This window comes from Diabrotica virgifera, chromosome 6, assembly GCF_917563875.1.
Source record: "Diabrotica virgifera virgifera chromosome 6, PGI_DIABVI_V3a".
Lineage (NCBI taxonomy): Eukaryota > Metazoa > Arthropoda > Insecta > Coleoptera > Chrysomelidae > Diabrotica > Diabrotica virgifera.
In genome coordinates this window covers 151,780,647-152,069,004 of record NC_065448.1, presented here as the reverse complement: position 1 = coordinate 152,069,004, position 288,358 = coordinate 151,780,647, and the positions used below count along the sequence as shown (strand labels likewise).

At 33.2% G+C, this 288,358-nt stretch overlaps 2 protein-coding genes across 3 annotated transcripts; both read left to right on the top strand.

Annotated features, from left to right (window-relative positions):
- Positions 1–75,745: 75,745 nt before the first annotated feature.
- Positions 75,746–232,760, top strand: LOC126886964 (tubulointerstitial nephritis antigen-like). The gene is made up of 9 exons (XM_050654167.1): positions 75,746–75,943; positions 156,348–156,507; positions 165,882–166,092; positions 167,980–168,141; positions 187,339–187,527; positions 198,650–198,784; positions 203,710–203,909; positions 208,773–208,924; positions 232,140–232,760. Exons 2-9 carry the CDS (start codon positions 156,348–156,350, stop codon positions 232,302–232,304), a joined length of 1,374 nt encoding a protein of 457 aa, XP_050510124.1. The 5' UTR covers positions 75,746–75,943; the 3' UTR covers positions 232,305–232,760.
- A 37,306-nt stretch (positions 232,761–270,066) lies between these two features.
- On the top strand, positions 270,067–284,224 carry LOC126886965 (venom peptide SjAPI-like). Of its 2 annotated transcripts, none has more exons than XM_050654169.1 (2): positions 270,067–270,243; positions 282,994–284,224. In XM_050654169.1, the coding sequence occupies exon 2, from the start codon at positions 283,636–283,638 to the stop codon at positions 283,996–283,998; it is 363 nt and encodes a 120-aa protein (XP_050510126.1). In that variant the 5' UTR covers positions 270,067–270,243; positions 282,994–283,635; the 3' UTR covers positions 283,999–284,224. The 2 variants fall into 2 exon arrangements, with proteins under 2 accessions (XP_050510126.1, XP_050510127.1); XM_050654170.1 differs by having other exon boundaries at positions 270,068–270,243; positions 282,994–283,294.
- Positions 284,225–288,358: the final 4,134 nt, after the last annotated feature.

The following is a 288,358-nucleotide window of genomic DNA, read 5'->3' as shown; positions in this document are numbered from 1 at the left end:
GCTGTAGCACTGCTTTGCTAAATATTGTGGATGATATTCTAAAAGGGACAGACCTAAATAAATGCACTGTATTGATTCTTCTTGATTTTTCTAAGGCATTTGCTACTATTTCTCATGAATTACTGTTTGGTATTTTACACTATGTCGGATTTTCGTTAGATGCGATTAAATTATTGAAAAGTTATTTTAGTAATCGGCAGCAATATGTCGAAACTAACGGTAGAGCTTCTGATTTATTAAATATATGTGGATGTTTTCCGCAAGGATCTATCCTTGGGCCACTTCTTTTTAGTATTTATATTTCTAATTTAGCATCCAATTTAGATAATGTTAGTGTTCATTGTTATGCTGATGATACTCAAGTGTATTATACATTCTCTCCTACTGATTTGGCAAGTGCTTCAGAAAAGCTTAATAGTGATTTATCGAAACTCGTAATTGAATCTGAAAAACATCAACTAAAATTAAATCCTATTAAATCATCCGCTATGGTTTTCGGTAAAAACAAAGACAGTATTAGGAGAAATATTCAAATTTTGTTGCAAACTAATAGAATTAATTGCACTGATTTGTCCAAAAGCTTGGGTCTAGATTCTGATCTTAAATTTAAAAAATATGTGTCGGCTTGTATTCAAAAAGCATACAGTTCATTAAAAATATTATTTCAGCATCGACATATTTTAAGCTCTAGGCATAAAATATTACTAACGGAGTCTTTAATCTTATCGCATTTCAATTATGGAGATGTCGTGTATGGTCCTTGTCTTGACCAGTTTGATATAAATAGAATACAAAAAGTGCAGAAGTCATGCCTTAGATTTATTTACGGTATTAGGAAGTATAAGAGTGTCTCCTACAAGCTTAAGGATGCTAAATGGCTTGATATGGCGAACCGACGAAAACTCCATGCTCTTTGTCTCTATCATCGTATAATAGTAACAAAATGTCCGCCATATCTATATGACAGAATTAAGTTCAGGACAGACGTTCACAATATTAATGTCAGATCCAAAGGTTTGATATCTCCACCCACGTACAAAACAACAACATTCCGTAAGTCATACTCTTATAATATTTACAACTTATATAATAGGATCCCTGAATCAATGAAAAAACTACCTATTAACTCATTCAAAAGAAAAATGAAATTACATCTTCTTGAGTTAACACATAATACCCTATAAACATTACTTTTCATGTTCTATCACCTGTATTGTTTCTTTTTTATTTTATTTCTATTATTTAAATTTAATTACTGTAATATAATTTGATTTATATATGCCAGCAGAAAATGTTCTTTAATTGTTAAAAAAGGGCCAGAGCTTTGATCAGCAGGCACAGCATTCGTGTTGTGCTATGTTGTTCTCTTGTCCTTTTACAGAGATTTCTTTTTTTTCCTATATTGTTATATTTGGTACTTGTACTTCTTTATTTTGTCTCTGTAATAAAGAGTTTATTATTATTATTATTATTATTATTATATCATATATGGTATACTAGTGACGTCATCAATCTGGGCGTGATGACGTAATCGATGATTTTTTTAAATGAGAATAGGGGTCGTGTACTAGCTCATTTGAAAGGTTCTTCAATTATCTATTCAGTAATATAAACATTTACATAATTATTTATACAGGGTGTCCAAAAAAAGTTTTCATTTAAATTATTTGAAAAAAAAAGAGAAGAATGTATGTAATTTATTTAATTCAAAATACATTTCACTGTTACCCGAAAACTAAAAAATGTTTATTTCACAAATAGAGATTGCTTTTCGATTAAATTCAATGTTCAAGACAGGTCCCGCCAGCCATCTGCCTCTTGGAAGTTTGAACATTTAATGTAAGCGAAAAGCAATGTTTATTTATGAAATAAACATTGTTTTTTGATTTGTGAAAACATTAAATTGTATTTTGAATTAAATAAATTACATACATTCTTCTTCTTTTGTCAAATAATTTAATTTAATAAAATTTTTTTGGACACCCTGTATAAATAATTATGTAATTGCTTATATTACTGAATAGAAAATTGAAGAACCTTTCAAATGAGCTAGCACACGACCCCTATTCTCATTTAAAAAAAATAATCGATTACGTCATCACGCCCAGATGGATGATGTCACTAGTATACCATATATGCCACAATATCATAACTTAAAAATAAAAATCGACCTATTTCGGGATTTTTCCTTAAAGTCGCCGGTTTACGAAATAACGAATTTATTCCTTTCATTTGCACCATACTGTATACACATGCAACGGTGGAAAATAGTGTGGCACACGCTTGACTAACAATTAAAAAACAAAGGAGTTTTGAATATTGTATTGCAAAAAACTCTTCGGTATTTCATCAATCGGTGTTTAAAGAATATCTACCTACCTTGGCCACATTCAAATTTTCAGTTTTTTACATAGTTTTTGAGGGTTAAAAATGGCCGATTTCGCAATTTTTCAATTTTTAATCACTTATAGGTCAAAAACTATTAACTTGAGAGAAAAGCCACTAAAGACCTTTTCTGTTTGAAATGATCCAAAAACCAAAAAAGCTTTGTTCCATGCAAAAAAAAATAATTTTAGGAAAAAAAACAAAAAAAAAATTGTCCCACTTTTGGTCCTGGCAACATGCAAATTTGTTAAAAGGGGTCCTTTTTGAGTAAGATTGTGCAAAAAATCCGAATCGGAATATTTTTCCTAGCGGATGCGCAGTGACTTTCTGGACTAAAAGGATATGTATATGCGGACCAATCCACTAATCATGGATTAATATAATATCAGTACCTTCAGCCCCGTTTAAGTAGCCACACTGTATTGTCACTAATAAAGTCAACGGAATTTTATGCACTGTATCATAATATATTTTTATTTACTTTTTTTCTGAAAATACTATCTTTGTTGATAAAACGCTTTGATTCATGAGGATGAATTAAAAACTCATCACTATCTCTTACCTACTCCACTTTTTATGAACAATGATGACTGTTCTTAACGCTGATTCATAATTTTATTTGTTTTTCATAAATCTAGATTTAATGCATTGTTTTAAATATTAAATAAGATATTATAAATAGGGTCATAGTTATTACGAAAGTTATTCACTTTTCATGTCAAGTACTTTCAGTTTTAGAATTTTTTCAAACATTAACAAATAAGAACAATGCGAACTTAGCAAGTAAATATCTAGGGCAATAAAAAAGGATGTATGAGGCCAAATAGAACAGGGTAACACAAACAAGAGTTAAAAGGCCACCCGAAGTCCTATTTAACGACAATGTTAACATTATGTTACATAGCTCTGTAACCAAAGCACTTAGAGACCAAATTTTTGTTTTATTTTGAAATTAGATGTATTGTTTAGTCTCACGTAGATATTTGTAAAGTTAGAGTGAAGGTGACATTTATTTTAAAATTTTTGAAAATACTCTTACAAAAAACCCAAAATTTTTTTTAGATTTTATTTTTTATTTTACTTGTTTTTGTACATTTTTCAATCAGACTGTACGCGGGACTTGATATTTTCTATCTACAACTACTGTAAAAATTTGGACCTTCTACCATCTAAGGATCCAGAGATATTTGACATAAAAAGTTAAAAAACCTAGTATTCGGGAAATTGCAAAAATATAAAACATTCTAATAGGCTAAAGAAAGCTACCGGTACCAGTGGCGTAACCAGGAAGGGTTTTGGGGGTTATAACCCCCGTTGGAATGTACTTTGAGCTTAATCCATACCCCCCAGAGACCCTCCACTAGTTTTACCCCCCCCCCCCTTGGATCATCCTGGTTACGCCGTTGACCGGTACACGGTAAGTTGAGTGAGGATGTTCAAAAAACAAATAATTTTGTAGCCATGGATATTTTCTACTATAATGTGTTATATATCGTTGGAAAGAGAAAATTTCAGAGAATAATTTTCAATCATAACCCAAAAAACTTAAAAAATTCAAATTAAGTTATCAATCGAAGTAGCACAGAAAACGACAATAAATATCGTTCCCATACCATCAGATTGACAACAGGTGGAATAATTTCTTTGGTTACACCTCCTGAGATTTTCAAAATTTATAAATCAAATAGGATGCCGAAGAAATTAAGATGAGAGAATTTTAAATCATTCACAACTCATCTGCACAGCGTGGTAAGTTCCAACAAGAAAGATTCCTTAATACTCTTACACAAGAGTAAATGAATTAAAAATGTATAAACATTCTCAATTTATTTGCAACACGAAAATGCAGCATCTGCATAATACTCTGGTTAAATCGGAGAGTGCAGGAAGAGTCTATACCGGTTTAGGAGGTCTTTTCTCCCTCATCAGTAGTCCCATATCCTCTTCTCTCCGATTTCTCTACGTATCACACTTTGGGCCTTTCCGAATTGCAAAGAAAGAAGTATATTGTGTCGCTTCATTTTTAATTTCAAATACATATCTCTAAAACTAATCATTTCATCGTTCCGAATGAAGAGTACATTCTTCTTCTTCAGTGCCTTATCCGGTCCGGATGTTGGCGATCATCAAGGCTATCAATTTCTTGTTGATTGCTCTGCGAAACAGCTCCGCGGAGGTTATCCCAAACCATTGTCGGATGTTTCTCAACCAAGAGATACGACGGCGTCCCGGTCCTCTCCTGCCAAATACCGTAATGTGGGGTGAATTCGAACGTGTTGTATAAATTCGAACGCCCCGCCTTTATTCCATATTTATTTGAAACAAACGAATATTATCAAACTGTCGAAACCCAAAAGACTCCATCTTTAAACAAATAAATGTTTAAAAATAATAAAATCTTTGGATTTCTTGGTTCGGAAGCAGATTCTTATACCTATTCCCCATCCTTCTAAAAATTGCAAGGAAAAGGGTGATGAATGTAGAGACGTGGGGAGTCTACATAATAGTTGCACTCCACAACATATCAATTCACCGAGGTAAAGATCAACAAATCTGCTTCCTAGTACTCGATACGTGAGAAAAACCGTGGGTAGATAAAATGCATTATATTTAATTTCGATTCAGAGATCATTACCATCTTTCTATGGACCATTTCGAACTCTTTTGTTCTCGTCAGGAAAGCATATGCAATGATGTTCTATTGCATATGCTTTCCTGACGAGAACAAAAGAGTTCGAAATGGTCCATAGAAAGATGGTAATGATCTCTGAATCGAAATTAAATATAATGCCTTTTATCTATGAATATTATCAAGTTTAGCCGACTGCCTGTAGTACGTGATTGAAGGTCACAATCAATCGAGTGCATCGGTTGAAGCAGAACGCTTTTTCACTGGTAGGTAAATTTTTGGTTAATTTTATTGTCGTACGCGATATATTATCAATTTGGCCATGTGCTACAAACAAACAATTGTAACTTCGTTTTCTCAGGTTCAATTAGGTTGAAAATTTGTACATACATTATTTTGTGTCTCTTGAAGACATTTTATAAGTTCTATTGCTGAAATAATAACACTGTAATTTACAAAGATTTTTATAGAATATATTGCATTTCAGTGGGGCGAATTCGAACATGGTAAGGACGTATAAAAAGCGGCTAGGTGCCACGCATTATGGGAATTATACAGAGTCATCATTGGAAAAGGCGCTAAAAGCGATTACAGAAAGAAAAATGACGTATAGGCGAGCTTCAGAGGTATACAATATTCCCATAGCAACACTCTGCAATAAAGTAAAACAAAAACATCCCTTGCCTGCAGGAGGTTGTACAGCTTTAACTAAAGAAGAAGAAGTTAGCCTTTCTGTTGGAATTAAAAAAACTGCTGAGTGAGGGTTTCCCCTAACCAGATTTGATATCCGTATATTGGTCAAGCAGTTCCTGGATACTGAAGGTAAAACTATCAAACGCTTCAAAAATAACATGCCTGGCGTTGACTGGTTCTATACATTTTTAAAAAGACACCGAACTTTCTTCTTCTTCTTCTTAACTCAGGCGAGACTCGTTAGTCTCTGGCACTTGGTCATAAGACCTTTGTACCAAACCCTGTTCTTCTCCTTAAACTTTAATAAGTCCTGTGGCCTCAACTAAGGCCAACAGTTTTCTTATTGGTAGTTTTAAGATCTCTTCTGGTTCAAACCTCATTTGACCAGTGAAGTTCTGCCTTACATCATCTAGCACACTGCAATAGCATAGTATGTGTATGGCAGTTTCTTCTTCCATTTCGCACTTTCTGCACCATGGTTCATTCACCTTACCTAGTTTGTATAGGTGATTTCTTAAACGACAATGTCCAGTCACCATTTCAGTGACCGTTTTGATCTCTCGTTTATTGAGGTTCATCAAACTGTTCGAGAGTTTTTTATCAATATTCTTGATTATTTTTTTAGTCTGGATTTGCCCTTGAGTGGTTCTCCATTTATTTTGATGATTCTTTATCAGCCATTTCTGAACCTCGTTTTTCATAGCATCTTTAGTGATGCCACAGAAAAGTTCTGGGCCTTCAAAAGTTTTTCTCAAGCCTTGTTTCGCTAACATATCTGCTCGTTCGTTCCCATGCACCCCTTCATGACCCGGCACCCATATTAAAGACACTTTGTTGTCTTTTGCCAGGTTATTGAGGAGAGCTTTGCAGTTTCTCACCAGTTTTGATTTGGTGAGAGGGTTCTTTACAGCCAGAATAGCCGATTGGCTATCTGTGTAAATGTTGATTCTCTTAGCTTTAGGGTCCTCATCAATTATTTCATCAATGCAGGCCACCAAAGTAAAAACTTCAGCCTGGAACACCGTTGTATGTTGACCTAGGCTGTAAGATTTATTATAGTTACATGTTTGCCCAAAGACTCCTGATCCAGTACCATGGGCAGTTTTAGATCCATCAGTGAACCATATTAAGTCTCCATTAATGTTTGGGACTTTTTGTTCTCTAGATGGTATAATTGTGTTAATCTTCTCAGTGAAGATTAGTTCTGGTGTCATCATATCTAAGTTCATCATAAAGATGTATTCCTCAAGTATAGTCCCAGTAATGTTTGTGTGGCTATTCAATACATAATTTGGCCTCCAAGTATTGTTTGCTTTGAGCCTCAGGATGGTCATAAAGGCTACCGCCGAAATATACAATTCCAGCGGAGGGAGACCTGTGATAGCCTCTAATGAAGCCGTTCCTGTACTATTCAAGGCTCCTGTTATATTTAGAAGCGCTTGTCTTTGTAGGGTGGTGAGAGTGGTCACACAAGATTGCAAAGCCGTCTTTCTCCACCAGAGTACTGACCCATAAGTAACTGTCGGTCGTATCACTGATGTGTACAACCAACATATCACCTTTGGTTTCAATCCCCAGGTTTTACCTACAACTCGTCTGCAGTTCCAGAAAAGTCGCTTAGCCCTATTGGTTATATTGGTAATATGAGTATTCCAATTGAGTTTCGAATCCAGGGTTACCCCTAGATACTTAACCTCATTGGTTCTTTCCAGTACCTCTCCAAATAATTTCAGCTCACTCAGTCCAGTAAGCTTCCTCTTATTTGTAAAGGCTACCAGTTTAGTTTTAGAAGGGTTCACGGAGAGGTTCTCTTTCAGACACCAGTTCTCTATGTAGTGAAGGGCATATCGCATCTGATACGCAACAGTGCTGGGAAATTTTCCCCTAGTTACTATCACGATATCATCTGCGAAACCCTGGACCCAGATTCCTTGGGCGCTTAGCCCATGAATCAGATCATCGACAACTATGTTCCATAATGACGGTGACAATACACCGCCTTGAGGGCATCCCTTAGTTGCCCTCAGATTTATGGTATCTTCATGCGTATCTGTGGATATTATTCTGCTCTGAAGCATCTGAATAATCCACTTGCATGTTGTGTTGTTGATTTTCTTCCTCACCAGTGCGCTTTGTATAGACTCGATTGAGGTATTATCAAATGCACCTTCTATATCTAAAAATGAAGCAAGGGCGACTTCTTTCTGATGCAGACTCCTTTCGAGTTCCGACAATAGATTGTGCAGGGCGGCTTCACCTAATTTCCCTGCCTGATACGCCCATTGCCGTTGGTGCAGTGGATTTTCATTTAAATTGTTTTTCTTGATGTGTTCGTTCAAGATTTTTTCCATGGTTTTTAACATGAATGAGGTCAGACTTATAGGCCTGTAGGATTTTGCTAAGGTGTAATCTGTTTTTCCTGGTTTGGGAATAAACGCCACCCTTGCCCTTCTCCAAGCTTTGGGAATGTATCCCAGAGCATGGCTAGCTCTAAATATTGTGATCAGGGGACCCATGATTATTTCCAGACCCTCCTGGAGAAGCTTAGGAAATATACCATCCGGTCCCGCAGTTTTATAAGGTTCAAAAGTTTCAATAGCCCATCTGACCTTGTGAGAACCAAAGATCTCGTCAGAGGTCAGCCAGTCCCTTTTGGTTGGGCTATTCTTTGCTTGATGATTGTTATTAGCAGTCAATTGCGTCGACCCTGGAAAGTGAACACTTAAAAGATGCTCTACAGCCTCCTTCTCTGTGTCCGTATACTTCCCATTGGGCAATTTCATTGACTTGGGTTTGTTAATGTTATCTCTTTTGAGGATTCTGTTAACCCTGGCGCTTTCAGGTACACTTTCAATGTTTTCACAGAATTCTCTCCAGGATCTTTCCTTAGCGGATTGGATTTTCTTATTATAGGTTTTCAGTTTAGCCTTATATGCTTCCCAATCACCTGATTTCTTCGCCCTATTGAAGAGCCGTCTTGTTTCTCTTTTGAGATCAGACAGCTCCTTATTCCACCAAGTTACTTGCCTGGGAGGGCGACTTTCTTTTAACGGGCAGTTTTCCTCATATGAGACGACTATTGCATGCTGCAACCAGTCTACTGCCATCTCAACCTCAACATTGTTTTTTGGCCTTTTAGGATAATTCCGTACCCTTGTTCCAAGATCCCTCTTAAAGGATTCCCAATCGGTCACCTTAGGGTCTCTATAGAACCTTGGTTCCGGTTTGACTGAGTTTATCTCAAAGCATATGTATGCATGATCCGATAAGGATAACGCATCCGACACATGCCATTCAGATATTATGTTCCCAATCCCCATAGAGCATAGGCTTAGGTCGATTAGTGATTCTGCTCTTGATGTCCTGAAGGTGGGCTTATTACCCCTGTTCAGAAGATCAAGTTCAGTAGTGCAAAGGTACTCAAAAAGTAATTTACCTCTATTGTTTGTATCTCTGCTTCCCCAAATGATGTGGTGGGCGTTGGAGTCGACTCCAATGATAAGTTCTGTATGCTTATCATTGGTGTATTCTAGAAGGTTCTCTATGTTAGTCCCTGGAAGTTGTTCTTTACTGTCAATAGGAAGGTAAAGAGACGCAACAATCAACTCTGTAACCAACCCATTGCAATTCAGTTTAATTCTGGCAGCTGTCATGTCTCCCGTACAGAGCTCCATAACTGGTACCAGGTTAAGGTCAGATCTACAAAATATACAAGTTCTGATTTTATTGTCAGGTACTCCCAAAATTAGTTCCCATCCCTTAACATTTAATCCCCGTATCTTACCTTCATTTATCCACGGTTCTTGAATAAGCACCATATCAATGTTTTTCTCAGCTACTTCTTGGCACAAAAGTGCCGAAGCTGTTTTTTTGTGCTGCAAATTGATCTGTATGATCTTAATGTTGCAGTTTATTCATTTTTGGGGTCTCTAACAGGCCCTCTTGTAATTTCTTCCACCTGCATAGATTCCCCTTCGGCCTCCTGCAGTTCGGAAGTAATCGTTGCAGGTTTTGGTTCCCCAATGTTCCCAGCCTGACACCGAACTTTAACCGAACGTATATGTCAGAATATAAAACGTTGTCGAGCAGATCTAAGTCCTGACGTTATCAATAATTATTTTGATAATTTATCAAACACTTTACAAGACGTACCACCGTGTAATATCATAAACTATGAAGAAACAAACCTATCTGATGACCCCAGTAAAGCCAAAGTAGTTTGCAAAAGAGGCACGAAATACATAAATAGAATATTGGATTCTAGTAAATCAAGCACATCACTAATGGTTGCGGTCACTGGATGAGGAGAAATGTTATCACCGTATATTGTTTATAGAGCACAACATCTGTACCCAACATGGATAGAAAATGGTCCCACTGATGCTGTTTATAATCGTACCAGAAGTGGTTGGTTTGAAGGTCCTGTATATGAAGACTGGTTCGAGAAAGTTGCTTTACCGTATTTTCGAAGATGCGAGGGTAAAAAAATTTTAATAGGAGACAATTTATCCAGTCACCTTTCAATACGTGTAATATAACTATGCGAAGAAAACAACATCGAATTTATTCTTCTACCACCAAACGCAACGCATCTATTACAACCACTAGATGTAGCGTTCTTTCGTCCTTTCAAAAGGACATGGCGTAAAATTTTGACAGAATGGAAACAACGCAACAGAGGCGTAATTCCGAAGTCAGAATTTCCAAGACTGTTAAAAAGACTTTTAGAAGATGTAGGATTAAATGCTAAAAAAAATGTTCTTTCTGGGTTCATAACCTGCAGAATAATTCCATGTGACAGAAGCAGTGTTTTAAACAAACTTCCAAAACTTACCGACGATCAGTTAGCGGAGGAAGAAATTCGTATGGCAATTTGTCAACGTTGGTCCACAACATTTGTCAATTTTATCAAATAATCAAGGACACTGGAAAACCAACAGACTGTTCATCGAGGAAAAAAAAATTAATCTTACACCAGGAAAAGGAATCACTACACGTGACTTCAATCAGCCTTCAACTTCAATGGAACAAAGTGTCAGTGAAGAAGAACCGGAGAGTGATCAGCAAGATATGGAGAAAGACAACCTTGATCCAGGGTATAATTGTGAACACGTGAATGACAATAATTTTAATGCTAACGACTTTGTTTTAGTAAAGTTTAAATGCCCTAAAAAAAAGATAGGTTCTTTATTGGCAAAATCACGGAGGTTTTGAAAATGAGCCTAAATTCTTTCTGATTAATTTTTTGAGACAGAAAATATCTGAAAAGCTAGACAATTATTTTTATTATCCAGGAGTAAAAGATGAGTCCCTAGTAAACCGAGGTGACATAATAATAAAATTACAATCACCAAAAGACCTCAGAAGGAACCGATGGGCATTTAAAAATTTACCGAAGGAATATGTCGTAGAATAAGTTTTTTTTGTTCCTCTTTTTTTACAATTATAATTTTACTTAAATAACTAAAAGTACGCAATTTATTTTTTTACTTTAAAGTAAACTGTTTTATTTCAAAATGTGTGTTTTTTGCCCCCAGCAACTATTACCCTCACCCCCCTTCCCTATAGCTATTATCTTACTCTCTTACTCTGAGCAAGGGAACATTATTTTTTGTCTTTAATTTGTTCGAATTTACCCAACTGGGGTCTAAATTCACATTTCTCTGTATTTTAAACCTTTGTTCGAGTTTACCCCACACACCGGGGCGAATTCGAACAATATTTATTCATAAAAATTATTATGAATATTATTATTTTAGTTGATGATTTTGTTTTGTACATTTACACAAAGGTTTAATAATAATATATTTGGATTTTGGTAAAATTTTAATCTCAAACGCCGTCACAATATTCAAAAAGCCCCAAAAACCCGTTTGAATTCACCCCATATTACGGTACTTTGCCCTGCATGACGAGTTTAAGAACTCGATATTTTTCTTCGTTCCGCATCACGTGGCCAAGGTACTCAAGCCTACGTTGTTTTACTAAATTAAGCACTTCTTTTTCTTTTGTCATGAGCTGTAGGACCTCAATGTTGGTGATATGGTCCACATAAGATATTTTTAGTATCCTCCTGTAGATCCACATCTCGAAGGCTTCAATCCGCTTTCGGTGGCTTGAGTCAGTGTCCAGGCTTCAACTCCATACAGTAGCACTGGAAGAACGTAGCACCTCACTATTCGCATTTTGGTTCCCAAACTGACATCACTGCAGCACAGCAAGGATCTCAGCTTGATAAATGTAGACCGTGCCTTTTCAATTCTGGATCTAATCTCTGGAGCATGGTCCCATTGTGAGTTGAGGGTAGTTCCGAGGTAAGTGAATCTGTCGACTCTCTGGATCTCTTCGCTTTTTGCCATTAGTGCCCCGGGATCTAAATTTACACGGCTCACAACCATGAATTTAGTTTTCTTAATATTAAGGTTCAGTCCGTATGTTACGCTCACAGTTCTCACACGGTCTAGTAAGGCCTGTAGATCATTTAGGCTGGTTGCTAGTAATACAGTGTCATCGGCGTAGCGGATATTATTGATGTATTTACCGTTCACTCGGATTCCCATCTCTAGGTTTGTGAGGGCTCAGTAAAACTTTCCTCAGAGTATATATTGAAAAGAGTCGGCGAGAGCACACAGCCCTGCCTTACTCCTCGCATGATCTTCACTTGGTCGGTCAACTGGTCTTCGACCTTGACTTGAGCACGCTGGTTCCAGTATAAATTCATGATGATCCGAATTCTCATCTAATCCTACTCTTTGTAGGGCGGTGACCATATTCTGGTGCTGGTAACGGTCAAATGCCTTGGCGTAGTCAACAAAACAAGCATAGACATCACAACCAACATCGCGGTATCTCTGAAGTAGAACTTGTAAGGTGAAAAATGCTTCACGTGTACCCATGGAATCACGGAATCCAAATTGCATTTCACCGACATTTTCCTCGCATTTATTGTAAATTCTGGCATGTATGATTTTAAGAAAAATCTTAAGTGCATGACTCATAAGGCTGATAGTCCGGAAATCTTCGCACGTTTTCGCAGATCGTTTTTTTGGTATTGTTATTACCGGGATATTACTGGGATATTACCTGAGTCGTATATGGCGTTGAACAGTTCAGTTAACTCCTTCGTGCGTACTTCACTTACCACCTTAATAAGTTCGACGGGTATTTCGTCCGGACCTGTGGCTTTACCTTTCTTAGACTGTTTTAAAGCCGCTTTCACCTCGCTTTCTAGTATTGACGGCCCTGTGATGCAATTTATTTCTGGAAGGTTGCCTCGGCAGTCCCAGAAGAGTTCTTCGATGTACATTTTCCAGGTTACCAGCTTCTCCTTAATTGTCGTCGCCAGGTTCCCGTCTTTGTTTATGAGGAGGTGTGTGTTTCTCCTCTTGTATTGACCAGTGGCTTCTCGAATCTTTCGGTGAATATTTATATGATCGTGTTTCACTTGGAGCTCCTCGATTAATTTACATTTTTCTTGCATCCATATCTCCTTGGCTCTTCGTATTTCTTTTTTAATTGTGTGGTTGATTTCTTAGTATTTCTTCGCGTCCCTGTTCTTCTTAATCTCCTTTGATCCATCATCTGCAGAATATTATCAGTCATCCATTCTTTATTTTTTATTCTTGTTTTCTTTCCCAGATACAGCACGACGTCTTTGATATAACTCCATTTTTGTTCTACACTCTGTTCCTGTTGTTTAGCGGTTTCTAGTTTTACTCTCATTACATCTCTTACGTTCTGATGAACTACGGGGTCTTTTAGAGTGTCATAATCCAGGTTCTGTTTAGGTTTACTTTTGATGAGTTTCTTTAGTTTGAGTTCTACCTGGCCCACTAATGGGTTGTGGTCCGATGAGACGTCTGCTCCTGGGTAGGTCCTCATCGAAGTCAAGCTGTTCTTGAACCTTTTGTTAATGAGAATAAAGTCTATCTGGTTTCTGATGATATTATTGGCTGTATTTGCAGGTGATTTCCATGTGTAAAGTCGTCTCGGGGGAAGTCTAAACCACGTGTTAGCAATAGTAAAATCTTCTTCCCGGCAAAATTGGATAAGTCGGTCTCCCCTTTCGTTTTTCTCGCCTAAGCCGTGTTGTCCGACAATGTCTTCTATTCTGTTTTTACCGACTTTGCAATTGAAATCACCCATGATGATGGTAAGCTCGTTCTTCTTGGTATATTTTAGTGCTTTTTGTACAAGTGCGTAGAACTCCTCGATGTCCTCCTCTGGCTTTTCTGATGTTGGAGCGTAGATTTGAATGATGTTGGTATTAACTGGCCTGCTTTGCAGCTTCATGAGAATGACTCTGTCAGAGAGAGGTAGCACGCTGACCACAGCCCCAGCAATCTTTTTGCTCAGAATTACGCCTACGCCATTCCAGTGATGTGGTTCATCGTTTCCCGCATAATATACTATATGCTAATCTACACAGCACTGTCCCGAGCCTGGCCATCTCATCTCGCTGATTCCCATCAAGTCGATATTTAGTCTTTTCATTTCTTGAATGGTGTTGTGTATCTTTCCCCCTTCAAACATACTTCGAACATTCCAAGTACAGATTTTTTGAACGTTCCACGTGCACATTTTTTCTCTATTATTGCTTAAATATTGGTAAGGATTTCGTGGGTTGACGACCTGGGAAGCCTTACATATTCGTGTTCTTCCTCCCCTGCCGGATCTTGGTATCGAAAGTCCATGATCAGTATCTTCTCTAAATTGGTTTACATTAACCATGATGAATGAACTAGGGATTATTTATGGGGTGGTTTCCCGTTGCCTTCCCCATCGCAGTGTCACAGCCGCTTAACTCATAATGCCAGTGGCGCCTGTGAGTATCTAGAATTAAGCTTACAGGATTTTTTTTATACTTTCCCACAGCCTTAATCCAGTAATGACATTACTGCTGCCTAATGTCATATCCTCAGTTGATCCGCGGGTACTTATTTGGCAATGCCTTATTCGTACCTATCCTGCATATCTGCAGGAACTTTCCCTATCAGCCATTGGGTCGCGCCGTGTCGAGGTTGAGGACTTCCCCGCCCAGTCTGTCTTACTGAAGTAAGAAGTACTGAAGGGCCCCTACTCAATTCAAAGCCCCCTCTCTACGCAAGTTGAGACCGGTCACGGTCAAGAGTACATTATTTACATAAAAAGTACTGGAAAATCAAAAAATTACACTAAAATAGCAATTTCGTCAGTGGCGTAGAATTTGGGAAGGGTCAACCAGCCACTATCCCCTGTTGTACGCCTCTCGTTGTAGCTAGAAACGTTTATTTATCTTAATCTAGTAGGGTGTACAGTACCTACACTTTCTGCCAAGTATTATAAGGATACGCCAAATAGTTTTGAAGAACTGGGTACAAATAATTTTTAAATTTTAATCATATGAATCATATCATAAATTAATTAAAATAACTGTGCTCATATTTAACTTCAAATATCTCGAAAACTAATGACTTATTGGTTACCAATAAAGGGTATATTATTTACGTAGAAAGTATTAACGAATCTAAAAACGGCACTAAAATAGTGATTCCTCCAGTGGCGTAGAATTTGAGAAGGGTCAACCATTCACTATCCCCTGTCGTACGCCTCTGGTAGTAGCTAAAAACGTTTGTTTAACATAGTAGTTTGTACAGTACCCATACTTCCTGCCAAGTATGAAAAGGATACGTCGAATAGTTTTAAAATGCTGAGCAAAAATATTTTTTAAATTATTAGATAAAACACCCTGTAACTCAGTAAGGAACCACATTTTATTTAAGTGTTTTAGGTTAAATCTTCGTATTTTATGCTAAGGTTTCTCCATTTACTATATGGACAATTATTAATGAAACACCCTGTATAGAGTTACTTCGAAAACCTTTGAAAAATTGGATAACAAAGATACCCGTCTGTAATTGGATACATCAGATTTCGTTCCGTTTTTGAATACATGGCATTGCATTTTTCCACAATTCGGGATAAGTTCACAGTTATTGATAAGTTAAAATTTTTTGAAGTGGGTTTACAAATACCCGAGAACAATCTTTGATTAAAAATGCTGGAATATTATCCGGTCCGGACGTCATTTTATTTTTAATTTTTTTAAATGCTACTAAAATTTCATTTTCTTGAAATTCGCTAAAATTAATAGTGTAAATAGTTATGTCGCACTTTGTCGAATGCTTTATTACAGTATATAAAATAGTGAAGAGAAAACTCTGGATAGGTTTTATCGGAACCAGATAACTTTTCAGACTTAATTTTAACATTACTGAGGTGATTCCTTCTGGAGTAAACTCGTCAGAGTATTTGGATGTAGGTGGTCATGCATTAGTTCATTTTTTACTTTTGTAGTTGGTCGGATCTCGAGGTTGCTACAATATGGCAGACCACTCTGTTGGGAACTTCGTACTTGGTCTCTAATTGAATATCTGCTACTACGAAGTTTTCTAAGTAATGACCAAGCTTTTCTGTTTGATTCACTAAAGTCTAGTTTTTCTAGTAACCATCCATTTTTGTCGTCTGACTGCATTCAAAGGATATGTACATTAGTTCGTCCCCAATTTCTTGGTCTTGGCTTGGCTTTCATTACATTCTTGTTACAATTTTCATATTTTTTATCCTATCCTATAACATATTCTTCAGAATACCTTTTGGGTATAGTTTTCTTCGCTGTGGTGATAACTGCACCAACAAAAATCTCATGTAGTTTTCTTGTGTTGTGATTATTCACTCCAGAGATTTGTCTTATCTCCCAGAAAAAGTGGGCCAGTCTGCTTTTTTAAAGCTCCACTTATATCGAGGTCAAAATGATGTTGTTGGTATTTTGATGCCAACTTCTATTACTGCTCTATGTCTGTATAATTATGTCTAAATTGCAGCGGATAGGATGTCTTGCCTAAATACATATAATATGTATAATGTATAATAAATAAAAGTTGCTTGGCATCACTCCTCTAGACATATGGTGCAAATCTTGATGAAGGAATGGGACAAGAGATGCCGTTTTCTGACAGGATGAGCTGGAGGCACTACACTTGTTACATGCAAGACATGGAGGTGACTCAATTAAACCTACGTTTGTCTTCGACAAACCCTACAAAATCGAAACAAGACAATATAGTGAGTCAAACGTGGCAAATGCATATTGCATCTACACCGATGGCTCCAAAATGGAAGAAGGCTCAGGATGCGGGGTACATTCCATATCACTGAACCTTAGTATAAAATTGGGTATGGTTAAAAATACCAACGTAGTTCAGAGTGAACTGGCTGGTATCTCTATCGCCGCAAAAGAGAGAACCCGGAAAGGTATAGTCGGTAAAACCATAATAATCTGCATACACAGCAGACAAGTGCTACTAACCCTGAATAGGCCACGTGTCATATCAGGTCTAGTAATGGAATGTCATGAATCACTTCCCCAAGCTTCGGATGCTAACACCATTATCCTGAGGTGGGTTAAAGGACACAATGGAAATAAAGCTAACCCTAACAACACAAAACATTCCAGGAATGTACTATCAAAGTTCTATTAATGTTTGAATGTCCTGGACATTTAAGGAACATTCGGTGAACATCTGATTAAATTATTGGTGGAATGTTACCACAAGACATTCTATGGACATACTACCAATGTCCTATATTTTGAGAGAGGCCATTTACTATTCAATTTGCGTTCATTTTCAAATTTGCCACGCGTGTATCTATGTAGGGTCGCGTGGTCATCACATTTCATGATAACCTAAAAATTTCTGTTTGGATGGAAAATGGAAATTAGATAAGTGGCTTTTTTTCTGTTCTGTCTGTTAGTTTTGCTCTGTCTGGATCTCTTTTGTTTAAACAATTATGTAAGTATTATAAAATCCGTTTTCAAATTTCTTTATTCTTTATGAAACGAATTATTTATGCATATTATTACCTGTAAATAGTACCTATTTCTTTGATTTTTAATTGTAAAGAATATAAAAAGTACCATTCATCTTAATCTTTTTTAGAATCAGCTGGAAGTGATCTACAAAAAAACCACGAAGGAAACGTATAGCCTTGTGACTATGAAAGGCAAAAGAAAGATATAAAAAGTGTACTGGCTAGTGTTGGAAGAAACTCCACATTTTGGATGCATAATAAGTTATTATTTTATAAACAAATATTAAGACCTGTATGGACTTATGGATGCCCACTATGGGGGAGTACTAGACCAAATAATATAAAAATTATACAAAGTTGTTCTGAAGCTATTTCCTTGTGGCATTTTTATAATTAAGTATTTTCTATGGGAAATAGGCCACAATTTTACTAAAAAATGAATTTATTAACGTTTCGAAGCCCAAATCGGGTTTCGTTGTCAAAATACAAAATACTATTAAAATAAACAAAAATGTTGTTGCTAAGTAAAAAAATTCTTCTACTAATTTATTTAATCTGACTCATTTATATTGGTAATTCAGACGTATATTATACATTTTAAAGTAGAAGACTTTAAAATGTTATCGCCAATATTTATGAGTTGCGTTCCTGGGACGACTTTACTAAAAGATAGTTCATTCGATTACATGAAATCAATCCAAACTCAAGAATATCCGTCGCAAAAAAATCATAGCATGTGATCTGTCTTTAAAAAGACAACCAAATGCAACGATGACAGTAGAATTCTTGCGTTAGAAATTCCATAGTAAATCACGAGGGAAAACCAGGAAAAAACCTCGTGATACTATCCCGACATCGTAAGTATTTGGTCTTACATTTAATTTACCTTCAAAAAACTAATACCAAATTCTGACTTTAATATGTTTGAATTATAAATAATATTAATAATACATAGATATACAATAAGTAATACTAAAATATAAAATTTGTACTAACTCGATATGTTATTGACTTACCAATCGTGGTATTTTCTTTCTATTGACTTCCTCTTTCAGTATGGGTAACCACATCCTACTGCATTCTACCGAGGAATTTGCGACACAATTGGTTTCATTTAGCATAATTAGAGCCGCTTCTTTGATTTTTCTCTTTTTACTATCTGTTTCTTTCAGGACTATACTTGAATCTCTCCACTGAACTCTATGTTCATTATCCCATGCGTGTTGACATATTTGAGATCTATCAAATTCTCTATTTTTAATATAAGACTGATGTTCACTTATTCTAACGTTTAATGGCCTTGATGTTTCACCTAAATAAAATTGTTCACATTCACAAGGTATTTTATAAATGCAATTCTTTGTTCTTTCTTGTTCATTGTTAGGTTTAGTTTTAGTGATTTACTATGGAATCTCTAACGCCAGAATTCTATTGTCATCGTTGCATTTGGTTGTCTTTTTAAAGACAGATCACATGCTATGATTTTTTTGCGACGGATATTCTTGAGTTTGGATTGACTTCATGTAATCGAATGAACTATCTTTTAGTAAAGTCGTCCCAGGAACGCAACTCATAAATATTGGCGATATCATTTTAAAGTCTTCTACTTTAAAATGTATAATATACGTCTGAATTACCAATATAAACGAGTCAGATTAAATAAATTATTGGAAGAATTTTTTTACTTAGCAACAACATTTTTGTTTATTTTAATAGTATTTTGTATTTTGACAACGAAACCCGATTTGGGCTTCGAAACGTTAATAAATTCATTTTTTAGTAAAATTGTGGCTTATTTCCCATAGAAAATACTTAACTATACAAACATTCCAGAACAAAATACTGGGAAATATTGTAGATGCTCCTTGGTATGTGACAAACAGTGATCTCCATAAGGACCTAGAAATGGATATAATCATCAAAAAGATGGCAGGAAGTTACGAGCAACAACTTCATGAGTACGAGAATATTGAGGAAATCCAGCTCCTCGATACTACTGGGCAAACTAGAAGATTGAAGAGGACAAAGCCTTTTGAACTAGTTTGAGTGATAGGTGATAGTGAAAAGCAAAGCATAGTGCTTGTGTGCCTGTGTATGTTAGAATAGTGCAGGATCTTGTTAGATTAGATAAGAGACGCTATGGTTTCGTGGCTAGTATATGGAATGATTATTATGATGATATGATTATGAGAGAAATATGTAGAAGAATTGGAACTGTCCTCTCGAGTAAAGCCACTTTGACTAGTCGAACGTAGGCATTGAGGGATAGATAAAGGAAGTGATTATTATGATGTTATATTATGAAATGATATATTGATGATTAAATGACAAATGATTGTTATGAACTATGTACACTGTAGAAGTGTTATTATATGAAGAAAAATGCAGAAGTATATAGTTGTAGTACCAGACAAGAAGAAGAAGAGAAAAAAAGAGAATTTTTTATTAAAATATGTGGGAAAAATGAAAGAAGAGACATAAAATTTGTCAGAAGTGTCAAACTAAACAAGCAGAATTAAGAATAATATCAAATAAGTAGCTAATCATTGAATTATGTCTAAGAATTAAAGTTGTAAATTTTTTTTTCTAAAGTAACGTAAATTATAAATGACTTAAATTTTAAATGTAGATAATGAATTCAGGTTAAATTTTCGCGGAAAATGGAAGTGTTTGAATTAAGGATAGACAATATCTTACAATAAGTGTTGGTAGATATTAAGCAAAGAGACACACAAAAAGTGAAATTTTTAGACATTCAGCAGCAGAGAAATACGTATAAATATAACAAAACTAATAAATTGAGGTAAAAATAAAATAAAAATCTGTGGCTAACGGACTCGCATCCAAGCCATTTTTTTTTCACACACACACACACACACACACACAGAGATTAGATTTTTCTTATAGTTACGTTATTTTATAGTTAGTAAAGCAAATAGTAACTAATGGAAAGAAGACTGAAATAGGAAGTAATAGAGTAAAGGTTACATTTTTGTTAACTGATTCGAGTAATATTAGCTTAGCTTAGGACTTATTAGTTAGATACGAGATTTTTATAATTATTTAGGTAGATTAGATTATTCCCCTGCTTATATGAGATGCTTATAGGCACTAAAAGACTATGTTAAAAATCCGGATAGGTTTATTCACTGTTTTTATGTGGACACTGCTTTTTTTGTGAATGGAGAAAAGACTTAAAGGCAAGACGGAACAGAAATTGAATTAGTGATAATAATAAACAATTTTTTAGTATTAGAAAAAACCGGTATAGAATAGGAAAAAAATATACATGTTTAGGGTATTAGGGTATTAGGATAGTTAGGAAATTTAATTTTTGAAAATAGTATTAGGTAACCATAAACATTTTGTAAAAGGGAAAGAGGAATATATCGTCAGATGTTCTTCTTCTCTTCATAGGACTTTCTTTAAAAAAAAAACGGCAGAGATGTAGTATAATATGAACCCTCTGTATAAATCATAATTTAAATATGATGTTATTAACCTTTAGGGTATTGAACAGATATAAAAACAATAGTTTATAGTTTTGTATCACATGTTTAATATGCGTGAACTTGAACTATATTTGTTATCATTTAGATCGGTATAAGACATGCTGAGGAATCAGTATTGGATATAGACAGATAATTATTAACGTAGTATGTAGAGGTCGAGACGCTATGAATCATTAGTGTTATTATTTACATATTGTTCGTTACCAGCGAATAAAGTATAATGTATCGAAGACGTATTTATTCTTTTTAATTAATTTGAACCAGAAGGCATTAACATCACACTTATTTGCGACATTATGTCACATCAGCGACTATATCCAGGGAATGTCTAAAATATATACTGTAAATGTCCAAAGAACATTCGTAGCCATTCGTGGAATCTTCCAACAAGTCATTCAAGGAATATCTAAATGCTGACAGGACTTTCCTGGGACATTAAGAAGACATTATTGTGCTTTTGAGGACATTCCAGGAATGTTTTCAATGTCCTGTGTGTACATTCTAGGAACATACATGGAATGTTTCATGTTATTAGGGAACCGCATTGCTGACCAGCCAGCAAGGAACGCAGCAGGCTTAGACTCTTAGGACCTGGTCACAACAATCGTGGTAATTGCCAAATGTAATTCTCACACGCAAACCGTGAAAAGATTTGAAGAAGGGCCAGGATGTAGACTTGCCAAGGTAACACTAAGGAACTTAGGTAAGTCAGCATCAGAAAAGTACTTGAGAATGACCAGGAAAAACCTATGCTTGACAGTTGGTTTTTTAACTGGCCGTTGTCAACTAAGCAAACACCTTCACACGCTGGGGCTAATAGACACAACTCTGTGCAGGAAGTGTGAACGAGATGACGAAGCTGTCGAGCATGTCCTATGTGAATGTCCGGAGTTATCGTCAATACGAGAGTATGCGTTCAGAGAGCCTTGGCCTACACCTGCCGATATAGGGGCGATGTCTCCTGGGGATTTGTCCATCTTCCTGGAAATGGACGACGCCTCCCTGGGAGGACGCCTCCCTTAGGTCAGTTGTGACCTAAGTGTTGTGGGACTTGACTCGCCCTCCCTACGTTACAGATACAGATAGAACTGCTCTATGTTGGTTACGTAGGAAACGTGATTTCATTTTTTTTTATTTTTAGGGTACAATTGCAATTTTGACAATATTTCCCCACGTAAAATTTAAAATAAATTTCATTTTCGCTTTCATCACGGTCAAAAATATAATCTAAGACCAACATTAGCCATTTACCACCCATGGTCAGTATCTCGAAAAATAAGCGTTATATTGGGGATTTCTAATGTCGACATTAAAAGTTGCACTTTTTTTTCTATACAACATTTTGATCTAAAATTTAGCAGATAACTTCTTTGTATTCTCTATTTTAACATAAACGTGATTAAGAAGCTAAATTTTAAAATTCGTCACACAACTTTTGCGATTAAATTTGGCAATGCACAAATCTGCACCTTTTCCATTGAAAAATTCATAACCTTTATCAGGATAAGAAAAAAAGCTTGAGACAGGTACCGTTGTCTTCAGAAATGTTAGTGCTATATACTGTAAAAATTTCAGAGAAAATATTAAAACGGAACAAAGTTGTAGCGAGATAAACGCAAAAAACGTTATTTTATTTTTTTATTTTTGGGGTAAAATTGCGATTTTGACAATGTTCCACAAAATGAAATTCAAAATAAACCTCATTTTCGTTTTCAGCTCCATCAAAAACATACAGTAAGACTAAAATTGGCCGTTCACCTCTCCGCGGTCAGTATCTCGAGAAATAAACGTTGTAGTCTAAGAGCTGGGAGCGGATTTTGTGCGTGATAAGTAATATGGAAAAACTATACGGGGATATGTTGAATTAGTTGTGTATATGACTTTCACCAACGGCCGGAAACCAGAGTGGGGGCTGAGGGTAGTTATAAGGGGTCAAAGTCGCGGTTTTTATTATTTTTTTTTATGACGCTCATGATCGAGATAGTGCACCAAAATTTGGGAATAAGTAGGTCATGACGTCTCTAAGTAAAATCTCTAGGGGCGCATCGCTGCGTGGCCCACAAAGGGGTGGGGGTAGAGGTGAATATAAAAAATATAAGGGGTTTTTTGCGACGTTTGTGATTGAGATAGTGTACCAAAATTTGGAAATAAGTAGACCATGACATAAATAAGTAAAATCTCCAGAGCCTGAAACCAGAGTGGGGGAGGTAGGTAGTTATAAGGGGTCAAATTCCCGTTTTTTATTATTTTTTTTTGTGACGCTCATGATCGAGGTAGTGCACCAAAATTTGGGAATAAGTAGGCCATGACGTAACTAAGTAAAATCTCCAGGAGTGGAACGCTGCGTGGCCGACAAAGGGGTGGGGCAGGGGTGAATATAAAAAAATGTAAATGGTTTTTTGGGACGTTCGTGATTGAGATAGTGCACCAAATGTAATTCTCACATGCAAACCGTGAAAAGATGGGAAGAAGGGCCAGGATGTAGACTTGCCAAGGTAACACTAAGGAACTTTGGGAAGTGAGCATCAGAAAAGTACTTGAGAATGACCAGGAAAAAAATATGGTTGACAGTTGTTTTTTTAACTGGCTATTGTCAACTAAGCAAACATCTTCACACACTGGGGCTAATAGACACAACTCTGTGCAGGAAGTGTGAACGAGATGACGAAGCTGTCGAGCATGTCCTATGTGAATGTCCGGAGTTATCGTCAATACGAGAGTATGCGTTCAGAGAGCCTTGGCCTACACCTGCCGATATAGGGGCGATGTCTCCTGGGGATTTGTCCATCTTCCTGGAAATGGACGACGCCTCCCTGGGAGGACGCCTCCCTTAGGTCAGTTGTGACCTAAGTGTTGTGGGACTTGACTCGCCCTCCCTACGTTACAGATACAGATAGAACTGCTCTATGTTGGTTACGTAGGAAACATGGAAGTACCATACGTGAACCTTCCAGGGTTGTATTCTCGTCTCCAGGCTGCAGATCGACAGTTGGATAATATCAATGTGGTTTCTGCAGGTAGAAATCGACAATAGATCAGATCTCCGTCTCGAGATAAATCATAGACAAAACTAGTGAATTTATGAATTCATTATGAATTCACTTACGAATTCGAAACAAATTCATTCATTCAACGATTTCAATAAATTCAAAATGACATCATAACATTAATAAATATTGAACGTTTATGCTTGATAGGACATGTTGAACAGAGACGTTGACATTAGACAGAACATTTTGACAGAATCTGCTTTTTTAATCCATTTAACCAGGATCTTCCAGCATACCCTGTATTTATCTCTATACATTTATCTCACGAACTGAAACCCGTACTAATTTGTTTCGTCTTTATCAGTTCCACGAAAACAATCTGCACTCCCAAGTGTTTCAAAATGTTTTCTTTCAAGTGAACCACTTTCTGTACGGCCAATTTAGAATTTGCTCTTGTGCGAGATTGCATTAAGAGAAACAGATATTTATCTTTGTGCAATAAATGAAGCCATTACCGGGGAATTCATGATTTCCGGGTACCCCCTCCTGCCATTACAGTAAACAAATACTCATTTCAAAAGTACCTCCTACGGTTATCCGTGCAGCATTAAAAAATATGCGGTAAGCAAGAAGCCGTTATAAACCATCGAGCCTGTAAATTGGGTTTCTTGAATTAATTTGTTTATTAATTAAAGATTTCACGGATTTTCAGTTATTCATCATTTGGTATAGCTACAAAAAATCTGAGCTACATTATTGAAAAGGAATATGAAAATAAAAAAGAAGTCAAATCATTAAATGAAATATAGGCTAGCAGCAGACACCCCCAAAATCACCAGGTACTGACCACGGAGAGGTGAATGGCCAATTTTAGACATACTGTATGATTTTGACGGTGCTGAAAACGAAAATGAGATTTATTTTGAATTTCAAGTGGGGGGGACATTGTCAAAATCGCAATTTTACTCTAAACTCTGTTCTCTTCCATTTTAATATTTTTTCTGAAATTTTTACAGTATATAGCTCTAACATTTTTAAAGATAACGGTACTTGTTTCAAGCTTTTATTCTTATTCTGATAAAGGTTATAAATTTTTCAAAGAAAAAGGTGCGGATTTGTGCATTGCAAAGTTTAATCGCAAAAGTTGAGTGACGAAATTTAAAATTTAGCCTTTTAATCACGTTTATGTTAAAATAGAGAGTACAAAGAAGTTTTCTGGAAAATTTGAGATGAAAATGTTTTATAAAAAAAATAGTGCAACTTTTGTTATCGACATTAGAAATCCCCAATATGACGGTTATTTTTCGAGATACTGACCATGGGTGGTGAATGGCCAATTTTGGTCTTAGATTATGTTTTTGACGGTGCTGAAAACGAAAATGAAATTTATTTTAAATTTTAGGTGGGGGAATATTGTCAAATCGCAATTTTACCAAAAAAAAAAAAGTGAAATCACGTTTTTTGCGTTTAACTCGCTACAACTCTGGTCCATTTTAATATTTTTTCTAAGGTTTGTACACTATATGTTGCTTACTTTTTTAAAGACAACGGTATCTGTTTTAAGATTTTAGTCTTATTCTAGTAAAAGTTATGAATTTTTTAAAGTACAAGGTGCAGATTCGTGAATTGCAAAGTTTAATCGCAAAAGTTGAATGGCAAAATTTAAAATGTATCTTATCAATCACGTTTATGTTAAAACATAGAGTACGAAGAAGTTTTCTGGAAAGTTTTAGTTACAAATGTTTAATAGAAAAAAAAAAGATGACGCAACTTTTAATATAGACGTTACACATTCCCAAAATAACGGTAATTTTTCGAGATACTGACCATGGGCGGTGAATGGCTAATTTTGGTCTTATTTTATGTTTTCGATAGTGCTGACAATGAAAAAGAGGTTTATTTTGAATTTTATGTTAGGGAACATTGTCAAAATCGCCATTTTAACCTAATAATGAAAAAAAAGTGAAGTCACCAATTTTTACGTTTAACTCGCTACATATCTGTTCCGTTTTAATATTTTTTCTAAAATTTCTACAGCATATATTTCTCACCTTTGCGAAGACTATGAAAGCAACTGCAGTCTTTCAGTCTTTTCTTCATAAAAGCTATTACTCCATGTGGTGAGACCGCTCCCGTCTGGAAAAAATTCTGATTCGGTTTCTTTGTGGATTCCTATTCAAAAATGTCCCCTTTAAACAAATCTGAAAGGTGCCGGGCGGAATTTTTGGGCAGAAATTGTTTAAACAATTTTTTTAAACAAATACAAAAGATCACTTTTTTTGATCCGAAACATATATTTTTGAGTGTTATTGGTCATTCTAAACAAGAAAGGTATCTTGTAAATTTTCTCAAAAATTGATAGTTTTCGAGTTATAGGCGATTTAAAATCTGAAAAATGCGAAAATACGCATTTTTGAGGCCTAAAAACTCATATTCAAATTAATATTTCTGAGGTTGCCAGATACTTTAATTGAAGTTTAAACATTCAATTTTAAGATTCTGAAGAGTGATTGCGTCTAGCCTTCATTTAAACCGTTGTTTTTAATTGTTAAATATGCATGTCCATCCGATTTTTTGCCGGTGCGGCTCGCCCTATTTTAAAAATCTCCAATTTTCCTCCGAAAAATATTTTTTCTAGATTCTTTGGGACATTCTAAATAAAATAAGTTTTTTGACATTTTCCTCAAAAGTTAAGAGTTTTAAAGTTATAAGCGATTTAAAATCCAAAAATGCGTTTTTTGTCAGTTTTCGGATTTTAAATCGCTTATAACTTTAAAACTGTTAACTTTTGAGAAAAATCTCAAGAGACTTATTCTATTTAGAATGTCCCAAAGAATCTGGAAAAATATTTTTCCGAGGAAAGTAGGAGATTTTTGAAATAGAGCGCGCCGCACCGGCAAAAAAGTCGGATGAACATGCATATTTAACAATTAAGAAACAACGGCTTAAATTAAGGCTAGACGCAATGACTCTGCAGAATCTCGAAGCTAAATGTTTAAACGTCAATTTAAGTATTTGGCAACCTCAGAAATATTAATTTAAATATGAGTTTTTCTCGAAAACTCGAGAAAATTATAACTCGAAAAATATCAACTTTTGAGAAAATTTACAAGATACCTTTCTTGTTTAGAATGACCTATAAAACTTAAAAATATATGTTACGGAGCAAAAAAAGTGATCTTTTGTATTTGTTTAAAAAAATTGTTTAACAATTTCTGCCCAAAAATTCCGCCAGGCACCCTTCAGATTTGTTTAAAGGGGATATTTTTGAATAGGAATCCACAAAGAAACCGAATCAGAAATTTTTCCAGACGGGAGCGGTCTCACCACATGGACTATATGAATTTTTAAAAATCAAAGGTGCAGATTCGTGAATTGCAAAGTTAAATCGCAAAAATTAAGTGACAAAATTTAAAATTTATCTATTTGATTACGTTTATGGTAAACCGTAGAGTTCAAAGAAGTTTTATGAAGAGTTTCAGGTCTAGATGTGTTATAGAAAAAATATGGTGCAACTTTTAATTTTAAGAATAACGTGGTTTATTTTTTTTATTTTTAGGGCAAAATTGCGATTTTGACAATGTTCTCCCACCTAAAATTCAAAATAAACTTAATTTTAGTTTTCAGTACCATAAAAACCATAAGTAAGACCAGAATTAGCCATTCACCACCAATGATCAGTATCTCGAAAAATTAGCGTTATTTTGGGATTTATAACGTAGATGTTAAAAGTTGCACCATTTGTTTTCTATACTTTCTATACTTTTCTATACTATCCAAAACTTTCCAAAAAACTTCTTTGTACCCATGTTTTATTTTTGAATTTAATTTAAGATCTATAGTTCAAATTTTGTCAGTCAAATTTTGCGATTAAACTTTGCAATTCACGAATCTGCACCTTGTACTTTAAAAGATTCATAACTTTCACTAGAATAAGACTAAAAGCTTAAAGCAGAAACCATTGTCTTTAAAAAAGTGAGCTATATATAGTGTACAAACTTTAGAAAAAAATATTAAAATGGGCCAGAGTTGTAGCGAGCTAAACGCAAAAAACGTGATTTCATTTTTTTTATTTTTAGGGTACAATTGCAATTTTGACAATATTCCCCCAAGTAAAATTTAAAATAAATTTCATTTTCGCTTTCATCACGGTCAAAAACATAATCTAAGACCAACATTAGCCATTTACCACCCATGGTCAGTATCTCGAAAAATAAGCGTTATAGTGGGGATTTCTAATGTCGACATTAAAAGTTGCACTTTTTTTTTCTATAAAACCTTTTGATCTAAAACTTACCAGAAATTTTTTTGTACTCTCTATTTTAACATAAACGTGATTAAGAAGCTAAATTTTAAACTTCATCACACAACTTTTGCGATTTTAAACTTTGCAATGCACAAATCTGCACCTTTTCCTTTGAAAAATTCATAACCTTTATCAGGATAAGAATAAAAGTTTGAAACAGGTACCGTTGTCTTCAGAAATGTTAGAGCTATATACTATAAAAATTTCAGAAAAAAATATTAAAACGGAACAAAGTTGTAGCGAGATAAACGCAAAAAAACGTTATTTTATTTTTTTATTTTTGGGTAAAATTGCGATTTTGACAATGTCCCCCAAAATGAAATTCAAAATAAACCTCATTTTCGTTTTCAGCTCCATCAAAAACAGACAGTATGACTAAAATTGGCCATTCACCTCTCCGTGGTCAGTATCTCGAGAAATAAACGTTGGGGGTGTTCCGCTCGTGTAATATTTTTTTATTTAGTTTAATGCCTCGATCAACGGTGTAACCAGGATGATCCTAAGGGGGGGGGGGGTTACAACTACTGGATAGTCTCTGGGGGTTATGGAATAGTACTGGTGTTAGGCGTATAGAGCTCAAAGTACATCCAAATGGGGGGTTATAACCCCCAAACCCCCCTGGTTACGCCTATGGCTTCGATAACTAATGACCATTGGCATGGTACTGTTGATTTCTCAATCAGTTAGTGTAATGTGTAGTGTGTGTGTTGAGTAAATGTCTTGTTACTTTGTAAAGTCGACTTCATTGTCTTTACAAAGAGACACTAATTGCATCCAAACGGCTGAAGTGCCTCTGGTGAGTGCCGATCTCACAAGGATAGTAACTCTTTTCATTTATTAATTTTTTATTTATTTAGACAGCTCAATAGGCCTTGAAGGCCTAGGGCTAAAAATACAAATGATATAATACAATAATATAATACTATTGTATATTGCAACACTTTTATCAAGTGAGGTAGCTTTTTGTCCAATCATGCCCCTTGCCTGGACCTGGAACAAATAGAACTTACTTAACAACAACATACTTCAGAAGAAATAGGTGCATGTATTACAAAAGAAGAATGTATATGTATAAGCTGAAAATTTTAAGGTCTTCAGAGACTGGCGACTAGAATAGTAGCTGAGTACGGATAAAAATAGAAAAGTCAACGAAATAACGAAAAAATTCTAATAAACGGAACCATTGTCGAACGAGTGCATAAGTATGCATATCTTGGAAAAATGATTAACTCACAGATGATTATTTCCAGGAAATCAAAATCAGAATAGATAAAAACGAATTTTAAAAATGAGGAGAGTGCTCTGCAGAAGAGATTTAAAGTTGGAGCTAAAAGTTAGGTTGACGAGGTGCTACGTTTTCTCAATTTTGCTTTATGGAATAGAAACTCAAACCTTGATTGCGACATCAATTGAAACGGTTCAAAAAAACTCAATTTTTTTGCCTCATCCAGAAACCAAAAAATCGTAAATGTCATTGTTACATATTTTTGTCTCACCCTGTAGATATAATAATGAATTCAAGGAATTTATTTCTGTCCTGAAAAAACGTGAGAATAATTTAATATGGAGTTGTAGTTTACCCGTTTTGTTAAAAGAAAGACGTTATATAATTTTGCTGTCAATCTGTTTCATGTGTTTACATTATCGTTCGAAAATTGAACTCTTAACGTAAAATTTGTGACGTGGAAAAGAGTTACATTGTAGATAATGGCCATTGGTGCCACGAATTTAGGAAGTTAGATACACAAATCGTGCTAGTTTTGGTATTAGAGAGCACAGGTGTTAATCGTCGACTCAGCAATATTTTTCTTGAGAATGTTAGAAGGAGAGAGGTTTTCTGACTTTGCGAAATTATTTTTTGATGATTCCCTACCAAGTAGGTTGAGCTTAGAATATATTTTGTTTTCCCTATTGGTCGATAATAAGTGTAGGAAGCTTAGTTATTTTTTTATTAGTCAATGATGGGCTTAGAATATATGTTGTTTTTTTCTATTGGTCGATTATCAGTGTAGGAAGCTTAGTTATTTTTTTTATTAGTCAATGATGAAAAAAGGAAGGATTAAACTTTTTTCTTATTGGTTGATTGGAAGAGTATGGTAGAATGAGAGAAATGGAATATGTTTTGGAAGGAAAGGTGTTCGTTCTAATTTGGAGATTGAGAAATTCAAGTTTGGGCATCCAAGTAGAGAGGTTGGTTGTAGCTTCGGGCGAAGACCGCTTATGGCGGTTTCTGAAGAGTTAAGTTGAAATTTTAGTTTGAGTTTTAAGTGGAAGTTTTGGTTGCGAACCCAAGTGAGAATGTACCGGATTTTGAAGTTTTTATCAAGAAATCATGGCGTTGCCGCGTTCAGGCAAGAAGCTGGTTAGTTTTTGTGTGTAATACATTATCTAAGTTTCTTTTGGAAGAAGTCGTGGATAAAGTCATAAATTAATTGTCAATAATAATAATAAATACTTCAAGAAGTTAATTAGAAGATATTTAAATATTTTAGAAGTTAATATGAGCAGAATCATTTGAAAGTTTATTTATTTTTGCTTAAACTTTTCATGGAAACAACTTTTTTGTACTTTTTATGTAAATTCAGTGAACAGTGAGTGTTTTGGACATTAACAACGAGAAGAATAAGGACAGTACTATATAACAAGGTATTGTTTGTAAACTTTTTTATCGTTTTTGTAAACATGATCTCTAATAATATTGTATATCTCCCACAGATTTTCTTTTTTATTTTAATTTTAATAAAAATTTGATTCATTTTGCAATAATGTTTTTGACTATTAATTATTTTCTGATCCCTTTTCTCTTGGTCCCAAATGATATTCAACTAAAAGCACTATGGTAAGTCATGTTATATTTTTTATATTTATGTAAATGTGTTTGTATCTTATGGTAACTATATATTTTTATTAATTTTTTACTTTAATTATTTTATTTTGAAGTTTTAAGTATGTTTCGTTCTTCATTTTCTTTTAATTATGGCGCCCCCCGAGCATTTGAGTTTCTATTATATTTAAAATCTATTAAGAATACACCACCTAGGTCTCAGAAGACCTAGAGCTACCGAGGCACTCCGTACAGTTACGTAGCACCATGTATTTTTTATGTTTGTTTAATTTGTCGGGTTACATATTATTTTTTCGCCTTTGTTATCCATATGCGTGCTACACAATAGAAAAGAAGAATGGGTGTATATCTGTGTATATTCTAAAAATATCACAAGTTACAATTAAAGAGGTTCTGAGAAGCATGAATAAAGAAATTTAAATTTTAAATAAGTACAATCAAAACAAGAAAATTTGAAAAGTAAAAGATGGTTTTGCTTGTTTTCGATTCAGAGGGATGCACAATCGCTGGACAGCTGTTTCTGTCATTGCAGGCTTTCTCAACAGCGCCAGCGTGCACACCTCTAAATCGAAAAACAGCTCGACCCAGAGCCGGATTTAAGGCAGTGGGGGCCCCTGGGCAGAATTGGTGTGGGGGCCCTACCTCCTACCATGAAAAAAAATGTTGATCTACTTTTATAAATATAATTTTAAATAATAAAAATTACAAGAGCTGTAACTTGTTACAGTAAAATATTAAAAATAATAGTAAGATGTATGGTTAAAGCCCGAGAACTTTTTCTAATTGAAAATTTCTTGATTATGTGGGACATACCTAGTTGTATTAAGACATTGTGACCAATGCTCATTGTAGAGAGATTCAAACACTCTTGGCCCATCATAGACCGAACTCGATTTTCAATTAACTTAAATTTTGAGAATGATCTCTAACCACTGCAGTTAGTGCGCATCAGAACTAAATATAAACAAAGTGTCACCTCAACATTTGGAAAAGCATCATTCATATCCTTTTCTTTTAGCAATTGTTACATTTTAAGTTCTTGGCTTATATTTGATGAGCCGATTTCCTCTTTAAATGAATTGAAGAATCTTACAAACTGTACCAGATGGACACATAAGTTTTCATCTAAATCATTGCTATAAATGTTGGTAAGCTTTAGTAAGTGAGCTTCAATTTCATTGAGAGTTAAATTTTCCAATTTTCTAAAATGATGTAAAAACCCAAAATTGGAATGAATGGATTCATATGCAGGAAGCCTCTGACTTAAAGAGGTAAGGAAGTGATCTATAATAGCGATAAAATTTTGAGTTCTAAACTTCTCTGATGTTCGCATATCTTTCGAAATTGTCACGTATTGATATTGACTGTATAATTTATTTAAGTGGTGTCACTCCTGAATTAAGGTCAATATTTGGATCTTGAAGAATACGACTTGTGCTGTTTGTTCTCCCTAATATCCTCTCTGTTTCCAGTAAACACATTCGATTAGAGGTACAAACCATTTGCAATGCTACGAGTTTTAAATTGTTGCTCATAGTCTTCCGAAATTTTGGGTAATTCTCCTTTAATCTGATTATGACCTTTAACTAGTTCTTTTGCGGCATTACCTCCATGACCATCTAGTAGTATTTGCTCTTTTAGGAACAATAATATTTTTGCCACGGTCTGCGTTGCTGTCGCTTAAAGACACAGCTTTTAAACTTTATGTTAGATTGTATCTATATGTAGAGGAACTGAAAAATACATATAGCTAAGAAACTAAAGAATGCTGTGCTATGCTATTGCATGATAACACTCAGTTGCAGCTTTTGAAACTAAATTTAGAGAGTGGACGACACGGGGAATCCACAACTCCAAGATATTAAGGTACGTATCCATACGTGGGTGCTCTATGCTCGGTGTAGCAGCTCCACATAGTGGATACGTTGGTGCTGCTATACGAAGGCCTATGTTCAAAGTTAAACATGAGCCTTCCCTAATATTCCAGTTCTGTTGGTCTTGAGCTTCCTGCAACCAAGTACCGGCAACCCTTTTGACGTCGTCTGTCCATAGTGTAGGTGGTCTACCTCTATTTCTTCTGTCTGCTCGTGGTCCACCTTACGTCCTTCATTCTAGCTACATGGCCCGCCCATTTCCACTTCAGATATGCTATTCGCTCTATGACATCCGGGACGCCTGTCCTTCTTCTGATTTCATCGCTTCTAACCCTGTCTCTGATAGTCAGTTCAAATAGTGACCGTTCCATTCTTATTTGGACCACTCTAAGTTTGGTGGCTGTGGCCTGGGTTAACGATAGTGCTTCGACGCCGTAAGTCATGACTGGAAGCACATATCGGTAGAACGTCTTCAGATAATTTGCCTTGGCATGTTGCTCTTGAAGATGTCTGATAGAGCTTCATATGCGATCCCTGCTAAGGTGATTCTTCTTTGTAGTTCGGCAGTTTGATTGTCCCTGGCAATTTTAATTTCATGCCCTAAGTAGAGACGATTTCATGAAAAAACTGACTAAGTTCTTCAAGGTCTAATTTGACGTGTACAAAACACAATTTTACATCAAATTTTACCGCGAATAAAAAGAAAATGAAGAAATTTGACGAAATAAAACAAATCATATAATAGGATATTATGCTCTATTTCGTCAAATTCTTTCATTTTCTTTTGATTCAAGGTAAAATCACAACACTTTAGGTGATCTGTGGGCAGTGGCGTAGCTGACAGGTCCGTAGGGCCTCTTAAAGCCTTCAAGCTTAATTCTGCTACGTTTTTTAAAGGAGATCAAAATTACATTTCCCTAATAAGCATCAAAATAGGGAATTTGGAAGGAAGTAATGAAGCAGGTAATTGACGTAACTCTTACGCTTTTCGGGTGCAATTTAGCGTTTAGTAGACATATTGGTAGTTTAGATGAAAGTGAATCCCAAAAAGGTAATTTTTTTGTCGGTGGTTCTTTTACTAGCTAAATATGATCCTGTTTTAGCTAAATTAATAGATAAAAACAATAACTTAAAACAAATTACTTGAGCCCCCGCATACAAAACGAAGTTATAAATTTGCTGGCCCAAGAAACTGATACCACTAAAGACATTTATTTCAAAACATGATCAGCTTATGGTAGGGGAGCCCAAGCGGGGATTTTTGCAGTTTCTCGAGCGCGTCAGAATATGACATGGGGAGAAACCTTGTTCCCTGTAAATGTACCACTTCCATATACCTATTAGATCTTAATACAGGGAAGTTCGTTAAGGGGGACCCGAAAAAAAGTTCTATCCTTAGAAAAACTTTAAATCGTTAGATTAAGATAAGGTAAGTTAAATACATGCAAAACAGTGTATATTTCAAAAATCTGACGGTTTGAGCGGGGCGTAAGGAAATGGGTGAGCCACAAAGTTTCACAAGGAAAAAGCGAATATTTCGAAAAATAAACGTCAGACCCAAAAACTAAAAAATACGTTTTCCATATTTTTTAAAATTCTATCGAATGATATCGAACTCGATCCGACACGGAGAGGGGTGGGGGGGGGGGGGTAATAAATAGGTAACATGCCATATTTAGCGAAATAAACATCACATCGAAAAACTGCAAAATATACGTATCTATTCAATATTTTTGAAAAATCTATCGAATGACGCCAAACACGACCCCCACGGGGTGGGATGTGGGGTTAATTTATAATATTAAATAGGAGCCCTCATTTTTTATTGTAGATTTTGTATTCCTTACGTAAAAATAAGTAACTGTTATTCGATACATTTAATCGGAAAAAGCGATTGTTGGAAATGGAAAATTAAATTAAAAAATGGAAAGTCCCCACTTAAATGCAAAACTTTACTTACCTCTTTTTGGTTTTAGGACCTAATCTTAACAACTCAATAAGTCCCCATAACGCTCGAGTAACTGCAAATTTAGCATACTATCCTCCCCTACTATTAGTTTTATTTTCCGGTAATAGTCTTTGGGAAATGAGAAATTCGTTTTCCGAAACTTTAGAAGAAGCAGCAGGAATAGCAAAAGAAGTGGGGTATTATGCCGGAATTTAAAAATAAACCAATAAAACGTATATAAAATTTTACAATGGGCTCAGCTGCGACGAAAAAATAACTTGTAGGTAGCAAAAAGTTGATGCTTTCAATGTAAATTTAGTTATAATATGTATTGCAACAACTTATAACAACATTAATACGTTTATCGTATTAAGAGACATGTATATAGTAGGTTTTCATGTCTATTCCCAAAAATCTATTAACACTAACTGATGAAGACTTACTAAAGAAAGGACAAACATTGTCACATATTTTAGTAGTTATACTGTTGTTAGTTGTCGTTATGTTTATAATACGGGGGCCCACAAAAATTGTCGAGGGTGCCCCCCAATCTTCAGCTACTCCACTGTCTGTGGGTAAAATTGAATGTCAAAATTGAGCTTTGTATCACAAACCATACATTTTGTATACATCAAATTTGACCTTCAAATAGTTCGTCAATTTCTTCATCAATTGATGACACTTAAAAGAAGAATATTTAATAGGGGATTAATTAAAAATAAATTAAATAACTAAACATGAATTTAAAAGGCTGGCGTGCATCTTACAATTTGGTCAAAAAGTTGCAATTCTAAATAAAGGATAAATGCAAAATTATCTCAGTTGTTTATAATAAATACCTACATTACGTTTCTCTGAAATACAAAGACACTTATTGAGAAAAAAATCGTTAAGATAACTAAAATAACTAAAGCCACGGAGTAAATATCAAGCATCAATATTCTCTTTGTATTTGTGGTGTAATATTTTTTATACAAATACTGACACGGTTGAACCATTTGGTATATTAGAATGGGATGATCAAATTTAAAGATAGTGTATACGAAAGTAAATAATTTAAGTCCTAAATCAATAATGGTACTAACCGAAGATGGTACTTTTATAGATTTAAATATTTTGCCTACGAGATTAATAGCGTATGTATTTTAGCAATTGACAAAATTATTCAGGTCCTTTTTCCATTATTAATTGTTGAATGTACTCCAAAACAACTAGAAAATAATGCAGCAAACGATAAAAATTAGGAACGAAAATTGGCTATGAATAAGGAAACGGTTGTAAAGAGTATAATAAAAAACAAAAAACAAAAAAATCGAAGTAAAAGAAGAACTAGCAGGATCAGAATAGGAACATGGAATATTAGGACTTTATTATGAGCAGGGAAAATGGAAGAGCTGGCGAATGAGATGGAAAAGTACAAGATCGAAATCTTAGCGCTACAAGAAATTCGATGAAAAAAATCAAGGAGCAATAGTAAAAAAGAAATACACAATGTTTTATTCCGGAGATACTAAACAAGGACATAATGGTATAATAGCCTTCCTAATTAGCAGCAAATTAAGGGACAGGGTGATATATTTTAAAGAAATATGTGGAATATTATCTTATGTCAGAATAAAGAACAAGCAATCTAATTTAACATTCATTAATGCATATGCTCCCACCGAGAATGCGAAAGAAGAAGACAAAAACGATTTTTACGAGAAACTCAAAGAGATATATGAAAATATACCCAGATATTAATTTTACTAATTAGTTGATTTCAACGCAATGATAGGAAAGCAAGATATAAACAAGTACGTAGCTGGCAAAGAATAATCCACACAATTACGAATAATAATGGGAGAATGCTTTGTAACCTAGCAGCAGCAACAGATACATTTATAATGAGCACACACTTCAAACACAAAAAAGAACATAAGGTAACATGGCTAATACCAGGATCAACGGAGGGTAATCAAATCGATCATATTTTGATTTCAAAAAAGTGGAGGAGAACAATTCAAGATGTCAGGTCATATCGTGGTGCAAATGCAGATTCTGACCACTTCCTAGTAATAGGAAATATGGAAATGAAAATAAATAAAGACATGAAATTCACGAAAAGAAAAAATTGGAACGTATGGAAACTAGATTCGTATACTGTTCAGAAAGACTATTCTAAAGAGTTTGAAGCAAATTTAAAAGTTTCGAACCCTAATAACATAGAAGAAACGTGGAAAGAAATAAAAGGTCACATTTCGATAGCAGCAGAAAAAGTAATAGGATACAAAAAATAAAAAGGCAAAAAGAATGGCATGACGAAGACTGCGAAACAGCAACCAGGGAAAAAACCTAGTTCGAAAGAAATGGCTGAAGACAGATAGAGAAGAAGATCTGGAAGAGTAGGAGAAAAAAGGAAGACTCCCAAAACCAACAGTTAATATTGATGCCAAAATATGGGAGAAATACTACGGATAGTTATTTAAGGCGAGAGAAAGTTCTCTCGAATACACAGAAGAAACAGACCTTGATGAAATCGATTTAACGTCATTTGAGGACTTTTTACGTGTGTTAAGAAATCTAAAACAAAAGAACGCAGCAGGCCCAGATGAAATCCCAAATAAGCTAATAAAACGAGACGGAGAAGAACTACAATGGAAAATATACGACCTAATAATAAGGATTTTGGGAAGAATAAAGAATACCCGAAGAATGGAAAACTGGATGGATATTTCCGATTCTTAAGAAAGAGGACAGCACAAAATATAACAACTATAGAAGAGTAACACTGTTAAACAGCTCCTACAAGATATTGACATGACTATTCAGACAAAAACTCTCAAAAAACATTGAAACTAAAATGGGAGACTACCAGCACGGATTCAGAGAGGGAAGGTCAACAATAGACGCAGTTCACATAATCACACAGTCAATTGAGAAATGTTATGAACATGATATCGACTTACACATCCTTTTCATAGACTTAACAAGACCCGACCTAATAGAAGACATGAAAAACCTAGATATACAAATGAAACTTATAAAGCTTACGAAAATGACAATGAAAGGGTCGACTGCAGCAATAATTACAGATAACGGAATCAACAAAAATATAGAAATAGCAAGTGGAGTACGACAAGGGGACTCTCTATCAACGTCACTATTTAATGTCGCTATAGAAAGAACAATAAGAGCTACAGAAATAAAAGGTACGATTATAACATCGACGTCGCAACTTGTGGCGTATGCTGACAACGTAGCATTAATTAGCAAAAACCTGAACAGTTTAAAGAAAGAATTTACGAAGTTATGCAAAGAAGCATCCAAAGGGGGTTTAGAAATAAATCAAAACAAAACAAAATACCTAACATGCTCAAGAAAAAGCCCAGTTAATGTGACAAACTTAAATATTGGTGAATATGAATTTGAAAAGTTAAAACACTTTAAATATCTTGGAGTCTCAGTTAATGGAACTAATGATAGAAGCATCGTAATTAATGAAAGAATCCAGGCAGGAAACAAAACCTACTGGAAATACAGTAACTTCCTCAAAGATAAGAAGATTACTCAGAATACAAAACTGAAAATTTACAAAGCAGCAATTAGACCAGTAATCACATATGCTGCTGAAGTAATGTATCTGACACAGAAAGAGGAAGAAAGATTGAGGATCCTAGAAAGGAAAATAATTCGTAGGATAGCAGGACCATTAAACTTAGGTAATAATGAATTTAGAAAACTTATGAACCACGAAGTAAGAGAACTTCTGAAAGGAGAAGACATCGTCAGATTTATCAAGAAAATTTCCAAATGGAGACCTGTATCAAGTAGACCACGAGGAAGACCCAAAACTAGATGGGAGAACCAGATAGTCGAGGACCTTAAGAAGATGGGATTTAGAGAATGGGTAACCATAAGCAAAAACAGGAACGAATGGAGGAAAATTGTAGAAGATGCCAAGTCACACAACCAATTGTAAAACCAAATTGTTAATGGGGATTGATTCACCGCGACAATCGAATCGGAAGAGCCCAAAGAGGGCGGCAATCACTCCGCTAGGAGTGTATATGCCACGATAAATTGTTGAATGTAATTTTCATAAGCTGTCTTGAATGTTCTTGAATAGACATGTTCTCTAAATTATCTAAGAGAGAACATAAATATTCATGCTCATTTTATTCTTATATTTTCTTGACCAAATCTTTTTTCTTCAGCCGAGTTATATTTTCAGCATTTTCGCATTAGCGATAACTACGAGTGTGTTGTGTGCTACACCTACTCCAATGATTAAAACCACGAAAAATGACACAACTAAGTGCTTTAATATAAATAGTGTATTTACACTTACAGAGTAATTTACAGATCTTAAAATTAAGCTTTAAATTAAGTTTAAATTTAAGTCAACTACTCTCAAGAGTCAAGAGCTATCATTATCGATGGAGAAAGATTGCGTTCCAAAATTACCTAAATCTAAAAGATAAATTACCTCTCGATGCTGCCAAAGTGGATATCGCAATACGAAATGCACAAAATATCTCACTATAACATCTCTATCCCACTAAGGCGATTTGACTACTTCTGAGTGGAATGAGTTATATCATTTTTCCATCGCTTTTTATACTGGCTTTATTTCTGCTTTATTGATACTGCCCTAACATCGATTTGTTTTTCATTTGATCTTATCTTCTATTTATGTGTTATTATTTGTCTATTTCACCACTTCCGTTTAACAATACTTTCCTTGCCTGAAGCTTGACTTCTCTTCACCACCCTTAAACTTCTATTTTTCTTAATAACAGTGGTAATTTGTTTAGTATTATATTGCCTTACGTCCTTTCTCACTGTTTTATTAATAAATATGTTTATAAAGCTTTTGTAGTACGTATACGTTCGTGCCGTTTTTGTTCTTAATTTGTTTTCTTATCTCAATAAGTCTTTTAATCTCTTGACTGATTTTTTACGAATATTGCAGGCAGTTAGCAGTTAGCTAAACATAATTAAAATACCAAATATTGCAAAATATTAAATTTACAATTAGTCCTGTCGCCAGGGGGGTACAACGGCCTCCTTAATTCAGATGGACTTACCCAAGTTTTTTATGTATTTTGACCCGTAGAATACGAATTTTTTAGGTAACAGTTGATCCGAATGTCGATAAGTTTGTTATAAACAAAGAACTTGAGGAATTACATAACAGCGATTTTTCGCAAAACAAAACATTTTTTTGCATTTTTTGGGTGATTCTCAGCAAAAAATGGTCTTACAAGTTTTTTCGTAGGATGCATAGTTTTAGGAATAAACGCGGTTGAACTTTAAAAAAATTGAAAAAGTGCAATTTTTGAACCCGAATAACTTTTGACCAAAAAATAAAATAGCAATTCTGCTTACTGCATTTGAAAGTTCAAGTCAAATTCTATCGGCTTAGATTATTTGCATTGCTAAAAATTAAGTTTTTATTTGTTAAACAAAGCCATAAACACATAGTGTTTCCCATGCCCAATGCATGCGTTTTAATGTACGTAATCTACGTAGAAATTGTGTGTATGCGCGCCTACTCGTTCGATTTCAAATGGGAAATGCATTGAAAACATCATTCAATAACTATGTGTTTATAGCTTTGTTTAACAATAAAAAAATTAATTTTTAGCAATGAAAGTAATCAAAACCGATAGAATTTGACTTGAATTTTCAAATGCGGTAAGCAGAATTGCTATTTTATTTTTCAATCAAAAGTTATTCGGGTTCAAAGTTTCAAAATTTTTCGATTTTTTGAAAGTTCAACCGCGTTTATGTCGAAAACTATGTATCCTACGAAAAAACTTGTAAAAACGTTTTTTGCTTAGAATGACCCAAAAAATACAAAACAATGTTTTGTTTTGCGAAAAATCGCTGTTATGTGATTCCTCAAGTTATTTGTTTATAACAATCTTATCGACATCCGGATCGACTGTTACCCAAAAAATTCGTGTTCTACGGGTCAAAATACATAAAAAAAACTTAGGTAAGTCCATCTGAATTAACGAGGCCGTTGTACCCCCACTGGCGACAGGACTAAATCAGAAGAAGCTGATGTAATGTTTTTTTTTAATATTTAAAATAAAGAAAAATCACACGGTTGTTTTAGTACATTTTATTTTAGAATTATTCATCTAAATCAGTGTTATATATTATACATATTATGTATCAAATATTGGCTGACGGTCGATATGACCTAAAAATTATTTATTATACCTAATCCCGTTCCGAATTTTTATTTAGTTTGTGATAACACTGTCAATATTTGCTTCAGTATTCTAGGACACGGTACGAAAAAGGTCTTTGCTTTGTGTTCATGATATCTGGGGTTTATTGAGACTAACAAATAATGTTAACAAGATGCGTGCTATCTACAACTATTACAGAATATGTAAAGAAAATGTAATAACACGTAGATGTACCTATATCTAAGCTTCCGCTTAATCAGCTTAAGGATACAGTTTGTTCTTTGTAGCTTTTGGATTCACCTAAATTCCTACCTACATCATCCGTCCATCTTCCATTTTTTTTTATTTTTGCAGTGGAAATATATGACCACGATATTGTACCCTTTACATGCCTCTGTTCCTTTCTATCTTATTCAATATCTATCCAATTCTCCACCCCTAATAGGCGACCGGGAGATACCCCTAAAATGACCAGGTACTGACCACGGAGAGGTGAATGGCTAATTTTATTCATACTTTATATTTTTGAAGGTGCTGAAAACGAAAATGAGGTTTATATTGAATTTTATGTGGGGGAACATTGTCAAAATCGCAATTTTAACCTAAAAAAAATAAATCACGTTTTTTTTGCGTTTACCTCGCTACACCTCTGTTCGATTTTAATATTTTTTTCTGAAATTTTTACAGTATATAGCTCTAACATTTCTAAAGACAACGGTACCTGCTTTAAGCTTTAATTCTTATCCTGATAAAGGTTATGAATTTTTCAAAGAAAAAGGTGCGGATTTGTGCATTGCAAAGTTTAATCGCAAAAGTTGAGTGATATTGACGTTTGTGCTAAAATAGAGAGTACAAAGAAGTTTTCTGGAAATTTTAGATCAAAATGTTTCATAGAAAAAAATAGTGCAACTTTTATTATCGACATTAGAAATCCCCAATATAACGGTTATTTTTCGAGATACTGACCGTGGGTGGTGAATGGCTAATTTTGGTCTTAGATTATGTTTTTGACGGTGCTGAAAACGAAAATGAAATTTATTTTAAATTTTAGGTGGGGGAATATTGTCAAAATCGCAATTTTACCATAAAAATAAAAAAAAGTGAAATCAGGTTTTTTGCGGTTAACTCGCTACAACTCTGGTCGATTTTAATATTTTTGTCTAAGGTTTGTACACTAATATGTTGCTCACTTTTATGAAGACAACTGTAACTGTTTTAAAATTTTAGTCTTATTCTAGTAAAAGTTATGAATTTTTTAAAGTACCAGGTGCAGACTCGTAAAATGCAAAGTTTAATATCAAAAGTTAAGAGGCAAAATTTAAAATTTATCTTATTAATCACGTTTATGTTAAAACATAGATCACAAAGAAGTTTTCTGGAAAGTTTTAGTTACAAATGTTTAATAGAAAAAAAAATGGAGCAACTTTTAATATAGACGTTATACGTCCACAAAATAACGCTTATTTTTCGAGATACTGACCATGGGAGATGAATGGCTAATTTTGGTCTTATTTTATGTTTTAGATAGTGCTGACAATGAAGAAGAGGTTTATTTTGAATTTTATGTAACGGAACATTGTCAAAATCGCAATTTTAACCTAAAAATGAAAAAAAAGTGAAGTCACGAATTTTTACGTTTAACTCGCTACAACTCTGTTCCATTTTAATATTTTTTTTCTAAAATTTCTACGGCATAGATTTCTTACCTTTGTGAAGACTATGAAAGTAACTGTAGTCTTTCAGCTTTTTTTTTTATAAAAGTTATGAATTTTTAAAAATAAAGGTACAGACTCGTGAATTGCAGAGCTAAATCGCAAAAATTAAGTGACAAAATTTAAAATTTATCTATTTGATTACGTTTATGTTAAAACATAGGGTTCAAAGAAGTTTTGTGGGGAGTTTTAGGTCTAGATGTGCTATAGAAAAAATATGGTGCAACTTTTAAATTTAAGAAAAACGTCACCATCAAAAACATAAAGTAAGACCAAAATTACCCATTCACCACCAATGATCAGTATCTCGAAAAACTAGCGTTATTTTGGGGATTTATAAAGTAGATATTAAACGTTAGACCATTTGTTTTCTATAAAACATTTTGATCCAAATCTTTCCAGAAAACTTCTTTGTACTCATATTTTATTTTTGAATTTGATTTAAAATATATATTTCAAATTTTGTCAGTCAAATTTTGCGATTAAACTTTGCAATTCACGAATCTGCACCTTGTACTTTAAAAGATTAATAACTTTTACTAGAATAAGACTAAAAGCTTAAAGCAGAAACCATTGTCTTCAAAAAAGTGAGCGATATATAGTGTACAAACTTTAGAAAAAAATACTAAAACGGACCAGAGTTGTAGCGAGCTAAACGCAAAAAATGTGATTTCATTTTTTTTTTATTTTTAGGGTACAATTGCAATTTTGACAATATTCCCCCACCTAAAATTTAAAATAAATTTCATTTTCGTTTTCATCACGGTCAAAAACATAATCTAAGACCAAAATAAGCCATTCTCCACCCATGGTCAGTATCTCGAAAAATAAGCGTTATATTGGGGATTTCTAATGTCGACATTAAAAGTTGCACTATTTTTTTTTTCTATAAAACATTTTGATCTAAAACTTACCAGAAAACTTCTTTGTACTCTCTACTTTAACATAAACGTGATTAGGAAGCTAAATTTTAAACTTCGTCACACAACTTTTGCGATTAAACTTTGGAATGTACAAATCCGCACCTTTTCCTTTGAAAAATTAATAACCTTTATTAGGATAAGAATAAAAACTTGTACCGTTATCTTCAGAAATTTTAGAGCTATATACTGCAAAAATTTCAGAAAAAAATATTAAAATCTCAGTATTTCGAAAACTAAGCGCTTTTTTGAGGGTGTCCCGCTCGTGTATAATAGCTCAGGGGTCTCCTGCTATACTCTGTTCTGTTCTTACTGACATGCACTACTCTGTCAATCATTAATTTGTAGTAGATCTTCTAAGAATTCAGCTATTAGGATAATTTATTTGTATACTAGTTGTTAGTTCTTCCAATGCTTCAACGATTATTTCATCTGATTATACAGTGCGCTGGAATAAGTGTTACCCCTCCCCATTACCTTATTTATTTTTTGCACATAAGCAAAACGTTCGGATAGGTCGATTTTTAAAATAACCATAGTATATTATAGCATCAATGTTTCAAACCTTACGCAATTTCTCTTCAGGTGACAGTCATAATTTTGATTTTTTTAAATGGGAAAGTACATTATGTGACACCTCATTTAAAAGCTTTTGGTATACTGATTAAAAATATATATAATACTTGCTCAAAATTTCGCTCCAATGTTTTTTAAATGGATTCATTTTTTTCGAATCCTGAGTCCGTTTTGGGTAGGTTATTTTATCGTATAATATTTTTGTCTTTAATTTTTAAGTACTTTTGACTCTAAATTATTAAGTTATGAGGTATTCTAGCACTAAAAGTTACTCTTGCTTCAAGTTGGTAAAATACACCGTTTTTTTTTAAATTTTTTTTTGAATTTTTTTCAAATTCAATAAAACGAAAAATTTTCAAATTAATTTTTCTAGAAAAGTGTGTTCTACCGACTTAAAGCCAGAGTAACTTTTAGTACTAGAATACCTCACAATGTAATAATCCAGTGTCAAAAATGCTTAAAAGTGAAAGCCAAAAAAGTTATGTGATAAAATAACCGTTGCCCTAGCCAAATCGCACGCCTATGATCGGTACTAGAAATTCGCAATGGATGGAATCCATTTATCTTTGGAAGATAAATATACGTACCGATTTTCGTTTTTCTAAATTGAAGCGTTCTGGAGGTATTTAAGAAAAACTAATTACAAGGCGACATTTTCAAAGAGCTCTAGCTCCCTTAGAAAGCATTTTCGGACTAGGTGAATTGAGCTAAATGGTCTTCAAACTATCTGAAGAATCTCCTGTCTTCATTTGTCGGTAGAGTTTCTGGACACCCTGTATATGTGAAAAAATCCTAATTTAAAAATCGAATAACTTTTGCATTTTACATTTTTTTCTAATTCTGTAAATAAAGTAGTTTACAGGAGGGTCAAAATATAGTGAATAACCCTGTACTTTCCGATTTAAAAAAAATCAAAATTATGACTGTCCCCTGAAGAGGTATCGCGTATAGTTCGAAACAGGGATGCTATAATATACTATGAATATTTTAAAAATCGACCTGTTTAAGCATTTTGCTTATGTGCTAAAACTGAATAAGTTAATGGGGGGGGGGGGGGTAACAAGTTATGTACCTGTGCCGATGGCGTCGAAAGACGTCGTCCGCCCTCGAGTTAAAATGTGAATGATGCTTCCTAAGAGAACTAAAGCTCTTTGACAGGAACGCCTTGTAATTAGTTTTTTAAATAACTCCAGAACGCTTCTATTTCGAAAAGAGAAGACTGGTATGCGTATTTACCTTCCTGAAATAAATTGATTCCATCAACTGCAAATTTCTAGTACCGGTCGTAGGCGTCCGTTTTGGGTAGGGCAATGGTTATTTTATCTTATAACTTTTTGTCTTTAACTTTTAAGCATTTTTGATACCGGATTATTACATTTTGAGGTGTTATTCTCGCTTTAAGTCGATAGAATACACCGTTTCTAGAAAAATCGATTGAATTTTTGAAAAAATTTATCAAAAAAATAACCGGTGTATTTTACCGACTTAAAGCAAGCTTTATAAATTAAGTACAGTGGAACCTCGATAAGTCGGCCCCCGATAACCCGGACCGATTTTCACCAGACAAACATTTCAACAATAAAAATGTATGTATTATGTTAAAACATTTTATCTGTAGCCGCTTCTGGAATATCTTAAAAATATCGAGTTTCATTGATAAAACTTGGCTTGGACGGTAATATAATATTTGAGAGATAATGGGTATTTGTGTAAGTAATTTGAACTATACGGTAAAAATGGCTCATGGCACACGGCGGCAGCGGCGGCAGAGCGACGATCATTATCCATTATGGGGCTATCGCAAACAACAGGCACCTTTTATTCCTTTATTTATTTTCAACTGTCTTTTAAAAAATTATTTTTAGAACAATGGTCTTTTAAACTTTAAACAATGAAAGAGCCACTGTTCTTAAATAAACATTACATCGTTCCGATAGCAGATGAAATTGACACAACCGAAACTGACTGAGTTTTTTTTACCTAGAAATGAACAATACTCTATCTATACTGTCTATACTATACTCTATACTCTATACAATATACAACTATAATAGGTAAGTTAGATGTGTACTGTGCATATATATTTCATGTTATTTTAATTGTAACGGACTTTATCTATAAGTATACCGTATTTTATTAAATTTTACAATGCTCTCCGGCTAACCCGGATTTTCGATAACCCGGATCGGCCGCGGTCCCGATTAATCCGAGTTATCGAGGTTCCACTGTACTAGAATACCTCATAATTTAATAATCTACTGTTAAAAATGCTTAAGAATTAAAGGCAAAAAAGTTGTGCGATAAAATAACCGTTGACCTGCCCAAACCGGACGCTTATGACCGGTACTATAAATTCGCAATTGATGAAATCGATTCATCTCTGGAAGATAAATAAACGTACCAGTTTTATTTTTTATAAATTTTTTTTTTCAAATTCAGTAAACGAAACATTTTCAAACTGCATTTTCTAGAAAACGGTATATCCTACCGATTTAAAGCCCCTAGTACCTTTTAGTACTAGGATACCTCACAATTTAATAATCCAGTGTCAAAAATGATTAAAAGTTGAAGACAAAAAAGTTATGCGATAAAATAACCGTTGCCCTACCCCCTACCAAAAACGGACGCCTATAACCGACACTGGAAATTCGTAATAGGGAACGTGCATAACATTTTAAATTAAAAAAAAATGTTATAGTCTAAGATCCGAATAGGAGGACGAAATGTACCCATCTGCTTGCCGGATGAAACATTTTTTTTTATTAAATTTCATACGTAGACAAACACGACCAGCATGGGTTGCCTTTCAAAATCGTGTCATAGCTATCCTTAAGGGGGGGCCGTAGGGGTTGAAATCAACATTTCAAGCACATTTTTGTGAATTTTTTTTTTAAAATATGATAAAATTATTTTACTTTTAAATTAAATAAGCGTATTCAGTATAATTCAAAGAATACTCAAAAAAAATTCAAGGAAAAATATTGAAAAATAAGCCAACGGTGGCAAATTTTTAAAGACACCTCGAAAAAAAAATGGATTTTGCGGTGGACATCCGAACTTATCATTGGCTCATGGTAAACAAAAAATTCAAAAAGACTTTATTATACCCCCATTCCACGAATATACGACCTTCTTGGATTATCGCGACAACGAATATTTTACTGTGCAACATATGAAGAACGAAAATAACTTGCAAATTATATTGTTGTTTATTGGAGTAATTATTAGAGCAAAATAATTTCGTACTTCTTATGTTGCACACTAAAATATTCGTTGTCGCGATAATCCAAAACAGTAGATAGTATATTCGTGGAATACACCATAGCTTATATGTTTATCGAGATAAATCTGTCGAGATTTTTTAGTTATAACGATTTTTTACTTTTTGGTATCACTCAGAAATCACAACAACGAAATTTTTTGCACAAAAAAGGGCAAAAATCAACATATTTATTATTGTTAAATACAAAATGAGCATATAACAAAAAATATATCGACAGCGTTACCTCAAGGAATGTCTAAAGAAAATATGTATATACAAAATTCCAGGCGGGTCGGTCAAGTAGTTTTTGAGTTACAATGTCTACAGCCTTTGAAAAAAAGCAGTTTTGAGGAAAAAGCCTTTGAAGTATTGTCAACTTTTATTTTCAATTTCATTTTTGTCTGTCAAATCGTAAAATGATCCACACCGGAATATCTTTTTGAAAAAGCCTTTGAAGTATTGTCAACTTTTATTTTCAGTTTCATTTTTGTCTGTCAAATCGTAAAATGATCCACACCGGAATATCTTTTTGAATCGCGGAGTAATTTACAAAACAAAATGAGAACCGCTGTTGACCGTTGTTCATTACGTTCAAGCTTGCTGACGCGAACCTACTGCAAAGCGAGTCGAAGATAGGGATATTCAACACTATCTCCCTACCTTCTACTCGCTTTGCAGCATCTTTGCGCCATCGCGCTTGAGAGTAGAGAGAAAAGGTCAACAGCTGTTCTCATATTCTTTTGTAAATTACCCCCCATTCAAAAACATATTCCGGTGTACATCACTTTACGATTTAGCAGACAAAAAAAAGTTGAAAATAAAAGTTGACAATACTCTAAAAGCGTTTTTCTCAAAACTGCTTTTTTCAAAGCCTGTAGACATTGTAACTCTTAAACTACTTGACCAACTCACCTGGGATTTTGTACATAGTTTCTTTAGACATTCATTGAGGTAACACTGTCGAGATATTTTTTGTTTTATGCTTATATTTTGTTTAACAATAATAAATATGTTGATTTTCACCCTTTTTTCTGTAAAAAATTCGTTGTTTTGATTTGTGAGTGATACTAAGAAGTCAAAGATCATTAAAACTAAAAGAAACTTGACAACGTTACCTCTAGAAACTCATAAGCTAATAAAATCTTTTTGAATTTTTTGTCTACCATGATCCAATGATAAATTCTGATGTTCACCGTAAAATTTCGTTGTTTTTTTGAGGTGTCTTTAAAAATTTGCCACCGTCGGCTTATTTTTCAATATTTTTTCTTGAATTTTTTTTTGAATATTCTTTGAATTTTACTTAATATGCTTATTTAATTTAAAAATAAAATTATTCTTCATACTTAAAAAAAATTTACAAAAATTTGCTTAAACTTTTGATTTCAACCCATACGGTCCCCCCTTTAGGATAGCTATGACACGATTTTGATAGGCAACCCATGCTGGTAGTGTTTGTCTATTTATGAAATTTAATCAAAAAGATGTTTCATCCGACAAGCAGATGTAGATTTTTATTACAAGGTACATTTCGAGCTCTATTCGGATCCCGTACTATTATAAATCACAACAGAACATAATTTGAAACATGTACCAAAGATAAAAAAATTGTTTTTGTGTTCCGTTTGGCCCCTAAAGACGATTCTAAATTCAAATTATAGCAGCTAGCCCAAAACGCGTCGTGACGTCATATGGTTATATGTTTACGTTCTGCACCAATAAAGTAAACAAAATTGTATATACTTTTAAATTGGACATTATAAACGTCAGTAGAAAATACAGTTATGTGACGTCACAAGTGTTTTGATCGTTTGAACTATTTTGAATACTCGTACTTTTACAAAATGGCACTAAACAACACTTCTAGTGTTTTCTTCTATTTTCCATAGTAAACCTTCTTTCCTTTCTTTCAAAAACTGTACTTCAAACTCCAATCTTAACAAACTGGTATACCGGGTGGTGAATTGGAAAGCGGGCCATAGGAAACTCAATGTAAAATTCTAAACTGTTGAATTCCTGCTTCCCTAATTATTTTACATCAAAAGTCATAAGAAACTATTTGTAGAGAATTGAAATCTGTATTGAAAACCACTGTTAATATTGTTCTACGAACAATAATTATTCAAAATTTTGTAAAAATATAATACATTTTTCAGAGTAATACGCCAAAGTTAGGCCACACGCAATACCATAATGTGTATAAGGTTGCATTTGTTGACAATAAATTTATTATATTAACAATTTGAACTGTCAATTTTTTTATTTATTTTATCAATTACTGTTTAAAACACAATAAAGTTGATAAGATACCTTTAGTTAAGGAGAAGTATTAATAATAAAGATATCTTCTTCAGTCAATAATGTGCTCACTGTCAGTTAAATAATAACGTGTGGCCTAACATGCCCACACATACCTACTGCGGTAAATACATTATATTTTTCAAAATTTTGGAATGTGTTTAAATCGTAGAACAATTGTAACTTCTGTTTCTAATACAGATTTCAATCCTCTACAAATAACTTCTCATGACTTTTGATGTAACATAATTAGGGAAGCAGAAATTCAACAGTTTAGAATTTTACATTGAGTATCCTATGGCCCGTTTTCCGATTCACCACCCTGTATATTATTGTGACCATTGGTAACGGACAACTCGTAACGGCAACAGTTCGTAACAGCGACACTTCGTAACGGCGACATTTCGTAACTATACAAATTCGTAACTATACAAATTCGTAACTATACAAATTCGTAACGGAAATTCGTAACTCAAAATTGAATTATTTTGTTTATTTTTGTTAACGTGGAAACTAAATGTTATTATTAAGCAAGAAACCCATTATGAACGGCCAGCACGGCACAGCCCGGCACGGCACAGCACAGGCCGGCCCGTCCAAAAACCCATTTGTAACGGCCAGCGCGGCACGGCACCGGAAAAATGATCATTTGCCGTAGATGATAATGTATTTTTATTAATAAAATATATACAGAGAGGGGCTAAATTATCGAATAAATTCATTTTCTCTAAAATGGACGGCTTTGGAAGAAAATACCAAAACAGGTCGATTTTTACTTTTAAATTACAATTTTTTGGCATATACAGTGTAACCTCGATTATCCGTCACCTCTGTTAACCGTCAGGGTCCATTAAGTTATATTGTATACACAAGTAAAAATTGAGTCATCAATTCATTTTGTTTGAGCATTGCGATAAGCCAAACGAAATTCATTGAAATGTATGATACACGTGCAGTTATGCCATCACCGCATTGTTTTATGTAAATAATTTTTGTTCTTATTCAGGGCTCTGGATTAAATTTCAATTTAAATAGGTAATGATAAATGATACCATACTTTTAGAGTTCTATTTTTAGAATCGCAAGCCGAAAATAAAAATGTACATCACACGAATTATTAGTTAATATCTGTGTGTCACCATAACAGTATGATTTTTATTTTTTTAATGTTCTGTTAACCGTCTTCTCGATTATCCGTCATACCCTTGGTCCGGTGCCCTGACGGATAATCGAGGTTCCACTGTATTTCATACTAGAGACGTCATTCATCTGAGCTTAATGATGTAATCGATGATTTTTTAAATGGGAATAGGGGTTGTGTGGCATCTCATTTGAAAAGGTGTTCAATCCTCTATTCAGTAATATAAACAATAATATCATTATTTGTAGAGGGTGGCCAAAACAATAATTTTTAAATTACATTAATTGACGCAAAAAGAAGAATGTATGTAATTTATTTAACTCAAAATACATTGTACTGCTGTCAGTAAATAGAAAAAAATGTTTATTTCACAAATAAACATTTCGTTTCACTTAAATTAAATCACAAACAGCCTCCCACCTACCTCTTGACAGTTTGAACATTTAACTTAAGCGAAAAACAATGTTTTTTGCCAAATAAACATTTTTTTCTATTTTCTGACATCATTAGAAAGTATTTTGAGCTAAATAAATTGCATACATTCTGCTTTTTTCGTCAATTAATTTAATTAAAAAAGTATTTTTTGACCACAAATGAGATGCCACACGACCCATATTCCCATTTAAAATAATCATAGATTACGTCATCACGCTCAGATGGATAACGTCACTAGTATGAAATATATGCCAAAAAATTGTAATTTAAAAATAAAAATCGACGTGATTCGGGATTTTTCTCCAAAGCCGTCCATTTTAGAGAAAATGAATTTATTCCATAATTTAGCCCATCTCTATATAGGAGAAAAATGTTATGTATTGTTTTAATTTTATTTTAGAAACGCATCATGTCATCTATGATATATTTTAAAAACTATCGTAAAATAAAAGTTTTTAAAAGACATAAACTACACAATTTTAATGAATATGCATCATGTTAAAAAAACGAATTCATGGTTAAAAGATAATGTACGTGTCCATTGATCAAAATGTTCGGATATTTGTACCCATGCATTGTCCTTTTTCTTGCTATCGTGATAACCTGGGTCCGATGCATCATACAAAAATGGGTATTCTCTGACACTCTCAATTAAAAGTTCGTCCATATTATTTCAAAAGAAACAACGCGCTTTCAATTAAAAAATCAACAATATAATATTTTATAACAATTATGACACACTGGCGCCGACTGGCCGTTCAGAGGCCGTTCGACTCCAACGGATTTAATTCTACTCGGAGAATTTCGGCCGTTCCGTTTGCGTGCTGGCCTGTGCCGGGCCGGGCTGGCTGCTCATAATGGGTTACGTTGCATTTAAAACTATACAAATGAATTTGGACTGTCCTGTGCCGTGCCGGGCTGTGCCGTGCTGGCTGTTCATAATGGGTTTCTTGCTTTACAGTTATAATTGAAATTATGTTTAACAATTTAACGAATCAATACCGGGATAAACATGTTTAACACATTTTATATTTCGTGTTTGAGGATATATTAAAAGTCTTAATGTCCGACTGGTATATTATTTGACAAATAATGACATGATTTCGAAGTCAGTTAAGTATGATAAAATGCCCTAGGACGTTATTTTGAAAAATATTGCCCTAGGGCATTAAATTTAAATAACTAGTTAAATACTGTCACGTTGACAAATAACAACTACTAAGTAAAACTATGGTTACCACAATTACGCTACGACTATTGCTGGTAAATGTACTTATTTGAAAAGTAATTAATTCAAAATTCAATCAAAATTTTTGCATATAAGTAGATCATACATTTGGCGCGCTAACAAGTGGATGACAGTGAGGTTATTTTATTGCTGTAAATAAACAAACCTTCTTCTACTGCTAAAAGATATGAATTATGTTAATTTGTTGATAAATAGATGTATTTTTATATTACCGTATTGAGACTTTATGAACTGCGAGGATAACTAAGTGAGTTTTGATATTTTGTTTGGTGGTTCCAATAAGGTGCCACTAGGCCATCGGTAACTAGTAGGTATGTTTTGGTACAGAATTCCAAAATGAAAAGACGTCTTGATTTGAGTAAAATAACAAGTAATGACGCTTACGATTTACTAAGAGAGATAAAAGTTGTTTCATTCGATTTCACGCTAAATAATTTTTTCGTTTGTGGCCTAGTGGTTCCACATGGTACCACCTTTTTTTATAGTAATTACAAAGTTTTAATATAAAAAAATTCTTTATTTTGTATATTGTTTGCCCTAATATGTTCTAAAAACAAATTATTCACCATCTAATACAAAAAAAAAGTCCGTCCGCAAAGGGTTAAGGACAAAGGAATAATGAAGTGATTCGTGAAATCTTTCCTGTGATTCGTGATTTTAGACATTCCCAACTTTCTAAATAAACATAGTTTAAAGAAAAGGTTATAATTACCTAAATGCCTTAAAAATATGAAATGCCTTAATAATGTTTATCCTGATATAGTGCAGTCACTGAAGGTGGATATGAGCTATTACCTCCGATTTTGTTGAACCTCCATCGATTTGCATGAAAATTTGTGAGTGGTTAGAGGGTATCTCAAGGAACAAAGGTGACATGGTGCCAACTTGCGCTTTTACCCTGGGGGTGGATGCCACCCCTTCTCGTGGGTGAAAATTATTTTATTGAAAATAACCCCCTAATTCGATAGAGGAACAAATTTTAAGCAAAATTTGTTAGATAAAGTTATTAAAATAAATCAAAATTTTTGAGTTATTAAAGATCAAAGATTTTAATTTTTCTTGAGAAAAATGCATGTTTTTAACCGATTTTTCATCAATAACTCAGAAACTATACGTTTTTGCAAAAAATTATTACATATTACCAAAATTGAAGCTAATAAGAAATGAAATAAACCCCTTACTAGAAAAACCTTTTAATATTAACTAAAAGTGAGTTATAGGTAATTGAATATACAGTGCGGTGGAATAAGTGTTGCCCCCCCTGTTAACTTGTTTATTTTAAGAATATAAGCAAAACGCTCGGACAGGTCGATTTTTAAACTAATCATAGTATATTATAACATCAACGTTTCGAACTTTACGCGATCCCTCTTTAGGTGACAGGCATAACTTTGATTTTTTTAAATGGTAAAGTACATCATGTGACACCTCATTTAAAAGCTCTTAAAATACTGATTTTAAAACTGTATAACACTTTAATCCTTTTTGAGATCGTAGGCGCAAAATTTCGGTCGAACTCTTTTTAAACGCATTTATTTTTTTCAAATTCTGAGAAAACTAATAAGTACTTTTGAAAAATTTAGACGCAGAATGAAAGATTAGATTATTACCGATGGCTGACAGTCCCTTAGAATAAACAAAAAGTTTCTTTTGAATGATATATTTGAAATTAAAAATCACACTAAATTTTCTCTTTTTTCATCACTGTGACTTATTAAAATAAACAGTATAGGAGTTCTCAGGGATTTTGGACCATCGAGAATACTGTGATATTTCATTCTGCGTTTAAATTGTTCAAAAATATTTATTAGTTTTTTTAGGATTTGAAAAAAATGATTGCATTTAGAAAGAATTCGACCAAAACTTTGCGCCTACGCTCCCAAACAGGATTAAAGTATTATACATTTTTGAAATCAGTATTTTAAGAGCTTTTACATGAGGTGTCACATGATGCACTTTCCCATTAAAAAAAATCAAAGTTATGGCTGTCACCTGAAGAGGGATCGCGTAAAGTTCGAAACGTTGATGCTATAATATACTATGATTAGTTTAAAAATCGACCTGTCCGAGCGTTTTGTTTATATTCTTAAAATAAACAAGTTAACAGGGGGGGGCAACACTTATTCCACCGCACTGTATATTTTTTTCGGCGAGTAAAAAAATCAAAATATCCAAGCTTAACTAACGGGAAAATGATGCATTTTATAACATAATCTTATTAAACATTTGCTAAAGTACTTAAACATATCTATCAAATGAGCCCCCGCACATGTTGCTAGTATTAAAATTTATGCCCCAAAATTTTTTCAAAATTTATCTTTTAAAAATTTTTCCAAAAAATGTTATTTTTTTTTAATAACTCCGTTCATTTTCACGATATCAGGTTCATCTAAAAACCATTTGAAAGATAATTCCACAATCTATTTAACCACGTTGAATTTAATCTTTTAAAACCCTTACTTTTTTAAAAATAAAAGGTAAAATGGCCCTGGTTACATGGTTCTCACAGCAAAATTTAAGATTTAAACGTTTTTATCTCGGTTATTTTTTACCCTAGAGAAATAGTGAAACAAGTAGAATATTTGATCTAAAAAAACTAAAATTTAGTTACATATAATTTTTTACGTATATTGAGTATTTTTGGAGTTATTATCAAAAGAATATGAAAATGACGATAATTTTAAAAATAATGATTTTTTTAAATTATATCTTTTTTTCAACAATATGCATTCTAAACCGGTCAAATTATTATTATTATTGAAATCATTACATATGCTAATATAAATAAGTTCTTGTAAGGATTACTATAAATTTTAATTTTTGTGGAAATGGCGTATATTTTATTTTTCAATTTTTCCTAAAAAATTCGAAAGGTTCTCTTATTTTCATCATAACTTGCTTAATTTTGACGCTATTAACTTGTTCTGAAGCTCATTTGATAGATATTCCGAAGCACTTTGACAAGTGTTTATCAGGTATATTTCATACATTGCATCGTTTTTCCCGTTATTTAAGCTTGAATACTTAGATTTGAGTACTCGTCGAAAAAAATATGCAATCAATTAACAATAACTCACTTTTAACTAACATTAGTTTCGTTCTTTAAGTGAGAAATGTATTCAGTTTTTTATTATCTTCAATTTCAATAATAATAACAATAACTTTTTTGTAATAGCTTATAGTTTTCGAGTTATACGTGAAAGACTTCTTTAAATCATGCATTTTTTTAAGAAAAAATAAAATATTTGGTGTTTAATAACTCAAAAAGTGTTGATTTATAGTAATAATTTTATATAACAAATTTTGCTTATAATTTATGCTTATGGTATTATTTTTAATAAAATATTTTTCACCTCCGAGGAGCGGTGGCATTCACCCCCAGGGTAAAATCGCAAGTTGGCATCATGTCACATTTGTTCCTTGAGGTATTTTCTAGTTACTCACCAATTTTCATGAAAATCAATGGAAACTCAACGACATCGGAGATGAAAACCTTCAGTTACTGCACTAATGCTGATTCGTTAAATTGATAAACATAATTTCATTTATAACTGTAATAACAGTTAGTTTCCACGTTAACAAAAATAAACAGAATAATTCAATTTCGTTACGAATTGTCCGTTACGAATATGTATAGTTACGAACTGTCGCCGTTACGAACTGTAACGTTACGAGATGTCATGGAACCATATATTATTACAATGACATACAATAGATGTCATTAAAATATAAATATTTCGTGACGATGAGCTGGCCAAATACCCAAGTAAGTGGAGGCCAATAAACTAAAGAAGAAGAAGAAGAAGAAGAATATAAATACAACCATAAACATAAATAAAGTATAACTATGTGACGTCACGGGTCGTTTGAACTATTTTAAATACACAGAAGATTTTAAATTTGTACTTTAAATAAGTTATTATGAGTTTTTGAAGCATGAAATTTTGGAAATCTCATTTTTAAACAAAACTGAACATTATTATGTACCGAACATTTTTAATAACTTTCATACAGATCAAAGAATATATGAAATTGAAAACCCGTTTGATATCATAGAATTGGAAGCTGCAATAAAAATGGGCCGAGTACGGCCCCTGGAAAAGATTTCATTACGTACGAAATAATTAATAATCTATCGAGTGAAGCTAAAATATCTTGTTGGAAATATATAATGATTGGTGGGTTAATGCAAATTATATTAACCAACTAAAAGAAATAACTATTTGTCTCATTTTAAAACCGAAAAAAGATAAGAATATGGCAACTTCTTATCGTCCTATATCCCTTATGTCTTGTCTAACAAAAACTTTGGAAAGAATGATCAAAACACGTGTTGAGTGGTTTATTGAACGAAATGCATTATTGCCGCAAAATCAATATGGTTTTCGTAGGGGTTGTAGTAGTTTAGATGCAGTTACCCATTTAGTTAATGATATTCAGATGACACTCTCAGAAAATAAATATTTAGTTAGTCTATTTCTTGATATAAAAGGTGCATCCGACTCCGTGGATTTAAATTTACTAAAAAATAAAATGATAAATATTGGTCTCAGTAATAATGCTTTTCATGCTATAGTGCAGATTTATCACTCGCGCAATATTTACATTAGGGATCATAATAACGTATTACATGGCCCCAGAACTGTCTACCAAGGTATACCTCAGGGTTCTATATTAAGTCCTACACTTTTTAATATATATTCAGCTGATATATACTCCTTGGTTACCAAAATTCACTGAATTCACTGCATTCAATTTGAGGATGATATCTGTATATATTCCATCCAACAAACCTATGATGGTTGTGTGGGGCTTTGTAAACCATGATGCAAACTGCAATTAAGTGGACTGACGACACTGGTATGACATTATCAACAGAAAAATGCTCAGTTCTCTTCTTTACCAGGCACAGGCTGCGCTCGCCGAGGAACCTAGCCTTGTGTGGGCGTACCATAGCAGTGGTAAATGAATATAAATATTTGGGCATAATTCTAGATACTAAATTATTATGGACTAAACATATACAGTTCGTCAAAAGTAAATGTGACAAAGGTTTTAATTTATTAAGGTATGTCAAAAATTGTAAATGGGGCGCCACTCCAGATATTGCAGTTATATTTTGCAGAGCCTATATACGATCTATTATGGATTACGGATGTTGTCTCTATGGATCCGCGAGTAACACAAATCTATTATATATTGATAGACTCCAGTACAAATGTCTTAGGACTTGTATGGGGGCAATGAAATCAACACCTGTGAATGCTATTTTAGCTGAATGTAATGAACAACCATTACGGTCCCGTAGACAACTGCTTGCCCAAAAATATATTATTAAACTAAAAACTCAGGAGTCTACAATGATAGACAAGTTAAACAAATTAGCAATCGAAGACTTAACCAATAAATATTGGAAAATTAAAAACAGTCCACCACTAGCAGAAGCTATTATTGATACCATACACCTTTCCGTTACTTACAGCAATTGTAAAAAACTACCAATGTTTAACATAAATTATATGCAATTAATTAAAAAACATAGAGTCATAATACCGAAGTATACAGAGTCCAAACAAATCAACAAAGCAATACTAAATTCCGTACTAGAAGATTTTGTAGACAAAGACATAACTACTCTTTACACTGATGGATCTAGGACGATAGATGGCGTCGGTTGTGCCGTTTTTATTCAAACCGCCAACCAATAATTATTGTATCAGCTCCCAAAACATAGCAGTGTATACACTGCAGAATTATTTGCTATTCAAAAAGCCATAAGTTGGTTAATATCAAAAAATATTGAAAAAGCAGTTATTATGTCAGATTCTCAATCTTCATTGATGTATATTCAAAGTACCAAATTCGAGACGCTAAAATGTCCAATATTATGCGACATTAAAAGATACTTTCAAAATATTGATGTAACTTTTGTTTGGGTAAAAGGACATATTATAGGGATAATGGGTAATGAAAAAGCTGATCAATTGGCTAAACTTGCAATTACGGAGGGAGAATTCTCTAATATAATTACTGAAAGAGATAACAAAAATATTATACAATTTAACATCCAGTCGCAATGGGAAAATCAATATATTAATCTAGCAAATTCATCATTCAACCCATACTTTAGTATTCATCCAAAATTGCCAGGTTCTTCTTATTTTAAATTAATGCACACAAACTCTAAATTATTTTCCGCCTGCTTATTTCGTATTAGAACAAACCATGGCAAATTTCCTGCTCACTATTCCAAATTAGGTATAACACAAAATGCATTATGTAGCTGTGGGTCTTTCGTAGACTTAAATCATATATTTTTTAATTGCAATAATTATAACTTAAATACAAAAATTCTAATTCAATCACTTATTCAAAAGAATTATTTACCCACCTTACCATATCCATAATGTTGTCTGTACCACTGATATGAACATATTAAATCTGCTAGTTAGTTTTCTCAAAAGTAATAATATATCGCGCGCGCGCCCACACACACACACACACACACACACACACACACACACACACACACACACACACACACACACACACACACACACACACACACACACACACACACACACACACACACACACACACACACACACACACACACACACACACACACACACACACACACACACACACACACACACACACACACACACACACACACACACACACACACACACACACACACACACACACACACACACACACACACACACACACACACACACACACACACACACACACACACACACACACACACACACACACACACACACACACACACACACACACACACACACACACACACACACACACACACACACACACACACACACACACACACACACACACACACACACACACACACACACACACACACACACACACACACACACACACACACACACACACACACACACACACACACACACACACACACACACACACACACACACACACACACACACACACACACACACACACACACACACACACACACACACACACACACACACACACACACACACACACACACACACACACACACACACACACACACACACACACACACACACACACACACACACACACACACACACACACACACACACACACACACACACACACACACACACACACACACACACACACACACACACACACACACACACACACACACACACACACACACACACACACACACACACACACACACACACACACACACACACACACACACACACACACACACACACACACACACACACACACACACACACACACACACACACACACACACACACACACACACACACACACACACACACACACACACACACACACACACACACACACACACACACACACACACACACACACACACACACACACACACACACACACACACACACACACACACACACACACACACACACACACACACACACACACACACACACACACACACACACACACACACACACACACACACACACACACACACACACACACACACACACACACACACACACACACACACACACACACACACACACACACACACACACACACACACACACACACACACACACACACACACACACACACACACACACACACACACACACACACACACACACACACACACACACACACACACACACACACACACACACACACACACACACACACACACACACACACACACACACACACACACACACACACACACACACACACACACACACACACACACACACACACACACACACACACACACACACATTATTATGTAATAAAAAAAATGTGCAAGTCCCCTATTAATGGAATCGATTTATTTCTTGAAGATAACTAGGCAGTGCCGGATTTACCACTAGTATAGGCCGACTAGGCCGCGGCCTAGGGCCGCAAGCAAAAGGGGGCCGCAGCGTTTTTTAAAAAACACTTTTTTTAGGAGGACCCATTTAGTCTGAGAGACAACTTTGATTCCTATGAAAAATGAGGAAAAGAGTTGTCTAAAAATGAAACCTATATTCTTGAAATAAAAAGACACCCGAAAAGAAAAGCTCTCCCTGGCGAAGACAAAGAAGATGAACCCACGGAATCCCACTTTAATGACAAAGAAGACTTAAAGATTAATACATTTAATGTTGTAATTGACAGGCTTTATTCAGAATTGAATGAAAGGTCCGACGTTTATTTCAGTCTTAAGGTGATACAGTAGCGATCAACAGGTAGCCAAAACGCGTTCCAAGATTGCGGCTATAATTTTGAATATTTTTTCGAGATATTTGGCACACGTATTCGTAATATAATAAAGAATGGCGGTACAGAGCCCAATTTGAAAAATATATTAATGTGTGGAAATTGCTCTGTAATTAAATACAATATTAAAAAAACGAGCCTGTACCGCCATTAAGAAGAACAAAAAAATATACTTTCTTCAAATAAACTTGTTTACCCGATGCCTAGATTTTGTGTCATTTTGGAACTACTAATGAAATAAAAAATTTTAGTCGTTCCAAAATGACACAAAATCTAGGCATCGGATAAAAAAGTTTATTTGAAGAAAGTGTATTTTTTTGTTCTTCTTAATGGCGGTACAGGCTCGTTTTTTTAATATTGTATTTAATTACAGAGTAATTTCCACATATTAATATATTTTTCAAATTGGGCTCTGTACCGCCATTCTTTATTATATTACGAATACGTGTGCCAAATATCTCGAAAAAATATTCAAAATTACAGCCGCAATCTTGGAACGCGTTTTCGCTACCTGTTGATCGCTACTGTTTCCTCTTAATGAAGAATTTGGATTTTTAAACAACTTATCGTCAATTTATAATGAAGAAATCAGGGGAAAAGTTTCTATTTCGGCTAAAAAGTACCGAATCGACATAGATGGTGACTTTGGAGAAGAGTGCGTATAGTTCAAAGGCTTTGTTGAAGGTATATTTGATGAATAAAGAGAACCTCATGATAACAAGATTACCAAGCGTCAGAGGAATACACTTTTGGAATATCTGAAACTCATTCATGAAAAACAGTTAACAACATTATTTCCGAATATGGTCACGGTTTTGCTCATTCTACTATGCATGATTAGATGACATCTAATGCATCTGGAGAAAGATCATTCAGCATGTTGAAAAGAATCAAAAACTATTTGCGGAACTCGATTCTAGACTGTCTAGTTTGGCTAGTTTTGTTTCAAATGCTGAGCTTTAGACCTAACGATTTGATTAAAGATTTTTCAGCCAAAAAAGCTAGAAAAGTGAGTGTTTTAGAGTTTAGATATGAGATTTATTATGAGTATGAAGTGGAGTGAGTGTTAAGAGGAAACAGTAGCGATCAACAGGTAGCGAAAACGCGTTCCAAGATTGCGGCTGTAATTTTGAATATTTTTTCGAGATATTTGGCACACGTATTCGCAATATAATAAAGAATGGCGGTACAGAGCCCAATTTGAAAAATATATTAATATGTGGAAATTGCTCTATAATTAAATACAATATAAAAAAACGAGCCTGTACCGCCATTAAGAAGAACAAAAAAATACACTTTCTTCAAATAAATTTTTTTATCCGATGCCTAGATTTTGTATCATTTTGGAACACTAAAATTTTTTATTTCATTAGTAGTTCCAAAATGACACAAAATCTAGGCATCGGATAAAAAAGTTTATTTGAAGAAAGTGTATTTTTGTGTTCATCTTAATGGCGGTACAGGCTCGTTTTTTTAATATTGTATTTAATTACAGAGTAATTTCCACATATTAATATATTTTTCAAATTGGGCTCCGTACCGCCATTCTTTATTATATTACGAATACGTGTGCCAAATTTCTCGAAAAAATATTCAAAATTACAGCCGCAATCTTGGAACGCGTTTTCGCTACCTGTTGATCGCTACTGTATCACCTTAATGTTAATCACTAATCCAACTTTATCCAAATTAAGAACATATGACATTGACCTTTTTCGGTATAAGAGAATAATGTGAAAATTGAACGATCCAGAAGTTTATTTGTTGTATTCTTAATATTTTTATTTTTCAGTACCCTAGCCTATTACTCGTACAGTTCACATTATTTTGCTTGTTCTCTTACTTATAATGTCTTTTCGACTTTCTACCTTTTTTTAGTCTTTTGTTGTCGTCTGTATTTTTCCTCAGAATGAAACAATTGATATTTAATTTTAACAATTAACTGCAATACTAATTTAAAATATAATTATTTTAGCAATATTAATAATTTTACAAATAACTGCTGTGTGCTAACATTTTGAATTATATAATATTTTCTATCTTCTTTTTAATGTGCCTTCTCCATTACGGAAGGTTGGCTATAACTACAGCAAATTGCTCTCCATCTTGAGCGGTTCTTAGTATCGAATGTGTGTCCAAGCCTGTCCAGTCTCTTACGTTCTTCAGCCAGGAGCATTTTCTTCTTCCTGAACCTCTTCTTCCTTCCACTTTCCCTTCCATTATGAGTCGTAAAAAGTTGTATCTTTATCATCTGTAAATATGTCCAAGATAACTAGTTTTTGTTTTTTACAATATTTGGGAGTTCTCTCTTAGTCCCCATTCTTCTCAGCACCTCGACCTCGTTGTTGGTTACATGCTTTATCCAAGAGATGTTCAGCATCCTTCGAAAAACCCACATCTCAAAGGGGGTGAAGTCGAGTTCGCTCCGCTTCGTTCAGGTATATTTTAGAAGGGTACGAATTGGCTCCCGCATGAATGCGGGTAGGCTCTCATATAATCGCGGAAACATTAGACATTGTTGCCAAATCGTGTAATATTTATACTGCTTAGGAAATTTACATAGTGATATAGACTTTTTATAGGAAAATTATACTTTTAGACAAATACTTTTAGAGTTTGTTTTAGTTCAACATTGGCATATGTGGCAATTTTAACACAAATTATCGGTGTCGGTCGGTATGCGCTCGACCGTTTTGCGCTCTTACCTGAAATCGGCCGGTTTGCGCTCTACACTCTAATACCCGAAAGTTAAGTTAGGACCGAAGGGTTAGGTCTTCCTCCTTTCCCATAAATATTTCTAGGAAGGTACCTGTTTCTAACAAAAAGAGAAAATTTGAAAGAAGTGACAACGCTGGGTGATATTTTCGACATGTTTAGGTAAAATAAATTTTTATGAAAAAACAAAAGATGTAGATCTTTGAAACACACTCAGTGATCAAAAGATCCACAGGTACTGGTATGGACGACCACTCGTACGAAAACAAACAAATGAAATAGAGAATGCGGAAAAATCCCCTTACGAACAATTCACACATCCACTACTTCGGGCTGGGAAAAATTTTTTGAATAGAATCGAAGATCCAAACACCAGCTTTTAGAAATGTGTTTCTAAGAGCACATTCTAGGTTGAAGAGGGCGAAACACATTTCTAAGAGCTGGTGTTTGGATCTTCGATTCTATTCAAAAAATTTTTCCCAGCCCGAAGTAGTGGATGTGTGAAAATAAATTTTGTCTATGGGAGCCAATTCGGACTCGACCTTTTTTAGTTCAGGTAAAATTCTTACCATTGGGAGCGAACTCGACCCCGTCCCTCAAAGGCTTCTCTAAATATATAAATTTTCTATACATTTTCTTTTTAGAAATTTCTATAAATACAGAAATTGTTGTTAGAGCTGTTTTGGGGTTTTAGTTAGCCAAATTTGCAAACCAATAATATTTAATTAGTGAATACATTTCAACCTATTTATGTACCGTATTCAAATAGAACATTAGTGGCCTTCTTATTCATTTATGTTATGCGTTGTATGTAGTGCCAGTTTTAAAAAGTAAAATTAAAATAAACGTTATATATTAATATGAAATGTACTTTATGCTTTAATTACATAATCGTGAAGTTCTCGGGGGCAGCTCTGGGTAATTTGGCCTAGGGCCGCAGGTACCCTAAATCCGGCACTGTAAATAGGCGTACCAGTGTTTGTTTTTCTAAATAGAAGCGTTCTGGAGCTATTAAAAAAAATTTTAACTAAAAGACGCCATCTCCAAGGAGCTTTAGCTCCCTGAGGGAACTACTCACTTTCGAACTAGGTGAATTGGGTTAAATTGTCTTAAAATTGTCTGAGCCTTGGTCTTCGTTTGTCAGGAGAGTTTCTGGATACCCTGTATATTCTGATGCTCTTTAATTTTGTCAACCACGATCATTGTATTAAATTTGTCATTGGATTTCAGGCCTGCCTATTTTTCCATGTTTAAATCATGGCATGTCGGTATATTTTTAAAAGAAGTACATTCAATGCCCAAAGATAAATAGTAGTATATTATTCAACGAGCATGTAACGATGGCTATTACTGACACGGCTCGTGTCGTTATTCATCAGAGTGAGTTAGTAGCCATTACATGCGAGTAGAATACTATACTTTTTCTACGACCTGTTTTATTTTAATTAGTACAAAATATAATTAGGTATCAACTACTCGAGATTTAAATTATAATAATTTACAAAAATACCTAAATTCTGTTTACCCCTAGTACGTGGCTAAATAATTGGTTGCCTACTATTACCAAATTCTTTTGTATTGTAAAAATACAACAAGAAATAGTCAATCCAAGTTCTATTCGTTTCCAAAAAATTATAAGCAAAAATTTGTACCTAATGTCAATAAATCTAATAAATTAGTCCAAAAAAATAAGGATTTTCTCAGGACATTCAAAGATCCAGGTAGCTGACTACTTTTTTAGTTATTGTAGACCTATAGGAAGAAAACCTACCTTGTTAATTGTTGTTGAGAAAACGCATTTAAAGTTTTGAAAGTTAGTTAAGGCCAAAAATGAGATGCAAATTACAAGAGAAATTAGAAATTTATTGTTCACGGATTTAGTTATTACCGTATACCTACTATGATATTATGATATATATAAAGTTTTTTAGGATTTTTTAAACATCCCCTCTTAAAGCCGCCTGAAAGGGGAGAAAATTACAAAATATATCATTACTTCTCCAAAAATTAGCAAATATGTCATTGTTTCTCCAAAAATTTCATAATTTTGTCATTGCTTACTAATGTTGTATCACCCACAACTGACAATCTGACTTTGTTCAACAACGACGTACACATTATCTGGCGAAATAGGAAAGAATCACAATTATTCTGACTTTTGTTTCTCCAGACAAATAGGAGTATTAGGAATAGTAGGCATATCGTAGTGTTGATAACTCAATTTGTGAAAAAGGACCCCGCAGAAACCTTATGGGAAATGGCTCCCTGTCAAATGCTCTGCAACTTTGAGTTCTGGTAGTTCTTGATGTGTAGAACAAAAGACTCAATGGGCGCATATCTCCAAAAAATTATGGTTTTAAGATATAAACCTCTGAAGTTATAGGTACAGTGAGGACGTTTGAGTTGGAATAAATTCATTTTCTCGAGAATGGGTGACTCTGGAGATAAATTACGAATCAGGTAGATTTTTATTTTTAAATTATAATTTTTTGGCATAATATATATTATACTAGTGACGTCATCCATCTGGGCGTGATGACGCAATCGATGATTTTTTTCGATGACCTGCCTCTTAGCAGTTTGAACATTTAATTTAAGCGAAAAACAATATTTATTTATCAAATAAACATTTTTTCCTGTTTTCGGACAACAGTAAAATGTATTTAGAATTAAATAAATTATAATATACATTCTTCTTTTTGTCTGAATTAATTTAATTCAAAAAAATTTTTTGGGGACTATGTATAGATAATTATGTTAATGTTTATATTATTGAATAGAGAATTGAATACATCGATTGCGTCATCACGCCCAGATGGATGACGTCACTTGTATTATATATATATATATATATATATATATATATATATATATATGTAAATACCAAATAAATAAAAATTTAAATAAATGGTAAAAAACAGCACACATCGTTTCTATCCTGGTTACGAGTTGGTGTTCAATAGGATGATACAGCGCTGTTTCGGACTCTCGTCACTCATCAGCCATCCGAGGAGAACACGAATTCGTAACCAGAATAGACTCGACGTGTCAGGGTAAATTCACAATTTCAGTGAGGCAGTACAAGAGCGCCATCTACTCTGATGGCAGTGCCGCAGGTCATCTCAAAAAGAGAAGATTCCTGCTATCTCTTGTACCGTATAGAACGATGCGTACATTCTGGGTTCGGCAGAGAGCGCTGCCTAACGCTAAGATGTAAATACCAAATAAATAAAAATTTAAATAAATGGTAAAAAACAGCACACATCGTTTCTATCCTGGTTACGAGTTGGTGTTCAATAGGATGATACAGCGCTGTTTCGGACTCTCGTCACTCATCAGCCATCCGAGGAGAACACGAATTCGTAACCAGAATAGACTCGACGTGTCAGGGTAAATTCACAATTTCAGTGAGGCAGTACAAGAGCGCCATCTACTCTGATGGCAGTGCCGCAGGTCATCTCAAAAAGAGAAGATTCCTGCTATCTATGTGTGCTGTTTTTTACCATTTATTTAAATTTTTATTTATTTGGTATTTACATCTTAGCGTTAGGCAGCGCTCTCTGCCGAACCCAGAATGTACGCATATATATATATATATATATATATATATATATATATATATATATATATATATATATATATACAGCGTGTCTACTTAAGTTGGAAACATATGGGAAACTTTTTTGTTATTCATTTTACGAAAAAAAGTTATTCTTTATAAAAAGTTCTGCATGCTCTAAAGCCTAAGATTTAATCATCAGATATAAAATTTTGTCAATATTATACGAGGTACGTCAAACAATGTGAACTTCGTTCAAGAGTAAAGCACCTTTATTTCTCTCAATATCGAAAATTCTTATTATGAAAAGTTGTTTGGAAATAAAAACTAAGATCAAATATGCAATTACATGCTTCTAATTGGAAAAAAATATTTTCCAAATTTTTCTCAAATTTATTGATACTAACTTCGTTTTTATTTATTACATATACGATAACTCTTTTATTATTACTTTTACGAAAAAAAGGTATTCGTTATAAAAAGCTCTGTATGTCCTAAGACCAAGGATTCAACCATCAGATATCACATTTTAGTAATTTGATACGAGGTATGTCAAAAAATATGAATTTCACTCAAGAGTAAAGTACCTTTATTTTTCATAATATTGAAAACATTTATTAAAAAAGTTATCTAGAATTAAAAACTATGTTTCAATATGCAATTACATCCTTCTAATTGAAATATTGTGAAATATAAAGGTACTAAAATCTTGAGCGAATTTCATATTTTTTGACACACCTCGTATAAAATTAATAAAAGTTGATATATCATGGTTGTGTCTTAGGTTTTAGACTATGCAAAGCTTTTTATGAAGAATAACTTTTTTTCGTAAAATGAATAATAAACGAGTTATCATATTTGTAATAATTAAAAACGATGTTGAGTATCCATAAATTTGAGAAAATTTTTTTTTAATTAGAAGCATGTAATTGCATATTTAATCTTACTTTTTAATTCCAAACGACTTTTTATCATAAAAATTTTCGATATTGAGAGAAATGAAAGATACTTTACCCTTTACCGAAATTCATATTTTTTGACATACCTCGTATAATATTGAGAAAATTTGATATTTGATGATTGAATCTTAGGTTTTGGGGCATGCAGAACTTTTTATAAAGAATAACTTTTTTTCGTAAAATTAATAATAAAAAAGTTTCCCATATGTTTCCAACTTAAGTAGACACGCTGTATATATATGCCAAAAAATTATAATTTAAAAATAAAAATCGACCTGATTCGTAATTTATCTGCAGAGTCGCCCATTCTCGAGAAAATGAATTCATTCCAACTCAAACGTCCTCATTGTACCTATAACTTCAGAGGCTTATATCTTAAAACCATGACTTTTGGAGCTACGCCCATTGAGCAATGGCGTAGCTGACAGGCCCGCAGGGCCCGCAAAACGTCGGGGCCTTAAAGCCTTCAAGCCTAATACTTCTACTCTCTCTAAATTGGGGACCAAAACATATTTTCCGTATAAGCCTCAAAATAGCAAATTTGGAAGGAAATAATGAAGCGGGTAATTGACGTAACTCTTACTGCTTCGGGTGCAATTTAGCGTTTCGTACTTTCGTGGATATGTTGGTACATTAGATGAAAGTAAATCTCAAAAAGGTAATTTCTGTCGGTGGTCCTTTTACTAGCTAAATATGATCCTGTTTTAGCTAAATTAATCGATAAAAACAATAAGTTATAAATTTGCTGGCTTAAGACTGAAAACAAATTGATTAATAATAAAAAAATTGTTTCTATTTAATAATTTTTGATACCACTTAAGATGTTTCGAAACACGATCAGCTTAATCTTATTTTCCGGTATGTAACTTGCGATGAAAATAATTTATCTTCTAAAGCAGAAGTTGTTTAAAGGTTTTTGGGATTTATTCGCATGTTAGACCAAAGTACAGAAGGTCTTGTAAATGAAATTTTAAAATTTATACAATCAAAGCACCTTTCCGTACACAAGCTGAACCTAATGTTGAATGATGCCGTTGCTGGTGTACAAGAGTTTTTTTTTAGGATATAATTAAAAGATTATGTTTTTTAGTGCAAGTATTAAAAGATAGGATCTACTATTACTTACTTACTTAGTCCTAAGCCTTTCTACCTTTAGGTGTAAGGCTGGTGGAGTTGAGTTTGGCATTGTAGTCTCCATGCTTTCCGATCTTGCGCTAGGTTTCTTGCACTTTCCAATGTCAATCCCTTCTTCTCGACTTCTTTCCTGATTTCATCTACCCACATAACTCTTGGTCTCCCTCTTTTGTTTTTCCCCTGCACTCTCGTTTCGAACACTCGTTTTGTTAGCCTCTCGTTCGACATTCTACACACGTGCCCGAACCATCTAAGTTGTCCTTCTACTATTTTTTCATTGATTGGTTCTAGTTTTAGGTTTTGTCTAATTGTTTCGTTTCGTATTTTGTCTGTCCTTTTTCTGTTTGCTATTTTCCTCAGGAACCTCATTTCCATAGCATTGACTCTGGATTTTTGTCTCCCCGTCAATGTCCATGTCTCGCTGCTATACATGATTGTTGGTCTAACTACTGATTTAACGACTGCCGTTTTTACTTTTTCCGGTATCCCTTTTTTCCCAAAAAATGTTGTTTTCATAGTGTTAAATAAGCTTCCTGTTCGTCCCATTCTCTCGTTTATTTCCATGTCTTGTTTACCATTTGATTCGATTATTACTCCTAGGTATTTAAAATATTCCACTTGCTCTAGTTGTTTCCCGTCTAATTCTATTGCGTGTGTCTTCCTCGTATTTGAAATTATCATTGTTTTTGTTTTCTCTGTATTAATTTTCATATTTATGTTTGATAGTTCTTCTTCTAGGATTTCAAGATTGTTCTGTAAGTCTTCTCTGTTTTCTGCTATCAATACCATGTCGTCTGCAAATAGTAGCTCCGATAGTTGAGTCTGTTTCATTTGCCAGTATCCTAATGTTAGTTTTCTCATTCTTCTCTTGGCTTTCTTTATCGCTTCATCCAGTACCACTGAGAATAGCAGTGGACTCAGCACGCATCCCTGTTTGACGCCTTGACTTGTAGAAAATTCTCTGGATTCCTCGTTATTGGTTCTTACTGTATTTGTATTATTTTTGTACATATCCTTTATTACTTCTATTATGTGTCTGTCGACTCCCCTTTCTGTTAGTGTCTTTTTATCTTCTAAAGCAGAAGTTGTTTAAAGGTTTTTGGGATTTATTCGCATGTTAGACCAAAGTACAGAAGGTCTTGTAAATGAAATTTTAAAATTTATACAATCAAAGCACCTTTCCGTACACAAGCTGAACCTAATGTTGAATGATGCCGTTGCTGGTGTACAAGAGTTTTTTTTTAGGATATAATTAAAAGATTATGTTTTTTAGTGCAAGTATTAAAAGATAGGATCTACTATTACCATGTACTATTATGACTTTGGATCCATCGCGTTTGCCAACACTTAAAACGTTATGTGAAACCCGGTGGTCATCCAGACCTGATGCTGTTATGGCTTTGCGTCGAGCTTTCCGACAAGTAATGAAATCTTTAACGAAAATTTCATTGCTATCTAAAAAACGATGAAAAATTATAAGTTAATGCATTATTAGAGCATATGAATAATTTTGAATTTGTCGTTAACATTACTATTTAATCTAAAATATTTAAAATTATTAATCTAACATCAACACTTTTGCAATCTTAAACGGCAGAGTTAACGGTCGCCCTTCAACTTTTTGAAAAAACTCTTGATAATCTTCTAGAAATGACAAATTCGTTTTCCTAAACTTTAGCAAAAGCAGTAGGAATAGCAAAATAGTGGGGTATTATACCGGAATTTAAAAATAAACGGATAAAACGTATGAAGCAATTTTACGATGAGCTTAGCTGCGACGAAAAAATAACTTTTAGCAAAAAAAGTTTTGTAGTTAATGTTTTCAATGTAAATTTAGATATAATATTGCAACGACTTACTAATAAGTTTGTCGGATTAAGATACATGTATAATAGGTTTTCATGTCTACCTATTCCCAAAAAATCTTTTAACACTAACTAATGAAGACTTATTAAAGAAAGGTCAAATATCGTCATTTACACATAGTTTAGTAATTATACTGTTATTAGTTGTCGTTATGTTTATAATACGGGGGCCCACAAAAATTGTCGCGGGGGCCCTGCAATCTTCAGCTACGCCACTGCCATTGAGTCTTTTGTTCTACACATTAAGGACTACCAGAACCCAAAGTTTCAGAGCATTTGACAGAGAGCCATCTCCCATAAGGTTTCTGCGGGGTCCTTTGCACTTGTATAATATGACATGTGTAAATTTTTTTAGTTCGGATTGATCTTTATCATATTTCTCATCAAAGCTCTACAGTAATTATGATACAAGAATAAAAAACCGCTAAACGCCGTAAAAATGAGTGGCGCATACAATATTCCAGCTACAAAAGATCTGATATAAATATTACGTGGCGCGAAAATGTATTTTCATTTTGATGCAAAATCAAATTTTAGTTTTATTTTAAACGATTTTTCCATAATATGTATTTGCTGAATTTGAAGTAAACGCGCCACAAAAGAGTAACTTTGATACAGTTTGAAATTTGAAACTCTTTTGTGGCGCATTTACTTCAAATTTAGCAAATATTATGGAAAAATCGTTTAAAATAAAACTAAAATTTTATTTTGTATCAAAATGAAAATACATTTTCGCGTCACGTAATATTCATATCAGATCTTTTGTAGCTGGAATATTGTATGCGCCACTTATTTTTACGGCGTTTAGCGGTTTGTTATTCTTGTATCAGGAGTTTTTCAAAGTTTTTTATAAATTAAACGTATGAAGTTGAATGCAATTTTTCTCGATTACACGTTAAGCTTTATAAATGGTCGCCTTTGTCGCATTATCTCCCAAATGATCTAGTGTCCATCGAATGTACACTAGATTTTTTTTCTATTCGAAATAGATTGAAAAAAATATTGGGATGGCCGGTTAATGAACTGGGATTACCCGTTGCCAGATCAAATTTAGCGTCGTAACCACTACAACTACATAAACCATTTCGGGAATATTCGTTAATTTTATTATACATTTGTAGCTTAATAACTTCTAAACGGCTTAACCGATTTTGATCACTAAACATGAGTTTGAAACGTATTGTCAAGTAGTATCCGATGCATCTAAGGTCAAGTATGATATCTGAAGCTATTACAGGAATTATTGAGCTTGAAAAACCGTTTTTCCATAGGAAATAGATTTGATCGTAATTATGAAGCCTAGTACTTAAAAATTCGAATTTTCCCGGATATCAGGTATACACGGTTAGATTCGTCTAGAGTCCTTCTACAAATAGTCGGAGAGATAGAAGCGGATTTTGTGCGTGATAAGTAATATGGAAAAACTATACTGGGATATGTTGAATTAGTTGTGTACATGACTTTCACCAACGACCGGAAACCAGAGTTGGGGCCGAGGGTAATTATAAGGGGTCAAAGTCGCGGATTTTATTATTTTTTTTATGACGCTCATGATCGAGATAGTGCACCAAAATTTGGAAATAAGTAGGTCATGACGTAACTAAGTAAAATCTCTAGGGGCGGAATGCTGCGTGGCCGACAAAGGGGTGGGGGAAGGGGTGAATATAAAAAATATAAAGGTTTTTTTGCGACGTTTGTGATTGAGATAGCGGACCAAAATTTGGGAATAAGTAGATCATGACATTACTAAGTAAAATCCCCAGAGCCGGAAACCAGAGTTGGGGATGAGGGTAGTTATAAGGGGTCAAAATCGCCGTTTTTATTATTTTTTTTTGTGACGCTCATGATCGAGAGAGTGCACCAAAATTTGGGAATAAGTAGGTCATGACGTAACTAAGTAAAATCTCCAGGGGTGGCACGCTGCGTGGCCGACAAAGGGGTGGGGCAGGGGTGAATACAGAAAATATAAGGGTTTTTTGCGACGTTCGTGATTGAGAGAGTGCACCAAGATTTGGGAATAAGTAGACCATGATATAACTAAGTAAAATCCTCAGAGCCGGAAACCAGAGTTGGGCATGAGGGTAGTTATAAGTGGTCAAAATCGCCGTTTTTATTATTTTTTTGTGACGCTCATGATCGAGATAGTGCACCAAAATTTGGGAATAAATAGGTCATGAGGTAACTAAGTACAAACTCCAGGGGTGGAACGCTGCGTGGCCGATAAAGGGGTGGGGGTAGGTGTAAATATATATAAAAAATATAAGGGGTTTTTTGCGACGTGCTAGATTGAGATAGTGCCCCAAAATTTGGGAATAAGTAGACCATGACTTGGCTAAGTAAAATCCCCAGAGCCGGAAACCAGAGTTGGGGATGAGGGTAGTTTTAAGGGGTCAAAGTAGCAGTGTATATTATTTTTTTGTGACCCGGCACAACATTTGTCCCCCACGCAGCGTTCCGCCCCTAGAGATTTTACTTAGTAATATCATGATCTACTTATTCCCATTCCCAAATTTTGGTGCACTATCTCGATCACGAACGGCAAAAAAACCCCGATATATTTTTATACTCACCCCTGCCTACCACCCCTTTGTACCACAAGCAGCGTTCCGCCCCTGAAGATTTTACTTAGTTACGTCATAACCTACTTACTCCCAAATTTAGGTGCACTATCTCCATCATGAGCGCCACAAAAAAAATAATAAAACCCGCGAATTTTACCCCTTATAACTACCCTCGTCCGCCACTCTGGTTTCCGCCTCTGAGGATATTACTTAGTCATGTCATGGTCTACTTATTCCCAAATTTTGGTGCACTATCTCAATCACGAACGTCGCAAAAAACCCCTTAAATTTTTTTATATTCACCCCTGCCCCACCCCTTTGTCGGCCACGCAGCGTTCCACTCCTGGAGATTTTACTTAGTTACGTCATGACCTACTTATTCCCAAATTTTGGCGCGCTGTCTCTATCATGAGAGTCACAAAAAAATAATAAAAAACGGAATTTTGACCCCTTATATCTACCTTCCTTCGCCACTCTGGTTTCCGGCTCTGGGGATTTTAATTATGTATGTCATGGTCTACTTATATCCAAATTTTGGTGCACTCAATCATGAACGACGCAAAAAACCCCTTATATTTTTTATATTCACCCCTACCCCCACCACTTTGTCGGCCACGCAGCGTTGAGCCCCTAGAGATTTTACTTAGGTACGTCATGACCTACTTATTCCCAAATTTTGGTGCACTATCTCGATCATGAGCGTCCTAAAAAAATAATAAATTCCGCGACTTTGACCCCTTATAACTACCCTCGGCCCCAACTCTGGTTTCCGGCCGTTGGTGAAAGTCATGTACACAACTAATTCAATATATCCCCGTATAGTTTTTCCATATTACTTATCACGCACAAAATCCGCCCCCAGCTCTTAGACTAAAACGCTCAGTTATTAGCGCTATTCGTATGTTGAAATTTTGAGTAATTGTCGAAAAACCAAAATTTTCAAAGTTTAGTTTTTCAGTTTTTCGGCGATACTGAGCCGTGTGTATATCTGATCTTGACGGCTTAAATACCATTTAAAAGCTTAACTCAACACTATTGATTTGGTGTATTTGCGGTTCTCCTGTCTCTTCTTGAACCGAAGATATTTTATATTATACCCCCAAAAAATATGCCATTTTGTACCTACCAAGTCCTATAGCTGGCTTATGGGTGGTCAAAAGTCACAAACTACACCGGTTCTCAATCGGCCCTGACCCCCTCTTCGAACACAGAAAAAAAATTCAGATCGGTTTAACTTTTCCAGTCACATACATGTATATTCACAAACATTTTCCCTTTTTTAGATAGGAATTAAGTCATATTTCTGAGCTCGGTAACTTTTGAACGGTATAACCGATATTCAAAATTAGACATGCGTTGGAAAGGTAATGATCAGTACTATTAGAAGCCGCAAAGGTGGGACTTATATTTTCGAAGTTTTTGGGAGTTTTGGGGACGAGAACGAAAAAAGGGCCGTAAAATCCACACCCTAGGACCAAAATGGATGGTTGACATATGAATGGATGAGTCTTTTCCTGAACTTTAAGATGGAAGTTAGCACAATTTTCAATTCCGTCAGATTTAGAAAATCGAAAATTTCGTGTATATAGTGTCGCGTGAAGGGGGGTGTGGGTGTGCGGCACTGGCGAGAACTGCCGTTCTCTGGTAACATAAATGATTTGTTAACTATCCAATAATAGAAAGGAATTTATTGTTAGACTAATTACTCTTCTATAATAACCCGTGCACGGGTTTGGATTTTTATAAAACATTCTTATTTGCAAATAAATATGCATTCCTCTTAAATATCACACACATGCAGAATTTGTTACGTCATCACACTGATAAAGCCATAATATATTTCCAATCCCACTCCGAATTATTAATGTGAGCACGAATGCGGCCTTGATAATCGCTTTTCAATAAACAAGAAGATTAAGATTTGACTCAGGCTGGTGGCGAAGGCTAGAGGTGGTGGTACTTTGGCTCAATCTCAGTAAGCTCTGCATCATATTGCGTTTGATAGTGAAACGTGGTAGACGGTGAGGCGATAGTGATAAGGAAGACGGCGGACACGCTAAGTAAAGGTAAGTTTATTTGCTATTTCATTTTGTTTACTACAAAAATTTTTTGTTTTTTTTTGTGCAGCTTATATTTATGTGTAAGTTATAGTAAGAGCTTTTGGGATCTGGGAGTTCAAAAGATGGGATACATTAGTTTTTGTTAAATTTGTTTTTGAACATTTTCTTGTGGAAATTGTTTTACTCAGAAATTTTTATATATATTTTCTTTTATGTATACTATTCTATTTATTGAGAAGAAGCCACAATTTTACTTTTAAATTAAGTTTATTTGACGTTTCAATTTTCCTCTTCGGAAATTGTTATCAAAATACAAAACATTAATAAATTGAACAAATTTTATTTTTTGGTACTTGGTAAAAAATTCTTCTAATAATTTAATTTTTGCTGACTCATTCATATTGACAATTTTAACATATTATATATTATAGAATTTAAAGTAAAATTTTTAAAAACTAAAATTTTTTTAAATGATATTGTCAATATTTTTGAGTTGCGTTCCTGGGACGACCTTATTGGAGGATAGTTCATTGGATTATATGAGATTAACTTTTTGAGAATTTATAAACGTCCGTCACATAAATCATTTGATTTGCTTTGTCTGAAAAAGACGACCACCTGGTGACAATAAAATTCTCCTGTTAGCGATCCCATAGTAAAACATGAGGAAAAACCTTATGATTCTATCCAGATACGGTATGATCTGGTCTTAAATTTAGTTTACGCTACTTTGAATTCTGATTTTATATGTATGATATTTTAAAACATAAATGATGTATAAATACTCGATATGCTATTGATTTACTAATAGTAGTGGTATTTTCGGGACGAGTTGAGTTCACTCCCAAAATATGAATATTACCTGACTACGTAAAAGGTAATGTTTGAATTCACTCCCAGGCGATTTTAAGCCGTCATTAATATAAGTAATTATTATACCTTAAAATCTGGACACTGTTCAATCATTCGTTTAAAAGTATATTTCTTATTAGACGTTCTTGCATATCTACATCTAATTGGGATGATTTTTAAAAATGCAACTTGGTAATAATTCAAGAAAACAAAGTTTCATTGTTATGTTCTTGTTAATATTTGGTCACTAAGTTTCATTGAATACATACATTAGAGTATTAGAGTAAATATGGAATTGCTATAATAGTTCAGAGAAATAAGGAAAAAAAATAGCCCGTTGGTGACACAACCCCCTCCAGGCCGAAACGAAATTTTTTGAGTAATATGGACATCTATAATAATAACCTATATATTTCCTGCAGCCGATTTTGATGATATACATAGTTATAAATAAATGAAGATCAAAAAACGGTAAATTTTCGCTTTTTTCGTTTATTACTAAGAAAATAGTCATTTTAAACAAATTTGAGAGTAAGAAACTCATAAACGGTATAAAAAACTTCAATATGGCGTTTGCTTAATATGTCTATCCTTATTGGTTGCTTAGAAAATTGCAAAATAAATCATAAATTTTGAGTTTTTATAAATATTTATAACTTATGTAAAAATTAACTTAGAACCTTCTTATTACACGGAACGCTGAGACTTATGGTGCTTAATTTATATCCTAAATTTCGAAGAAATTGGTCAAATATTTTAAAAGTAATTTAATTTGTTTTTCCCAAATTTATTTTTTTTGCAACACTGTAAGTCAGAAAATGATGAAGCTACAGTAATACTTTGGATAGTTTATGGAAGAAGGAAATTTACAGTATTAATTTAATTAAAAAAAAATACAAAAAATAATTATAAATATTGCAAAATTATTTTGCAAAAACATGTGAATTAAATAAATGGGGGGGCTAACTTTGTCCCTAATTGTCCTAGGACAGTTGTTTTTCTTTCTAAATGTGTATAAAAATTCAGTCTTTCTAAATATGAAAAAATAATTTTTCTACAGGTAACAGTTAAAAAGTTATTCTAATTGTTTATAAGTAAGCAAAAAATCGACATGTTTTTTCAAAATAATTTTACACTGTTTAAAATTATTTTTTGTCATTTATTTTTAATAATGGTAATAGTATAAATGTTCTTCTTTCATAAACTGTCCGAAGTATGATTGTAGCCTCATAATTTTCTGACTTGTAGTGTTGCAAAAAAAATGAATTTGGGATAAACAAATTAAATAACTTTTAAACTATTTGACCAATTGCTTTGAAATTTAAAATATAATTTAAGTACAAGAAGTGTCAGCATTCCGTGTAATAAGAAGGTTCTAAGTTAATTTTTACGTAAGTTATGAATATTTTTAAAAACTCAAAATTTATGATTTATTTTGCAATTTTCTAAGCAACCAATAAGGATGGACATATTCAGCGAACGCCATATTGAAGTTTTTTATACGATTTATGAGTTTCTTACACTAAAATTTGTTTAAATTGCTTAACTTTTTGGTAATAGACGAAAAAAGCGAAAATTTAGCGTTTTTTGATCTTCATTTGTTTATAACTATGTATATCATCAAAATCGGCTGCAGGAAACATATAGGTTAATAATGTAGATGTCCATACTACTCAAAAAATTTGGTTTCGGCCTGGAGGGGGATGTGTCACGAGAAAAATCTTATTTCTCTGGACTATAACTGCCCCGCTTACTCTTTTTTACAACATATTTGATATATTTTTTATAAATTCAAAATTGTCCATGCTTTCACGGTTTTTGCTCTAAATTTTAAAGAACCGCTTGGATTGACATGAAATTTGGCATGCTTATAGCTTACATGTCAAAGAAAAAAAGTGATATTGTGCCGATGTGTGCTTTTGCCCTGGGTGTGACTTTCACCCCCTCTTGGGGGTGAAAAAAAATATGTCCAAAATAAGTCCGGAAATGGGTAAACTGACTAATTTTAAATAACTTTTGTTCTATAGAGCTTTTTCGCCAAGTCAACACTTTTCGAGTTATTTGCGAGTGAATTTGTTCATTTTTCAACAAAATAACCACATTTTTAGACGATTTTTCGCAAATAACTCAAAAAGTAAGTATTTTGTCGAAAAAAATGTTCTTAGCAAAAATATAGCTTATAAAAAAGTAAAAAAAATGGTGTACGCGTTAGGTCTCTGGATCTCGTAGAACCAGAGTTATAGCCAATGAAAAATAGATTCATATTCACCAAATTTCAAATAGAATATTTCGACGTGATATATCCAAAAAATTAAGCACTTTTTGGGGAAAACCCATTATAACTTTTTTAAAGTGTTTAAAAAAAGTTTTTTATTTCTGTTTTTACAAAAAGTTTCTAGCATTAAATTTAAGCAAGTTACGCTCAAAATAAAGTTGGTTCCTTTTGTTTTTGCAAAAAAAAATCGGGAAGACCAACCTCTAATTAGCAACTTAAATGAAATTAATCGTTACCGCTCCACAAAGTGTTTATATGATCTGTAAGTTTCATCGATTCAAAGTGTATATTTTTGAAAAAATTTGGTTTCAAAGTAAAATTTTTAAAAATTAAAATTTTGAAAAATATGCTTTTTTTTCAAAATAACTTAAAAATTGTTAGAGATACCGAAAATCTCGAAAAACAAAAAAGTCAGATTTGCTTTTCTGAATATCATGTATTTTTTTTTGTTAGACAAAAATTGATTAAGATTTGGTGTTTCTAAATTTGCATACATTCGTGATCAGTGACTCGTTCAACCCCTTTTAACTACAGCCCTTTCAATAATAAGGACTTTGAACCGATGAAACTTACAGATCATATAAACAATATATACAGGAGTCAAGAAACTTGTGAAGTCGTAACGATTAAGTTCATTTAAGATACTAATTAGGGGGTGATTTTCTCGATTTTTTTACCAAAACCAAAAGGGACTAACTTTATTTTGAGCGTAACTTGTTTTATTTTGATGCTAGAAATTTTTTTTATAAAACAAAAATGAAGCTTTTTTATAACACTTTAAATAAGTTGTAATGAATTTTCCCCGAAATGTGCTTCATTTTTGTTATTTCACGTTAAAGTATTCCATTTGGAATTTGACGAATATGAACCTATTTTTCATTAGCTATATCTCTGCTTCTACTAGGTGTAGAGACGTGACGTATACACCATTTTTTTTAAATTTTTTACAGGCTACATTTTTGTTAAGAATGTTTTTTCGACAAAATAGTTACTATTTGAGTTATTTGCGAAAAACCGTCTAAAAGCGTGGTTATTTTGTTGAAAAAATGAACATATTCACTGCCAAATAACTCGAAAAGTATTGACTTAGTGAAAAAAGTCTATAGAACAAAAGTTACTTAAAATTAGCCAGTTTATCCATTTCCTGACTTTCTTTGGACGAATATTTTTTCACTCCAAGAGGGGGTGAAAACCACCCCCAGAGCAAAAGCACATATCGGCACAATATCACTTTTTTTCTTTGGCTTGTTAGCTATGTGTATGCCAAATTTCATGTCAATCCAAGCGGTTCTTTAAAACCTAGAGGTTTTGCAATATTTTACCGTTAAAGAACGGACTAAAGGCAGTTATTTTGTAGTTATTTCAAATTATTATCTTTAAGTTTTTTCTCAATATCACTTTTCTATCGTGCACTTTCACAACGGTATCTATACTCTGAAGTTTGATTTAAGTATCTAATTGAAAATCTTGAAGACCATTTCATTTAACATAATTAGAGCTGCTTCTTTGATTTTTCCCTTTTTATCATCTGTTCATTTCAGGACTATCTTGAGTCTTTCCCTTGAAATCTATGTTCATTTTCTCATGCGTCTTTATATATTTCAGATTATTTATCAACTTCTTATTTTTGATATAATATTGATGCCCACAACATTATTTAATGGTTTTGATGTTTCATCTAAATAAAATGTTGTCTAAATAAAAATGTCTAAATAAAATACACTTTTTTGTTGTTTTTTTTTTGCATTGTTAGGTTTATTTTTCGATAAAATAGATTTCAACGTGTTTGTTTTTTTGAATGCTGTTTAAAGGTTGAATATATTTCGTACCGTTTTAAGATTTTCCGATAATCCTTTTATGTATATTATTGTTATTTTTCTCGTATTATTTCGTGTGAATATATAGGATCCCGTTTTAAATTGTTCCGTTCCATTCGCTCTATTCTTGAAAACTTCTTATTTATAAACGATAAGGAATAAAATCATTTTTTAACACAGATGTTAACAATTATTTTATTCTAAGAATGAATTTTCGTTAGAAGAAGAAATTTTGGCTCCTGTCTTCTTCTTCCTCTTCTTCAGATACAAATCCACTAATGGATGTTAGCGATCACATTTTCCATTAACTCTCTGTTTCTTGCAATGCGTATCAGAGATTGTATGTCGTTAATCCCTCTCCATTGCCTTATGTTTCGGAGCCAGGACATTTTCTTGCGTCCCATTCCTCTCTTGCCTTCAATTTTACCCTCGATTATAAGTTGAAGGAACTGGTATTTTTCGTTTCGTATGATGTGACCCAGATACGCCGTCTTCCTGTCTTTTTTTAAATTTTTTAAATTTTGCAATAGATTGTTACTGTTTTTTTTGTTTATCTTCATTATTTTTATTTATGTAGACGATTTATATCATTTTAGTAAATTGTATTTGTTATTTGTTATTGTTCTTATTTATGATTCTTGTAAGCTTTGTCTATAAAATTGTTAAATTTTTCATGACAATAAAGCATATTTCTATTCTATTCTATTCTATTCCTTTTCTTGATGGTTTCGAAAAGTTGGCGATCCTGGTTGATTCTTTTAAGGACATCTACATTTGTGACTTTCTCCGTCCATGGTATCTTTAGGATACGGAGATAAAGCCACATTTCGAAGGCTTCCAATTTGATTATATCCCTCGTTTTGAGTGTCCAGCCCTCTACTCCATATAGAAGCACCGACTATACGTAGCACTTAGTAAACCTTAATCTCAGTTGAAGATCGAACTCTGAACAGGTCAATACCTTCCTGAATTTTACGAAAGCTTGTCAAGCTTGCTCAATGCGACCTTTTACTTCCCTGTCCGATGTCCATTCTTCAAAAAGCCGCATTCCCTGGTATTTAAATTTGCTCACTCTTTCAATAGACTTGGTATTCTGGAGATGATCATGAATTTGGCCTTTTTGATATTAGTCTCTAATCCCATTCGCTTACTCTATTCTCCGATTATAGTGACAAAATAAAAGCAAAGTATGTTTCTGTACCTGAAACACTCAATAAATTACAAAATCGCTAAGTCTGCTTTCAGAAAGCGTTGCGTTAGTGAAAACGATAAGGAAATAATTGGAGCACAAATTTTATGAAAATTTCAATTGACAAATATTTCCTTGGGAAAATTTTCGGAAAAATCTAATGCAGGCCAAGGCCTCTTAGTCAACCAAAATAAGCCCCTATCATATTAGTTGGGGGTCGAAAGAAGTTTTTCTATTTATTAGTATCCATAAGTATCCATATGTTCATAGAAACACAAAAATATTTAATAGAAAATTTTGAAAAACATTTTTGGTTTTACCTATTTAATACTTTAAAATTCATAGTACGAGTATGTTATTGGCAAAAGCCTTGCACATTTGAATTTGAATACCTATGTATATTTGCCTAAATCTGCTAATCACTCAATGTACCTGTTTAAGAGTAAATTCTTCTTCTTCTTCTTTTTCTTCTTTTTGAATAGACATGACTCTGTTTTCTCAATGTGCCTCTAATAAGTTGTCGTTCCATCGTTTTCGTGCTCTTCCCACTGATCGTCTTCCTATTGGGGACCGTCTCTCGCTGTCCTTACTACTCTATTTTTTGTCATTCGGCTTATGTGATCATTCCGTTCTATTCTTCTGTTTCTTACCCAGTTATTAATGTTATCCACCTTGCATCTCCGTCGTATATCTGTACTTCTAGCTCTGTCCCATAGAATCTTTCCATCGATTTTTCGAAGGGTTTTAATCTCCGCTGTTTCGTACAATATTTTTGTTCTCTCTGTGTCGAATCGTGTTTCTGCCGCGTATGTCATTATTGGTCTGATGACTGTTTTGTAAATCCTGCCTTTCATTTCTTTTGCGATATTTTTATTTCTCCATATTGTGTCATTCAGGCAACCTGCGGCTCTGTTTGCTCTATTAACTTGATCTCCCACTAAGGTTTCGAGCTTTCCGTAGCTAGAATGTGTGATGCCTAGATATTTAAACTTCATCACTTGTTCGATTATCTGACCTTCCAGCTCCAATTTACATCTTATTGGATTTGCTGTTATAACCATGCATTTTGTCTTTTTTTGGGAAAATTAACATGTCAAATTTTCTGACAATTATGTTAAATTGGTGCAGATTACGTTGCAAATCATCTTCACTTTTAGAGATTAGTAATGCATCGTCTGCATAGCAGATTATTTTAAGTTGTTTTTCTCCCAATTGGTATCCTTTTTTAGTTTTTACTTATCATATTATTTCGTCCATGATAAGGTTGAACAATAAAGGACTCAAGGAATCCCCCTGTCTTATCCCATTGCCTGCTTCAATTTGGTCAGTTAGTTTATCTTTCACTTTTACTTTTATTGTGTTTTTCTGGTAGATGTTTAGATCGTCAAATGCTTTTTTAAGGTCCACGAAACATAAATATGCTGGTTTGTTGTATTCCCACAATTTCTCTTGAACTTGCCTCATTATAAATATAGCGTCAGTGCATGACCTACCCGAAATAAAACCTTGTTGTTCTTCTGTAAGAGTAAATTATAAATACAAAATTAATGGGAAAATCCCAGTAGCTGGCTATATACCATAGTTAAAAAACTAATACAGAAGTAAAAAGTTCAATTTGTATATTTGTATAAAAAATTTTATTAAAACTTTTTAAAAATGTGTTGTCCAAATAGATTAATGCATAACGTTTTCGATTTGATTCAGATTATCTTCAGTGCCTAGAACGAAGTATTTCCACGTTAGATTGAAAGCAAAAAGCTAAACGAACGAACGTTCGTTTTTACTTTTAATATCAACAATATTAAAATAAAACCTTATCAAAACCTTATCTTCTGGTTACACCATTCGTGGCCTCTAAAATTTGCAAGCCAACGAATCGCCGGAGCAAAGAATGTCGAGGGAGACCTATTAGGTTGCATCTCACTGCCCGCCTGTCCAGTGCGGTTAAATTCCAACAAAGATTAGTTACCAATACTCAGAATAGGAGTAGAACTAATAAAAATAATAAATAATCATTTCGTTGTGAACCGAAACAAGAGAGTACTTCTTTTAGTTAGTTCAGAGAGCGTCTCCCTCTTCAGAGAGCGTCTCAGGTTGCATCTCCCTCGGATCCAAACTCTAACAAGAGTTTAAACTAGTTAGAGTGCTTCTGGCGCTCTCTGAACTAACTAAAATAAGACGGCTCTTGTTTCGGTTCACAACGAAATGACTATTTATTATTTCAAAAGTTAAAATTGTGACTGTTAATTAAAAAAGCATGAGGCAAATGGCATATACTTGCATTCCTTTAAGTACATGAAACTAGCACACTATCAAAAGTGGTGACATCAAAATATATGGTTTACATATTACATTTGTAGTTAATAATGTGACTCTTGGTCGATCAAAATGGATTAAATTTTAATACTCAAAGAGCAACATGGTTCCTTGCTCGACTGAAACACGTGGTCCTTGCCAGTTCAGAAGACACAGACCACGTGTTCCAAAATTTAATCCATTTTCATTCACCAAGAGTCACATTATTAACTATAAATGTAATATGTAAACCATATATTTTGACGTCACCACTATCGTTAATGTGCTAGTTTCATGTACATAAAGGAATATAAGTATTTACCACATGCGTTTTTAATTAACAGTAACAACTTTAACTTTTTGCTTTCAATCTAACGTGGAAATATTTCGTTCTAGGCACTGAGGATGATCTGAATCAGATCGAAAACGTTATGCATTAATTCATTTGGACGACACTTTTTTAAAAAGTTTTAATAAAAATATTTATACCAATATACAAATTGAAGTTTTTACTTGTGTATTCGTCTTTTAAATTATTGTAAGTATCTATTCGTTTAAAATAATAAGAATAAAAAAATATTCTAAAATATTAATATTTTTTTCATGTTCTGGTGTTTTTCTCAAAAATTGTTTTGAATATACATACTTTCATATACTTTTTAACCAAAAACTTACTGTTTTAAAAACTATTCCCTATTTGCAAGTAACAATACATAATTGTTTTTACTGAGATACTAAACCTATGTTGGTGACTTAATATCTACTATTACAAGATCCGTAAATAATTTTGTAATAGGATTTATATTGCCATTCAAAGTAATAGCATACACTTTGGTTGTAAAACCATTCTTCTCTTTATATTACGTAATTGACGAAGATATTTTCAGTACTATACAGGGTGTTTGGTAAATAATGGGCCATGGCTTAACCTTGGATTCCTGAGGTTAAAATAGGTCGATTTAAGCTAACTTACCTTAGTACGAAAGTTGATAATAATCGAAATAGTGGGTGTAAAAGTTAAACTTTTATTATATTTATTCTTGAATATTTCCTAACAGGCATGTTATGTAGCCGAACCCGCTTATTAGAATACCTGTTATAGGAATATCCCGGTTTAAGAAATAGAAATATGAGGTCCCGAAACGTTTCTATTAACAACCAATGATCTGTTATTAGAAAAAGCCGGTTATACCGCCGCCGCCTACGAAAAGTATAACTCCAAAAAATGCAGCGAAGAGTAGAACTTGCAATGAACGCCGCGAAGAATATTATTTTCGATTATATGATTGTGAAAATTATAATCCCTAATAAAGTGTTAGCGAAAAAATTTATTTTTTGCGAAGTATCAGCAAAAAACATCATTTCTAATTGTGGGTCGACGAAAATTATAATACTAAAAAGTTATCAGAAATAACTGTTTTCGTCGGCAGAAACAGAAACAGAAAGGGAAATAATTGTTTTCGTCGGCATCTATTATGAACTAAATCTTTTCGTTATAAATATTTTGGGAGTTATAATCTTCGCGGATACGCATATAAAAAATAATTGTATCGCCAACACTTATCAAAGAGTTGCTATTTTCACTGGAAATGTATTAGGAATCACATTAATGATAGTTACCAGCGATACGAATACTTTTACTTGGCACCAAGGGTATTCCAATAAGCGGGTTCGACTGTAATAACACGAAATTTGGTAAACGGGGTTTTTTGGGACGAGAAATCTAAATTCGCCACCAAAAATGATGTATTACCCAGAGGGTGCCACATACGCCTTTCAGCGCTCATTTAATATGTTCAATTTTTTTTTTATTACCTACCCACTACATACTTTTTGAATCAAAACTTTTATTCTCTTAATATTCTTACTTAAAAAAGGTATACTACATTCATCTCGCTAAACTTAACCGCTTTCGAGATAAACGCATTTTAAATCTGCGAGGGAACATAATTTTTTGCATAATATCATTGTAGTTTCACCCGAAAAATAACTTATAACCATAAAAATTTCCAAAAATGTATCGCAAATTTTTTCAAATGGAATTTGCGATGCAATGACATAAATATGAGAACTGGCATAATTACTATGGTTTCAAGTTTATTTTTCCGGTCTAACTACAATGATATTATGCAAAAAATTATGTTGTATCGCAGATTTAAAATGCGTTTATCTCGGAGACAGTTGTGTTTAACGAGATGAATGTAGTATACTTTTTTAAGTAAAAATATTAAGAGAATAAAAGTTTTTATTCAAAAAGTATGTAGAGTGGGGGATAAAAAAACTGAACGTATTAAATGAGGGCTGATAGACGTATGTGGCGCCCTCTGGGTAGTACATCATTTTTGGTAGCGAATTTAGATTTCTTATCCCAAAAAACACTCGCTTACCAAATTTCGTGTTCTTATCACATGCCTGTTAGGAAATATTCAAGAATAAATAAAATAAAAGCTTATTTTTGACACCCTGTATTTCGGTTATTATCAACTTTCGTACTAAGGTAAGTTGGCTTAAATCGACCTATTTTAAGCTCAGGAATCTAAGGTTTAAGCTATGGCCCATTCTTCACCAAACACCCTGTATATTCGGATTTAACGATCCGTAAGTCTTTTTAAAAATGTTTTTACAAGTTTCGACACACTCTGAAGCGAGTAGGCAATATTAAGAAATAACAATACCCAACAAAAACTATTTTATTGGAAATATTCGCATAAAAGACGTATGTATATTTTTCTTCTACCTTCTTAGTATTCATTTAGGTGCATATAGGCTAGTAAAGGAAAAACAGCTGAAAAAATCTTATACAGATTTTTGAAGGTTCTAAAAAGGGTATAGTCAGATAGTAGCAAGTAGGCTATTGATAGTCTTCTTCTTCCTTCTTTTATGTAGGCTTTACAGCTTGTTTCTTCTTCAATATTAGCCTCCCAAGTTATCGCACCATCTTTTTCTTGGTCTCCCAATACTTCTTTGTCCATTTGCTGATTTCTTCTTATGGTGCCTATCCGTTACGGATGTTGGACACTAACATGGCTATTCTGACTTTGTTGACTGCTGCCGTGAAAAGTCCGGTAGTGGTTAAGTGAAACCATTTTCGCAGGTGATTTATCTCGTGCTATTCGTACTATCCTATCCTCTGCCATTCTACTAATGTGTTCGTTCCACTCCTGTTTCCGTTTTGTCACCCATCCATGTATGTCTTCTACATTGCATGATCTTCTTATGTTTTCGCTTCTCTCCCTATCCAACAGACTTTTTCCTGATATTCGTCGGAGTATTTTCATCTCTGTTGTTTCTAGTAGTCGTCTCGTTTTAAATGTGTCAGGTCTTGTCTCCGCCGTGTATGTCAATCTAGGCCTAATTGCTGCTTTATAGATTCTTGCTTTTGTGTCTTGTCTTAGGTGTTTGTTCTTCCAGATTGTGTCATTAAGAGATCCCGCCGCTCTACTTGCTTTTAAGCTTTGTTGTCGTACTTCTTCTTCAACATCTCCGTAACTGGTTATATCTATTCCCAGATATCTAAACCTTGCTTCCTGCTTTATTATTTTCCCATCAATTTCGATTTTACATCGTAGTGGGTATTTAGATGTTGTCATACATTTGGTTTTTTCTGCTGATATTATCATGTATCTTGTATTTTTTGGCTGTTGTATTGAAAATGTGTGTTAATCTTTGGAGATCGTCTTCTGTCTCGGCGATAATTGCGGCGTCGTCTGCATAACATAATATTTGGATTTCTTTATTCCCCATTCTGTAACCATGACCTTTACGTAATGCTTCTATTATTTCGGCCATTATTATATTAAAGAGCAGTGGGCTTAATGAGTCACCTTGTCTGACTCCGCTTTGTACTGGTATAATCTGCGTTAGTTTTCCATTTATGTTTGCCTGTATTCGATTATGAAAATAGATGTTTTTGATGGTTTGTATAATATTGATGCTTCTTCTATATAGTAAATGATATGCTTCTTCTATATAGTAAATGTAGGACGTCTTCGACTTGGATGCGATCGAAAGTCTTTGTGAGGTCTATAAAACATATATATGCTGTTTTATTGTACTCAATGGCCTTTTCTGTGATTTGTCTCAGTACAAATACGGCGTCTACGCAGGATCTTCCGGATCTGAATCCTTGTTGTTCATCTGATAAAGTTGTTAGTTTATTGATTTTGTTGGTTAGGACTTTTGTGGTTAGCTTAAGTGCGGTGTTCAGTAGATTTATACCTCTATAATTGTTGGGGTCTTCTTTGTCTTCTTTCTTGAACATTGGTATCATTATGCTGTTTCTCCACGTGTCTGGTATCTTGCAGTGCAATATTAGTTTTTGTATAAGTTTTGTCATCTCTAGGGTTATACTTTCTCCTCCGTATTTTAGAATCTCGTTGGTTATTCCGTCTGGTCCTGGTGACTTTCTGTTGTTGAGTGAATTTATGGCTATCTCTACTTCCTGAAAACTGATTTCTATTTCGTGTTTTAATTCACGTAGGTTATTGTTTTGATTATTATTTTCCTTTCCTTTAAACAGTTTCGTCAAGTATCTTTCCCATTCGTTTGCTGGTATGTTATAGTATTCCTTCAATTCTGCCATTTCTTTCCGTTGGTTTCTTATGAATCTCCATATTTGTTTTTGTGTTCCGTAGAAGTCACTTTCCATCCTTTTTGTAAATATAGTCTTACCAAAATTACGAGCAGCCAAACCGGGATGCAGAAGAGTAAGAGGCTCATTTTCGTTTTGCTTTTCGCTTAATTTGTGTTTTTCATATTTGAAATGCAATTAAAATTATTAAGATCGGAAAACATACTAATAAATGTAAACTTATTTTTTATAAAAAAGGAATGGAGATAAAGTACAATAATTAATACAAACAATACTAAAAATTTGCCCAGTTTATTATTCGTTCACATTTGCTTAATATTTTTCACTAGAGTGCACTTTCTTCACAATATTTTTGTTGTGCTTAATTTTGTCATAAAATTCATTGCATGATACGTTCAAGTTAAGTTTGCATGAGTAAGCAAGGCTTCCACAATGCATTATTTCATCCTCTCCCGATCGTCAGACCACATTTTTTTCATCTGTGAAAAAAATATTTCCATTGGCGCTGAACTACCGGGTAGACACAAACTCCACATTTTTTTTTAATTTGGCGCACCTCAGTATGCTATTCGTGAAAATGGGTGAATAGCTGGACTAATTTCTCGGAGTAACTAGCTTAATTAGAATTTTGGTAGAAGCCTTTTGCCAATAACACCTCATCAAATAGCTCATCAATCATTATTTAGATTTTTGATTGAGGTTTTTCATTTCATTTATATTTTCTGCTGCTTTTTCGATTTCACTCCAGTTAAGCTAATTTTTCAAGCAGATCCACTCAAAATTTTCGGCTCCGTCGAAGCTCTTTTCCCACAATTCTAAATACGAAATGCGCGCTCATAAAAATAGTGCACGTAACTCTTTCGACATTTATGGAATCTTTTAATGTATTTAAGAGTTGTTTAGCTGTTTGTGCAAGAATTTTTTTTTCATCCTGTTTTGAAAATTCGTTTTTAACTTTGTCGACTTCATGCCTACATCTGTCGCAGTGACTACATGTGAGTTAGTTTTCTCCATAGACTCAATGGTTTTGTTGAATACATTTAACTGTCCGAGCACAAACCAAAAGTAAAGTACTACAATTTATGTTGTAAAGAACTGTCGCAATGCGACCCGGCGATAGTTGAGCAAGGAAATAATATTTCAGGCCTTCGTATAGCTACAGGATCCTTTCCACAGCTGGTAATAAAGACAGAAATCTTGTATTTTCAAGTTTCGCTAATTTTTTGTACTCGATGTAAGATGTCTCACAAAACTTTTGTAACGCTTACAGTATAAGTACATATATACAAAAATATTTGTATATTTTTACTACCATATCCTCTATTTCGGCAGGAAGACCGTCAACTACATATTGGATTGTATTGTGAACGATGTGTGCCTCACCAAATTTGTATTACAATTATCACCACAGAAAGAAACCAACCACCTTGTTTTATATTTCGTGTTTTTTAATTATTGATATTATGTGATTTGCCAAGCTATTAGACATTTCTCCGGCGACAGATCAAAAATAGAGTAACGTTACAGATAAACCTCTCTGTACAAAGTACCTAACAACTATCGGTGCCAATTTAACATCATGATGTATCTGTCGAAATGCTCAAAAAATTTCATTCTTTTAGCTTTAGCTCATTGTGTAGTTCAGCTCTTGCCATCGGTGCGATCACTCCCGTGATGATCGCTTCGTACTTGGCAGGCGCAGACCCGAGTTACGGCTCAAGAAACTTCAATATTAACTTTGAGGAGCAATCAGATTTTTTTAAAATTTATATGGTGCAATGCTGTATGGAACACAAAAGTAGCTTCTTCAGCAGCAATGTAAAGTTCATTTTCTGCGGGTTTGGCATTTTTGAAAAACGATGTTATTGTACATGAGCTTGCAATGGCACTTGCGCTGGACTTGTGTTTCAACCACTTTAGATGGTCCTTGATCAATGGCTAAGGTATCGTTGTTGTTCAAGTCCCGGTCAAACCGGGACGTATGGTAAGCCTAGCTATTGATTATGTTCAAAATAAGAGAGCTAAAAGGAACTACAACGTTAACGGGGTTTTATTGTTTCATATGGTCAATAGATATCTAAAAATGAAAAAACCGCCAGCATTTAAAGGGTTGCGTTTTTGAAAAATGTGTGAGTTAGTCCCTAGGCACAGGGTGAATTAGGGTGAGTTCTATGCACTTTTGGTAAAAACGCATCTACAGAAAAATTGTTCAGGGTTAAATTTGCTATCGAAATATCACCTTTTAAAGTAAAAAATATTTTTTTTACAAAAATATATTCAAAATGGAAGCAAAAAGAACACATGGAAGAAAGCAATTTTGTTTTTTGCCCCATAACTTTTTTCCACGGGGATATAGGTATACGCATTGCTTCACAGAAAAAAAACTTTCATCCTTCTTTTTACGACGTTTAGTAGAAGTCTCTATGATTTATAGTGTCCGAAATAAATTGTTTAAAAATAGGCCTAGAATTTTTTACAATGCAACATTTTAAAGTAAAGAAAATAAGCTTTCTTTTTTATTGCACGATGTAGAATATGTCACGGGTAAAGTTAGGTATTCAACGAGTAATTCTAGGATTACCCGGGTAAAGTCAGAAGTACTTGCCAGGTTCTGGTAAAATATCAAAAAATGAAGCACTTTTTGGGAAAAACTCGTTTCAACTTTTTTAATGTGTTTAAAAAAGCTTTATTTTTGTTTTTTTGTAAGTTTCTAGCATTAAAACAAAGGAAGTTAGGCTCAAAATATATTTTTAATGCTAGAAGAAACTTCTTCAAAAAACAAAAATAAAGCTTTTTTTAAACAGTTTAAAAAAGTTAAAATGAGTTTTCTTCAAAAAGCGCGCTTTATTATTTGATATTTTACCAAAACCTGGCGAGTACTTCGGGCTTTACCCGGGTAATCCTAGAATTACCCGTTTACCTAACTTTGAAAAACCATATCTTGCTTAAAAATAGTCGTACAACCTTATACAATAGACCATTTTAAAGGTAGGTAATTGATTTCTCTTCCTACTAAATGGGCCATTGATAATATCTAGAAATGCGTAGAAAAAAGTTACAGAACAATGTTTGTGAAATAATGGGAAAATAGCCCAAAATGCAGTGAGCGGCGAAATTTGAAAAATCATATTTCGAAAACTATAAATTACATAGAATTCTACTAAACGTCATTTTAAAGAGGAAGGATGGAAGTTTTTTTTCTATGAAGCAACGCCTCTACCTATATACCCGTGGAAAAAAGTTATGGGGCAAAAAACAAAATTGCTTTCATTCGTGTTTTTTTTTGCTTTTTTTTAATATATTTTTGTAAAAAAATAGTTATTTATGAAACAGTTCGTGAAGTATGCTTTTTGTGAATACACGGGGATGTTTAGAGCACGAGCGACAGCGGAGCGAGAGTAGATAAAATATTTTGACTTGGTGAAATAAAAGGTGATGAATAAGGAAGTTAGGCTCATTACTAACTGTGACATTGCATATACCTAGAAATGCGTAGAAAAAAGTTACAGAACAATGTGGGCGAAATAATGGGGAAAATGGCCGAAAAAATGCAGTGAGCGCCGAGCTTTGAAAAATGATATTTCGGAAACTATAAATCATATAGACTTTTACTAAACGTCATGTTAAAAAGGAGGGACGGAAGTTTTTTATGTGAAGCAATGCGTATACCTATATCCCCGTGGAAAAAAGTTATGGGACAAAAAACAAAATTGCTTTCTTTCGGTTTTTTTTTTGCATTTTTTTAATATATTTTGTAAAAAAATATTTTTGACTTTAAAAGGTGATCATTCGATAGTAAATTTAATCTGTAACAATTTTCTGTAGATGTGTTTGTACCAAAAGTGCATAGAACTCACCCTAATGCACCCTGTCCCTAGAGACTAATACACCCCTTTCTCAAAAACGCACCCCTTTAAATGGTAGCACCCCGCGGTTTTTTCATATTTAGAGGTGCATTGACTATATGAAATAATAAAACCCCGTTAACGTTGTAGTTCTTTTCTAAAGTACATAATCAATAGCCTAAAGGTCGATGTGCACCGATCTGTTTAATGGATAAAAATTATTGGATATGTAATTTGATATGTTAACACTTTTAAAAAACAAGGGGTGCCTGATCTAATTTTGTTCTGACTATAATCAATTAATAATTAAAAAATTACTTTTTTTTATAAATTAAAAAAATCGACCCGGGCAGATTGATACTACCTATTTTTAATTTTTTGGATCATTCTAATCAAAAAAGGTCTTCTGTAATTTTTCTCGGTTGATCGCTTTCTAGTTATAAACAATTTAAAACTGAAAAAGAACGGAAGACGACGATTTTCAAGGCTCAAAAACATAAGTAAAAAGTATCATTTTTAAAATTACGAAATACCTATATTCAAGTTCAAACCTTATTGTATCAATTCCTGACAAGTATTTTGGACTTATTTCATTTTAAGACATTGTTTTTTAATTGTTAATGCCCGTCTTCCCATCAGGAACCTTCCTCATTCACATTTAAAAAAATAATATATCTTAGAATAAAACATGGCAAAAATTCTTACCGATATCTGATAGAAGAAGCTTTGAACTTGAATTAGGTAAATGACGACTACAAATTAATATTTTTCACTTTTGACCCTTCAAAATCTTTAATTTTTAACTATTGTCTCACCTATATGAAAAAGAAATAATTCCAAACAAATTCCAAACAGTTTATAAATCCTGAAAACAATGTGCAATTATTATAAAATAAACAAACAACATGAATCATAAAGTTATTTGACCTGTTATTGTTTGTTTTACTCGCATTATGTCCTCTTTTGGAATTCTGGTAGGGGAGCCCAAGCGGGGATTTTTGCAGTTACCCGAGCGCGTCAGATTATCATATGGGGAGAAACCTGGTACCCTGCAGATGTACCTCTACCATATATTGGCTCTTAACACAGGGGAGTTCGTTAAGGGGGGCCCGAAATAAAAAATCTATCCTTAAAAAAGCTCGAAATTGTCAGATTAAGATAAGGTAAATTAAGTACATGCAAAAAAGTGTATATTTTAAAAATCTGACGATTTGGGCGGGGCGTAAGGAAATGGGTGAGTCCCAAAGTTTCACAAGAAAAAAGCGAATATTTCGCGAAATGAATGACAGATCGAAAAACTAAAAAATATGTGCTCAATATTTTTTAAAAATCTATCGAATGATACCAAACACGACTTTCCCACGGGAGGGGTGGGGGGTAAATTTAATATTTTAAATACGAATCCCGCGATATTTCGCGAAAGGAACATCAGATCGAAAAACTGTAAAATATACTTGTTCAATATTTTTTAAAAATCTATCAAATGGCACCAAACACGACCCCCCGCGGAGGTGGGGTGGGGGGTTACTCTAAAATCTTAAATAGTGGCCCTTATTTTTTTATTGCCGATTTGGATTCCTTACGTAAAAATAAGTAACTTTTATTCGAAACAATTTTTCGAATTATGGATAGATGGCGTTATAATCGGAAAAAACGATTGTTGAAAATGGAAAATTAAATTAAAAAATGGCAAGCGCCCACTAAAATGGAAAACTTTACTTAACTTTTTTTGGTTTTTGGACCTATTTTTCACAACCCAATAGGTCACCAAAGCGCTCGAGTGACTGCACATTTAGCATACTTTGCTCCCCTACCATTCGATACATCTGTGACACACTCGAAATAATTAATTAATCTAGTTATTATGCCTGTCTTACATACCACTTACAAGCTATGACAATTAATTTATGCGTAATATCCAATTAAGTCGATTGCAAGTGTGAGAAATTGATGCATTTCTTCGCCAACAGTGTTAACATTTATTAATAATTGTTTGTCGGAGTCTCTCTTTTGTTTATTCAAAGATAACTAATAACTATTAGATCCAGGGCACTTAGCACAAAATAAATAGATTTTTATATACAGCACCTACAAACTTGCAACTTTTGAATATGTCAAGAAAAAATTGGTGTAAATGCATAGTTGCATTTTAAACTGCATAAAAGTCATCCAAAAGTGCTTAAACCTGTCAAAATAAGTGTATTGTATTAAGGGTAAGATTTTGTTACCAGCGGGTCTTTTGAGTCGCTGAAGACGAATACGCCATCAGAACCGAATTCTATTTTAGTGACGTCACGTTGCCTAGCAACCGTCGATTCTCCCATTATGGAATTCTATTTTGTGACGTCAGCATAATAGAATTCTATTTGGCGTGCTCTGGGCCCAGGTCTCTATAGGTGCTGTATTAAAAAATCGAACTATTCCGGTGTTTTAGTGCTAAATCTGGTCTATGTTGAAAACATTGGGTTTTCAGTCAAATTCAAACAGATTCAGAAGCTCCTTTCTTGTTTCATGAATGTATTATTTTGCTTGTTTGACGTTTAATCGAAACGTCAAAACAAATTTAAAATTCTTATTATATGTGTAATCAACAAAATTGTGGTTTAATGCCATACACATACACAAAAATATTTATTCTCAAATAGCAGTTTCACTACTTGCTCACCCGAATTCTAAAAAACTCGTTCTTATGCCTTATTCTTACCATCTCTGGCAAAAATAATAAAGTAGGTATGCACCATAACTTACTTGTGTGTTGTGGTCGTATTAGATGTCTTGCCATCTTCGTCTTCTTACTTTATCAGACATGTCACGTCTTTTCGTTTTGAAATGCACGCTATTTGTTACATATAAGTATGTAACAGTTATATATCCAGTAAACAATATTACAGGTACATAGTACCAAACCTTTTTATGAGAATTATTTGTTCAAAGACTACTAAAATTGTTTTTGGCGTTGAGTGGTGGTGACGTTTCGGATTCATATGTATATATTGTTGATACTGAAGAAATCCTTAAAAATGAAGCAAAAGAGAAGATAGTAAAATTAAGATTTTCCTATAAATTAGGAAATATAATTAATAATTAATAATAAATAAGGAGGCTATAATTAACTTAGTACCATCTCTTTATTTCAGTACATAAATTTCCTCTCAACAGCTATTGAACTAATTTTTCTTCGTTATTGATATTTTATGGACTTACTGTCTTTAAGTATTTAATCTTTTTGATATAGTAGTCATGTGACTGGCTGATTGACATAAAGTCCATGCCATTAAAACAAAAAAAAAAACAAAAAAGAATTTCCTATAAACAAGAGACAAATACCTAACAAAAATTATTAAACTGACTCTCATAGTGGGTCTCTTATGCCTGGTTGCACCAATAGATCTTAAACTTAAGACGTGCTTTAAGCTCAGCTTACTAAACACACGCGTTGCACCATTGAGTATTAAATCAATTTTTAGTTAGCCACAATGGATTACCACGATCAAGTTGATCTTAGATAAGAATCGAAAGTTATGGTGCAACGTAAGTGAAGCTTAAAGCGGCCCTATCTAAAAGCTGAGCTGGGCTAAGCTGGAGCTAACGATTTGTTGTTGAAACCAGGCATTATATAACTAAGACTCATTTTATCATCAATTTGGCGCCACACCTAGACTTCCCTAACTATAATCATTATTAATATTATTCTTTTTTATCTTTCTATTCATTACATGTATCCGTTGTTCCTCTTTTTATCTTCTCAACATTCTTTTACGTACATCATAAATGGTATAATGGCAGATTTAAAGAATTTTATTTTCGGTTTCATTGAAACCTTTCTACCACACAACACACCACTCGCGTCCTCTCACTTCATTCATTCCTCTCTAATTTTACTGCATGAATCTCCATTAGTCTTTAATACTGATTCTACGTATTTTACTGTTCACAATCATTTCACTACAGACAGATAATAGATGGACTACAGATAACAAATAGACAAAGCGGATACTGAAATGGAGACCAAGAGATGATAGCAACGAAAGCAGAGGTCGACCTCCAACACGTTGGACTAATGATCTGAAATTTTGTAATAGCCATTGGATGGAAGAGGGACAAGATCGAAACAGATGGAAAATTATGAGGGAGATCTATGTCCAGCAGTGGACAAGCGACGATTGAATGATGAATCATTTCACTATACAAAGTACGTTTAAAGATAAAGTTCTTCTTTTTTGTATAGACACGACTTTTTTTTTCGATGTGCCTCTAATAAGTTGTCGTTCCATCGTTTCCGTGGTCTTCCTACTGATCGTCTTCCTATTGGGGAACCGTCTCTCGCTGTCCTTACTACTCTATTTGTCATTTGCCTTATGTGGTCATTCCATTCTATTCTTCTGTTCCTTACCCAGTTATTAATGTTATCCACCTTGCATCTTCGTCGTATATCTGTATTTCTAGCTCTGTCCCATAGAGTCTTACCATCGATTTTTCGAATGGTTTTCATCTCCGCTGTTTCGAGCAATCTTTCTGTCCTCTCTGAGTCGGGTGGTGTTTCTGCCGCGTATGTCATTATGGTCTGATGACTGTTTTGTAAATTCTGCTTTTCATTTCTTTTCCGATATTTTATTTCTCCATATTATGTCATTCAGGCAACCTGCGGCTCTGTTTGCTCTATTCACTTGATCTTCTTCTTCTGTTTCGAGCCTTCGGTAGCTAAATAGTGTGATGCCTAGATATTTAAACTCCATTACTTGTTCTATTATCTGGCCTTCCAGCTCCAATTTACATCTCATTGGATTTGCTGTTATAACCATGCATTTTGTCTTTTTTGGGGAAATTAACATGTTAAATTTTCTGGCGCTTATGTTAAATTGGTGCAGCATACGTTGCAAATCATCTTTACTTTGAGAGATTAGTATTGCATCATCTGCATAGCAGATTATTTTAAGTTGTTTTTCGCCAATTTGGTATCTTCTTACTTTTTTTATTATTTCGTCTATGATCAGGTTGAACAATAAAGGATTCAAGGAATCCCCCTGTCTTATTTCATTGCCGGCTTCAATTGGGTCAGTTAGTTCATCTTCCACTTTTACTTTTATTGTGTTGTTCTGGTAGATGTTTTCGACCGTTTTAATTATTCCTAGAGGTACCTCTCTTGAGTATAACAAATAGATAACGTCTTTTAATTTGACCCTGTCAAATGCTTTCTTAAGGTCCACGAAACATAAATATGCCGGTTTGTTGTATTCCATCGATTTCTCTTCAACTTGCCTCATTATAAATATAGCGTCAGTGCATGACCTTCCCGACGTAAAGATGAAGTTATTACTACAAATAAGATGTAGATGGTAAACTGCGTACTAAGGAGCCGTGTGCGATGCAATGCACTAATTCTATCTTGGTATTAAATGGTATCTAAAGTCTAAGTGGATCACCAGGGGAGGAGGCAGAAGAAACTAACAAGCCAAGGTGCAGAGTTATGATTGCTATACACAAGGGTGCAAAACTGCAGAAAGGTCGGGTGTAGGAATATTCAGTAATGGTGAAAATGTAAACATTTATAAACAGCTGTATTTCAGGCAGAGATTTATGCAATCTTGCAAAGTGAAGCTTATTATTATGCACATATAGTCGAGTATGAAATATATCTCGTTGAATCCGCTTATTAGGATACCGGTTATAGGAATATTTCGGTTTAAGGAATACAATTTTGAGGTCTTGCGAAACGTTTCTACTAGCTATCAATGATCGTTTATTAGAATATCTCGGTTATAGGAATATTTTTGCTTGACACGAAGGCTATTCCAATAAGCGGGTTCGACTGTATTAACATAATGGCTTTCAAATTGAAACAGATAAATATAATATGCACATATAATCGAGTAGTTATGTGGATTCTTAGTACCCTTTAGGTCTTTAGGTGCTCGGTTAGTATGGAATGCCGAGAACTCAAGTAATACCATTATGGCTTAAAGAAAAATGCATGGCAATGAACGAACTACTTGTCAGAAGAGGAGCAGCTACATGTCTCCTGATCCAGAGGAAGACACCAAAAATAACTTTAGTATATTAGACGAACATGTGCTAATAGGGCTGAAGTACTGCGAAAAACAAGCAGGAATCAGCTCAGAATCCTAGCAGGCTTTCCTACATGTGCCAGGAAAAAGACACTTCTATGTAATTCATCTCCTATGAACCTGTATAAGCTGTTATTTTCTAAATTCTGGAGCGGGTATCATGCAGGAATAGAAGATGAACAGTACAATAAGCCAATTAGTTGAATTACCACAGGGTTATAACAGGGGGCTTCTGAAAAATAACCGCATAACAGATAGTCTCATTTCACACAAATTAGAGTGTGAATAGATTAAATACTGATAAAATAAAAGGCGATAAAAGAAAAAAATAGGAATTTGAAGTAAAAAATCTATTAGACAATTCTTAAGTATAAAATTTTTAATACTAAGATTTTGAATATTTGATATAACTGAAATTAAAGACGAAAATCAAGTTGGAATAAGTGTCAAAAATGATTTAAAAGAGTACTTAATACTTTAATTATACCAAGAAAAAGGCTAGGTACCGATGGACATCTGAAAAACAAAAAGGCTTGAAATTTTGACATACCATTCATTAGAGTGACCATTTATTGTGTTTCAGTCTAGCATTATTTGTTTTTTTGTTTTTTTTTTTCTAAAAATACATTTGCACGAGGCCGTCAGTCAATCAGTATGTAAAAAAATTCCACAATAGGAATCAAAAACGTGATGGTACAAAATCGGAATGTCATATATGCAAATGTCAAGCATAAAAAATCGATCGAGAAAGAATATGTAAATATTCAATTGAAGATAACATTTAAAATGTTAATCAGTAGGGAATTTGAATGTATAATTATCCCCTTTGGACAAACAAAGAAAATTTGAAGATGGTTAGAATAATTTATCTCTTTATTGTAATTCTGATCTGAATAGTGATTTGTTCTTGAGTAAGTAATAAAAATTGGTGCCATTTTGAAATACCTTGACATACAATCGAGCTCTAGATAATATAATTTCAAAGATATCAAAGGCAAGCAGCAAAAGCAGGAAGAGTAAGTGGTTGCCTCCGAGAAACCAAATGGAGAAACAAATATCTGACCATGGAAAGTAAAATAAAAGTATACAACACAACGTAAACATAAAGTTGCCATTTATAGTGCATATCTTCTTCTTCTTAAGGTGCCTATCCGTTCCGGATGTTGGCGATCAGCATGGCTATCCTCACTTTGCTTGCTGCTATTCTGAATAGTCCAGTGGTCGATGTATTAAACCACTTTCTCAGGTTTTGAAGCCAAGATATTCTTCTTCTCCCTGGTCCTCTCTTTCCAAATACCTTGCCTTGAAGAATGAGTTGCAACAAGCCATATCTCTGTTCATTCCTCATAACATGACCAAGATGTTCTAGTTTGTGCTCTTTGATTGTGTTAATAATCTCGCATTCCTTGCCTATTCTACGTCGAACCTCAACATTAGTCACACGATCCACCCACGAAATTCTCAAAATGCGCCTGTAACACCACATCTTGAATGCCTCGAGTTTTCTCAAAGAAGCCTCGGAAAGTGTCCAGGCCTCTACTCCGTATAATAACGTAGAAAATACATAGCATCTGATGATAGAGATTTTGGTAGCAAGAGGTAAATCGTGGCTTCTGAAAACAGACTTCATAATTATGAACGCTGATCTCGCTTTTCCTATGCGTTGTTTTATTTCACTTGAGTGGTCTCACTGGCTGTTTATGTTGGTACCAAGGTATGTGTAGCTGTGGACCCTGTCAATTTGTTATTGGTTAACCAAAAGCTGTGTATTTAATGTTTCGCGCTTACTGACTACCAAGCACTTTGTTTTTTTCGTATTGAGATTAAGTCCGTATTCTATACTTATATCTGATATGCGCGACATTATTCTTTGCAAACAATCTAGACCGTCTGCAAAAATTACAGCGTCGTCGGCATATCGAATGTTGTTCAGACGCACTCCATTGACTAATACGCCTTCCTGTAGTTCTCCCAGTGCTTGCTCGAAGATACATTCACATTCAGAGTATATATTAAACAGCACCAGGGACAGGATGCATCCTTGCCTCACTCCTCTATCTATGGAGACTGCCTCTGTCAATTGGTCATCCACATTAATATTGGCAGTTTGGTTGTAATACAAATTATATATGATTCTCAAGTCTCTATCATCTACCCCCGCTTCTTTCAAGATGTTTATGAGGTATATCATGTTTTATTCTATCAAATGCCTTTTTGTAGTCGATAAATTATTGTATCACCTTCAGAAACGGTTTGAGTAAGAGCATATATCTAATTGAAAACTAAACATTCTGTATGTAAAGGGCTTATAAGAAAAACAAAAAATAGTTTCAGAGCAATCACCAAAAACTAGTTTTTTTATGAAATATAACTTTGATTTATGAAGTTACGGTAAATTAATTAAATATTGCAAAGTTTTAAAAACAAGGCTGAACATGTAAACGGTTTTTACTTTAACAACAATTAGATTAGGACAATATTAAGTGATTTCGATATCTGTCAGCTTGATTCATTGATTTAATTCACATTTTATGTTACATTCTTATATACACCGTAAAGTTTAAAGGTTAATTACAATATGTAATTATACTACTATTAACGATAAATAATTGTAATAAAACGTAAATAAAACTAATTATCTAACACTGACTGTTTTTAAACTGTGTGAATAATAGAGAAGCAAAACTGTAAAGGTAGTTTTATAACGAATGACCACCAAATGGGTAATATTCAAACTATTCACAAATAACGTAGTTTAAATTTAAAAATGAAAGCTACAATAACTTACGTTATAAAAATGTATACCATTTTTATTCAGTTGCAATGCGAAGCCAAAACTGTCTTAATTTTCACTTAGTTCAGAGAGTGCAAACCAGCAATCTAATCGACGATTTCGCCTCTTATTAGAGGCATCATCAGAGAGGCATAGGTCTGCTGTTCTCTGCCCCTAGTGAAAATCTTCAACCAGCTAGTCCTCGCATTGCAACTAACGTGATGGTAGTAGGTGCCTAGCGACATCTGCTAAATAGAAGTCAAAGTTTTTCATCCTAATAAAAATATTTAAAAAAAATTTTGAAAAGATGTTTAATTGAAAAACTTAATGGCCCATTTTCCTGGTAACACCTCCATGGCGTCTAAAAATTGCAAGCCAGATGGATGCTGCAAAGAAGACTTTGACTTCTAATTAGCAGATATCGCTAGTCACCTACTACCATCATGTTAGTTGCAATGCGAGGACTAGCTGGTTGAAGATTTTCACTTGGATCAGAGAACAGCAGACCTATGCCGCTCTGATAATGCCTCTAATAAGAGGCGAAATCGTCGATAAGAGTGCTGGTTTACGCTCTCTGAACTCAGTACCAATTAAGAGAGTTTTGGCTTCGCATTGCAACTGAATAAAAATGGTATACATTTTTATTTTCTATTAGTATTACTCCTATCGAGTAACTAGGTCTATTTTCAGTTGGAAGTTACCACGCTGTGCAGACGGGGTTGTGAATTGCAAATTTTAGAATTCCCTCTTGTCTTCTTTGCAGCATCCGTCTGGCTTGCAATTTTTAGAAGCCATGGAGGTGTTAGCAGGAAAATGGTCCAATAAGTTTTTCAATTAAATGTCTTTTAAAAACATTTTTAAATATTTTTATTAGCATGAGAAACTTTGACTTCAACTTACGTTATAATTTATCTGTAGAGATGTTTACAGAAATTTAAGAGAAACAGACTAGAAATGCTATAGGGACTCACTTGGAATTTCTCTAGGAATCCAAAATCTTATTTCGGATCATATTTCTATCATCATGGTGTTAGAACCCTTAATGGACCAAGAGCTAGCAACGTCGGGAAAACAGTGATTTTAAGACACTTGGTTTTTTAATATATTATTCCCTATGCTTCCTTGAACACTTCACCGGCCATCTGGCTACTGAGACAGGTTGCGTTCATTACTGCGCAGCGCACCTGTACAGGTAAATATATCGAATTTAAAATTATTTTAAGACGAAAAATTTTTTTGCCATTACTTGTAAAACATTCTTAGAAATTGCCAGGCATTTCTGTGGTTGCTAAATATGCGCCAGACGCTATTCTTTTTAAATAATAATTGAAAATTTAAATCATTTTAGTATGTCTGAAATTTTAATATTATATTATTTACACATAAATCAATGCAAAATTAATTTGCCAGGCATTAATTCGGTTGCATTCACCAGCCAGATGGATTTAAAATAATAAAAATAATGTGTATTTTCAGCAAAACGATCGCTGGTTGGGTTAAGAAACTAGACAAACAAAAGATACGACAATTTCGGGGGTGAATGTTGTCCGCACATGTTATTAAGATGGGTCGTCAGTCACAATAAATTCACAGTTTGTTAACGATTCTTGTCGAGTTTCTATTTAGTGAAAAGTAATTGTGATACAATATAATGGCAAATAAAATACAATGTGTGTTTTGCAAGGAAAAAAACGAGAATGTAGTAACTTTTGTGGATGAAAAACTGTTAAAGTGTAAAGACGTTTTGAGTGCGCGTATTAAATACAATTTAAAATATAATAATGTATGTACAGTCACCGGACCAAGTGAATACCACTGATGGATACCATAAAAAATGTTACAATTCTTTTGCAGCCTAATGGCTAAGTATCGTAACATATCTGACATTAATTCAGTTTTGTCAAATCTTAGTCATACATCAAGTTCTTCGCTGTCAAGTGTGAGTGACACAAGTTATATTATATAGTATATATCATTTGATACGACATATAAATTTTGATACGACTTCAATTTTATTTTATCCTTTTTTTTCTATGATTATTTAATTTGAAAACATTAATTTAAACAATTTAAATGAAAAAAAAATGATTCCCAGAATAAAAAATATTATTTTTTATTATGTTGTTGAAAATTTCGACAATAATTTTTATTTATTAACATTTTACATATTTAATTCTGTCATTATTAGCTAGGTTGAGATAAATAAAAATTTCTTTAATTACCGTAGGTAGGTAGATTTATTCCTGTCTCTTTCCGCCAGTCTACTCTATCGCTATCTTTCTGTAATAACTAATATATTACTGGAATACCCTACAACTTTAATTTGATCTGGCTGATGACTGCAACCGAGTTAATGTCTAACAAATTAATTTTGCATTTATTTATGTGTTAATAATATAATATTAAAATTACAGACATACTAAAATGATGTAAACTTTTCTATTATTATTTATAATAAATAGCGTCTGGCGCGCATTTAGCAACCACAGAAATGTCTGGCAACTATAATTCATGTTTCTAATAATGTTTAAAAAGTAATGACAAAAAAATTTTTCGTCTTAAACTAATTTCAAATATATTTGCCTCTATCTTTTGTTTGTCTTATTTCTTAACATAGCCACCGTAAGTTTTGCTGAAAATATATATCATTTTAAACGATTTCAAATCCATCTGGCTGGTGACTGCAACCGAATTAATGTCTGGCAAATTAATTTTGCATTTATTTATGTGTTAATAATATAATATTAAAATTACAGACATACTAAAATGATTTAAATTTTTCTATTATTATTTATAATAAATAGCGTCTGGCGCATATTTAGCAACCACAGAAATGTCTGGCAATTGTAATTCATGTTTCTGATAATGTTTAAAAAGTAATGGCAAAAAAAATTTTTCGTCTTAAACTAATTTCAAATATATGTGCCTGTATCTTTTGTTTGTCTTATTTCTTAACATAGCCACCGTAAGTTTTGCTGAAAATATATATCATTTTAAACGATTTTAAATCCATCTGGCTGGTGACTGCAACCGAGTTAATGTCTGGCAAATTAATTTTGCATTTATTTATGTGTTAATAATATAATATTAAAATTACAGACATACTAAAATGATTTAAATTTTTCTATTATTATTTATAATAAATAGCGTCTGGCGCATATTTAGCAACCACAGAAATGTCTGGCAATTGTAATTCATGTTTCTGATAATGTTTAAAAAGTAATGGCAAAAAAATTTTTCGTCTTAAACTAATTTCAAATATATTTACCTGTATCTTTTGTTTGTCTTATTTCATAACCCAACCAGCGATCGTTTTGCTGAAAATACACATTATTTTATTTATGATTTTAAATCCATCTGGCTGGTGAATGCAACCGAATTAATGTCTGACAAATTAATTTTGCATTTATTTATGTGTTAATAATATAATATTAAAATTACAGACATACTAAAATGATCTAAATTTTTCTATTATTATTTATAATAAATAGCGTCTAGCGCACATTTAGCAACCACAGAAATATCTGGCAATTACAATTCATGTTTTTAATAATGTTTAAAAAGTAATGACAAAAAAAATTTTTCGTCTTAAACCAATTTCAAATATATTTACCTGTATCTTTTGTTTGTCTTATTTCTTAACACAGCCAGCGTACGATTTGATGAAAATATATCATTTTAAACGATTTTAAATCCATCTGGCTGATGACTGCAACCGAGTTAATGTCTGGCAAATTAATTTTGCATTTATTTATGTGTTAATAATATAATATTAAAATGACAGACATACTAAAATGATCTAAATTTTTCTAGTATTATTTATAATAAATAGCGTCTGGCGCATATTTAGCAACCACAGAAATGTCTGGCAATTGTAATTCATGTTTCTGATAATGTTTAAAAAGTAATGGCAAAAAAATTTTTCGTCTTAAACTAATTTCAAATATATTTACCTGTATCTTTTGTTTGTCTTATTTCATAACCCAACCAGCGATCGTTTTGCTGAAAATACACATTATTTTATTTATGATTTTAAATCCATCTGGCTGGTGAATGCAACCGAATTAATGTCTGACAAATTAATTTTGCATTTATTTATGTGTTAATAATATAATATTGAAATTACAGACATACTAAAATGATCTAAATTTTTCTATTTTTATTTATAATAAATAGCGTCTAGCGCACATTTAGCAACCACAGAAATATCTGGCAATTATAATTCATGTTTTTAATAATGTTTAGAAAGTAATGACAAAAAAAATTTTTCGTCTTAAACCAATTTCAAATATATTTACCTGTATCTTTTGTTTGTCTTATTTCTTAACACAGCCAGCGTACGATTTGATGAAAATATATCATTTTAAACGATTTTAAATCCATCTGGCTGATGACTGCAACCGAGTTAATGTCTGGCAAATTAATTTTGCATTTATTTATGTGTTAATAATATAATATTAAAATGACAGACATACTAAAATGATTTAAATTTTTCTATTATTATTTATAATAAATAGCGCCTGGCGCGCATTTAGCAACCAAAGAAATGTCTGGCAATTGTAATTCATGTTTCTGATAATGTTTAAAAAGTAATGGCAAAAAAATTTTGGTCTTAAAATAATTTTAAATTCGTACACCTGTACAGGTGTGCTGCGCGGTAATGAACGCAACCTGTTTCAGTAGCCAGATGGCCGGTAAGGTGTTCTAGGATGCATAGGGAATAATATATTAAAGAATCAGCTGTCTTAAAATAGTTGCTCAAAAACGTTGCCTAGCTCTTAGACCATAAAGGGCCTCGACCTTCTCAAGCTTTCAGCGCCATTCTGCTCTGTCCCTTGTTGAGATTCTCCAGTTGACAATACCGATCTTCTTAGCCTGTGTTACCCCGTCTAACTCAGCTTCGGTCTGCCTCGTCTTCTTATTCCCCCTGCCAGCGCTGTTACAATCTTTTTTATAGTATTCGATTCTGGGACCTGACCTATATATACTGCCAACTGCAGACTCTTTCGCTTGATTATAGTGGTAATATCTTTTCCACTAAACTTATCTTTTTAATTAAACGCGTTTCTTTAGTCCAATCGTTTGTGTCAAATCTTTAGACGTTAATTTGACTGCCTTTTCTTCAATGCAAATTAATGAAAATTTGCAGACATATGCATTCGCGGGAACAATACACGAATAGTCAATAAAAACAAATTTCTTTATGTTTATTAATTGTTTAAATAAAATAAACGATTTTAATGAAAAATGCTTAAATTCTGTTGTTTTTTGCAATGAAGAAACTTGAAAATTCTTACAGATTGTAGCTAATTATATGAATTATACATAATTTCACTTTTTAAGTTAATTGTTTACGTTATGCTTCATAAATAAACATAAAAGTTTCAACATTTTTGCCGATTCCAACTACTTTTGATGTTTGTACATCATATTATACATATATTTTAATAGACATGACGATATATTTTAATGTTTCAGAAGTGTAAGACTAAAAAGTAAAAAATAAAAAATATAAAAAAAATTTTTAAGAAACGCTTTTCTTTAGTTACGAGTGACTAAAATTAAAAATATTATAAAAAATCAACTAAAAAGCAAAACATTATGTATACACCGTTCTTAGGCGTCAACGCCCTTCGGTAGGGATCTATGGAGGAGTATCACCAAGCCGGAAGCCCTTATCCCTTCCCGTACCGCTCCTCCATAGGCCGATCAGACGCCAGTTTATTCCAGACCAAGCCGTAGACTCTATTGAGTTTTATACTACGGCGTTGGCCTTTTATAAATTTCATGACCTAGCTGAGGCTCGAACCAGCGACCGCAAATCGCAAATCCACTAAACTTGTCGATCGACTGAGCCCCAGCTAACTGGACCGTCAAGACCGACAAAAGCAAAACATAAAAAAATTAAAACTCGAAGGATTGTTCGAAAAAAACTGTTAGACATTAAATATACAAAAATCTCACACATTCGTTATAGGTCAATCAATGAGGGTATGTGGCTCCGAATTCCATTTTACTATATCGATTTACGTGATATTTTCACAGTAATTAGGGAATAGCCCAAGAAACAAAGTCTACCCTATGCCGATGTGTGCTTTTGTCTTGGGGCGGTTCCCACCCCTTCTCGGGGGTGGAAAATTTTTTGCTTAAATAACTACGGAAGTTGTTACAGAACCTAATACTAAGCAAAAACTGTTCTATAATTTTTTTTTCGAAAACTCAATACTTTTTGCGTTATTCCTGGTTGAAAATTGGCCATTATCATTGAAACATAACACCATTTCAAACGGTTTTTTGCGAATACCTTAAAAATTATGCATCTAACTAAAAAAACCATATATAAAATTTTTGTAGCCTATAAAATAACAAAGAGAATATTTCCTTTACGAATCTTCTAGTTATAACACACAAAGAGATATTATGGTAAGTGGAAAACTTGTTTTCTTGGTGCATGCTCAAATCAGTGTATTTAACTTGAAATAACAGAGAAACGGTCTATTTTAGGTGTATAATGCAACCAATAACTTTTGTTGTGCTTGAAAATACCTTTAAAATAAGCAATATTAAATGTCGATTACATTTAAACTATGCGAGATAAACTGTAAAAAATTTGATGAGTAACGTATTTTCAGAAAAAAATGAGAAGTTTATTTAACCCCTCATCCACAAGAATTTAAATGCATCGTTTTCCTTCTACAATACATTTTACTATAGTGTTCTTTTTATGTCCAAAAAGTTGGGCGGGTTTAAAATGATTGGTTTTTGAAAAAAAAAATAAGATCAAATTATTGAGCGCATTTTTAAATTTTCTTAAAAATCTTCCTATTTCTCCATGTAACTCGAAAATGATAAGAGATGCCAAAAAAAAGATGCCATACAAAAATGTAGGTTTCTTCTAGATGATAAACATTTTGATTTTATTTTTTATAACAGTATCTCTTATCATTTTCAAGTTACATGGAGAAAAGGGAAGATTTTAAGAAAATTTAAATATGCGCTCTATAGTTTGATCTTATTTTTTTCAAAAACCATTCATTTTAAACCCGCTCAACTTTTTGAACATAAAAATAACACTGTAGTAAAATGTATTGTAGAAGGAAAACGATGCATTTAAATTCTTGTGGATTAGGGGTTAAATATACTTCTCAATTTTTTTCTTAAAATTCGTCAGTCATCAATTTTTTGCAGCATATCTCGCTTAGTTTGAATGTAATCGAAATTTAATATTGCTTATTTGAAAGGACTTTTCAAGCACAATAAAAGGTATTGGTAGCATTATACACATAAAATCGACCGTTTCTCTGTTAATTCAAGTTGAATACACTGATTTGAGTATGCACCAAAAAAACAAACTAATTTACCTACCATATCTCTTTTTGTGTTATAACTAAAAGATTGAAGAAGGAACGAATCTCTTTGTTTTTTTATGAGCTGCAAAAATGTTTTTTATAATTTTTTTAGTTAGATGCATTGTTTTTAAGGTATTCGCAAAAAATCGTTTGAAAAGGTGTTTTATTTCAATGAAAATGGCCAATTTTCAACCACGAATAACTCAAAAAGTATTGAGTTTTCGAAAAAAAAATTTTTGCTTAGAATTAGGTTCTCTAGCAACTTCCGTAGTTGCTTAACCAAAAAATTTTCCACCCCCTAGAAGGGGTGTGAACCGACCCCAAGACAAAAGCACACATCGGAATAGGGTAGACTTTGAATAAGGAGATATTTTCAGGCTATTCCTAAAATTTCATTAAAATCCATGCAGTAGGATAGAATTCGGAGGTAATAACCTGTTCTTGCTCTCATTGACTGCCCTATTAAAAAATTGAAAAAATCTAGCACATTCTAGAATGTGTGAGATTTTTGTACATTTAATCTGTCTAACAGTTTTTTTCAAACAATCCTTCGATTTTGAATTTTTTAATTTTTTGCCTTTTAGTTGATTTTTTTTATAATACTTTTAATTTTAGTCACTCGTAACTAAAGAAAAGCGTTTCTTAAAAAATGTTTTTCATATTTTTTTATTTTCTTTATGTGCCGTGCTCGATTATTGAGCGTTGGCTATCAAATTGGCTATAGTAATTTTGTTGACTGCAGCTCGGAAAAGGGATGTAGAGAATCTGTTAAACCATTCTCTCAGATTTTTAAGCCACGACGTTAATAATTTGACTTATATTATTAAATGGAGTATATTTTTTTATCTCTCTGGGTGTCGTATAACATGGCAAAAATATTCAAGTTTTCGATTTTTAACTGTTCTGACGACTTCCGTGACTTTTCCCATCCGATGCAAAACAACTTCCTTACTAACTCTATCCATATCTTCTCTACAAACTGATACTTGTAGATATTCTGCAGTTCAAAGTTATATCTATGCCTTCATATCCCGTTCTCACTGACTGCTCTGAGTATCTTGTGTCTTTTTCTCATGATCATCTTTCAGTGCGTCACAGTTTTTCGATTTCTTTCTAACGCATTAAATTGTATGTGACAGAAAAAAAGGCACATCCGTTATTACAGACATTTACAACATTTATTCTAGTTTTTCTAGTTGTCGATAGATGGCGCCATAATAAAAAAATAATTTTTTTTTAATTAGATAATAATATTACAAATATAATCTGTATAATTTATAAGACTATACAAATCAAAGAAAATACCATTTTATAAATGCAAGAAACACATTTGATTTGTTTTTATTCCAAATTGAAAATAAAATGTGACAACTGTCAGATTTAACTAAAATGTCATGTTAGAATAAATGTCATAGTACGTTTCTTTCAAAAATAAATAGAGATGATTCATCTGATTTGTTTGGGGTACATGCCTCTGATCCGTATGTGAGAAGGGGGACTATCAGTGTTCTTATAGGTATACCAATTTTTTTGCGATAGACCATGATAACCTCTATTTGCCATAATTATGATGTGGTATGATTGGTCTTAATCAATGTCCCTAGTACGCCAGGGAAATAAGGCAAAAATATACCATGTTCGGGACACTTGAGCAGCCAGGTTGCAAATGGTTTTTTGGGTACTAATACCTAATACATTATAAATACAAAAATGCCCGTCACAGTTTGGACGAGAAATTTAGTTATTTACAAATAATGGTCAAAAATGGGAGTTGTTTCGTTTAAATCGCTACAGGTAAAAATAGAGTAATTAGATATCTTATTTATAATATTTTTCTTTTATCAGATGAGCCAAGGTTTAAAATAGCACTTTTTGAATTTTGGTCCGATTATTTGTTGCTTCGGATATTTCAAAATAAAACTAAAATTTCGAAAGTAAAAAACTTGCTATAACTTTTGCGAAAATAAATTTAACAGTTTCATATTGCACGAAAAGTTGAGTCAAATAGTCCACACAATGCACAAAAAATTTTAAGACGATGCGTCAATCAGTTTAAATTTTATTCAATTTGTTTACCCCAAAGAGCTTTTTTGCAATGTTATTGTTCAGAAAATAATAACAATAAGACAATTATGTGGAAACAACAGGAAAGAAAAATAGTCATGTTTCAACGCATTTAAAAAATCATTAAAAAGTAATTTTTATCACTCCGAAAACATTTTACTAAAATAGAGTCATTTTTGGCTTATAAACAATTTGAATAACTTTGTTAATATTAACTCCAGGCTAAAACTACAATGGGATTTGAAAAGCTGGTATTTTTATACGAATTCTCAAAGAAAATCTTTTCGCCTAGGTTAATTACGGTCAAAGTTAGCCACTTTTTTTATTTAATTGACGGCTACTTTGTTTATAAAAATTAAGCAACCTAACTAGAGGCATTTTGAAGTTAAAGGTATATAGTTTATGTGTAAATGTTTGAGTAAACCTTGAATCTCAACAGAGTGGTTAATAAAGTTTTAAAAATGGCGTCCTAACGGAATGGATTCGTGGTCGGGGGAGGGGAATTATTAAAATCCATGCACTCTAAAAATGAAACTGATTCTTCAAACATATGCTGCGATTAATATCGCTGGAGCTTGTTGATAGATGTTGATCATAATTTTTTTAATTTGCATGTACTCGTAGTCTTATAGAGTACGTTATGTATACACATCCCCGGAACTCCGCTTATCACTCAGAAATATGAAAAATAGATTACGACCGATTCTAAGACCTACCGAATATACATATATAATTTCATAAAAATCGGTCAAGCGGTCTCGGAGGAGTATGGAAACTAACACTGTGACAGGAGAATTTTATGGATGTAAGTATATAGATGGCTATTAACAAGTAGGGGTTGGTGATAGAAGAGTGAAAATTAAGGGTTGTATGTATTTTTTAATTCTACATCATATAAAATTAAGGTAGATAATTTTGTCCAAAAAAATAAAAAAAAATGTCAGGGGGGCGACCCGCCTTATAACATATGGGTATAAAAATAGATTAAAACCTATTCTCCGTCCTATAGGATATAGGTGTAAAATTTCATAAAAATCGGCCAAGCCGTTTCGGAGTAGTATGGTAACTAACACTGTTACAGGAGAATTTGATGTATAGAGAAGTAACTGTGAATTAAATAATAAAAGTGGCTAACTTTGACCCTAATTAACCTAGGCAAAAGGTTTTTTCTGAAAATTGGTGTAAAAATACCAGCTTTTAAAATCCTAAATTAGATTTACTCTATAGTCAATATTAACAAAGCTATTCAAATTGTTTATAAGCCAAAAATGACTCTATTTTACTAAACTGTTTTCGGAGTGATAAATAGTTATTTATGAAACAGTTCGTGAAGTATGCTTTTGGCGAACGCACGCGATATTTAGAGCACGAGAGACAACGGAGCGAGTGCTATACATCGCGTAAGTTCGCAAAAAGTACTTCACGCACAGTTTCATACAATATTTTATCTACTCTGCCATAAACAAATAAAAAAACTGTAACTCTTCGTCACTGGAATTCATTTCTATTCTACAATTTTTAGAACTTTTACATTTAAAAATTCTAACTTCTTTCAAACCACAAAACTGTCAAAACTTTTGTCGTAATTTATTGCTCATTATGTCATCACCATGAAAACGCGAAAGTTAAGAATATTTGATTATATGAAAGTGTGTTAAAAACAGTGCGAAAAAGTAAGTCCCATTTAAAATACATTGCTACTTCACGCACACTTTAAACACTACACGCACTGCTATCTATAATGACAGTTTTCACAAACTAAAAACTTACACATAATATGACATAGAGGTTATAATAGTTATTTATGAAACAGTTCGTGAAGTATGCTTTTTGCGAACGCACGCGATTTTTAGAGCACGAGCGACAACGGAGCGAGTGCTATATATCGCGTAAGTTCGCAAAAAGTACTTCACGCACAGTTTCATACAATATTTTATCTACGATAAACAAATAAGAAAAATGTAACTCTTCGTCACTGGAATTGATTTCTATTCTACAATTTTTAGAACTTTGACATTTAAAAATCCTAACTACTTTCAAACCACAAAACTGTCAAAATTTTTATTGTAAGTCATTGCTCATATTGTCATCACCATGACAACGCGAAAGTTAAGGATATTTGATTATATGAAAGTGTGTCAAAAAACCCATTGAAAGTGTGCGAAAAAGTAAATCCCATTTAAAATACATTGTTACGTCACGCATACTTTAAACCCTTCACGCACTGCTATCTATAATGACAGTTTTCACAAACTAAAAACTTATACATAATATGACATAGAGTAGATAAACGAATTTTTAATGATTTTTTTTCAATACTTTGAAAACATAACTATTTTTCTTGCATGTGGTTTCCACAGAATTGCTATATCATTATTATTTTCTGAACAATAACATTGCGAAAAAAAACTATTTGCGATAAACAAATTGAATAAAATTTAAACTAAATGATGAATCGTCTTAAATTTTTTTGTGCATTACAAGGAATATTTGACTCAACTTTTCATGCAATATGAAAGTCTTAAAGCCATTTTCGCAAAAGTTATAGCACATTTTTTATTTTTGAAATATTAGTCTTTTTTTGCAATTTCCGAAGCAAAAAATGGTCGAACCAAAATTCAAAAAGTGCCATTTTAAACCTTGGCTCATCTACTAAAAGAAGAATATAATAAATATGATATTTAATTACCCTATTTTTACCTGTAGCGATTTAAATGAAAAAACTGCCATTTTTGATCTTTATTTGTCAATAACTAAGTTTCTCGTCCGAACTGTGACGGACATTTTTGTATTTATAATGTATTAGGTATATACATAGTACCCAAAAAATCCATTTTCAACCTGGCTGCTCAACTATCCCGACAAAAACCTTATTTCTCTGGACTATAAATAGATATATGAACTCCATGACTGCTTCGAACTTTTGGTCATTGACAATTAGATCTGCATCAACATTTCCAGCTGTCGTGTTTGTTAGTTAGCATGAATTTGGTTTTTATTTTGATTTATATGTAATTCCATTCGTTCTGTTGCTAGTAGGAAAATAAGTAGGCATTCATATAATAGAAATAGAAAGAAGAGAGATTACATTACCCAGAATTATTATGCAAGGGAAGAGACAGGAAGAAGAAACCCAACAAACGCAAAATGTGCTGACTCCGAAATCTAAGAGATCTTTGGTTTGGTTACAACTCATTAGAATTGCGGCTAATAAGATTAAGATCAGGATTTTCAATTTCCCTTTTCTAAAAACAGAAGAAACATTAACAGAAAAAGGTGTTTGAAGAAGACGTAATTATATTTTTAGAAAAAAAAAACATCCTTTCTGTGGCAGTGCTCCCCGTTTATATTATTTTCGTGTAGAAAAGCGTAATAAAATTTTCTTCAGAACTAGTAGACTAGAGAATTTAGCACTAAAAACATCGAGATAAATCGATCTTTAAATACAGAACCTAGAGACTTGCAAATTTTTGCATTGTGTTCATGAAGACTTCAGGAAAAAAGTCTATAATAGAAAAATGGGTAGAAATGCATAATTACATTTTAAAGTGCATAACATGCATCCAAAAGTGCATAAACATCTCAAAATCAGTATATTAAGTGCCAGATTTTGTTACTCGGGGAGTTTTTAGGGTCGCTGAACACGAATACGACATCATAACCGATAACCGGAGCATCTGGTGCCTATTGTCACTGCTAAGGCACGTTATCTTCTGAAGTTTCGAGGATTTTCGGCGATTTTGGGGTGGCCGAAAACGAATAAACTATCAGAACCAACACCTGCAGCATCTGGTGTCTATGGTCACGTCAGCTTCTGGAGTTTCGAGGGTTTTTGGGTAGTAGATTGATGTAAACAGATCATACGAGGATTTTTGTGGTTACACATATAATATACCATTAGAACCAATCCCCAAATCACCTGTGGCCCAAGGTAACTGCAAGTCATGTTATCTTCTAGATCTACAGTTTAAAGGGTTTTGATCAGTAGGTACTCCGGGGGCCGGTTCTGATAGTGTATTCTTGTTGAGTGACTCCAAAACTCCCGAGTAATATGTTTGCATCAATTTAGTGGCGAAAACCCTCGAAACTCCAGATAACGTGCCTTAGCAGTGAACCTGGGTACCAGGTACTCCGGTGGTCGTTTCTGATGGCGTATTCGTCTTCAGACACCTCAAAAAACCCCCGAGTAACAAAATCTGTCCCTTAATCAATCCCGGATTAAGAATCTTGAGGCCTTAGGCAACCCAAGCTATGAGACCCCTTAAGGCCTATGCCTTTTTCCTCCAAAACCACCTCGGTTAACCCCTCCATTTCCATCCTCCATTTGCAGTTTTAAGTTCAATCTCTTCTCTCCACAGCAGATTTAAATAAATACGTTGTAGTTGTAACCTTTAGACAAATTGCACTCCATCTGTTGTTTGCACTTTTAATGACTAGATCGTGGCGAATGGGATAGCTTTGTGAAATTTCAGTTAAGCATTTGATCATAACTTTCCAACGGTTGGCCGAAAAAAAGTTGTACACGGACTGAACAAACCCAAAATACGATATTTCTCCCATGCAACTTTCAACAGCTTTTCAGCAGCTATTCCAAGTAAATTAAGCGAGTGTGCGGCAAAAGGAATGTAAATTGCAAGTTGGTTAATCTTAGATAAATAAGCCTGCATACGCTAATCCGTTTAAAACGAAGGATCTCTATATCACTTCTAAACGCTAATCCGAGAGAAGATAGAAACAACCAGAGATACTACTCTTTTCAGTACTTAAATCGAGTAATCTCGTTCTTGATTCAATTAAATCTATAAAGAGCTGTCAATTCGATCATAAATGCGCCACCTGTCGATGAGTGTTCACCATTCACCATGTTCGCCAAAAAGAATACATGGAAAGCAGTAAACATTTCCTTTAGGGGAGAGTACGTTAGCAAATCTTTTTTAATTTTTGTTAAACTGATATATTTTCAAAAAAAACATAGACTGTGTGAAAAATCTTGTAATGCCTTCAAAATTTATTTTTGATGTTGAAAAATTTCCATCTAGATTTTTACATTCTGAAGAATCTTTCCCAATCAAAAATTTCCATATTTCTTCAGCTAGGCTATTCCAGAATCCTAAGTTGTTTCCGAATTCTGAGCCCAATTTACTTTTAACTTCAATTTCTAACTTAGTTTCGGTTTCTGGTTCTTTTCTTGAACTGGATTATAACTGTCATTGTACGTTTTTTCATCTTCTTCAGTTACGGAAGCTATGTTTCCTTCAGCTATTTCTATTTCATCACGTGCATTTTCATTGGCTGCAGCTTCACTAGCTCTTGATTACCGTGTGAAACCGAGTTTATGGTATTGTGCGATATTTGAATTTTTCAACATATATGATTTAGAGTTTGTATTTAATTCTAATTATTATTTTTTCGGTTTGGACCCGAAGGCCCCTAGGCAACTGCCTACTTTGCCTAATGGTTAATCCGGCACTGCCCTTAATCACTTATTTTGACAAGTTTATGCACTTTTGGATGCATTTTATGCACTTTAAAATGCAATCATGCATTTTCACCCATTTTTCTATAATATACTTTTTTCCTGACATCATCATGAACACAATACAAAAAGTTACAAGTCTCTAGGTGCTGTATTTAAAAATCGACTTATTTTGTGGTAAAAGCCCTGGTCTATAGTAGTCTTTTGAAAAAGTAATTTTTGAACATCCTGTATCTACAAAGTAGATGCATACCTCTGTACTTAACCTGCTAACCGACATATCTTACTTTTTAATGAAATGATTGTGGCATTTTATTTATGACTAAACCTTCGTGCAAGCGTGAGTTATATTCTCAATAATCAAAAACCGCATAAAGGTTTTTTATTCAAATATGTTCGCGTAGATATCTATGTTTATTATGTATGCTCTTTGAAAACTGATCTAAATACATTCAAATCAGTTGCATAAGTGTCAATGTATTCTGCAAGGCTGATAGTGGAGATTATTTATGCATCTTTGCTCCTTTACCTTGTTCGGTACATGAAAGTTCTTCTTGTTGTTGATTGAGTTCAAAAAATTTATAAACTTAAAAATATAGTCTAGATGAGGTATAAATAAGAGTGTTTACAAAAGTAACAAAATAATTTTGAGAAATAACACTTTTTATAATTTTATATCGAAAGGTCATTACCAGAGAACGGCAGTTCTCGCCAGTGGCGCACATCCACACTCCCCTACACGCGACACTATATACACGAAATTTTCAATTTTCTATATCTGACTGAATTGAAAATTAGGCCAACTCCCATCTTAATGTTCAGGAAAAGACTCACCCATTCATATGTCAACCATCCATTTTGGTCCACGGGTGTGGATTTTACGGCCCTTCTTATTTAAGGTTTGTTTTTCGTTCTCGTCCCCAAAACTCCCAAGAACTTCGAAAATCGAACTCCAACCTTTGCGGCTTCTGATAGTACTGATAATTACCTTTCTAACGCATGTCTAATTTTGAAAATCGGTTATACTATTCAAAAGTTACCGAGCTCAGAATTATGACTCAATTTTTATTTAAAAAAGGGAAAATGTTTGTCGATATGTATGTATGTATGTATGTATGTGTGTATGTGGAAAAGTTAAACCGATCTGAATTTTTTTTCTGTGTTTGAAGAGGGGGTCAGGGACGATTCAGAACCGATGTAGTTTTTGACTTTTGACCACCCATAAGCCAGCTGCTATAGGAGTAGGTACAAAACGGCATATTTTTTGGGGGTATATATCTTCGGTTCAAGAGGAAACAGGAGAACGGCAAATACACCAAATCAATAGTATTGAGTTAAGCTTTCAAATGGTGTCTAAGCTGCCAGGATCAGACATACACACGGCTCAGTATAGCCGAAAAACTGAAAAACTAATCTTTGAAAATTTTGGTTTTTCGACAATTACTCAAAATCTTAACCTACGAATTGCGCCAATAACGAAGCGTTTGTAGAAGGACTCTAGGCGAATCTAACACTGTATACCTCATATCCGGGAAAATTCAAATTTTTAAGTTATAGGCTTCACAAGTATGATCAAATCTATTTCTTATGGGAAAAACGGGTTTTCAAGATCAATAATTCCTGTAATAGCTTCAATTATTATACTTGAACTTAGATTCATCAGATACTACTTGTCAATACGTTTCAAACTCATGTTTAGTGATCAAAATCGGTTAAGCCGTTTAGAATTTGTTGAGCTACAAAAGTATAATCCAATTAACGATTATTCCCTAAATGGTTTATGTAGTTGTACTGGTTACCAAGCTAAATTTGATCTGGCAAAGGGCAATTCGAGTTCATTTACCGGCCATCCCAATATTTTTTTTCAATCTATTTCAAATAGAAAAAAATCTAATGTACATTCGATGGACACTAGATCATTTGGGAGATAATGCGACAAAGGCGACTATTTATAAAGCTTAACGTGTCATCGAGAAACATTGCATTTAACTTCATACATTTAATTTATAAATAACCGCTTAACGCCGTGAAAATGAGTGGCGCATACAATATTCCAGCTACAAAAGATCTGATATGAATATTACGTGGCGCGAAATTTATTTTCATTTTGATGCAAAACAAAATTCTAGGTTTATTTTAAAAGATTTTGAAGTAACTTTGATACAGTTTGAATTTTGAAACTCTTTTGTGGCGCGTTTACTTCAAATTTAGCAAACATTATGGTAAAATCTTTTAAAATAAAAGTAGAATTTTGTTTTGCATCAAAATGAAAATACATTTTCGCGCCACGTAATTTTCATATCAGATCTTTTGTAGCTGGAATATTGTATGCGCCACTCATTTTTACGGCCTTTGGCGGTTTTTTATTCTTTATTCAAAATTGTACAAAATACGTAACCATAGAGATATACTCTATGTCCATAGATACTCCAGAGAACTGAGCAATAAATAGACCATGTTCGGGACACTCAAAGATCCAGGTAGCTGACTACTTTTTTACTTACTGTAAACCTATAGGAAGAAAACCTACCTGTTTCCTGTCTAGAGTTCGGGGCCGTTTTTTAATTATTAACAATTAAATAATATATAACAATAAGTGCAAAAAACGCGATTTTTATGATTTTTTGCACCCCATTAAAAAGTTAAATAGTTGACATAAAATTACAAAATTTTATTTTTTTGGAACATTGAAAAAGCTTCAAAATGTCGATTTTGGAAAGTTAAGATAGTTATTTATGAAACAGTTCGTGAAGTATGCTTTTTGCGAACGTACTCGATGTTTAGAGCACGAGCGACAATGGAGCGAGTGCTATACATCGCGTTAGTTCGCAAAAAGTACTTCACGCACAGTTTCATACAATATTTTTTCTATGATGAACAAATAAAAAAACTGTAACTCTTCGTCACTGGAATTTATTTCTATTCTACAATTTTTAGAACTTTGAAATTTAAAAATTGTAACTTCTTTCAAACCACAAAACTGTCAAAACTTTTGTCGTAATTTATTGCTCATTATGTCATCACCATGACAACGCGAAAGTTAAGAATATTTGATTATATGAAAGTGTGTCAAAAACAGTGCGAAAAAGCAAGTCCCATTTAAAATACATTGTTACTTCACGCACACTTTAAACACTTCACGCACTGCTATCTATAATGACAGTTTTCACAAACTAAAAACTTATACATAATAATATGACATAGAGTAGATAAAGAAAATTTTTTGCTTCGCAAACTGCAAAATAAGTGAAAATAGTTATCTGTTATTAATTTTTATTAAAACTAACGTAGAACTTTGGTATTTCCCCAAAAGTTGGGTATTGGGGTACTTAACAAACACTCATAATTTAAGACCCATCCATTAATTAGTTTAAAAGTTATTGTATTTGTTTATCCCAGAGACCTTTGTTTTGCAATAACATAAAATGAAGATAAGGTAATTCTGTGTATGCCAAATGAAAGTAGAAGAGTGATACTATCAAAATATAAAAAAAGATCAAAAATCAAAAGATCAAATTTTTAAATTTTGTAGCTTATAAGCATTTATCATATCTTTAAAAATATTTTGCTTAAAAAAATCTTTTTATATATGCGAAAAGCTGGTATTTTACATGAGTTTTCAAAAATGTAGTTCAACTGGCGAGTATTCCTTGTAAATGAAGGGGGAGCTGGGAGATTACAAATCCACAAGTTCAAAAACTAAAAAAGCAACCTAAAACTACAATCATTTTCTATACCTCGGGATCTACTCAATGGATTTTACAAATACATGCAAATTGAAAAAAGAAAGATAAACATTTTAGTAGTTTGAAATTGCTTGCTCGGTATTTGAACTCGGTGAATTTGTAGGTTCCCCCTGTAACTATTTGAACAACATTTTTGTAGAGGGTCCTGTGAAGGTAGAATGTTTGTACAAATTTTTTGACAAAAAAAGAATGTGTGTGTACTTTGTACGCACGTAAGAAGTTATACTTCTATTATATAATTTCAAAGAAATAAATATACTTAACAGGTTATTTGTATTTTATTTAAATATTAAACTAACTTTCTTACCTACCACTTTTAAAATTTTTTTATTAAAATGATACCAAAAATTAAAAAAAAAAGAATATGAATCGTACGGGATTTGAACCCGGGACCTCTCGATCTTCGGTCACACGCTCTCCCACTGAGCTATATTCCCTTCGCTTTGACAGGTTACAAAATTTCTCATACATACTGACAAATTTAATAGACCAAGTAAAGTATACAAAAATATGAAAGATGAATGATTATTTTATACAAAAATACTTTAAGTAATATACTTACTATTATTATAAAATATCTTATTCCCGAGGAAGACAAATCCAAAGACACAAAAATTATAATAAATAATACATTTACTAAAAACACTAATATATCCTTTTAATGACTAACAATTTGCGCTGACAGCGCTGATACATACATATCTTGAAAAATTAGCAACGAACTACATACTGTCTGTGTGCGCATGCGCCCGGTATTATAAAATTTCACTCTCGATCGTAAAGAAGTATAACTTCAAAACTCAAATCCCATTTTTGCATCAATAAAGTTTCTTAATTATTATAAACAAATTAGCTGCGATTTAAAAAAAAACCGGCTTGACACAACTCGACCTAGGCCAATTTTTTTTTGTTTGAAGGTTCGAGTTAAAATACCAGCTTTTCGAATAAGTATGTAAACAGATTTTTCTACTGACAATATTTTTAAAGTTATTGCAAAAATGTTTATAAACTACAAAATTTCAAAAATTTGTCTTTAGGATTTTTGGCTACCATAAATCATTTTTTAATTTTTTTTTAATAAATATTGATAGTATTAACTTTTATTTGGCATACGCAGAATTGCCCTACCTACGTTATTTTCTGTCTTATGTTATTGCAAAAAACAAAACAAAAACAAACGTTAAACAAATAGAATGACTTTTAAAATAATTAATGGATCGCTCTCAAATTTTGATGGTATGGTAAGTACCTACCCCAATGCCGAAATTTGGGAGAAATATCCAAGTTCTGCGTTAGTTTTAATAAAAGTTATTAACAAATAACAATTTTCACTTATTTTGCAGTTGGCGAAGCAACATATTGTCTTTTTAACTTTCAAAAATTGACATTTTGAAACTTTTTCAATGTTCTAAAAAATCAAGTTTTGTAATTTTATGTCAACTATTTAGCTTTTTAATGGGGGTGCAAAAAATCGCAAAAATCGTGTTTTTGCACTAAATTGTTAATAATTAAAAACGGCCCCGAATTCTAGACAGGAAACAGGTAGAGTTTCTTCCTATAGGTCTATAATAACTGAAAATGTATTCAGCTACCTGGATATTTCAGTGTCCTGAGAAACTCCTTATTTCCATGGACTAAGATAGAATGTAGACCAATTCGAATTGAGACTGTTAATTTCATAAAAATCGGTTAAAAGTCGTCTCGAAGGAGTATGTCAACTAACACTATGACAGGAGAATTTTATACATGGAAGTATATATACTCCATCTAATTTACTTACCGTTGCACGTCATCCGCGTCATAGCCCGAGACGTCAGATGATACCAACACGAAATATTTAGGCGGTAGGTGTGTTCTTTTTTAGAATCACGTTGCCGAGTACACTGGCGTTACAGCCACTATGCATATTTTATTATATACGCGTAGAAATAATATTTAAAGATTTCTATTAATGTTAACTTAAAGAAATACACAATAATATGTTTCATTTAATTTGTATAAATGGATTATAAAGCGATTTTATGAAGCACATTTGTTCGGAATCCACTGTAACTATTATCGAACGAAGGTGATATTTTGGCATAAATTGGTAACATTTATTTGAAAGTTGCGCTGATGACACTTCATATTTGTGTATATTCTTTACTATAAGTATTTGTTCTTATATTTACTGTTTTTATTATGTACTTTAACGTAAGATTGTAACTTAATTCTTGTTTTCTATTTCTAAAGTTTTTATTTATTTACATTGAATATTAATTTGTTTTGCTGTATAATCCACTTCCGCAAAAATTGTGTGATGTATTTGATTTAAAATGAATTCAAGAATTTTTTGTAATTGGGCAACAATGTCAACTTACATCTCTAACGTAGATAATAGAGAGATATCGCAAATGCAAACGATAATATCGTGTCAAGACGTAAATAACGTATAACGTTCTATTTCAGCACAGGCAACAAGAGAGTTATCGCAAATGTTCTGGGGCGGGGCTTAACGTTATTATGACAACCGACGTTTGGTATTACAATGTAACCTAGAAATTAATTTTGAGGAATACTGTAATTGTTTTTTATTGAAAAATGAATTTGGATATTGAGCTGGTTGACATACATTTTAATTTTAATGGTTTAACCAACAATAAATATAAATAGTTAGTATAAAAATAATATAAAATATCTGAATAAATAATATCCTAACCACAAAAAGTAGTCTATTGTAGACAAAATAAAAATGCACGTGTTTCTCAACATAAGATGATTCACAGTATTTAGTTTATAAAATTTGTATTCTATACATTATTTTTATGTTTCATCCCAAATGTCAAATTAGCGTTAACGTTATTACCGTCCCTTATTTCAACCTAAATAGCGGGACACGCTATCCGGTATTAGCGTAACATTCATTCTGCGCTTGCGTACATGTCAAAATAGCGTATTCCGCTATTAGCGTGCGATAAAAATGCATTTGCGATATCTCTCTAATGACGTGCAACGGTAAGTAAATTAGACGGACTGTAGATGGTTATTAAAAATTTAGCGGTTGGCGATCGAAGTGTGAAAATTAGGGGTTTTATGAATATTTTAATTCTACATCATTTAAAATTAAGGTAAACAATTTTGTTAAAAAAAATAAAAAACAATGTCTGGGGGCAACCCCCTTATCATTTATGGGTATGGAAAATAGATTACAACCTATTCTCAGTCCTACAGAATATACGTGTAAAATTTGATAAAATCGGAGCAGCATAGTAACTAACACTATGACAGAAGAATGTTATATATACAGAAGTAGCTGCGAATTAATTAACAAAAGTGACTAAGTTTGACTCTAATTGACCTAGGCAAAAAATTTATATTTTGAAAATTCGTTTAAAAACACCAGCTTTTCAAATACAAAAGTGGATTTAGTCTATAGTCAATATTAACAAAATTATTCAAATTATCTCTACGCCAAAAATGACTCTACTTTAGTAAAATATTTTTGCAATGGCAAAAATTTCTTTTTATTAATTTTTTAAATACGTTGAAAATATAAGCCTTCTTCTTTCATGTGGTTCTCGCAGAATCGCTGTATCGATATTATTTTATGAGCAATAACATTGCAAAAAAGCTTTGTGGGATAAACAAATTAAATAAAATTTAAACCAATTAAAGAATCAACTTGAAATTTTTTGTGCATTATGAGGACTGCTTGACGAAACTTTTCGTGTAGCATCAAAGTTTTAAGTTTATTTTTGAAAAAGTTATAGTAAGTTTTTGATTTTCAAAATTTTAGCTTTATTTTGCAATTTACAAAGCAACAAATGATCTGATCAAAATCCAAAAACTGCCACTTCAAATCTTTGTCCATCTACTAAAAGTTGAATGCCCTAAATAATATATTTAGTTACGCTATGTATACCTGTAGCGATTTAAAGGAAAACACTGCCATTTTTGACACTTATTTGTTAGTAACTAAAATTCTCGTCCGAATTGTGACGGGCATTTTTATTAAAAATGTAGTACCCAAAAACCCCATTTGCAACCTAGCTGGTCAAGTGTCTCGAACATGGTAGTAGTAGGCTCCTGTAAATATACAAGGTATTTAATTATTAACATTGAATTTATTTGCACAAATATTGACAAGGGGTATATTAAATTTTTAGCAATATGAAAGTAACCAAATATAAAAATTGGAAATAAAATAACATGACCGTTTATATCATCTAAATACATCTAGTGTTTTATCTTTCAACTTGTACCTATATTAGAAAATGGTGGTATCGAAAGGACATTAATATTAGATAAATCATAAATATTAGGATGGCCACAAAAATAGACGTATATACAGGGTGTTTGGTAAAGAATGGACCATAGCTTAACCTCAGGTTCCGGAGGTTAAAGTAGGCCGATTTAAGCTAACTTACCTCAGTACAAAGTTTATAATAACCCAGATATGTCAAAGTTAAACTTTTTTTTATTTATTATTGAATATTTCCTGACAGGTATGAGATAACAACATGAAATTTAGTATGTCGGGGTTTTTTGGGACGAGAAAACTAAATTCCCTACCAAAAATTATGTATTGCCCAGAAGGCGCCACTACGCCTTTCAGCACTCATTTATTACGTTCAATTTTTTTTACTCCACTCTGTATAATTTTGACATTAAAATTTTTATTCTCCTATTAGTTTTACTTAAAAAAGGTATACTTTTTCATCTCCCTAAACTCATGCGTTTTCGAGATAAACCTATTTTAAATCTGCGATACACCATCATTTTTAGCATAATATCATTAAAGTTCCACCCGAAAAATAACTTAAAACCATAATAATTGTGCCAGTTCTCAAATTTATGTCATTGCATCGCAAATTCCATTTGAAGAAATTTGCGATACATTTTTGGATAATTTTATGGTTTTAAGTTATTTTTCTGGTGTAACTACAATGATATTATGCTAAAAATTATGTTGCACCGCAGATTTAAAATGCGTTTATCTCGAAAACGGTTGAGTTTAGGGAGATGAAAGAGGTATACCTTTTTTAAGTAAAACTAACAGGGGAATAAAAATTTTAGTGTCAAAATTATACGGAGTGCCGAATAAAAAAATTGAACGTATTAAATGAGTGCTGAAAGGCGTATGTGGCGCCCTCTGGGCAACACATAATTTTTGGTAGGGAATTCAGTTTTCTCGTCCCAAAAAACCCCCACATACCAAATTTCGTGTTGATATCTCATGCCTGTCAGGAAATATTCAATAATAAATTAAAAAAAAGTTTAACTTTGACACCCTGTATCTCGGTTATTATAAACTTTGTACTAAGGTAAGTTAACTTAACCCTCATCGGGGCAACACATTTTACTTACGTAACTGGGCAACTAGGGTCTGTTGGACCCCCCACTGTTCTTGAATGTACTAATCATATTTATCCATATATTTCTAATATTCTTTTTTGATTTTTTATTAAAGTTAAATTTAAATTGTCTAGATTAAAAAAAAAGGTGCTACTATTGTATGCGGTATACCTCGAGGGTGCGATCTATCTGAAGGATTTGCACAAAATAATGAAATGCAAGAGAACTTTTGTATAAAAAATATTTATTCACAAGTAATAAACGTTTGTAGCCAAATAAAGACTTAATAAATAAATACTTATGTAAATCTACCAAGCCATTTTATTTGAAAAGAGGGATTGATGTTTACTCATACGCTAGAAAAAGATTACGGTGTTGTTGCCTTTCATTATTGTGTGAAAACCCTTTTGAGAAAAGATTATGGTAATTAGCAGCTCATGTATAAAGTACCGACAAAACAATCTTTACAAAATAAATAAAACACATAAGTCAGAAGAATATTATTATTTTACTTTTACAAATTAATACTTTGTCATATAAATTTACTATTTTAATTGGGACTAAGCCACAAGATTAGCTTATTCCCAACTAGCATAGCAAATTGATATGACAAATTAAATTATTATTAAGTATAGGTTAAAAAAAAAAACAATAAAAATAAAAAAAAACATAGATTAGATTCTGGGACATTTTATTCGCACTATCTACTTTCACTGTAATTCAATATAATTTTGGGACCTTAGTTGTCGATACTAACATCGATATCAAACGACTGATAGCAGATGTATTATTTATTTCAAAATATGTATAGGTACCTACCTAACAATATTATTGCATTCCAACAATGATTATCAATTTTTAAAATTCATTTAGAATAGATATAACACCTATTATTGTAAGCATCTCTTTGACGTTCACATCAAAGAGATGTTTACATTGTTTGTTACACGTTTAGACTTTATTATTGGATTTCCGGAATCATAAAAGTCGTTTAGATAATCCACAAAAACATTACCTGACTGCCAGATTAACTTCTGTAACAAAAATTTAGACTTTAGGTATAAATACAAATAGGGTCCGACGGACCCGTGTTGCCCCTTTACGTGACAAAATTCTTTCGACGCAATAATTTCAAAAATGATAATGAATATTTTGAATAGCTCATGACTATGTTGAAGGAAACATACTTCTAAACAAATTCAGTGATGCACAAAATTCAATAAAATTTCTTTATCAGTTTATGATAAAAGAATTAGCGTCTCGGGCCCGTTGGACTCACCTTGCTCGGATAAGGGTTAAATCGGCCTATTCTAACCTCATGAAGCTGAGGTTAAGCTATGGCCCATTCTTTACCAAACACCCTGTATATAGTGAAATTTAAACACATGGCGCAGAATTGTAATAACTCTCTTATTAAAAAATATACTAATTTGGGAAATTTAAGATTGTTGATGATCGGAGGAAAAAGCAATTAAACTTAACAATATTCGTAAATATTTTGAAACACAGTCACCTTTATGAAGGTACCATCTTGCATTTCGATTGACCAATAAAAACTTGAAGCACTAAGTAAATATTCCTTTAAATGTTAGTGGAAGGCATTGGCACCGGTTAAGAAAGTACCTCCGACGCCTTCAACAGCCATAAAAATTATACATTTGACTGTTTTATTTTTTATTAGCACTTCTTGGAGAGTGCACTTGTGTTGCAATGTATGCACGCAGACCTGGTTTATGTGATATTTTTATTAGCTCTGTTTTTATTTCGAAACACCCACATTTAGCTGTTTAGAGTTTCTTGGACTCTATATATATTCGATTGTTCTCTCTTTACAGTTCGTTTAAGCTTTTTATTTTCCTCAGTCGTACACAGCAGGTCTAATCATAAAAGCAGCAAGTTTCATGGTATATTTCATCGTTCGTGATGGTACCTGGAACACTTTTCAAATTACACAATCTACTATTACACAATATATTGGCTAAAAAGTGTACTTAAGGGGGGGGGGGGTATGGTTTGCAATCAACATTTTGTTGATTTTTTTTGAAACTATGGTACAATCATTTAAATTTTAATTTAAATAATCTTATTAAGTACAATTCAAAGAATATTCAAAACCAATTTCAAGGAAAAATGTTGAAAATTAAGTCAACGGTGGCAAATTTTTACAGACACCTCCAAAAAAATGGATTTTGTAGTAGAAAAGACCTCACTTGAGCGCACTTTTACTGCGCATGCCCGGCCACGCCCGCCTCGGTCGGCTGGTTGGGGACGTCATCGGGTACTCTGGGGGACGTCGTCGGGGGTATGGGGGGGAACGTCGTCGGGGGGGACGTCGTCGGGGCATATTATATATCACAAATGATGTAGAAAACATTTAGCATGTGTATAAAAGCGCGTAACATAGTATTGAAATAAAAAGGTTTAAATTGTTTATAAATCATGCAGTTTTTCTTCGTGAGATGATGGCAAAAATTCACACCCAAGTTGATGAAAATGTAACAGCAAATAAACCATGTTGATTGTTAATTCGACAAAACTGGCGAATCTGACAAGAAATAGCAAAATTAGTAAAATAGTTGTGTCTCTAAAAAACGTCAATAGTTTTTTGAATAGAGGGGTTCAGGTAAAAAAGGGAAACACGATTTGGTTTTTTAGTTTATTAAGGATATCTAAACATTGTAGTATAATTTATAAAACCATGATTTCTACATTTGATTTTCTACATTGTCTAAAACAAAAAAATCAAAAAGATTTTATTAGCTTATGATCTTTAAATCATACATATTTATTATTGTTAAAGAAAAAATAAGAATAAAGACAAATATATCTCGACAGCGTTACCTCAAGAAATGTCTAAAGAAATCTATGCAAAATTTCAGGTAGATTGGTCTTGTATTTTTTGAGTTACAATGTCCGCCGCCTTTGAAAAATAAATTTTGACAAAAACGCGTTAAAAGTTGTAACGGTACGAAAACCATCGCTTCACCCTGTATTTTGAATTTGTTATTATCATGTTTGTGTTTCAAAGAATTGTCGAGTTCTCACAAATCTATAACTTCAGAGATGAAATGTGTATTACGCTGTTCATTCTCGATTCTCATGGATATTCATATCTCTTTATCTGAGGGACGTTAAGTTGATTTGTACCGTCAAAGAAATCAGAGTCGTAAATCTTTCACTAATGTGTTTTTGGCGACTGTGAAACTGTGGAATGTTTAAGTGGCGATAAGGGTCCAATTGTATTTTTGTTGACTTGTCTGAGAAGAAACACAGAGTTTGATCAACGAGTCCATGTGTCTTTTTGGCTGAATTGGCGTTATTCGTAGGAAGAAGGTTGAACGAACCATTGAGATCCGTTTTGTTTATTCTCTTGATGATTGGATGAAATGTTTTTTTAGTGTACGACAGAGGGTTCAACCCAAAGCGTATTTTGCATTTCCTATTGGTCAAGGTTTTTATTAAGTAAATGTCTTAAGTCTATGATTGGTTGTTGAGGATTATTGGTTTCTGAGAGATTGAGTTGGGGAGATTGGAAGATTCATTCAAGTTGTAGCCGTCGACGATTCTGGTTTTGGCATCCAAGACAGAGGTTAGTTAGCCTCGGCGGTAGCCGCCGAAGGTGGTTACCGAAGAAAAGTAGTGAAGTTCTTGTTCAGTTTTAGTCAAATTTGATTGCAAGTTTAGAATGCAGAAGTTATTGTGTTATATTGTTCCATTATAGTCTAAGAAAGTCGTAGACCACCGCGTTTTCGCTGTTTTTAGGCGAACGAGACTTTTTATACCAATGCCGGTATATAATCTCTTCGTATCCAGGCAGGAGTTAGTTGAAGTTTTTTTTTGTGTTAGTAGTTTCTAACATTACAGTTAAAGCATGGAGTTGCTTTTGTAATTTCGATCCAGTTTAATATACTAAAGGACTAATGACTTTCTTTAATATTTTGTTCGAGCAGTGCCGATTTGTTTTAAGAAATAAATGCTGAATTTTTCTATAAATTATGGATAGCATAATATGTACTTTTCATATATCTATTCCTTTGTAAAATAACTTTAGTGAAGTGAACTGTGCCTTGGACTTTTGAAAATCAACTATGAGAAGATACAGGACTAGTACAAGGTATACTTTTAATTCTTTTTGGCAAACATGATCTCTTATTTTTGTAAAACCGCTAGAGCTCACAGTTCTTTTTAATTTTATTTTATTTTGTTCCAATAAATTATTGGACTGTCCCACTACTCTTTTTGGGTCCCGTTCATGTTACATTTTAATTATAATCTCATAAACCTCTAACACCAACCCTCTCCCCTATGTTTAACTAAATCATATACTGGTCTGTTTTGTCGAACCCTTAGAGTTCCAGGCAGTATGCAGGGATCTTGAGAAATGGTCGCATGTATCTTAGCTTGTATTATATATCCCTCCCAGATCAGAAAACAGTTCTACACCTCTGTCACCCACACAGTGATCTTTTGTGGACTTCCACATACTATAACAACTTCCAATTATTCTAATATAATTGATAACTTTAAATAAACATACAATTGCTTTTCTAAGCCCTAGATATCACATATAAAGGGTTTGATAACGTTTATTAAGTTTTCGGTATTACGTGTAATGTGGTTTGCCTACTTCTTTCATTACAATATTCTAACATTTACATCAAGTCTATTTCCATTTTAATAGACTATTTATCACAGTGGGAACGACTGTTTTATTGTTATCAATTTAACAAATTTTACAATAAATATCACAAAACAACAGGGAAATTATAACATCCTGTGGAACTGTCATTCGTGTCATGTCACCATTCAGAATTTCCGTTATCAAAATCACTTGCTTCTATACAGCCATGATGTGAAATTGTCAGATTGAGCTCATTGGTACCTCGGGCGTATAACATTGGATATTTTATACATCCATGTTATAAATCACATCTTCTTCTTATGTTCCTATGACGGATCAATTATAAAGGGTTTATATCTGGTTGTACACATTTTAGGATTACACTGATGATGATCGGTTAACCGATCGAAAACTAGTTATGTCTTTGATGTAGCCCTGTATAGGGATTTTAACAAATATACCTTTTATAAAGGATTTTATGTTTTTGTAATGGTATACAGCCAACTACAGGAAATTTTTCCTCGTGGATCAATAAATATTGTTTGATTCATTGCAAAATACTATTTTATTATTGTCTTTTCCTTTTCTCTTGTTTTGTAAGTACAACAAAGAATTTGGCTTAGTAAAGACATAGATAAGGTAAGTCACGCCATATTTGCATTCATTTAAAAGTATTTTTTACATTTTGTATTGGCTGTTTTTGTTTAATTTTTGATTTAGCTATCTTTTCTTTAATGTTTCTATTTTAGCATATGTTTGGTTCTCATAAGGAAACCAGTGGCGCCCAATATTTTATTTCTTTTTATTTGATATTATTATTTGATTTTTCTATTTTTTTATTTCTAAGCTAATAAGATGATATTAATACCCCGTTATGAACCCCCCACATCTGTTCTGTACTGAGCAACCGAGGACTTGTTCTTCAAATTGTGTAACAAGTTAACATCCCTTTATATGACATATCAATATCTTGTCAAATTCTATTTTCCATTATTCCTACAGGGTGACCTTCGTCATAACAAAGTTTTGACAACTTCGTCTTCGTGTTCTTGTTTGTCTGTCAAATCGTGAAGTAATGCATACCGAAATATATTTTGAATCTGGGAGTAATCTACAAGAGAGAAGGGGAACAAGAGAAGTGAATAGTCAACATGCTGTATATCTGGTAATTTTACTCCGATCAATCTGAAATTTTCAGAGAGTATTTGTGAAGTTCTGCACTTTCATTTAAAATAATAAATAAATAAAAAGTTAAACCATACCCTCCTTAATGTTGATTAAGTTACCAAATCTATCCATGTACCATCTTGATGTAGGTACACGGAAAGAAAAAACTTAAAAATGAGACATATCTGAATCAGTAGCCACTCCTAAAGGGTGTCAAGAAAAGTTGTGTACTGTCTTGTATTCTGTTAAAAATGTATTTAATCTGATTTAATTAGAAGAAATGATGCAAAAACAAATTGGAATAATCAACGACGCACAGGTTGGCGAGGTTTGACGGAGAAATTAAGAAGGAAATAACAACGTCAAGGAAATATTAACGTGTTCGACTTTAATGATTTTTGTTTATTCTGGCACCACATTTCCTTAAACATACTCGAACTATTGTAGAGACAAAATCTGAAAAGAAAGCAAAATTAAAAGATCCAATGGTAACATAAGAGTGGAAGACACAGTCTTACGGGGAATTTTGTGAGAGGAATGTACGATTGAAGAAGATTATGTGTTATACTTATAACCAAAAGAAGATGATCCAGAAGATCTGGATAATTATCGACCGACAAGTCTCCTGTCTCATACATACAAGCTTTCCATGAGAATAATAACAAATAGACCGGAAAGGAAATTTGAGCTATATCAACAAAAGAAATAGGCAGGATTCAGGAAGCATTAGAATACAACCGAACACCTACACACACTCAAAAACAAATAGTAGAAAAGACGAATGAGTATAATACCTTTATGGTTAGCCCTTATAGATTGCAAGAAAGCGTTTGACAGTCTATAAGCAAACGAATCACTTTTGCCATGTGAAATGTTAAGAGATTGCTAGAAACAGCAGAGATGAAAACCTTACGAAAAATCGATGGTAAGGCGCTATGGGACAGAGCAAGAAGTACAAATTTACGACGGAGATATAAGGTGTAGACATTAATAACTGGGAAAGAAACAGAAGAGTATAATTGAATGACCAGATAAGCCGAATTATAACAAATGGAGTAGTAAGGACGGCAGGAGACGGTTTCCTAATAGGAAGATGACGTGGAAGACCACGGAACCGATGGAACGAGAACTTATGGAAGGCACATTGAAAAAACATACAGAGTCATGTCTATATAAAAAGAAGAAGAAGAGAGAAATGCTGGAAGAGAGAAATCTTGTAACGGCATGCACACTGCATGTTAAATCCGTTATTCATGTGTTGTGTTTCGGAGTATTACGTAATTCGTTTTCTCACAATATTAAATATTGTGTATTTTGTTTCTGACCGTTCTCTGAAATGTGACGTAGTTGTTTATGAGTGTCTCAATTTCGTCCGCTTATAGGCTTGCCGTCAAAGAGATCGGGATCATAAATTTTTCACTAAATAATATATTTTTGACGGCGATGAGACTCTGGAATGTCGATAAGTGCCCCCGACTTGTTTATCTTATAACGATAAGAGCTATGAGAGTGTCCAGCGGGTCGCAGGTGTCTTTTTTTCTGAGTTAGCAGAATTGATGGGAAAAGTAGGTGGAACGAAATGTTGAGATCTGCTTGTTTGTTTTTTTTGGTGATTGGTCGAGCTGTTTTGGTATGCGTTAGAGCGCTTAACCCAGAGGGTGAGTTGCAATTTTTTATTGGCCAAAAGTTTGATTGATTGAGTGTCAAGTCGGTTAATTGGTCGTTGAATTGTTGGTAGGAAGATTGAATGATTTCTGGAGAGGGCGTTGAATTTTGGAGATTAGAGTTTGTGGAGATCGGTACAGTCAGTTCCATTAGGGCCGCCATCAAGTTAAGTTTTGTCTGGCAGAGAGAGAAGTGGCCGGTGCCTCGGGCCGCCAGATGCGGTTACCGGCAAATTTAATAGTGAAGTTCCAGTTTAAGTTTGTGCAATTTTATTGCATAAGTTTTTGTGTTTGGTTAGTGTGTTCCAGTATGGCCTAAGCAGGCAACAGGCCACTGCGTTCATAAGCTGCTTTTAAGCGAACGCGAGATTTTCGTACCCCTATTGGTACCATCTTTCTTGACATGCAAGCAGAAGAAGAAGTTTTCTCTTAAAGCATGAAGTTGCTTTTATTTTTGTATAATTTTGAATCCGTTTAATGAACTAGATAACAAATTCTTTTTTTAAATATTTTTGTTCGAGTAAGTGCTAATTTATTTTGACAATGCTGAATTTTTCTATAAAAGTTTTTTGATGAACTATGGAGTTTTTTTTTAATGAACTATGGATAACCTGATGTACTTTTGTTGTATCAATTAGTGACTTTAGTGAAGTGAAATCGCGCTTTGGACTTAACAACCACCAAGAAAAATCAGGACTGATAAACAAGGTATATTTTGTAAACTTTCTATTTTATTTTTTTTTTGGTAATCACGATCTCTATTTGTAGACCGTAAGAGATCACATACATTTTTTTTGTCTAAATAAATAATGTTTAATTTGCTAAATACAATCTTATTATTTCTCTTTTCCTTCTCTCTTGTATCGTAAGAACAATAAAGAATTGGCTGAGTATATACAGGGTGTTTCATTAATAATTGTCCATATAGTAACTGGAGGAACCTTAGCACAAAATACGAAGATTTAACATAAAACGCTTAAATAAAATGTGGTTCCTTACTGAGTTACAGGGTCTTTTATATAAAAATTTAAAAACTACTTTTGCTCAGCATTTTATAACTATTCAACGTATCCTTTTCATACTTAGCAAAAAGTGCTACTACTATTTATACACCCTACTAAATTATGATAAACAAATGTTTATAGCTACTACCAGAGGCGTACGACAGGGGATAGTGAATGGTTGACCCTTCTCAAATTCTACGCCACCGGCAAAATTACTATTTTAGTGCCATTTTTAGATTCTCCAATACCTTCTACGTAAATCATATACTCTTCATTGGTAACGATAAAGTCATTAGTTTTCGAGATATTTGAAGTTAAATATGAAACGGCAGTTATTTTGATTAACTTACGATATGATTCATATGATTAAAATTTAAAAATTATTTGTACCCAGTACTTTAAAAGTATTTGGCATATCCTTATCATACTTGGCAGAAAGTGTAGGTACTGTACACCCTACTAAATAAAGATAAACAAAAGTTTCTAGCTACTACCAGAGACGCACGACAGAGGATAATGGTTGGTTGACCCTTCCCAAATTCTACGCCACTGACGAAATTGCTATTTTAGTGTAATTATTTGATTTTCCAATACTTTTTATGTAAATAATATACTCTTAATTCGTAACGATAAAATGATTAGTTTTCGAGATATTTGAAATTAAAAATAAAGCGACACAATACACTAATCAAAATAACCGTGTCGTTTTATTTTTTACTTCAAATATCTCAAAAATTAATGACTTTGTCGTTACGAATGAAGGCTCTATTATTTTCATAGAAAGCATTGGAGAATTCAAAAATTGAACTAAAATAGCAATTCCACTAGTGGCGTAGAATTTGGAAAGGGTCAACCATTCATTTTCCCCCGTCGTACGCCTCTGGTAATAGCCAGAAACGTTTATTTAACATAATTTAGTAGTTTGTATAGTACCTATACTTACTGCCAAGTATGAAAAAGATACGTCGAATAGTTTTAAAATTCTGAGCAAAAATAATTTTTAAATTTTTAGATAAAACACCCTGTAACTCAGTAATGAACCACATTTTATTTAAGTGTTTTAGGTTAAATCTTCGTATTTTGTCCTAAGGTTTCTCCAGTTACTACATGGACAATTATTAATGAAACACCCTGTATAGAGTAAGATAAAGTAAGTTACGTTATAAGTATTTTGTATATTGTGTATATTCTGTATGACTATGTTTTTGTTTTATTTTGATTTAGCTATCTATCTTTCCTTTATTATTTCTATTTTTTGTATAATTTTTGGATCCCTTGAGGTAACCAGTGGCGCCCAATATTTTATTTCCTTTTATTTGACATTTTTATTTTGATATTTTTATTATTTTTTATTTTTAATCTAATAAGAGTATATTGATAACATCCCTTAAAAATCCACCCCACATCTTTTCCGATTCTGAGCTACCGTGGACAATTGTTCTCCAAAGTGCATAACACGTCACATCTTTATATGACATATCAACATCTTGTCAAAATTTTATTTTCCATCAATGTTTCACTGGCATCTGACGTGTTAATGTTATAATCTAATTAAGAATATCTATAGTAAATCAACTTTTAAAGATACATTTATTTTATTTAGCGTATGGCTTAAGTATATCACAGAATATATTTAGATTTATGCATTATACAATGCATCACAAACAGATGTCCAATTTTTTTATATATTCGATTGACCCTTCGGTTTCCATTACAAAGTCTATAGGGTCGCCTGTGTATGCTCTGCGTGGGCAGTCCTGAACAATGTGACTGATCGTCTGTCTTGCAGCGCCGCAGTCACAAGAAGGCGAGGGGAGTTTACCCCATCTGTGGAGGGAGTCGGCGCATCTTCCACAGTTTGTTCGAATTCGATTAAGGGCTGCCCAAATCTTACGGGGACGTTCAAATTCGCCAGGTTTCCCTATGATGTCCGGTAGACTATGGTAATGCGGATCTGTCCTACTTTCCCAATCTTCTCTCCATCGGGTATTTAAGTCAAAGTTGGATTGCTGCAGCGCTTGAGCAGATTGTAGAGGGGGTAACCTGGATCGGAGACGGTTTCCAAGAATATCGGGGATGTCGTTGTGGACTAGAAGCTGGCGACTGTCCATTCTTTTGTTATATTCTTTAACCAATGCATATTCGCGGCGTAGGTTGGGTGGTGCTATATTACTAAGGGTAGGTAGCCACATTGTAGGGGTGGGCTTAATTGTGCCTGTTATCATACGCATAGTACGGTTTAGTTGGGTGTCGACCAGGTGGGTATGCCTGCTATTTAGCCACACTGGAGCACAGTATTCTGCCACCGGATATATCAGGCCAAGAGCAGAGGATCTTAATGTTGATGCTGTGGACCCCCATGTAGTGCCGCAGAGTTTCTGTATTATATTGTTGCGTGTTTTCAGTTTTGCTGCTGTTTTCGTCAGGTGTTCTCTGAATGTGAGCGTTCTGTCTAGAGAAACCCCAAGGTATTTCGGGTATTTATTGTGTTTTAACAGCTTGTTATTAAAATACACTCGCAATTCTCTGTTTGCCAACTTGTTGTTTAGATGAAAAGCTGATACTTCAGTTTTTGTAGTACTTGGCTGTAGTCTCCATTTCTTAAGGTATTCGCTGAGGATGGATAAGTCATTCGTGAGAGTGATTTCTGTAGTTTCTAAAGATTGGTGGCTTGTTGCAAGGGTCCAGTCGTCAGCATATCCAAACTTCCGAGATTCGGTTTCAGGCATGTCAGCAATATAGAGGCTGAAAAGTAAAGGGGCAAGGACAGAACCCTGTGGAAGACCATTGTTAAGTTTCATCTGTCTACTCGTCTCCTTTCCCATTATAACCTGGAAGGCTCTGTTGGTCAGCATGTTGTCAATGAGGTTAATTATCTTTCTGCAGGGGATAATGCGTGCCAGTTTATATATTAATCCCTGTCTCCAAACAGTATCATATGCTGCTGTTAGATCTATAAATACTGTTGCTGTCTTTTGTTTCTTTTGAAAACTAGCTTCTATAAAAGTTGTTAATGACAGCACTTGGTCCGTACAGCTTCGATGAGGGCGGAAGCCAGCTTGTTCAATGGGGACATTTTCTAGTATCCTGTGACTAATTCTGTTGAGGAGAAGCTTTTCTAATAGTCTATATACCATGCTGAGTAGAGCTATGGGGCGGTAGTTTTCTGGCTTATCGTTTGATTTGCCCGGTTTCGGAATTGCAATTATCTTTGTTCGCTTAAGTGAGAAAGGAATGTTACCTGACTGAAGTATATCATTAAAGAACATTGCAAGCCACTGTTTCGTGTATGCACCACTGTGTATCAAGAACTCTGGATGGATACCATCAAAGCCAGGTGCTTTACCTGATTTCATTTCTTTCAGCGCATGTGTGATTTCAGAAATAAGTATTCTTGCTGAATATTCGGAGTTCGTTCTGTTCATTTGTTTTAATGCCCTTAAGTCTCTTTTCACGTTGGTAGTATGTGTTCGATCTCGTGGAGCTCTGGATAGAGATACTATATGGGAGGCAACCTTGTTAGGAGACATTTTAGACTCTCTGGATTCCAGCTGGTTAGCTCCTCCAATTTTCCGCAACAAGGACCATGCCTGCCGGCTTGATTTTTTGAAGTCAAGGTTTTCGACAGTCTTTATCCATTTTTGGCGTCTAGCTGTATCGATGTTGTGTAAAAGCTCATCGGCTATTTCTCGGTCACCACTTTCGAGAAACTTCGTGTATAAGTCTTCACATGTTTCAGTCCATCCAGGCACATATTCTTTGCGATACCCCCTAGGGATGGTTTTCTTGGCAGTGCTTATTACTGCGCCCACAAACCTCTCATAATGTTTGCTGGTTGGAGGGACCCAGCTCAAGGTCCGGTCTAGTTGTTCAGAGAACTTCTTCCAGTTTGCTTAAAGATACAGTTACTACATGAAGTGACAGAACAAGTTATGATAATATATAGTAAGATATGATATAGCAACAAGTTATGATGGAGTAAGATAAAAGGTTACAATATCTCGGCCACGTTATGAGAGCGGATAAATATGTGTTGCTACAAACCATAAGTCCCGGCGCATATTGAACCTAAGCGAGTCACAACCTGCGCCGGTGGGACGGGTGACCTGTGCAGTTATTTTTCTAGCGTGCCGCATATTGAACACAAGCTAACCCGACCGTCGGCTGTCGCCGTAACGAATAGAGACGGGTAAAATAAGTGCAAACGTGTAACGGTTACTATTGATACCGGTTCTCAGTGGTACTGAGTACAAATACTGATTACAAAATACTGATGTATCTGATCCTTGTACTGAATTGAGTAGGCAACTAAAAAACGGTAGTTCCGTACATGTAACGAGTAACGTTTTAAAAATATCTTACACGTCCCTAGTAGTCGTAGCGGTATGACTTTCGAAAACATCGAATTTGATCATAAGCGGGGTGCATAAAAAGATATCTTACACTGAGTATTCTATTTCTACATACCTTTATAATAACAAGTATAAGTTAAAAACTGCATTGTTTGTGATTGCAAAAACGGTTCGCATGTTTTAAATAACATTTTTGCTGATTATGTTTTTGCTAAAATATTAAATAACACAAAAAATACAATTCACAACCATCATTTAATTTTTAACGATAAACAAAAGTCTAATAAATATATGATGACAAGTTTAAAATTGATCGACTTTGTCGATAACAGTGTCATTAATATATATTTTTTACCATGAATCATTTTCTAATGATTGTGTGGATTTAGAAATACATACTAAACAATTTTTTGATCGGTATAAAGGAGATTATAATTATGACACATTATGGTACTCCTTATTTTTCAAATAATATGCTCTTGTAAACGCATAACTTTGATTTATTGGCAAAAGCCACACTAACTACAGAGCCGTGCGGTACATCTTTTCAATATGATGCAAGTCTTCGAAATGCCGCCTCTTAAGTATTACAGAAACTTAACTTTTATTTTTATTAAATGAACCTACACAAAATGAAGGACACCTTTTATTTTAAAAGCAAAACATACTTTATAGACCTGGATCCGGCAAACTGAAAATTTGTTAGTAGCTTAACGGTGTCTATTCGGACAAACTTTGATGTACAGGAACACTGGAACAGGGGAAGGTTTAATAGTGGAACAGTTTAAAAATTTGGAATGTCACATTATGAAAACATCCCATGTATTTTGTCGGACAGAACAACCAATCGATTTGTTACCCTATCATTAAACTCTCATTCAAAAATCAGACTGCTATTACTAACCAACATGATTCCTGTTATTTGACATGTTCTTCCTGTTTCATTCATTAAATTGCCCAGTTAGTGATAAACACCAGTCTAATTTTTCCATGATAGTTTAATGAAATGGTAACAAATCAATTGTAAGTTCTGTCCGACAAAATATATGGAACGTTTTTGTAGTCTGGCGTTCCAAATTTTTAACCTGTTCCACAACTAAAACTTCCCCTGTTTTAGTGTTCCCGTACATCAAAGTTTGTCTGACGAGACACCGTTAAGCTATTAACAAATTTTCAGCTTGCTATTAATCAACTTTTTGTTGGTACGCGGGATCCAGACCTAGAAATACAATGTCACAAATGATGGCGTAATCCCTTTTCTATAGGTATAAAAATTTTGTAAATGTCATTCATTTCTTAAATCTACACAACATTATCATTAAAAACCGTTAAGCATATCTGTGAATATCGCACAACCCTCAAATAAAATGTGTCATCATACCGGGCTTGTTCATGCTTAAAAATAAAATATGTAGACAAGATATAAATATATGTAATAGGTAAGCAGTTTTTGCAACGACAATCCAATCACAATCAGTGTTGTTTATAATAATAGTAATTCCGAACGAGTTCTATTAGCTTTTCTACGTCCATCTCGAAAACAAAACCGCAACTGAGAATTGAGTCACGCGTCCCACGACACCAGAAAACTGTACTCCGATGACAAACGTTCGCATGCTAGACCTGGCACTGTATTCACTGATATTAGGATGCGCAGAACTCTCTACGCACCTCGCCGGTGCCAGGTTGTGTTCGCTTAGGATCAATTTGCGCCGGCACTAATGCAGGGAGAAATAGAGAAAAAACGAACTATTGGAAGAAGACGCAACTCCTGGCTCAACAATCTAAGAAAGTGGTATAATTGCAGTTCCATCGACTTGTTCAGAGCTGCAATCTCAAAAGTGAAAATAGCTGTGATGATTACCAACCTCCTTAGAGGAGACGGTATTATCGAAGCGAAGATCGATGGGATATGCGCATTTTATCAACGAAATTCGATATTTTTAAGACATTCCAGAAGCCGCTACAGATAAAATGTTTTAACAGCCCATTAATCATTCCGAATTAGTAGATGGATATTAGTACAGTTAAAATAATTAAGACGATAATGATTTAATGGGTGAAATTTCAAGTTTTCTCCAATTTAATGGCAAAAAAAGCAAGCTCATTAGCAGAACCCAATTAAAAATTATTTTGCACATCATATTTGAAACATTATTTGGTAGAAAAATCTCATTTTTGTTGGCAAAAAAATATATTAATTTGTCTTGACTAAATTATAGTTCTGTTTATCTTAAGAGAGATATGTTACTATCAACATTAACACAGTGTTGCCAAACTGAATTTTGTTATTTTGAGTGTACATTTTTCCAGCGATCTCCGAAAGTACTCATACCTAAAGAAGAAGAAGAAGAAAGATAAAAGGATTATAATATGTATCCCTTAAACTCTTCGCTCTTACACTTGCCGATGTGTTTAAAGAATTATAATGGAAAAACCTGAGGATAAATATAGCAGGAAAAATACTTAACCTGAGGTTAGCCGATGACGTTATTTTATTTGCGCATGCAAAAAACAGAAATTAGAAAATGTTAGAAGGAATAGAGCAAATAACAAGAAAAATGGGAGTAGAAATAAATACTACAAAGACAAAGTATACAGTGTGTCCAGAAACTCTACCGACAAACGAAGACAGGAGATTCCTCAGATAATTTTAAGACAATTTAACTAAATTCACCTAGTCCGAAAATGCTTCCTAAGGGAGCTAGAGCTCTTTGAAGATGGCGTCATGTAATTAGTTTTTCTTAAATACCTCCAGAACGCTTCTATTTAGAAAAACGAAAATTTGTATGCGTATTTACTTTCCAGAAATGAATCGATTCCATCCATTGCGAATTTCTAGTGCCGGTCATAGGCGTCAGTTTTGGGTAGGGCAACGGTTATTTTATAGCATATCTTTATTGTCTTTAATTTTTAAGTATTATTGAAACTAGATTATTCAATTATGAGATATTCGAGTACTAAAAGTTACTCTTGCTTTAAGTTGGTAAAATACATCGTTTTTTTTTAATTTTTTCAATTTTTTTTTTCAAATTCCCAAAACTAAAAACTTTCAAATCGATTTTTCTAGAAAACGGTGTGTCCTACCAACTTAAAGTAAGAGTACCTTTTAGTACTAGAATACCTCACAATTTAATAATCCAGTATCAAAAATGATTAAAAGTTGAAGACAAAAAAGTTATGCGATAAAATAACCGTTGCCTTACCCAAAACGGACGCCTATGGCCGGTATTAGAAATTCAAAATGGATGGAGTCGATTCATTTCTGGAAAGTAAATATGTATACAAATTTTCTTTTTTCTAAATAGAAGCGTTCTGGAGGTATTTAAGAAAAACTAATTACATGGCGCCATTTTCAAAGAGCTCTATTTCCCTTAGGAAGCATTTTCGGAATAGGTGAATTGGGTTAAATTGTCTTAAAATTATCTAAAGAATCTCCTGTCTTCGTTTGTCGGTAGAGTTTCTGGACACCCTGTATAACCAACCAACAAATCAAACTTCTAACAATAAATATATCATCTATCTGTGATAACCCAATTTCCGTCTTAAAACCATTAGTCTCCCCACGGTACTTTTAAGTACCACCAAATTTTGGTACCCTTATATCCCCAGTACTGAATTAGATATAATTTGAGAACGTTCTGTTAAATATCATTTATTAGTAAGTTATCAGCTAATGTTTAATATTTCAAATATCATTCAAAAGATTTCGGTTAACATGTTTCCATGACGGATCAATTTTAAAGGGTTTTTACCCATATATTTTTATAACATTGTATTTTGGTGATTAGCATGTTAGATCACGTGAGTATAACCTAAAACTTTTCTTAAAACCGTAGTCAAAATTTTAAAAACTTTGCATTATCTTTATTAGGTTATACGCATTTTAGGTAAGCACTGATGATGATTGGTCACCCAATCGAAAACTAGTTCTTTGATGTAGCCTTTTTAGGGATTTTTAAGAGTGTACCTTTTATAAAGGATCTTAGTCGTTTTTTTAAATTTATTACATTTTGCATTTTGATAACGACGTCCGAGGTGGAAGTCGAAATGTCAATAAAATGATTTTCAACGAAAACTTTTCGTTTATAAATTTGCAAAAGTCTGTGTGTTATTGCGTTGCCGCTTCTGCAATACTTAGAGCAGGTGCATCGATGGATTCTTATGTAGTTTTGCCTTCTGAATCCAAATCTGAAAACGGCATTTCGATATCTCTAACCGTCTTCGAGATAATCGACCTCAAAGTCTAAAATGTGACGCCACAATCCGGTTATCTCCTACAGACGCACTAAATGTCAGCTCAAATGGTTGATTAGGAAGTAGGCTACTTTTTTTTTAAATCTCGATTTGCCAAGCATAGGTTATTTACATTTGAGTTTGACACTTCGTGAATGTCAAACTAAATTTTAAATTAAGTATTAATAAAACATCAATGACATTTGATAGTGAATTTAATTATTATATAAAATAAATAAGATGTTCAAAAATACAATTTGAGTATAAATATTTTAAAAGCAATAATTTATTAACAGTTTTTTTAAAAAGGTTTATACCAGTATAAATACGGCCTCCCCTTTATGATAAATGGACTGTTCCATTTCTAGTCATTCGCTAAACTCGACACAACTGGCTAGTGATTGTAGAAGGTAATTTTTTTGTTTTTTGAGAATTTTGCCGAAATTGGCAAAATTACTAATTATTTAGTAATAATTATTAACTTATTAGCAATTCTTTTTTTGTCGAATTGGCAAAATTATTGACTAAAATCACTAGTCAGTATTGTGTCTGTGTACATCCTTCTAATGGAAAAAAATATTTGAAGATTTTTATCAAATTATGGATACCAAGAACATTTTCATTTATAACTCTTTTATTTTTAATTTGACAAATAAAAGTTATTCTTCATAAAAAGCTCTTCATGTTCTACGATTTATGATGCAACCATCATATATAGGGTGTCCCAAAAGTAGTGGAACGGTCGAATATTTCGCGAACTAAACATCGGATGGAAAAACTGAAAAATACGTGTTTCAATCATTTTCAAAAATCTATCCAATGACACCAAACACCAACTCCCACTACACACCCTGGAGGTGGGGTGGGGGGGTAACTTTAAAATCTTAAATGGAAACCCCTAGATTTTCTTGCAGATTTGGATTCGTTACGTAAAAGTAAGCAACTTTTATCCAAGACATTTTTTCGAACTGTGGATAGATGGCGCTATAATTGGGAAAAACGATTTATCCTGATACCATAGGTAAATTATAGAAACGGTCTAATATCTCGAGAAATACACTTCCAAATAAGAAACCAAAAAACAGGTTTTTAATATTTTTCGAAAACCTATCGATAAACACTAAACATGACCCTCCAACCCACCCCCTGGAGGTGGCGTGGGGGTAACTTTAAAATCTTAAATAACAACCATTAGTTTTTCATGACAAATCCGAATCTGTAATAAAAAGTGGGGGTTGCTATTTAATATTTTAAAGTTACCCCCCACCCCACCTCCAGGGGGTGGGTTGGAGGGTCATGTTTAGTGTTATTCGATAGGTTTTCGAAAAGTATTAAAAAAATTTGTTTGGTTTCTTATTTGGAAGTGTATTTCTCGAGATATTAGACCGTTTCTATAATTTACCCATGGTATCAGGATAAATCGTTTTTCCCAATTATAGCGCCATCTGTCCACAGTTCGAAAAAATGTCTTAAATAAAATTTGCTTACTTTTACGTAACGAATCCAAATCTGCAAGAAAATCTAGGGGTTTAGATTTGCGATTTTAAAGTTACCCCCCACCCCACCTCCAGGGGGTGTAGTGGAGGTTGGTGTTTGGTGTCATTGGATAGATTTTTGAAAATGATTGAACAAGTATTTTTCAGTTTTTCTATCGAATGTTTAGTTAGCGAAATATTCGACCGTTCCACTACTTTTGGGACACCTTGTATAAAATTTTATTAATTTTATACGAGGTATATAAAAAATATGAATTTCGATCAAGAGTAAACTACCTTTATAGTTCATAACATTTAAATTAGAATGATATAATGGCACATTAAAACATAATTATTAATTCTAAACTACTTTTCATAATAGAAATTTTCCATATTATGAATTAAAATACGTAAATATACAAAGTTTTCGTTATGATAATGCTCGAATTTTCAGCTTGTTTAAGTTAAAGTGTGGCTTATTTCCCAGTTAGAATAATAAATTACATAATTGCCACAAACAAAATAGCTTCAGAACAATTTTAAAATGTATGTAAAAATGTGAGTTTGATTAACTACTTTATTAACCTAGTGATTTTGCAGCGGAATCTTAGACGATTAACATTCTTCTCTTTTTTTAATACTAAATTTTCCAGCAAAGATTAAAATACCAGTAGCTATTTAATGACGTGGTTACTTAATATTAGGATAATCCTTGAAAAATATATTAAAACCCAGGACATACATTCTTTTCTGCTGTATATATTCAAATTTATATCATAAATATTAATGTAGGTACAATGTGACAAGATTTATAATTCTTTTAGGAATGTAGATTATAATATCGATTTCCATTGTGGTAGCTACTTATTAAAAGATGTACAAATAAGATGGATTAATTATAGTCCAGGGCGCATCTGTTTTGAGCTGGACGTTGAGAGGTGACTTAAATTTTTTTGCAAAAATTGCTTGAAAATAACTCAAGTAAGAATATTTGAGTTATCCTCCCACTCAAAATGGTCCCGAACATTGTTTAAATAATCAAAATGTCAAAATATGAAGGAAAAATTCGATTTTTTTATTAGTTTTTGGATTATAACTTTAAAACTGTTCATTTCTGATAAAAGTTGTACTTACATAAAAGTTGCGTAGTTAAATTTCCTACAATAAAGAATTAGTTAAAAATTAAAAAAATTGTCACCCTTGTTGCAAAATAGCAATAATTGCGAAAAAAAACCATACAAAAACAAGTATTCGCATTTTACGTCTTTCAACCATTTATGCTACACTTAGGACCTTCATATTTTACCCACAAAACCTTTATGATTTACTAAAATAACACTGTAAATTTCATTAAGATCGGTTTAACAGATTTTGCAAAATAAATTTTGCAATCCAGCTTTCGCAAGAAAAATTCATTTTTTTTAAATGTTGCAGGCCTTAAAATAAAGCAGATAGCAAGTTGAATTATTTTTGATTATAGAAGTGTACTGTACCTTCCATTTACAATTTGCAAAATTAAAATCGATTAATTACCACGGCGGCGTCAGAAATTTTTTTAAATAAACATTAATTTTTGGTGCTACGCGCAGGACAGCGGTGTTCGATCCACACAAGTTGATTTCCACCAAAATTTCTTCTAATCTTTTTCTAATATATTATTTTCTTACTGTATATTTTGTTGTATTTTAATATTTTAATTCCACAAAAATCAAACTAATGTTATTATTGTTTGTGAAATATTGTTTAAACAATTGCATATGTTTAAAAATAATAAACTTTTATTTTCTAAGTTAAAATATATGAACAAAGAAAGTTTTTGCTAAAAAAAGTGTTATTTCAAAGGATAGAGTATGTGTTTATATTTTGCAATAAACAAATTTATTTATTTATATCGAAATGTAATAAAAATTAAAATGTATCAATCATTATCAAAGGTCATTGGAATGCCTAATCAGAGCAAACTATCCGCTGTCCTGCGAGTAGCACCAATAATTAATGTTTATTTAAAAAAATTCCTGACGCCGTGGTGGTTAATCGATTTTAGTTTTGCAAAATGCAAATGAAACGGATAGTACACTTCTATAAGCAAAAAAATTTCAACTTACTATCTGCTTTATTTTCAGTCCTGTAACATTTTGAAAAAATGAATTTTTTTTGCGGAAGCTGGATTTCAAAATTTATTTTGCAAAATCTATTGAACCTATCTTAATGAAATTTACAGAATTATTTTACTGTGTCATAAAGTTTTTCTGGGTGAAATATGAAGGTCATAAGTGTAGCATGAATGGTTGAAAAACGTAAAATGTGAATACTTGTTTTTGTATGTTTTTTTCGAAATTATTGGTATTTTGCCGCTAGGCTGACTATTTTTTTAAATTGTAACAAATTCTATATTATAGGAAATTTAATTACGCAACTTTTATACCATTACAACTTTTCTCGGAAATGAATACTTTTAAAGTTATAATCAAAAAACCAAGGAAAAAATCGGATCTTTCCTTCATTTTTTGACATTTTGATTATTTAAACAATGTTCCGGACCTTTTTGAGAGGGAGGATAACTCAAATATTATTATTTGAGTTATTTTCAAGCAACTTCTGCAAAAAAATTTGAGTCACCTCTCAACGTCCAAATGTACTAATATTTTTACAGATGCGTCCTGGTCTATTAAGCAAATAAGTCCGAATGTAAATTACATCTTACTTTGAAACTTATTTTGTTAAAATTTCAGAGATTATGCTTTATTATTCTGTAGATGATACTACCTTGCAAGTTTTAATAATATACCTACCTACTTATTAATGAAGAAAACTCACGTAAACATTTATACAGTCTATTCCAACGAAAATTTGACCCCCTCCCCTCCCCAGAAACTCAGAAACCAAGAGCTTCATCAAAATAAAAAAAAAACACGTCAATTTATATTGGGAGGGAGACGAATTTTCATGCAAAATTTTTGGGGCATTGATGAGACTTGTTTACCATCTGTGGTATGCGTATTTTTTTTCAATATTTTCTGAATCGCTTATTCTAATACAGCTGCCGAATAAATCTTTAGTAACAACTTGAGTTCGACTATTGATTGCTAGTTTTCTAGGCTTCTTGTTAGTGCTCTTGATTGCTGCATTTTCAGGTGTTTCGAGAATACTTGTGAATGAAGTATTTTGGATGTTTAGGGAATCACTCTGATCGTCTTCTGAATCAATAACTTCATCGCTGCTAGAGTAATGCAAACTAAAGGATGAGTCAGAGTTGCTACTAACAGTATCTGGAAAGGGTTTTTTCGGGCGATTTTTCGATTGAATACCCGAAGTAGAGGGACGGCAGGAGTTGCTACTATCAGTGTCCAGACATAGTTCTTTTGAGCTATTGTTCGGTTGTAATCCCAAAGTAGAATGACAACGGTAATATTTTTGTTGCATGCCTGAAGTTGACGGGATACAATCATCTGCTTTATTATCAACGTTAGTTTCTGACAACGTCACATTCTCTTTATCTTCCTGTTGTTGGTATGTGATAGTACTAGGAGCAAACGCTATCTCTGGGATAGCTTCTGGGTTAAACGGATAAATTCCTGTTAAAATAAACCCCGATTTTATATTAGATGGCGTCATTGTTTTGTCCCAAGCAGTCGAAAAAATTGCAACAAATCTCTGTTTAGTAATAACACGATCCCTATGGACAGAATAATATTTCATAACGTCATCATCCCAGTAATATTCAAAGGCTCTAAATACAGCTTTGTCCATTGGTTGAAGCTCGTGAGTAGTATTACTAGGTAAACAGTATAGAGCAGTGGTTCCCAACGTTTTATGTCTGGCGACCCACCTTCTGATGTTTTTTCATATTCACGACCCATCTCTCACCCATGAAAATAAAGAACACGGTCACTGTACGCTACTCAGCTACTGTAAAAGGCACGGCGTGACCCATCTGAAATCCGCCCGCGACCCACTAGTGGGTCGCGACCCACCGGTTGGGAAACGCTGGTATAGAGTGATTTCGTATCATTTCTCTTAAAATACCTTCCAGCTAAGTAAAATGATCCTTTGCAATGAATTTATTAAGTTTTTGTGTCCTAGCCGGATTTAAGTTTTGTGCTTTCCTAGGTCTGATTCGAGGATTGCGCTTCATAAATCCACGTAGCCAATAACGACCAGCTATTCCTTTTCTTTCTTGGAAAGAATTTGGGATTTTATTGAGTTCTGTAAACCGATATATACATTTACACAGTACCCTTGCAGTAAGTGGATATCCAATTTGGGAAAGACGGATAATGCGTTGAACTAATTCTGCTTTTTAGGCATTTGTAAGTATAGTTTTTCGCCCTAGATAAGACTTTACTTGCTTTCACTGCTCTAAATATCGTCGAAGTGTCCGTCTTGGGATGTTATATGTACGACTAGCTCTGTTAACTGCGGTACCATTTTCCATCGTTCTTAAAGCTGCTACCAAATTTTCTTCGGTCCAGTTGCCTCGTAGGCCCCTGCACTGATACTGGGGCATTTTTGATATCTGTAACAAAAGAAATCAATCAATACAGCAAGCAAAATTTTTATTGTAGGGTAATATGGTCACAGGAAGATAAATATGGCCATGGCCATATTAACCCTACTTTTCACCTGGCCGTATTACTCAACACTCTATTTTGATATTTGTCTACGAAAAATATAATAAATCGAAAATTATACAACAAAATAAGAACATGTACACAATTTTTAAGGTCTACGAAACACGTAAATACAATTAATATAATAAAAACTTACCTATTAGAACCAGTTAAGATTTTTTTTAAAATAATGGAATTAATAACCACCTTTTACAACGGCGAGTTTTCACAACAATGACGTGCTGTTCTGACGTATACAGAATGTGGCACCATCTGTTTAACAATTTCGACACTAAATGTGTATTACTATGATCAAGATTTCTATCGTTCAAACATAAAAATAGTAGGAAATTTTTTAGATGGCCATATTACCGTACATGGCCATATTACCTACACATACCTTATTCAGGTTCCGATTTTGTTATTCTGGGCTTTTGTGACCACTGAACACGAATACGGAATCAGAACTGACTCTCGATGCACCTGGTGCCCAGGATCACTGCTGAGGCACGTATCTTCTAGACTTTCGAAGATTCTCGGCACTCAATTAATACAGATTACTCGGGGATTACATATCAATCATCATGGGTACTAGGTGCCCCGTGGGTCAGTTCTGATGTCATATTCGTGTTTAGAAACCCTCCGAATAAATTATTTGTTTCAATTTAATGCCGAAATTCCTCGAAACTCCAGAAGCTGACGTAACTCTGAGTACCAGGGGCGCCGGGGGTCGATTCTGATGACGTATTCGTGTTCAGCCATCCCAAAAACCTCCGAGTAATCTATTTGCATCACTTTATTGCTGAAAACCCTCGAAACTCCAGATGACGTGCCTTAGCAATAACCCTGGGCACCAGGTGCTTCGGAGGTCGGTTCTGATTACATATTCGTTTTCAGTGACCCCAAAAGCCTCCCGAATAGCAAAATCTGGCCTTTAATATACTGATTTTTACATGTTTATGCACTTTTGGATGCATTTTTATGCACTTTTAAATGCATGTTTATGCACTTTAAAATTACAATTATGCAAATCCACCCATATTTTTATAGTCGAGGAAATGAAGCTGGAAAAATGGCAAAACCTCGCAATTTTTTCGTCCAGCATCGATTTGTACAAAAATTTGGGATTAGGCTCATTTCACCCTCCAGTTCATTTTTTATATTGAGCCGTTTTACGCTTTTGGCATTTTAAGGGTGAAAACCACCCCTAATTGCAAAAAATTATAAAATAACATTTTAAACTTTAATATTGTCAACATTTGCTTCTTATTAGTTACATAATGATTGTTTTGTGCTTTAAGATATAATATCACAATATTTCAACCCTTAAAACCACCCTTGTTGGAGCTAGGTAAAATTTGGTTTTGACTGGTTAAATAATGATTGTTTTATGCTTTAGGATATAATATCATAATATTTCACCCTTAAAAACCACCCTTAATAACATGGCAATTTTCATAAGTAGACAATTTAATAGATCTATACAGAAAAAAAGTAGAATTAAAGAATTACAAAAACATTTATTTACACAAAAATACGAATTTACAAATATATAAAAATTCACATACAAATAGATTTTAGTCATTCAGTATACGAACCGGCTCTGTGGTATTATATAGATACATTGAAAATGCTCTATAAGGGGACTATCCGAATTTTTCGAAAAAAAAATAGTTTTATAAACATAGCTCCTTCATTTTTGGCGATAAAAAGTTTTTTCAATAACAGCTTTGTAGGATTTTTGAAGATTAATAAGACTGTGTAAATTAAATTCCGTAAGATCCCTTATTTTTTAATTGAGGTGGGTTTAAAGGGCTCGAATAAGGGGATGTTTGCTCGTAAATAGATGTTTGCTATATCTCGCTAACTGTTTACTGTAATGAAAATCTATGCATAAGGAAATTTTACCTATTAAATAAGCTATAATTTAGTAGTGTACCATTTTTTCGTATTTGCAGTATTTTCGAAGATATTTTAAATAAAATGATAAAAAATGCCAAATTGCAAAAATTCAATTTTTCTTTAAACATATTTTTTTCTAAAATTAGGCCTTTTAAATAGGTCAAACTTCTTGAGTATATTGCTAATATAAATATAAAAGGAATTACAGAAAGGCGAAGACCAATTTTTAGTTACAAGGGTAGGTAGGGGGGTTGTCTTCACTGTTTTTTACGTAGAGCAAAATAGGTACCGAAATTTTTTTATCATAAGTTGCTCAATTTTTATGCTAGAAACTATTTATTATTATTTTTTGAAAGACCTTATTGTATGATTGAAAAAACATCATTAAGTTTTCCTGGAAAAATGCAAAGTTTTCCCGTTATTTGTATTTGATTATTTCAAATTATGCATTTGACGAAAAAAACTAACTTTTAACATGCCGTATCTCGTTTTGTATTGGTCGTAGAAATATTATAGGAAAACTGTTTCGTTTGTATTACTAAAAGATACAATTTTGATATCTACAGTTCTTTTGATTAAATGAATATTTTTCGAGTTATTCTCAAAAAACCCTCTAAAAAAGGTCGATTTTTCCGTCGAAAAACTGTTACTTTCAACCGCGAATAACTCGAAAATATTAGTTTTACGAAGAAAATGTAAAAAACATTTTTTTTCTTAAAATTACTTTTTACATCGATTTATATATATAGTGACTGTACACCCCGATATGGGGCTAAGTCGCGTAAGCTTTCTAGATCCTATTTCTTAGGAGGATCAGTCCCTTTTGCTTATGTTATCTTCTTAACGATTTCTCTCCATTTTTCCTATCTCTAGTTTTTCCCCGCCATTCTCTGACTCCTGCGTTTTTTAAGTCTTCTTCAACTTCTTGCAACCACTTTGATCTTGGTCTTCCTCTTTTCTTTCTTCCTCCTGGATTCCATTCTATCATAGCATATGTCACTGCTTCATCTCCTGCCCGCCAGATGTGACCTAACCATCTAACTCTGCATTGCTTTATTTTGGTCACGATATCTTCTTTTAGTACTTTCTTAATCTCTGCATTTGTTCGGCTTCGATATTCATTTTGCTCTGTTCTGATTGGTCCCAGTATGGTTCTCATGATCTTTCTCTCCACTATTCTTAAGTTTTCTTCATCTTTTTTAGTCATCGTCATTGTTTCTGCTGCGTATAATAATATTGGTCTAATTATGGTGTTATACATTCTCATCTTGGTTTTAATAGACAGTATTTTGCTTTTAAGTAGTGTTTTATTTGCAAAATAAGCTTTATTCGCTGCCAATATTTTTTCTTTTATTTCTGGTATTCTTTCACCCGTTTTGCTTATTGTCACTCCTAGGTATTTGAAATGTTCTACATCTTCAAACTCTGAATTTCCTATTTTGGTTTTTCCTTTTATTGCTGGTTTCCCTAGTCTTAATATTTTCGTCTTTTCTTCATTTAATGTGAGTCCCATTGTCTCCCCTTTCTCTTTTATTTCTTCTAGCATTTCTTTCATTATGTTTCTATTTTTTGCAATAATAACAATGTCGTCTGCATATGCGATTATTTGTCCACCTCTTGTTCTTAGGTTTCCTTTGTTTATATTTCGTAGTACATATTCTAAAGCTAGATTAAACAGTGTCGTGGATAAGGCATCCCCTTGTTTCACTCCTTTATTTATAATGAATTCATCTGTCTCGCCTCTTTGCGTCTTTATGCTAATTTTGGTAGTTCTCATTGTCATATTTATTAATTTTCTGAGTTTATGTGGGATTTTTAATTTTTCCAGGGCAATCATTAGTTGTTTTCTCTTAATCGAATCAAATGCCTGTTTGAAATCGATGAATAGCATTTCTAATTGCAGTTTGTATTCATTTGCTTTTTCCATTATTTGTTTTATTGTGTGTATAGCATCTATTGTTGATCTTCCTTCTGTGAATCCACATTGGTACTGTCCCACTCTCTTCTTCGTGATCTTTGACAATCTTTTTCTTATTATCGAAGTCAATATTTTATATGTTGTGCTTAGTAGTGTTATTCCTCTATAATTTTCACAAATTTGTTGGTCTCCCTTTTTATGTATTGTTATTACCTGCCCTATCTCCCAGTCCTCTGGCATCTTCTCTTCCTTCCATATATTTTTCAATAGTGATAGTATTTTTTCCTTCAGTTCCTTTCCTCCATATTTTATAAGTTCCATGTTAATTTCGTCTTTTCCTGGAGCTTTTCCATTTTTGCTCTTCTGTATTACTTCCTCGAGTTCATCTATTGTTGGCTCTTTTGAGACTGCAATGTGTATTTCGTCTGCATCTTCGTCCACCGTTTCCTCTTCGTGCATTTCTTCTCCAGTGTATTCCTCCGTCAAGAGTTCTCTGTAGTGATCTGCCCATACCTGCCTATATTCAGTGTCTTCTACAATGACTATTCCCTCTTTATTTTTTATTCCGTTTGTTTTACCTTTGTATTTTTTGGTTTGTTCTTTAATATTTTTATAGAAATGTTTCGTGTTTCTATTTGTTCTTTCCTGTTCTATTTCTTGCATCTTTTCATCTGCCCATCTTCTTTTATTTTGTCTTATAATTTTCTTAGCGTCCTTTCTTAATTTTTCATAACTTTCTCTGTCTTCCTCTTTATCCGTTCTCAGCCATTTAATTCTTGCTTGCACCTTTTGTGCTGTTAGTTCTTTACATTCGTTGTTATACCATTCGTTTTTTGTTTTCTTCTGGTGTTTGCCTACCTGCTTTTTTGCAGCTTCTTCTATTGACTTTTTGATCATGTCCCATTCTGATTTGATGTCCTCTGCTTTATATTTCTCTCTTATTTGCACTGTTACTTCTTCTTCATATTTTTTTCTAATATCTGCATTCTGCAATTTATTGACATTCCATTTTTTCTGTTGATTTTTCTGTTTAGTTTGGATTTTAACTTTTTGTCTTATGGTGGCTGCGACCATATAGTGGTCTGAATCCGCACACGCACCTCTGAAAGTTCTCACGTCCTTCATTGAAGATTGTTTTCTTTTGTTTATTAGTATGTGATCAATTTGGCTATACGTTTTCTGATCAGGTGACCTCCATGTTACTTTATGCATTTTAGGGTGTTCAAATTTTGTTGAGCTTATTATCATGTTTGTTCTTGTTGCTAGGTTACATAGTCTTAGACCATTATCATTAGTGTTTTTGTGTACGGTGTGTTTTCCTGCAATTTGCTGTAAAAAATCTTCTTTTCCAATCTGGGCATTGAGGTCTCCTAGTATAATTATAACATCTTCTTTGGGTATTTTTTCCATCTCTTCTTCTATCTTATCATAAAAATTGTCTTTATCGTCTGTGTTGCTTGTTTCTGTAGGTGCGTATAGGTTTAATAGTGATATATTGAATGGTTTATTATTTATTCGTACATACGCAATTCTTTCACATATCGGTTTAAAGTTTATGACTTTTTCTCTTAGCTGTCCTAGAATCATGAATCCCACTCCTTTTTGTCCTTGCTTCTTTCCTCCTGAGTATAATAGTGTAAAGTCTTGTTTATCAATCTGTCCTTGTCCCTCCCACCGTATCTCTTGCAGTGCTGCAATATCTATTTTATACTTTGCTAGTTCTTTGCTTATTTCTAGCATTTTTCCTGGTGCCAACATCGTTCTAATATTCCATGTGCTTATTTTCAGTTCTTTATGTTTTTTATTTTTTTGTTTTCGTCTTGTATTTTTGTTTCCTTGTCTGCTCTTATTTATTTCTTTTTTGTGATACATCAATTTATCTGCACTCATTTCCTTTTTATTTGCCTCGTCCGTCGCCAAATAAGTATTGTCTTGTATTCTCTCATCAGTTGCTAGTTTTTTGAAACGTTTTGAAAAACCTCATCCAACTGATTCTTGTTCTTATTCCATTTCCTCTCCCGTCCATCTATTATCAATTTGTTGTGCTTAATTTGGACGCGTTTTCCTTTCTTTATTTCATCATTTGCTATTTTGACTATTTCTTTTTGTATTTGTAATTCCTCTTTCGTTAAATCATTGTTTATATATATTCTTTCTTCTTTTACTTCTTTAAGTTTTCTTTTATTTTCCATTACTTTTATTTTTTCCTCTTTGTTTGGCAATCTGACTAAACATGTTTTGTTTCCTAATTTCACAGCTTCTTCTATCTTTATATTAATATCTAGTTCTTTTTTCATAAAGTTCTCCATTGTTTCTTTTAGTAATCTTCTATCTCCCGTATCTATTGTCATTCCCTGTACTATAACATTATTTTCTTTTCTTGCTCTATCGAGTCTTTCAAGGCGCACTTTTACATCTTCCAGTTCCTTTTTCATGTGTTCATTTTCTCTTCGCACTTCACCATTCTCTTGTCTTAATTCTTCTAATTCAATTCGGAGTTCCCTCATTTCTTCTCTGTATTGCCTTTGCTCCTCTTTAATTTCTTTTACGTGAATTTTCAGATCTTGTGTCTCTTTCGTTAAGTTTGCCATCATATTTAATATTTGGTCTAGTTTGTCTTCCTCTGTGTTCCTTTTATCTGGGGTTCTTGATACTTTTTTGCTTTTCGAAAAAGACTGCTCTTCATTTTCTCTATATCTTTTCCGATTATCGTCGGATGTGTAATCGTCGGGGTTCATTTTCTTACCGAAATTGCTCGCGATAAAATCACCCTCCCCACCTATCGCGCCAGAGGAAGATGATTTTCTCAAGCAATATGTTTCTCTTTCGAATGTGTTACCCCTAAATTGAATTAAATTAAATTAAATTATTTTACGTTATTTTGGAGCAGTTCGATTCAACAGTTCCCACCTTTAACTTTCAAAATTCCAGTTTCTGGAGCTTGTAATCAACGTTCTAATGATCTACTTTTTTGGCTTGATGTTGAATTAAATTGTATTTGTTGTTTTAAGTTTATGTATTGTATTTAATATTATTGTACTTACAGTCTGTTTCAAAAGTTTATTTCTATAACTTCACTTAACACTAATCGTCTTTGACACACTGTAACTAAAATCACTTTAGAAACTATTTCTTATTCGCCAAAAAATTGAATTTTTAGAGAGCCTGATTTTTCACGTGTTGATCTGCCTTACATCGATTTACATGGTTAAAATGTAATAAAAAATTCTCACCCCCGAGATGGGGTGGAAACTACCCCCAAGGTTTTAGCGTACAGCAGCATGATATATAAAAATGATCCTTGGACTATTCCCTACCTTCTGTGAAAATTTCAAGTAAATCCATGCTGGACGAAAAAATTGCGAGCCAAAATGCTTCATTTCCTCGACTATTATTGTAGGAATTGAATATAAATTGGTTTATTGCAGAAAAATGGGAAATATTCATATTCTTCTCTAGGTTCTTCTATAGCTTCCTCTTTCTTAAAAAGTTCTTCCCTTAAAATAAAATATACGAAACAAAATTTTAGCAGTGAGTGAGTTCTTCTTCTTCTTCTTAGCCTTCTATCGTCCACGTTTGGACATAGGCCTCTCCCAACTCCTTCCATCGGTCTCTATCCTGAGCAACATATTTCCAATTCGTTCCGGCTACTCTTTTAATATCATCAACCCATCTCATCTGTGGTCTTCCTCTCGGTCGTTTACTTTGGTAAGGTCTCCAATGTGAGTGAGTTAGCAGTGAGTAATAATTGTACTCGACTTGCATCTAAATATGTTTTTTTTTGTTACAGATGATAAGACATTATATCTTGGGCTGCGTTTTAGCAAGCTCCTTAATCCTTTTGGTAAGCTCCTTCAGAGGTGACGACTTTGCTGATCTCCCAGGTCCTTATTGTGAAAACATTGGATGCTGCAACAATAGATTAGATTCTTGCTCAGTGCCTATTTTGGGTAAGTCTAATTATTTTTATTCCTTCTGGAAAAATTATATAGTCTTAGCTCTGCAGTGTACATTACTATTTTAGATCTTTATCAAGATTACCTTTATTATCTATGTATACATTGGAATTTTGTATTATATGACCCAAAATTAATTAGAATAAATAGAGAGTAATGCTTTGACTGATAGCACAGTGCAAAAGGAGAAACATGTAGTATCAAAGTCAACGGAAAGAAAACAAAAACAATGATCGCAAAAATCGCAAAAATAGCCCCTTAATAAATACCTATATTGATAAATGAACATTTAGTCCATGTGGTGAGACCGCTCCCGTCTGAAAAAAGTTTCTGATTCGGTTTATTTGTGGAATCCTATTCAAAAATGTCCCCTTTAAACAAATCTGAAAGGTTCCGGGCAGAATTTTTGGGCAGAAATTGTTTAAACAATTTTTTTAAACAAATACAAAAGATCATGTTTTTTTGCTCTGGAACATATATTTTTAGATTTTTTGGGTCAATCTAAACAAGAAAGGTATCTTGTAATTTTTCTCAGAAATTGATAGTTTTCGACTTATAGGCGATTTAAAATCTGAAAAATGCGAAAATACGCATTTTCGAGGCTTAAAAACTCATATTTAAATTAGTACTTTTGAGGTTGCCAGATACTTAGATTGAAGACTAAATATTCAGCTTCAAGATTCTGAAGAGTGATCGCGTCTAACTTTAATTTATACCGTTGTGCTTTAATTGTTAAATATGCGTGTTTATCCGATTTTTTTTGCCGGTGCGGCGCGCTCCATTTCAAAAATCTCCTATTTTTCTCCCAAAAATATTTTTTCTAGATTCTTTGGGACATTATAAATAAAACAAGTATCTCGACATTTTTCTCAAAAGTTAATAGTTTTTAAGTTATAAGCGAGTTAAAATCCGAAAAATGACAAAAAACGCATTTTTGGATTTTAAATCGCTTATAACATTAAAACTATTAACTTTTGAGAAAAATGTCAGGACACTTATTTTATTTAGAATGTCCCAAAGAATCTACAAAAAATATTTTTCGGATGAAAATAGAAAAAAAATCGGGTAAACACGCATATTTAACAATTAAAAAATAACAGTATAAATTAAAGTTAGACGCGATGACTTCAGAATCTTGAAGCTGAATATCTAGTCTTCAATTTAAGTATCTGGCAACCTCAAAGATATTAACTTAAATATGAGTTTTTAAGCCTCGAAAATGCGAATTTTCTCATTTTTCAGATTTTAAATCGCCTATACTCGAAAACTATCAATTTATGAGAATATTTATAAGATACCTTTATTGTTCAGAATGACCCACAAAACTTAAAAATATATGTTCCGGAGCAAAAACGTGATCTTTTCTATTTGTTTAAAAAAATTGTTTAAACAATTTCTGCCCAAAAATTCCGCCCGGCACCCTTCAGATTTGTTTAAAGGGAACATTTTTGAATAGAAATCCACAAAGAAACCGAATCAGAAATTTTTCCAGACGGGAGCGGTCTCACCACATGGACTAATTGAACAAATTCAGATATCTTGAATATCTAACCTAACCTATAATACAATAGATCCAAATCAAGACATAATACTCTGGGCTAATTAGCAAAATACAAGGAAAAGTTATTTACCAGCAATTTTATTGCTGGAATCGAATCTTATGATTCTATATATTAATAATATAGGTATTCAAAGTCCGCAGATGGTGTGATACTTTTTTTTATAAACAAATTGGCGCTTGAAAATCGTGTTTTTTAATTTTTGCTCTATAACTCCAAAGATTTTAACTTTACACCAAAAATACCCAAATAAAAATTCACCGTAATTCAATTCTGCATAGACACGTGTTTTTCCCGATTTACTTCGACGAAAATTTTTCCCGAAAAATAAGGGTTTTTCCAACAAAATCTTTAATTTTCAACTAAAATTTTAGATAAGTAATTGTTTATCAATAATTAAATAACTTGGTAGTATAAAAGCCCTTTTCGCATTGATTATAATTCCAGAAGACGATGGAAATTGAATGAACAGTTTAGCAACAATTGAATTGTTAATTAAAAATTTACGGTCGCTTTAATAACCACAATAATTATGATACATAAGAATAACTATGATTTTTGTCTAAAGAGACACTGTACCTATCTAATGTAATTTACAGAATTAAAATTGGACTATTTAAGTGGCCTCAGGAATAATTTAAAATTATAAACAATTTTTTGGCTTATAAACAAATAGAATATTTCGGGAAATATTAAATTAAATTAAATCATGAAAATGGTATTGGAAAAAAAAGGGCAGGACGCTTCTTTTAAAAGCAAAAACGTTTAATTGTGATAAGTGGTTCCTGAGATACAATCGGTCAAAATTGACCGGCGTTTACGGCAAATATATAAACAATAGGATCATAATTTCCAAACCATCACCTTTTTATTTTTGTCCTCTTTCTCTACACCAATTTTCATATCTTTAAAATACTCATAACATATATTATTATAATAAAAACTATCGATATTACGAGTGGAAATTGCCAAAAATAGCAAAATCCCAATCAAAAATTAGGTTGGAGAAAATGTAATCTCAAAGCTCAAAATCGGTATACGTTAAAAAAATGCGTTTACTCGGCTTCCCATAGAGCAATTTTCTTCATTCTATTTTTGTTCCCAAGTAACTCGAGTAGAGCCATCTAACTAATGCATTATTAAATGTAAAACTTGCTTTTGTTATAATAGATTAATTTATTTATAAGAAAAGAAAATTACATATTTTTTCCAGTTGCAGATTTTTTTAGATAAACTTACTACAAGTGTACCTTTTAACGTTAAAAACACACATTTGAAAGTTGTATAATTATTTAAACAATCTTTATTTATACAAATTAAATATTTTTGTTATAATAAATAAATGAATTTATTGTAACAAAACAAAAGCAACTTTGAGATTTAATAATGCGTTAGTTAGATGGCTCTACTCGAGTTACTTAAGAACAAAAAATCAATGAACAAAATTGCTCCATGGGAAGCCGAGAAAATGCATTTTTTTTAGCGTATACCGATTTTGAAATTTGAGATTACATTTTCTCCAACTTAATCTTTGATGGGAATTTTGCTATTTTTGGCAATTTTCACTCGTAATTTCGATAGTTCTTATTATAATAATATATGTTGTGAGTATTTTAAAGATACGAAAATGGGTGTAGAGAAAGAGGACAAAAATAAAAAGGTAATTTTTTCAAAATTATGATCCTATTGTTTATATATTTGCCGTTAATGCCGGTCAACTTTTCCCGGTTGTATCTCAGGAACCACTTATCACAATTAAACGTTTTTTCTTTTAAAAGAAGCGTCCTGCCGCTTTTTTTCCAATACCGTTTTCATAATTTAATTTAATTTAATATTTCCCGAGATATTCTAGTTGTTTATAAGCCAAAAAATTGTTTATAGTTTTAAAACAATCCTGAGGCCGTTTAAATATTCTAATTTCAATTCTTCTAAACTACATTAAATAGGTACAGTGTCTTTTTATACAAAAATCATAGTTATCCTTATGTATCATAATTATTGTGGTTATTATAACGACCGTAAATTTTTAATTAACAATTCAATTGTTGCTAAACTGTTCATTGAATTTCCATCGGCTTTTGAAATTATAATCTATGAGAAAAGAGATTTTATATTACCAAGTTATTTAATTATTGATAAACAATTACTTATCTAAAATTTGAGTTGAAAATTAAAGATTTTGTTGAAAAAACCCGCAATTTCCGTGGAAAATTTTCGTCGAAGTAAATCGGGAAAAACACGCTTCTATGCAAAATTTACAAAATTACAGTGAATTGGAGTTATAGAGCAAAAATTGAAAAAACACGATTTTCGGGAGCAATTTGTTTATAAAAAAAGTAGCACACCATCTGCGGACTTTGCATACCTATATTATTAATATATAGAAACATAAGCAGACCTCAAAATAGCCATGCAGAACTTTTTAAAAACCAATCTACAGCTAGAAATAAACGTTAGAACTGTAATAAAAATAGGAGAATCTCACTATCTCATCCAATTATATAATGGTGAAGACAAGCGAACAGTCATGGAAAACAAATATAAACTAAAAAACATAAGAAATCAAAAAATCTTCCTAAACAATGACATGACGAAACAAGAGAGGAAAATACAAAAACAGCTCCGAGAATTTGCTAAAGACGGAAAAGAAAAGGGAAAAGAAGTAAAAATGGGATATAATAAAGTTACAATAAACGGGGAGGAGTGGAGATGGAATAGAGTAAACGAAAAAATTGACAAATCTGCTCCAAAAAACTAAGGAAACAACAAACGAGGGGTAGTAAAGACGATGACGACAACGCAAAGACAACGGAATGGAATTCGGATAAAGAAAAAAAAGAAAAACATACAAAAGGAGAGGATAATCAACAAGAAAATGGACAAAAGAAAAAGGTCATTGAAAAACAGCTAGCATGATTGATGTGGAAATGAAACAAGACACAAAAACTAGAATAAACGAAAATAACAACTTGAAAATTGGTACATGGAATTTAACATCCCTTAGAGGAAAGGAATGCGAATTAGTGCAAGAAATGCAAGAATTTAAAATGCAAATAATAGGTATTAGCGAAACAAAGAAATGTGGAAGAGGAAAAGAAAAAATATCAGAAAATTACACCATATATTACTCCGGGGTAGACAAAGAACTTAGAGCGAAAGAAGGAGTAGGCATATTAGTCACAGAGACAATAGAAAAAAGAATATCAGATTTCAAACCTATATCCTCGAGAATCATGTATATAAAAATAGAAATGGAAGAGGAATGGTACATAGTGCAAATATATGCACCAACAGAAGGAACGGAAGAAGAAAAAATGGAAGATTTCTAGAATGAACTACAGAATACCCTAGATGAGATACGAGAAAAATGTGAAAGAATAGTGTTAATGGGAGATTGGAATGCAAGGATAGGAAAAGATGAAAACAAAGGACTTGGGTGCATGGGAAGACATGGTGAAGAGATCCTAAACAGAAATGGAATTAAAATGATCAGATTCTGCCAGACAAACGACCTATTAATAGGAAACTCGTTTACACAGCAATTACTACAAGATAAATATACATTTGTAGCAGAAGGCAGAGATGCAAAAAGCATAATAGATTACGTAGTCTACACCCAAGAAACGAAACAAAATATAAAACAAGTCTGGACAGAACAGAGAGCAGAGATCGGAACTGATCACAGACTGGTAATGGCAGAGATGACATGGCGAAAACCGGTACAACAAGAACAGATAGAATACAGCAGAATAGCAATAAAAAAGCTAAAAGATGAACAAAAGAAAAGGAGATACCAAGAAGAAACTGATAAGGAGTTCAAAATGGAGGAGAGAAAGAAAATAGAAATGGATATGGAGGAAAAATGGGAAAAATTTAAAGAAGTAATAATAAATAAGGCAGAAGAGATATGCGGAAATCTAACAGTCGGAAAATTAAAGAAAAAGACGGAATGGTGGAATGCAGATATACAGGAAGGAGTGAGGAAAAAGAAAAAGGCATGGAAAAAATACAATCGCACAAGAGAGGATCAAGATAAAAAAGAATACCAAAAACACAGAAACATAGTGAAAGAACTAATAAGAAAGGGAAAAAAAGAGAGTTGGAAGAAGTTTGGTGAATCCCTAAACCAAAATTACAGAGACAACAACAGATGCTTCTGGAATAAAGTAAGGAGTCTAAGAGGAAAGAAAAGAAAAGAACTCAGAGGTGTAAAAGACAAACACAACAAACTAAAGACAAATACAACAGAAATACTAGAGGTGTGGAGAGAATATTATGAAGAGAAATATATGGGCGAGGAAAGTGAAGAAATAGAGACAGAGGAAACCATAGAACAGACAGCAGAGGACGAAAACCAAATGGAAGAAATAAGTACAGAAGAATTGGAAGAAGCGATAAGTAGAATAAAAATAGGAAAAGCGAGCGGAGCAGATAAAATTGATCCCGAAATGATAAAATGGATAGGGAAAGAAGGAAAGAAGTGGTTGCTGGAAATAATGGGAGAAGCATGGAGAACAAACAAAATGCCGAAAGAGTGGGAAGAAAACTTACTGATCCCAATTCACAAGAAAGGAGAAGAATCCAACTGTGGAAACTATAGAGATATATGCCTCTCATCAGCAGTGTTCAAGCTATATACGAGAATAATAGAAACCAGATTAAGAACAGAGGTAGAAGAAAAACTTGAAGACGAACAAACAGCATTCAGAGCCCAAAGACAAACAGTTGACAACATAAGCATACTACGAAATATAATAGAAAAAAATAATGATCGGGGAACAAACATATATATAACCTTCATAGACCTTAAAGCAGCGTTCGACTCAGTAGACCGGAAAGTATTGTGGAATACTATGGAGGAGCTGGGAATACCGAGGAAACTATTAGAGATAATTAAAAGTACGTACAGTAGAGTGGTGGGAAAAGTACAAATGGGAGGTAGCAGATCACTAGAATTTAGGATGAACAAGGGAATAAAACAGGGAGATAGCCTAAGCCCACTCCTATTCGTCATAATTATGGATCAATTATTTAAAAATGTGAAAATAAGGACTAATCAATTAAAAACAATAATAGGCTACACACACCTAACACCAGTTATGATAGAAGGATTACTGTATGCGGACGACGTCGTTCTCATAGCAGACAACCCGAGAAAGATGCAACGACTAATTGATGTATGGACTGAGGAAATAGAGAAAATGAAATTAGAAATAAACATCAGCAAATGCAAGACGATGAAAATAGGTCAGCAGGAGCACGAGATTGGAGGTGAAACACGAGTGTTCTGTAGAGGACAAGAATTGGAGAGGGTGACGGCCTACGAGTACCTGGGAACGATAATATCAAATGACGGAAAGCTAGACCTAGAAATTGCAAATAGGACAAAGAAAGCTACGAAAATATACTATGCGATTAATAATACGATACTGGGAAAACGGGAAATCAGCCAGGAAACAAAAATACATGTATATAATACAATCACAGCACCAACTCTTCTATATGCAAGCGAGACATGGGTCACAAATAAGAGACATGAAAGTGCCATAAATGCAGCAGAAATGAAGCATCTGAGAAAAATAGCTGGAAAGACGAAGATGGACAGGGAAAGGAACGAAAACATCAGAAACGTGCTAAGCCAGGAACCAATAGAAAAAAAAATTGAAAAAAGAAAACTGAATTGGTTTGGACATATAACTAGGATGAACGAGAACAGACTAGTAAAGAAGGTGACAGATGCCAAAAGACAGGGGAAAAGAAGAAGGGGCAGACCTAGAAAGGGGTGGATGGAGCAAATCGAGGAAATCGGGACAAAGAGAGGGAAAACAGTGCAACAGATGAAGGAAATGGCAGGAGACCGGAAGGCGTGGAAGAAATGGGTAAAAGATGGATAGGTGATACCAAAGTCCGACGCTCTTATAGGGCATAAGGACAACGAGAAGAAGAAGAAGAAGAAACATAAGATTCGATTCCAGCAATAAAATTGCTGCTAAATAACTTTTCCCAAAAATGGCCTATTCACCGATAATCTGCCCAGACTATAAAAACAATCCTTTCTTAAGAATGCTACCATTCTTTATAGCAAATGATGCTAAAACTTACGTCCAGCAGTCCAGCTACCACATGGTATGTGTATATGTATAAAGCATTAGGCTACTCCTTCGAGGAACCATTTCAAAAACGAAGAAGTTCTAAGACAAATGGGCGTAAATCGAGAATTTTTGTCCCGTGCCCAAGAACATAAGTCCTTAGGCACGGGAGATATACATTCCTACAGTTAATAATGGAAGAAAATAAAGAGAGCAGACTTGGCACCTTTAGACGACAGATGAAGTGGCTAAGAACCATCAAAGAATGGACTGTTTTGATTATCAAACCACTCATAAGAAAGAAGAAACGCAAGATTTTGATGAAGTCAGCGCCAACTTTTATTACAAAAGGGCATCTGAAGAAGATGGATATGGACTAAAAATGAAATCTCGTTTTTACTTATTTATCGGTCTAAGTGAAGTTCAATTTGGATGCAGAGCAGGACTCGGAATGATGGATGCACTTTTCAGTTTGACAGTTCTAATACAGAGAGCCAGGGATGTCAACTGTGATGTGTATACATGTTACACTGATTTCGAGAAGTCGTTTGACAAAGTACCACATGGGAACCTAATCGATGACCTAAAAACATCAGAGCTGAATGGTAAGGATATAAGAGTCATCTTAAACTTATATCCCCAACAAAAAGCAACAGTGCGATTCGAAAATTAACAGTCCGAGAACTTTACAGTCGGAAAAGGAGTTAGACAGGGTTCCGTACTGTCACCAGCAATATTTAACATATTCTCTGAAAATATCTTTAGACAGACCTTGGACGAATCAGATGATGGTATTGAAGTAAATGGTCAACTTCTAAACAATAATGTAGATCTGCAGACGATACAGTATTGCTGGCAGATAGTGCACAAGGGCTCCAGTGGATGATATATGAGCCTAAATAAATTTATAAAAATGGTGATGATAAAACGGCCTTAAAATAAATTGTAAGAAGAAAAAAATAATGACCATTAGTAAAAACACCATCATAAACGCCAAAATTACAATAAGCGATAGGCACACCGTTAGAAAGAGTGTCGAAAGTATGCTATTGAAAAAGTCAGAAGCTCTTTTAACTATCTTAGAAAGATTATCTGTAATTTATCTTTAAGTATCAATACACAAAGGAATTGTTAGATGTTATATCTTTAGTGTTCTCCTCTACGGAGTAGAATCTGGAGTCTTGCAGAAGATGACATAAAACGATTAGAGGCATTTGAAATGTGGTACTACCGACGTATGTTAAGGGTCTCATATATACACCACACAACTAACATAACTAATAACTGCTGTTCTCCAGAGGCTAAGAATAGACAAAGAAATATTAATACCGCAAAGAAAAGAAAATTGAAATTGAAAATACTTCTACAATAATTGATTCTATAAGGCAAGATTGCGGGAAAGATAGGTTCTGGCGCAGATGTAAATCCTGGCTAGCTAATTTTGGGAAGTGAACTGGTCTAACGTCAACTGATCTATTTCGAGCTACTGTGAATAGAATAAGATGGGTCAATGTTGATGTGCTCACAATATTAATCGTAAATGTTTTACAAGATCTCAAGGGATGAAGATATAAATATAACAAAAACAACTGGGAAATATCTCTACTCGACATTTCATACCTAATTATTTTAAACACCCTTTAGTTATCAAAATCATACGACCAACGATAGTGCTGGTAAACATTGTATTTATATTTGTTATTTTTATTTTTTCGTTTAGGTACATTATGTTACTGCGACGAGTTTTGTAACTCTAGTAGAGTGGATGACTGTTGCCCAGATTACTGGTCGCACTGTAGAGGTATAACTTTCCCAACTACAGAACGAACACGTCCAACACCCCCACAACCCCCAGAGAACATAACCGGATGTCAGTGGGGCGACAGAACCCTCTTCCTTAACCAAAAAGTTAAGGATAACTGCAATGAATGGTAAGAATATATACTATGCTTTTTAAAATATTTTTTTAATTGAACACTAAGTAAGAAATACTTGAGTAAGAACTCCATAACTGGAGGATGGAACTGTCCACACTTGCACTTATAGTGTAAATAATTTTTTTTATTAAGTCACACTGTCTAGCAACCAACACACATATAAGGTTCTATAAGGTAATTTGCTGGCTGAAAGCTATCTCTTTAAATTAATGATGACATTTTCAAGTAGAATGACATTCTAGTTGTTCCATCTCAAATTGATCCCTTAATTTGTAATCTCACATTTTTTCTTAACTTCCTAAACTTTTATAGTTTCACCGTGTATAATTGAAACATTGGGAAACATCGAGTAATATTTTAATAATTAGAGTCCATTCAACCTGCAAACTTAATAAATTGCCAAATAATATATTTTCCAATTGAACTTTATAAGTTTTGCAATAGCTTCCTTTAAACTGTATTTGCAATATTTCAACATACAAAGTTCGTAGTTAGGTTGTCATGCAACTTATTGATGAATTCTATATTTTGACGAGATTATAAATTAACCAAAGGGACTATTTTGGGTTGCAGTCTAATTGAAATAGTTACCTCGTTAACAAGTGCGTAAGTCGTTGTTAGAAGTTACGCCGAGTGTAATTATTATCAGTAGCTGTCATTAAAGGCAGTCTATCATGGAAAGTTACCTGAACATCATATATAGTGTAATTATACGTAGCTGTCAATAAAACCATATTTTTTACTCCACACTCAAACATTTATTCACCATCGTCGATCGAGAAGAAGCGGACAAAGGGGCATTACAAAGCAATTCGTTCCTGAGATCTACGTCGGATTGTCCATTGTGGCGCTGATGTTTACATATCCATACCAGTGTGAATTTTACTACACGTAATTTGCCGTGTAAAGACAGAAAAAGTAGGGATAGCCGTAAAATATTTGCGAATAGGGAACTTGCATAAAATTTTCAATTCGAAAAAAATGGTATAAATCACAACAGTTAGAACCTGTATCAAAAATAAAAAAAGTTTTGTTTGTCTTTCGTTTGGCCCCTAAAGACTAAAACTAAAATTCAACTTATACCAGCCACCCCAAAACGCGTCGTGACGTCACGGGGTTGTATGTTTACATTCTACACCAATTGTATATAAAATTTTAAATTAGACATTATAAACGTCAGTAGAAAATACAGTTATGTGACATTACAAATGTTTTTGATCGTTTGAACTATTCATAGAAAATTTGTACTTTTACAAAATGGTTTTATTTTCAATAGTAAACCTTCTTTCCTTTCCTTCAAAAACTGTATCAAACTGCAATCTCAACAAACTGGTATATTTTATTACAATGACATACGATAAATGTCATTAGAATATAAATATTTTTCCTTTATTCTAAATACTCTTTTATAAATCCTCTTTTATAAATCCTCTTTTATAAATACCCAAGTAGGTGGAGGCCAATAAACTAAAGAAGAAGAAGAATATACGTAAATATAACCATAAACTGAACCACATAGTTAAACTCTGTGACGTCACGGGTCGTTTTAACTATTTTAAGATAAAGAAGACTTTAAATTTGTACTTCTAAGTTATTATGAGTTTTTGAAGCGTGAAATTTTGGAAATCTCATTTTTATACAAAACTGAACATTATTAAATAATAAAAAAATGTGCAAGTTCCCTATTGTGTACCGATGGCCTTAAAAGGGAACGGAAAAACTAGTGCACTAGAGAAACTACTGTAAACTGAATCTTTGGAATGACACTGTTTAATCTGAATGTATTAATTAATTCATTAGTTTGTTCAACTTAGTCGTCTCAATCTGTATTGCGACTAAAATCTTATATATTCATATCTTATATATTCATTTTTATTTTAGTACATGTGCCAGACAATCCGAACTCTTGTGCGAAAGAAATGTATGTCTTGTTGACCAAAACATCATTGAAACTGTAAACAGAAATCCAGATGAGTTTGGATGGACGGCTCAAAACTATTCCGAATTTTGGGGAAGAACTTTAGACGATGGAGTCCAATTCAGGTAATAATTTTTATTTAATATCTTTTAGTATTTTCTAATTTTCCCTTCTATACGCTGATGATATAGTTTCAATCACAGACACAGTAGAGAAAATGCAGAAATTAATAGATATTTGGCAAAAAGAGATACAGAATTTAAAAATGGAAATGAATCTCAACAAAACAAAACTTATGATAATAAATGAAGATGAGAAAAAAGAAAAGAATACTAATAATAAAGTAAGGGAACAAGTAATAGAACACGTATTTACTTTTGAATATTTGGCAAATATAATAACAGATGATGGGAAAACGGACTTGGCAATAAGTAATAAACTGAAGAAGGCAACTAACGTGTATAACTCTTTAAATAATACACTTTTTGGAAAGTCAGAAATAAACCACAAAACTACTAAACTCAGAGTATATAACAGCATAGTAAATCCGATAATGACATATGAGGCGGAAACATGGATTGTGCAAAAGAAACATGAATCAATGATAAACGCGACCGAGATGAAATACATGAGAAGAATAGCTGGAGTTACGAAGTTTGATAAATTCAGAAATGAAGATATAAGAAGAGAGCTGGAACAAGAACCGATAATGAAGAAGATCGAAAACAAACAATTAAGCTGGTTTGGACACATACAACGAATGGAGCAAAAAAGACTTACAAAGAAGGAACATGAAGCCAAAATGGAAAACAAAAGAAAAAAGGGAAGACCGAGGAAGACATGGATGGACCACATCCAGGATATAGGTGAAAGGAGACACATGAGTATGAGGGATATGAAGAACCTGGCCACCAATAGAAGCGATTGGAAGAAATGGATAAAAGGCGGAACCCGGCATCCGACGCCCTGAAGGGCACTAAGGATTATGAGAAAGAAGAAGAAGAAGTATTTTCTAATACAGTGAAACGTGTGTCAAAGGAAATCGTATTGTTGTAAACGTATTTTTTATCATTCACAATATAGAATGACAAATAATTTCTTGTAGTTGGCTGTATACCTACATTAATCACAAAAAATTAACCAAAATCCTTTATAAAAATATATCCTTAATCCTTAATTATATATTTATATCAAAAAAGAACCTTTCGCTACATAACACAACATTTTCGGAATAAAAATTTCATCATCTGCGCTGCTTACATATATACATGCTTGACCCACCAAAATATATGGGTGAAAACCCTTTAAATATTATAAAGTTGTTATAAGGTTACATTGTTGTATAATAGTGGAGTCACTGAAGGTTTTTACCTCCGATTTCGTTGAACCTTCATCGATTTTCATGAAAATTGGTGAGTGGTTAGAGGATACCTCAAGCAACAAAGGTGACATGATGCAAACTTGCGCTTTTACCTTGGGGGTGGAAACCACCCCTTCTCGGGGTGAACATTATTTTATCAAAAGTAATACCATAAATCGATATAAGGACAAATTCTAAGGAAAATTTGTTATATAAAGTTATTGATATAAATCAATGCTTTTTGAGTTATCGAAGATCAAAGATTTTCGTAAAAAAATGCATGCTTTAAACTGTTTTTTATAACTCAAAAACTATACGCTTTTTCAAAAAAGTTATTACCAAAATTAAAGATAATAAAAAACTGAATAAATAAACTCCTCACTTAAAGAACTAAACTAATGTTAAGTCAAAGTGAGTTACGGGTAATTGAATGTACATTTTTTTCGACGATTACTCAAATCTAAGTATTTAAGCTTAAATAACGGAAAAACGATGCATTTTATAAAATATACCTGTTAAGAACTTGTCAAAGCACTTCGGATTACCTATCAATTGAGCTTCAGAAGAAGTTAATACCATTAAAATTAAGCAAGATTATGAAAATAAGAGAACCCTTTCGAATTTTTTAGGAAAAAGTGAAAAATAAAACATACCTACTTCCACAAAAATCAAAATTCCTAGTAATCCTTACAATAATTTCTTTATATTAGCATAAGTAATGATATCAACAATTTTGAGCGGTTTAGAATGAAAATTTTTAAAAAAAGGTTGATTTAAAAAAATCAGAATTTTTAAAATGACCGTAATTTTCATTTTCTTTTGATAATAACTCAAAAAATACACAAAATACGTAAAAAATGATATATAACCAAATTTTAGTTTTTTCTGTATCAAATATTTCACCTTTTTTATTATTTCTGTAGGGTAAAAAATAACCGAGCCAAAAAATTTAAAGCTTAAATTTTGCTACGAGAACCATGTAACCGGGGCCATTTAACCTTTTATTTAAAAAAAAGTAAGGGGTTTAAAAGTTTAAATTTAACGTCGTTTAATTGCCCTTAGAATTAACTTTCAAATGGTGTTCGGGCAAACCTGATATCCTAAAAATTAACGCATTTAAAAAAAACAATAACATTTTTTGGGAAATAATTTTAAAAGATAAATTTTGAAAAATTGTTGGAGCATAAATTTTAATGCTATCAACTTGTTCGAGGACTCATTTGATATATATTTCTAAGTGCGTTGACAAATGTTTAATAAGTTTATGTTATAAAATGTATCATTTTCCCGGTATTTAAGCTTGAATTTTGGGTACTAGCCCGATCAGGGGACGCAAAATTTTACGAAAACCTCCAAAAAAATAAAGGAAGGATGAAAATTTGGGAATAAGTAGTTGAAATTGTCTATTATTATATAAGAAAAAGTTTACCATTCTACATCCCCTCCATTTTACAAAAATTGGAAAATAAGGGGTGAAAATTTTTTTCTTCGAGGTGAAAAATATACGTTCAAAATAAGTCCGGAATTGGATAAAATGACTAATTCTAAATAACTTTTGTTCTATAGAGTTTTTTTACTAAGTCAATACTTTTCGAGTTATTTGCGAGTGAATGTGTTCTCATTTTTAACAAAAAAAATGTTTTTGGACGGTTTTTTTCGGAGATAACTCAAAAAGTAAGTATTTTAGCGAAAAAAATATTCTTAGTAAAAATATAGCTTATAAAAAATTGAAAAAAATGGTGTATGCGTGATGTCTACAAACCCAGTAGAAGCAGAGTTGCAGCTTATGAAATGTAGGTTCTTCTTCGTCAAATTCCAAATCGAATATTTCAATGTGAAATAACCAACAAACGGAGCAATTTTCAGTAAATTATTTTTTAAAGTGTTTAGAAAAAGGTTTATTTTTGTGTTTAAAAAAAACTTCTAACGTTAACAGTAAGTGGGTTACGCTCAAAATATTGTTGGTCCCTTTTATTTTTTGGTAAAAAAATGGCGAAAATCACCCCTTAATTAGCTTCTCAAATAAAATTAATCGTTACTGCTTTACAAGTTACTTTACTTATGTATTGTTTATATTATCTATACTCTATACCTAAGTTTCATTGGTTCAAAGTGCTCAGTTTTGAAAAAAATTGGGTTTAAAATAAAACATTTTTTTAATTAAAAAAAAATCGTAATTGTTTATGGAATTAACTTAAAAACAATTAGGAATACCAAAAATCTCAAAGAGAGTTAATAAAAAAATGTACGTTTTGCTTTTCTGAATATTTTTGAAAAATGAAAAATAAATATGTACGTTTTGCTTTTCTGAATATTTTTGATTTTTTGTTTTCTTGTTAGACAAAAATTGGTTATGCTATGGCTGTTCAAAATTTGCCTAAACTCGTGATTTGTTACTCGTTCAAGCCATTTAATTACAGCTTTTTCAAAACGAAGCACTTTGAACCGATGAAACTTACAGATCATATAAATAATACATAGACAAAATAACTTGTGAAGTGGTAATGTTAAAATGTATATGTGTTGCTAATTAGGGGGTGATTTTCTCGATTTTTTTACCAAAAAATAAAAGGGACCAACAATATTTTGAGCGTAATTCACTTACTTTTAATATCACAAGTTTTTTTTAAACAAAAATAAACCTTTTTTTAAACACTTTAAAAAAGTTAAAATGAATTTTCCTCTAAAAGTGCTCCGTTCTTGGGTTATTTCACATTGAAATATTCGATTTGGAATTTGACGAAGAAGAACCAACTTTTCATTAGCTGCAACTCTGCTTCTACTGGGTCTACAGACCTTATGTATACACCATTTTTTTCAGTTTTTTATGGGCTATATTTTTACTAAGAATATTGTTTTCGCTAAAATACTTACTTTTTGAGTTATCTCAGAAAAACCGTCCAAAACATGTTTTATTTCGTTAAACATGAACATATGCACTCGCAAATATCTCGAAAAGTATTGACTTAGTGAAAAAACTCTATAGAAGAAAAGTTGTTTAGAACTAGTCATTTTATCCAATTCCGGTCTTATTTTGAATGTATGTTTTTTATCTTCGAAAGGGGCGTATTCCCCTCCATTTTTGTAAAATCGAGGGGATGTAGAATTGTAAACCTTTTCTTATATAATAATAGACAATTTCAACTACCTATTCCCAAATTTTCATCCTTCCTTTATTTTTTTTTGGGTCAGATTGTTCTTTGATCGGGCTATACTCGCCGAAAAATATAAATTAAATTACCTATAACTCACTTTCAGTTAACATTAAAATATTTTTTTAGTAAGAGGTTTATTTCATTTTTTTATTAGCTTCAATTTTGGCAATAATAACTTTTTTGTAAAAACTTATAGTTTTTGAGTTATTTATGAAAAATCGGTTAAAAACATGCATTTTTCTCACGAAAAATTAAAATATTTTTGATCTTCAATAACTCAAAAGTTTTGATTTATTTTAATAACTTTATATAACAAATCTTGCTTAGAATTTGTCCCTCTATCGAATTATGGGATTATTGTTAATAAAAGAATTTTCACCCCCAGGGTAAAAGCGCAAGTTGGCACCATATCAACTTAGTTCCTTGATATATCCTCTAACCACTCACCAATTTTCCAGCAAATCGATGAAGGTTCAACGAAATCGGAGGTAATAGCTCATATCCACCTTCAGTGACTGCAGTAAAAATAATATATTATGTGATAATGTAAGACTTCCCCCACACTGTCGGTTGCTATTCCTGAGGTTAAAACCTCACAATACGGACTCTACGTAGCAACTAGTTGCTATCTTAAGTCCATGTTGAGTGTTATATATACAGTGTGTCCACGGAGGGGTGCCCAAGAGGAGAAACTTTTTTATTTTCAATTTTAGCGAAAACTGTCGTTCTTGATAAAAAGTTTTGCTTGATCTAAAACCCCATAAAATGAAATAAAAATCAAGTTTCTCAAAACCTGCTTAATTTTGTAGGAAATTTGGTGTAAATCCCTATAAATTTTTGCACTAAGTTCGAAATCTTAACAGTAATCTATTGTTGTTGCTAAGCTAAAATATAGCTGAATAACTGCCAACTCCGATAAATAATTTGCGAATTGTCATTCTTTTTCGATAAGATATTGTTAACCATCCAACAAAGAATTTATATTGTAAAGTGTTATGGAATAGGGCTTTTCATTCACAGTCATTTGTTTCGAGCTTCCGGCATATGTCGTATAATCCGTGTATATTAATATTATACACAGATTATACAACATTTGACAGAAGCTCGAAACAAATGACAATCGATGAAAAGCCCTTGGAGCTGTTTCGTACCGACATGCGATTGAAATGTTCTATGAAAAATATCGAGATGTACTTGTTACGCAAAATGGATTGAAGAAACTGATAAAGAAATTTAATGAGACAAGATCTGTTGAAAACAGAAAAAGATCGAAAACAACGTATAATGAGGACGATGATGCAGCTACTGCCCTAGGTATGTATTCAGTTAGGGAAAATCCAAAGTTAGGTTTACGAAAAAGAGCAGCGGAAGATATCTTTAGCAAAAGTCACTTACAGAAAATATTCGAGCAAAACAACATTCATCCCTTCAAAGTAAAATTTATTCACACCTTACAATATTGTGATTATGACATGAGGCTTGACTTTTGTAGTCATTTGTAAAAAACTTATGAATGACCGCTTCTTTCACTACAATATTCTATTGAAGTCTTTGTTGATCGCTTAACATTGTCGAAAAAAATGACAATTCACAAATTATTTACCGGAGTTGACAGTTACTAAGCTACATTGTAGCTTAGCAACACTAGATTATTATTACGATTTCGAACTTAGTGCCAAAATTTATTAGCATGAGAGCTGTGAGGCATTTTTGAGTAGGTATTTTAGGCAATCTAAAACTTTTCAGGTAACTCTTCCATGACAGCCTAATACAAAAATGCCGGTCTGGCTGAAGGGTAGCGGTTATTTTTCCCAAAAATCCCCCCCAAAGTTAAAAAAGTGGTAAAACTTGTTATTACAAAAAATATCTTTGAGCTGACTTTAAAGTCAACTTAAATATTCAAATATAAAGAAAATAAACAAGCCAGGTGATCTTCGAGTGATTTTAACTATGTAAGATGCTTGCATAGGCGCCTCAGGATTATTTTCAGGGAGTGCATCTGAACTTCAGGGGATTGCATCTAAATCTATACATACCATCTATACCAGTATAAAATACACAACTATACATCTATAGCTACGTACTTTCTTTCCGGACAGGGGGGTGCATTTGCTATTTTGACAGGGTATTTTTAATAATAAAAATACATATTTTAAAGAAGACAGGTTTTTCAGAGATTTTGTACCTGTAAGGTAATCAAAAAAGTTACACGTGCATATGAATGAAAGGCGCCATAGGTAAGCTGCGATGTGATAAAGAGCGATAACTGTTTGCGTCCTCTTTCGCAGCGATTTGCTCGGGTAAAATCACGTGACCTGACGATACCCATGTTGTTGTGCCTCAAAATATTGGAGTAATTATTATATATTTTAGATTTCTCGGATATCTTTTTATTAATTAAAAAAAGATAGGTAATACGAACTACAAAATAAATTTTGAAAATATGATAGAAAACGATAAATTTATTATTATAAATATAAAGGTGTAAAATTATAAAAATATAAATTAAATTAATTCTGTGTCCGAATTCTGTACTTCTTCTTCAAACTCTTCATCTAAGATAAAATACTCATTTTCTTCTTCTTTTTCGTCAGACCCCCTTTGACACTCGAGTATTTCTATAGGATCTATAAATAATTATACCGATGTGTTTATTGAATTAATTCAATTTTTTCTACTTCGTGTCCCTCATCTTTTCAGGATAATGGCGATCATAACGGCCCGTTTTATTCTGTCTGCAACGGTACTGAAGAGTTCTATTTTTGTTTTTACACTCCACTACTTTAAATTTTTCAACCAGGATATGCGTCGTCTTCCCGGTTCTCTTTTTTCTTCTACTTTTCATTGTATAACTAATCGCATCAACTAATTTTTTTCATTTCATATTATGTGATCAAAGTAGCTCATTTTTCTTTCCTTCATAGTATTGAGTATTTTTTTTTTATTTTTCATCTTTCCTAATGTTTCTGTGTGTGTTACGTGTTATGTCTTATAATATCCATGATATTTTTTACATCCATCGCTAACTTCTCCAAAATGATAAGATTATTTTCAGTTGCGTCCGTGATTATCCATGTCTCCATATAAAAGGACAGAGAATGCGTAGCAACTTAATTAAATAATTATTAATTAATGTTTAATTCATTCAATAAACACTTATACCTATTTACCGATCATATAGAGTATAGAGGACTCCGAGTCTCGGGGGAGTCCGACGAAAAAGAAGAAGAAAACTCAGATGAAGAGTTTGAAGAAGTACAAGATTCGGACGTAGAATTAATTTAATTTATATCTTTGTACTTTTATGCGTATTTATGTATAACAATAAAATCTTTTCTATCATATTTTCAAAATTTATTTTATAGTGTGTATTATCTTCTTTTAATTAATAAAAATATATCTAAGAAATCTAAAATATATAATAGTTACTCTAACATTTTGACGCACAACAACATGGTTATCGTCAGGTGACGTGATTTTGCCCGAGCGAATGGAATCGCAGCGAACGAGGTCGCAAAGAGCTATCGATAATACGTTCTTTCTCACACTTCAGCTTACCTTTAGCGCTTTTCCTTCATATGCACGTGTAATTTTTTTGATCACCTGGCAGACAGAAACTTTCAACACAAAAACCTGTCCTTTTTAGAATATTTATTTTTAATATTAAAAAATACTGTTGTAATTCTAGCTGGGTTCAGGGATTAAGTGAATTATTAGGGTCTTTTAACAAGTTTATTTGAAACTCTTAATAATCTAAGGTACAAAATTGAATCTCAAAAACCAATGTGACAAAAATAATGACAAGACATTTTAATTGACAAATATACTTAACTGTCAGATCCTTTAGTAGTCTGACTTACTAACTTACTTAAATTAATATGCTAAGGTGATTCATAACACCACCCCCTTCTTTCAGGCTGTTCGCCCCGAACAGTACCTAAATGGACCAGGTCGGTTGATCTGCCCTGCATAAGGACACAGTCTCTATAGGTGAACGACCTTCGGCTTACTTCGTGGCGTCAGTTGCACCCTATACACAAGGTCGTTTATCTTCTTAATAATCAGGTACGGTCCCTCCCAGGGCCGCTGCAACTTGGGACTTAGACCTTTCCTTCTCGTTGGTTGGTAGAGCCAAACTGCATCACCTTCCTTGAAACTAACAAGTGTGGATTTCTGATCGAACCTAACCTTCATCCGGTCACTGGTGAGTTGCAGCTTGTTCCTGGCGAAATCGTGGACCTTAACCAGTCGATCCTTTAGGCTGCTGACATACTCGGGGAGTGTCTCTTGAACCGCCTCTCCGTCTGGTAGATTACTATGTAGGAGATCGATGGGAAGCCTCATCTCTCGACCAGTTAACAGCATTGCTGGAGTGTAACCAGTTGCATCATGTTGGGAACTTCGGTATGCTAGCAGAAACAGAGGTACCAGTTTGTCCCAGTTTCTCTGGTTTTCGTCTACAAACAGCGACAGGTAGTTGTTGATGGTCCGGTTATGTCTTTCTACCATGCCGTCGGATTGAGGATGGAGAGGTGTTGTTCTGGTCTTCTTAATTCCTAACAAAGCCATCATGGTCTTCCAAACTGCCGATTCGAAGTTGCGCCCCTGGTCAGAATGAAGCAGAAGTGGAACACCATGTCTGGAGATGACATTCTCAAGCAGGGCTTCACCAACTGTGACTGCTTCTTGGTTGGGTAGTGCAACTACTTCAGGCCATTTGGAAAAATAATCCATAGCAACCATCAAATATTTGTTTCCTGATGTTGTCTCTGGAAAAGGTCCCAAAATGTCTACAGCAACTCGTTCCCATGGAGTTCCAGTAATATATTGTTGGAGTTTTCCTCTAAGTACTGTTTTGTGTCCCTTCTTGGATGCACACAGGTCACATCGTTTGCATCATTCTTCCACATCTTGCCGACAATGAACCCAATAATACCTCTCACGGACTCTAGCCAGAGTCCTATTGATTCCAAAATGCCCCCCGGAGCGACTATCGTGGAGTTCTGCAAGCACGTCCTTAACACATCACCTTGGGAGAACAACTTGGGGCACTGTTCTTGTTCCATCTGGACTCTCCCATTTACGAGTGATGATGTCATCTCGTAGACACAAGGAGTCCCACTGAAGCCAATAGCCCTTCACTGCTTGCCCATATTTTGCAATCTCCTGCCACTGTGGTCTAGCTCCGTTGCCCAGCCACTCCCGAACTATTTTTAGATCTGTATCTTCCTTCTGTTCAGCCTGAAGGTTCTCTAGAGCTTCTTCGTCACTTCTATCCTCTATGGTTCTCAGCTGTAGAATCTGGCCCTCTCGTTCTTCTTGGCGCTCGCAGAATCGACAGTTCCTCCCTTTGCATGGTCTTCTCGAGAGACCGTCAGCATTTCCATGACTTCTTCCCGATCGGTGACGAATTTCAAAATCATAGGTCTGTAGTTTCTCCAGCCACCGAGCTATCTGGCCTTCAGGTGTCTTGAAATTGAGAAGCCATTGCAAGGCAGAATGGTCGGTTCTTATCAAGAATTTTCTGCCATAGAGGAACGAATGGTAGTGTTCTACTGCTGTGACGACTGCCAATAACTCCTTTCTGGTGACACAGTAGTTTCTTTCTGCTTTTCCCAGAGTTTTGCTGAAGTATCCTATGACGCGTTCCTCGCCCTGTTGTACTTGGGAAAGCACCGCCCCGATGCCATTTTGAGAAGCATCTGTATCAAGCACGAAAAGACCCTGTTCTTTCGGATATGCCAGGATTGGAGCCGTAGTCAATTTATGCTTAAGTGTGGTGAAGGCAAGCTGGCACTCTGGTGTCCAGTCAAATGACAGCTTTCTCTCAGTCAGATTATGGAGAGGTTTGGCAATCTTACCAAAATCTTTCACGAAGCGACGATAGTAACTGCAAAGGCCAAGAAAGCTTCGGATATCGTGTTTGTTTCTTGGTGTGGGCCATTCCTGTACTGCTTTTATTTTCGCCTGATCTGCTGCAACTCCTGAGGATGAAATTACATGTCCAAGAAAACTAACTTTTTCTTCGCACTTCTTGGCATTTACTTGTAGGTGAGCGTTCCTTAGTCTGGTAAAAACTTCTTTCAAATTGGCAAGATGTTCGTCGAAATCTTTTCCGATGACCATAATGTAGTCGAGGTATACCAGACAGATTTTCCATGTAAGTCCTCTAAGTACTAGCTCCATTAAACGTTCAAAAGTGGCAGGTGCATTCCACAATCCGAATGGCATCACTTTGAATTGGTAGAGCCCATTTCCAGCAGAAAATGCGGTCTTCTCTCTGTATTCAGGGTGTACTCCAACTTGCCAATAACCGCTTTTGAGGTCCACAGTGGAAAACCATTTTGACTCAGCCAACGCACTAAGTGCATCATCAATACGGGGCAGTGGATAGCTGTCCTTCTTGGTAACGCTATTCAGTCTCCTGTAGTCGACACAGAACCGCGTGGAGCCATCTTTCTTGGTTACCAACACCACTGGAGAAGACCAGGGGCTACTCGACTCTTCGATGGCATTCTCTTTCCGCATATCTTCAAGGACCGCAAAAGCTTCTTTTTGTTTTGCAAATGGAAGACGTCTTGGTGCCTGTCTTATGGGGTTGGAGTTGTCAGTGTTTATCCGATGTTGGACTAAGTCAGTGCGGCCAGTTATTTCTCCTTTAAAGAAGATGTCACTTTCGTTCTTGATGAACTCTTCTGCTTTTTGGTATTCATCTTCAGATAGATGTCCCCATGATTTCTTAAGATTTTCCAAAATTTCAGTGGAGAGTTGGTGTTTACTGTTAGCTGTTGGCACGTTTTCTTCTATTCTGGTCACTCTTACAACTGGCTCGCATATTCCAAGCACTTGGCCCTTTTTGAAGGTGATCTTATTGCTATTTGGGTTGACCACCCTTACTGGAACGGTCTGCTCATCCCATCTACCAAACATCTGGCCACAATAACGCCCTCATGAATCTGCTCATCTTGTTCTAATAACATGGCTCCCCAGCCACCAGATACATCAATTTGTGCGACCACGATTTTTTCGGTGTTAGGAGGGATCTTCGTGTCTTCTGCTACTAACATCTTTAGCCCATTTTGCTGCTTTCTAGAGGACAGTAAAATTTCTTCATTGCCGACGACTAAGGTCCTGTGTCTGACATCTACAATAAACCCGTGCTCGGACATAATGTCGACACCTAGGATGAACTCGTCTACGATGTCGGCTATTGGGACCACTACTTCTATCTCGACGTGTCCCAGCTCTATTTTTACGCATCTCTCCCCATAAACAGTTATGTTTTCGCCTGTCGCTGTCTCTAGTATGGGAGGTTTCGATATTGGTCTTATAGATGACTGGTCCAGGAAACATTTACTCATAACCGACCTAGTTGCCCCAGTATCGATGGTAAAACTGCATCTGTGGCCATTGAGATATCCATCGGTAACTAAGCTGTCGCTACTTCGTCTTATTGTGGATATTGAGAATCTGGGAGCTTCGGACAGGTCAGCCAACGTGCGCCCCTTGACGTTGACTTCTTTTAGTTTTCCGAATTGCGTTGATATTGTGGAGGTTGCCTACTGTCCTCTGATCTTGTACGTTGTCTGCAATCACGTTGAAGGTGGTTAAACATTCCACAATTATAACACTTTCGGCGCCCCTGACGTTTTTGCTTCAAAGATTCAGCTATAGGGCCAAGATATTTCTCGAATTGGGCGGCAAACACCTGGGACAACGTATTTAGATCGCCTTCTTCCACTTCAGCAACACCTCTTATTTGATGGACTTTGCGTTGATGGCGGGACACATTCGTCACGGCTTCGTACTCCAATGCTGCGACAATAGCGTCCTTCAATATTTGGTAGCGTCCTCTTCCTAGTCGTAATGTCTGCTGGAGGTCTACATCGCGCAGGCCATCAAGGAAACATTGGATGGTAAATTGGTGTAGAAACTCTTCAGGGGCTTCGGGCCAAGCAAGTCGTGCCATCTTTTCTACTTCTGCTCCGTATTCTTGCACAGATTCGTTGGAGCCTTTGATACGCACTTTTAGTTGGCTCTGGTAAACTTGCTTCAAATATTGGCTGCCGTATCTTAGTTCTAGAGCCGATACGACAGTCTCATAATTCTTTTGTGCGTCCTCTGGAATGTTTTGAAGGATTTCTACAGCCTTACCTCGAAGTGCTAATATGAGAGCAGTTGCCTTCTGTTCATTTGTCCATCCATTATTTTGTGCAGCAGCTTCGAATTGTCTTCTATACACTGGCCAGGAGATCTCGCTGTCAAATGTAGGAGGCTTAATTATTCCGTTGACAGGGGAACAAACCACTTCTGGTTTACCTTCCACTCTCAGTTGCTGGGACTTTTCAATTTCTAGGCGGATATTTTCAAGAGTTCTCGTTACCTTATCGGGCCTTTTTCCAACAAGGCCTCTTGTTACTTCAATCTCTTTAATCATGTCTTCTTTTGTCTCTTCGATTTCTCTTTTCATATCTTCTTTACTCACTTTTGAAGTCTCTATTTTTGAGATAAGTGTCACGAGCAACTCTCGGTCTTCCTGGCGATGTAAATTTTCTGTTTCTTTTTCTTCCTGGCGACGTTTGTCTTCATTTTCTTTTTCTTGCTGGCGACGTTTGTCTTCATTTTCTTTTTCTTCCTGCCGACGTTTTTCCATGGCGGCAATCATGTCTCTAATTTCTTTTATCGTCTCGCTTCTTGTTTTCACCATACAAATTCTCTTAATCTCACTTTACTCCTGACACCAATTGTTGTAATTCTAGCTGGGTTCAGGGATTAAGTGAATTATTAGGGTCTTTTAACAAGTTTATTTAAAACTCTTAATAATCTAAGGTACAAAATTGAATCTCAAAAACCAATGTGACAAAAATAATGACAAAACTTTTTACTTGACAAATATACTTAACTGTCAGATCCTTTAGTAGTCTGACTTACTAACTTACTTAAATATGCTAAGGTGATTGATAACAATACCCTAAGGGCCGGTTGTTCGAACGCTAATCAACAATGATCACTATCAAATATTTAATTACTGTCAAAACTGTCAATGCCAGCTTTGGTTGGGTTGCTAAAAACATAATTGATTACAATTCTGAGACTATAATCAATTAATATAACAATAGTTATTAACATAATTGATAATAAATCTCATAATTTTAATTAATTATGTTTTCAGCAACCCAAACAAAGTTGACATTGACAGTTTGGTGACAGTAATTAAATATTTGATAATGATAATTGTTGATTAGCGTTCGAACAACCGGCCCTTAGTCTGGGCTGATTATCGGAGAATAGGCCATTTTTGGGAAGAGTTATTTACCAGCAATTTTATTGCTGGAATCGAATCTTATGATGGTATATATTAATAATATAGGTATGCAAAGTCCGCAGATAGTGTGCTACTTTTTTTATAAACAAAATGGCGCCCGAAAACCGTGTTTTTTTCAATTTTTGCTCTATAACTCCAAAGATTTTAATTTTACACCAAAAACACCCAAATAAAAATTCACCACAATTAAATTCTGCATAGACACGTGTTTTTCTCGATTCACTTCGACGAAAACTTTTCCCGGAAAAAGCGGGTTTTTCCAACAAAATCTTTAATATTCAACTAAAATTTTAGATAAGTAATTGTTAATCAATAATTAAATAACTTGGTAATGTAAAATCTCTTTTTGAATAGACTATAATTCCAGAAGCCGATGGAAATTGAATGAACCGTTTAGCAACAATTGAATTGTTAATTAGAAATTTACGGTCACTATAATAACGCCAATAATTATGGTGCAAAAGAATAACTATAATTTTTTCATAAAAAGGCACTATACCTATCTAACGTACTTTACAGAATTGAAATTGGACTATTTAAGCGGCCTCAGGAATATTTTAAAATTATAAACAATTTTTTGGCTTATAAACAAATAGAATATCTCGGGAAATATTAAACTAAATTAAATTGTAACAACGGTATTATAAAAATAGCGGCAGTACTCTTCTTTTAAAAGAAAAAAACGTTTAATTATGGTGAGTAGTTCCTGAGATACAACCGGTCAAAATTGACCGGAATTTACGACAAAGATATAAACAATAGGATCATAATTTTCAAGCCATCACCTTTTTATTTTTGTTCTCTTTCTCCACACCAATTTTCATATCCTTAAAATGCTCATAACATATATTATTATAATAAAAACTATCGATAATACGTGTGAAAATTGCCAAAAATAGCAAAATTCCAATCAAAAATTAGGTTGGAGAAAATGTAACACTCAAAGTTCAAAATCGGTATACGTTAAAAAATGCATTTTCTCGGCTTCCCATGGAGCAATTTCCTTCATTCTTTTTTTGTTCCCAAGTAACTCGAGTAGAGCCATCGAACTAACGCATTATTAAAGGTCAAACTTGCTTTTGTTTTGTTATAATACATTAATTTATTTATTATAACACAAAATTTTAATTTGTTTAAATAAAAATTGTTTAAATAATTATACAGCTTTCAAATGAGAACATTTATGTTTTTAACTTTAAAAGGTACACTTGTAGTAAGTTTACCTAAAAAAAAAGCCTACAACTGAAAAAAATATGTAGTTTTCTGTTCTTATAAATAAATTAATTTATTATAACAAAACAAAAGCAAGTTTGACATTTAATAATACGTTAGTTCGATGGCTCTACTCGAGTTATTAGGGAACAAAAAAAGAATGAAGGAAATTTCTTCATGGGAAGCCGAGAAAATGCATTTTTTTCACGTATACCGATTTTGAACTTAGAGGGTTATATTTTCTCCAATCTAATTTTTGATTGGAATTTTGCTATTTTTGGCAATTTTCACACGTATTATCGATAGTTTTTATTATAATAATATATGTTATAAGTATTTTAAAGATATGAAAATTGATGTGGAGAAAGAGGACAAAAATAAAAAGGTGATGGTTTGAAAATTATGAACCTATTGGTTATATCTTTGCCGTAAATTCCGGTCAACTTTGACCAGCTGTATCTTAGGAACCACTCGTAATAATTAAACGATTTTTCTTTTAAAAGAAGCGCCCGGCTGCTGATTTTCGAATAACGTTTTCATAATTTAATTTAGTTTAATATTTCCCGAGATATTCTATTTGTTTATAAGCCAGCAAAATGTTTATAAATTTAAAATATTCCTGAGGCCGCTTAAATATTCTAATTTTATTTCTGTAAAGTACATTAGATAGGTATAGTGTATTTTTATGAAAAAATTATAGTTATTCTTATGCACCATAATTATTGTCGTTATTATAGCGACCGTAAATTTTTAATTAACAATTCAATTGTTACTAAACAGTTTACTCAATTTCCATCGGCTTCTGGAATTATAATTTATACGAAAAGGGCTTTTACATTACCAAGTTATTTAATTATTGATTAACAATTACTTATCTAACATTTTAGTTGAAAATTAAAGATTTTGTTGGACAAACCCGCTTTTTCCGGGGAAAGTTTTCGTCGAAATAAATCGGGAAAAACACGTCTCTATGCAGAATTTAATTGCGGTGAATTTTTATTTGAGTGTTTTTGGTGTAAAGTTAAAATCTTTGGAGTTATAGAGCAAAAATTGAAAAAAACACGATTTTCGGGCGCAATTTTGTTTATAAAAAAGTAGCACACCATCTGCGGACTTTGCATACCTATATTATTGATACATACAATAATAAGATTCGATTTCAGCAATAAAATTGCTGGTAAAAAACTTTTCCTTGTATTTTGCTAATTAGCCCAGAGTACCTGTCAAAATAGCAATTGCACCCCCTGTCCGGAAAGAAAGTACATAGCTATACATGTATAATTGTATATTTTATACTGGTTAATAGTATGTATACATTTAGATGCAATCCCCTGAAGTTCAGATGCACCCCCTGAAAATAATCCTGGGGATAATAAAATCACTCAAAAATCGCCTGGTTTGTTTATTTTCTTTATTTTTAAATATTTAAATTCACGCTAAAGTCACCTGAAAGATATTTTTTGTAATAACAAGTTCTACCCTTTTTTCAACTGGGGGGGGGATTTTAGGGAAAATAACAGCTGCCCTTCAGCCAGACTGACATCTTTTAAAGAGTTACCTGAAAAATTTTCAGATTGCCTAAAATACCTACTTAAAATGTCTCACAGCTCTTGGACCATATTGGGACCGTGCAAGTTCGGAAAAGCGACACCTGGTTTCTTCGCTCTGCACTTTTATTCGCACTTTTAATTATATTGGCCAATCATATGATCCTGGTTGCTGCATAATTGTCAAGGCCATAGTCCAAAAAAATAATAAGAAGAAAAAATAAGATTCAGGTTATGTTAAGTATTAAAACGTAAACAATTGTATGTAGTAAATAAAATTAGTTATTAAAATGCAGTAATGCAAGCAAAATAAATTTAATTACATTTAGCTTTATATATTAATTGCATATCATATCAATATTGTGGAGCAATATATAATTTTTCTTCTTCATTGACAGTAGATATGAAATATACGTCAATTTGACAATTTAAATTGACAATGAATTATTTAAGAAAGTTACAATATTTCTCCGCTATTCTCGCACGATCGTTTCTCGTATCGCCTCCAAGTACTTGCACACCGCGAATAGGGATTTACATAAAATTGGCTACAAAATTAACCCTTATCCGGGCAACACATTTTACTTACGTAACCGGGCAACTCGGGTCCGTTGGGCCCACCACTGTTCTTGAATGTACTATTCATATGTACCCATATATTTCTATTAATATTCTTTCTTAATTTTTTATTAAAGTTAAATTTAAGTTGTCTAGATTAAAAAAGGTGCTACTATAGTATGCGGTCTACCTCGAGGGTGCGATCTACCTGAAGGATTGCACAAAATAATGAAATGTAAAAAAACTTTTGTAGAAAAAATATTTATTCACAAGTAATAAACATTTGGAGCCAAACAAATACGTAATTAATAAATAAATACAAAGTTTTGTAAATCTACCAGACCATTTTATTTAAAAAGAGGGGTTGATGTTTACGCATACCCTGGAAAAAGATTACGGTGTTGTTGCATTTAATTATTGTGTGAAAACCCTTCTGGGAAAAGATTATGGTAATTCGCAGCTCATGTATAAATTACCAACATACACAATCTTTACAAAATGAATAAAACGCATAAGTCAGAAGAATATTATTATTTTACTTTTACAAATTAATACTTTGTCATATCACTGTACTATTTTACTTGGGACTAAGCCACAAGATTAGCTTATTTCCATCTAGAATAGCAAATTGATATGACAAATTAAATTATTATTAAGTATTAGGTTAAAAAAACAATAAAAATAAAAAAAACATAGATTAGTCATTTATTTTCGGAGCAATTCAATATAATTTTAGGAGCTTAGTTGTCGACACTAACATCGATATCAAACGACTGATAGCAGATGCATTATTTATTTCCAAATATGTATAGGTACCTACCTAACAATATTATTGCATTCCAACAATGATTATCAGTTTTTAAAATTCATTTAGAATAGATAAAACACCTATTGTAAGCATCTCTTTGATGTTCACATCAAAGATGTTTACATTGTTTGTTACACGTTTAGACTTTATTATTGGATTTCCGGAATCATAAAGTCGTTTAGATAATCCACAAAAACATTACCTGACTGCCAGATTAACTTCTGAAACAAAGATTTAGACTTTAGATATAAATACAAATAGGGTGCGACGGGCCCGTGTTGCCCCTTTACGTGACAAAATTTTTTCGACGCAATAATTTCAAAAATGATAATGAATATATTGAATAGCTCATGACTGTGTTGAAAGAAACATACTTCTAAACAAATTCAGTGATGCATAAAATCCAATAATTTTTTTTTTGTCAGTTTATGATAAAAGAGTTGGCGTCTCGGGCCAGTTGGACCCACCTTGCCCGGATAAGGGTTAAGCAGGTTTTGAAAAACTTGTAATTTTATTTTGTCACTGTATATATTTATTTCGTTTTATGGGGTTTTAGAACTAGCAACCATTTTAAATACCTAGGATGTTGGATAAACGAGACATTAAATCCAGATGAAGAAATTAAAACTCGTATAGAAATTGCAAGAGGAGCATTTATGAAACTTAGATCTATTCTGAGCAACTCTCAGCTGAACTTACAACTAATAATCAAGTTCCTAAAATGTTATGTGTATCCTGTATTACTATATGGATGTGAAACCTGGATCATGAAGGTTAACATGATGAACAAATTAGAAGCCTTTGAGATGTGGTCATATCGTAGAATGCTTAGAATATCTTGGGTTCAACGCATTTCTAACAGAGAAGTCTTAAACAGAGTAGGTCAAGGCGAAGGTGACGTAATGAAGATGATAAAAAAGAGAAAACTTGAATATCTGGGGCATATAATGAGAGGTAGCAGATACAGGATGCTGCAGTTAATACTCAATGGAAAGATCGACGGAAAAAGAGGAATTGGTCGAAAGAAATATTCATGGCTCCGAAACCTTCGTCAATGGACTGGCTTATCGGCAGATCAATTGTTACATGCCGCACAAGATCGAGAACGATATCGGCAAATTGTTATGGAAGCTACCCACGCCTAAAAATTTGGGCAAGGTACTTAAAGAAGAAGAAGAACTAGCAAAACTTCTTATCGAGAATGACATTTTCTGCTAAAATTGAAAATAAAAAAGTTATTTTATCTTGGGCACTCCGTCCGTGGACACACTGTATAATACTTAAACATATTTTCGTATTAAGGGTATAAAAACTAATTCGGTAAAAAAGAATAGGAACTAAGCTTTGTTTGTTACAGATTAGGGACACTTCCACCTCAGCGTTTTGTAATGACAATGAATCCCGTCAAAAGAATTTACGATCCAAACTCACTCCCCAGAGATTTCGACTCCAATTCAGTCTGGCGTGGTTTAATCACTGGCATTCAAGATCAGGGATGGTGTGGATCGTCTTGGGCTATCTCAACAGCTGCTGTTGCATCTGACAGGTAAGAGTATTATTGCTCTTGGTAAATATTGTACATTTAGAATGTGAAGTGAGTCTAATACTATATGGACAACATTATTAGTATATTCAAAATCACATGGATAACGTGAAAAATACTAATTAATAGAATAGTGGTACAAATATTGCAAGAAATGCGGTCTTAATTATGTAGGAATTGAACCAGGAACAGTAGAATTGAACCAGCACATTGAAAACATCAGTAAAAAACTGGTCACAGAAATTAACAGCGCCTTTAAATGAATGGACAGGTGAGAAGATCCTACCTATTAACAGGATACTACCTATATTTCGTAAAAAAATGATTACACTAAAAGTTATTAATAATTAAAAGTTTTAAATAATAAATGTACTACTGACGCCATGTTTTCTGTACCTACTACATGAGGTTTATCAAGCACTAAACAATAATCTGCACACTGCCACTGTTTTTTGTGATTATGCCAAAGCTTTTGATTGTGTAAATCACGACATTTTGATTCAATCTTACTTAGATAATAGGAAACAACTGGTTAGAGCAAATGATACAGACTTTAGTCTAAAAAATATTGTATGTGGGGTACCATAAGGTTCAGTATTGGGTCCTTTACTTTTCCTTATCTTTATTAATGACATCACTAGTTTAAAAATCGATGGAAAGTTTTTCTCTTTACTGACGATACCGGTATCACATGTAGTAACTCAAATATCGCAACTCTCCATGCTACTATAACTTCTGATCTACTCACAATAAAATCCTGGTCCGATTCTAATTTACTCCCTTTTAACGTAGATAAAATAGTAGCATTATCCTACAAAGGAGCTATTCAACCCTTACCTCTTCATAACAGCCAGATCAGTATCGTTGATTCTGTAAAGTTTCTTGGTATTTTTTTTAGATAGCACCCTTAAATGGTCCCTTCATATCGATGTGTTAAGCAAGAAACTATCCTCGGCTTGCTATGCAATAAGATCTGTTCCAAAATAACATATTTTTCTTTGTTCGAGTCGCATCTTCGATATGGTCTTCCTTTTTGGGGTTCTGGTACAGCTGCACAGTCCGATGTTATTTTTAAATTACAAAAAAGAGTAATAAGATATCTATTTGGCCTCAGAAGAAGAACACATTGCAGAAGTTACTTCAAAGATCACAGAATTCTAACACTACCTTTTTTATATATTTTAGAAACTGGTTGCTTAATTCGTAAACATCTACATGTCTTTCCTGCAAGACCTAGTCATGACTATTCCAGCAGAAATTCTACTTTTGACATCTATTTACTGATCCCGTCCAGTGAGTTAGTAAAAAAATCTATATTATATTTTGCAACAAAACTATACAACCATCTCCCTCTACAACTTAAATCTGCAGCATCTTTCCCCAAATTCCGTAAAAGGATAAAAGCCTAATATCTATCTGAAACACCATATTATTCATAGACCTGGATCCCGCGTAAGAAAAAAAAGTTGATTAATAGCAAGCTGAAAATTTGTTAATAGCTTAACGGTGTCTAGTCAGACAAACATTGATGCACGGGAACACTGGAACAGGGGAAGTTTTAACGGTGGAACATGATAAACGTGTCGTCCTGACAAGTTTATGATGGTGAAAAATAGCAAGTTGTTTTTAAGTTTATTCAATAGCCAACGTTATATAATATATGAAAAAATGTTTGTCCGACAAAAAGGTTGGGCATTTTAACGAGTCCGACACGTAGAATATGTCACATCACAGGAACTATGTTGGTGATGAATAGCAGTCTGATTTTTGCATGAGAGTTTAATGAAAGGTTAAAAAAGCAATGGGAAGTTCTGTCGGACAAAATTAATGGGAAATTTTCCTAGTCGAACATTCTAAACATGTAAGATATAGACAAAAATGTTGGTGATAAATAGCAAGCTAATTTTGGTTTGTTTATGTACAAATTATATTTTGTAACGCAAAAAGTTATAGGTCGGACAAAAAGTTTGGGCAAATCGAAGGAAATAAATAAAAAACATTTTTTCAGAATGACTTAGTCACATCTTGATAAAGCTATTTTAGTTGTATATTATTATTTATATTACATTTGCATGTGCATATATATATATATTGATGTGATCTTGATTATTGATATGAGATAATATTCTTATGTATGTATACACCGTTTATAGGCGTCAACGCCCTTCCGGTAGGGATCTATGGAGGAGTGTCACCGAGCCGCAAGCCCTTATCCCTTGCCGTACGGCTCCTCCATAGGCCGATCAGACACCAGCTTATTCCAGACTAAGTCGTAGATTCTTTTTAGAATTTTAGACTACGACGTCAGCCTTTTTATTTTTCTATTCACCGGGCTGGGGCACGAACCTCGATCGCCTCGACCGCATATCCACTATAGATTTGTCAATCGTGCGCCTCAGTCCGCTTGGCTAATCTGATCGACCGATAATATTCTTATATGTCACTTATAATATTCTTATATGTCACTTAATTTAATCAATGTATTAATACTAATCTAATTAATTAACCAGATCACATATCAATATGTTTTCAATCTCAGGGCGAATTATAAATTAATTACTTACTTTCGTGGCTTCTAAATATTTCTTAATGGTTCCTAATCGGGATAGAAAAGAAAAGAGTAAAAAAAATACACATATGGGTTACAATTATAATCAAAATATTTTTTATTTTATTTAAAAGGCAATCAATGCTTAATATTTGCTATTTCTTATTATTCTTAAACATAACATTTACAAATGGGAATCTTATTTCCTTTTGGTTTTCAATTGAAAGTTTTTATTAACATTTAACTATTAGGAGTTATTAGGAACAACTCTATTTAAGTTTGATGAAGCTTTTCTGATATTATTGATTATGTTATTCAATTTTTTATGTGGAATTTAATACGAAAAACCCATACATTCATGTCCAAACAAATGAGACTGACCTTTTCCTGGTGAACTGAAAATGTCCTCACACAAGACCCGTTTCCTGCTATCCTTGGCTGCGATCAAACCTCGTCCTGGCTTCCAGTAATGTTCTCCTTTGAAAAACTAGCTCGTATTGCTCTCGTTCCTGCGTCTGTCGTGATGCTGTGTTCTACCTTTCTCGAAACTGCTATCAGCTACCGGGACACTCTTGGCTCAAGGAGGTTCTTTTACTCTCGACCTGGCCTACTTCTCGTTCCACGATAGATACTCCACACTCACGGAACTACATCGGCTTTCTCACTCTCCGTACACTACCGTCTACTACTCGACTTCACTTCTCGACAGCTCAAAACATTCTGATCTCACTTTGTCATCCATTCCCCTACTTTCTAAATATCCCTTCCAGATTCACAAATCAATCTTCCACCACCAACTCTCATTCGTAATATTCCTCAAAACCAATTTTTAATCTTTCTAAATATGCTTAATGGATTTCAAAAGAAAATATTTAATTCCCATTCTAAAATACTTTCTAACTATTTACAAATTTTAATGACCTATTCTCTCTTTCAAATGAGTCTTATTTAGCATAGGCTAATGATCGAAACCTTCCGCGAAAAACGATAATGAACTATCATCTATTTCACTGAGTTTTATTTAGCATAGGCTAATGATCGACCTTCCGAGAAGAACGATAATGGTACGCGTCATTCACTTTGTTTATCTAAGCACATTGTTCCGAGTTTCGTACGCTTATTCTAATCACTTCTTAAAATTAAATATAACAATTAGTTGTATACAGGTTGTTCTAAATTTATATGCCCGAGGTTGAGAAAATTAAAAATATTTTATATTAAAGTGAATTTTGTTTATAATTATCAAATTTTAATTTTTATATCAAATAGAAATATAACAAATCCCCGCCTTGTATTCGATAAAATTTATCTGCATTTTTAAATAAATTTTCTCGAGGCAAAACCAACTCCCTGTATATTTCCTTACTTTAATCTACGTCTTATACCCCTTCTTCTTGTATTACTCTAATTAGTCCCACCTGTAGAGTAATTGTTTCCTTATTTTCAGTGTCCTCATCCTGTGTTAGAGTGTCGGCTATTATGTTGTCTTTCCCTTTTTCCCATATTAATCTTCTGTCTTTTTCCTCAGATTTTTCACATACTTTTATCGTGTATTCTGCATCCTCGTTTTCATATGCCTCCTCTTCAAATGCCACTGTTTCGATCATATCTTTTTCGCTTTCATTTTTTTGCTTTATTTCTTCTTCTCCTGAGCTCGTCTCTTCTTTTGAGGAATCCCAGGTTTCCTTTGTTTCTGATACTCTCAAATTTTCTTCTTCTGGGCTCAACTCTTCTTTTGAGGAGCCACAGGTTTCATTTTCTTTTGTCTTTTTCTGACTTTTTCTCCCTTTTCTTCTTTGTCCTTGCTTCGTTGCCAAATTCATTTCCACCGTTTGTTCTTTACCTGATTCGTCCGTATTTTGTTTCTCCTGTTCCTTGTCCTGTTCTTCTTCTTTTTCTTCTGTTAGATTCATCGTATTATTTTTAAAATCTATCACTACATGTTTTTCTGCCAATTCGTCAACTCCTACTATCATGTCATGTGACATGTTTGGCATTATTACACATTGTAGTGCATACATCTTCTTACCCAGTCGTACCATTACTCGTATGCCTTCATTTATAGTTGACAATGTCCGTTTGTTTGCGCCCACTAAATTTACCCTAGGTATTTTGTAAATTAAATTTGTTAAGTTAACTTCTTCTATTAGTTTTCTGTTGACCAATGTTATTTCAGATCCAGTGTCTATCATAATTTTAATTGGTTTCTCGTTGATAAATCCATCCACAAATTTTAAATTAACTCCATTTTTCTTTTCGTTGTTTCTTGCCAATTTAATAAACTCCTTGGGGTTACAAAAGATTCCTGTTTGATTTTTGGTTTTTAGTGAGCGCCGTCGTGAAAAAACGCCGGTTGCTCATCGTTGTTTATATTTTCGTCATAATGTCTCTCTCCGTCATATCCATCTGTCTGGGTATTATTTACTTCTCTTCTATTTTCTCTTGGTCTGTCGGATCTGTTTCGGTTTTCTTGATATCCCTGTTCATTTTGTCTACCATTATTTCTGTTTTCTTGATTTGAGCGTGTGGTGTTTCTATTCTGGTATTCTCGATTTCTGTCCTCATTCCATTGCCTATTTCTTTGTTCATAATTTCCTCTTCCGTTGTCTCTATTTTCGTTTTCCCTTCTGGGATTGAAATCTCGTCTTGTATAGTCCCTCCTATTTTGATTTCTATCTCTGTAATCCTGTGTTTCTCGGGGCCTGTAATCTTCTCGCGACCTTCTTGATTTTGTTTCTCTTACACGTAATTCTCTTATTTGTAGGAATTGGCATAAACTATCTATGTCTTTGTAATTTTGCAATGTGATATGGTCTTCCAGCGTTTCCTCGAAATGTCTTGCAATCAGTTCGACTAATTGTTCCGATGAGTAATTATATTGTAAATGTTTTGCATTATTGTAAATTTGCAAAGCATATGTCCTTTCTGATACACCCATCCTATCATTGTATTTCCCATTTTGCAATTCCTTGTTAATTTCCAATTGTTGGACCTTTCCCCAGAAATAATTCAAAAATTTTTGTTCAAATTGTTGCCAATTGCCGAATTCTTCTTCTTTACTATCGAACCATAGGCTTGCTTCATATTTGAGATGGTTTCTGATAGTTTCTTTTGCTGTATCGAAATTTCCGATGTGTTGTATTTTCTTTTTCAGGCTATTTATGAACGGCACTGGGTGTAATCTTCTTACATCCCCGCCAAACCTTATCTTCACGTCATCTGTGCTATGTATAACCATTTCTCTTCTTTCTCCGACATTTTGTTGCGTCCGGTTTTCGGTGACTTGTTTTTCTATTTCTGTGATTCTTTTTTCCACTTCTTCTCTGTCTACTTGAATAGCATTTTCCAACTTATTTTCCAAATTTTCTAGTTCCTTTTTCTGGCCATTCGTTAACTCCTTTATTTTATCTTGAATTTTCATTTCATACTTTTCTATGCGTTCCTCCATTTTCTTGTTGTTCTCTTCTATGGCTTGTTTTGTTTCCTTCTGACTTTCTTGCATTATTCTTTTTGTTTCATCCATTTTTTGATCCAATTTTTGTTGTGTTTCATCCATTTTTCGTTGTGTTTCCTCCATTTTTTTATCCACTTTATCCATTTTCTTTGATGTTTCTTCCTGATTTTTCTCCATTGTTTGTTTTGTTTCTCTTTGATTGTCATCCAGTTTTTGTTGTGTTTCATCCATTTTCTGTTCCATTCTTTGTGACTGGAGTTGCATCATTTGTAATAATTTATCTATTCCTGATAATTCTTGCTGTTCTGATGCCATGATTGTCTTGTCTAAAATATCTTCTTGGTCTGAATTATTCTCTTGATTTGAATGTTCTTTTTGTTTTTTGTTGTCTTTGCTTTGGCTTCTTGTCACAGACATTTGTTTTCAAGAAGTACTGTCCCCGCCAAATATGAAATTTTACTAGTATGTTACCAAGACGACTTTTTCTCACCCAAATATTATAAATTGTCAATAAATGTATCAAATGTAAATATCGTAAAATAAAATATTAAATCAGTTATGTAAAATTTGTACCTAAAGAGATCTAAAATTTTATGTTATCAAATGTAAGTATCTCACTTTTTACCACAGGCATATAAATTTTCAAATACCGGCTTTACTCTTTCTATCCTTCAAATTTGCCACTAGAAATACTTTACAATGCTTTCCACGTTGGACGACAGTTGATGTGATCTTGATTATTGATATGAGATAATATTCTTATATGTCACTTAATTTAATCAATGTATTAATACTAATCTAATTAATTAACCAGATCACATATCAATATGTTTTCAATCTCAGGGCGAATTATAAATTAATTACTTACTTTCGTGGCTTCTAAATATTTCTTAATGGTTCCTAATCGGGATAGAAAAGAAAAGAGTAAAAAAAATACACATATGGGTTACAATTATAATCAAAATATTTTTTATTTTATTTAAAAGGCAATCAATGCTTAATATTTGCTATTTCTTATTATTCTTAAACATAACATTTACAAATGGGAATCTTATTTCCTTTTGGTTTTCAATTGAAAGTTTTTATTAACATTTAACTATTAGGAGTTATTAGGAACAACTCTATTTAAGTTTGATGAAGCTTTTCTGATATTATTGATTATGTTATTCAATTTTTTATGTGGAATTTAATACGAAAAACCCATACATTCATGTCCAAACAAATGAGACTGACCTTTTCCTGGTGAACTGAAAATGTCCTCACACAAGACCCGTTTCCTGCTATCCTTGGCTGCGATCAAACCTCGTCCTGGCTTCCAGTAATGTTCTCCTTTGAAAAACTAGCTCGTATTGCTCTCGTTCCTGCGTCTGTCGTGATGCTGTGTTCTACCTTTCTCGAAACTGCTATCAGCTACCGGGACACTCTTGGCTCAAGGAGGTTCTTTTACTCTCGACCTGGCCTACTTCTCGTTCCACGATAGATACTCCACACTCACGGAACTACATCGGCTTTCCCACTCTCCGTACACTACCGTCTACTACTCGACTTCACTTCTCGACAGCTCAAAACATTCTGATCTCACTTTGTCATCCATTCCCCTACTTTCTAAATATCCCTTCCAGATTCACAAATCAATCTTCCACCGCCAACTCTCATTCGTAATATTCCTCAAAACCAATTTTTAATCTTTCTAAATATGCTTAATGGATTTCAAAAGAAAATATTTAATTCCCATTCTAAAATACTTTCTAACTATTTACAAATTTTAATGACCTATTCTCTCTTTCAAATGAGTCTTATTTAGCATAGGCTAATGATCGAAACCTTCCGCGAAAAACGATAATGAACTATCATCTATTTCACTGAGTTTTATTTAGCATAGGCTAATGATCGACCTTCCGAGAAGAACGATAATGGTACGCGTCATTCACTTTGTTTATCTAAGCACATTGTTCCGAGTTTCGTACGCTTATTCTAATCACTTCTTAAAATTAAATATAACAATTAGTTGTATACAGGTTGTTCGAAATTTATATGCCCGAGGTTGAGAAAATTAAAAATATTTTATATTAAAGTGAATTTTGTTTATAATTATCAAATTTTAATTTTTATATCAAATAGAAATATAACAATATATACATGCACACTCCAAAAACAGTGAGGTAAGTATCAATGCATGTATATATTGCAAAACAATTATTTTTTTGGGTGGAGTTTGTTCTAGATATTCTCAAAATGACAATAAAAAATGTCAAAGAACATGTGAAAGCAATCTCTTAGGGTTTTCTAATTAGACGCATCAGAAAGTACGGAAGATTTCCTACAAAAAACGTTGTATACATTTTTTTCCATACTCAAATCTTAACCCTGTAAACGACATTGAAAAATTTGAAGAGTCTAAAACTTTGGTGCTTATAAGAATAGACGTAAATATGACACATTATGCTTAAGAAGTATGTATTAGAAGGCTGCATTTGTCAGTGTGACACTTTGTGCTATACAAAGTAGTATTTGAAAGTACATGGTCTCTGAGTTTCTGTTTGCCACGTGTGTTGGAAATTAAATTTTATATTAACTATGGAGTGTTTTTGTGTCTATTTTTGAGTGTCAACAGTTTAAATTTTAAGTCGCCAAATCAAAAGTTAAACCATTCAACGGAACATTTTTGAGTAATTTTCGAACATTTTACAAAGTTAGTAAAATACTTGGTCATCGATTCAATGATATTCAGTTGCCAGATAATTGTGAAAATTCTATTAAATATCATTCTTCGTGCTATAATGCTTTGCTTGATTGAAAAAGGGTACCTAAATAAATTATTACTAAAATTGTATAACGTAATTTTTCTCAACTTTCTACAAATGAAATAATAATGTAATTAATATGTCACATGGCTAGAAATAATTTGCTGCCAAAATAAATCGATTAGTTTAAATTTGAAGTTACGATTGCAATTTATTATGAATTATTGTCAAAAGTGACAGTTTTTCTTAAATGGAAATGTATTCATAGACATAAGGGTAGACAGGGAATACAGTGCAAAAAGTCGATAGGTGGTCTATCTATCTCTTTTAACCAAGCGATCCCACGCATATGGCAGACAAAGATAGCTAGACCACTCAATCCATAATATAATTTGCCTGATCTACTATAAATGTATTACAGTGAGATTTCTAAATGATATTGAGATAAATCGAAAGAAATCGATTGTAATTGATTGCAGGTACTTTTGACATAGAATAATCACCCCTTATTGAAATTTCAAAAATTATTTTTTTAAATTGTCCGACTACAAAATCTACCCCTTATTTTTTTCCGACAACAGTCATTCTTGGTAAGGAATAATTTACTTAATTAAATTTCGTCTTTGTCGGAAAGCTATTTATCACCAGAATTTTTGTCTATATCTTACCTGTTTAGAATGTCCGACTACGAAAACTTCCCATTAATTTTGTCGGACAGAACTTCCAATTGCTTTTTTAACCTTTCATTAAACTCTCATGCAAAAATCAGACTGCTATTCATCACCAACATAATTCCTGTGATGTGACATGTTCTACGTGTCAGACTCGTTAAAATGCCCAACATTTTTGTCGGACAAACATTTTCTCATATTTTATATAACGTTGGCTATCGAATAAACTTAAAAACAACTTGCTATTTTTCACAATCATAAACTTGTCAGGACGACACGTTTATCATGCTCCACAGTTAAAACTTCCCCTGTTCCAGTGTTCCCGTGCATCAAAGTTTGTCCGACTAGACACCGTTAAGCTATTAACAAATTTTCAGCTTGCTGTTAATCAACTTTTCTTTCTTACGCGGGATCCATGTCTATCAGTAGCAGAGTTTCTTAACCAATAACTAAGAAATGATATTATTCTTACGTATAAGTACAATTTGGACTTATATTTGAGTGTCATATGCAGCAGCTTAACTTAACTTATTAAATTTCTTAAGGGGATTGGTGCATAGTTTCTGCTCCAATGCTATTCAAATGGGATTCATTTTTTTTTTCGAATCCTGAAAAAACTAATAGGTATTTTTGAAAAATTTAAACGCAGAATGAAATATTACGTTATTAGCGAGGTCAGAAAGTCCCTGAGAACTTCTATAATGTCTATTTTAATAGGTTGCAGGGGTGAAAGAGAAAATTTAGTGTGGTTTTTAATTTCAAATATCTCATTCAAAATAAACCTTTTTATTTATTCTAAGGGACTTTAAGGCCCTCGGTAATAATTTATTCTTTCATTCTGCATTTAAATTTTTCAAAAATATTTATTAGTTTATTCAGGATTCGAAAAAAATGAACACTCAGTCGAATAGAATATTGTCAGCATATTGTCGGTCAGACAGTGACAATTTTAAATATTTGACATGGCATCGGGAATATTTTGAGTTGTTGATTAAATAATATTGATAGTGTATTTGATAAATAATTGATTTAAGACGTGAACTTAATAAAAAGTTAATTATTGTTTATTATTTATGGAAGATCGAAGCGGAGAATACACTAGGATATATTCAGTGATCCAAGTATTTTGTTGTTAAAGATGTTCAAAATTGTAAGCGTTTCATAGTAACAATATATTATTAAAAAATCACTTTATCACTTTTCCCTCTTTCCTCGATTGATTAATTATTAGTTTTTGTTGTAAAGTAGATAAATTATTACAATCACTGAACACATAGTTATCGAAAAAATTATCATATTAATTAACGCCAATTAATTATACAAGTAACAGATATCCAAGAACATTCAAAAGCCATCTTTAAAGGTAATGATGACATTTTCAAGTCAAGTTTACATATCCATACCAGTGAGAATTTTACTACACGTAATTTGCCATGTCAAGACAGAAAAAGTAAAATATTTGAGAATTATGTATTGATAGCCTTAAGGTAGATTATGCAATTTGCAATTTTATGTGTTATTGTTTTTATTTATGACTCTTCTAAGGTTTGTCTATAAAATTGTTAAATTTTTCATGACAATAAAGCATATTTCTATTCTATTCTATCTGTAATCAATCTGTAGTGATTAAAAACTGCAGAAATTTTTTAGAAATATAATATATTATATCTCTTACAGAAACTCTGTATATTTTAAAATTATCTTTTAGGTATGGTATCGTGTCTAAAGGAAAAGAAGCAGTTACGCTCAGTGCTCAAAACTTAGTCTCCTGTGATACTCAAGGACAACAAAGCTGCACTGGTGGTCATCTTGATAGAGCGTGGTCATTTACTAAAGCTTACGGGTAAGTATCTTATTGAGGATTTAAAACACACATTGATGCTCTTTTTTATTTACTTTCCATTAATCCGTTATGTTCTTTCAAATCAAAGATATGACTTCGTCGCATATTTTGTCCTTGTATTTAATTTTTCCTTCTATTAGCAACTAAAAGTATTTTTTTAGAATGTTTCCTATTCATTTCTATTACCTGATTATTTCTCGTAACTAAGTATTTCTTATTCCCAGTGTTCTCGGTGATTTCCTTCTTTTTCCTCTCTCCTGATTTCTTGCAGATTTCTTATCTACCTAGATATATATTGTTCTGAAACTGTTTCTTTGTGGCATCTTAAACAATTTACAATTTTATTGGGAACTAAGCCACAATTTAATTTAAAAATGAAGTTTATTGGCGTTTCGACTTCCCCTTCAAAATGTCGTTCTCCTAACGACTTCCGAAGTGGAAGTCGAAATGTCAACAAATTTAATTTTTAAATTAAATTGTGGCTTATTTCCCAATAAAATTAATTGTAAATTATCCAGATATAAATTTCGCAAATATAAATTAGCAAATTCTGAACAATTCCTGAGCCTAATATCACTTGAAATACTTTATCATTTGGTATATTTTATTTCCATGTAAGTTTAAAAGGTATCCTACATATCGACATCGATATCCGATCTGCATCCAGCTTAATTTTCAGCTGACTGTAAAGTATTTTCTAAGATAAATCTTGTTTGATATACTCGGATTAAAACATGTCTCAAGGCAGGTCATTAAACTCTTCGAAGCTACAAAGGATTTCCGACAAGGTTAGTGAAATGTCTCCTCCAGAATAAACTCCTATACGTAATGATCCAGTTAAAAAATAGTTGGTGAAGGTACCAAAAAAATGCCTCCCACAAGGAAGTGTTTTTATACAACATATACATCAACGATCAACCTATAACCTCTTCAGCCCCAAGAAAAGAGTTCTTATTATTTTAAAATATTTTCTATTTTCTCTCCTCATTTGTGAAAACGATAAACGAAAATCTATAGAAACTATACAAAATTTATTTGACAGACATAATATGACAGGTCGAGCACAATGGACATCAGGACTTAGCTTTCATATAATTTAATTATGAAACTGGAAAAACATTCTCGTTCAGGAGAAACGCACATATACGTTTTGCATTTTGTACAAAAGAATCTCGTCTTCTTAGTGCATCCAAAAGGTTTAGGTAACGCGGTAAGAATTTCTATTGCTGACAGAGCATATTGGCAAATGGTCATTGCTGGTTTTTCTTACATCTATAAGCGGTGACTGGACAACTGGAGATCTTTTTACAGGAATTATGACCATTTCATCTTCCACCACAGGTTCCCTTGAAATCGACACACTAGCTTATCTCCCATTTGCAGGTTTACCACCTAGAGCTAGTGACCTTCCAACATACAGCTTAAATTCCTGTAAATCCAGTTCCTTTGATCATTATCGCTATCTTCACTGACGAAAAAATCGTTATCTGTAAAAATAACCTTAACTTAAAAAACGTGAGTATGGTAACATATTTTGCTAACTAAGTCCCAATGTCCAAAATGCTGGACAAAAAGTTTAGAAGACCGCTAACGTGTCCAGTTGTAATTATTTTCAAATATATATTTACCACAAAGACGTCCAAACACCAAGTAACCTACATTAAAAACAATCAATACTTTAAAGTACAGAAAAACACTACAACTTGGTTTACCGTAAAGAGGCCGAAATCATTAGACCGAAAGCAGTAGACCGAACTCATTAGACCGAAAAGTACTTTACCGAAACGTCACTAGACCGAACAGTAGGAGACCGAAAAGCGTTAGGTACATAATAGAGTGTGCTCAAACAGGAGTGTAATCTCAGCAAGGGCAACATCAAGCTCCCTTCGCCCTTTATCCAGCTAAGGACTCGCAGCACAAAGTACTGGCGAGTTTACAGGTCGTTTTTTTCTTTGTGTTTTGTTTATTTTTTTATTTCCTTTGTTTTTGGTTTATTTTTTTTATTTATTATGTACAATACTAAAAATTAAATACATACTAAAAATAGTTTAGAGGTTATTTTTTTTTGCTTTTTTTGTTTATTTTTTTGTTTTTATTTGTTTTGGTTTATTTTTTATTTATTTATATTATTTATGTACCATTTCGGTCTAATGCTGTTCGGTCTAATAAGGTTTCGGTAAAGTGCTTTTCGGTCCAATGAGTTCGGTCTACTGCTTTCGGTCTAATGATTTCGGTCTAACTGTCGTGTACCCTACAACTTACTGTATTTTTGTGGAACCATCATCATAACTTAAAAAGTTTCACCACATGTTAACAACAAACTACCGAAGTAGGCGCTGTTGTCAAATTTTTCAAACGAGTAAATTTTACTGATAAATAGGAAGTCCAATATGCTGCAATATAGGACGCAGCGATGCCCAACCCGAATAGTCACCGTGTAATAAATTAGTAGAGAAGAACCTTAAATCAAGTCGAATTAAAACTGACAAATGCTCTATGAGACTTAGCATTATACTATGATGAAAACCAGCTGAAACCCAATCCCACAAAAACCCAGGTGTGTGCCTTCCACTTTGGAAACAAGTATGCCCGAAGAACGCTGGAGGTGGAATGGCGTGGTCAGATGCTGGAACACAACGAGAGGCCAAAATACCTCGGCGTATGTCTGGATAGAACTCTGTCTTATCCATACCACTGGCAAGATATCAAGAAAAAAGTAAGCGCCAGAAATAATATCATCCGCAAACTAACAATCTCCGCACTTCTGTCTTAGCATTATGATTTTCGGCCACGGAGTTTGGAGCACCAGTGTGGGCAAACTCTGCTCACGCTAAAAACGTCAACGTGGTTTTAAATGAAACGGTTCCTATAATATCGGGTTGTCTGAAACCAACACACCTACCGAAGAGGTCTACCACATAGTTGGAATCGCTCCACCACCTATCAGAAGACAGGTCACGTCAGAGCTAGAATCAAAGGATCAGGAGGCGGATCGAAGACACTGCTTGTATAACCACCAGAGTCAGCCAAGTAGACCAAAATCTCGGAAAAGCTTTCTGAAAAATTCAAGATACATCTTCGAAGCGCTAGAGACGCGGCGAATACACTTACGGCAAGCGTCATATTTTTGTTCTCTAATTGAAAATTGTTTTAATCCAAGTGTACGTATATCCTGGTTTGGATCATCCTCGCTAGTAATTTGTATTTTAACAAAGACAAATAAATTTGTGGATGGCTGTTTTGATTATCAGATATTTTATTCGATTTTTGTGTAGCTGTTAGATACTTCTGAGCATTCAAATTCTTGGTACTCTCACTCCTCCTCCTCCTCAGTCGTTTCCTCATTGCTGAGTGTCGTGATTCCCTATAATACGAGCAACTATCTCTTTCCATCGGCTTCTGTCCTGAGCTTCCCTCATGGATTCAGAGAATGTTTTTCCACTGACTTTCTGTGCTTGATCCGTCCATCGAGTAGGTGAGCGACATCTACTTCTGCGCCCTTCAACGTTTCCCGGAATTATAAGTCTCTCAAAATTATCATCACTTCTTCTTGCAATATAGCCGAAAAATTTTAAGACGGTGCAGAGGCAGATAGAGGAAAGTCGATTCTGAATATTAAGCTCTTGGAGGATTGAGTGATTTGTTCTGTGTTCCGTCCATGAGATCCGAAGCATTCTTCTCCAGCACCACATTTCAAAGGCGTCAATCCTTTTTCTGTCGTCCAATTTTATTGTCCATGTTTCGGATCCGTAGTTAAATATGGGAAAAATTAAGGCACGTACTAATCTTATTTTGGTGTTCTTCAACAAGGAGCGACCTTTCCAGATTTTCGATAATCGACTCATAGCGTTTTTGGCCATGCCTATTCTCCTACGTATTTTTGTTTCACAAGATCCTGTATTACTGATGTAGGATCCTAGATAATTGAACTCGTTAACCACTTCAAACTGGTCTAAGGCTCCTGTTGTCTGAAGTAAATTTGAATATTCTACTATCATAATTTTTGTTTTTTGTTTATTGATCTTAAGACCACATCTATTGCTTTCGGCTTCCACTAGCTGCAGCAGGCTGGACATTTCTTCTTCGGATGCAGTTATTAATGTTGTATAATCTGCATATCTGAGATTTGAGATCTTTTTTCCTGCGATAGAAATACCGCCATTCCATTTGTCGAGTGCTTTTCTCATTATATATTCCCCATAGAAATTAAAAAGACTTGGAGATAGAATACATCCTTGTCCGACTCCTCTACCTATTTTAAAAGGATCGGACTTATGGTTTTCAATTCTTATTCTGGTTTCACTGTTCTCATATAGGTTTTTTACCAGAGCTGACAGATGATCAGGAACCCCCATCTCATATAGAACTTTCCACAAAACTGTCTAGTTTACACAGTCAAATGCCTTCTGATAATCTAGAAAGCAGATGATCATCGGAATTTTGAATTCTCGTGCTTTCTCCATGAGTTGTCGCATATTAAGAATTTGCTCCCTTGTGCCTTTACCCTTCACGAAGCCTGCCTGTTCTTGTGGTATATCCAGGTATGTCTGCATGCGACACTTGATGATTCTCAACAGAATTTTACTTGGGTGTGAAATTAGTGAAATGGTTCGGTAGTTACTACATTTTGTGGTTACGCCTTTCTTATGAATGGGAGTAAATAGTGCGGTACACCAATCACTGGGCCATTTGCCGATTCTCCATACATGATTACACAGTCTCCACATTAATTGGAGACCATGTTCACCCATGTTCTGTAAAAGTTCTGCCGTGATGTCATCGCAAACAGGTGATTTATTTCTTTTAAAGTGTTTTATGGCTTCATCGACTCTCACTATTACCAATAAAGTATTTATCGATATTTGATTAAGTAGTTATGAATTGTATTTGAAAATAGATATTGCCTATATTAAAATGTTTTGTAGTCTTGTAGATGAAGACTGTTTCCCCTACGTGGCCAGAAACGAAAGATGCACAATCAAACGAAGAGGAACTCTAGAGGCGGCTGGCTGCCGGCAACAACGATTTGCTGAAAGAAGAGGAAGATACACCGTAGGACCTGCCTACAGATTAGGAAACGAGACTGATATCATGTATGAAATTACTAGATCTGGTCCAGTTCAAGGTAAATATAAATATTTATGTGTAAGATTTTCTTCCTTTTGTTTCTTTTTTATTCTAGGAGAATCACACGTTTAAACTTTATTCACCAGCATCAACGATCAGATTGTCGTTCCACTTTTTATGGATTTGCCTATTCTTCTCCGTCCCATTGGCGATTTGTCTAGAACGATTCTTACCATTCTTCTTTCCTCCATTTTACTAATATTCATTCCAATCTATTTTCCTGTTTAGGACCCAACCGCTAATATCGTATACCCCACATGTCTTTCTTATATTTTCACTTGTGTCTCAAGCAATCTTTTGGTTTTTTGTTGGTTCTGGTCTTGTTTCTGTAGTATATGTCATCTCTTCTTCTTCTTAACTCAGGCGAGACTCGTTAGTTTCTGGCACTTGGTCATAAGACCTTTGTACCAAACCCTGTTCTTCTCCTTAAACTTTAATAAGTCCTGTGGCCTCAACGAAGGCCAACAGTTTTCTTATTGATAGTTTTAGGATCTCTTCTGGTTCAAACCTCATTTGATCAGTGAAGTCCTGCCTTACATCAACTAGCACATTGCAATGGCATAGTATGTGTATGGCAGTTTTTTCTTCCATTTCGCACTTTATGCACCATGGTTCATTCACCTTACCTAGTTTGTATAGGTGATTTCTTAAACGTCAATGTCCAGTCACCATTTCAGGGACCGTTTTCATCTCTCGTTCATTGAGGTTCATCAAACTGTTCGAGAGTTTTTTATCAATATTCTTGATTATTTTTATAGTCTGGATTTGCCCTTGAGTGGTTCTCCATTTATTTTGATGATACTGTATCAGCCATTTCTGAACCTCGTTTTTCATAGCATCTTTAGTGATGCCACAGAAAGGTTCTGGGCCTTCAAAAGTTTCTCTCGAGCCTTGTTCCGCTAACATATCTGCTCGTTCGTTCCCATGCACCCCTTCATGATTCGGCATCTATATTAAAGACACTTTATTGTCTTTTGCCAGGTTATTGAGGAGATCTTTGCAGTTTCTCACCAGTTTTGATTTGGTGAGAGGGTTCTTTATATCCAGAATAGCCGATTGGCTATCTGTGTAAATGTTGATTCTCTTAGCTTTAGGGTTTTAGGATCAATGATTTCATCAATACAGGCCACCAAAGCAAAAACTTCAGCCTGGAACACCGTTGTATGTTGACCTAGGCTGTAAGATTTATTATAGTTACATGTTTGCCCAAAGACTCCTGATCCAGTACCATGGGCAGTTTTAGATCCATAAGTGAACCATATTAAGTCCCCATTAATATTTGGGACTTTTTGTTCTCTAGATGGTATAATTGTGTTAATCTTCTCAGTGAAGATTAGTTCTGGTGTCATCATATCTGAGTTCATCATAAAGATGGATTCCTCAAGTATAGTCCCAGTAATGTTTGTGTGGCTATTCAATACATAATTTGGCCTCCAAGTATTGTTTGCTTTGAGTCTCAGGATGGTCATAAAGGCTACCGCCGAAATATATAATTCCAGCGGAGGGAGACCTGTGATAGCCTCTAATGAAGCCATTCATGTACTATTCAAGGCTCCTTTTATATTTAGAAGCGCTTGTCTTTGTAGGGTGGTGACATTGGTCACACAAGATTGCAAAGCCGTCTTTCTCCACCAGATTACTGACCCATAAGTGACTGTCGGTCGTATCACTGATGTGTACAACCAACATATCACCTTTATCAATCCCCAGGTTTTACTCACAACTCATCTGCAGTTCCAGAAGAGTCGCTTAGCCCTATTGGTTATATTGGTAATATGAGTATTCCAATTGAGTTTCGAATCCAGGGTTACCCCTAGATTCTTAACCTCACTGATTCTTTCCAGTACCTCTCCAATTAATTTCAGCTCACTCAGTGCAGTAAGCTTCCTCTTATTTGTAAAGGCTACCAGTTTAGTTTTAGAAGGGTTCACGGAGAGGTTCCCTTTTAGACACCAGTTCTCTATGTAGTGAAGGGCATACCGCATCTGATACGCAACAGTGCTGGGAAATTTTCCCCTAGTTACTATTACGATATCATCTGCGAAACCCTGAACCCAGATTCCTTGGGCGCTTAGCCCATGAATCAGATCATCGACAACTATGTTCCATAATGACGGGACAATGCACCGCCTTGAGGGCATCCTTTAGTTGCCCTCAGATTTGTGGTATCTTCATGCGTATCTGTGGATATTATTCTGCTCTGAAGCATCTGAATAATCCACTTGCATGTTGTGTTGTTGATTTTCTTCCTCACCAGTGCACTTTGTATAGACTCGATTGAGGTATTATCAAATGCACCTTCTATATCTAAAAATGCAGCAAGGGCGACTTCTTTCTGATGCAGACTCTTTTAGAGTTCCGACACTAGATTATGCAGGGCGGCTTCACCTGATTTCCCTGCCTGATACGCCCATTGCCGTTGGTGCAGTGGGTTTTCATTTAAATTGTTTTTCTTGACGTGTTCATTCAAGATTTTTTCCATGGTTTTTAACATGAATGAGGTCAGACTTATTATAGGCCTGTAGGATTTTCTAAAGGTGTAATCTGTTTTTCCTGGTTTGGGAATAATTCCTGGTTTGGGAATAAACGCCACCGTTGCCCTTCTCCAAGCTTTGGGAATGTATCCGAGAGCATGGCTAGCTCTAAATATTGTGATTAAGGGACCCATGATTATTTCCAGACCCTCCTGGAGAAGCTTAGGAAATATACCATCCGGTTCCGCAGTTTTATAAGGTTCAAAAGTTTCAATAGCCCATCTGACCTTGTGAGAACCAAAGATCTCGTCAGAGATCAGCCAGTCCCTTTTGGTTGGGCTATTTTTGCTTGATGATTGTTATTACCAGTCAATTGCGTCGAGCCTGGAAAGTAAACACTGAAATGATGCTCTACAGCTTTCTTCTGTGTGTCCGTATACTTCCCATTGGGCAATTTCATTGACTTGGGTTTGTTAATGTTATCTCTTTTGAGGATCCTGTTAACCCTGGCGCTTTCAGGTACACTTTCAATGTTTTCACAGAATTTTCTCCAGGATCTTTCCTTAGCGGATTGGATTTTCTTATTATAGGTTTTCAGTTTAGCCTTATATGCTTCCCAATAACCTGATTTCTTCGCCCTATTGAAGAGCCGTCTTGTTTCTCTTTTGGGATCAGAGAACTATTTATTCCACCAAGTTACTTGCCTGGGAAGGCGACTTTCTTTTAACGGGCAGTTTTCCTCATATGAGACGACTATTGCATTCTGCAACCAGTCTACTGCCATCTCAACCTCAACGTTGCTTTTGGCCTTTTAGGATAATTCCGTACCCTTGTTCCAAGATCCCTCTTAAAGGATTCCCAATCGGTCACCTTAGGGTCTTTATAGAACCTTGGTTCCGGTTTGACTGAGTTTATCTCAAAGCATATGTATGCATGATCCGATAAGGATAACGCATCCGAGACATGCCAGTCAGATATTATGTTCCCAATTCCCATAGAGCATAGGATTAGGCCGATTAGTGATTCTGCTCTTGATGTCCTGAAGGTGGGCTTATTACCCCTGTTCAGAAGATCAAGTTCAGTAGTGCAAAGGTAGTCAAAAAGTAACTTACCTCTATTGTTTGTATCTCTGCTCCCCCAAATGATGTGGTGAGCGTTGGAGTCAACTCCAATGATAAGTTCTGTATGCTTATTATTGGTGTATTCTTGAAGGTTCTCTAGAGTATATGTCATTAAAGACATTATAGCAGTTTCGTACATTCTCGAGTTAGCCGCAATCCTAATTTTTTTATTATGGTGTTTAGAAAGCCAGTTATTTTTGATCTCGTTGTTCGTCCTCTTACTTCTGCTTCAACGTCGCCATAGCCTGATATTTATGTGCCTAAGTATTTAAATTTAATCTCTGGCTAGATAATAGATCCATTCACCTCGAGTTTACATCCTTATGACGTTTTTGGGATAGGAATCCACAGCTATGAAATGCTTCGCAATGCTGCTAAAAACAGAATTATTTAATCTTGAATATCTACCATCTCACCTGACAAGACAATGTACGGTGAACGGCTACGCAGAAATGCACGGCACCTCAATAAGAAAAAGAAGGTGTTTTTGATGTGGTCATACATTTTGTTTTAGTGGCTGATGTCACCATCTTGAACGATTTGACTATGAGGTTAAATTGATGTAGAAGTCGTTATAGGTAGTCCTAGTTTTCGGTAACCAACGCCGCATTGATACAAGATTTAAATCTTCTTGCCTCCAATCCTATATCCTCTCATTTTGCGCACTTTATTTATTATCTTATCAATAATAATGTTGAAGAGCAACAAGCTCAGTGAATCACTGAGCCCGTTGTCATTTTTGGCCTTTATTGGATTGGTTTATTTTAGCTTCAATTTGATTATCTTTATATATGTTTTCTACAGTTTTGATTAGCTTATGTGAAATTTGTCTATCATTGATGAGGTGTATGATGTCTTTTAGCCGGACACGATCGAATGCCCTCATTAGATCAATGAAACGTATACAGGCAAGTTTGTTATATTCTATTGATTTTTTTGTTAATTTTCTTAGTACAAAAACGGCATCTGCACAAGATCGTACTCTAGGGATATAAGGCTATTAATTTATTTTTTCTAACCGCTCTAACCACTTGGGATTCTATTTTGGTAGACGATTTTCTGAATTAATTGTATCATGTTGTTGTATTAGATTATGTCCTTCATATTTTTTATTTGGAACTAAATATCAAATAAATTATTTGAAAAAAAAATGCCAAAGAACTGGAAAAACGTTAAGTATTTAACAAGTAACGAATTCATGGATATACTATACAATTTAGATATTTTTTGGTTAATATTTTCGCTAGCCTTTTTTTCTTTTTTCAGCTACAATGAAAGTTTATCACGATCTGTTTACATACAGCGGAGGAATATACAAACACTCAGATTTGGCTGTCAACCACAAACAAGGTTACCATTCTGTAAGGATTGTTGGATGGGGTGAAGAATATAACTACAGAGGAGTTCAAAAGTACTGGGTAAGTTGTTTTAGAGGTTTTACGGAGATCCAAAGTTGTACACTGTAGCAAAGCAAGAAGGGGAGTCGCATTTCTGTCATAGTTATTTGTGTATATTTTATTTGATTTTTTCTTTTACTGACCACTTAAGTGGTCAAATTTCAATGTAAGTTTAAGATCTTCGTTTTTTCCCACGAGCCACCGAACAGTATTTGTAAAATTGTTCTACATTAATCTTCTTCTTCTTAAGGTGCCTATGTCTATCTGTTCCGGATGTTGGCAATCAGCATGGCTATCCTATCCTAACTTTGATTTCTGCTATTCGGAATAATACGGTGGTCGATGTATTGAACTACTTTCTCAGGTGTTGCGTTGCAATGAGTTGCAACAAGCCATATCTCTGTTCATTCCTCATAACATGGCTAAGATACTGTAGTTTGCGCTCTTTGATAGCATTAATAATCTCGCATTCCTTGCCTATTCTACGCAGGACCTCAGCAATAGTCACACGATCCACCCACGAAATTCTTAAAATGCGTCTGTAACAATGCCTCGAGTTTTCTAAAAGGAGCTTCGGAAATGTCCAGGCCCCTACTCCGTATAATACCGTAGAAGTACATAGCATCTAGCATCCAACGATAGAGATTTTGGTATGATCGAAGCGAAGATCGGCGGGATATGCGCATTTTATCAATGAAATTCGATATTTTTAAAACATTCCATAAGCCGCTACAGATAAAATGTTTTAACAACCCGTTAATCATTCAGAATTAGTCGACAGATATTTGTACAGTTAAAATAATTAAGGCGATAACTGGACGATAATGATTTAATAAGTGAAGTTTTTTCTACTGTAATGACAAAAAAGCAAGCTCATTAGCAGAACCCAATTAAAAATTATTTTGCACATCATATTTGAAACATTATTTGGTTGAAAGATCTCATTTTTGTTGACAAAAAAATATATTAATATGTCTGGACTAAATTACAGTTCTGTTTATCTTAAAAGGGATATGTTACTATCAACATTCACACAGTGTTGCCAAACTGAATTTTGTTATTTTGAGTGTAAATTTTCCCAGCGATCTCCGAGGGTACAATACCAAGTGGGTAAATCTTGACTTCTGAAAAGGGACTTCATCATTATGAATGCTGATCTCGCTTTTCCTATGCGTTGTTTTATTTCACTTGAGTGCTCCCATTGGCTGTTTATGTTGACACCAAGGTATGTGTAACTGTCCACCCTGTCAATTGGTTGTTGGTTAACCAAAAGCTTTGTATTTAATATTTCTCGCTTACTGACTACCATGTACTTTGTTTTTTTTTAGATTGAGATCAAGTCCGTTTTCTCTACTTATATGTGATATGTGCGACATTTTTCTTTGCAAGACATCTTCTAGACTATTGCAAAAACTACTGCGTCGTCGGCATATCTAATGTTGTTTAGACGCACTCCGTTGATTAATACGCCTTTCTTGCAGTTCTCCCAGCGCTTACTCGAAGCTTTATTCTGAATATATATTACTTAAATAGCACGAGTGACAGAATGCATCCTTTCCTCACTCCTCTACCTATGGTGACTGTCTCTGTCAATTGGTCATCCACTTTAACATTGACAGTTTGGTTATTAGTCCATTGAAATGTTACATTTAGGGTTGCATTTCTTAGAGGAGTCAATTTAATTTTTTACTCTGTAGGGGGAACAGTAGAAGCTTAAGTTCAAGTTTTGGGGTCGTCACCCTGGTCCCATGGCCGCCTTCTTGGAAAAAGGGGTGCAAAGGGGCCTCGCGCTATATCTCGTAAACTACCACCCCTATAGAAAATTTAATCACATAAATTGTAGCAAATTAAATTTTCTACATTCAAGATAGTGAAATTCGAACCAATATCGATGAAAATAAAAGCCATCGTTGTCAAAAAAAACGACATAGCGATGCTCTTGGACGATTATTCTTCATTTAATCCCTATTTTAAATATTTGAAAATAGTTTTTTTGCTCTTCTGAAGAATCTTGCATTTTATTGTTGCGTCATTCTTCTTCTGGACCGGCGAATTGGTCCTCAAACAATTACTTGAGCCTTTTCTATATGCTTAGGGTTCTAAGTTCTTAGTTTAATAATAGCATAGGAATGTTAAAATCATAATAAATTCTATGAATAAAAAAATATCTTCTAAAAGTGCCTATCTTCTGGAGATGTTGGCGACCACATTGACCCATCGTATTCTATTTACGGCAGCTCGAAATAGATCAGTTGACGTTAGACCAGTCCACTTCCTAAGATTGGCCAGCCAGGAGAAATATTCGTCTACGTCCAGGGCCTCTCCTGCCCTCATCTTGCCTTGTAGAATCAACTGCAGCAGTCGGTATTTTTCATTACGCATAATGTGGCCGAAGTAAGCCAATTTTCTGTTCCTTACGGTGTTAATTATTTCTTTGTCTTTTCCTAGCCTCCTAGCGACGTAAAAAAATATATAGATAGAAAAGTAAACCTAATGTTTTATTTTTATTGTATCCCTATGATCATTCGAGAATCTGGTCAAGTTTGGAGCGCTGTAAAACCTAGATAAATAAATAAAATTAAACAACTTTAGAGTGGAAATTGTTTGCTGAAAAACCCTCTACAAAATTGCTATCATATTATTTTATTGTAAAATGAACCGAAAAAAGTTATAACCTCCAAAGGAAACTTGTTAAAAAATTTTCACTTATTTTGTTTATATCTTTTTTGTTGGTTTTTTGCCGATAAAAAGTAGTAGAAACAAAATTGTTTGTAGAAAAATTAATTCACTACATTTTATGTTTTATTAGATTTTCTGTAGGGTTGGTAGTTTACGAGATATAGCGCGAAACCCCTTTGCACCCCTTTTTCAAGATGGCGGCCGGGGGACAAGGGTGGCGACCCCAAAAACTTGAACTTAAGCTTCTAGTAAGCCCCACTACACTAAAAAAAATTAAATTGACTCCTCTAACACATGCAAGCTATGGCCTAAAAAATGTAACATTTCAATGGACTATATAATATAAATTATATACAGGGTGTCCCAAAAGTAGTGGAACGGTCGAATATTTCACGAACTAAACATCGGATCGAAAAACTGAAAAATACGTGTTCAATCATTTTCAAAAATCTATCCAATGATACTAAACACCAACTCCCACTACACCCCCTAGAGGTGGGGTGGGGGGTAACTTTAAAATCTCAAATGGAAACCCCCAGTTTTTCTTGCAAATTTTAATTTGTTACATAAAAGTAAGCAACTTTTATTCAAGACATTTTTTCGACCTGTGGATAGATGGCGCTATAATTGGGAAAAACGATTTATCCTGATACCATAGGTAAATTATAGAAACGGTCTAATATCTCACGAAATACACTTCCAAATGAGAAACTAAAAAACAGATTTTTAATCTTTTTCGAAAACCTATCGAATAACACCAAACATGACCCTCCAACCCACCCCCTGAATGTGGGGTGGGGGGTAACTTTAAAATCTTAAATAGCAACCTCCACTTTTTTTACAGATTCGGATCCGTCATGAAAAATTAAGTAACATTTATTCGAAACATTTTTTAGAATTGTTAATAGATGGCGCCTTAATTGGAAAAATTCGATTTATTAGCGCCATCTATCAGAAATTTTAATAAATGTTTCGAATAAATGTTGCTTAATTTTTTATGACGAATCCGAATCTGCAATAAAAAGTGAGGGTTGCTATTTAAGATTTTAAAGTTACCCCCACCCCACATCCAGGGGGGTGGGTTGGAGGGTCATGTTTGGTGTTATTCGATAGGTTTTCAAAAAAGATTAAAAATATGTTTTTTGGTTTCTCATTTGGAAGTGTATTTCGTGAGATATTAGACCGTTTCTATAATTTACCTATGGTATCAGGATAAATCGTTTTTCCCAATTATAGCGCCATCTATCCACAGTTCGAAAAAAAGTCTTGAATAAAATTTGCCTAGTTTTACGTAACGAATCCAAATTTGCAAGAAAAACTGGGGGTTTCCATTTAAGATTTTAAAGTTACCCCCCACCCCACCTCCAGGGGGTGTAATGGGGATTGGTGTTTGATGTCATTGGATAGATTTTTGAAAATGATTGAACACGTATTTTTCAGTTTTTCGATCCGATGTTTAGTTCGCGAAATATTTGACCGTTCCACTACTTTTGGGACACTCTATATGATTATTAAGTTTCTATCATCTAATCCCGCTTCTTTCAAGATGGTTATGAGTTTATCATGTTTTACTCTATCAAATGCATTTTTGTAGTCGATAAACCAAATATACACGTCACAGTTAACATAGGCATCTCTGCATAGGCACTTGGACAGCGAATAGAACCTTTTGGGTACCTAATCGCAATCTAGACTGTGTCTATGATACTTGTTCTTCGCATTTTTTTACTACATTTATAATTATTTATATTAACTACATACAGCATATATAGCTCTGCAACTCCAGAGTAGTTTACAAGATATTGTCTTGGCACCATCACCAGAGAGAGGTACTTATGTTCAACCAATTGGGTGTACGTGGCATTGAACTTGTTAATATAGGGAAAAAACTTTCGTATGATGAGAGTCTAAATATTTTTGATCTTTCTGGAGTATCTGTTTTCTTTTTACTACTCGAATACATGGAATAGTAGTAAGAGCCTGGAATAAATAATAAATTCCAGAAGAACGGTGGTTTGGAATTGTTTGCCTACTGTACAAAAAAAGTGATCAAAGGGAATGCAGAAATTATAGGAAAATGACTCTCCTTAATACAGTATACAATAGTTATTTATGAAACAGTTCGTGAAGTATGCTTTTTGCGAACGCACGCGATTTTTAGAGCACGAGCGACAACCGAGCGAGTGCTATACATCGCGTAAGTTCGCAAAAAGTACTTCACGCACAGTTTCATACAATATTTTATCTACGATAAACAAATAAAAAAAGCTGTAACTCTTCGTCACTGGAATTCATTTCTATTCTACAATTTTTAGAACTTTGATATTTAAAAATTCTAACTACTTTCGATCCACAAAACTGTCAAAACTTTTGTTGTAATTCATTGCTCATATTGTCATCACCATGACAACGCGAAAGTTACGGATTGTCACCATGACAACGCGAAGTTTAAAACAGTGCGAAAAAGTAAATCCCATTTAAAATACATGGTTACTTCACGCACACTTTAAATCCTTCACGTACTGCTATCTATAATGACAGTTTTCACAAACTAAAAACTTATACATAATATGACATAGAGTAGATAAAATATTTTTTCTACGAGCGTGCAAAAATGTCTACTTTCGCGCACGCGTTTTAGTTTAGAAAGTTTTACTTTTCCGCATGAGTGTTACTTTTCCGCACGCGTTTTACTTTTCCTCACGCGTGTTAATTTTGATATGTTAATATGGCCTTAAAGTAATTATAATACATGCAATAAACTAATATTTAGATATTATTTATTAATTTATTTCAAATATATCTAATTGTGTTCATGTTTTAATGAAATTAACGCGAGAATTCGATGAAATAAAATAATTTTGACACAATATTCGAAAGTCAAATCAGTAGACAATAACAGTGGTTTTGAATCGTCGTCATGGAAACCAAGATCGTCGTCATGCTAACCAATTATGCTGAAAGTTTCGTTTTGACAACCTTGTCAAAGAATTAATTTGTGTATGTATTTTCATATTAATTAAATTAATTGATTAAAATTTGGTCATTTTTTAAAGACTCGTAGAAAAAATATTGGTCCTAACGCTTGCAGAAAGTCTCTTTTCCGCACTCGACTGCTTGCCGAACTCCCGCTTCGCGTCGTTCGGCAAACTGCAGTCGCGTGTGGAAAAGTATGACTTTTTGCACTTGTTAGGAAAATAACTATTTAAGTATTCTATATGGTCGCCTAAGGGAATTTTCAGAGGGGGTTCTTCACGATTATCAAAGTGATTGTAGGTCTGGTCGATTAACAACGGAACAGATTTCTGTATTAAGAAAAATGCTGAAAAAAAAACGAAGACACATTGAGAGAGCTAGGCGTTCAGGACGTAGTGATATGGACAAGAGCGCGACGACGCATGTGGAGGGACCACGTAGATCGGATGGACCCTGAACGTATGGCGCATTGGGCGAAAACACAGAAGCCCAACACCAAGCGACCCATAGGAAGACCCAAAAAACGATGGTACGAGAGTTGGAGCTCCGGATCGCAGCAAAGACTGTAACAGAAGAAACAGGCATAGTCCTATTACAAGAAGAAGAAGAAGAAGAGAAGCTGAAAAAAAAAACCAACGGATTCAATATCGATACCTACCACCATGTAGTAAATTGTATGAAACCATGGACGAATCATAAACTTAAGACTGATAAGAGCTACAATGCCTACCAGAGAGATTCGTTGGTGTGCCTCTTTTTCAACATAATTCTCATCATAAAATAGTGAAGCTGAAATGAGAAACAAAGCAAATATCGCCGGTCCGAAATAAGAATGACGTAACTGCAAAAAGCCAAATTTTTCAGGACGGCAAATAACGATTTTTAACTATTTAAAATAGGGATTAAATGAGGAGTAATCGTCCAGGAGCATCGGTATGGCATTTCTTCTTACAATGATGGCTTTTATCACTATTGGTTCGAATTCCATTATCTTAATTTAATCCCCCCATTTTCAACCCTTTTTACAGTTGCGTCATTCTTCATCTAAAAATTTTTAAATATTTAAAATAGTGATTAAATAAATAGTATTTAACCTTCCGCAGCATCAATATGGCGTTTATTCTTAAAATGCTGGCTTTTGTTTTCATCCGTATTGGTCCGAATTTCATTATCCTTATTTAGTCCCCCATTTTTACCCTATTTACAGTTACGTCATTATTCATCTGAAACAAGGTCTAAAATGGTGTGTATTTCAATAACGACGCAGCTACTCTGTGGTAGCTCAGCACATAGTTACAGTTCTGTCGCTTTTGTATCATCGGTACACAGTATTTTAGAAGCTATTTACGCAATAAACAGGAATTGAAAAAATTTGAAGTTACGTCATTCTTATTTCGGACCGACGATATCTAATCGTCATCATAATCAAATCACCGCAAATTATAGCTTGCGCAGATGATCTAGACCTAATTACCATTCTCTCCTTCTCTAAGTTCCTGGGACTATGGCAGGACGACGTCCAGGTTAACTCCAGAGTGTGGTACTACCCCTTAATAGCCCCCTCATACCGAACTGTAATTACAACCATCATCATTCTTCGCTTGTGCACTGCTGGACATAGATCTCCCTAATAATTTCCATCTATTTCGATCTTGTGCCTCTTGCATCCAATTTCCTATGACAACGTTTTAGATCGCCAGTCCAACGATTTGGTGGGCGACCTTTGCTTCGGTAGGCATCATATCTTGGTTTTCATTCCAGTATCCGCTTTGTCCATCTGTTACCTGTCATTCGAGCAACGTGACCTGTCCAGTTTCATTTCAGTGTTGCTATTCTCTCTACTGCATTAGCCACTCCTGGTTTTTTTCGTAACTGGCGGTTTGGGATAACGCCCAACATAGGTTATTAAACAACTGATTAAAGGTTTTTCTGGCATATTGATATGTCAGACCATTTGAAAATATGGTTCAGCTTGCCGACTGCTGCCCAAGTCAGTCTTGGTTGCCCAAGTCAACCTTTGGTGAGAAGCTCAACGGTTTGGTTATCTTTTCCTATGCGAATATCATGACCTAGGTATTTATAAGCCATTACCTTGTAACAAATAAGAAAAAACTTCTGTTGGAGTGAAAGTAAAGAAACAGGTTAATACTCCAACAGAAGTAGAAAAAGATCTTGAACTAATGTAACAAAAAAATAAAGGTGGCTTCTACGTTGAAGAATCTGAAGTTAGAAAATTACTACTTTGCAGTAGTATTACGTAAGGGGAAAATGATAAGATGAAAGAAGTGATGAACAAATAATATATAGATGAAGAGACAGAGGCAAACTGAAAGGAGTGTTCTAGCAAGAGACGCAAGAGAACGACAACTTGACACTCAAGGATGGATACGGCCAATTTGCATGCCTGTCAAAGACGATAGCTCAAAGTAGATAGTGATGATAACTAAGAGGAAAAATATTAAGATAAGAATAATGTACTGAAAGGAATAAAGATGAATAATTGCTAAAGAAGAACAAATTAAATAAAACTAACAAATCATGGGCGCCAGGAAATGATCCTTGATCACTTTCCCAGGTATCTTACACTGCTGTCAAATATTAAATCTATTAAATCAGTTAATGTGAACATAAACGAATAATACAAATAAATGATATACAAAATAAGTAAATATTTATTAAAAATAACTACCTAAATTTGCACAATCCCTGAGTTAAACCAAATTGAATATTGTGTGACTCTAAAATGAAAAAGTTAACGCTTTAACAGGATATACAATATAACAACAGTCCTGTTATATGTATATTACAAAATTATATGCCTCTTACTTATATATAGAGTACAACTCACATGAGACTTTTACCAAATAGTTATAGTACGCTTGCTACCTACAACTAAATTAAACCGACAAATATGAAAATATATAAATCAGCAGGAAAGCCTGACTAAAGAAAATACAAGAAAATGAGTTAAGCGAAGTTAAATATACAAATGAATGTGAAATAAATTGAAGTTCAGATATATACCTATACAACGACCTGAAGTAACCAAACAAATGAAGTAAAGCAAATAAACAACAAAATATCTGGGAAACAAGCAATTAATATTACAAAATAAATATCGAACCAATAATAAAGTATAAAAACCTAATTGTCTGGCTTATTCCTTGTGCACAAGAACTTACCGTAGATACAACAATTTGGGAACTAAATACACTAATATTTCAATATGTTATATAAAAAGGTAAGCTAAATCTTAAAAAAGTAATTAACAATCATAATGCATCAACCAAATGTCTGAGATATAAAAACACAATAGTTACTAAAATCATAAAACTTAATTGTTCCCAAACAATCCCAAAAGACTCCTAAAAGGTTGTTGCTGCATCCCCGAAAATGAGCACCAGGATGGTGCCAAATCATGCCTCCTGTAGAAGAAAATGGAGCTGGAATACTTCAAAAGCTTGTCCTCAATGACATACTCCCAAGCGACTTATAGTTGGAGATTGGCCTCTCGGTGTTTTTGAGGTGTTTTTAAGTTTTCACATGAGTGGCTAAAAAAACACAATTCCCGTTTATTTCAATTTCCCAAGTGTACGACAAATCAAAGAAAAGAAAGAAGAAAAACTAGGAAAGTGTTTTTAGGATAGATAGTAATGTAAAAAGTGGCCATTAGTTACACACAAAAAATTACTGAATACATGACAAAATTTGACCTTGACAAGAATTTATGTGATAATTTCTAATTACAGACATGTGGATTTGGGATTTAAATACAGAATAAATATGATTTCTTTAAAATACTTATAGGATAATTATTAATGATGTTGGAGTAAGTCAAAAGAAATTTTGACTTTTGTCTGACAAAAAAATAAAGTTAGGATTTTCTCTGAATGAATATTAATTATAGATTTTGGAATGATTTAAAGATACTAAATTCACTGAATAAATTTACACGTAAGATTTAATTTGAAAGATTATATATGTCACCATGAAACAGAACTGGTTGTTGTATAAAAAAATTAATATAAAAAATGTCTGACTATAAAACAAGGTCTAACCTCCAAACTTGATCTAAATTTGCCACACACAACTCTTGTCAATCTCCGAACCAAAAGTGAAAATGTGAAAATTTCTCTATTCCTCAAAATTAAGACTCGGAACACGAAATCATATTCTCCGCTAGGTGGCGTACATTACAAATCAACCAGTGCTACCACAACATAATTAGGTGTGGCATCGTTCCGTTGCAAGAAATTTTAAATATAAAAGATAATAATTAGAAATAGTTAAATACGCGAAAATTAGAGAAATTAATTAAGAGATCAAGAGAAAATAAATATAAAAATAATTAAAGAGTTCAAAAAATACTCTAAAAATAGGGAACTGGATTTGTTTAACATAATACCTCTATACAGGGTGTCCAGAAACTCTACCGACAAACGAAGACAGAAGATTCCTTAGATAATTTTAAGACAATTTAACCCAATTTACTAGTCCGAAAATGCTTCCTAAAGGAGCTAGAGCTCTTTGAAGATGGCGGCTTGTAATTAGTTTTTCTTAAATACCTCCAGAACGCTTCTAGTTAGAAAAACGAAAAGTGGTACGCATATTTATCTTCTAGAGATAAATCGACTCCATCCAATGCGAATTTCTAGCACCAGTCATAGGCGTCCGTTTTGGGTAGGGCAACGGTTGTTTTATCACATAACTTTTTTGTCATTAACTTTTAAGCATTTTTGACTCTGGATTACTAAATTGTGAGGTTTTCTAGTACTTAAAGGTAGTCTTGATTTAAGTGGGTAGGGCACACCGTTTTCTAAAAAAATCGATTTGAAAATTTTCGTTTTGTGAATTTGAAAAAAATTGAAAAAAATTTCAAAAATAAAACGGTGTATTTAATCGACGTAAAGCAAGAGTAACTTTTAGTACTAAAATACCTTATACTTTAATAATCTAGTGCCAAAAATGTTTAAAAATTAAAGACGAAACCGATAAAGCGATAAAAAATAACTATTGACCTACCCAAAACCGACGCCTATGACCGGTACTTGAAATTCGCAATAGGTAAAATTGATTCATCTCTGGAACATAAATAAACGTACCAGTTTTCATTTTTCTAAAAAGTTTCTTTTTAATTTTTTTTTGAAATTCAAAAAACGAAAAATATTCAAATCGATTTTTCTAGAAAACGGTGTATCCTATCTAGGTCTGGATCCCGCGTATGAAAAAAAAGTTGATTAATAGCAAGCTGAAAATTTGTTAAGAGCTTAATGGTGTCTATTCGGATAAACTTTGATATATGGGAACACTGTAACAGGGGCAGCTTTAATTGTGGAACAGGTTAAAAATTTGGAACGGTCAGACCACGAAAACGGCACATTTATTTTGTCCGACAGAACAGACTTAAACTCTCCGAACAGAGATTAAACTCTCATGCAAAAATCAGACTGCTATTTATCACCTGTCATAATTCCTGTCATTTGACATATTCTACATGTTCCACTCATTAAAACGCCCATTTGGTGATAAATAGCAGTCTGATTTTTGCATGAGAGTTTAATCTCTGTTCGGAGAGTTTAAGTCTGTTCTGTCGGACAAAATACATGTGCCGTTTTCGTGGTCTGACCGTTCCAAATTTTTAACCTGTTCCACAATTAAAACTTCCCCTGTTCCAGTGTTCCCATATATCAAAGTTTGTCCGACTAGACGCTCTCAAGCTATTAACAAATTTTCAGCTTGCTATTAATCAACTTTTTTTTCATACGCGGGATCCAGACCTAATCGAGTTAAAGCAAGAGTACGTTTAAGTACAAAAATACCTCACAATTTAATAATCCAGAGTCAAAAATGCTTAAAAGTTAAAGATAAAAAGACAAAACGGACGCATATGGCTGATACTAGAAATCTGCAATGGAAGGAATCGATTTATCTTTGGAAGATAAATACGCATACCAATTTTTTTTCTAAATAGAAGCGTTCTGGAGGTATTTAAGAAAAACTAATTACACCACGCCATCTTCAAAGAGCTCTAGTTCCCTTAGGAAGCATTTTCGGACTAGGTTAATTAGGTTAAATTATCTTACAACTATCTGAGGATTCTTCTGTCTTTGTTTGTCGGTAGAGTTTCTGGACACCCTGTGTATACTAAATTTTCTTAAAGGAATAATGGACCTGGATCCCGCGTAAGAAAAAAAAATTTATTAATAGCAAGCTGAAAATTTGTTAATAGCTTAACGGTGTCTAGTCGGACAAACTTTGATGCACGGGAACACTGGAACAGGGGAAGTTTTAATTGTGGAGCCTGGTAAACGTGTCGTCCTGACAAGTTTATGATTGTGAAAAATAGCAAGTTGTTTTTAAGTTTATTCAATAGCCAACGTTATATAATATATGAAAAAATGTTTGTCCGACAAAAATGTTGGGCATTTTAACGAGTCCGACACGTAGAAGATGTCACATCACAGGAATTATGTTGGTGATAAATAGCAGTCTGATTTTTGCATGAGAGTTTAATGAAAGGTTAAAAAATCAGTTGAAAGTTCTGTCCGACAAAATTAATGGGAAGTTTCGTAGTCCGACTTTCTAAACATGTAAGATATAGACAAAAATGTTGGTGATAAATAGCAAGCCAATTTTGATTTTTTTATGTACAAATTATATTTTGTAACGCAAAAAGTTATACGTCGGACAAAAATTTTGGGAAAATCCAAGGAAATAAATAAAAAATCATTTTTTCAGAATGACTTAGTCGCATATTGATAAAGCTATTTTAGTTGTATATTATTATTTATATTCACATACTTGCACATGTATATACATACATGCACACCCCAAAAACAGTGAGGTAAGTATCAATGCATGTATATATTGCATAAAAATTATTTTTTGGGTGGAATTTATTCTAGATATTCTCAAAATGATAATAAAAAATGTTATGGAACATATTAAAGCAACGAATTAAGGTTTTCTTATTAGGCGCATCAGAAAGTATGGAAAATTTCCTACAAGAAACGTTGTATACATTTTATTCCATAACCAAATCTTAGCCCTGTAAAATGACGTTGAAAAATGTGAAGAGTGTAAAAATTCGGTGCTTATAAGCATAGACGTAAGAGGATCGGTACGTATTTTCGGCTGCAATGCTATTCAAATGGGGATTCATTTTTTTCGAATCCTGAGAAAATTAATAGGTATTTTTAAAAAGTTTAAACGTAGAATGAAAGACTACGTTATTTGCGAGGGCCGAAAGTCCCTGAGAACTTCTATAATGTTTATTTTAATAAGTTACAGGGGTGAAAAACTAAGAGAAAATGTAGTGTGATTTTTAATTTCAAATATCTCATTCGAAAGAAACTTCTTATATATTCTAAGGGACTTTCGGCCCTCGATAATAATTTAGTCTTTTATTTTGTGTTTAAGTTTTTTTAAAATATTTATTAGTTTTTTCAGCATTCGAAAAAAATAGACACCATGTCTGTCGAAATCGAACATTCGCTATCTTTGTCATACAACGCACTCATTCGAATATAATGTTATGACAAGACTCAAGACAGTGACAAGTAGAGATGTGTCCGACCCGCTATTTTGATATAGCAGTTCATTCTGCTACTGCTTTTTAACGCTTTTACGATGATAATAAAATCAATCAAAGAGTTGTTTATTAAATAGTATTGATAGTGTATTTGAAAAATAATAATTGATTTAAGGCGTACAATTAATAAAAGTTATTTATTGTTTATATATTATTTATGGAAAATCCAAGTATTTCAAGTCATTAAAATTCAAATATGTAAAAGTATTATTTTATAAGAGTTTGTTCCGATAACCGTAAATAGGTACGAGTTTAGCTATAAAGTAAAGTGCCCATGGTGGCATAAAATGTAGTAAATGCTAATGCTTCAAGTACGTGCTACATTTTTGAAGATTTCACTACACTTAAAAAGCATTTGCTTTTCTCCGTAGTATTTGCTACTATTTTCCAGCCTAGATAGAAGAATGTACTACGCTTTTGAAGTATGTGCTTGTTTAGTAGTATTTTGCTTCAGTTAAAGTGAAGTTGGTGGGTGGACGTCTTCGGCGTAGGTATTTTTTTGTTACAATATGGCAGCATTTATGAATGTAAGTCAGAAAAATTTACAAACTAAGAAGAAGATTCTTAATTTTTGGGGTCATTCTTTTATCAAATAAAATTTAATAATTGTGAAGAAGATTAGCAAATAACAATTGTTCATTTTTATCCTCGCGTAACTCTTGTCGCTTCGGATCTGAGTCACTCATTTTTACTCATGTACAATTCTAATAATTTGGTACGTAAAAATGTGAATTCACAAATCACAAGCACATGGAAAACTAATTCCATCACGATTGGTGTAATGCAGACACGGCTGGCGTAACGCTTTGTAGTAGATACTTCTGCTCAGTAGTAGGTACTTCTGTTGTGTAGTAATAAATAGTTTACTCCTTTAAACGAGAATAAAATTTAATGCGAAAATTATTGGTTTACCGATAGATTTTATAGATCATATTTTCACTATAAATTTAAAATTAATTTGAAAAATACAAAAGTAATTAATTTGATTTATGTAAAAAAGTATTTACTTCAATTTTGAGCTAACCGTCTATTTCTTCGCTTTTCAGTAACACATTTCTTATAACAACGTCTCATAATTTAATTTGCGCAAATAAAGAAATAAATAAAGTCTTTATAAATTAATTGAGTAATACTACATTTATACAACGCAGTTCTTCACATGTTCAAACCTTATCTAAGCTTTCCATGGTAACAGGACATTATTAAAATAACTTTACAACTTTTTTCTTTTTCGACTATTTGTATATCTAGTATATAAATAATGGTAACCACTGAATACATAATTAGTGAAAAAATAATCCTATCATTTATACAAGTAAAGGTTATCCAAGAACATTCAAAAACTGAACGAAACCGAAATAGCCAGTTTACATCTGCAGTTTCCATACCAGTGAGAATTTTACTACACGTAATTTGTCGTGTAAAGACAGAAAAAGTAGGGATAGCCGTAAAATATTTGCGAATTATGTACCCATAGCCGTAAGTATGTGTATGTTAGTGGAGTCAATGAAGGTTTTCACCTCCGATTTCGTTGAACCTCCATCGATTTTCATGAAAATTGGTAAGTATGTAGAGGATACCTCAAGAACCAAAGGTGACATGGTGCCAACTTGCGCTTTTACCCTGGGGGGGATGCCACCCCTTCTCGGGGGTGGAAATTATTTTATTAAAAATAATACCACTAATCGATAGAGGGGCAAATTATAATTAAAATTTTTTATATAAAGTTATTCCAATAAATCAATAGTTTTTGAGTTATTAAAGATCAAAAGTTTTGATTTTTCCTGAAAAAAATCCATGTTTTAAAGCAATTTTTCATAAATAACTCAAAAACCATAAGTTTCTTCAAAAAAGTTGTTATTACCAAAATCGAAGATAATATAAAAGGAAATGAGCTCCTTATTCGAAAAATCCTTTATTACATATACAAAGTGAGTTATATGCAATTGAATATATATTTTTTTTCCGCGAGTACTCAAATCTTAGTATTCAAGCTTAAATAACAGGAAAACGATGCACTTTGTTAAATATAGACACTAAATATTTTAATAAAGTACTCAAAGGTAACTATCAAAAAGCTATATAAGAAGTCGATAGCATTAAAATTAAGCAAGTTATGATGGAAATAAGAGGACCCTTTCAGATTTTTTAGGGAAGAATGAAAAATGAAACATACGTCATTTCCACAAAAATTAAAATTTATAGTAACCCATTAAAAAATTTATTTATTTTAACATGAGTAATAACTTCAACAATTTTGACCGGTTTAGAATGCATATTTTTGAAAAAAAAAATACGATTAAATAAAATTAGAACTTTTCAAATTTTCGTGAATTTCATTTTCTTTTCATAATAACTCCAAAAATACTCGATATACTTAAAAAATGGTAGAGAACAAAATTTTAGTTTTAACTTTATTTAAGCTTTTTATTTTTTTAATATTTTTTTACGACAAAAAATAACCGAGATAGAAACATTTAAAACCTACATTTTACTGCGAGAACCATGTAAGCGGGGCCCCTTCACCTTGTATTAAAAAAAAAAAATAAAGGATTTAGAAAATTATGTTTAATACAGTGTTATAGACCTTTTACTTAGCTTTGTAATGGTTTTTGGATAAATCTCATATTTCAAAAATTAACGGAGTTATTTAAAAAAAAACCAATAACATTTTCTTTGAAAAAATTTTATAGCGGAGATTTTGTATGTATACAGGTTGTGGGAAGTCCAATTAGTCGTTTGTTGTAGGAGATACGAAAAAAGTTTATTTAGGTGAGATTGGGGCATAGATAATATCAGAATTTAAATACATTTCCAAATATACAGGGCCACCCATATTGACAAGGTGAAACAAAATTATCTTTTGTTTAATGGAACACCCTGTATATTTTTACATTTTTGGATTCTCCTCTATGTTGTGTTTCTTAAATTATCAGGTTTTGTGATGTTATACGAAGTAGTTTAAAAGATAATTACGTTTTTTTTTCAAATTTCATAGCAATATTCACCCCCTGTATAATTGTAGTGATTTGACATCAGAAAATCAATTTATGTTCAAGTGATTTTTAATATAGTCTATTATTGTTAAAAATGATTAATCTAGCAAAACGTTTAATTTTAGCTAATACAGGGTTGGTCGAAACTGAATGAGTGTTTTCTCAAAGTTTGAGAGTATGAGTTTTCTCAAACGGAGCAGCCAGTAATGTCTGTAATGAGCATTGTAATGAAATGCTACTGTATGGCACTTTATTATTTCCCACCCTGCCAGTGAAAACTGAATTTATTTTTGAAATCCCTAACTTTATGTCTTTAATTATTTTAAATATTGTAAACGATTAAAAAACAATCAAATTAAATTGAAATGGATAACCAGTGTATATCTTCCAAATTTACTTCATATTTAACGTAGCCTGTACCATAACATTGCACAGATTATTATCCCTGTATAGCAACGATATACCATGAATGTGACTTCATACTTGAGAAATGTCCTATATCCAGTCTCACAAAAAAAAGGGATTCCTCAAACATAATATACAGGGTGTCCAGAAACTCTACCGACAAACGAAGAGAGAAGATTCCTCAGATAATTTTAAGACAATTTAACCCAATTCGCTTAGTCCGAAAATGCTTCCTAAGGGAGCTAGAGCTCTTTGAAGATGGCGTCTTGTAATAAGTTTTTCTTAAATACCTCCAGAACGCCTCTATTTAAAAAAACAAAAATTGGTAAGCGTATTTATCTTCTAGAGATAACTCTATTACATTGATTGCGAATTTCTAGTACCGATCATAGGCGTCCGTTTTGGGTAGGGCAACGGTTATTTTATCGCCCAACTTTTTTGTCTTTACTTTTTAAGCATTTTTGACTCTGAATTATTAAATTGTAAGGTATTCTAGTACTAAAAGGTACTCTTGCTTTAAGTCGGTAGGGTACACCATTTTCTAGAAAAATCGATTTGAAAATTTTTCGTTTCGTATGAATTTAAAAAAAATTTTCAAAGAAAAAATTATTTAGAAAGACGAAAACTGGTACATTTATTTATATTCCAAAGATAAATCGATTTCACTAATTGCAAATTTCTAGTACGGGTCATAGGCGTCCGTTTTGGGTAGGTCAACAGTTATTTTATTGCATACCTTTTTTGTCTTTAATTTTAAAGAATTTTTGGCACTAGAATATTCAATTATAAGGTATTCGAGTACTAAAAGTTACTCTTGCTTCAAGTTGGTAAAATACATCGTTTCTTTTTGAAAATTTTTTTCAATATTTTTTCAAATTTCCAGAACGAAAAACTTTCAAATCGATTTTTCTAGAAAACGGTGCGTCCTACCGACTTAAAACAAGAGTACCTTTTAGTACTAGAATACCTCACTATTTAATAATCCAGTATCAAAAATGCTTAAAAGTTAAAGACAAAAAAGTTATGCGATAAAATAACCGTTGCCCTACCCAAAACGGACGCCTATGACCGGTACTAGAAATCTGCAATGGATGAAATCGATTCATTTCTGGAAAGTAAATATGCATACCAATTTTCGTTTTTCTAAATAGAAGCGTTCTGGAGGTATTTAAGAAAAACTAATTACATGACGCCATCTTCAAAGAGCTGGAGTGAATTGGGTTAAATTGTCTTTAAATTTTCTGAGGAATCTCCTGTCTTCGTTTGTCGGTAGAGTTTCTGGACACCCTGTATATGCAGACAAAATCAGCCAAAGTGATTTGCGATATCTAATTAAAGGCCGTACCAAGTTGGTTTTGTTGAATATAGCATGAAAGCACGACGATACTTTAGTGATAAGCGTATTTTTCGTAGTAGCTCTAGTATGTTGTTTTATATTATGTATTACCTATATTAAATTAGTTTTAGTATGTTTCGTTTATCTAAAAAAATGTAAAATTAACAAAAATTCTGTTTTTCTTGTAGTTGTTTTTTCGTATAGATATTGTTTTATATTGTAGTAAATTGAATTTAGTTTTAGTATGTTCCGTTTGTTTGTAGAATTATATTTAATTAGATTTGCTTTAATTACTAAAATAAATAAATTTTCAATTATATTTTATGTAGGTATTTGTGGAAAAGGAAACCTAGCATTAGCGGCCACATTTCTATAACGGCCAATTGTTTTCTATTTTTAGTGGCCGTTGTTGTCAGGTTTTACTGTACCAATAATATTTTATTAAATTATGAAATATTATTTAAATAAGAAATTTATAAACTTGATAAAAGAAAGTTTGCTTAGAATTTACTCCTCTATCTAATTATGGGGTTATTTTTAATAAAATAGTGTTCACCCATGAGAAGGGGTAACATGCACCCCCAGGATAAAAGCGCAAGTTGGTACCACATCATTTTTGTTTTTTGAGGTATCCTCTAACTACTTACCAATTTTCATGAAAATTGATGGAGGTTCAACGAAATCAGGGGTGAAAACCTTCAGTGACTGCCTTTTTGGGAATATAAAAGAATAATTTTTTTCGTGATTGTCGATTTGCTAATTTTCTGATTTTTGGTCGCTATAAGGTTTTAAAAATTAATAAAAATTATAAATCATGCACATAAATGTAAAAAACTATTTATTTTACTTAATTAAACGAAATTGCTTGAGCCAGAATGCTGAAATCTGCATTTTTATCATTAAAAAAAAAGGTGGATTTCACCCCTAAAATTCAGAAAGCGCAACTTGGTGCCATATCACTTTTGTTTTTTGAGGTATCCTCTAACTAATCAACAATTTTCATGAAAATCGATGAAGGTTCAAAAAAATCGTGGGTGAAAACATTCAGTGACTACACTTTCAGAAATATAGAAGAATAAGGTTTTCGTGATTTTCGACTTGTTAAGTTTCGGATTTTTGGTTGCTATAAGGTTTGAAAAATTAAAAAAAAATGTAATTCATGCAAATAAATATAAAAAAAATATTTATTTTTCTTAATTAAACGAGATTACTTGCGCCATAATGCGGAAATCTGCATTTTTTACAATTTAAAAAGTAGGGGTGTATTGCACCCCTAAAATGCAAAAGCGCAAGTTGATGCTATAAAACTTTTATTGCTTGAGGTATCCTCTAACTACTTACCGATATTCATGAAACTCGATGAAGGCTCAACGAAATAGGAAGTGGAAACTTACAGTGACTGCACTTTCAGAAATCTAAAAAATAATTTTTAAAAAAGGGGTGTATTTCACCCCTAAAATGCAAAAAGCGCAAGTTGGCACTATGTCACCTTTGTTCCTTGAGGTATTCTTTAACCACTCACCAATTTTTATGAAAATTGATGGAGGTTCAACGAAATCTGAGGTAATAACTCATATCCACCTTCATTGACTCCACTATGTAGAAGGCTGCATTATTTGTCTGTCTGACATTTCTCTGTACAAATTATTCTTTGAAAGCACATGGTCTCTGACTTTCTGTTTGCCTCGTGTGTTTGAAATTAAAATTTATATTAACTATGGAGTGTTTTTGTGTTTATTTTTGAGTGTGAACAGTTTAAATTTTAAGCCATCAAATGAAAAAGTGAAACAATTCAACGGAACATTTTTGAGTGATTGTCGAACATTTTACAAAGTTCGTATTTACAAAATTCTATTGGATATTATTCTTCGTGCTATAATGCTTTTTGAGTTAAAAATGGCTTCATTGAAGAGGGGTACCTAAATAAATTATTTATTAAAATTGTATATCGTAATTTTTCTGAAATTTCTACAAATGAAATATACAGGGTGTAACGAAAATACAGGTCATAAATTTAATCACATATTCTGGGACCAAAAATAGTTTGATTGAACCTAACTTACCTTAGTACAAATGTGCATATAAAAAAAGTTACAACCCTTTGAAGTTACAAAATGAAAATCGATTTTTTCCAATATATCGAAAACTAATATAGATTTTTTATTGAAAATGGACATATATCATTCTTATGACAGTAGCATCTTAAGAAAAAATTATAGTGAAATTTGGTCACCCTATAAAAATTTTATGGGGGTCTAGTTCCTTTAAACCCCCCAAACTTTTGTGTACGTTCCAATTAAATTATTATTGTAGTACCATTACTTAAACACGATATTTTTAAAACTTTTTTGGCTCTTTGTACTTTTTTGAAAAGTCAATTTTTATCGAGATATTTTGAATATTTGTCAAATCCACCACATATTTGTATATGGTTAAGTACGATTATGGAGACTTGGTAATAATATGAAAATTTATGTATGATTTAAATTTTTAGGTATATTTTGAACCGTATTAAAAAAGGAGCCATATCTCGATAAAAGGTGCCTTCTCGAAAAAATACAAAGAGGCAAAAAAGTTTTAAAAACACTGTGTTTAACTAATGGTACCGCAGCAATATTTTAATTGGAACGTACACAAACATTTCGGGGGTTTAAAAGAACAAAATCCCCATAAAATTTTTAAGTAAACATATTAAAATATAAGCCTTAACTCGATAAAAACTGCCTTATTGAAAAAATACTAAGAGGCAAAAAAGTTTTAATGATATTAAATTTAACTAATGGTACCACAATAATAATTAAATTGAGACGTACACAAAAGTTTGGGGGGTTTAAGGGAACAAAACCCCCATAAAATTTTTATGGGGTGCACAAATTTCACTATAATTTTTCCTTAAAATGCTCCTGCCATAAGAATGCCACATATCCATTTTCAATAAAAAATATCTAATAGTTTTCGATATATTCGTAAAAATAGATTTTCATTTTGTAACTTCAAAGGGCTATAACTTTTTTTATGTGCATATTTGTACTAAGGTAAGTTAGGTTCATTCGAACTATTTTTGGTCCCAGAATATGTGATTTAATTTATGACCTGTATTTTTGTTACACCCTGTATAATGTAATATGTCACATGGCTAGAAATAATTAGCTGCCAAAATAAATCGATTAGTTTAAATTTGAAGTTACGATTGCAATTTATTATGAATTATTGTCAAAAGTGACATTCTTAAATGGCAATGTATTCATAGACATATTATTAAGGGTAGACAGGGAATACAGAGCCAACAGTCTGTCGGTGGTCTATCTATCTCTTTTATCCAAGCGATTCCGCGCATGTGACAGACAAAGATGGCATAATATTGGCGTTACACCTCGATGCACAGAGTGGCCCATACTTTGCCTAATCTACTAGTTAGAATGTATTGCAGTAAGGTAACTACGGTGTCAGAAAGTTGGTCGAGAACACTTCGTCGACGGAAAATTAGTCGACAACATTTGGTCGACCAACAGTTGGTCGAATGGACAATTCATCGAATGAACATTCGATCGAATGGATTTTTCGTCGACAAAAACCCAAAGGCAATAATACATGGCGGAAACACACCAATATATAAAATTAGTTTCTTTGTAGTATATCAAAAAAAAATTATTTTATAGATTGCCAGTCCTAAGCCTTGGATAAAGTGTGAAGGGAAGTATATTTTCACGATTTCTTTACTTTTTTATTGATTTTGACTGAAAATTGCAGTTAAAAAGATTGTACGGGAATGCCTTGATTCCCTAACAATTTACTTATCTCTCGCATATTTCGTCTTGTCCGCAAGTGCCCCCAAATTTGACTCCGAAAATGCTCCGTTCGCAAGTGCGAAGACACCAGAAAGAAGAACGGTACAACATCACTAATGAAATATCGGTTTACATTTGCTGTCTACTCTGCTGTTTTCATTAAATTTAAAAATAATTAAGATTTAGAAAAAAAATTACAAAACCCCCCAAAAAAATTAATTTAGGTATGTATAATACAATATTCCAGTTAAAAAAATAAAAACCAATAATCCGTCGTTTGTCAACATTAATTCCTTTATCCACAAGATCAATAACAGTGTGTACAGACGAATTGTACATTCGATGAATTGTGCATTCGACCAACTGTTTGTCGACCAAATGTTGTCGACTAATTTTCCGTCGACGAAGTGTTCTCGACCAACTTTCCTAGACCCAGGTAACTAAATGATGTTGAGATAAATCGAAAGGTATCGATTGTAATTGATTGTAGGTACTTTTGACATAGAATAATCACCCATTATTAAAATTTCAAAAATTATTTTTTTAAATTGTCCGACTACGAAATCTACCCCTTAATTTTTTCCGACAACAGTCATTCTTTGTAAGGAATAATTTACTTAATTAAATTTCGTTTTTGTCGGAAAGCTATTTATCACCAGCATTTTTGTCTATATCTTACATGTTTAGAATGTCGGACTACGAAAACAATGTCGGACAAATCTTCCAATTGATTTTTTAACTTTTCATTAAACTCTCATGCAAAAATCAGACTGCTATTTATCACCAACATAATTCATGTGATGTGACATCTTCTACGTGTCGGACTCGTTAAAATGCCCAACATTTTTGTCGGATAAACATCTTTTCATATACAGTCGGAAAAATGAAAGAATACCCATGAACGAACATATAAAACACGCTGTATTTTCCTGTCACCGTGTCACAAAGAAAATTGCCCAGCGCAAGTACATGTAATAATAATTATACGTGTACTTGCGCTGGCCAATTTTTTGTATGACACGGTGACAGGAAAATACAGTGTGTTTTATATGTTCGTTCATGGGTATTCTTTCATTTTTCCTACTGTATTATATAACGTTGGTTATTCAATAAACTTAAAAACAACTTGCTATTTTTCACAATCATAAACTTGTCAGGACGACACGTTTATCATGCTCCACAATTAAAACTTCCCCTGTTCCAGTGTTCCCGTGCATCAAAGTCTGTCTGACTAGACACCGTTAAGCTATTAACAAATTTTCAGCTTGCTATTAATCAACTTTTCTTTCTTATGCGGGATCCAGGTCTATAAGTCTGCGTCAGCTAAGCACTGAGTAACCAGCACAACAATCATGAAAAGGGAGAAACGATAGATCTTATAGGTTGCATGACTTCTTACTTAAAAGTTATAAAATTTGAGTAGTTAAATTATTTGTTTTAATACTATATTGTCTTCTTGTTGCAGAAAGTAGCCAACAGTTGGGGTGCCAACTGGGGAGAAGACGGATATTTCAGAATCGTAAGAGGAACCAACGAATGTGAAATTGAGTCGTTTGTTATCGCTTCCTGGCCACACGTATCTAGAAAGATTTTATTGTCAAACGAATTGGGAACAAACTCAGTATATTAAGCAAAAATATGTTGTAGACCGTTTTAATATCTCATGACGAATATCATCACAACGATGTTTGCATTCATGTTTTTATTGTACACCAAAAATCTTTGTAAATTCCGTGAGATTCATAAACTGATCTACTTTTATTCAAGCTTTACTGTTATTTGTGAAAATTTATACTTACCAAATATTTTTAGTGTTACTAAAATGCCATACAAACCATTATAACAAAGTACTTAAGCAACGATGGTGAAATTGTTTTATTTCATTCATTACTTTTATTATAAGATTTATAAGTTCGTAGTACCTAATGTATTTGTCAAAAAATTGTTATGCCAAAAGATCTTACAGCTCGTACTGTTACACAGTATTGTGATTTTTGACAGTTTGTTCGAATATTAGGATTAGGTTTCTTATCTGATTTTTGTATGTAGTGTCATTTTGTATTATTAATAAATGCTATAAGCGTCATTAGATGTTTAACTATTCCAATTTAGTGTTAAGAGAGGTTACATAAAAAGGTAAAAGAGTTTACATCGACTACTTACCAAGAGAACAACTTATCACACCCTGCTGAACACGGATGGCAAGCTGCTAGAATCAGCGGAAGATAAACTGAAGGAATACTATATCAAAATTCTCTTTAACGGAATACAAGAAGAACCAAGAAGATTGCAAAATAACAACAAAGGACCAGCTATACAGAAAACTAAAATTATAAATACAATTAATCAATTCAAAACAAATAAAAGGCCAGGTCCCGATGGAATATACTCAGAAACGTTAAAATTAAGCAGCGAAGAAAATATCAAAGTATTTGTCCCTTTATTAAATCGCATTTATGATACAGGAAAAATACCCCAACTGGCCAGAGTTACTACCACTACCAAAAAGCCAAACACACAACACTGCGACGAGTTCCATCTGATATACCTTCTGAGTCATGCAGTAAAAGTACATTAAAAGTCGTACATAATCGAATCTATAGAGTGTGCTAAACAATCATCGGAGACGATCAGTTTGGATTCAGAGCCGGCATGGAAACGAGAGAAGCCCTCTTCTGTTTAGTAGTTTTCACCCCAAAATGCTACGACTAAGAGAAAGGTACATTATATGCTTTATAAACGTCGAAAGAGCATTTGATAGAGTAAGACACGACCTATTATTAAAACGTTTGCAAGAAGTCGGTTTAGATGGAAAAGACGTCAAATTACTAAAAAGCTTCTACTGGAACCAAAATTCCAGAGCTGGGATCAAAGGTTTGACATCCACATCCGCAGCAAACACGTTTGCTGTCAAGCGGAAACTGATTGCCAACGTTTGCATTGGGTGAACGCGACCAATGATGTGTTCTGTCACCCTTGCTGTTTAATTTGCACTCTTAGTTTCTATTTAAAGAGGCACTGGAGGATTCAAAGGATGGAGTCAAGGTGAATGGCTTAAATATCAACAGCATCAGACACGCCGATGATACGGGTTTACAACGACTCATCGACAAGACCAACTTTACTTGTGAGCAATTTGTTATGAAAATAAAAATAAAAAACCAAAATGATATCCAAACGTACCTCAACCTTGCACAATAGGCACATTTTAGAACAGGTCAGTAGATTTAAGTAAGTTCCTTTGATGTTGGTTCGATAGGAGCCTAAATCCTGATCTAGAAATAAGATCAAAAATAGAACAGACCAGAAAATCTTTCGAAAAAGTCAAAAAATTGCTTTGTGATTCTCGAATAAAACTCGAAATTCGACTACCTACGTTTATCAAAATGCTACGTCTGGTCGGCTTTCCCTAAGCAGTTGAGACATGGACCCTCAAAACATCAACCGTAAATAAACTGGAGGCCTTTGAAATGTGGATCTACCGGAGAATTCTAAAATTTCATGCACATCTCATACTTCAAACTAAGAAGTGCTGCATAAGATAGGCAAGGAAAGAGAACTTTTCAACACAGTGAAAGTTGGAAAAACATCATACCTAGGCCATATACTGAGAAATAATAAGCACCAATATGCTCAACTTATAATAAAAGGAAAGGTAGAATAAAGAGAGGACTAGGAAGGAAAAGTCTATCGTGACTATAGTACATTCTTTCACGGTTTTTGCTGTAAATTTCAAAGAATCGCTTGGATTAACATGAAATTTGGCATACTTATAGCTAACATGTCAAAGAAAAAAAGTGATATGGTGCCGATGTATGCTTTTGCCCTGGGGGTGAATTTCACCCCATCTCGGTGGTGAAAAAATATATGTCCAAGATAAGTCCCGAAGTGGATAAACTGACTAATTTTAAGCAGTTTTGGTTCTATAGAGGTTTTTCACCAAATCAACACTTTTCGAGTTATTTGCAAGTGAATATGTTCGTTTTCAACAAAAACAACCACGATTTTAGACGGTTTTTCGCAAATAACTCAAAACGTAAGCATTTTGTCGAAAAAAATATTCTTAGCAAAATTATAGCTTATAAAAAATTGAAAAAAAAAAAACGATGTATATATTAGGTCTCTATACCTAGCAAAAGCAGAGTTATAGATAATGAAAAATAGGTTTATTCGAAAAATTCCAAATAGAATAATTCAATGTGAAATATTTAAACAATGAAACACTCTTGGGGAAAACACATTACAACTGGTTTAAAGTGTTTAAAAAAAGCTTTATTTCTGTTTTTACAAAAAAAAATTTTAGCATCAAATGTAAGCAAGTTACGCTCAAAATAAAGTTGGTCCCTTTTGTTTTGGCAAAAAAAATCAGGAAGATCACCTCCCAATTAGCAACTTAAATGAAATTAATCGTTACCGCTTTACAAGTTACTTTACTTATGTTGTGTTTATATGATCTGTAAGTTTTATTTATTCAAAGTGCTTGTTTTAAAAAAAAATTGGTTTTAAAGTATAATTTTGAAAAATTTTAATTTTGAAAAAAATGTGGTTTTTCAAAATATCTTAAAAATTGTTAGAGATACCAAAAACCTCAAACAATAAAAAAAGTTGGCTTTACTTTTCTGAATATTTTGTATTTTTTTTTGTTTTTCTGTAAGACAAAAATTGGTTAAGATTCGTTGTTTCTAAATTTGCATACACTCGTGATAAGTGACTTGTTCAAGCCCTTTTAACTACAGCTTTTTCAAAAATAAGGACTTTGGACCGATGAAACTTACAAATCATATGATCAATACATACGCGAGTAAAAAACTTGTGAAGTGGTAACAATAAAATTAAGTTCATTTGACATGCTAATTAGGGGGTGATTTTCCCGATTTCTTACAAAAACAGGGGGCCACTTTATTTTGAGCGTAACTTGTTTACTTTTGATGCTAAATTTTTTTTTTTTAAATCAAAAACTTTTTAAACATTTTTTTTTTGGTTATAGCACGTTAAAATATTCGATTTGGAATTTGACGAATATGAACCTATTTTTCATTAGCTATAACGCTGCTTCTACTAGGTATAGTGACCTACTCTATACACCATGATTTTCACTTTTTTACGTGCTATATTTTTGAATTTTTTTCGACCAAATACTTACTTTTTGGGATATTTGCGAAAAACCGTCTGAAAACGTGGTTATTTTATACAAAAATTAACATATTCACTCGAAAATAACTCGAAAAGTATTAACTTGGTGAAAAAACCTTATAGAACAAAAGTTACTTAGAATTAGTAATTTTATCCATTTCCGGACTTATTTTATTTCGAACATATATTTTTCACCCCCAAAAGGGGTTGAAACTCACCCCTAGGGCAAAAGCACACATCGGCAAAATATCACTTTTTTTCTTTGACTTGTTAGCTATGTGTATGGCAAATTTCAAGTCAATCCAAGCGGTACTTTAAAATTTAGAGGTTTTGCAATATTTTACCTTTAAAGAACGTACTACTAAGAAACATCCGACAAAGGACAGAGCTGAATTTTGAAAAGCTAATAAGAACAGCTGAAGACAGACAAGAGTTTGCAATTGTAGTAGTCAACCTCCATTGAGGAGAGGGCACTTTAAGAAGAAGTGTGCAGAGAACATACAACTCGTCAAGACCAGGAATACCTTTCGACATTTTGCCTATCGACGCAGAGAGCAGACAGAGAGAGTATTCAGAGAGAAAGAGCACATGACAGGGCTCGAATGCTTGAAAACGGTACAGTGTTCCTGAAAAGTTTAATATTTTGATTTGTTAAAACTCAAGCGGCATTTATTTTGAAACACAATTCACTTCTTACCATGTTGGCATAATCTAACAACCCTTGAAGGCCCTGCATGCTACCACAGACGATGATGGTGACCTCAATTTCGATTTTAATTCCAAAGTCTTTACCTCGCAAAGCATATTTGAAGTACCCTTGTTGAGCTGCCCCCCCCCCACTTGTAAAAATTAAAAAACAAGTAGCGCTGATTTATGAGCTCTTTATGAGCTTTCATATTCCGGAAATTAAAAATTTTGAGCTCGTTGCACTGGGCAGGAATTTAATATTTTACTGGAAGGGGTCACTACTTAAAAATAGTGATATTGAATTGATCTTTGCGGCAGAATTACGAGCTATTTATGAACTCTTGAAGTGATATAGTTTCGATTTTTGAGCTCATCCCCTTCACCCCCAAACAAACCTTTAATTGATTTAACTTAAGACGCAACAGTAGCTCGCAAATACGCGGTCCAAGATTGCGGCTGTAATTTTGATTATTTTGTCGAGATATTTGGCACACATATTTTCTTAATAAAATAAAGAATGGCGGTACAGAGCCCAATTTGAGAAATATGTTAGTGTGTGGAAATTACTCTATAACTACATAAAATATTGCAAAAAGGAGCCTATACCGCCATTAAGAAGAACAAAAAATACACTTTCTTCAAAAAAAATTTTTATCCCGTGCCTAGATTTTGTGCCACATTGGATCTATTAAAAATCGATTTTCTATAACAAGAAATCAAACGTGACTGACTCGGCAACATTTAGCGCGCCAATGAGTATAAAAATTATTGTTTCTGATAGTATAATGTCACTGTCAGTGTCGAATTACGGATGCACTGTTGCCTCACTGTTGAAAGTTCGCAGAACTTTCGAAAAACAAAAATATTGATGACGTGCTACTGTTTACTCTTAAGAAAAAATGCTGAGAAAAATTAAAATATATCGTATCGCTTATAAACTTACGTGCATAGAAATGTGCCCTTTTAAAAATTTGGTCATTTTTGATGTCTCGTATTTCCTAAACCTGTTGGTCGATTTAAGCGATTTTTTAATATGTTATAGCCTGATTCTTTAACAATACCGATGTAATAATATTGTTGCTAAACATGGTAAATTTTCATTGTATACCGGGTGAACGAATAAAACTGTGTTTTATTCTCAAAGTTAGCATCACTCCGTGGAATATTATAGCATTTATAAAATACTGAAATTAAAACCCAACTATAGCTTCAAGTTTTCTTAACATTCTGTTTTTTGATTCATTCGTTTATGTTAGATAATAAAAAAGTTAGGTACTTTAACAACTAGACATGTTCTTCATCAATACACGGTGCTTCTAAATAAGTGCGACAAACTCTAAGGGGTAATTCTGCATAAAAAAATAATGACAGTTTGTTTTATAAACGTATGCTTGCACATGTTTCATTTCCGAGATACGGGATGTTGAATTTTTTCTTACAAACTGACGATTTATTTATTGCTCTTAAAACAGTTGATATATGCAAATAAAATTTGGTAGGTTTTAAGACATAGTTATTGCGGATTTCTTGGCATAAGACTAAGAATTTTATATTCACCATTGGCGTGCATACGGATATAAACATTTTAGATACATCCCGTATTTACGCCAATGGTGAATATAAAATTCTTAATTTTATGTCAAAAAATCCGCAATAACTATCTCTTAAAACCTACCAAATTTCATTTGCCTATCTCAACTGGTTTTAGAGCAATAAATAAATCGTCAGTTTGTAAGAAAAAATTCAACATCCCTTATCTCGGAAACGAAACATTTGCAAACATACGTTTATAAAGCAAACTGTTATTATTTTTTCATGCAGAATTACCCTTAAAGTTTGTCGCATTCATTTAGAAACACCGTGTATTGATGAAGAACATGTCTAGTTGTTAAAGTACCTAAGTTTTTTATTATCCAACATAAATGAGTGATTAAAAAAACAGAATGTTAAACTTGAGGCTATAGTTGGGTTTTAATTTCAGTATTTTATAAATGCTAGAATATTCCACAGCGTGATGCGACCTTTGAGAAAAAAACACAGTTTGATTCGTACACCCGGTATAGAATGAAAATTTACCGATTTAGCAGCAATATTATTACAGGCTATAACATATTAAAAAAATTACTTTAATCGGCTAACAGGTTTAGGAAATACGAGACATCAACAATGACCAAACTTTTAAGTGGGCCGATTTCTATGAACGTAAATTTCAAATTCTAAGGATAAACTTTTAAATCACGCGCATTTCGATTATTGAGCTACAACTCCTTTGCAAAAAACCACCCCATCTTCCCGGCTTAAGAGGATCGGTACGTATTTTCGGCTGCAATGCTACTCAAAAGGAGATTCATTTTTTTCGAATCCTGAGAAAACTAATAAGTATTTTTGAAAAATTTAAACGTAGAATGAAAATTACGTTATTAGCTAGGGCCGAAAGTCCCTGAGAACTTCTATAATGTTTATTTTAATAAGTTACAGGGGTGAAAAACTAAGAGAAAATTTAGTGTGATTTTTAATTTCAAATTTCTCACTCAAAATAAACTTCTTATTTATTCTAAGGGACTCTCTGACCTCGGTAATAATTTAGTCTTTCATTCTGCGTTTAAATTTTTCAAAAATATTTATTAGTTTTTTCAGGATTCGAAAAAAATGAACACAATGCCGTTGTAATATTTTCCAAATCTGTTTTTGTCTTACAACGCACTCAGCCGAATATAATATTGTCAGCATATATATTGTCAGTCAGATACTGACAATCAGTGACAATTTTAAATATTTGACATTGCATCGGGAATATTTTGAGAAATTGATTAAATATTATTGATATATAGTGTATTTGATAAATAATTGATTTAAGACGTGAACTTAATAAAAAGTTATTTATTGTGTATTATTTTTGGGAGGTCCAAGCAGAGAATACATCAGATATGTCCTGTGATCCAAGTATTTTGTTGTTAGAGATGTTCAAAATTGTAAGCGTTCCATAATAACAATATATTATTAAAAAATCACTTTAACACTTTTCCTCTTTTCTCGATTGATTATTAGTTTTTGTTGTACAAATAAATTATTACAATCACTGAAAACATAGTTAGTGAAAAAATTATCACATTTATTAACTGAATTAATAATTTGCAATTATAAAAATCTTCTCGGCTACCTTCAACATGTAGCGTTTACACAGGTGAACTATATAGTATTCTGTTGGCATTTCAATGCATCTCCCATCAAAACAGACATGTTGCCATTTGTACGGATTCCCTTTCATCTATCCATTCAATCAATACAATTTTTACTGACCTTCCATTGGTTCAAAACATTCATGACATCTTCCAAAATCTCTCTGCTCAAGATGTAACAGTCTTTCTCATATGGCTACCTTCTCATACTGGAATTACTGGTAATGAAACAGCAGATCATTTTGCCAAAGAAGCTACCAACCTCAATACCGGAATAACTACAATTCAACTAGCTAGCGATCTCAAACTCGTTTTCAAAAAGTCAGTAAATGATGCCTGGCAAAACTTATGGCAACAAAGTAAAACAACTCTTCACGAACTCCAACCATATATTGGTCATTTCTCCTTGGACTTTCTAACTAGAAGAGAAGCATCGATTATTAGAAGACTCCGAATTAACCACACCAAACTTACCCATGGTTTCTTGATGTCCTCAGAAACTCGTCCAACTTGCCTCGATTGCAATGTTTTCCTGACTGTGAAACACGTCCTGACCGAATGTAACTCTTTCACCAACCTGTATACATTACTTGATATGAAACCTACTGTTAAAGAAATGCTCAACAGCCCTACAGAGATCATGAAAACTATATCGTTTTTAAAAACTACTCAGCTATACAAGAAGATTTAATACCATAGTCATTAGTTAAAGTTATATAATTATTATATGTTTTCGTTATTTAATTATGTATTTAATGTTAGTGTTCTTGTACCAATGGCCATAGTTGTCGAGGTACTTTATGTAAATAAAAAAAAATTATAAAAATAACAGTTATCCAAGAACATTCAAAAGCCATCTCTTTAAATTAATTATGACATTTTCAAACATTCTAGTAATGTTTACATATTCATACCAGTGTGAATTTTACTTCACGTAATTTGCCGTGTGAAGACAGAAAAAGTAGGGATAAACGTAAAATATTTGCGAATTATGTACCCATAGCCTTAAGAGAGAGTTGTACTTTAAAATGAATTATTTGGCGACTACATATCGTTTAATAATTTATGAGCTCGCAAAATACGCGCATTTCAATTATTATTAAATTGCAATTTCCTTTCTATAGTGCAGTCACTGAAAGTAAAAATCAACTATGACCCTCGATTTCGGTGAACTTCCATTCATTTTCTGCAACTTGGTGAGTGGATAGAGGATACCTCAAGAAACAAAAGTAACATGGTGCCAACTTGCGCTTTTAGCCTGGGGTAGATGTCACCCCTTCTCGTGGGTAAAAATTACTTTATTAAAGATCAAATATTTTAATTTTCGTGAAAAAAATGCATACTTTAAAGCTATTTTTTCATAAATATAAATAACTCAAAAACTGTAAGTTTTTACAAAAAAGTTTTCATTACCAAAATTGAAGCTAATAAAAAATATAATAAATTCCTTACTTAAAAAACCATTTAATATTAATTTAATAGTTATTTATGATATAAGTGTTAAAAGCACACGTTTAAGGCACGCATGTGAAAGTTTGCAGAATGAGCGAAGCGAGTTGTGCAATTCACATGAGTGCCTTAAAAATGTACTTTTTAACACGAATATCATACAATATTTTTTCTACAAACGTAATTACAGGACAATATCTACAAACATTTTACTTGAACTTGATTGACATTCCATTTTTATATTTTTTGACATTACATCAAAATTGCCTATAAGTACGGTCAATACGAACTGCATTGCCTTAAAAATTTTAAAGCACTAGTGCCTTAAAGTAGCATTTTTAACGCTCTATGGAGTGCTAAAAATTGTATTTTTAACACAGTTGTAGAAAAAGTAAATTATAGGTATGTAATTGAATGTCTATTTTTTTCTGCGGGTACTCAAATCTAAGGATCCAAGCTTAAATAACGGGAAAACCATGCATTTTATAACATAGATACACTTACTAAATACTTGTCAAAGTACTTAGAAATACCTGTCAAATAAGCTCCAGAAGAAGTTAATAGCATCAAAATTTATACTCCAAAAATTTTTCCAAAAAATTATTGTTTTTTCTTTTAATAACTGTTAATTTTTAAGATATCAGGCACATCCAACTATTTGAAAGGTAATTTTAAGAGCTATAAGACATTTAATCTTTCATTTCTTATTTTTATGTAATTGAAGTGTTAAAATAAATCTGTTGTGATATGAAACAGTTATTTAGACTTTAAATTAAAGTTATTAATTACAATAAAACAAACTAAATAATAGTGTTTTTAAGAAGAAATCTGCGCCTTTTGTCGAAGTGGGCAAAATTTCTTCATACGCGAAATTTACAAACTATTGTAGTTTAAGTGCGGTAAATTAAAAACTCATTAAGTGCTTAACTACTACTTGGACAGAAACTTCTTTTTGTGGACCACTCGATTCAGGTCGGTAAGTGGTTATTTTAAATAATATAATTTAAGAATTACATTTATCGAAAATGTTGATTAAAGTTAAATTCAAAACAAATACAGGTTAACCGTGTTTGGATAAAGAATAAAATATAAATATGGCTGCAGGAGGAATGCAACCGACTACAATAAACGAAGCGTTTTTAATGCAACAAAATAATAATTTATTTCAAGAAAATTGTCAACGTTCCCAAAACGAACAATTATTATATACAGAATGGGTAAAAGTCAGCAATGAAAAAGATCAATTACATAGTATGATCACGCAAATGCAAACACATATAAGTATGCTAGAAAATCAAATCAAACAGATTTGCAATCAATCAAATAATAACGCTAAAAATACTGAGGCAACGCCTCCTCCCAGGCAAGAATACGAGACTGATGAAGAGGAACTGGCTAAAGAAACAGAATGGGTAAGGGTAAGAAACAGGCAAAAAAAAAGGAAAATAATGAATACCTCATTTTCTCCACCTACTCCTACAAAAAATGAAGAAATAACCAATAGGCTTGAACCAAAACAAAAAAAAGTCCAACCTCCACCACCAATAATAGTGGAAGGAATTAAAGAATATAATAAATTTATCGAACTGCTCACAAAGGAAATAGGTATAAATAAATTTATAATCCAAATGGTAAATAAAGAGAACTTCAAAATTAAAGCCAACGATGAGGATACGTATCGTGGCGTGACAAAAATACTACGAGAGCAAACACCACACAGTTGGTTCACATACGAAGATAAAAGAACCCGACCAATTAAGGTAATAGTCAAATATCTCCCGCATTCGTGCAAACCAGACAGCATAATTGAAGAATTGGTAAGGAGAGGTTTTAAAGCAGTGAATGCTATAAATAAAATTAAGTGGCGTACCAAGGAACCACTTGACATGTTCATAGTGACTTTTGACAATAGCGAAGATATAAATAAAATACATAGTATACAGCATATACTACAATGTAAAGTCGAAATCCAACCATTTAAATCCTCCAAATTAATATCTCAATGCAAAAATTGCCAGGCATATGGGCATACCCAAAAATTTTGCGCCAGACAAGCGAGATGTGTCAAATGCACAGGGAAGCATCATACTAAGGAGTGTACCAAATCAAAAGATGTCAAACCTAAATGCGTACACTGTGGACAAGAGCATCCAGCTAACTATCGTGGCTGTAAAGTGGCTATTGAATTACAAAACATGAGGAATAGAGCAATAGATAAAAAAAGGGGGGTTAATAAACATCCTTCAGTAAGCAGGCAAGTTAACGAAAATCTAACATTTGCCAATGCAGTAAACAACGAAAAGGAAAGTGGCAAAAAGGAGGAACGAACTAATAATATCGAACAAAGTCTGCAACTCATATTAGCGAAGCTAGAAAATCAAGAACAAATCATAACAACACTGGATGAGAGGCTAAAAAGATTAGAATATAGTGCCAAAGGAGCTATACCTAAATCGAAACAATATTAATTCAATTAAGGTACTAGTGTGGAACGCAAACGGACTCCTGAACCACCAGCAGGAGCTTCAATTAGTTCTACAGACAGAAAATATAGATGTATGCCTCATCTCAGAGACACATTTTACTAAACACTCATTTATCAAATTTCACGGTTATAGAGTCTATCATGCGATTCATCCTGATAATAATGCAAAAGGAGGAAGTGCAGTGATAATTAAAGAAAATTTACAACATTACGAAGAAGCCAACTACGTAACAGAAAAAGTGCAGTTAACTGCAGTAACACTTAGAACTCTTAGATACCCACTGATAGTGGCAGCAATCTATAGTCCTCCGAAACATGCAATAAGTAAGGAGGAATATATTGATCTCTTTACCGAGCTGGGAAATAGATTTATAGTAGGAGGCGATTATAATGCTAAAAATACCCACTGGGGCTCAAGGTTAACCACAACAAAAGGCAGAGAACTTTTAAAAGCTGTGAATGAATACGGAGCCATAACCTTGTCAACAGGGAAGCCAACTTATTGGCCTACTGACCCCAACAAGATACCTGACCTAATTGATTTTTTCATAACCAAAAATATATCGCAAAACTACCTGAAAATAGATGAATGTCATAAGTTATGTTCTGACCATACAACAATAACACTAACACTAAGCGAAAACATAATATATAAAGAAAATAACCCTTCGCTAACTAATAAGTACACCGACTGGATAAGCTTCAGACAAATGCTAGAAGAAACAATTAATTTAAACGTTTCTCTTAGAACCGTAAAAGACATTGAAAAAGAAGTTGACCAATTCAATAAAGACATCCAAAGAATATCTTGGGAATGTACTCCAGACATCAAAAGACGCCTAAAAGGATGCAACTACCCGGCAGAAATTAGAACGCTGGTATACGAAAAACGGAAAGCAAGACGAAAATGGTTCCAAAGTAGAGCTCCTCAAGATAAAACATTTGTAAATAATCTCACCCAACAACTAAAAAGAGAGATAAAAGAATTTAAAGAAGAATCCATTAGGACATACTTAAACAACCTAACGAATGAAAGATCCACAGAATACTCACTATGGAAGGCAACCAATGGATTAAAAAGACCAATGATGCAAATACCACCCATAAAAAAGAAGACGGCACTTGGGCTAGAAGCAGCGAACAAAAAGCAGAATGCTTTGCTACACATCTAGAAAAAATATTTCAACCGCATCAACAACAACAAGAAGAAGAAGCATTACAGAGCAACCATTTGCAAGAAGAAGAGAACATAATGCCAGTAACTGTAGAAGAAGTAATAAAAGAAATCAAGTATAATTTAAACCCGAGAAAAGCTCCTGGCTTTGATTTAATAACAGGACAAATATTAAAACAGCTCCCAAGAAAAGCAATTGTCAAGTTGACCTATTTAATTAATGCTGCGATCAGATTAAAATATATTCCTTCATTGTGGAAAGTGGCGGAAATAATAATGATACCAAAACCAGGCAAACCACCACATATAACCTCTTCCTATAGACCAATATCACTGCTACCCACAATGTCTAAATTATTTGAAAAACTTCTCCTCAGAAGATTGCAACCAATTATAGTAAACAAAAAATTAATTCCAAATCACCAGTTTGGTTTTAGGCAAAAACACTCAACTATAGACCAACTCCACAGAGTCACCGATATTATAGAAAATGCACTAGAGGAAAGAAAAGTTTGTTCAGCTTTATTCTTAGATGTTGCCCAGGCATTTGACAGAGTTTGGCATGAAGGACTATTTCATAAATTAGAGACTATCCTTCCAAAATCATACGCAGACATAATTAAATCGTACTTAACTGATAGATATTTCAGAATCAAGCAAGATGATGCTTATTCTGAACTTAAAGAAATAAAAGCCGGAGTCCCCCAGGGTAGCGTATTGGGCCCGGTCCTATATCTCCTTTATACATGTGATCTACCAGAATTCATAACTACTGTTTAGCTACCTTTGCCGACGACACCGCCATATTAGCAGTAGGTAAAGATAACGTCGAAACAGCCAATAAACTACAAAATGCGATAAGCAAATTCCAAAAATGGATTACATTGAATGAAAGCAAATCAGTACATGTTGATTTCACTAATAAAAAAATTCTGTACGCACCAATAAAAATTAATGGACAAGACATTCCGTATGCCAACACAGCCAAATACCTGGGCTTAACCCTAGACACGAAGCTTCGCTGGAAAGCCCATGTAAAGAAAAAGAAGGAAGAATTAAATATTAAATATAAAAAATTGTACTGGCTACTGGGAAGATACTCAGGGTTGTCAACGTATAACAAGATGCTAATCTACAAACAAGTTATAAAACCAGTATGGACGTATGGTATCCAACTGTGGGGATGTACAAAAAAGACAAACTTGAAAATAATACAAACTTTTCAAAACAAAGTATTAAGGGGCATAGTTAACGCACCCTGGTACATCCGTAATGACGATATCCACAAGGATCTACGAATGGAGCCCGTCGACAAAGAAATCCGAAAACACGCAGAAAGTCATGAAAAAAGACTTCTTCTCCACGAAAATATTGAGGCCATCCAGCTCCTGGACAACTCAAACCAGAAAAGAAGACTGAAGAGGACCAAACCTCACGAGTTGGTGTAGTGTGCGACAAAGCTAATAGCGGAGCATTGCGCGACTAGTGTGCAAGCAACGTGTTGGTGTAGTGCGTGATAAAGTGAAAAGCAGAGCTTTGTGTGATAGTGCGCAATCAAAAAGTGCGCCAGTAATAATAATAATAAAGACAACTAAGAAGACATCAAAGGGTGACTCTTAGATATTAAGTAGTTAGTAAGATAGGATAGATAAAAAGTTACTCATTGGTCAAAGACCAGATTGTAGCACTTAGCAAATAAAAAAAAAAAAAAAAAATTCTTGTTTTTATTAGGATAATAGGTTAAAGAGATCCAGTTACATTGTTATCGCAGTAAAATTTAGGCTTAAACGTTTCTATCTTGGTTCATACAGAAATAAAAACAAGTAAAATCTTTGCTAATAAAAAAAAACTCAAATTTACAGTGTGTCTGCGTAATTTGGAACCATATTTTTTATTATCAATTTTACGAAAAAAGGTTATTCTTCATAAAGTGCTCTGCATGGTCTAAAACCTAAGATTCGATCATTAGATTATGTACCGATGAAATGACTGATGGCAATGAATTAAGTTTGTTAGTAAAATTTGTACAATGTATATGTTACAGTTCAAGTTGATTATCCAGTTGGAGTTGACTCCAACTAGTTGGAGTCAACTCTAACGGCTGGTTTCAGTAAAAGTTGATTATAAATATAAAATGAAGATTTATATTCAACATTTACTAGTAAAAGTAGACTTCAACTAGGAAAAGTATACTCTTCCCAATGCCATTTAGTAAAAGTTGATTCTGATTCACACAAACAGCCGATTCTAGAAATTAAATGTTACTGAATATTTTCAAATTAGTCTAGGCTGTATCGTCGCCCCCGTTAGGTAAATTACTCCGATTCGAATATTTTGCATAAACTTACTCAAAAAGAGGTCCTTATAACAAATCTACTGGGTGCCGGGCAGTACCTTGATCGATCAATTGTTTAAACAATTTTTTTAGACAAATTCACAAAAATAATTTTTTCACTTCGAACAATTTTTTTTAGATCATTTGGGTTATTCTGAGCCAAAAAAGGTATTTTGTGATTTTTCTCTAAAATTGATTGTTGTCGAGTTATACGCGATTTAAAATTTGAAAAATGCGAAAATAGCCATTTTCAAGGCTTAATAACTCGGTTAAAATCCATTATTATGAATATCAGAAAGTGACCAAATCAAAGTTTATAGCCCCCTCTACAAGATCCAGCAGAAATTTTTGTCACTATTTTATTACTAAGCTTTATCTTTAATTATTAAGAATGAGCGCTAAGTGCGTATTAGGCGGCCGTCAATGGTGAGTGCTAAAGAGATGCACCATTCCAGCCGTACAATGGTGAATCTCACTCGCACTCACATTGACGGCCGCCTCAATACACGCTTAGCGCTCATTGTTGATAATTAAAAATATATCTTATTAATTAAATAATGACAAAAATTTCTTCAGGATCTTATAGAGGTAGCTTTAATCTTTGTTTTTTTTTTAGTTTGTGACTTTGATAATATATAATATCGTATTTGCATTTTTACATCTTTAACCCTGTTTCAAGTAACTAGTGTCGATGTACACTAGCCCAGGGGGACCGACTAACGTGCTCTTCGAGGCACGGTGAGACGGCTCGTGTCATTATTGAAAATGAAAATGGTTTGTCTTTGGCAGGGCTCGAACCCACGTGCACTGGCGTATGAGGCCAGCGATTATGCCGTTACTCCACGGCCGCTCGCCCGACTTTCACAATAATTATGTTTGACCGAGTTATTAAACCTAAAAAATGGTTATTTTGGCGTTTTTCAATAAGTCGCTAATAACTCGACAACAGTCAATTTTAGAGAACAAAGGCCCAAAGGATCTAAAAAAAATTTGTACGAAGTGAAAAAATTATTTTTGCGAATTTGTTTAAAATCATTGTTTATCGCCAAACGTCACTAAAATGATCCATTATTGTCCTCATTTGTCCTCATTTTCGGCAATAAAGTAACACTTTGTTGTATTGAAAGAAGAATGTTACTTTACCTGCCGCGATTATTAATCAAATTAACCGAGATTGAATGTAAGTGGTCAATGGCAGCAATCGATTATTTATTTGAGTGAAGTTAAAATTGATTTACTTTAATTATTAAAAATATTGTACACAATTTATCTGATTATTAATAAAATTTATGTCAAAAAGTAAAATTCTGTAGTGTTTCGCAATTATATTCATACAAAATAAATCAAAACTTTACAGATTTAGTAATTAGTTAGGTATACAATATGCAAAAGTCATCTGTCATTACTGTCATACGAATTTTAACGACCCCCCTACAAGATACTGAAGAAATTTTTGTTATTATTTTATTACTAAGCGGTTACTTTTAATTCTTAACAATCAGCGCTAGGAGCGTATTGACGCAGCTATCAATGTGAGTGCGAGTGAGATGCACCATTGCACCATTTTGACATTTAAAAATTCAAACTTCTGTCAAACCACAAAACTGTCAAAACTTTTTTTGTAATTTATTGCTCACATGTCATCACCATGTCAAGGCGAAAGTTCTTCTTCTTGTGGTGCTTTCTCCTTTAGTGGAGGTTAACGACTACACTGGCAAATCTGTCTCTGTCTAATGCGGCTCTAAACAAAGATGTTGAATTAAGGCCGGTCCAGTCTCTGATATTTCTAATCCATGAAATCTGGCGCCTACCGGGACCCCGTTTTCCTTCAATCTTACCCTGGATGATCAGTTGCGTGAGGCGGTACTTTTTTTTCTCATTATGTGTCCCAGGTAGCTAACTTTTCTGACTTTAATAATTTTTAGCAGTTCCCTATCTGTACCTATTCTCCTCAGAACATTGTAAAAATAGATTTAGTAGTTTAGTAAAAAATGTAAAAATATAAAAAATATCTGTAATCCCATCAGGAAAAAACGACCTGGATTAGTCACTAGAGGCCAGATCATATGTATAAACAATAAATAAATAAAAAAAAATCCCCTCAGAACATATTCGTTAGTGGTGTGGGTTGTCCAAGGTATTTTCAAGTCTCTTCTATAAAGCCAGACTTCAAAGGCGTCCAACTTGTTCATCAGTGTTGTGTTGTGTCCAGCAGGCCTCCGTTCCATACAAAAGTATTGACCACACATAGCAATGCAGAAACCGACATCTAAGGCTGATATTAATGCTACTGTTACAAAATAAGCTTTTCATTTTGATAAACTCCTGTCGGGCTACCTCTATTCTCGCTCTTGAGTTCTCGTTTATAATCAAGTTGATTGTTGAACCAGCAACCAAAATATTTGTACTGGCTTACGTATTCAAGCTGTTGGTGTTTCACATATTTATTGGAAGAGGTAAATTTTTGTTCCTTGATATTCTTATAACTTTGGTTTTCGCAGTATTGATCTTCATCCCCATTTTTTCACAACTCTCAGTAACCCTATCCAACAGTATCTGCAGACTATGGTCCGAATCAGTCATTAATACTGTGTCATCTGCATACCGGATGTTATTTACTCTCTGCCCGTTTATCCTGATTCCTTCTGAAGAGTGCGATAAAGAGTTCGCAAATATTACCTTAGAGTAGACGTTAAAAGTATGGGCGATAGCACATAACCCTGTCTAACACCTCGTTGTATTTCAATTGGCCTTGACGTATTACCATTGGTCTTTATGATTGCTGTCTGATTCCAATAAATAGCCTCTATAATTTTAGAATCTCTTTTGTCGACTCCGATGTCGTTCAATCTTTCTATCAAGGTCTTGTGCTTCACCCTATCGAACGCTTTCTCAAAATCTATGAAACAGATAAAAAGGTCTGCTTGCTGATCTTTGTATCTTTGTGCCAGAGTTTGAAGAAAGAATATTGCTTCTCGTGTCCCCATACCTTTCCTGAAGCCAAATTGTTCTTGACCGGTGACCTCATCACATTTTTTATAATATATTCTGTTCTGTATGATACGCAAGAAAAGCTTCAGAATGTTATTTAATAGACTTATAAGGCGGAAGTCCTGGCATAATTTGGCGTTCTTCTTTTTAGGCAGTGGTATGAAGACTGATTCAAGCCATATTTTAGGGATAGTCCCTGTATTGTAAACATTATTAAATAATCCAAGAAGTAGGTCTAAGTTTTCCTCGTTGATTAACTTCAATAGCTCAGCTGGTATTTCATCTTTTCCTACAGATTTGTTGTTTTTTATTTGACGTCCATTAAATCCAATATTTCCTCTGTCATCCATCTTTGCTTCCGTGGTCGCTGTTTTGTGAGCATTTCAGTTGCCGTTGCAAGGGCGTGTCTGATTTCCTCCCGAAGGCGAAAGTTAAGGATGTTTAATTATATGAAAGTGTGCTAAAAAACAGTGCGAAAAAGTAAAACCGATTTAAAATACATTGTTACTTCAGACACACTTTAAACCCTTCATGTACTGCTATCTATATTTACAATTTTCACACAGTAAAACCTTTACACTTTACATAATATGAGATAGAGTAGATAAAAATTATTTTTGTGAATTTCGTTAACAAAAATTGATTAAACAATTTTTTGACCGCAGTACCGCGTGACACCCTGTGTATTTGTTATAAGGATTATTATACGGATATATTTCTTTGAGTAAGTTTGTGCAAAAAATCGAATCAGAATAATTTACCTAACGGGGGCAACGTTACAGACTATACTAATAAGTAGTTGAAACGGTCAAAACAAAGAAACGCACACTCATCAAAAATGCACTTGAGATTCTCGTATAATCAACATTTACTGAATCGATCCAGGAAGAGTCAACTCCAACTAGTAAAAGTTGATTTAAATTTTTAAAATCAACTTTTACTGCTCGTTTCAGTTGGAGTTGACTCCAACTAGTTGGAGTCAACTCTAACTGAGAATCAACTTGAACTGTAACATATAAATCAATAAAAAAGAATAAAATTGTATACAAATACACAATTTTTACTGTATCTACCTGTTATTAAAGCTTATAAAATTACATGTACCTAAAATATATTATTGCACCAAGAAAAAGTTTTTGTTTTTTTAACAAAATTTTAATGTCAAGTCATTACTATTTTGTTAAACTTTTAATATAATCTTTTTTTATTTAGCTTAATGCCCCGACAACTTACGGCCATTGACATTGTACAGTGGATTTATGAAATCAAGTACCTAATGTAAAGTGTAATGTGTAGTGTGTGTGTTGAGTAAATGTCTTGTTACTTAGCAAAGTCGGCGTCATTGTCTTTGCAAAGAGACGCCAATTGTATCCGAACGTCTGCGGTCCCTCCGGTGAGTACCGATTCCACAAGGATAGAAACTATTTTCATTTATTAATTTTTAATAAATGAAAAATTCTCTACCCAGGTGAGATTCGAACTCACGACCTTTAGGTCCAACCATCAGTTCCCACCTCAGCTCATACCACTGAGCCACAGAGAGGATTAATATAAAAATTTGTTTTATGGCTATCTTTTGTGCCAATTTTTATCATCATAATCACAATATTAGAGAAAGAAATTTTTTGATAACAAAGTGCTTTATCAAATTAATGAATATTTATTGCAAAATAAGTCATGCAGATGATTATATTTTTATACGCTACCCCAAATAAAAAACATTGACTTTGGCCCATTATTAACGAAGATATTGCAAACAACTCAACCAATTTTCAGGCAAAACCTTTTCATTGGTCGCCACGAATATCATTATTTTTCAAAATATTTTAGGTAGTAGGTTTGATAGATGTACTCACGCACTATTAAATATTAATATTTATAGGTATATAAACACATTATGAATTTTTAAATTTGGAAAAGCTATTTCGACAAAAAATGTCCCTAGAAAACTTTTTCTTTTGTACATAAATGTGAAAAAATTACCAGGAACACGAATATCGAAATGGCTTTTCAAAATTTTTAATCCCGGCGATATTATTAAAAAATCAAATTTTAAACAAATTCCAACAATTTATAAACACAATTTGGAGGGGAGTTTTTATTGAAATTGGGATTTCTTAAGCATTTACCGAAAATATACATACCAGCAAAAAATGAGAGCTTAAAAATTGTATACTTTATACTCAACAACTCGTTTTTGCAATTGAAAAAATGGTAATATTTAATAAACAAATTAGATATCTTATAAACTACATACTGAATATTTTTCAACCATTATTTTTTGCTTTATAATGGTACACAACGCAACTTTTCGGCAAAATAATAGTATATTATTCAACGAGCATATAATGAAAACTATTACTTGCGATGATGAAGTTTGCTACACGAGCAGTAGGCGACTGTCGTAATTCATCAGAGTCAGCAATAGCCATTACATGAGAGTAGAATACTATACATTTTCTACGACCTTTTTATTTGGATTAGTATAAAAATATAATTGTGAACTACTAACATTATTTAAAATTGACAGATTTTATTTTTCATAAAAAAATATTTTATATAACTATGGCAACACTTTTAGAATTACCCCTCTTGAGCTTATGAAACAGTTGTTGTCATTAGCGTCATTGTATATAATGACGGTGGCTTTTAAAAATAAGACATAATATATTTTAAGACAATTACATGAAAAAGAACGTTTCACCAATAAAAATCTATTAATTGTACAATCAACAGTAAGTGAAACAGTTGATATAAATGTCATTCCCGTAAACCCTTTTACGGAATTAATACCTATTGTTTATGTTTACCTTCTAACGTCAATCTTAGAATGTCAAATGTTGAAATTTAAACGTAAAAAATGTAGTCCCCATTGTTACAGTTAAAAATCCTTTTAACATTTTTCGAAGTTAATCTTTGATATAAATTACAATGATTATTTTATTAAATAAACAAGAATAATTTTATTTGTTAATAATAAGTATATTAAAAGTGCCATGCACCACTTGATTCTAACTTCAACCCGTGAGTAATGATCCGTGAGTAACTTCAGCCCGTGAGTAATGAACGGGTGAAGTATTGGGTGTTATTATCTATTAAAAAAAGCGAATAATGAGCATATTATGAAACGGCCGTAGAAAAAATGTTTTCTTATTTATAATGCAAATAATCATATATTTTTTTGAAAATATGTTTTTTGTTTTGACCTAAACTTTGATAAAAAAATTATTCCAACCTGTACGGAATTACATTTTGGTTTACAGGTATTGTAATTTTATTTGATCGGGCTATTATTGTCCTTTTCATGATCATTTTTCAGTGCGTAACAAATGATAGGAAAAAGGGTAAGTCCGTGATAATACACATTTATGACATTTATTCTAACATGACATTTTAGTTAAATCTGACAGTTGTCACATTTTATTTTCAATTTGGAATAAAAACAAATCAAATGTGTTTCTTGCATTTATAAAATGGTATTTTCATCGATTTGTATAGTCTTATAAATTATACAGATTATATTTGTAATATTATTATCTAATTAAAAAAAATATTTTTTTATTATGGCGCCATCTATCGACAACAACTAGAATAACCACCGAACTAGAATAATTACCAAAGTAATCACCGACGTGCCTTTTTTGTGTCACATACAATTTAATGCGTTAGAAAGAAATCGAAAAACTGTGACGCACTGAAAGATGATCATGAGAAAAAGAATACTACCATTGAAAAATATAACAAGTAGTTTCACGGTTATTAAACACTGACTTTGTATTTAAGAGTTATTTATGTACCAAGTCAGTAAAGTGACTCTTTATCGAACTGGTCTTGATATTACGAGAAGAGCGAGCGAAGCGAGTAACAGACGAGTTCGATAAAGAGTCTTTACTGACGTGGTGCATATAAAGTTTTATCGCCAACATAATTTGATTGGAAATCAACTTGGAATTTGAATTTCGATGATTCGCACCTTAAAGTTGACTACGTAAGAGTTTGGGCTCTGTAATTATTTAAAAATAATATAAAATTTATAAAATAAATTGAATAAAAATCTGTCGTTTATTTAACTTCTTTAAAATCTCATTATAACACTATACAATTTTTTAAATTTGATTATCTTGATTATTTCATAAAATTAATCATCTTTAATTTTAATAATCCCTGAATGAAAAACTGGAAAGTGAAGTAATTACTGAAAGCTTGACAACTTGGATAATGCCAAAATATATTTTATCTACAATTTCACTTTCTAAAATAATTCGATATTGGTTTTAACACTTACTTGCAATTTACAATTTAAGAACTTTTTAAATTTTGGACGTCATAATAATTTCATGACAGTGATGACCTTGTGATGACAGATAACTTTTGCAAGATGGCCGCTTTCGATTTTTAATAGATAGTTATCAATATTGAATAATAATTACTAAATCGGTAAAGTTTTAATTTATTTTATATGAATATATTTACAAAATACTACAGAATTTCACTTTTTGACATAAATTTAATTGATAATAACGCGAATTGTGTACAATATTTTTAACAATTAAAGTAATACTCTGGGCTAATTAGCAAAATTCATGGAAAAGTTATTTACCAGCAATTTTATTGCTGGAATCGAATTATAAGATCCTATATATTAATAATATAGGTATGCAAAGTCCGCAGATAGTGTGCTACTTTTTTTATAAACAAAATGGCGCCGACAAATCGTATTTTTTTCAATTATTGCTCTATAACTCCGAAGATTTTAACTTTACAACAAAAACACCCAAATAAAAATTCACCGCAATTAAATTCTGCATAGAGATATGTTTTTTACGATTTACTCCGACGAAAATAATCCTCGGAAAATGCGGGTTTTCCTAACAAAAACTATAATTTTCAAATAAAGTTTTAGGTAAGTAATTATTAATCAATAATTAAATAACTTAGTGACATCAAAGAGTTCTTTGTATAGATTGTAATTCCAGAAGCCGGTGAAAATTAAACGAATATTTTAGCAACAATTCAATTGTTAATTAACAATTTACGATCGCAATAATAACCAAAATAATCACGATACATTCATCAAACTTATAAAGATTAAAAAGATGAGATGCTTGTTTAATATTTTATCGACAAAATATAAATTTTTCTTTTTTTTGCATAACCTTTAAATTTTGAAAAAAAAAAATAGTTATAATACGTTGGTCTAATTAGTAAAGTACAAAGAAAGGTTATTTACCAGCAATTTTATTGCTTTAATCGAATTATAAGATCCTATATATTATTAATATAGGTATGCAAAGTCCACAGATAGTGTGCTACTTTTTTTATAAACAAAATGGCGCCGACAAATCGTATTTTTTTCAATTATTGCTCTATAACTCCGAAGATTTTAACTTTACACCAAAAATACTCAAATAAAAATTCACCCCAATTTAATTCTACATAGAGGCATGTTCTTCCCGATTTGCTCCGACGAAAATTTTCCTCGGAAAATGTGGGTTTTCCCAACAAAATCTTGAATTTTCAAATAAATTTTTTGGGCCAGTAATTATTTATCAATAATTATATAGCTTGGTGAAATAAAAGCTTTCTTGGTATAGATTATAAATTCAGAAGTCGGTTAAAATGAAACTAATATTTTAGCAACAATTCAATTGTTAATTAACAATTTACAGTCGCAATAACAACCAAAATAATCATGAGACATTGATCAAACTTAGAAAGATTATAAAGGTGTGATGCCTATTTAATATTTTGTCGACAAAATATAAATTTTTCATTTTTTTGCATAATCTTTAAATGTTTAAAAAAAATTGCTATAAACAAATTAACATTTCTTAGAAATTGTTTATTATATTCTAATTTTAAAAAATACTTAAAGTGCGTATTCCATAGGTCTTGAAAATGAATGCTTTAAAAAAATTTTCCAACCATTTGCAAAAAAGTTAGGAAACAGCAAAATAAATATACGATATCTCCATTGTTTATAATTTGTTTTAATTGTTTCAAAGCTTAAAAGTGAGTCTATGGTACAATCTAATTACTCACAAAGAATGTCAAAAATTAGTGCAATGGTTATATTTTAATCAAAGATTAAAAATACTTTTTTTTGTAACTTTTAGCGCGAAAGTAGGCTTGATACAGAGCCGGAGATAAAATGTTCACTCGAAGCGACTGACAAGCTTAAACTCGCACGAGTTGTTTATGTGGGCGGGTAGCTACGGTAATGTATTACTCTACTTTCGCGCGTGTAAATTGCAAAAAGATATATTTATAATCTTTAATTAAAATATAACCATTAAGCTGATAATCGATATTGTTTTATAAATAATTAGCTTGTACTTTAAGCTCACTTCTACGCTTTGAAAGAATTAAAAAAAATTATTAACACCGTAGTAATCGTATGTTTATTTTGCTGTTTCATAACTTTTTTGCAAATGGTTGCAAAAAAGTTTTAAAGCATTCATTTTCAAGATATTTGAAATGCGCATTTTAGCTATTTTTTTAAATTATAATATAATAAAAACTTTCTGAGAAACGTTAATTTGTTTATAACTATTTTTTTTAAACATTTAAAGATTATACAAAAAAATTAAAAAATTATATTTTGTCGACAAAATGTTAAATAGGCATCTCATCTTTATAAGATTTCAAAGTTTGATCAGTGTATCATAATTATTTTGGTTATTATTGCGACCGTAAATTATTAATTAACAATTGAATTGTTGCTAAAATATTCGCTTAATTTTCACCAGCTTCTGGAACTATAATCTAAACCAAGAAGGCTTTTAAGTCGCCAAATTATTTAATTATTGGTAAATAATTACTTATCTAAAACTTTATTTGAAAATTAAAGATTTTGTTGGGAAAACCCGCATTTTCCGAGGAAAATTTTCGTCGGAGCAGATCGGGAAAAACACGTCTCTATGCAGAATTTAATCACGGTAAATTTTTATTTGAGTGTTTTTGTTGTAAAGTTAAAATCTTCGGAGTTCTAGAGCAATAATTGAAAAAAACACGATTTTCGGGCGCCATTTTGTTTATAAAAAAAGTAGCACACTATCTGAGGACTTTGCATACCTATATTATTAATATATAGGATCTTATAATTCGATTCCAGCAATAAAATTGCTGGTAAATAACTTTTCCCAAAAATGGCCTATTCTCCGATAATCAGCCCAGACTATAAATAAATTTTAAGTTCACTCAAATTCTCGCCATTCGATTACTGCCATCGACCACTTACATTCAATCTGGGTTAATTTGATTAATCGCGGCAGGTAAAGTAAAATTCTTCTTTCAGTACAATAAATTGTTACTTTACTGCCGCAAATGAGTACAATAATGAATGACTTTAGTGACGGTTGGCGATAATAGTTATTTATGATATAAGTGTTAAAAGTACAATTTTAAGGTACGAATGTGATTTTAGTCTTCCAATCTCTCATTATATGCCTTAAAAAGGTCACTATGTTATCATCGACTTTGTATATTCTTAATATATCTATAAGCCATTCATGCGGTATTGAATCAAAGGCCTTTTTATAGTCAATAAAAGCAGTAAATAGGTTCCTTTTTTTTGTGAATGCCTGGTTAGAAATGATTGAGTCGATGATAAGTTGTTCTTTGCAACCCATGTAACCCTTAGCGCATCCTTTCTGTTGAGGCTCTATGATATTGTTTAGAGCACAGTGTTGGTAGATACGCCGGGTTACACAGGATGTGACCAATTTATACAAAGTTGGAAGACAAGTAATTGGGCGGTACTTGGATGGATCTTGGGTGTTATTTTGATCCTTTTTAGTATTAAGTAAGTAGTTCCCTGTAGTTCCTTCTATCCATCCAGCATTGTTGTTAAAAGCAGCTGGTGTGGAAAGTTGATTTCCCCAAAACTCATGAATTTTTTCTTGGCTTGGGTAAGACTTGTCGGCACTTACTACGGTGGAATTGAGTTTTCGGTAGAACGCCTTCTCGGAATTTTCAAAAACTCCATTGTCACTTTTTCGGTTGTTACTAACTTTGTACCTCCTTAGTCGCCCTGAATAGACGGAGAGTTTTTGCTTTAATGTATCCAGACACTGTTGGGCTGTGTTATTGTCTGGATCGTATCTCGAGTGTCTTGCAGTGTTCCGAATTATTTCTTCAGCTCTCCTAATGACTTTTCTACTTGGTACTCCTCGTAAATATTCTGTAACTTGGCCAATATCCCTACGCAGTAATTCAATCTTCCCTTGCAGTCTTTTTTCCCAGGGTGCAATTCTGTTACCAGTTCTTTCGTTATTAGTACCCCGTCGTGTTCTGATCTTAATGCCCATTACATTAGCAATTGCTGTTGCTGCACAATAGATGATCATATGCAAATATTCTAATGTGAGCTTCTACGACATAGTTGGGTAGGACTTCAGTGTTCACAATTTGTAACAGCGCACCTAGTTTCTTACAAGAGTTAATTCTTGGTAGCGGTGGTCTGCTAAGTGGGTTTGTTCCATTAAACTCTTGTACGGCGCGAGCCATTTCGTTTACTAGGCTATCACGTAACTCGTTGTTTTCCTGCGGTGTATTATCAGGTTGAGTTTCTGGTATGGGAAGCTCAGGAAGCTGCTTATCAGGGAGTTCATTAGGGACTTGATCTAAAATTAGCCCTTGATTGTTAATCTCCCGTTCGAATTCGCTTTTGATGGCATCGCATCTAGCCTCTGGTATAAGATTATTTCTGATGATTACCCGGTATTGATCTGATACTCGTTGCTCCGATACTTGAATATCTGGGTACTCTCTGCAAAATTCGGCATACAGCTGTTGTCGGTAGCCGATCGTTTCTTGACCGAGGTGTGTCACCTTGTAGTAGAAGCGCAAAATGTTTTCATTAATGGACGCAGTCCATTTCATGCGCTGCCTCGGTCGTCCCTGTTGAGTGAGCGCCGGCTGAGGTTCCAGCGCAGCACCTTCGGCGGGTGGAGCTCTTGCTGTTGTTTGGCTCACCTGTGGTTGTTGTTGTTGTTGGGCTGTAGCTATTTGTATGTCAGGGGCCCGCCTCCTCAACACCTTGCCACCGACGTCCCGCATGCTGTCACGTCCAGCGCCGGCTCCAGACGTGCCCTGGCGATCCCTAGGCAGCGATCCTAAACATAAATCATAATGCTCCATATTAATGGGTTTGCATTTTATACCTACTGCCAGGTGTCAGTTTTTGTTCCACGGCAAGTTTCCTTGCTACTCTCTGGGTACTGGCGCTACGAATACCCAGAAAGCTTCCCCCATTCGCAGGGGACCGCGCCTGATAGAAGAACTGACAAAAAACTCCCACAGGTTATTATTATTATTATTAACGGGCCCAGGTAGTTCGTGGGGCAGTTAGATAACGCCGGATAAGATTGGTAGAAATTTTATTGGAAATCGAATTGTATAAATCGAACATTTTACATTTTCCAAATGGAATATATAATTTTTCATTACAATATTAAACATTTATACTTAAGTACCTGTTGCTTTTAAAAACTATTTAAAAAGTCACTACAAGTATAAACTTACTTTTGTCTCTGTTCTCACAACAATAAAAACTTAACAACTTAACAACTAATAACAACACATTTTTTGTTTGTCCACAACGGCAATATTCGATAATTTTTGACAGGTCATTGGAATGCCCAAACAGAGATAACTTATTCGCTGTCCTGCGCGTAGCACAAAAAATGAATGTTTATTTAAAAGAATTTCTGATGCACGCCGTGCTAATTAACCGATTTTAATTTTACAAATTGCAAATGAAAGGTACAGTATGCTTTTATATGTAAAAAAATAACTTGCTATCTGCTTTATTTTCAGTCCTGTAAAATTTTTAAAAATTTCATATTTTTGCGACAGCTGTATTGCAAATTTTTTTTTGCAAATTGGTTGAACCGATCTTAATTAAATTTACAGCAATGTTTTATTATATCATGTTTTTCTGGGTTAAATATGACCGTCCTAAGCTTAGCATGAATGGTTGAAAAATGTAAAATGCGAATACTTGTTTTTTTTAACTTGTTTTTTTTCGCAATTTTCGCTATTTTGCAACAAAGGTGACTATTTTTAAAATTTTTAACCAATCCTATCTTGTAGGAAATTTAATTACGCAACTTTTATGTCGTTGCAACTTTTCTCGTTGCAACGTTTAAGCTTTAAACGTTTCTAACTCGGTTATTTTTTACCCTACAGAAATAGTAAAAAAGGTTAAATATTTGGTACAGAAAAGCCTAAAATTTGGTTATATATCATTTGTTACGTATTTTGAGTATTTTTGGAGTTATTATCAAAATAAAATGAAAATTACGATAATTTTAAAAATTATTATCGTTTAAATTATATTTTTTTTAATATGCATTCTAAACCGGTCAAAATTGTAGAAATGATTGCATTACTAAAAAATTTTTGTAAGCATTACTACAAACTTTTCTTAAAAAAATCGAAAGGGTTCTTTATTTTTATCATAACTTGCTTAATTTTGACGCTATTAACTTCTTCTTGAGCTCATTTGATAGGTACTTTCAAGTACTTGGAGAAGTGTTTAACAGGTATATTTTATAAAATGCATCGTTTTCCTGTTATTATATAAAATATACATTCAATTACCCATACCTCACTTTGAATTAACATTAGTTTAGTTGTTTAAGTAAGAACTGTATTAATTTTTTATTATCTTCAATTTTCGTAATAATAACTTTTTTGTAAAAGCTTATAGTTTTTGAATTATACGTGAAAAACAGCTTTAAAACAAGCATTTTTTTAGGAAAAAAAAATATTTGATCTTTAATAGCTCAAAAAGTATTGATTTAAATTAATAACTTTATATAACAAATTTTGCTTAGAATGTGTCCCCCTATCGATTTGTGGTATTATTTTTAATAAAATAGTTTTCACCCCCGAGAAGGGTTGGCATCCACCCCCAGGGTAAAAGCGCAAGTTTATATATACATATCAACGTTCGTTTCACTTTATGTTTTGACTTAATTTGTTTGAAAATGAATCGTGACGCATGGCAAAAGTTAGAGTGGACGAACAATACCAAGTAGTTTCACAGTTATTATACAGTGACTTTGTATTTAAAATTATTTAATCAAATTTAGTTCTAATTCTAACATATTTTCGTATACAATATCATAAAACAGAAAATTTTGCCGCCAATATTTTCGAATGGTGTGAAAGTTTGTTGCCTGGCAATTTTCGCGAATTAAACTTTGACAGTTAAATACACAAGTTAAATAAAGACACGAGACGCTAGTCGAGTGATTTTGTCAAAATTTCATAAGTGAAAATTGCCAAAAGGCAACGCTAGTCGAGTGATTTTGTCAAAATTTCATAAGTGAAAATTGACACAAGGCAATATTTTCAACTGGTGTGAAAGTTTGTTGCCTGAAAATTTTCGCGAATTAAACTTTGACAGTTAAATACACGACTTAAATGAAGACACGAGACGCTAGTCGAGTGATTTTGTCAAAATTTCATAAGTGAAAATTGCCAAAAGGCAACGCTAGTCGAGTGATTTTGTCAAAATTTCATAAGTGAAAATTGACACAAGGCAATATTTTCAACTGGTGTGAAAGTTTGTTGCCTGAAAATTTTCGCGAATTAAATTTTGACAGTTAAATACACGAGTTAAATAAAGACACGAGACGCTAGTCGAGTGATTTTGTCAAAATTTCATAAGTGAAAATTGCCAAAAGGCAACGCTAGTCGAGTGATTTTGTCAAAGTTTCATAAGTGAAAATTGCCAAAAGGCAACGCTAGTCGAGTGATTTTGTCAAAATTTCATAAGTGAAAATTGACACAAGGCAACGCTAGTCGAGTGATTTTGTCAAAATTTCATAAGTGAAAATTGACACAAGGCAATATTTTCAACTGGTGTGAAAGTTTGTTGCCTGAAAATTTTCGCGAATTAAACTTTGACAGTTAAATACACGACTTAAATAAAGACACGAGACGCTAGTCGAGTGATTTTGTCAAAATTTCATTAGTGAAAATTGCCAAAAGGCAACGCTGGTCGAGTGATTTTATCAAAATTTCATAAGTGAAAATTGCCAAAAGGCAACGCTAGTCGAGTGATTTTGTCAAAATTTCATAAGTGAAAATTGACACAAGGCAATATTTTCAACTGGTGTGAAAGTTTGTTGCCTGAAAATTTTCGCGAATTAAACTTTGACAGTTAAATACACGAGTTAAATAAAGACACGAGACGCTAGTCGAGTGATTTTGTCAAAATTTCATAAGTGAAAATTGCCAAAAGGCAACGCTAGTCGAGTGATTTTGTCAAAATTTCATAAGTGAAAATTGACACAAGGCAATATTTTCAACTGGTGTGAAAGTTTGTTGCCTGAAAATTTTCGCGAATTAAACTTTGACAGTTAAATACACGAGTTAAATAAAGACACGAGACGCTAGTCGAGTGATTTTGTCAAAATTTTTTTAAGTGAAAATTGCCAAAAGGCAACGCTAGTCGAGTGATTTTGTCAAAATTTCATAAGTGAAAATTGCCAAAAGGCAACGCTAGTCGAGTGATTTTGTCAAAATTTCATAAGTGAAAATTGACACAAGGCAACGCTAGTCGAGTGATTTTGTCAAAATTTCATAAGTGAAAATTGACACAAGGCAATATTTTCAACTGGTGTGAAAGTTTGTTGCCTGAAAATTTTCGCGAATTAAACTTTGACAGTTAAATACACGACTTAAATAAAGACACGAGACGCTAGTCGAGTGATTTTGTCAAAATTTCATAAGTGAAAATTGCCAAAAGGCAACGCTAGTCGAGTGATTTTATCAAAATTTCATAAGTGAAAATTGCCAAAAGGCAACGCTAGTCGAGTGATTTTGTCAAAATTTCATAAGTGAAAATTGACACAAGGCAATATTTTCAACTGGTGTGAAAGTTTGTTGCCTGAAAATTTTCGCGAATTAAACTTTCCCAGATAGCACAAAGACATCTTAAAGAAATCTAAAAGATAACTCACTAAAGACGTTTTAGACGTCTTAAAGATGTCTGGTATTTCCGGAAAGATATCTTTACGACGTCTTAAAGATGTACGGATGTTACAAATCCTTACATCTTAAAGATGTCTTTTTTTGTATATTATTAAGGTGTTTAGGATATCTTTCTTTTTAATTTTTTATGAAATATTTTAAATGAACTTTTAATAAAAATAATTAGTTTCTAAAAATACGTTTATTGCGATTAAAATTTTACATGTACATGTAGAATAAGCTTTACCAATTATCAGATTTGCAATTCTAGTATCACAAAACTTTTGTGTTTGCCTTTTTGTCCCAGCCAACTGTACTTAAAGCTTGCTCATTGCTAATAATTAATTTTCCAACTATTTATACAAAATCATAGGCTTTTGCTCCTCCTACTTTAACAAGCTCCGATACCTACCTAAAAAATATATTTTTAAGAGCATATTGTTAAGGTAAGCTGTTGAATTAGGAGACATGCATTTACTCTTGATGACAACGGTAACTTTAACTTTAATAATATAACAATCTAAATCTGAACTTACTGCATTATTAAAATCTGTAGTCTTCTAAATATGCCTCAAATAAAACCATAATATGGGAAATACCACTGAAGTCATTGATGTGAAAAAGCTTTTGTTTGGAGTTTGTCTTTTTGCTACCAGCTCTTGTCTTAAATATTTTACTAACCTAACCTAACTTTTAAATTCGTAATTATAACATAACGTATTTTAAGAAAAAATGTCTTAAATATTATGATGTCTAAAAGATATCTTAAATTTGGCGTTTTAAAGATATCTTAAATTTGGCGTTTTAAAGATATCTTTTAAAAGTCTTAATTGAGACCTAAGACATTAAGACCATATTTGGTTGTAAATAAGATATCTTAAAGATGACCTGTGCTGTATGGGTTGACAGTTAAACACACGAGTTAAATAAAGACACGAGTCGCTAGTCTAGTGATTTTGTCAAAATTTCATAAGTCAAAATTGCGAAAAGGCAACTTGAATAAAACCAGAGGAAAATTTTGCCGGTAAATAATTTTCTCTCGAATGATATTCGACAAAACTATTTCACAAGACAATTAATGCACCATATCAACGAAACATAATCTTTATTTATTTGTTAACAATATTAAAAAATGTACAATTATTATAAGCTTTAGTAGTTTGTCCATTCTTTTCTACCAAAGCATGAACTCGAAGGTTCAGCTTCATTTGTTGTTCTGAGATTTTCGATCAATTTCTGGTGGTGATTGGAATCCAGCTGCAGATCTGGTTAGAGTTAAGTGACCCGTTACTTTAATTAACTCCTGTTCAGAAACACCTTGATTGAACAAGGCTGACACAGCTGAAGATCTATGATAATGGTTTGCTATTTTATGTTTTTTTTTTGTGCCTATTCCAATTTTTTCAACTGATATTTTTGTCCACTTAAATACGGTGTTGATTCCAAGTGGACAGTTTTTGAACCAAGATCCATCCTTCCAGTTGGGGTAAACGGTATTTAAGAAAGAGTCTGTCTGATAAAATCTTTAGTTCCCTTTTTTCCATCAATTTCAAAAATAAACTAACTGACTGATAGGGCCGATTTTTATACCGTACTCCATAAAATATTTTTCTTGAACCGTTTTTGCTGCAGTATTCCACATTGACTTTACAGACGACTCTTTATAGTCTTCGCCATTGCCTTTTTTCATGTTAAAGGCATAATCCTTGAGAACTTTTGCTAGTTCCGTTATGGTAGTACATCTTTCAAGCGTAAAATTTCTCACCCGTAGGAACTCCGAAAATTGGGTTTAAATAGAGCTTCTGGACCTCTGCGTGTTCAATGGGATATTTTCCGAAACCAATTTTTTGATATCTTCACCTGACTGGCACCCAAATCTTGATTTTTCGTCTGGATTCATAGTCCAGAAAGCCACTGCGCATCCGCTAGGAAAAATATTCCGATTCGGATTTTTGCACAATCTTACTCAAAAAGGACCCCTTTTAACAAATTTGCATGTTGCCAGGACCAAAAGTGGGTCAAAAATTTTTTAAACGTTTTTTTTTGTTTTTTTCCTAAAATTATTTTTTTTGCATGGAACAACAGTTTTTTTAGGTTTTTTTGGATCATTCCAAACAGAAAAGGTCTGTAGTTACTTTTCTCTAAAGTTGATAGTTTTTGTCATATAAGCGATTAAAAATTGGAAAATTGCGAAATCGGCCATTTTTAACCTTCAAAAACTATGTGAAAAACTTAAAATTTGAATGTTGCCAAGGTAAGTAGATATTCTTTAAACATCGATTGATGAAATCCCGAAAAGTTTTTTGCAATACATTATTTAAAACTCCTTTGTTTTTTAATTGCTAATCAAGCGTGCGCGACACTATTTTCCACCGACAGTATGGTGCAAATGAAAGGAATAAATTCGTTATTTCGTAAACCGGCGATTTAAGGAAAAATCCCGAAACAAGTCGATTTTTATTTTTAAGTTATGATATTGTGGCATATATGGTATACTAGTGACGTCATCCATCTGGGCGTGATGGGCAATAGGGGAATAGGGGTCGTGTGGTAGCTCATTTGAAAGGTTTTTCAATTCTCTATTCAGTAATGTAAACATTTACATAATTATTTAGACAGGGTGTCCAAAAAATTTTTATTAAATTAAATTATTTGACAAAAAAAGAAGTAGAAGGACCCCTTGTATAAATAATTATATAAATGTTTATATTACGGAATAGAGAATTGAAGAACCTTTCAAAGAAGCTAGCACACGACCCCTATTCTCGTTTAAAAAAATCATCGATTACGTCATCACGCCCAGATGGATGACGTCACTAGTATACCATATATGCCACAATATCATAACTTAAAAATAAAAATCGACTTGTTTCTGGATTTTTCCTTAAATTAGGCTATTGATTATGTACTATAGAAAGGAACTACAACGTTAATGGGGTTTTATTACTTCATATGGTCAATGAATCTCTATATGTGAAAAAACCGCGGAGTGCTACCATTTAAAGGGGTGCGTTTTTGAGAAATGGGTGAATTAGTCCCTGGGCACAGGTTACATTAGGGTGAGTTCTATGCACTTTTGGTACAAACACGTTTACATAAAAATTGTACCTGGTTAAATTTCCTATCTAAATATAACCTTTTAAAGTCAAATATACTTTTTTTTTACAAAAATATATTCAAAAGAAAAAGCCCAAAGAAACCCAAAAGAAAGAAATTTTGTTTTTTGTCCCATAACTTTTGTCCACGGGGATATAGGTATAGATATTGCTTCACAGAAAAAAATTTTACATATTTTCTCTTTAAAATGATGCTTAGTAAAGGGCGTTAGGATTTACAGTTTTCACAATATGATTTTTCAAAGTTCGCCACTCACAGCAATTTTGGGCAATTTTCCTTGTTATTTCGCAAATATTTTTCTGTAACTTTTTTCTACGCAACTTTAGGCATATGCAATGGTACATGTAAAAGGAATAGAAATCAATTACCTTTAAAATGTTCTACTGTATAATGTTGTACGACTTCTTTTAAAGAGGTTATCTTTTCAAGATTTTATACTTATAACAAGTTTTTATATTTTTACGATTATTTTTTAAATTTTCCATTATAACTTTTTTTCTTCTACATTTAGGTATATATTATATAATAAAAAAGAAAGCTTATTCTGTTTACTTTAAAATGGTGTATTATAAAAAATTCTAGGATTATTTTTGAATAAGATATGCTTTTTCAAAATGTAATAAGTACTTGCAACGATTTTTGATTTTAGGATTATTTTTTAAATTTCTCCTTATAACTTTTTTATGTGATTGTGTGTTATGATTGAATCTTATTTTTTATAGGTAATACTTTGGATCCACTTGACTCGGCCGGGCAAACTTCAAAATATGGATTAATTCCAATATTTACTGTCAAAGCTCCTGCACCACAAGCTTTGCTTGAAAAAATAGCATGTAAATGTACCAAAGGATGTACAAAAAACTGCGGTTGTAGGAAGATAGGAATTAGTTTTTCAATATTCTGCAAAGGGTGCATGTACATGGGTACTAATAATTGTGGGACTCTAAGATAACTGAGGTGTCAGAGGAAGATATTGAAGCTAATGCTAACGAAGAGATGGACTTTGATTTTGAAATTTTTTAAATGTCAACGTTTAAATAATTTTAACTAAAGTGATGTTTTCTAAGACTAATGTTTACGTAGTTTTTGTAAAAGAAAATTTTTTAAATAATACAGGTAAAAAAAATATCAAAGAATCACTCGGTTTCCATTATTTAAATATAGATGATACACCATTTTAAAGAACAGAAAGTAAGCCCTCTTTATTCAGCAATATATAGTATATTCATGTACAAGAAAAAAAAAGTTATAATGAGAAATTTAAAAAATAATCCTAAAATCAAAAATCGTTGCAAGTACTTATTACATTTTGAAAAATAATATCTTATTCAAAAATAATCCTCGAATTTTTTGTAATACAAAATTTTAAAGTAAACAAAATAAGCTTTTTTTATTATATAATATAATATATACCTAAATGTAGAAGAAAAAAAGTTATAATGAGAAATTTCAAAAATAATCGTAAAAAATGTAAAAAATAATATTTTTTTATATTAGGTATTATATATTATATAATATAATATTATATTATATATACTATATATAATATAATATTATATAATATACAATATATCATATAATAATATAATTTTATTTTTATATTATATTATAAAAAATCGTTAAAAGTATAAAACGTTGAAAAACCATAATCTCTTTAAAAAAAAGTCGTACAACGTTGGGCAGTAGACCACTTTAAAGCTAATTGATTTCTATTTCTGTTACGTGTACCATTTCATATACCTAAAGTTACGTGGAAAAAAGTTACAGAACAATATTTGCGAAATTACAAGGAAAATTGCTCAAAATTGCTGTGAGTGGCGAACTTTGAAAAATCATATTTCGAAAACTATAAATCCTAATTACCTCTACTACACAACATTTTAAAGAAGAAATATGTAGATTTTTTTTTCTGTAAAGAAATGTCTATACCTATATCCTCGTGGACAAAAGTTATGGGACAAAACACAAAATTTCTTTCTTTTGGGTTTCTTTGTGCTTTTTCTTTTGAATATATTTTTGTAAAAAAAAGTATCATTGACTTTAAAAAGCGATATTTAGATAGGAAATTTAACCAGGAACAATTTTTTATGTAGGTATGTTTATACCAAAAGTGCATAGAACTCACCCTAATGTAACCTGTGCCCAGGGACTAATTCACCCATTTCTCAAAAACGCACCCCTTTAAATGGTAGCACTCCGCGGTTTTTTCATATATAGATGTCCATTGACCATATGAAATAATAAAACCCCGTTAACGTTGTAGTTCCTTTTAGCTATCTTATTTTGAATATAATCAATAGCCTAACTCGCCGGTTTACGAAATAACGAATTTATTCCTTTCATTTGCACCATACTGTCGGTGGAAAATAGTGTCGCGCACGCTTGATTAGCAATTAAAAAACAAAGGAGTTTTGAATATTGTATTGCAAAAAACTTTTCGGGATTTCATCAATAGATATTTAAAGAATATCTACCTACCTTGGCCAGATTCAAATTTTCAGTTTTTCAGATAGTTTTTGAGGGTTAAAAATGGCCGATTTCGCAATTTTTCAATTTTTAATCGCTTATATGTCAAAAACTATTATTTTTGAGAAAAGTCACTAAAGACCTTTTCTGTTTGGAATGATTTAGGAAAACCTAAAAAAAACTTTGTTCCATGCAAAAATAGTTATTTTCCTAACTAGTGCGGAAAGTGATACTTTCACGCACGAGACTGCAAGAGACGAGACGCAAGCAGTCGAATGCGGGGAAGACACTTTCCGCATGAGTTAGGAACAATATTTTTTCTAAGGCCGTACGTTTGGAAAAAAAGCCACAACAGATAGAGTTATGTCAATTTTTATTTAGGAGTGAAAATACACAAATTAATTCTTTGACAAGGTTGTCAAAACCAAACTTTCAATATAATTGGTTACCACGACGACGATATTGGTTTCCATGGCGACGATTCAAAACCATTGTAATTGTCTACTGATCTGACTTTTAAATATTACGTCAAAATAATTTTATTTCATCGAATTATCGTGCTAATTTCATTAAAACATGAACACAATAAGATAAATTTGAAGCACGCCGTGCGGGAAAATTTACTTTCACGCACGCCGTGTGGGAAAGTGCAACTTTCGGAAACGAAATGCGTGCGGGAAATTGGCTCTTTTAGCACGGGCGTAGAAAAAAATAATTTTAGGAAAAAAACAAAAAAAAACACGTTTAAATAATTTTTGACCCACTTTTGGTCCTGGCAACATGCAAATTTGTTAAAAGGGGTCTTTTTTGAGTAAGATTGTGCAAAAAATCCGAATCGGAATATTTTTTCTAGCGGATGCGCAGTGGCTTTCTGGACTATCATTATATCTGCCCAAAATTGATTAAGCCTCAATGACGTTTGTCAAACTGACAACGAGAGAATTACCAGCCACCTTTCGTGACGGATCTGTCATAATTTAGTGGCTGAGAAATCACGGGCAATACAAGGAGGTTTGTCAGTAGGAAACGTGACGTTGCTATGACGTTTTATCAGTTAAAAATAGTCTAGCGAAATAGTCATATACACATGGAAAGTAGGTATGCATAAATAAAAAAATTAAAGAGAGATACTTATTTCTACTATATGATATTGTCATTAACATGACCTAAAGTCAAAATTATGATAATGTTAGGAACACGTGAATAAATTCTGCATATATGTAGATAGAAAAACATATTTATAGTATATTACTTTATTGATATCAGTACTTAAATACTTTAAATTTATAAGAAATCATTATCTAAAAAATAATTAGGTAAACCAATCAAAAAGAGATAATATTCCTAGTAAAAACAATATTTTTATTAATAACCATAACATTCTTAGTTTTGTAATAATACGAAAGGATATAAAAACAGAGATCTTATATGTAGCACGTATATTCTAAAAAGAGATAGTAATTTAACCATAATTTCTTGCTAAACAATCATTTTCAACAATGAAATTTATAGCGGTATTTCTTTTAGTTGCTGTATTGGCCCAAAATTCATTGCAAGAAGAAGAAGGTAAGTTTAATAATTTGATTCTAGTATCCAATAATCTATATTAGCTGCGTGTGGAGACGCAATATAAAATTGTACCTCCAAACGATGACAATGTAGCCCCCGTTTAATTATTTTAACCTGTTTTAGTCCATGTGGTGAGACCGCTCCCGTCTGGAAAAATTTCTTATTCGGTTTCTTTGCGGATTCCTATTCAAAAATGTCCCCGATAAACAAATCTAACAGGTGCCGGGCGGAATTTTTGGTCAGAAATTGTTTAAACAATTTTTTTAAACAATTACAAAAGATCACGTTTTTTTGGCCCGGGAACATATATTTTTAAGTTTTGTGGGTCATTCTAAACAAGAAAGGTATCTTGTAAATTTTCTCAAAAATTGATAGTTGCCCAAAAAATGCGAAAATACGTATTTTCGAGGCCTAAAAGCTTATATTTAACTTAGTATTTTTGAGGTTGCTAGATGCTTAAATTGAAGTTTAAACATTCATCTTCAAGATTCTGAAGAATGATTGCGTCTAACCTTAATTTAAATCGTCGGTTTTTATTTGTTAAATATGCATGTCCATCCGATTTTTTTGCCGGTGCGGCGCGCTCTATTTCAAAAATCTCCTATTTTTGCCCGAAAGATACTTTTTCTAGATTCTTTGGGATATTGTAATAGTCTGGGCTGATTATCGGAGAATAGGCCATTTTTGGGAAAAGTTATTTACCAGCAAATTTATTGCTGGAATCGAATTATAAAATCCTATATATTAATAATATAGGTATGCAAAGTCCTCAGATAGTGTGCTACTTTTTTTATAAACAAAATGGCGCCCGAAAATCGTGTTCTTTTCAATTATTGCTCTATAACTCCGAAGATTTTAACTTTACAACAAAAACACTCAAATAAAAATTCACCGTGATTAAATTCTGCATAGAGACGTATTTTTCTCGATCTGCTCCGACGAAAATTTTCCTCGGAAAATGCGGGATTTCCCAACAAAATCTTTAATTTTCAAATAAAGTTTTAGATGAGTAATTATTTACCAATAATTAAATAATTTGGTGACTTAAAAGCCTTCTTGGTTTAGATTATAGTTCCAGAAGCTGGTGAAAATTAAACGAACATTTTAGCAACAATTCAATTTTTAATTATTAATTTACGGTCGCAATAATAACCAAAATGATTATGATACACTGATCAAACTTTGAAATCTTATAAAGATTAGATGCCTATTTAACATTTTGTCGACAAAATATAAATTTTTTATTTTTTTGCATAATCTTTAAATGTTTAAAAAAAAATAGTTATAAACAAATTAACGTTTCTCAGAAAGTTTTTATTATATTATAATTTAAAAAAATAGCTAAAATGCGCATTTCAAATATCTTGAAAATGAATGCTTTAAAACTTTTTTGCAACCATTTGCAAAAAAGTTATGAAACAGCAAAATAAACATACGGTTACTACGGTGTTAATAATTTTTTTTAATTTTTTCAAAGCGTAGAAGTGAGTTTAAAGTACAAGCTAATTATTTACAAAACAATGTCGATTATCAGCTTAATGGTTATATTTTAATTAAAGATTAGAAATATATTTTTTTGTAATTTACACGCGCGAAAGTAGAATAATACAGTACCGTAGCTACCCGCCCACATACACAACTCGCGCGAGTTTAAGCGTGTCAGTCGCTTCGAGTGAACATTTTATCTCCGGCTCTGTATCAAGCCTACTTTCGCGCTAAAAATTACAAAAAAATGTATTTTTAATCTTTGATTAAAATATAACCATTGCACTAATTTTTGACATTCTTTGTGAGTAATTAGATTGTACCATAGACTCACTTTTAAGCTTTGAAACAATTAAAACAAATTATAAACAATGGAGATATCGTATATTTATTTTGCTGTTTCCTAACTTTTTTGAAAATGGTTGGAAAATTTTTTTAAAGCATTCATTTTCAAGACCTCTGAAATACGCATTTTAAGTATTTTTTAAAATTAGAATATAATAAACAATTTCTCGGAAATGTTAATTTGTTTATAACAATTTTTTTTAAACATTTAAAGATTATGCAAAAAAATGAAAAATTTATATTTTATCGACAAAATATTAAATAGGCATCACACCTTTATAATTTTTCTAAGTTTGATCAATGTCTCATGATTATTTTGGTTGTTATTGCGACTGTAAATTGTTAATTAACAATTGAATTGTTGCTAAAATATTCGTTTAATTTTAACCGGCTTCTGAATTTATAATCTATACCAAGAAAGCTTTAATTTCACCAAGCTATATAATTATTGATAGATAATTACTGGCCCAAAAAAATTATTTGAAAATTCGAGATTTTGTTGGGAAAACCCACGTTTTTCGAGGAAAATTTTCATCAGAGCAAATCGGGAAAAACATGCCTCTATGTAGAATTAAATTGGGGTGAATTTTCATTTGAGTGTTTTTGGTGTAAAGTTAAAATCTTCGGAGCTATAGAGCAATAATTAAAAAAAATACGATTTGTTGGCGCCATTTTGTTTATAAAAAAAGTAGCACACTATCTGTGGACTTTGCATACCTATAATAATAATATGTAGGATCTTATAATTCGATTAAAGCAATAAAATTGCTGGTAAATAACCTTTCTTTGTACTTTACTAATTAGACCAACGTATTATAACTATTTTTTTTTTCAAAATTTAAAGGTTATGCAAAAAAAAGAAAAATTTATATTTTGTCGATAAAATATTAAACAAGCATCTCATCTTTTTAATCTTTATAAGTTTGATGAATGTATCGTGATTATTTTGGTTATTATTGCGATCGTAAATTGTTAATTAACAATTGAATTGTTGCTAAAATATTCGTTTAATTTTCACCAGCTTCTGGAATTACAATATATACCTAGAAATCTTTGATGTCACTAAGTTATTTAATTATTGATTAATAATTGCTTACCTAAAACTTTATTTGAAAATTATAGTTTTTGTTAGGAAAACCCGCATTTTCCGAGGAAAATTTTCGTCGGAGCAAATCGTGAAAAACATATCTCTATGCAGAATTTAATTGCGGTGAATTTTTATTTGAGTGTTTTTGTTGTAAAGTTAAAATCTTCGGAGTTATAGAGCAATAATTGAAAAAAATGCGATTTGTCGGCGCCATTTTGTTTATAAAAAAAGTAGCACACTATCTGCGGACTTTGCATACCTATATTATTAATATATAGGATCTTATAGTTCGATTCCAGCAATAAAATTGCTGGTAAATAACTTTTCCATGAATTTTGCTAATTAGCCCAGAGTATAAATAAAATAAGTTTCTTGACATTTTTCTCAAAAATTAACAGTTTTAAAGTTATAAGCGATTTAAAATCCGAAAATGCGTTTTTTTGGCATTTTTTAGGATTTTAAATCGCTTATAACTTTAAAACTATTAACTTTGAGAAAAACGTCAGGAAACGTATTTTATTTAGAATATTCCAAAGAATCTAGAAAAAATATTTTTCAGGGGAAAATAGGAGATTTTTGAAATAGAGTGAATTTTGCCGCACCGGCAAAAAAATCGGATAAACACGCATATTTAACAATTAAAAAACAACGGTATAAATTAAGGTTAGACGCGATCACTCTTCAGAATCTTGAAGCTGAATATTTAATCTTCAATTTAAGTATCTGGCAGCTTCAAAAATACTAATTTAAATACAGGGTGAGTCATGAGGAACTGTACATACTCCTACCTCGTATAGAGGCCCCTATGGGGAATAACAAATGACCATTAAAAAGTGTCTGCTCCCATTGTTTAATAATATACAGGACGAGTTTCGCATTTTGACAGAAATTTGTATTCGTCATAATTCTTGAACGGTCAGATCGATGTGTCTCTTATTTTGGTCAATCGTTACACTATTGCAACCTAAACAACTGATTTATTCAAACTAGAAAAAAATCAGGTCCGGCTTTAAAAAAATTAGTTCGTTTGGGTCTTAGAAAAAATTTCACCCTGTATAAGCTTTTTGAAAACTCTAATATGAATTTTACAAATTCGACAAATAGACAATTAAAATAACATATTTTTTTTTCCGCACACGATTGCTTAATTTTTTATAAAAAATTAAATTTGATTATGAATTAAAAGTTTGGTAAAGTGAACCATAGATTTAACAAAATTAACTTTTAGTACCAAAATTATTTTTTTTTAACAAATATTTAATTTATGTTACCACCAATCAACTGATTTATTCAAACAAGAAAAAAATCAGGCCCGGATTTAAAAAATAAGTTCGTTTTGGTCTTAGAAAAAATTTCACCCTGTATACGCTTTTTGAAAACTCTAATATAATTTTTACAAATTAGATAAATAGGCAATTAAAATGGCATATTTATTTTTTTCCCACACGATTACTTAATTTTTTATAAAAAAAATCAAATTTGACTATGAATAATTAAAAGTTTGGTAAAGAGAACCATAGATTAAAAAAAAAAAATTTTATTACACAAATGAATTTTTTTTGAACAGATATTTAATTTATGTTATCACCCAATCAACTGATTTATTCAAACTAGAAAAAAATCAGGCCCGGATTTAAATAATTAGTTTGTTTGGGTCTTAGAAAAAATTTCACCTTGTATACGTTTTTTGAAAACTCTAATATGAATTTTACAAATAAGACATATAGGCAATTAAAATGGCATATTTATTTTTTCCAAACACGATTACTTATTTTTTTATTAAAAAATCAAATTTGACTATACATAAAAAGTTTGGCAAAGTTTTTGCATAGATTTAAAAAAATTAACTTTTTTTACAAAAATTAATTTACGAAAACAACGTTTTTCTTAAAATTAAAAGTTTTACCATTTTTTTTTTCTATAACACGTCTAGATCTAAAACTTTCCATAACACTTCTTTTGGACTCTATAGTTTAACATAGACGTGATCAAATTGATAAATTTTAAATTTTTCCACCTAATTTTTGCGATTTACAAATTTGCAACTTTTACAAGAAGAAGACTGAAAGTCTACAACAATTTTCATAGTCTTCACAATGGTAAGAGTTATGTGCTGTAAAAATTTCAGAAAAAAAATATTAAAATGGAACAGAGTTGTAGCGAGTTAAACCGTGAGTTCATTATTTTTTCATTTTTAGGTTAAAATTCCGATTTTGACAAAATTGATTTTTTAAAAAAAAATTAACTAATCGTGTGGGGAAAAAATAAATATGCCATTTTAATTGCCTATTTGTCTTATTTGTAAAATTCATATTAGAGTTTTCAAAAAGCGTATACAGGGTGAAATTTTTTCTAAGACCAAAACGAATTAATTTTTTAAATCCGGACCTGACTTTTCTCTAGTTTGAGTAAATCAGTTGATTGGACGGCAACATAAATTACTTATTTGTGCAAAAAAAATTAATTTTTGTAATAAAAGTTACTTTTTTAAAATCTATGGTTCACTTTACCAAACTTTTAATTCATAGTGAAATTTGATTTTTTTATAAAAAATTAAGTAATCGTGTGCGGAAAAAAATAAATACGCCATGTTAATTGCCTATTTGTCTAATTTGTAAAATTCATATTAGAGTTTTCAAAAAGCGTATACAGGGTGAAATTTTTTCTAAGACCCAATGGAACTAATTTTTTTAAAGCCGGACCTGATTTTTTTCTAGTTTGAATAAATTAGTTGATTAGGTGATAATAGTGTAACGATTGACCAAAATAAGAGACACATCGATCTGACCGTTCAAAAATTATGACGAATACAAATTTTTGTCAAAATGCGAAACTCGCCCTGTATATTATTAAACAATGGGAGCAGACACTTTTTAATGGTCATTTGTTATTCTCCATAGGAGCCTCTATACGAGGTAGGAGTATGTACATTTCCTCATGACTCACCCTGTATGAGTTTTTAAGTCTCGAAAATGCGTATTTTCGCATTTTTAAGATTTTAAATCGCCTATAACTCGAAAACTATCAACTTTTAAGAAAAATTACAAGATACCTTTCTTGTCTAGAATAACCCCAAAAAACCTAAAAATATATGTTCCAGGGCAATAAAACCTGATCGTAAAACGTATTTGTTTAAAAATTTGTTTAAACAATTTCTGCCCAAAAATTCCGTCCGGCACCCTTCAGATTTGTTTAAAGGGGATATTTTTGAATATGAATCCACAAAGAAACTGAATCAGAAATTTTTTCAGACGGTAGCGGTCTCACCACATGGACTATAATTTGTCCTTTGTTGTGCCCTATACTATAGTTTCCTTTTTTGACGAAATGTCCCTGTAGGCCAATCAAGTTAGGTTTTTACTAGACATAACGGAAAAGACGAGGTTTGACAGTTGAAATGTGTAGTATGAGATATTACAAAAAGACTACCATCTTTGGATTCATCAATTTTTTAGTGGAACATTTTTTAAATAAACAATCAAAACGTCAAACTTAGTTTTTTACTCATAACCTAAAAACTTGTTTATTTAGAAATTTGACGTCCACAGGTAACTTTCTCAGAAAAAAAAGATACATCGAATGAGATACGCTAAATAAAAATCGGTTAATAAACAAAAAAGTTATTGCAAAACGGATGACAAAATCACTGTTTTTGAATATAGTTAATAACAATTTTATTGTTTGTTAAAATAGGTTTTAATATACCCAAAATTGAGGGCACTATGGTGTTTGAATGGTGTGCAAAAAATGGTCCAGATCTGTTAAATAGTTTTCGTAAAATTGAATTTGTTTATAAAATTTTTTGAAAAACGAGCTAATTTCTGAGGCTGGTCCAGTTAATATGGCTGAATGTATCTCAATAATCCCGGGCTCATTTCCTTCGTTAAGATGTATACTAACAGCTTATGAAAAAAAAGTAAAAAAAAATTACATATACGTACACAAAATTATTTGTTAATAAATAGCAGTTTTTAAGCTTATAAACAATTACAACAATTTCGTAGAAATTAGATCAAATTAAATGGCAATAAAAAATACGGAAAGCTGGTTAAAGTACACAACTTTCAAAAAAAATTTTTAGGTCCTACGACCCTTGGGGTCTGAGATAGCCCCTTTTTTTTTGAAAAAATCACTGTTACGTTAATTAACAACACTAAGAGCTGAAATTAACCAATCTTTTATAAGAAAAGTCAAAGTTTTTAACGAAAGTTTTTAGTAAGAAAAAATGTTAAAAATTGTTTAAACAGGAGTGTTATAAACACAGAGTATTTTGCGTTCCGACTAAAGTAAAAAATAGCGGGCGTAGTCGACTGACTGAATAGTGGGCGCGGTTGGCGACCGGCATGCGGCAGCAACTATTAAAATTACGTTATCCCGACCACAAAAATCCACTTTAAGGTGAATGACAAATTTTCGTCATTCCTTATGTTTTCGAGGTCTCTGAATCCGAATATGGATTTAATTTTTTTCTAGAATTAGTGAAACATGTTCAAAAATCAAATTTTATGCAAAAATGCGAAAACTCAATTTTGATGATTTTTCAATTTTAACTCACTGTATTTTTGGTCGCTGTAAATATTTCCTTTTGAAAATTTTACTGTGTTATCTTTGAAGCATTTAGATAACAATGATATTTGTCCAAAATGACTCAACACGTTAAAAGAGAAGTTGTTAATTTTTAAACATTTTGTCGTCAGATTTCGTTAGTTTCATGTTTTCTTAAAAAAGTTGAGTGACAAACTTTTTAGTTTATAATTTTAATTAACACAGAAATAAAATATAATTTATGAAGAAGTTTTCCAAAAAATTTTTATTTAAAATATGCAATAGGAAAAATGTTATGTGACTTTATAGACGAGCGGCACACCCCAAAAAAAGCTTATTTCTCGAGATACTGATACTAATTTTGGTCATACTTTATATTTTTGATGGTGCTCAAAACTAAAATTAGGGTTGTTTTGAATTTTACGTGGGGGAACATTATCAAATCGCAACTTTACCCTAAAAATAAAAAAAAATCACGTTTTTTTGAGTTTAATTTGCTACAACTGTTCCATTGCAATATTTTTTCTGATATTTTTATAGTATATATTTCTCACCTTTCTGAAGACAATGGGACCTGCTTCAATATTTCTGTCTTGCCATAAAGAAAGTTATAACTTGTTTGAAGTAAAAGGTGCAGATTCTTGAATTGCAAAGTTTAATCGCAAAAGTTGAGTAACAAAATTTGAAATTTAGCTGTTTAATTAATTTTAAGTTAAAATCTAGAGTACAGAGAAAAAATGTTTTATAGAAAAAAAAGTGGTGTAACTTTTAATTTTAAGAAAAACGTGATTTCATCTTTTTTTTTATTTTTAGGGTAAAATTGCGATTTTGACAATGTTTCCCCATCTAAAATTCAAAATAAAACCTCATTTTCGTTTTCAGCACCATAAAAAGTATAAAGTAAGACCAAAATTAGCCATTCACCACACCGTGGTTGATATCTCGAGAAATGAGCGTTTTTTTGGGGAGAGAACCACGTACCACTCGTCTATAAGGTCGCGTAACTTTTTTTCTGTTGCATATTTTGACTTTGTGGTTTTTTATTGTCAGTTTTTAAATTTATTTATTTAAAATATAATTTTACTAAATAAATGTGCAACATAATACTATTCATAAAATTCAAGTTTCTACCAAAATATATAAATACAATATTAAGCTTCAAATCCGGTATACTGTCAATGTTAAAAATGGGCTGCAACGGTCTAGCGCTAGCAAATGCTAGTCCGCGAATTTATTCTCATTCGGCTGCGCCCATCATTTTTTTTTACTTTAGTCGGAACGCAAAATACTCTTTCTTTATAACAATACTGTTTAAACAATTTTTAACATTTTTTCTTGCAAAAAACTTTTTTAAAAACTTTGACTTTTTTTATAAAAGATTGGTTAATTTCAGATCTTAGTGTTGTTAATTACCGTAACAGTGATTTTTTCAAAAAAAGGGGCTCTCTCAGACCCCAAGGGTCGTAGGACCTAAAAATTTTTTTTAGAAGTTGTGTATTTTAACCAGCTTTCAGTATTTTTATTGCCATTTAATTTGATCTAATTTCTAGGAAATTATTGTAATTGTTTATAAGCTTAAAAACTGCTATTTATTAACAAATAATTTTGTGTACGTATATGTAATTTTTTCACTTTTTTTTTTCATAGGGTATTAGTATATATCTTAACGAAGGAAATAAGACCCTGATTATTGAGATACATTCAGCCATATTAACTGGACCAGCCTCAGAACTTAGCTCGTTTTTCAAAAAAATTTATAAACAAATTCAATTTTACGAAAACTATTTAACAGATCTGGACCATTTTTTGCACACCATTCAAACACCATAATGCCCTCAAGTTTAGGTATATTTAAACATATTTTAATAAACAATAAAATTGTTATTAACAATATTCAAAAACAGTGATTTTGTCGTCCGTTTTGCAATAACGTTTTTGTTTATTAACCGATTTTAATTTGGTGTATCTCATTCGATGTATCTTTTTTTTCTGAAAAAGTTACCTGTGGACGTCAAATTTCTAAATAAACAAGTTTTTAAGTTATGAGCAAAAAACTAAGTTTGACGTTTTGATTGTTTATTTAAAAAATGTTCCACTAAAAAATTGATGAATCCCAAGATGGTAGCCTTTTTGTAATATCTCATACTACACATTTCAACTGTCAAACCTCGTATTTTCAATTATGTCGAAAAACGCCTTATTTTTTACTAACTTGATTGGTCTACTGATGATACTCTGTAAGCGAAAATACCCGCTTAAGCAGGATTTAATCAATAACGGTGATCAATACCTGCCTTTTATTTTTAAAATTTTATGTAGTTGTATCTTTATATGTCTTGATAAGATTTAACAGGGTTTTGAAGGGCATAAATACATCTGTTGCCAGTTTTTATCCTATGGTTTATTTCTTATGATCAGTTATTGTCTGCAGTTATTGTTGTTCCAAGATACTTAAATTCTCTGACGTGCTCAAGTTAAAGTCACGGATGGAGATTAGGTCTCTGTTTCGATTATTGCGGCTCATTACATATACTTAGATTTGTTATTGATTAGTAGCACTATCTTCACTGCTTTTTGCTCGAACCTGACGTAATTCTCTTTAGACTTGAAATGATATTGCAATGAACTTAAGACTTTGATATTGCACGAAAAGTTGAGTCCTCCAGTACATATAATGCTCAAAAAATTTCAAGATTATTCGACGATTAGTTTAAATTTTATTCAATTTGTTTATCCTAAAGAGCTTTTCCAGAAAATAATAATGATACAGCAATTCTGTGGAATCCACACAAAAGAAGAATACTTGTGTTTTCAAAATGTTTAGAAAAATCAATAAAAAGTCAATTTTATCATTGCGAAAACATTTTACTAAAGTAGAGTCATTTGTGGCTTCTAAACAGTTTGAATAGTTTTGTTAATATTGACTGTAGAGAAATATACTGTGGGATTTCAAAAGCTAGTACTTTTACATGAACTTTTACCTAGGTTAATTACGGTCAAAGTTAGCCACTTTTATTATTTAATTCACAGTTACTTCTGTCTACATAAAATTCCCCTGTAACAGTGCTAGTTACCGTACTCCTCCAAAAATTTTATACATATATCCTGTAGGACTGAGAATAGGTTTTAACCTATTTTTCATACCCATAATTTGTAAGGGGGGATGCACCAACGACATTTTCTTTAATTTTTTTTTTGGACAAATGCACACAACTCTTAACTTTCACTCTTCTATTCACAACCACTATTTTTTAATAGCCATCTATATATTTACATTTATAAAATTCTCCTGTCATAGTGTTAGTTGCCATACTCCTCCGAGACCGCTTGACAGATTTTTATGAAATTATACATGTATATTCGGTAGGTCTTAGAATCGGTCGTAATCTATTTTTCATATCCCTGAGTGATAAGGGGGGTTCCCCCTAACATTTTTTGTTTGGTGGAGATATGTATACATAACGTACTGCATAAGACTACGAGTACATGCAAATTAAAAAAAAATACGATAAAAATCCATCAAAAACTTCCGGAGATATTAATCGCAGCATATGTTTGAAGAATCAATTTCATTTTTTGAGTGCACGGATTTTAATATTTCTCCTCCACCGACCACGAATCGATTTCGTTAGGACGTCATTTTTAAAGATTTATTAACCACTCTGTTGAAGTTCAAAGTTTACTCAAACTTTTACACATAAACTATGTACCTTGAACTTCAAAATGAAGTGAGTTAGGTTGCTTAATTGTTATAAACAAAGTAGCTGGCAATTAAATAAAAAAAGTGGCTAACCTTGACCCTAATTAACCTAGGCGAAAAGTTTTCTTTTGAAAATTCGTGTAAAAATACCAGCTTTTCGAATCCCAAAGTAGTTTTAGTCGACAGTAAATATTATCAAAGTTATTTAAATTGTTTATGAGCTAAAAATGACACTACTTTAGTAAAATGTTTTCGGAATGATAAAAATGACTTTTTGATGATTTTTTTTTCAATACTACGAAAATATAACTATTCTTCTTTCACGTAGTTTGAAATGACAATGAAATATAACAATATTTTTGAATTATTTCCCTGGCGTATTGGTTCTTTTCGATATAATGATATTCAATTCTTTCATTTCTGATTATGTTTTTCAGAGCTAAGTTGAAAACTGTGCTATTGTGAACTTATCTTTTTATGCAAAAGTTGTCTAAAAAAGAAACTGTTTATTATTATTGGATTTCTAAGTTTACGGTTTTTTAAAACGGACAGTTTTACCATACGTGCAGGATGAGTAGGGATGAGGAACGCACCAAACTTTAAGAATGTATAATATACGAAAAAATAATGAAAATAACTAATATTTATGTTGTTATTCGATTTTAATTTGTTCTCGAGTTATAGCGATAATAACAAAGAGTTGTAATTTTTCATTAATTCGATTAAATGTTCTTATAAGCCATTTGATTGCGAAATTTTCTCCAATACTTTGTATGTAAGTAATATACCTACTCTTCTTAAGTAACAATAAAGTCGTTATTTTCCGAGATATTTGAGGTTAAAAATGAATTGGCACAGTTATTTTGATCAATGTATTTAACATTCGTTTTTCCCCTTCGTTTTTAATTTCAGATATTTCTAAAAACAATGATTTTATCGTTACGAATGAAAAGTATATCATTTACATAGAAAATATTGGAGAATCTAAAAGTTATACTAAAATAGTAGTTCCTTCAGTGGCGTAGAATTTGGGAAGAGTCAACCATTCACTATCCCCCGTCGTACGCTTCTAGTAGTCGTCAATAGCGTTTGTTTGACATAAGTTATTAGGGTGTACAGCACCTACACTTTCTGCTAAGTATGATAAGGATATGTCAAATAGTCAAAAATAAAGGAGCATAATACATTAATCAAAATAACTGTGCTACTTTATATTTAACTTCAAATATCCCGAAAACTAATGACTTTATCGTTACGTATGAAGAGAATATTATTTACATACAAAGCATTGAAAAAAAATTTCGCAATGAAATGGCTTACAACAACATTTATAATTTAATTAATCAAAAATTGCAGTGTTATTATCACTATTACTTGAAAACAAATGAAAATCGAATAACAACATAAATATGAGTTATTTTTAATTATATTTACGTATATTATGCATTCTTTACGTTTGTTGCGTTCGTTCCCACTCACCCTGTACTTCACCTACGAATGTTGTCTCATACGATAAAATATTTAAATATTAAAGATAGTTTTATTAATATTAAAGGTACTAAAGAAAGTTGTTTTTTACTTTTAGATGCACTTATTCCATTCCCGAAGTGCCATGGAGAGAATGAGCAGGCACAACCAGGATGTGCACCATGTTGTCCTGAGCAAGAAGTGAGCTGTCAAAACAAAGTGCCCAGGGCTTGCCCCAGCCCAATATGTCCATATAGTTGTGAACTGAAATGTTATTGTACTGAAGGATATCTCCGGGACAATGTGTCTGGAAAATGTGTCAAAAACTGTTAAACCCTATTTAAAAATTACTTACTTGTAAATGAATATTGCGTTTTATCTTATGTTAATAATTTAGTTATTAAATTTTTTTCATCTGATTGATACATTTATTTTAAACAGACATTTTCTAGCCTCCTCTTTAAATTATTTTATATCAACGTTACCAGAATCTTCTTTTAAAATTAAGAGTAATTTAAAGATCGAAGAACAGTCAAGAGAACTCAGCGGGATTCGTAGAGAGCAGAAATAATATAGAGAAGAAATAAGAGAGCTAAGACAGGAGAATATAACATTAAGAGAAGAAAACGAAAAACTAAAGTAGGCAGTTTAACAAATAGAAGAACGGCTTGAAAGTTTGGAAAATCAAAAAAGGCGAAAAAATATAATTATACAGGGATTGAACATAGATACAAATGGCCCAGATATCCTAAAGCATGCAATGAAAAATTTTATGCAGACAGAATTAGAAGTAGATGTACAAATAGAGAAGGCTCTGAAGTTAGGAGAAAACGTTTGTTTGGTTGAGCTTGAAAAGGAAGAACATAAAAGAAAAATCATGCGAAACAAAAGCAAATTGAAAAATCGAGAAGAAGGTCTAGTTTATATCAACGATTACCTATCGAAGAACGACAGAATTGTACAGAAACATGTCAGACAAAAAGCGCAAGAACTAAGAAAGGAAAAGAGAAAAGTGAAAGTAGGGTATAAGGAAATATATGCCGACCATGAAATATGGCGTTGGGATGGCATGAACCAAACGTTGGTGGTAAAAACCAACGCAAAAACTAAGCAACAGCAGTAAAAGGAAACAAATGACGACGAACAATGCAAAGAAGAGGATTACGAACTATGAAAATAAAACAAATCAAGACAGAGATAAAAAAGAAAAGCCGAAAAATGGCAAGATACAGTTAGCAACAGAGATAAATGAAACGGAAACGACTCAGGCATTGGACAAGGCAATAAGTAAAAATAACAACAAAAAGAAAACTAAAGTAAACTTGGGTACATGAAATGTAAGAGGCACATACAAAACAGGAAAACTCAAAAAATTCATTAGAGAAATTAAAAGATATAATTTGCAAATAATAGCTATTAAAATAATTACAAGAGACAAAACAAATGGAGACAGAAATGGTAGAAATAGAAAACATGCTATTTTTTAAAAGTGGGAGAGAAACCAGACGGTTAGGAACAGGTTTTATAATACAGCGAAAATGAAAGGAAAAAGTAATAGCATTACAACCAATATCAGATAGATTATGCACATTAAGATTAAAGGGAGACAGATACAAATAGATGAGAAAACCAAAGCTATACCAATCAAAAGAGGAGTTCGACAAGGAGACGTTATTTCACCAAAGATATTCACACTGGGACTGGAAGACGTGTTCAAAGACATTGACTGGGCAGATAAAAGAATAAATGTTAATGGAAGGAAACTGAGTCATTTGAGATATGCTGACGACATTGTAATATTCGCTACAGGTTTCGAAAAATTAAAGACCATGACGACGCAACTATTTCAAGCTTCGGAAAAAGTAGGTGTTCAGATGAACTTGGAAAACACAAAAATAATGACGAATACACCGAGTATTAGAAAAATAACGTTGAATGACATAAATTTGGAAACAGTAATCGAATATATATCTACCTGGGACAGATAATGAAAATCAACAAAGAAAATCAAACTTCCGAAATTACCAGAAGAATAAGGTTAGCGTTGACAGGATTTAGAAAACTGAGTTGGATCTTGAAAAACACTAAAATAGAACAATATTTCAAACCCAGAGTTTACGATCAGTGTATCCTCCCTATACTCACGTATGTTTAACAGACGACAGACGTGGATACTCACCAAGGCTAATATGGGTAGAATAGTAAAGGCACAAAGAGCGATGGAAAGATCAATGCTCGGGGCGGGACTTATAAACTTACAGACAAAAAAAAACAAACACATGGATTAGAAGCAAAACCAAAGTAAAATACGCAGGAGAACATGCTGCTAAATTAAAATGGAGCTTCGCAGGACACAATTCCCGACGGAAGGATAAAATATGGAACCACGAAATACAACAATGGAGACCATGGTTAGGAAGAAGAGGCAGAGGAAGGCCACACATGGCTGACCAACCCTGAATTTTGGAAATATATTAATACTTATGATAATCAAGCAGATCTACTGTCACGAGGTATAAGTCCTTCTTCGCTCAGTAATTCCAACATATGGTTTCATGGCTCTTGTTGGTTCATTTTGCCTCAAAAAGAATGACCTCAATATAAAAAATATCAAGAAATTTGTATAACTTCTGAACGTCCTGAACTGCGTAACAAAACGCTTGTGTTTCATTACATCAACAACGAATTTACCTTTTATTACAAATATTCTTCTTTAAATAAACTAACACGCGTCTTTGCTTATGTCTTAAGATTTAAAGACAATCTGTCGATTCCTAAACATTTACGAATAACAGGTCCTTTGACCACAATATAACCCAATAATTCCCTTTTAAATTTAATTAGGTTCGTACAACGTCAACCATTTCCATATGATTATGATGCACTTTCCAATTCCAATCAAATTGACAGCAGAAGTAAACTTCTTAGCCTAACTACATTCTTTGATACAATAACAAAAGTAATACGCGTTGGCGGTCGTTTACATAATTCGTCATTTGATTTTAACCAGAAACACCCGATAGTCCTACCTCCAAAAGATCACCTCACGATACTTATTGCTCGCCATGAGCATTTGAAACTTTTACATATTGGTCCTCAAGCACTTCTTGCTTCCTTAAGAGAAAATTATTGGCCAATATCAGGGCGAAATTTGGTTCGAAAAATTGTTCGTAATTATGTCCGACGTTTTAGATTTAATAATAAACCCGAACAGTATCTTATGGGCAATCTTCCGGAGTCAAGAGTTACCCCTTCACGGCCCTTCACGGTTTCTGGTGTCGATTATGCTGGTCCCGTTTTATTACGCGATACAAAGGGTCGTAATTACAAAACTTATAAAGCTTATATTGCTCTCTTCATTTGCTTCGCCAGTAAGGCTATACATTTAGAAGTTGTCAGTGATCTCACGGCAGAATGCTTCTTAGCGGCATTACGCCGATTTACGGCCGACGCGGTAAATGCTCCGAAATCTTTTCAGATAACGACAGCACTTTCGTGGGAGCAAATAACGAACTCAGACAATTTTTTAACACAAATGCTGATCACATTATTACAGACCTCTCAATCGACTGTATCCAATGACATTTCATTACTCCACGTGCTCCCCACTTCGGTGGATTATGGGAGTCAAACATTAAATCAGTTAAGCACCACATGAAACGTGTAGTAGGTAATGCAATTTTAACATTTGAATAATTTACTACGGTTTTATATCAAATAGAGGCTTGTCTCAATTCTAGATCACTCTATCATCTTTCTAATGACCCAAATGACCCTAACCCTCTTACTCCTGCACACTTGTTAATTGGATCTTCATTGACGGGTATACCACAACCAAACTTAATGGACATTAATGAAAATCGTCTTTCAAGATTCCAAAGGGTGCACCAGTTATTACAGCACTTTTGGACAAGATGGTCCAAAGAATATGTATCCCACCTTCAGCAGCGGGTCAAGTGGAAGGAGAATTGCCAACAGCTGATCCAGCCTGGACGCATGGTTCTAGTAAAGGATGATGGACTTCCTCCCTTGAAGTGGCAGTTAGGCAGAATTTTAAAAACTTACACCGGAAGTGACAACATTGTGCGGTCGGTTGTGATAAAGACAAACTCTGGTGACATTAAACGACCGGTTGTGAAAATATGTGTTCTGCCTAACCAAGATTAAAAAATTTTTCATAAAATCCTTTATAAAAGGTATATTTGTTAAAATCCCTATACAGGGCTACATCAAAGACAGAACTAGTTTTCGATCGATTCGGATTTGACAATCAAACCTACTTATGCTTCCATACATTTTCACGAAGATAGACTGTCTGGGGATATTGCAAATATTATAAAAAGATCAGTAGATAACGTTCAAACTTCTTTTAATGTATCCAACAACATAGGACAGTCTCTATCTAACACCAAAGATATTATCAACTATATGAATCGTAGTGGTGTTTACAAACTACAATGTTCTGAGTGTGATGCCACCTACATAGGAAGAACTTGTAGATAACTTGCTTCTCGCTCTCTCGAACACATCAGAAGAGAGAATACCTCTACCTTCTCACAACATCTCAAAGAGAAAAATCATACTCTGAACATCCCAGGTGATGTTTCTCTTCTACACAATATCCCACAAAGAGACTTCCTGAAGTTGGACTTGTACGAGGACCTAGAAATAGTCAAAGAAAAACAAGAAAGCCCAAATTATGTCAAACGCCATGTTTCGTTCAACCGGGACTTCCATCCACTTCATCGACAACTTTTTTCTTAACTTCTTTTTTAACTACAATAATACTTTTCACCTCTTTATTACTTCTATCGCTTTCATACAGTCACATTTACAGTTGACTTGACACAATTCATAATGATTTTCTTTCCTTATTCATCTCTATCCACCATCCACCATCATCTATCCAATTATACACACACAAACCAACATCTGTTATCATCACTCATATTGTCCCACATACATACCTTTTCATCTCTAAATTTTCATCAATAATTTTTCTATGACTATCTCCACCCCATATAATCATACTGTAACTAAATTTAATAGTCTTACTACTCTTTCTGGGTCCCGTTCATGTTACATTTTAATTATAATCTCATAAATTTATAACACCAACCCTCTCCCCTATGTTTAACTATATCATATACTGGTCTGTTTTGTCGAACCCTTAGAGTTCCAGGCGGTATGCAGGGATTTTGAGAAATGGTCGCATGTATCCTAGCTTGTAGTATTATACATCCCTCCCAGATCAGAAAACAGTTCTACAGCTCTGTCACCCACACAGTGATTTTTTATGGTACCTCCACATACTATAACAACTTCCAATTACTCTAGTATAACTGATAACTTTAAATAAACATACAACTGCTTTTCTAAGCCCTAGCCCAGGCAACCAAATGACGTCAACAACGTCGAGGAAACGTCAGTATTTGGTGGAATATATACACGTGGTTGAACATTACGTCATATCGACGTCTTTT

Excerpts from the sequence above, each read along its gene's own strand:
- LOC126886964 (XM_050654167.1), top strand. The coding sequence starts at position 156,348 with ATGATAAGACATTATATCTTGGGCTGCGTTTTAGCAAGCTCCTTAATC. Across the intron at positions 203,910-208,772 it reads TAGATCTGGTCCAGTTCAAG|CTACAATGAAAGTTTATCAC; the intron begins GTAAATATAAAT and ends TTCTTTTTTCAG. Across the intron at positions 208,925-232,139 it reads GAGGAGTTCAAAAGTACTGG|AAAGTAGCCAACAGTTGGGG; the intron begins GTAAGTTGTTTT and ends TTCTTGTTGCAG.
- LOC126886965 (XM_050654169.1), top strand. The coding sequence starts at position 283,636 with ATGAAAAATTTTATGCAGACAGAATTAGAAGTAGATGTACAAATAGAG.